Here is a 288,358-nt window from a genome sequence, read left to right as displayed (position 1 = left end):
AAGCACACTTGTTCAAATCTCCAGGTCCCACACATAGCCAGATGCAAAAATGACACAAGAATTCAGTGTCACACATACGTACAAGGGGGCACATGCATCTGGATTTCATCCACAGTGGCCGAAATGCCCTGGCGTGCCATTAACTCTCTCTCTCTGCCTCTTTCTCCCTCTCTCTGCCTCCCTCTCAAAAATAAAATAAAATGCCAGGTGTGATGTTGCACACTTGTAATCCCAGTACAGGGAAAGCAGAGATGGGCGAATCTCTTAGGCTCACTCACTAACTAGCCAGTCTAGTCTAATTGGTGAGCTTCTGTTTGGTGAACTTGGTGAAAAAAAATGAGATCCTGTTTCAAAATAAAGGTGGATGATATCCCTAGGGAACAATACCCAAGGTTGTCCTCTGGTTTCTACATGCACATACACTTTTTTAAAACTATAGCCAGGCATGGTAGCACACACCTTTACTCCCAGCACTCAGGAGGCAGAGGTAGGAAAATCACTGTGAGTTTGAGGCCAGTCTGAGACTACATAATGAATTTCAGCTCAACCTGGGACAGAGCAAGATCCTAATTGGGAAACAAAAAAAAAAAAAAAAAAGAATTTTTTGTATTCATAACTTTGTTCAGCCATCACCACTACCTAATTTCAGAACATTTCCATCACTGTGAAAAGAAATTCCATCTATATATTTTGATATAAACATTTTGCTAGCGGGTATGAAATGATATCATTGGAATTTTGTTTTGCATTTTTCTCATGGCTATTGATATTGAAAATCTTTTCTTTCTTTCTTTCTTTCTTTCTTGGTGACCTGGAATTCACTATGTAGTCTCAGGGTGACCTCAAACTCACAGCAATCCTCCTACCTCTGCCTCCCAAGTACTGAGATGAAAGGTGTGTGCCACCATGCCCAGCTTCATGTTATATTCTTCCCCCTTGCATACTGACAAATTTCTTCAAAATTTAGCAGCTGAGACAACATGACAAACATTTTTGATCTCACCATTGGTCAAGGTCAGAGATACAGTTTTAGCCAGTGGTTCTGGCTCAGGTCAGGAGAACTAGGATTATCTAAAGACCGACTGGCAGGGCTGGGGAGAAGGCTCAGCAATTAAAGGTGCTTGCTTGCAAAGCCCACCAGCCCAGGTTCAATTCCTCCACTACCCACATAAAGCTGGATGGGTAGTGGCAAGAGACCCTGGCACACCTATTCACATTCACACACACAGCACACATGCAAATAACAAATCAAATAATTTTAAAGTACTGACTGAAGAATCTACTTCCATCATCACTTAACGTGCTTTGGTAGGAGGACCCAGTTCCTTATCAAGTGGGCTTCTTCAGAGAATGACCCCTGACAGGGCTTCCCTCAGAGAAGCAAATGAAGGAGGGAAGAGGTTCCATTCCTTCATAGCTGGGAGGCCTGGTGACATCCTGAGTCAGGAAGAAGGGTGTGTGTGTGTGTGTGTGTGTGTGTGTGTGTGCAGGTGCACATGCATGTACAAGTGTGCGTGTAAGCCAGAGGTTGATATTAGGTGTCTTTCTTGGTAATTTTCCACCTTATCTATAGAGACAAGGCTTGAACCCAGAGCTTGTTACTTTGGCTAGTCTAAATGACCCAGCTCGGCCCAGCAATCCTCTGTCTTCACCTGGAGAACACTGGGATTGCACAGGCAGGCTGCCACCCCCATCCAACATTTATTTACAAGGGTGCTATGAATCTGAGCTCTGCTACTCACCTGCCTGGCAAACAGTTATTGATTGAGCCATCTCCCTGGCCCCTCTTTTCCTGTTCTTAGTGACCTTTTTTTTTTTAATTTTTTATTTATTTATTTGGAGTGACAGACACAGAGAAAAGGACAGATAGAGAGGGAGAGAGAGAGAATGGGCGTGCCAGGGCTTCCAGCCTCTGCAAATGAACTCCAGACGCGGGCGCCCCTTTGTGCATCTGGCTAATGTGGGACCTGGGGAACCGAGCCTCGAACCGGGGTTCTTAGGCTTCACAGGCAAGCGTTTAACCGCTAAGCCATCTCTCCAGCCCCCATTTTTATTTTTATTTATTTATTCTCACTATGTTGTCTCAGGGTGGCCTTGAACTCACAGCAATCCTCCTACTTCTGCCTCCCAAAGTGCTGAGATGAAAGGCATGTGCCACCACCCCAGATTCCTTTGTCCGTTTTCAATTGAGATATTTGTCTCTTTATCACTATGTTGTAAGAATTTTTTATAGAACTGGATACTGCCGCTTTCCTAATACTATATGATTTAACAAATTTCTCCCATTCCTGTGAGTAATCACAGCATGTTTTCATAGTATCTTTTGAAGCAAGAAGTTTTTATTTATTTTAGAAAGAAAACAATGTATTTGGTATATTGCAAAGAGAGGAATAGGCATGGCAGTAACCAAACTCCTGCCAGAAGTGTTGTCCTTGTTGTTCTGTTTGCTTTGTTTTGCAAGGTTTCGCTCTATCCCAGGCTGACCTGAATTCCATTCCGTGGTCTCAAAGTGGCTTCAAATTCATGGCGATTCTCCTACCTCAGCCTCCCAAGTGATAGGATTAAAAGTGTGTGCCACCACACCCAGCCAGAAGGTTTTAAAAAATTGTTTTACAGGGGCTGGAGAGATGGCTTAGCAGTAAAGGCCTTCGCCTGCAAAGCCAAAGGACCCGGGTTCGACTCTCCAGGACCCATGTAAGCCAGATGTACAAGGAGGCACATGCATCTAGAGTTCATTTGCAGTGGCTGGAGGCCCTGGAGCACCCATTCTGCCTCTCTCTCTCTCATTCTCTCTCTGCTTCTTTCTCTCTCACAAATAAATAAATAAGATATATTTTAAAAATTGTTTTACATGAAAACTTCAAAATGTATTTGAGGGTTAAGGAGATAGCTCGGTGGATAAAACACTTGTCATGCAACTGTGAATAGCTGAATTCATACCCCAGACAAGTAAAAGCCGCAAGCCGAAGTAGGCATCTGTAATCCCAGTGTACCTAAGGTGAGAAGAGGCAGAGAATTTTTCCTCATGAGAGTGAACAAGAGACCCTGCCTCAGTGGAAGGTGGTAATTGATCTGAAAGTTGTCCACCCATGTGCCATGGCACACAAACACCCTCACACACATCACACACACACACACAAAGTAAATAAATTAAAATTTTTTAAACCAGTCAGTCGGCGGATGCCATTAATCCCAGCACTTGGGAGGCAAAAGTAAGGGGATCACCATAAATTGGAAGCCACCCTGAGACTACATAATAAATTCTAGGTTAGCCTAGACTAGAGTGAGATCCTACTTCCAAAAACAAAAAACAAAATTTAACAACAACAAAATGTATTTGAGAGCCAATTCAGAGCATGGTGGTACACACCTTTAATTCCAGCGGTAGGGAAGCAGAGGTAGGAGGGTTGTCCAGGGTTCAAGACCACCCTGAGGTTACATAGTGAATTCCAGATCAGCCTGGGCCACAGCGAGACCCTACCTTGGAAAAAGAAAAGAAAGAAAGCAGAGAAAGGATAATGGCAGTGCTTCCAGAAGTTCTTGATGTCAGTGAAGCCCATTTATTTTTTCAGTTGCTTGTGATTTTGGTGTTATTTCTAAGAAACATTCACTAGTCCATAGTCACAATACTTATACCCATCTTTTCTTCTAAGTCTTATGGTTTCATATCTTCGTTTGAATAGTTGATCCATTTTAAGTCAATTGATCCAAATTAATTCTTCTGCACCTCATTATTCAGTTGTTCCAGCAATATTTATTAAAATAACATCTTTCCCCTTGATTTTAATTTATTGGCACCTTTATCTACATTCAATTAACCATGGGACTAGGGATTTAGTTCACTTGGTAGAGTGCTTGCCTCACACACACGAAGCCCTGGGTTCAATCCCCAGTGTCACACAAATAGGGCGGGGTGGCACATGCCTGTAATCACATGTGTTGGTTGTTTTTTGTTGTTTTTGCTGTTTTTTGAGGCAGGGTTTCACCCTAGCCAGGGGCGGACCTGGAATTCACTATGTAGTCTCAGGTCAGCCTTGAACTCACAGCAGTCCTCCTACCTCTGCCTCCAGAGTCCTGGGATTAAAGGTGTGCACCACCACGCCCGGCTATCTGTCCTTTTGCCAGTACCAAATAGTCCCAATTGTTGTAGCTTTGTATTAAGTTTTAAAACTAAGAAGTGTGATTTCTCTGACTTGACTATTTTGAATTTTGAGATCAGCTTGTCAATTTTTAAAAATATGTTTATTAATTTGACAGTGAGAAAGAGGGAGAAAGAGAGGAAGAGAGATGGGCGTGCAAGGGCCTCCAGCCACTGCAAACAAACTCCAGACGCACGCGCCCCATTGTGCATCTGGTTTACGTGGGTCCTGGGGAATGGAAACTGGGTCCTTTGTCTTTCCAGGCAAACACCTTAACTGCTAAGCCATCCCTTAAGCCCAGCTTGTCGATTTTTGAAAAAAATACCCATCTGGGACTTTGAGATAGGTTGCATTGACTCTGTAGATCACGTTGGGACACATTGCCATTGTAATATTGTCTTCTAATAAAGTAAATGAACATTTAATCCATGAACATTCATTTAATAAGGTATTGCGGTCTGAATGTGAAATGTTCCCCATAGACCATGTGTTTGAACACTTGGTCCCCAGCTGGTGGCTCTGTTTGGGACAGTTGTGGAACCTGCTGGGGGATGTGGATCAGTCATTTAGATTTCATAGCCCAGCCCCACTTCCTGTTCACCCTCTGGCTTCCTGCCCCTGGCTGAATGTGCCTAGTGGAGTCTCTTACTTTCTCCCACCTTGATGGACTATATATCTCCTTGAAATGCACACGGTAACAAATGCTCTCCTATTTGACGTTGCTTCTGGTCAGGTACTTGTTCAAAGCAATGAGAAAATAATACACTAAGTCTTCTTTCACTTCATTCGGTAACATTTTATAGTTTTCATTGTATTAGCCTTGCATTTCTTGTGTTAAATTTATTTCTAAATTTGCTTATTTTCTACTCAGGAAGAAAGAAGTTTTATTGAATACACTGCAGGGACAGCAGACTTGGCAGGAACAAGGGTATTCCGCTGGTAGCCTATTTTATTAATTTTTATGTTCTTGGTTTGAGTTTGGATATTTTTTCAGCTTTATATTCTTCCTTGCAAGTATATTAAAATACAAATGAATTGCAAATATTGATCTTATATCCTACAGGTTTGCTGAACTCATTTATTATCTGGAATAGATTTTTTATGGATTCCTTAAGACTTTTTATGTATTAGTTCATGTCTAGTTGCATGTAAAATAGAGCCTGTTTTACTTCCTTTCTGATTTGGATGTCTCTTACTCCCTCCCCCCCAAATTTTGCTGGCTACTATTATGTTGAATAGAAGTGGTAAGAGCACATATTCATATTCCTGATACCATTATATTGGCTTTGGATTTTCATAGATATCCAGATAGCCTTTATCAAGTTGAGGAAAATCCCTAAAATTCCTAGTTTCTTTTTTGTGTCTTTTAAAAAATATTTTATTCATCTACATATTTGAAAGACAGAGTATGAAACAACAGGGTCTCCTGCCACTGCAAATGATCTCCAGGCACATGTGCCACTTTAAGCATCTGGCTTTACATGGGTGCTGGGGAATTGAACTCAGGTTAACAGGCTTTACAAGCAAGTGCCTTTAATCTCTGAGCCATCTCACCAGCCCCTACTAGTTTCTTGAGTTGGTATTTTGTTCTTATTTGTTTTTTGTCATCCCTAGCTAGTCTGTTACTCAATGTAGACTTAGACCAGACTGGCCTTGGAGATCCACCTGCCACTGCCTCCTGAGTGCTGGAATTACAGGCATATACCACTATGCCTAGCTTTTTTCTTCTTTTTAAAATATTTTTTACATTTTTTTTTTATTAAGCTGAGAGGGAGAAAAAAGCAGAGAGAGAGTCAAATAGAGAGAGAGGGTATGCCAGCGCCTCCAGCCACTGCAAATGAACTCCAGACATATGTGCCATCTTGTGCATCTGGCTTACATGGGTCTTAGGGAATCAAACTTATGTTCTTTGGCTTTGTAGGCAAGCACCTTAACTGCTAAGCCATCTCTCCAGCCCTTTTTGTTTTGTTTTTTAAGGTAAGGTCTCTCTCTAGCTCAGGCTGACCTGGAAGTCACTATGTAGTCTCAGGCTGGCCTCAAACTGAATAGTGATCCTCCTACTTTGCCTCCAGAGTGCTGAGATTAAAAGTGTATGCCACCACACCCAGGTTTTTTTATTTTTTTAATTAAGAAAGAGTACTGGATTTTGTCACATGTTTTTCTGCACCTATTGAGATCATCAGGGGTGTTTAATACTTGATAAATTCATTGATTATTTTTCTTATATTTTGTTGAGGATTTTTGCATCTATATTCATTAAAGATACTATTTTGTTGTTGTTTTTATTGTTTTCTGGTTTTTCAAGGTAAATTATTACTCTAGCTCAGGTTGACCTAGAAGTCACTATGTAGTCTCAGGGTGGCCTCCAACTCATGGTGATCCTCCTACCTCTCTCTGCCTCCCGAGTGCTGGGATTAAAGGCGTGCACCACCATGCCCAGCTTGATTTGTTGTTTTCTTATGTTGTTTGTCTTATTTAGGAATCATGATAATTTTGGTCGTATAGAATGAATTGGAATGTATTTTCATTTTAAGATCCCTAAAATATTGGTGTTAATTCTTCTTTAAACAATATAGAATACACAAAAATATACAAGTGAAGTCATGTGGATTTTTCTTGGGGGGGTGGGTTTCAAGGTAGAGTTTCACTCTAGCCCAGACTGACGTGGAATTCACTAAGTAGTCTCAGGGGGGCCTTGAACTCACGGCAATCCTCCTACCTCTGCCTCCCGAGTGCTGGGATTACACCTGTACACCACCACACCTGGCTAGACTTTTTAACAGGAAGGTTTTTTTTTTTTTTTTAATTTAACTTTTTTTTCTTAGTATAGTTCAGATTTTCTATTTCTTCTTGAGTCAGTTCCAGTTATTTGTGAATTTCCAAGAATTTTCCTATTTTAGTATGACTTCTTGGAGAGAGCTGGGTCCTCTTGTTGACAGCATTTTTCCCATTGGATTGGACAGAAATGAATTATATTTCCAGGGCAGCCCATGTGGGTGATATTTAGGGCAATGTACCTTTTTTTTTTTTTTTTTTTTTTTTTTTTTTAGTTTTTCAAGGTAGGGTCTCACTCCAGCCCAGTCTGACCTGGAATTCACTATGTAGTCTCAGGCTGGCCTTGAACTCATGGCGATCCTCCTACCTCTGCCTCCCAAATTCTGAGATTAAAGGCATGCGCTACCATGCCTGGCACTTACTAGATTTCAAACTGGCAAAGTGGAGGAGATACACAAGTCGAGGATCAGGGGGAAACACAGACCAGAAATCCACATTTGGGAGTATTCGACAGACAGATGTCATTTACAGCACCAGCTCTGGATATAATAACCCAGACATGATATACTCATGACCTTGAGGTGGCTGGCACTGCCTACACAAGATCTGCATAGTAGGAGGAAAAAACTCCTGATGACATTAAAATAGAAGAGAGACTAGTTAAAAAGAAGGGATTTAGCCAGGCGTGGTGGTGCACACCTTTAATCCCAGCACTTGGGAGGCTGAGGATCACCATGAGTTCAAGGTCATGCTGAGACTACAGAGTAAATTCCGGGTCAGCCTGGACTAGAATGAGACCCTATCTTGAAAAAAAAAAAAAAAAAGGAAGGGATTCAGTAAAAGGGGGATTTGGGAGGAGGAAAAGGGAAGGTGGTGGGAAGGGATTATAATCATGTTATATTGTATGGAAGTTATCAATAAAAACGTTTAAAAGAAGCCGGGCATGGTAGTACATGCCTTTAATACCAGCACTCAGGAGGCAGAGGTAGAAGAATTGCTGTGAGTTTGAGGTCATCCTGAGAATACATAGTGAATTCCAGGTCAGCTCGGGGTTCAGGGCCACCCTATCTCAAAAAAAAAAAAAAAAAAAAGTTTAAAAGAAAAATAACCAAATAATCTAGAGTGACTAAATACATAGAGAAAGAGAAAAGAGAATCAGGCCCAAGTACTGAAGTATTCCAGAAGTTCAAAGCCAAAGGCAGGAGGCACTGGGAGAGGAGGCTCAGAATGACTGGCTGCTAGGCAGGAGGAAGCCCAAGCAGATGATGTCAGAATATCTGAGAGAGAAAAAAGAATTTCAGGAAGACAGGGTGTGGCACCCATGTCACATTCTGCACAGACAGCAGATAAGGGAACAAAGAATTGATGGTTGCAGCCACAAGACAGGGTGGTCACCAGATCAGGAAAGAATGCCTTGCCGTGGAAAACACAATTGTTGGGTTTTAAGTCTCCAGTGTGGCTATGAGTTGAAAGAAAAACAGAAGACTTTCTCCAAGAACTCAAGGGAGAACTGAGAAAATAAAAGTGACTTGCATGACAGATCCTGATATTAGTATCAAAGAAAAAGAACACATCAGATAGAGAAGTGATCATTTAAATTTTAAAAAAGTAGAATTAAAGTGTCCCTGACCTGAGCAAACACTGTAGCTTTCAGATCAAAGGGACTAATGGAATATCAGGCAAAATTAAATAAATGAGGTCCACTCCTCGATATAATCTGGTGACTTTTTTTCACAAGTCAGTAAATATATAAATTTACTAATCCCATAGGCTCATGAGAGCAGAATAAAAGTGTAGCGTTTAAACCGTGCGTGGTGGGGCACGCCTTTAATCCCAGCACTGAGGAGGCAAGAAGCAGGAGGATTGCCATGAGTTCGAGGTCCCCGTGAGACTTCGTAGTGAATTCGTAGTGAGGTCATCCTGAGCTAGAGCGAGACCCTACCTCAAAATTCGAAAAACCAATAAGTAAATAAATAAATCAAAAGTGTAGGGTTTAAATGAAAAAAATAAGTTGCATCACTCTCTATATAATAAAAAACTCAATAAGAAAATGAGCCAAGTGTGGTGGTATGCTTCTGTAATCCCAGCACTCTGGAGACTGAGGCAGGAGGATTGGTTGAAAATTCAAGACCAGCATGGGTTACATCGTGATAATCTGATGCAAAAATAAATAGGAGCAAGAAGAGCATCTAAAAGATTAAAGGGAAAGTTTGTAAAACAAAAATCTGTACGCACCCATGCTGCTATTCATGTACAAATGCATTCTTCCAACAGCTTTTACACTCAGAAAAAAAAAGGGTAGGGGGGGTGTTTGTTTTAAACTTTATTTATTTAAGAGAGAGAGGGTCAGGAGTGGTGGCGCATGCCTTTAATCCCAGCCCTTGGGAGGCAGAGGTAGGAGGATCTCAGTGAGTTTGAGGCCACCCTGAGACTATACATAGTGAATTCCAGGTCAGCCTGTAACAGAAGAGAGAGAGAGAACGGGGTGCACCAGGGCCTCCATCCTCCATGAGCATCTGGCTTATGTGGGTTCTGGGCAGTTGAACCTGGGTGGGTCCCTAGGCTTCACAGACAAGCACCTTGACCACTAAGCCACTCCAGCCCTGTTTCCTTTTAAGGTCGTCAGCATCTTGTCTTTTTTTTTTTTTTTTAATTTTTATTTATTTATTTGAGAGCGACAGACACAGAGAAAAAGACAGATAGAGGGGGAGAGAGAGAATGGGCGCGCCAGGGCTTCCAGCCTCTGCAAACGAACTCCAGACACGTGCACCCCCTTGTGCATCTGGCTAACGTGGGACCCGGGGAACCGAGCCTCGAACCGGGGTCCTTAGGCTTCACAGGCAAGCGCTTAACAGCTAAGCCATCTCTCCAGCCCAGCATCTTGTCTTTATTTCTCATGCTTTCTTGAGCAGTTGTGAACATTTGGGAAACTGTCATCCAGAGCCCCTGGAGAAGGGTTTCTATCACAGAGGCCCCTTAGTAGGAGCTCCGGCTGGCACAGAGGAAAACATCCCTTTTCCCACTAAGTTGCCTGATGTGGAGGGTTCACAGCTGCACTCCCTCACTGCAGAGCAGTGAACAGGCTGAGGGCAACACCTCTGCCCCTTTAGGCGATAAGAGCTGTAGATGGTATCTCAGAGACTAACAAGATAAGGGAAATGGAATTTCTACCACACCCACTTAGCCATAAAACCCTAGACACAAATCTTTGAAAGTCAGAAAAGGAAAAGAATGTTTATCACTTCATTGTCCACTATTACTTTGAACGGTTTAGCTAATGTAGTCAACAAAAAAATAAATAAAAGTAACTAAATAAAGGATAAAACTAAACTCTAGATCCCAGCTTCTTAAATGGAGGGTTACAACCCATGTAGCTGAATTTGGGCATTGTGAAAAAAAAACTGGCAACAGTAAAAAGTATCAAACAAAAACTAATTCAAGGGCTGGAGGGATGGCTTAGTGGTTAAGGTATTTGCCTGCAAAGCCAAAGGACCCAGGTTCAATTCCCCAGGACCCGCATTAGCCGGATGCACAAGGGGCACATGCTTCTGGAGTTTCTTTGCAGTGGCTAGAGTCCCTGGTACCCCCATGCTCTCTCTGTGTTTCCCTCTCTCTCTCTCTTTCTCAAATAAATACATAAAATACTTAAAAAATCAAATGCGCTGAGCATGGTGACACATGCCTTTAATTCCAGCACTTGGGAGGCAAGAGGTAGGAGGATTGCCGAGTTCAAGGCCACTCTGAGAACATAGTGAACACCAGGTCAGCCTGGACTACAGCAAGACTCTACCTTGAAAAGCAAAACAACAACAAAACTTAGGCCGGGCGTGGTGGCGTACGCCTTTAACCCCAGCACTAACCCCAGCACGTAGGAGGATCACCATGAGTTCAAGGCCACCCTGAGACTACATAGCGAATTCCAGGTCAGCTTGGACTAGAGTGAGACCCTACCTCAAAAAACAAAAACCAAATGCATAATGAACCTGAGGCGTGTCTGGCAGCATTCGCCCATGTTGCGTCAGTAAAGTCTTGTTCTGAACAAACATCATGCACCCTTTCACACTGTCACTCCATGTGCTGCTAATGAACAATGCCTGAAACATCTCAGAACAGATCCAAGACTGTTGTATGATATGAACTGCAGTGGTCTTTTTAAAACATATATACAGGACTGGAGAGATAGCTTAGCGGTTAAGGCACTTGCCTGCAAAGCCAAAGGACCCAGGTTCAACTCCCCAGGACCCACATTAGCCAGATGCACAAGGGGACACATGCATCTGGGGTTCATTTGCAGTAACTGGAGGTCCTGGCGCACCCATTCTCGCTCTTTCTCCCTGCCTATTTTTGTCTCTCTCTCTCTAATAAATAAATAAAAATAAAATATTAAAATCTGAAAAAAATAAAAACTGTAAATACAAAGTTTTCTGCTCTTATAAAAAATTTATAGTTTAATTATAGAAAACACTGACTTTAAATATTTCCTACCATCATTCTTCAGCTATAAATTAACAAATTAGAATGTCTTGGGATTGTATTTTTAGAATGTATGAATTTAAAAACTGCTGTTTGTGTTGCTGACTTGAGTTTCATTAAAAAAAAAAATCCATCAAATTTTTAGTATGGTAGTAATACAGAATTTGGGGATTAAGGGAGGACCTATGGAACCCCAACTTTTGGATCTTTATCAGATTTAGCAAAGAATTGATCAGTAGACTCTGAGAAAGGTGAATTATGAATTTTGAGGATTATTGTTGGGGGAATTAAGATCCCGGGAGGCAGCCAGGCATGGTGGTGCACATCTTTAATCCCAGCATTTAGGAGGCAGAGGTAGGAGGATTGCCGTGAGTTCAAGACCACCCTGAGACTACATAGTGAATTCCAGGTCAGCCTGGGCAAGAGTGAAACCCTACCTCAAAAAAACAAAAATAAATAAATAAGATCCAGGGAGAAGGCTAGCAGAAGTATTCAAATCAGAGGAGAATTTTCCTCCTTGTCCATCAGGAAAGGGAGAGGGGAGACAGAAAGAACTACTATCACAGAGAAATCTCCAGGGATAAAAAAGGCTATGGAGGAGGCACACCCACCCACAGGTTAAGGCAAAGTTTAAGAACCAAAAGACCCCCTTCACAGGAAAGACCAGATAGGATTAAGAAATAAGGAAAAAGCTAGCATGGTGGCACATGCCTTTAATCCCAGCACTGGAGGCACAGGTAGGAGGATCACTGTGAGCCAGCCTGGGACAACAGAGTGAATTCCAGATCAGCCTGGGCTAGAGCAAGCCCTTACTTCAGAAAAAAACAAAAACAAAAAACAACAACAACAAATAAAATAGTGAAGATCTGGGCTGGAGAGATGGCTTAGCGGTTAAGCGCTTGCCTGTGAAGCCTAAGGACCCCGGTTCGAGGCCCGGTTCCCCAGGTCCCATGTTAGCCAGATGCACAAGGGGGAGCATGCATCTGGAGTTCGATTGCAGAGGCTGGAAGCCCTGGCGCGCCCATTCTCTCTCTCTCCCTCTATCTGTCTTTCTCTCTGTGTCTGTCATTCTGAAATAAATAAATAAATAATTAAAATTAAAAAAAATAGTGAAGGTCTGGGAGATCAAAGAAAGATCATAGATGTAACAAAGAAAGCACCCCAAAGCAAGACCCATGCAGGAGGCAAGCAGGAAAATACCAGGCAGAAAGCAGCATCCCCACAGTTATCCACTGGAGTTCAGGCAAAACCACAGGAAGAAGAGAGGGCCTACAAAGCTGGAATTACATGGCCAGCCTTGCTATCAAAACTCAGGCCGGTAAGGAGAGCCATAATTGGTCTATGCACCCAGGGGACGGGTGAGGCCGTGACCTGATTGGTCCATGGACTCAAAGGGCTGACTCAGGTGGGACCAGCCCACTGACCCTGCCCTGAGCTGGGGAAGAAACAGGAAGTTCCTGCTGGGGTGGGTTGCTAGCAGCCAGCTTGGATAAGACTGGATCAAATTAGGATCCTAGTCCTGCCAGGGCTGGCAGGGTGGCATCTCCTTGTTCTCTTTGGAACTTTGTCCCTAGCCAACTGCTTATTTAAAAAAATAAAAATAAGAAAGCTGGGCTGGACTGGGCAGGCAGGGTGGTGTACACCTTTAATCCCAGCACTTGGGACCACCCTGCCACTACACAGTGAATTCCAGAATTCTAGCCTGGGCTAGAGGGAAACCCTACTTAAAAAGAAAATAGCCAAGGCTCTTGGTTTCCCACCAGAAATAGATGGCAAGACCCTGTTGCTGAAGACTCCACATGCTTGGGCTGCAAGGTTACTGAGAAATCAAGCCAGAGCTGAGCTGAAAACCTCTACCCTGTAGACCAGCTGGCAGAAAGCTGGCAAAAGCTGCACTGTATGCAGTCCTATGGAGACAGAAACCATCAGTGGTGAAAGCAGTGAATACTGGAAGCCTTAAGTTTGGCCATCCAGGCCAAATGAGCAACCGGTGCAATAGTGGCATGTTTGTTCTGGGAAAAACCAAGTGCTCTGTAATTGGACTGGAGACCTGCTCTCTAGGAGGGAGTACATGCCTGGTACTGAAAACCTAATCAAAAGCCTATGGTGGGAGAGGTCATGAGCCTTAGCAGTGTAAAGCCTGCTCTTGTCTGGCTAAATGCATATATTATATTCACCAAACTGCTTAGTAAACACTTCTCTTAATGTTCATACCCATATATTAATGCTACTCTCACTTTTGGTTAGAGAAGCTTCTCTTTTCAGATGGCAGTGACCTCTGGAATGACTCAAAAGGCACCATAGTGCTGAGAAGTGACAGAGGAGTGTTCAGCACTGAAATATCTCTATCATATCTTCCAAGGCTCAAGATCCATTGTGGAAAAGGTGGCGGAAAGAATGTAAGAGTCAAAGGAAGGGTAAGACCACTTACAATTGCAATTGTCCAAGCAGAAATTGGCCTTGATATCCATGACCTCACAGTGCCTAGCAATATCTTCACAAGACCTTCATAATAGGAGGAAAAGATGATGACATCAAAATAAAAGAGACTAACAGAGAGAGGGAGGGGATATGATGGAGTGTGAATTTGCGAAGGGGAAAGTGAGGGAGGGGAGGGAATTATCATGGTTTATTGTCGGTAATTATGTAACTTGTCAATAAAAAAGTTAAAAAACCGAAATAAATAAAATAAAACAATTATTTTAAGATAAATTTATTTATGAATTATCAGCAACTTTTTTGTATGCCTTTTTTTTTTTTTTTTTTTTTAAGGTAGGATCTCTCTCTAGCCCAGGCTGATCTGGAATTCACTTTGTCTTAGGTTGGCCTCAAACTCACAGCAATCCTCCTCCCTCTGTCTCCTGAGTGCTGGGATTAAAGGTGTGCTCTATCACTCCCGGCCTTTTTGGTTTTTCAAGGTAGAGTCTTGCTCTAGCCCAGGCTGACCTGGAATTCACTGTGTAGTTTCAGGTTGGCCTCGAGCTCACAATGATTCTCTTACTTCTGCCTTCTGAGTGCTGGGATTAAAGACATGCGCCATTGTACCAATCTGTATACCTATTTTATATACTTATCAATGTTGGGTTCTGTAAAAATGTCTCAAACGAAGTTGGGCGTGGTACCACATGTCAGTAATCCCAGCACTTGGGAGTTCAAGGTAGGAGGATCAAGAGTTTAAAGCCAGCTTGAGGTACATTCATATCAAGTTCAATACCTGCCTCAACCACCAAAGACCCTGCCTCACAAAAAAATAATAAACTGGGCTGGAGAGATGGCTTGGTGGTTCAGGTGCTTGCCTGCAAAGCTTAAGGACCCTAGTTTGATTCCTCAGTACCCACGTAAGCCAGATGCACAGGGTGACTCAAGTGTCTGGAGTTCATTTGCAGTGGCCGGAAGCCTGTTCTTTCTCTCTATATATGTCTGCCCCTCTGTCTCACTCTCAAATAAATAATATTTTTAAAAAAGAGAATTAATACAATGATTGTGTGATCTAAAAAAACAAACAAAATTTTCCAGGTACAAAGGGTTATAAATAACAACATTTAAGGAGCTCTGCTCCAGAACACTAGTTAAAGAAACTTCAGCATAGTCATGCAGTGGGACGCTCTGGAGCGCAATCAGAGACGTAATGACGCAGGAAAACATTCCTATGTGAGAGACACGAAGACACAGTAGATGCTAGTATGTGGGGAGGTGCTCCCACTGTGCCTACAGCAACATTCTTTCTTTCTTTACTTATTTATTTTTTTTTATTTTTTTTTTTATTTTTTTTTTGGTTTTTTGAGGTAGGGTCTCACTCTTGTCCAGGCTGACCTGGAATTCACTATGGAGTCTCAGGGTGGCCTTGAACTCACGGCAATCCTCCTACCTCTGCCTCCCGAGTGCTGGGATTAAAGGCGTGCGCCACCACGCCCGGCTTCTTTACTTATTTATTACAGACACACAGAGAGAGTGAGAATGGGCACACCAGGGCTTCTAGCCACTGCAAATGAACTCCAGAAGCATGCGCCACCATTTGCATCTGGCTTATATGGGACCTAGAGAATCAAACCTGGGTCCTTTTGCTTTGCAGGCAGCTCTCCAGCCCCATCCCAACATTCTGAGTGGGGAATGTTCCTATGGGAGGAGTGCGTTGGCTTATTCAGTTGGCTTCTAGTCACTGTTCATTGCAGTTTCAAAGGGATTGCAGACAAATAAGAGAGGGTCTGGCCAGGAATAATTTTAAAAAATATTTCACCTAATTCTGTTTTGATTTTTTTTAAACATGTGTAGTGTGTAACTGCCCGTGGCCCGTGTGTGGAAGTCTGAGGACAACCTCAGGGTGTTGTCCTCATCTTCCTTGCTTGAGACAGGGTCTCCCTTGTTTTTTGCTGCTGCAGTTCTCTGGAGTCTCCTGGCTCCATCTCTCATTGCGTTGGCTTCCAGCTTTACGTGGGCACTAGGGAATTGAACTCGTGCTGGCGGTCTTGTAAGCAAGAATCTCCCTGACTCTTCTCACCTAAGGTCTACTCCTGGCATCTGCAGAGTCTTGTGATGGCAAAATAGTCGTCTTAAGAGACCAGTCCTTTGCTATCATAAACCCTTTATAATTTCATGATCAAGTCGCATGGGAAATGAAAAGCATTTGGTTCTGGTGTGACTCTGCTACCAGCTCCAACATGTGACCAGAGACCCCTCTTCTTTGTGGAACCAGAGTTTCTCCATGTGAACAATGTGGGAGTCATTGAGGGCAACCATTACTGTCACCCTTAGTCCTGAGAGCTCACATGCAAAGCCCCTGGTGAAAGCTCACTTCCAGGCCCGAGGTTGTTTGTTCAAGTCCCCTGTTGCAATGCACTTTCCTCCGAGAGGGCCAAGTCCCTGGGCCCGGTGTCCATGCCCATCTCCCGTCTGCTGTGCTTCTGGACTTTTGGATTTGCTCTGGCCCTGCTTGAGGCTGATAGCAATGTCATACTCCTGGACTCCTGTGCTCTCCAACATGTTGAAACCCAAGCCCATTTGGCTGGAAATTTGGCCCCATTAGTGCCAAGGATGGCAGTCTGCCCGCGGCCCCACTGTGTGCCAGGCTCAGCCTGCAGGTTGGAGCCTGCTTCCCTTCTATCCAGGGCTTGAGTCAGAACAGGCCATGTGGCTGCCTGGCTTTCCAGGTCTCCTGGCAGAGTTTCCAGCAAGCCCACATCACATCTTCTCAGGTCCTAAGCGCTACACGGGAGCTTTGGTAGTGTGGCTCCTTGCCACTCGCAGGAAGACCCTGAAAGTGGAAAGGGGTCTCTGAGTCTTTATGGATTAGGAGAACACTGCCTCTTGAAATATAACCCAAGACAGGGTTGACTGGGACTTTGGTGGAAGGTGATGGAGGAAGTCTCTCTACAAGGCCACAGGAAATGGACAGTGTTCCAGGTCAGGCCTCAGGGTTAGGCAGGCAAGGCTGGTGGACATGTTTAGCCCGATTGGTTATCAACTCTTGCAAGATTTTTTCTGAAATGTTTGGCCTGATGTCTAGTAAACAGTGCGTGTTTGAGTTCGTTCTCTCTTCCTCTTCCCAGAGCCTTTAATATGCTATATGTTCTAACACACACGTGCACACAAGCTCTCTAGCATTTGTGCGCTCTCTCTCTCTCTCTCTCTCTCTCTCTCTCTCTCTCTCTCTTCCAGCCAAGAAATTTCTATCAAAGAGGAACTAGAAAATAGATTAATAGACACACCCTTTTCTCCCCATTCTCCCTTTCCAAGTGTGACTCTTCCCCATTCCCCACCACCCTCCCAGGGAAGCCCATCCCCTCCCTCACCTCACAGTACGTCAGAAAGCTTCCAAGCGGTTCCTCAGTACCACACTCTGTACTGAACACTTGTCATGTATCATCCTCCAACCCAGGCATGAGGTTAGACCATCCTCAGAAGTCCCAGGCAGTTCTGAGCCAGAAAAAAACAGAACCTTCTGGAACTCATGCAATCCTAAAGTGAACCCTTTAGGGAACCCTGGAAAAGATGTCTCCACACCTAGAACTTTTCCATGTGCTTGGTTTTTGTTTTGTTTGTTTGTTTGTTCTTGATCTTGGTCTTTTGATGCAGGGTCCCTCTCTAGCCCAAGCTGACCTAGAACTCACTGTATAACACAGGCTGGCCTTGAACTCACAGTGATCTGCCTACCTCCACCTCTCGAGTGCTGGGATTACAAGTGTGAGACACTATAACCTGCAATGGCACCTTTTAAAATCTTCAGATTATACTTTTTTTCTAAAATGATTTAGCAGTGTTTTTCTTAATGTTTTTTGTCTGTTTGCAAGGAGAGAGAGAGAGTATGGGCACATCACTTCAAACAAACTCCAGACACATGCACTGCTTTGTGCATTTGGCTTTACATGGGTACTGGAAAATCAAACCCAGACCATCAGGATTTGCAAGTGACCATCAGGATTTGCAAGCAAGAGCCTTTAACCAGCACTCAGGAGGCAGAGGTTAGGAAGATTGCCATGAGTTCAAGGCCACCCTGAGACTACATAGTGAATCCCAGGTCCCCCTGGGCTACAAGACCCTACCTCAGAAAACCAAAAAAAGGAGAAGAAGAAGAAGAAGAGGGCTGGAGAGATAGCGTAGTGGTTAAGTGCTTGCCTGTGAAGCCTAAGGACCCCGGTTCAAGGCTCAATTCCCCAGGTCCCCCTGTCATTGTCAAATAAAAATAAATAAATAAATAAAGCCAAAAAACTTGACATGAGTAAAAGTTTTTAAAAAAGAAGAAGCAGATAGGTCTGGCATGGTAGTGTATGTCGTTAATCCCAGCACTCCAGAGGCCTCCCTGAGAATACAGAGTGATCACTGGGCTGGAGTAAGACCCTACCTCAAAAAACCAAAAAAAAAAAAGAAGAAGAAGAAGATGGTAGAAGGAAAGACAATGCCCCGAGGTCATCCTCTGACCTCTACACACACCGTGGGGTTCATGCCCACACCTCCACACACCGTACATACCCACACATTTCCACACAAACAAACAATAAATATATCAACAAGCAGCAGTAACTAACTGCCATTTACCAGAGGGGTTCTATTGTTATCTGCCTGCAATCTACCAGCTTTGTGTTTCCCACTGGTTTTATACACTGGAGCCACAATCAGAGCTTCGCAGTCCTTTCATAAATACCCAGGCCAGCAGCTCTGACACCTGAAAGGAAATGACCCATTTCAAAAGACTCAGTTGTCTTACCCATCAGGACACTTTCCCCTTCCTCTCTCCCTCTCTCTGAATATGAACGTAATTTCATAAGATGTCCCCAAGCAGTGTGTTACCGTTGTAATTAATTGCCTTTCACTCATAGTGATGCATTGAAGATGTGAACTAGTACAAAGAAAGATATATTTAAGAAATGCAAAGCTCAGTTAACTTTGCCACTGATTGCTGTGAAAATGAGTTTCTCGCCTTTAGAGAGAGAGGGCTCTCAAGGATGAAAGAAGTTGGCTCCCCTTAGGGAAACACTGACACACACACACTCACACACACACAAAACAGACCAAAATGTTATCGGTGGTTGATGGAATTATGGCCACATGTTTCCTTGAGTCTGACGCTTTTCTGAGCTTTCTATTTTTTAAACACGTAAGATGTTTTATTTTTATAAAGAAAAGGGGGGGAAAAGTATGTAAGTGGGGGGTGGCTGTTGAGATTAAGACCCATATCTAAGGAGTTATTTCCACCTCTGACTTCCCACCTTTTCCTGGCAGAGACATCAGAGCCGGGGAGGAAGGAGCTTGTCATTCGGACCTTGTTCTCGGCAGCAGCAGTTGCATAACTTGTGGGAAGTCAGAGTCACTGGCAAAATTACAGTGCTTTCTGCAGCTCTAGGTATCGGGTTATCTGGCCACAGAAGGATGCTCCCCTTTCGCATTGCTCAATTACGACGGATAATTAGAGACTTGTCTAAGCCATTCCAGAAACACAGCCTTCCAATTAAAAAAATAGGTTCAAGACTGCCTCGTAGTCACTTAGAATGTTTACATTAAAACGTACCAGAGAGAGAGAGAGAGAAGAGAAAGAGAAATGTTGGCTATAATGTGGAGAAATTAATGCTTTATTGGAAAGAATGGGGAAATGGTATGGTCACTGTACAAAACAAGATGATTCCTCAAAATATTAAAAACCAGAGATACTAAGCTGGGCATGGTGGCACACGTCTTTAATTCCAGTACTTGGGAGGCTGAGGTAGGAGGACTGCTGTAAGGTCAAAGCCATCCTGAGGCTGCACAGTGAATTCCAGGCCAGCCTGTGCTACAGTGAGACTCTAACTTGAAAAAAAAAAAAAACAAAAAAGGGCTGGAGAGATTGCCTAATGGTTAAGGCACTTCTTGGTTCAGTTCCCCAGAACCCACATAAGCCAAATGCGCAGGGAAGCACATGTGTCTGGAGTGCATTTACAGTGGCTGGAGACCCTGGCGTGCCAATTCTTTCTCTGTCTGCCCCTTTTTCTCCCTCTCGCTCTCAAATAAATAAATAAATAAAATATTCAAAGAGAGAGAGATCAGCCAAGTGTGGTGGCTCATGCCTTTGATTCCAGCATGTGGCACTTGGAAGGCAGAGGTAGGAGGATTGCCATGAGTTCGAGTCCATCCTGTGACTACATAATGAATTCCAGGTCAGACTGGGCTAGAGAGAGACCTTATCTCTAAACAACAACTACATACACAAACACACGCACACACACACACATATATATGTATGTATGTATGTATGTATGTATGTATGTATGTATGTATATGTATATGTATAGAGAGAGGGACTGTTTACTCTGGCAATGTCTCATCTGAACTAAGATCAGGGACTCAAGAGATAGTTGCATACTTTTATACCCATGTTTACAGCAGTACTGTTCACAATAGCAAAAGTATGAAATAAACCCAAAGGCCCGTTGTTGCAGTCCGGTTCACATTGCTGGTAGAAATCACCCAACCAAGAGTAGCTTCTGGGAAAAAGAGGTTTATTTTGGCTTACAGGCTTGAGGGGAAGCTTCACGATGGCAGGGGAAAACGATGGCATGAGTAGAGGGTGGACATCACCCCCTGGCCAACAGAAGATGGACCACAGCAACAAGAGGGTGTGCCAAAACTGGCAAGGGGAAACTGGCTTTAATACTCATAAGCCCACCCCCAACAATACACTCCCTCCAGGAGGCATTAATTCCCAAATCTCCATCAGCTGGGAACCTAGCATTCACAACACCTAAGTTTATGGGGGACACCTGAATCAAACCACCACATTCCGCCCCTGGCCCCCATAAACTGATATCCATACATGATGTAAAATACAACGCACTCAGTCTGACTTTAAAAGTCCCCATAGTTTTTTATCAGTCTCAATGATGTTCATACATCCCCATAGTTCAAGATCTTTTAACTGAGCCATAATACCAAAATATAACCTCAAAAAACCCATAATGGCACAGAATAAATATTCACACTGCAAAAGATGGCATTGGGCATAGCAAAGAAACATTCAACCAATACAAGATTTAAAACAACCAGGGCAAATATCAAACTCTGTAGCTTCAAGTCCAGCAACTCTAGCCAGTGACAAATCTCCAAGTCCGATAATTCTAACCAGCAACAAGTCTCTGGCATTCCAATTCCACCCCTCCAGCTAGGCTACTCACAGTCCTGGGAACTTCATTGGGGCCGACAGCTCCTCAGCAGCCATCTCATGGTCCCAACATCTCCACTGGGTCTCCACTGCAAGCCACGGTTCATCCTCATGGCCCCATGGGGTCTCTATGCAGGCAACCAGGAAACCCGCTTCACACTGCCCATGGCCATTTCCAAAACACAAGACCGTGTTGCAAACTCAATGACCGTCTTTCCAGCATTTTATACTCCACAATACCAGGTAGGTGCCAACTTGTTAATCCAGGGGGGAATAAAGCAGACTTTGAAGAACAGGACACTCCTTGAGCACTCAGGCCCCTTCTAAAGAATCTACATTCTTCTTGTTGCCCCAGCTCAGGTCAGCTAACCCAGTCTCAAAGGTTGTAATCTCTCAGTTGCAGCTGTATGTGCAATAGTTCACCCAAAGATTTTTCTTTCTGTGCCATATCCCTCTGCACACACCAGTTCATTTCTACACAAAGCAACCCTGCACAACTTCTCAGGACACGGGCATAAGAGCAAGCTTCTCACACAAACTGCTAGCCCAGTCCAGGCAAAGCTCTTTCTCACCCTCATAAGCCAAACCTCACAGTCCATAGTTCTTACTGCATTCAGGTCTTGCAGCTCAGACCAGAATAGTCCATCAAGCTGTACTTACAGCACCACAAGGCATCTCTTAGGCCAAGGTTTCAACTCCTTCCACTTTCCTCTTGAAAATCAGGTCCAAAAGGCCAAAGCCACACAGTCAGGTGTCTAGCAGCAATCCCACTCCTCGGTACCACTTTACTGTTGCAGTCCTGGTCGCATTGCTGGTAGAAATCACCCAACCAAGATTAGCTTCTGGGAAAAAGAGGTTTATTTTGGCTTATAGGCTCGAGGGGAAGCTTCACGATGGCAGGGGAAAACGATGGCATGAGCAAAGGGTGGACATCACCCCCTGGCCAACATAAGATGGAACACAGCAACAGGAGGGTGTGCCAAAACTGGCAAGGGGAAACTGGCTTTAATACCCATAAGCCCGCCCCCAACAATACACTCCCTCCAGGAGGCATTAATTCCCAAATATCCATCAGCTGGGAACCTAGCATTCACAACACCTAAGTTTATGGGGGACACCTGAATCAAACCACCACACCCATCAACACATAAACACACTTTGATATCTGATATACACACACACACACACACACACACACACACACATACACACGGAAAGAGAAGAGAGAGAGAAAGGAATACTATCATACTACCCCACCTTAGGAAGAAAAAGTTGGCTTGGTAGCACACACATGGAAATCCCAGCACTCAGAAGGCTGAGGTAGGGCAATCACCTCCAGTTCTAGACCCATCTGGGCGCTATAGTGAGTTCCTGGCCCACTCTGGACTGCAGTATGGGACCTTATCTAAAACAATTAAAAGGATAGGGCCTGGGGGGGATGGCTTAGCAGTTAGGAATGCTTGCTGTGCAAGCATGACAGCCTGAGACTACCAAAGGTCAATCCCCCAGCACCCATGTAAACAGCTGGGCATGGCCACGCACATCTGTAACCGTAGTCCTATTGGGAGGAGATGAACAGGAATGGAGACCAGAGCGTCCCAGGGGTTCACTGACTAAAAAACAACACTGAAAATGGCAGCTCTGAGCTGACAGACTCTGTCTCAAAGAAACAAGCAGGACACACAATATTCTCCTCTGGCATGTGCACATACACCTTCATACACTACACACACACACACACACACACACACACACACACACACACATGCCATACAACCAGCCAATAAATAAATAATAAATGAAGGAATACGATTCTGATCCACACTACAACGTGGACAAGTTTTGAGCACATTATGTTAAAAGAAGTATGATGCATGATTGCACTTATATGTGACATCTAAAGTAGTTAAATCCATGGAAACAGAAAGTAGAGTGGGAGTTACCAGGAGCTGGAAGGATGGGGCAGAAATTAGCATTTAATAGGTATACAATTTTAGTGAATATACTGAATTGGACTGGCACTTAAGGAAGGTTTAAGTGGCCCTTTTGCATTATGCAGTTTCATTACAGCTTTAAAAGGAGGACTAGGAATGTAACTCAATGGCATAGTGCTTGCCTAACATGCATAAGGCTCTGGTTTTAGTTTGCACAAAGTCCCACCCCCCTCCAAAAACAAAAAAAAGAATAGGTTGAAGGAATGAGCAGTCATTGTTTACTCTTTCCATGAACTTAAAGAATAATAGGTTACTACAGTTCTTTTATTTTAATTTCATTTATTTATTTGAGGGGGGAGAAAATGGGCATGCCAGGACCTCTAAGCACTGCAAACAAACTCCAGACACAGGTGCCATCTTATACATCAGGCATACGTGGGTACTGGGGAATCAAACCTGGGTCCTTAGGCTTCACGGGCACCTTGACCATTAAGCCATCTCTCCAGGCCTAGGTTAGTGCTCTGATTGGCATGCAGTCCACGGTCACCCTCCATGGATCACTTCAGTTCCTTCATGTCACACTCATAGCAATATCAGGTTGGCCTGGTCTATCAGACATGGAGGCCCCACAGCCAAGGCAACCTGCTATTAAGATCCTCTAACTCCTTGCTGAACACCCCCAAGTAGGCAAGGGTAAACTCAAAGTTTTGCAGTGTCAGTCGCTTGCAAAGAATGGATGGCATTCCCTCAGAAAAGGAGGAAGAGGGTTCCAGCCACGTAGGTGGGCAGGGACACAGGACTTCCTTCAAAGCAGAGACAAGATGAGATTACCCCTTCTGGCCACTGACCACCGTTCATGTTGGTGCCACAGTGATTTTCCCAGATTTGCCCCTTGGCTTGTGTTCTTGTGTCTCTTGGCAGCCTCTGGTTTCCTGGTACTGACCTTAGCCTCCTTCTCTTCTTGAATGTGACCTGTCAGCTGCCCTTGCTCACTTGTTCCTTCATTTGTTCTCCCACTCTTCCTTCTGCCCATCCATTCATCCACTCACAGACTTTAGAGCCACCTGCCTGGGTTCAAGTCCCGGATCGACTTCACACAAGTTACCTAGCTTCTCCATGGCTCCATTTCTCCATCTCTCTCTCTCTCTCTCTCTTTTTCTTTTTTTGTTTTTTCAAGGTAGGGTTTCACTCTAGTCCAGGCTGACCTGGAATTCATTATGTAGTCTCAGGGTGGCCTCAAACTCAAGGTGATCCTCCTACATCTGCCTCCCAAGTTCTGGGATTAAAAGCATGTGCCACCAGACCCGGCTCTCTCTCTCTCTTATAAGCATTTTCTTTCTCTCTCTCTTTCTTTCTCTCTTTCTTTCTTTCTTTCTTTCTTTCATCCTCTCTTTCCTTCTTTCTTTCTAGAGGAAGAGAGAGAGGCAGATAAGCACCAGGGCCTGTAGCCACTACAAACAAAATCCAGAAGCATGGCTACCTTGTGCATCTGGCTTATGTGGATACTGGGGAATCAAACCTGGGTCCTTAGGCTTCGCAGGCAAGCACCTTGACCACTAATCCATCTCTCCAGTTCTGTTTCTTCATCTCGTAAGTGCAAACAACCATGGTTCTTACCTTGAAGGGTTACTAGAACATTGTAACTATGTAAAGCATGTAGAACCAGAGTCAGCACTCCAAGTACATTCGTGTTGATCATGCATTCACTCTGCAAACATCTACAAAGTGCCTACGTTACCTCTCAGAAGCAAATTGCTGGGAGCAATGAAGAAAACAAGAATCAAATTTAATCTTGCTCTTCAGTTACTCCAATATAGACAGGAAAACACTATGAGCAAAGAAACATAAACTGAAATAGGAAAATATGCAAAGTGCCGTGGAGCAAGTGGGAGGAGGAAGTGATTTCTGATTCACTGCGACTCACAGAAATGTGGCCTCAGAGCCAGACTTTTAAAGCAGGCCAGGTCCAAGAAGCAGACACTGGACTGTGCCTCCTTTAGGTGGTTCCAGAGGACCCAGGTTCTATTCCCTACTACCCACGTAAGCCAGATGGACAAGGTGGCACAATGCATCTGGAGTTCATCTGCAGTGGCTGGAGACCCTGGTGTGTTCATTCTCTCTCTCTCTCTCTCTATCTGCTTTTTCCTATCTCTCTCTCTCTCTCAAATAAATAAGTAAACAGAATAGAAAAACTTAAAGACCGGAGCATAGGCTGTGACAGGTCCTGAGGGGCCCTAGGTCTCCAGGGTGGACCCAGAGCTGCCATACACTGAAGGTGTTTTGCATTCACTTTTGGTTGTTGGGGTGCTGTTTTGTGGTGTGTGAAGGTCAAGGCCAGAGCCTGACATATGCTAGGCAAATGCTTGACCACTGTGTTACACCTGCAGCTGCCAGCTCTTCAGATGTGTCTAGCCCCCTCCCAGGCTGGGCCTTCAAGGCCCTGGAGAGCAGCTGTGGCTTCAGAGCTCCACCTAAGTTCCAGCTAAGGAACTGGGGAATTTACAACCAAACCAGAGGCTGAGGAAATGGAAGGAGGTCCTCAGGACCCTCCCTCATCCATAAAACATGCCATGCAAAGTCATTTCACGCCCCAGCATCTGCCCGCTGTTCCAGATAGGTACACCTATTCATCTCTCTCAAAAATTGTTTATGGAGAGGGATTATCAGCAAGAGAAAACAAACTCCCGGGTGACATAGCGCCCTTTGTGGGTTATCTATTTCTGTGGAAACCATGACAATGGGACTGGGGTCTGGTTTGAATGCAGAATGCCTGACAGCGCCCGGGAGAGGTAGCTTTAGAAAACCCAAGAGAGGGCACATTCTGCCACCTTGTCAATTGCGTGTGTGCTGGCTCTACTGAAAGATGAGGGTTAAAAATGAAGTTTCTGAGACCAACGGGAATTGGAAGTGAGGATCCCTTTCTTGTCGATGCATGCAAAGCTTGCAGGCTCTCAGGCCAGAAAACATAAGACCAATATAATAACGGAAAGAAATGATAACCCTTCCCAAATCATTTCAGCTGCCTCCAGGGCTGAGAATCTGCAAGACCCTCAGAAATCATATACGCTGAAATCATTCTCATTGACTCCATAACACAGAAAATTCCAAAATAAAATGTAACTTGCTGGGCATGGTGGCACATGCCTTTAATCCCAGCACTTGGGAGGCAGAGGTAAAAGAACTGCTGTGAGTTCAAAGCCACCCTGAGAGTACATAGCGAATTTCCGGTTAGCCTGGCCTAGAGCAAGACCCTACCTTGAAAAAACAAAAACAAAACAAAACAAAATTCCTAACCATGCACAATTATTTCTAAGAAATCATAGACACTGGGAATTAAATTAGTGAAATAATCTTGAAAATGAAGTTATAAAAATGTCATTAGAGGAAGTGGAGAGATGACTCAGTGGTTGAAGTGCTTGGCTGCAAAGCCTAATGACCCAAGTTTGATTCCTAGTAGCCACTTAAGGCCAGATGCACAAGGTGGCACATGTGTCTGGAGTTCATTTGCAGTGGCTAGAGGCCCTGGCACAGCCATTCTCTTTCTCTCTCTCATAACTAACTAAATTATTTAATTAATTAAATATTTTTAATTTTCTTTAAATGATGGGCTGGAGAGATGGCTTAGCGGTTAAGACACTTGCCTACAAAGCCTAAGGACCCAGGTTTGATTCTCCAGTACCCATATAAGCCAGATACACATGGTATCTCATGTGTCTGGAGTTCACTTGCAATGGATAGAGGACCTGGTACACCCATTCTCTTTCTCTCTCTCTCTCTGTCTCTCTCTCCCCTCTATCTGTCACTGTTTGCAAATAAATAAATAAATAATTTTGGGCGGGAGGGGTTGAGGTAGGGTCTCACTCTAGGCCAAGCTGACCTGGAATTCACTATGTAGTCTCAGGCTGGCCTTGAACTCACAGTGATCCTCTTACCTCTGCCTCCCAAGTGCTGGGACTAAAGGTATGTGCCACCAACCCAGCCTGATGACATTAAAAAATATATTTTTAGCGAGACCCTACCTTGAAAAGAAAAAAAAAAAAGTCATCAGGGCTAGAGAGATGACTCAGAGGTTAAAGGCTCTTGCTTGCAAAAGCTGACAACCTAAGTTTGATTCCCCAGTACCCATGTAAAGCCAGATACACAATGATGTATGCATCTTTTTCAAATAAATAATACATAAATAAGTTTTTATTTTTTGAGGTAGGGTCTCGCTCTAGCCCAGGCTGACCTGGAATTTACTATGTAGTCTCAGGGTGGCCTCGAACTCATGGCAATCCTCCTACCTCTGCCTCCCAAGTACTGAAATTAAAGGTATGTGTCACCATTCCTGGAAATAGATGTTTTTTGTTTTATTTTTAAAAAGTCATTAAACCTATGCAAGGAAAAAATTAATTACATTTGTGGTGAAATGTAGGGCATTTTCTGTGTGCTACATTTTGGTATATCTAAAAGTTAGAATGTTTTGTCTTCTACAAAGGTCTTTAAACAACACTGGTCCTGTGGATCAGGGCCCATCAAAAAGTTTTAAGGAGAGGGCTGAAGAGATGGCTTAGTGGTTAAGCACTTGCCTGTGAAGCCTAAGGACCCCGGTTCGAAGCTTGATTCCCCAGGACCCTGTTAGCCAGATGCATAAGGGGGTGCACGCATCTGGAGTTCCTTTGCAGTGGCTGGAGGCCCCGACACACCCATTCTCTATCTGTCTTTTTCTTTCTCCATTGCTCTCAAATAAATAAATAAAAATAAACAACATTTTTTTACAATATTATAAAAAGTTTTCAGGAGAGTATAATGGTTTCAATGAGATGTCCCCATCTCATCACTCAAGATTTTTCAATGAAGGTGTGTTGCTGAGGGTGGGCTTAGAGAGGTTATAGCTCAGCATGCCCCTTGCCAGAGCTCAGCTCACTCTCTTGCTGTTTCCTGCCAGCTGATATGGCAAGATATGAGGTCTAGCCTCTGCTCTACTGCTCTTCCATGCAGAGATAAAACCACCCCTTGAGGAGGAGGGAGATGATGGTACCAACTCATGATGTGTCCATACAAAGCATATTCATAATAAAAAAAAACAAAAACAAAAAAATAAAAGAAACTACCCCTTGAATCTGCAAGCCAAAATAAACCCTTTCCTCCCATCAATAGCTTCTGGTTGGACGTTCTGCCCCAGCACTGAGGAGGTAATTACAATAGAGAGCGTGTATGCACAGAGAGGATAGTGAAGAAATGTCTGTGCAGTCAACTGGACTGATTTATTCATACCACCCCAGAGACCACTTAAGCTAGAAGGGACCTGATCAGCACGGAGCCCTATGCAAAGGTAGGACTGATCTTTGTCTCCAGACATCAATCCTCTTTGTATAAATAGGGTGATTCACTTGAGGCGCAGAGAAAGGGAAGTCATTGCCTAGGTCACACAACACATCACAGTACTAACTGGGACCTGGGACATGGGGTGAGGAACTGTAAGCTGAGCTGGGACTCCGATCTTCCCATATTTTGCCTTGCCACTGTGCATGTTCATGTCTTGCTTCCTTTACCAAGCTACTGAGGCATCCCTGTCCTCAGCAAATTATCTGAATCTTTTTTTTTTTTTTTCCCCCCGAGGTAGGGTCTCACTCTAGCTCAAGCTGACCTGGAATTCACTATATAGTCTCAGGATGGCCTGGAACTCATAGTGATCCTCCTACCTCTGCCACCTGAGTGCTGGGATTAAAGACATGCGCCACCACGCCCAGTTTATCTGAATCATTTAAGAAAAATATTTTGCCAGCAATTGGGAGGCAGAGGTAGGAGAATCGCCGTGAGTTCAAGGCCACCCTGAGACTACAGAGTGAATTCCAGGTCAGCCTGGACCAGAGTGAGACCCTACCTCAAAAAAAAAAAAAAAAAGAAAGAAAAATATTTTGTTTATAAGAGAGAATGGATGCATTAGGGCCTCTAGCCACTGAAGATGAACTCCTGACACATACACCACCTTGTGTAGCTGGTTTATGTGGGTACTGGGGAATTGAACCTGGGTCCTTGCCTTCACAGGCAAGCCATCTCTTCAGCCCCAAATCATGGGGGGGGGGGGCGCACGCGTTCTTCTGTGGCAGGGACCTCTCACCAGTGATGCTAGAACAGAATTCAGGCACCTCACTCCATCAATCTTGTGCCTGGCCTTGAGCTGGAGTCTTTTTTTTTTTTTTTTTTGGTGTTTTTATTTTTTTTTTTTAATTTTTATTAACATTTTCCATGATTATAAAATATATCCCATGGTAATTCCCTCCCTCCCCACCCCCACACTTTCCCGTTTGAAATTCCATTCTCAATCATATTACCTCCCCATTACAATCATTGTAATTACATATATACAATATCAACCTATTAAGTATCCTCCTCCCTTCCTTTCTCCACCCTTTATGTCTCCTTTTCAACTTACTGGCCTCTGCTACTAAGTATTTTCATTTTGAGCTGGAGTCTTTTACTAATAGGTGTGGTGGTTTGATTCAGGTGTCCCCCATTAACTTAGGTGTTCTGAATGCTAGGTCCCCAGCTGATGGCAATTTGGGAATTAAAGCCTCCTGGAGGCAGTGTAATGGAGGCGGGCTTATGGGTGTTACAGCCAGCTTGCTCTTGCCAGTGTTTGGCACGCTCTCCTGTTGCCGTTGTCCACTCAGTGTGGGCCAAGAGATGATATCCACCCTCTGCTCATGCCATCGTTTTCCCCTGCCATCATGGAGCTTCCCCTCGAGTCTGTAAGCTAAAATAAAACTTTTTTTCCCCCCACAAGCTGCTCTTGGTCAGGTGTTTTCTGCCAGCAATGCAAACCTGCCTGTAGCACTGGGGATTGCTATTGTTCACAGGCGATTCCCTGGTCTCTGCTCCATTTTGAGGGGCTGGGATTGCAGGCACATCCAGCTGTCTATGTGGGTTCCGGAGCTTTGAACTCGGGGGGTTTCACACCCTCCTGCTTGCACAGGAAGCGCACTTAACCACTGACCCATCTCCCCACCCCTATCTGAGTCTTTTGAAGAGCACTCACTGCTTGGTATTAGAATCCAGGTCATGGTCTTAGATGCCTATGGACCCTCGCCATCCACCTGCTCATCCTTTGAGGCATCCCTTCCCAAGCTTCTGACCAGAGGTCTATGTTATCCCGTGCAAATCACCCAGACCAAGATCTTCTTGCCAGCCAGGACAAAATAGCTAAATGGATAATCCAGTTGCCATTTCAAATTTGGCACCTGGACATGCCCTCTGCCCCCGCCTTGTGGCCATTGGGAGAGGTGCACTGCCAGGAACTCTGGGTGTGCCCATTTGTGCCAAGTGTGTTTGCAGTCAGCTTGACTAGTCTTTCTGGTAAGGCTTACTTATTCTTGGGTGATGGTACTTGGGTAGCATCACTCTCTTTTATTCTTTTTTTTTAATATTTTATTTTTGCCGGGCATGGTGGTGCACGCCTCTAATCCCAGCACTCAGCACTCGGGAGGCAGAGGTAGGAGGATCACCGTGAGTTTGAGGCCACCGTGAGACTACATAGTGAATTCCAGGTCAGCCTGAGCTAGAGTGAAACCCTACCTCAAAAAAAAAGAAGCTATTTTTTTTTTTAATTTGACAGAGAAAGAGGAGAGAGAGAGAGAATGGGTGTGCCAGGGCCTCCAGCCACTGCAAACAAACTCCAGACGTGTGTGCCCTCTTGTGCATCTGGCTAACATGGGTCCTGGGGAAATGAACCTGGGTCCTTTGGCTTTGCAGACAAATGCCTTAATTACTAAGCCATCTCTCCAGCCCACTCTCTTTTATTCTTGCTCCTCCAGTTAACTGACCTGGACAACTTTAGCCTCTCCATAGGACAGTGCCTAGAGATGGAGATGGGGATGGAGAGGGTATAAGATATAGTTCATGACAAAATGTCAAAACCCTCCACAAAAATTAAAAATAAATTGAGGCCCTGCGTGGTGGTGCACGCCTTTAATGCCAGCATTTAGGAGGCAGAGCTCGGAGGATGGCTATGGCCATGAGTTCAAGGCCAGCCTTGAAATACAGTGTGACTTCCAGGTCGTCCCTGGGCTAGAGTGAGACCCTAGCATGAAAATACCATAAAATAATCTGGGTCCTTAGGCTTTGCAGGCATGCACCTTAACTGTGAGCCATCTCTCCAGCCCAGATTGCCTTTTTTTATGTGTGTGAGAGAGAGAGAGAGAGAGAGAGAGAGAGGGAGGGAGAGAGAGAAGGAGGGAAAGAATTGGCATGCCAAGGCCTCCAAGCCATTACAATAGAACTCCAGACATGTGCGCCCCCTTGCGTACATGTGAGACCTTGCACGCTTGTGTCTGGCTTACATGGGACTTGGAGAGTGGAGCATGAGTCCTTAGGCTTTGCAGGCAAGCTCCTTAACTGCTAAGCCATCTCTCCAGCCTGTCTCAGGTATGTTTGATGGCAATTATGATGATGTAGATTCCTACTACAGGAGGCATGTCATTGAAGGGGGAGGATCTTCAGTCCAGCTCTACTAGGTGTATAGAAAGCAGTTGGAGCTCTGGCTGTTTGTGTTTTACTGGCTGTTTGGTGATGTCTGTCTCTCTGCTTAGATCTGTGGAAGAGAGTCGGCTTCTTCCACCAATGATGGTGTTTCCCCCTGATCCTGTAAACCGGAAATAAACCTTTTCCTCCCATTAAAAAAAAAAAAAACATAAAATAAAATAAACTGGGGTTCTGGTTGGGGAAGTAGCTAGCTTAGTATGCACAAGCCCTAGGTTTGACCCCCAGCCCCTATAACCAGCTGAGCTGGCACATGCCTGCAACTGAGGAAGTACTTGAGGAAGTAGAGGCAGGAGGATCAGAAGTTCAAGGTCATCCTCAGCAAGACAGCAATCAGCTTGGCCTACCTGCGGCACTATCTCGAAAATAAACAAATAAATAAGGTTAAACTCTTCTGTACCACTGTGGTGGCTTGATTCAGGTGTCCCCCTTAAATTTAGCTGTTCTGAATGCTAGGTTCCCAGCTGATGGAGATTTCGGGATTAACACCTCCTGGAGGCAGAGTATTGCTGGAGGTGGGCTTATGGGTGTTATAGCCAGTTTCCCCTTACCAGCATTTGGCACACTCTCCTGCTGCTGTTGTCCACCTGATGTTGGCGAGGAGGTGATGTCCACCCTCTGCTCATGTCATCATTTTCCCCTGCCATCATGGCGCTTTCCCTCGAGTCTGTAAGCCAAAATAAACCCTTTTTTTCCCCTCAAGCTGCTCTTGGTCCGGTGATTTCTGCCAGCAATGCGAACCTGACTGCAACAACCACGAACTTTGAAATTTCAGGAACGAGGTAAGTTGGGGAGGCCACTGGGAAGAATACATTTGGACCGAAATAGAGGTGGTATTTTTGAAAACAGAAGGAAGGAAGAGGACCCTAGGATAAAATAAGGACCATGAGAAGTAATAACTGCCTGGGGGGTGGGGATGTAGCTCAGTGGCAGAAAACTTGCTTAGCATGAACAAAACAAATTATGATTGGAAGGAACATTTCCAGAGCTGGCGAGATGGATTACTGGTTAAGGCACTCACCTGTGAAGACTAAGGACCCAGGTTCAATTCCCCAGTACCCAAGTAAGCCAGATGCACAAGTGGCACATGTGTCTGGAGTTCATTAGTGGTGGCCAGAGGCCCTGGCATGTCCATTCTCTCTGCCTCTCTTCTCTCTATCTCTCTCTGCTTGCAAATAAATAACATTTCCAAAATAAAAAATAAAATGGAGATGAATTCCTTTTTTTAAAAAGAAGATATTTTTAGGGCTGGAGAGATGGCTTAGTAGTTAAGGCACATGCCTTCAAAGCCAAAGGACCCAGGTTCAATTCCCCAGAACCCAGGTAAGCCAGTTGCATAAGGTAGTATATGTATCTGGAGTGTGTTTGCAGCAGCTGGAGGCCCTGGTGTGCCCATATTCTCTCTCTTTCTCCCTCCATCCCTCCTTCTCAAATATATAAATAAAAAAATACAATTTTTTTTTAAAGAAAGAATTCTCTAAAAAATATTTTTAGGGCTGGAGAAATTGCTCAGTGGTTAAGGCACTTGCCTACAAAGCCTAAGGACACGAATTTGATTCCCCAGTACCCACATAAAGCCAGATACACAAAGAGGTGAATGCATGTGAAGTTTGTTTTCAGTGGCTAGAGGCATGGCATGACCATTCTCCTTCTCTCTCTCTTTAATGAAAAAAAAATAATAATAATATTTATTCATTTAGAAGAGAGATAAAGAGTGAGAGAATGGGCACAACAAGGCCTCTTGCCACTGCAAACAAAGTGGACCCATAGGGCACTCTGTGCATCTGGCTCTTTGTGGGTTCTGGAGAATTGAACCTGGCACGGCAGACTTTGCAAGCAAGCACCTTTAACCACTGAGCAATCTCTCCAGCCTGAATTCCCCTTTTATAATATTTTTTTCCTCTGGATATTCAAACCCATTTGTCAGTCTTCTTATAATAGTATGAACCACATTGCTTTTTGCTTTTTGAGGTAGGGTCTAACCCAGGCTGACACTCTGTAGTCCCAGGCTGGTCTCAGATTCATGGTGATCCTCCTACCTCTGCCTCCCGAGTGCTGGGATTAAAGGTGTATGTCACTACACCCAGCCTTATGAACAACATTTTGACTCTAATGTTAATTTGTTAATTCCTCTACTCATAAGGGTCTTTTCTGGTTGCAAGTGACAGAAATCCAACTTAAATGAGCTTAGGTGAAAAAGAAATTTATGGATTGAAATAAACAGCAAATGACATGACTAACAGGGAAAAGATTTGACTAAATCCAGGTCTACCAGATTCATCTATTTCCCTTTCCCTTCCTTCATCTCTTCCTCTCCCATCCCCCCAGCTGTTTTTCACTCTGCTTTGCACCCCTTTGAGACCATTCTCCCTCCCCACAGCTGTGCTCCTTTAAGCATCAAGGAAGATGGCCTCCAAGGTAACCTGCTGCAGCTGTGACTTCAGAAGCAAGAGGAAGTTTTCTCACTGATACCACCAGGAGAATCTAAAGGGAAGCTTTCATTGCCCCAGTACCTCTCCTGTGCTGCCTTCTGGATCACAGGGACGACAGGCCCAAGAAATGCATGTCCCAGAATCCTTGTCTATAGAGTACTGAGTTGGAAAACATCAGTCAGAAGCCTTTGCTGAGCCTTGCAAGCTGTGAAACGTCCTCCCTATATAGTCTATGCCTTCTACTTGGTCCCCAGCTAGTGGAGCCTTTGGGAGGTGGAGCCTTGCTGGAGGAGGTGTGTTGCTCAGGGGTGGACCTTGGGGTTGTTAGTCAGCTTGCTTGCTTCTCCTCCTCTTCTCTCCTCTCTCTCTCTCTCTGTGTGTGTGTGTGTGTATACACACTAAGAATATATGAAAGTGTGAACCAGATGCCAAGCTTTTCTCCATCATGATAAGATGACCCCTTGAAACCGTAAGCTTGAAATAAACCCTTTCTTCCCATATGCTGCTTTGGTCCACTGTTCTCAGCAATGACAACATAACTGCTAGACAAGCAGAAGGCAAATTTTTGCTTTTAAGCAGATGTGATGTTTTCTTTCTTTCTTTTATTTATATATTTTTTAATTTTTTATTTTATATATATACATATATATAAATATATATGTGTATATATATACATATATATATTGTTTTGTTTGTTTGTTGGTTTGTTTTGTTTTTCAAGGTAGGGTTTCACTCTGTCCCAGGCTGACCTGGAATTCACTATGGAGTCTCAGGGTGGCCTCAAACTCATGGTGATCCTGCTACCTCTGCCTCCAGAGTACTGGGATTAAAGGTGTGAGCCACCACACCGGCTATTTATTTATTTTTTGAGGTAGGGTTTCACTCTAGCTCAGGGTGACCTGGAATTCACTAGGTAGTCTCAGGGTAGCCTTGAACTCACGGCGATCCTCCTACTTCTGCCTCCCAAGTGCTGGGATTAAAGGCATGTACTACCATGCCCCTCTAGATGTGACATTTTTAGTCACTTCTAGGTGCTTTCCTGAAAAATCCCAGGCATCAAGATTGGAGGCAGCTGAGATCATTCCTACTGATATCCTGAGTTCCTTCAAGTTTCTATCTTTGAAAGCTAGTAGCTTTTTTTTTTTTTATTATTTGCCCAGCTGGCACATTTATTAGCACTAAACACAAGATCAACCCTTTGCCCAACACGGGGAGGCCACCATGCCCACAGTCCTAGGCCCCTTGAAACAGGGTCCTGCTGCCGTATTTATGCCACACACTCAGGCCTTGGCAGTAGCCTGAGGTGCCCCCAGGGCTGTGAGCTGCTGGATATTCTGGCTCATCATCTCCATGACAGCTTGTTTCATAGCATGCTTCTCCTGCAGAGCTGGCTGGATTTTCTCCATTTGCTTGGTGAGAAAGTCTATCTTCCTTTTGAAGATGTCCTTAGCATCCTCAGCTGTCTTTTCCACATAGTAGCCAGTTCCCACATCAATGAGCACATGTTCTACGTCATGGAGCCTCCCAGGGACATACATCCTCGTTGCTCTTGTTCAGCACATTCAGACAGTCCTTGGCTTCCACATACTTGGTCTGCACCACCTTGAGCTGCGCAATGGACATGGACAAGAACTCCACTTCCTGGTCCAGCTGGTTCTTGAGCATTTCTAGCTGTGGCAGGCTCAGCTCGGTGATGTTAATCGACTGCCGAAAGCTAGTAGCTTGATATGGTAGCGTCTGCCTGTAATCTCAGTACTTGGGAGGCAGAACAGTTAGGAGTATAGGGTCAGATTCCAAGGCCAACTTGGACTATATGAGACTCTGTCTCTAAATAAATAGATAAAGAAATCTTAGCCAGGCATGGTGGTACATGCCTTTAATCCCAATAGTCGGGAGGCAGTGGTAGGAGGATTGCGGTGACTTCGAGGCCACCCTGAGATTACCTAGTGAATTCCAGGTCAGCCTGGGCTAGAGTAAGACATTACCTTTGGGGGGGGGAGGGAAGAAAAGAAAAGAAAAAAAGGCAAGAAAGGTGAGATTTCTTTTCTTTTCTTTTTTTTTTTTTTTTTGAGTGGAGAAGAGGCCTAGTCTTTGAACTATGCATTTTGAAAGCAGTTAATTGCCTTAAGTTAAATCTTTTCACACTGGAAATATATAGAATGGTTTCTGTTGGTGGTAATTCCATAAGGAGGAGGAGTCTACCATTCCAATGGCAGATAGGAAGAACAAGCAAAGGCCAAATCAAGAGCAGCCACATTTGTCATAGGAAGCGGTGAGAGGTGTGTTCAGGGAGGTGTGTATGGAGTGCCGGGCCAGCCAACTTGATGATCTGGGGATGAAGATCATTCTTTTCTTTCTTTCTTTTTTTTTTTTTTTTGGTTTTTCGAGGTAGGGTCTCACTCTGGCCCAGACTGACCTGGAATTCACTATGGAGTCTCAGGGTGGCCTTGAAGTCATGGCGATCCTCCTACCTCTGCCTCCCGAGTGCTGGGATTAAAGGCATGCGCCACCACGCCCGGCAGGATGAAGATAATTCTTTAAGACAACAGTGGTAGTGTATGGGGAACAGATTAGGAAGTGGGTAACAAAAATGAGGTAGTGACAATCGAAGTGCCCTGGTGTGATGGTTAATCTCAGGTTGTCAACTTGATAGGATTTGGAATCACCATGGAAACAAATCTCTGGTCCTGTCAGTAAGATTTTTTTTCGAATTTTTATTAACAACTTCCATGATTATAAAAAACATCCCATGGTAATACCCTCCCTCTCCCCATTTTCCCCTTTGAAAGTCCATTCTCCATCATATTCTCTTCCCATTTCAATCAGTCTCTCTTTTATTTTGATGTCATGGTCTTTTCCTCCTCTTATGATGGTCTTGTGTAAGTGCTGGGCACTGTGAGGTCATGGATATCCAGGCTATTTTGTGTCTGGGAGGAGCATGTGGTAAGGAGTCTTACCCTTCCTTTGGCTCTGTCAGATATTTTTTAGATTAGTTTAGTTGAGGTAGGAGGACACACCCTAATTGTGGGTGGCACCATTCTATGGACTGGGTTCCTAGACTGTATGAAAAGGAGAGAGCTAAACTGGACATAGTGGCGCATGCCTTTAGTCCCAGTACTTGGAGGCAGAGGTAGGAGGATCACCGTGAGTTCAAGGCCACCCAGAGACTACATAGGGAATTCCAGGTCAGCCTGGGCTAGAGCAAGACCCTACCTCAAAAAACAAAAAAAGGGAGAGGTAGAGTTCAAGTTCATTTTCATCTATACAGTTGTTGCAGTCAGGTTTGCATTGCTGGCAGAAATCACCTGACCAAGAGCAGCTTTTAGGGGAAAAAAAAAGTTTTATTTTGGCTTACAGACTCAAGGGGAAGCTCTATGATGGTAGGGAAAACAACAGCATGAGCAGAGAGTGAACATTACCTCCTGGTCAACATCAAGTGGACAACAGGAACAGGAGAATGTGTTAAACACTGGCAAGGGGACACTGGCTATAACACCCATAAGCCCACCCCCAACACTACCCTGCCTCTAAGAGAGGTGTTAATTCCCAAATCTCCATCAGCTGGGAACCTAGCATCCAGAAAACCTAAATTTATGGGGGGCACTACCACATTCTGCCCCTGGCCCTCATAAACTGATACCCATACATGATATCAAGTTCATCTACATAGTGAAGTCAGATAAGACTAGCCTGGGCTGCATAGCAAATTTCAGTTCTGCCTGCTCTGCCTCCCCACAGTGGACCCAATGCGAGCAGCTGCCCCACTCTTCTGCTGCCAGACCTTTCCCGCCATGATGGACTGGAACCTGGAACTGTGAGCGGAAACGAATGCTTCCTCCTTTAAGCTGATGTTCGTCAGGGCTTTTTTGTTTGTTTCTTTTTTTGTTTGTTTGTTTTTCGAGGTGTAGGCTCTCCCACTAGCCCAGGCCAACCTGCAACTCACTCTGCAGTCCCAGGTTGGCCTTGAACTCACAGTGATCCTCTTACCTTGGCCTCCAGAGTGCTGGGATTAAAAGGCGCATGCCACCCCGCCCAGCTTTCGTCAGGTATTTTGTCCTAGCAAGGAGAAGATGACTAATCAATACACCTGGGATGAAAGGATGTGAAGCACAGAAAAGTGGGACCTGAGAACTATGTTGGAGGAAGAAAAGGACAGTTTGGTAGACTGCACCGGACTCAGTAACAGCTGCCATTTTGAAGCTATGATTGATTGCATATCAGGTGATATCTTGGAGGTTGTTTACTTACATTAGCTATCTACCTGGAAGGGAGACATCATCTACATTGACAAACGAAAAGACCAGGCTCTAGGAATGTTAACTGGTCTACTCCAGGGCAGCCAGCAAGCAAAGGGAGCCTGGACTTGACCTGGCTTCTGCTGCTTCCCAGCCTGTGCTCATCCTAACCTGTGCTACATTTCTTCTGACCACAGATCCCTTATCAATAAGGTGGGCTGAACTTGATCCTAAGCTAGTAAGAGGCAGTGGCACACAATCAGAACAGAGCCATTGTCTCTCTCTCTGTGTCTCTCTCTGTGTCCTAAGAACACAATCAGGCAAAGCCAAATTAGGGCCTGTTCTGCAAAACAGCTGGTTTTCTCTCTTAAACGCTGTCAGTGGTGTCTGGGCTCAGTGGGGCTCATCTGTAGCCATTGCCACTCAGGAGATCACTTGAACCCAGGGATTTGATGCTAGCCCAGGCCAGTTAGTGAGACTCATCTCAAAAAATTATCAGTATAGGACTAGACAGATGGCTTAGCAGTTAAGGCGCTGGCCTGCAAAGTGAAAGGACCCAGGTTCAACTCCTCAGGACCCATGTAAGCCAGATGCACAAGGGGGTGCATGCCTCTGGAGTTCATGTGCAGTGGCTGGAGGCCCTGATGCACCCATCCTCTCTCTCTACCTGCCTATTTCTGTATCTGTCTCTCAAATAAATAAAAATAAAAATAAAATCTTTTAAAAGAATTTTTTTTTAAATGATCAGTATAGCCAGGCGTGGCAGCACATGCCTTTAATCCAGCACTCGGGAGGCAGAGGTAGGAGGATCATTGAGTTTGAGGCCATCCTGGGACTACATAGTGAATTCCAGGTAAGCCTGGGCTAGAGGGAGACCCTACCTCAAAAAAAAAAAAAAAAAGAAAAGGAAGGAACGAAGGAAGAAAAAAGAAAAGCAACGGAAGCAGAAGAAGGCTTTTAATTAACACACAAAAGAGGGTCCACCACTTAGTACACTTAGTAGTGGTATGACCTTTAAGCCTTCATTTCCTGTGCTAGAAAATGACCATCAGTGCCTGCCCCTGAGGGCCCCATTTATGGGCCTGGTTTTCCCCCTCCACAGTTACTCTCTTTCCTTCCTTTTGCTAGCCCTCATTTCATCTGCAGAATCCATTAACCTGGGTGCTCAGGGCAATGAGCTCAGGACGAATGGCTCCAATGAGGGACCTTGAAGAGGCACGACTGAGGCAATGCAATGCCCACCCGTTGGAGACGTTTGCTGCAGCCTGCCTACCTGCGATGCAGGCTGGCTTATCTATCGCATGTCAGACCCTAGGGACATCAACCAGGGAACAGACAGAAATCCTCCACCCAGGGATCCGTTACATGACTTGTGCGGGGTCCTGTCATGCACAGTCTCTCGGGGTGAGTCCTCAGAGCACCTGCAGCAGAAGCCGCCCTTGTTCCTCATCTCCAGCCAGCCAGCTCCTCTGCAGTGGTTTGAAGACCTCCAAGCCACTGTGGTGGAGGTACATGGGCCACTTTATAGCAAAACTAGTCCACTGAAGAGCAAAGTCCTGTGGTTAGTGTCTAATAATAACATGAAAAGGCGAAGCTCGCCACAAAAATGCCCACACATGGGAGCAAACGGAAAGCGCAGCGGAGTTGTGAGATTCGGGAAGAAAGCGGCGCTTCTTGTGCGCTTTGCTAGTTCACATTCAAAGCGTGTGAAAGAAACTCTGCCCCAGCCTTGGTTGGGACTTGGAGGACTGGAGACCTAAGATCCACCGCTATAGGCACCTTCAGACACTAAAGGATCAGGGTGCTTTGAAGCCCGAGCAGAAGGGGCCCCTCCAAACACTGCGGCTGGAAAGCAAAAACAAACCAAACAAAGCCAGCAGTTCCCTCCTCTCGACATTTGTAACCCACCGTGACTTTACAGCGGCATCTCGTGAACTCCCAGAGCGTCAGAAATTCTAAGCACCCAATGTGCTCCCTTAGGTTCTGGCCCCCGCCCGCCAGCCTCGCAGGACTCTTGGGGACAGATGCCGCGTCCTGCCACCTGGATGCTGTCAGAGATCACCCGGTTTCCCTGTGGCCAGGCAAGGGCTCCTACATCAGTGATTGGTTTGGAAGATGACTGGCCCCTCTGGGTCAGACCACGTGGCATACAGAGTTCTCTCTAGGGTCTGAGGTATTTTGGGAAGGCTCGGCATTCAGTTCTGGGCCACAGGGAAAGGAAGGGGAGGCAAGGCCAGGAAATAGAGCTGTCTCGGTCCACGGCAGCCTTCCCTGAGTCTGCAGCTGAGGCCATTGATGGCCACTTGCACCTTCCACTTGCTCTTGGCACTGTCTTTGCATCTCACCTAGCTGAATGGCAGCATGGTAACCAGTTTAATTCAAAAACAAATAAGTAAAAGTGTAGTGGGAGAAAATTATGCATGGAAAGCAACTTTTAAAATTTGTCCTTTTTTTGGTACATGCCTTTAATCCCAGACGTAGGACAATCACTGTGAGTTTGAGGCCAGCTTGAGACTTCATTCCAGGTCAGCCTAGGCTAGAGCAAGACCCTACTTCAAAAACCCCAAAATAAATAAATAAACAAAAATGTCTTTTGGGCTGGAGAGATGGCTTAATGGTTAAGGCACTAGCCTGCAAAGCCAAAGAACCCACGTTTGATTCCCCAGGACCCACATAAGCCAGATGTGCAAGGTGGCACATGTGTCTGGGGTTTGTTTGCAGTGACTAGAGACCCTGGTGCACCCATTCTCTCTATACATGCCTCTTTCCTCTCTGTCTCTCTCTCTCTCTCTGAAATAAATAAATAAAGTATTTTTAAATTGTCTTTAAATAATTACAACCAAAAGGAAAATATAGAAATTACATCAGAAGAACATTTTTTAATTTATTTAGAAAGATAGAGAGAAGAGAGAATGGGTACGCCAGGGCCTCTAGTCACTGTAATCGAACTCCAGACACGTGCACCTCTTTGTGCATTTGGCTTTATGTGGGCACTGGGAAATTGTACCCAGGTTGTTAGGTTTTGCAGGCAAGCAACTTAACTGCTGAGCAATCTCTCCAACCAGAACATGTTTTGATATGGTTTAACACTAAGGAAAAAAAATCAATTTCCCAAAGGCAGAGTGTAAAGGAATATTTTACCTTTACATAAACTCACAGTTTTAGTTTGTAAACTCTTCGATTTAGGGTGCTTTCCTTATACTTGAGCATATGATGCCATTCACAAATAAATCCAGGTAAGTTGGTAAGCCTTAGTGGTTTTAATGCTCAAATATCTTTATGACTCTCTTTTTGCTTGTCCATCTTTTTTCTTTTAAGTGTTTTGTTTTTGTGTCTTGAGACAGGGTATCATGTAGCCCAGTTTGGATTTGAAATTGTTACATTGCTAGTGCTGGCCTTGAATTCCTGAGCCTCTTGCCTCCCTACCTTTGGAGGGCTGAGATTACAGACGTATACCACCATGCCTGGAGCCCGTTTTCAGTTGTTCCTGACAGTGTGTGGGAGCCCAGGTAGTGGTATGGGCCTAACATCTGGACCGCTCTGTTCTGAAGGGATGCTCAGCAGGTGGCTGAGGACAAGGGGAGAGGGGAGAAAGTCTACAGGTTTCCACACGGATGAAAGTGCTCTTCTGCAAGAGGAGCATTTGTGGCTTTTCAGTGCCGTGGTTTATTAAGGCCTGAGGTGAGAGCTCACATTGAGGAACTATGATTCGCTGGATCTCTGTGGGATTCAATCCCACACACCATCTCTCAGGGTCTAGCATTTGGCAGGCACTGAGTGAATCCCGGGGGTGGACAGAAATGAGTCATACATAGCCCCCACTGCCTGCCCTCCAGACAGCTCTAGAGACAGAGGCTCATAGTCTGGGGCATCTGGTATCCCCAGCTAATCCTTCTGTGGCTGTGAGACTGCAGAGAAGAAAATCCAACAGTGTCAGTCCTGCTATATGTATGTTATGTCCATCTTGGCCACAGAACAACGCTGTGCTGTTCCTTGTCTCCCCTTGCTTCTGAAGGCAAACCTCAGCAAGCCCAGCCTGATTTCTCACTCTGACAGCAGCCTGCTATCTGCCTCAGCTTGAGCCTGCCCTGAAGCAGGACACAAGCAAGGTCTGACCTCCCCGCCCTGGGGATTCCCTGGGCCCATGTTCTTTCTGCTGCAGGCCTCTTTCCTGACACCTTCTCTTCTTCCTAGCCTATGGGCTCCATGGCTGTTCGTGCTGGGCTTCCAAGCTGCCAGACATACACCTCTGTGCCTGCCACTCCCTCTGGTCCTTTCTGGACCTGCTTGACCTAGTCCCTGTAAGCCTCAAGATGCTCATGGTAGCTTCCAAGACTGCCATCAGACCAATGATGCTGGAGCCTGAAAAAGTTATCTGAGCTTGAGTGGATTTGCTGTCTCATCATTTCTGCTACAGCTGCCAGGTGACAGGCAGTCTGACCAGGAAGACACTTCACTGCAAAGCCAGTCATATGCTTCCTGTCCTCTTGGGAGGTGGTCCTAAAAACAGAGATCCATAGCCATTCAGGGAACCTTCAAGACAGATAGTTTGGTCCACTGATTCTTAGTTGTGAGCATATAGCACACTGATGGGGGGGGGGGCCTGCAGGGTCCCAGGTTCTGATTTGGAGAGTGTAGATAATTTGCATATTCTAATTAGCTCTCAGGTGGGGGTGAGATGTGCTAGTTCCTGGACTTCAGTTTGGGAGCCATCATTGTAATCCAAGATTTTAGATTTCACTGCAAATGTGGCTTATCTGGAAAGTTTAAAACAAACAAAACACACACAGAGAAAAAAACCCACCTGAAACCAGGTATGGTAGTGCATGCCTAGAATCCCACCACTTGGGAAGCAGAAGCAGGATGATCAGGAGTTCAAGGCCATCCTCAGTTTCAGTACTGAGTTTCAGGCCAATCTGGATTGCATGAGACCCTATTTCAAAAAACAAACAAACAAACAGCAACAAAAAACAACCACCTGATGGGCTGGAGAGATGGCTCAGCTGTTAAGGTGCTTGACTGCAAAGCCTAACGACCTGGATCAGATTAACCAGTACCCATGTAAAGCCAGAAGCACAAAATGGCACACGTGATTGGAGTTCCTTAGCAGCAGCTTGAGCCCTGGTATGCCCATTCTCTTTCTCTCTCTCTTTCTGTCTCTCTTCTATCTATATTTGCAAATAAATAAATAAAAATATTTTAAAATACAAAAACCACCTGAAATAAACTGTAGAAATTCTGATCCAGTGGTCTGGATTCAAGCTGGTTCTGGGTTTTTTATAAGCTCTGTCAGTGATTCTAATAGTCAGTCAGGTCTGAGAACCTCCATTCTTTTCCCTGTCATCAGCAGAGACTAGGCCAGTAGTAGGGAGTCTCCTCTGTCTCCCATAGTGGTCCTTGAGTGGGATTGCAAGAGAAAAATGTTCAAGAAAAAAGAAATTCAGTTAAATATGAATCGCAGACAAACAACAAATGCTAAGTAACTTTACGTATGTCCCAACTATTGCTTGGATATCCTTGTTTGTTTTTATCCATCTCCCTCCTGAGACACCACCTTACCACTCAATGAGAAATCATGAATTGCCAGCTCCTGTTTTAAAAATAAGGAAACCAAGGTCCAAAGGTCCCGTACGAAAATGTGAATAAGAATCAAGATAAGGACTCGGGAGTCTTGAGTGCTTTCCTTCCATTACACTAACAGTGCTCAGCATGTGTACCGTTCCCTGGTACAGGGTCACTATCATTCAGTTGTCTGGAGGTGACGTCAAAGGGGCCAGTGTGATTTCTGTCCTCTCTGCTCCTCTCCAGTCCTCACCTGCCTCCTTCGTCGATTGCTGTCATGGAGCATGCCCATTCTCAGGGCCATATCATTAATGGCCACCTCAGGGAGGAAGTGGGCTGGAAGTGGCACTGGCCAGGGACAGCTGTGAGCAAAAGCCCATAATTAGGTAACACGAGGACAAGTGGGATTTGGCACAGACAAACAAGCAGCAAAGCATGTTGGGAGAGGCTCACTTAATTCACAGAGACACTTGGAATTAGTTGTAAATTCTCTGGGAAGAGATCAAGGCAGCAGCATAAACAGCTCAATTAAAGTGTCGGCTCAATGCTCAATGTGCAGTAATGGTCAAAACACAGCCTTTAATCTAGATATAGAGGATTATCTTTGGACCCATAATGAGATTCCTAAGATTAGTTGTACCTGATGCGGAGAGAAGCAGCTGGCTCAGGGACAATGCCAGGGACAGGCTTGCGTGTCTGCAGGACTAGGACTCATGTGGAAGGGGCTACTTGGAAGGCACAACCTTCCTGGATTCCCCTCCGGAAGCTGGAAAGACATAGATGCATTGCAATCTGCTTTCTCCATTTAAGGACAGGGTCTGGGAACAGAACTCCCGACACATCTGCTTCAAAAATACAGCAAGTCAAAACAGTATGGTACCGGCATAAAAGCAGACACATAGACCTGGGGAACAGAATGGAGGGCCCACAAACAAACCCAAGCATCTACAGTCAAGTCGTTTTCAACAGGGCACCAAGAACATACGATGGGGAAAGGAGAGCTTCTTCTCTAAATGGTGTTGGGAGAACTGGATATCTATATATAAAAGAATGAAATTGGACTCTTACTTTACATGAAAGCCATTTGAAAATGGATGAAATACCTAAATGTAAGCACTGAAACAGAAGAATTGACATTGACCTTGACAATGAATTCTTTAGCTATCCCTCCAAAACCTCAGACTATAAAAGAAATGAGAGAGACAGAGAGAGAGAGAGAGAGAGAGAGAGAGATAACATCAAGCCAGAAAGCTTCTGTACAGTGAAGGAAGCCATAATAAAATGAAAGGGCCTTCTATAGATTTGGAGAAAATACTTGCAAGTCATAGATCTGATGAGTGGTTAGTATTTAAAATATATAGAGAGGGCTGGAGGGATGGCTTAGTGGCTAAGGTGTTTGTCTGCAAAGCCAAAGGACCCAGGTTTGATTCCCCAGGACCCACGTTTGCCAGATGCACAAGGGGGTGCAGGCATCTGGAGTTTGTCTGCAGTGGCACTGAGGCCCTGGTGCACCCATTCTCTCCCTCCCTCCCTCCCTCTCTCTCTCTCTCCCTCTCCCTCTTTCTCTGTCAAATAAATAAGTAAAAATATTTTTAAAATATATACAGAGTGAACACAACTCAATAGCAAAAATAACTGAACTGATTTTAAAAAATAACAAAAGGCAGGCTGGAGAGATGGCTCAGTAGTTAAGGCACTTGCCTACAAAAGCCTAACAACCCCAGGTTTGATTCCCCAGTACCTACATAAAACCAGTGGCACGTGTGTCTGGAGTTCATTTGTAGCAGCTCAAGGACCTGACATGACCATTCTCATTTTCTTTTTCTCTGCTTGCAAGTAAATAAATAAAACTAAGATAATTTTTGTTGTTGTTTTGTTTTTCGAAGTAGGGTCTCACTCTAGCCCAGGCTGACCTGGAATTCACTATGTGATCTGATGGTGGCCTTGAACTCATGTCAATACTCCTACCTCTGCCTTCCGAGTGCTGGGATTAAAGGTGTGCACGACCACACCCGGTTTAAAGATAATTAAAAAAAAAAAAGCCAGAGGTGGTGGCACATACCTTTAATCCCAGCACTCAGGAGGCAGAAGTAGGAGGATTGCCATGAGTTCAAGGCCACCCTGAGACCACATAGTGAATTCCAGGTCAGCCTGGGCCAGAGTGAGATCCTACCTTGAAAAACAAAACAACAACAACAACATAATAATAATAATAAGACTACCATATGACTGAGCAATCTATCTGCTGGGTGTATATACAAAGGAAGGAAAGTCACTCTGTAAAGACGTCTGCACTCCTATGCTCATGGCAGCATTATTCACAATAACCCAAGGTACGCAAATAACCCTGGTGTCTGATGACAGGTAGTGACAAATTGTAACGCATACACAATAAAATATTGTGCCTGAGGCAGCCAGGCATAGTGGCATATACCTTTTAATCCCAGCACTCAGGAGCAGAGGTAGGAGGATCATCTTGGGTTCAAGGCCATCCTGAGGCTACATAGTGAACAGGTCAGCCTGGACTACAGTGAGACCCTACTTTGAAAAACCTTTAAAAAAATTAAATAAATAAAATTCTGCCTCAGGAAAGGAGATCTTGCCTGGTATGGTGGCAGACAGCCATAATCCCAACACTAGGGAGGTAGAGGCAGGAGGATCGAAGTTCAAGGTCAACTTTATGAGTTGGAGGTCACCTTGGGTTATATAAGGTCCTGTCTCAAAAAGGAAGTCTCTGGAGAACATTATTCATTTTTTGTTTTGGGTTTTTTTTTTATTTTTTATTTTTCGAGGTAGGGTCTCACTCTAGCTCAGGCTGACCTGGAATTCACTATGTAGTCTTAGGGTGGCCTTGAACTGATGGTGATCCTCCTACCTCTGCCTCCTGAGTGCTGGGATTAAAGGTGTGTGCCAGCATGCCTAGCGTTGGAGAACATTATTCTAAATGAAATACACAGAAAGGACAAATACATGGATGATCTGCGTGCATGTAGAGTCTTAAAATAAGAGCCACGTATATACAAAATGGAGACAGTAATAAGAGAATGAGGTCAAATAGTTTCATAGGATGAATAAGTCTAGGAGAAGTCATGTACAGTATATGGACTATAATTAATACTGGAATATTGTTAGAGTGGATTGTAGATGTTCTGATGGCACAGGCCTATAATCTCAACTACTTGGAAGGCTGAGGCAGGAGGATTGCCAAGTTCAAGACCTGCCTGGGTAACTTAGTGTTACAGTCAGGCTCATATTGCTGGCAGAAATCATCTGACCAAGATCAGCTTGTGGGGGAAAAAAAAAAAAAAGGATTATTTTGGTTTATAGACTTGAGAGGAAGCTCCATAATGGCAAGGAAAAACAATGGCATGATCAGAGGGTGTATATCACCTTCTGCCCAACATCAGATGGACAATAGCAATAGGAGAGTGTGCCAAACACTGGCAAGGAAAAACTGGCTATAATACCCATAAGCCCACACCCAACAATACTCTGCCTCTAGAAGGTGTTAATTCCCAAATCTCCATCAGCTGGGAACCTAGCATTCAGAACACCTAAGTTTATGGGTTATCAATCCCAGTGATGTTCAAACATCCCCATAGCCCAAGGTCTTTTAAGTGAGCCATAATACCAAAACCAAAAAACAAAAACTATAATGGGGGCTGGAGAGATGGCTTAGCAGTTAAGGTGTTTGCCTGCAGAGCCAAAGGACCTTGGTTCAATTCTCCAGGACCCACATAAGCCAGATGCGCAAGGTGGTGCAAGCATCTGGAGTTCATTTGCAGTGGTTAAAGGCCCTGGCACACCCATTCTCTCTCCCTCTCTCTTCCTCTTTCTCTCTCTCTCAAATAAATAAATAAAAATAACATTAAAAAAAAAACACATAATGGCACAGAATAAACACACCAAAAGATAGCATTGGGCATAGCAAAGAAATACTCAACTGATAGAAGATTTAAACAGGATAAACATCAAACTCTTTAGCTCTAAGTCCAACAACTCTAGCCAGTGACAAGTCTCCAAGTCCAAAAATTCTAACCAGCAACAAATCTCTGGAGTTCCAATTCTGCCCCTCCAGCTAGGCTACTCACAGTCCTGGGGAACTTCATCTGGGGCCGGTAACACACCTTAGCAGCCATCTCACAGTCCTAGCATTCCCACTGGGTCTCCACAGCAACCATCTTCATGGCTCCATCAGGTCTCCATGTAGGCAATCCAGCAAACCTGCTTCACATTGCCCATGGCCATTCCCAAAACACAAGATCATGCTGCAAATTCAATGATCTTCTCTGTCCTGCATTTCTCACATTCCATAATACCAGGTTAGGTATCCATTTGTTAATCCAGGAGGGGGAATAAAGCAGACTTTGAAGAACAGGACACTCCTTCAGCATTCAGGCCCCTTCAAAAGATTGCATTCTTTCTGTTGTCCCAGTGCAGGTCAGGAGGCCCAATCTCAATGGTTGAATTCTCTCATATATTTGCAGCTGAACATGTAGAAGTTTCAGCCCAAAGATTTATTTCTGTGCCATATCCCTCCACTCATACCAGTCTATTTCTACACAATGTAACCCTGCACAAGTCCTCAGGACACAGGCATAACAGCAAGCCTCTAACACAAACTGCTTCTAGCCCAATCCAGGCAAAACTCTTTCTCACCCTCACAAACCAAACCTCACAGTCCATAGTTCTTTTCACATTCAGGTCTTTCAATTCTGACCAGAATAGTCCATCAAGCTGTGTTTATAGCACTGTAAGACATCTCTTAGGCCAAGGTTTCAAATTCATCCACATTCCTTCTGCAAAGCAGTTCCAAGAGGCCAAAGCCACAGTCAGGTTTCTAGCAGCAATGACAACACTTCTTGGTACCAACTTTACTGTTGCAGTCAGGTTCGCATTGCTGGCAGAAAACACCCGACCCAAAGCAGCTTATGGGGACAAAAAAAAAAAAAAAGGTTTATTTTGGCTTAAGACTCGGGGGGAAGCTCCATGATGGCAGGGGAAAACAATGACATGAGCAGAGGGTGGACATCACCTTCTGCCCAACATCAGGTGGACAATAGTAACAGGAGAGTATGCCAAGCACTGGCAAGGGGAAACTGGCTATAACACCCATAAGCCCACCCCAACAATATACTGCCTCCAGAAGGTATTAATTCCTAAATCTCCATCAGCTGGGAACCTTGCATTCAGAACATCTAAGCTAATGGGAGACACCTGAATCAAACCACCATACTTAGTGAGACCTAAACAAAAAGAGGGCTGGAGATATAGCTCTGTGGTAGAGAACAAAGGACATCATGTTATACAGCTTAAAAATATGTCCTTCCACCAAGTGTGGTGGCATACTCCTATAATCCCAGCACTAGGGAGGCAGAGGTAGGAAGATCACCTTGAATTCAAGGCCACCCTGAGTCTACATAATTAATTCCAGGTCAGCCTGGGCTACAGCAAGAACCTACTTTGTAAAACCAAAACCAACCAACCAAACAATAAATAAATAAATAAAAATATGTCCATCCTCAAAATACAGCAAATCTGACCCATTCCCACCTCAAGACCAAGGGTAACAGCTACTAGGATCAATACCGAGGCAGAGATATCAAACTATCACCCTTTCTGTTTTTCCGCTCTCCGTAACTTCAGACACCCGCATTCACTCATTTATCCAACAAGAGTTGTTTGCCTACCTACCATGTGTCAGGAACTATTCTGGGCACCGATGATGGCAGTGAACAAAAGGGCAAAGATCCTCTAATCATGGGGCAAGGCCAAAAATAAACAAGAAAAATGAGTAAATACACAGTGGGTGAAACAAGTGAGCTATACTTAGACAAATAAAAGAGGGACAAGGGATGGCAAGGGTAGGATGGGAACTTCACTTCTACATGGTGTGCCAGGGGAGGCCTCACTGAGCAAGAGATATTCAAATAATGACTTCCAAAAGAAGCCAAGGATGAGCTGTGAGGGTGACTGGGGAAAAACGTTCTAGGCAGGGGACCTGACAAAGTCCCTAAGGCAAGAATGTGCCTAGAAGATTCCAGGAGCAGTGAATCAGGACACTGGCTGGAACAGGAAAGAGGGGACACCTTCTAGTCATGAAGCCTCATGGGACACTGTAGATTGCCATTTGCCACCAGGGAAAGAGGGACCCATTGGGGATTTGTACAAAAGAAAGACACACTCAAGCTTGTTCACGTTGGTTGCATTGAGACGGAAGTAGGAAAAAGGGTGAGTAGTCCAGGCAAGAGACTCCATTGCTGATGGGCTGGGGAAGGTAGGGAGTAAAGCAGGCGTAAGGATGTTGGGGAGTTCTACCCAGTCTACACCTCCAGCCCAGACTTTGACAATGAACTTTACATCTGGTTTTGCAGATGACTAAGACCAGGCCTTCTCCCTCCAAATACTCCTTTCTCTTTCCTTCAGTATATTACCTGCCACTGAATAGACAACTGGCCACCATTTAATGAGAGGTCTAAGCCCAAGCCCCAGAGCCACACAGTCCATCATTTAGCATTCTTCTTCCATTACTCCAGTGTTGCTTTGGTATTGAGGGCTTTCTGTGTACTAGATGTCATTCTGGGACCATTTTTCTTCAATATTTAAAAGAATGGGGGCTAGAGAGATGACTTGGTGGCTAGGGCATTGCCTGTGAAGCCTAAGGACCCAGGTTTGATTCCCATTACCCACATAAGCCAGATGCATAAAGGGATGAATGTGTCTGGAGTTTGTTTGCAGTGGCTAGAAGACCTGACATTCCTGTTGTCTTTCTCTGTGCACCTCTATCTCTAAATAAATAAATTAATTAAAAAATAATAAAAGAATGCACAGGTAAATGCAGTGACATAAGCAAAACAGTTAAGAGACCTCTCTGCCTAATTTCTGTCTCCCCATGAAGTGCATCCTGCATGCTGCGTCCCAAAGGATCTTCGTAAAATGCAGAAAAAAATGAGGTAATTTCCTTGCTCCAAAATCATGAGTGGCTCCCTGCTGCCTACAGGATGAAGATCCATTCTTCTTACTCTGATGTGGATTAGCCTTTTTTTTTTTGTGCCTTACCTGTCATTTCATGTCCCCACAAATCCTTAGCTACTCACATTCCTCATATCCTCCTCACACCAGACTACTGACCAAGCAGCTTCCCACGTGTCCCTGCTTTGATGCCTTTATTTATGCTGTGCCCTCTGCCTGTAATTCCCTTGCCTTTGTGTGTGTGCGCGCGCATGTGCGCGCGCGTGCATGCATGAGTGTGTATGTCACAGCATGTGTGTGGAGGTCAAAGGATCATACTTTGTTTGAGACAAGGTCTCTCTCTCTCTCTCTCTCTCTCTCTCTCTCTTCTTTTTTGTTTTTTCAGGTAAGGTCTCACTCTAGCCCAGGCTAATGTGGAATTCACTATGTAGTCTCAGGGTGGCCTCAAACTCACAGGTATCCTCCTACCTCTGCCTCCCAAGTGCTGGGATTAAAGGCATGCGCCACCACGCCTGGCCCAAGAGACAAGGTCTCTTATTGCGCACCACCGTGAACACCAGGCTAACTGGCCTGTGAACATCTGAGGATTCTCTTGTCTCCTTCTCCAATTTTGCTGTAGCCATGCTGGCATTACAAATGTTCACACCACGATATCTGACTTTATATGGGTTCAGGGATCCAAACGCACATACTCAGGCCGAGTCACCTCTCCAGCACTCTCGTCTCTGTTGTGCTGAGACAGGGACTTTTCCTGCCTCCATCTCCCAAATGCATTATAGCAGCCTCAAATAGACCAAGACATAGGGGAAGGCATTTGGTTCCACACAGAGCAGGTGAAGTACGAGGTACTGGTGGGCCATCCAAGCAGATAGTGAAATAAAGGCATTGATTGGGTTCGGTGTGGTGGAACACGTCTGTAATCCCAGCACAGGCAGAAGGATGAACTCAAGGTCATCCTCAGCTATACAATGAGTTTGAAGCCAGCTTGAAACCTTGCCTCAAAGAAAAAAAAAAAAAAAAAGTAAATGCCACTCATTCTTCAAGGGCAATCCCAGGTATTATCTTCTAAAAGAACACTCCACCACTATCTTCCCTCTCAGAATAAGCCTCCCTCTCCTCCATAGCTCCATAACCTTTTCTTTGTCCCTTGTCCTTCCCTGTCCTCTCACCTTTCTCTATACCAATTATTGGGAAGAGACACAATTATTATCTGAATTGTCACAATTATTATCTGAAATGCCCGTGGCCTGGCATACAAACAGGAGACTAATTAACTAATTAACATTTGGTGAACTAGCTGGGCATGATGGTACACACCTGTAATACCATCATTCGGGAGGCAGAGACAGGAGGACCCAGCCTTATCTACATAGTGATTTTCAAGCCAGCAGGGCTATTATATGGTAAGACCCCATCTCAACTAAATAAATAAATCAAGTGAGGAATGAAAGGAAAAGAACTGGGGTCTGGGGAGATGGCTTAGCAGTTAAAAGTGATTGTTTGCAAAGTCTGTTGGCCCAGGGTTAATTCCCCAGCCACCCACTCTAAAGCTGTATGGGTATATCCCTCATAGACTCAAGTGATTATTATTATTTGGTTTTCCAAGGTAGGGTCTCACTCTAGCTCAGTATTATTATTATTATTGATAGAGAGAAAGAGGCAGGGAGAGAGAATGGGTACACCAGGGCCTTTTAGCCACTGTGAATGAACTCCAGATACGTGCGCCCCCTTGAGTGCATGTGTGACATTGCACGCTTGTGTCACTCTACATTTGGCTATGTGGGACCTGAACGTTTGAACATGCATTCTTAGTCTTCGCAGGCAAGTGCTTTAACCGCTAAGCCATCTCTCCAGCCTGACTCGGGTGTTTTTTTTTTAAATCATAAATAAATTATATAATTATTAATAATTATTTGAGAGAGATAAAGAGGGTGAGAGAGAGAATGGGCACTTCAGGGCCTCCAGCCACTGCAAATGAACTCCAGATGCATGTACCCCCATGTGCATCTGGCTTACGTGAGTCTTGGAGAATCGATCCAGGATCCTTTGGCTTTGCAGACAAACACTTTAATCGCTAAGCCATCTCCCCAGCCCTCAGGTGTTTTATTAAACCTTGTCACTTGGGTCTCCAGCCACCTGGCTAGAGGAGGTGTCACTGGGGGCAGATCCTGGGGTCCTGTTTTGGGGGGAGTATCTGAACTCCAGTCCAAAGGTAAGCAGAGAGGTATGAGCTCGGGTAGGGTCCCTGCTTGCTGCTTTTTGGTGTTAAGTGGCTGCTGGTGGTTTTTCTCTCTGCTTGGATTTATAAATGGAAGTAAGCCGCTTCTTCCACCATTGATGGGACTTCCCCCAGATTTGTATGCTTAAAATAAGTCTGCTCCTCCCTATAAACTATGTCTGATTTAAATATCCATCCCAGCATTATGAAGCTGTCTACTACAGCATTCATTTGCAGCAAGAGAACCTGGTGCACATGTAAATAAATATAATAATTAAAAACCTCACTCAGGCTGGAGGGATGGCTTAGCAGTTAAGGTGTTTGCCTGCAAAGCCAAGGGATCCAGGTTAAATCCCCAGGACCCACATTATCCAGATGCACAAGAGGTCGCACATGTCTGGTGTTTGTTTGCAGTGGCTGGAAGCCCTGGTGCACCCATTCTCTCTCTCCCTCTTTTTCTGTCAAATAAACAAACAAACAAATAAATAAAACCTCACTTGGAGAAGGGCATGGTAGTGCACCCCTTTAATCCCAGCACTTGGGAGGCAGAGGTAGGATTACCATGAGTTCAAGGCCACCCTGAATCTACATAGTGAATTCCAGGTCAGCCTGGGCCAGAGTGAGACCCTACCTCAAAAAACAAAAGCTAAACAAACAGCAACAACAATAAAAAAAAAAAAGAGAGAGAGAGAGAAAGAGAGAAAATAAGACAAACAGACATACCAACAACTACTTAATGAAATGAACTGATCGGTGTTTCCTAAAAGAAGTAGAAGAGTCCCTTGGGTTGATGGCACTATTTTGAGCCCTTAGCAAATGACATTATCTAGCTCCAAGTATTAGAAGGAAGCTCAGAGTAAATCACTGCTCTGTTCCTGCCCTTGCTCTAAAGAGGAAAGCTGAGACAGGATTGAAACAGAAGGAATGTCATTTATACCCAACCCTTCCCATAAGAAAACTGGGGCAGGGCAGGGCATGACATCAAAAGCAGAAATGCCAAGAATGAGGCTGGGCGTATATCTCAGTGGTAAGTCCTTGCTTAGTAAGTGCAAGACCCTGGGTTTGATCTTCAACTCCTGAAGATAAACAAACAAACAAAAAAGCCAACAATGATAGGCACGGTTTATTTAAAAGCTAGCAACAACAGGTACAGTTTATTTACAGCATTGTATAGGGATAGGTTTGTGACAGGATACCAACCTCAGCTGTGCCTCTTGACTGAGCCCCTTCCCTTCACTAGTCCCAGTCTCCCCTATATGAAATGGGGTGGCTGGCAGGATCTGCAAGCAAATGCCTTTAACTGCTGAACAATCTCCTCAATCCATGCTTTCTTACTGTAGCAAAAATTTAATTCTTTTATCATCAAATTCATGTTTCCTCCCATAGGTTTATCTTCACTGATGGTACTTTTTATATTTTCTTTTTTAAAACATTATTTATTTATTTGTAAGGAGAGAGAGAAATAGAGAGAGGAAGAGAGAATGGGCATGCACCAGGGCCTCTAGTTGCTGCAAACAAACCCCAGATGCAAATGCCACTTTGTGCATTTGGCTGTCCATGAATACTGGGGAAGTGAATCTGGGTCCTTAAGCTTTGCAAGAAAATGCCTTAACCATTAAGCCATCTCTCCAGCTCACATTAATAGTCTTTTTGTTTGTTTGTTAGCTTTTGTGGTTTTTCGAGGTAGGGGCTCACTCTGGTCCAGGCTGACCTGGAATTCACTATGTAGTCTCTCAGGGTGGCCTCGAACTCATGGCGATCCTCCCACTCCTACTCCCTAATACTGGGATTAAAGGTGTGTGCCACCATTCCTGTCTCCAATTTTTTTTTTTTTCCAGGTAGGATCTTCACTCTGGTCCAGGCTGACCTGAAATTCACTATGTAGTCTCAAGCTGGCCTCAAACTCATAGCAATCTTCCTACCTCTGCCTCTCCAGTGCTGGGATTAAAGGCATGTGCCACCATGCCCAGCCCCAATACTTTTTAAACTAAAACTAGTTCAATAATTTCTATATTTGGCAAGAATTATATAATTTGAGAAAAATGCATTCAAAAGCATTTTAGAACTGGGCACATTGATGCATGCCCAGCACTCAGGAGGCAGAGGTAAGAGGATCACTGAGTTCGAGGCCAGTTTTGGAATACAGAGTGAATTCTAGGTTAGCCTGGACTAGAGTGAGACCTTATCTCAAAAACAAAACAAGGGCTGCAGGGATGGTTTAGCGGTTAAGGCCTGCAAAGCCCAAGGATCCAGGTTTGATTCCCCAGGACCCACGTTAATCAGATGCACAAGGGGCACGTGTCTGGGGTTCCTTTGCAGTGGCTGGAGGTCTTGAAGTGCCCATTCTCTCCTTCTCTCTCTCTCTCTCCCTGTTTCTCTGTCAAATAAGTAAAATATTAAAAAAACAAAACAAAAAAAAAATGGGGTGAATTTTATTTCTGAAAATAGAGTATGCCCAGCCCTTTATTCTCTGATGATTTTTCTGTAGCTGTTTGGCTCCCCAGCCCATTGGACACACTGCTTCTCCAACATTATCCAACAACAGAAGATTTTCTGTTACTTTTCAGAATTATTGTTTCTAAGTGAGAGGGAGCCAGGTAGATTTGTTAGGCAGTTAGGGTGACTGTGCCCCTGAAAGTATCTTTGCAGTCTCTGCTTTGCTAAAGATCTAAGTATGATCTAACTTCTTATCTCTTCCCTAGATCTGTTTTCCACAAACAGTCTGGACCCCTCCTGGGAGAGAGGTCTTCTTGCCTAGGATTGAACCCTGGCCTTGTGGTTGGTCAAGCTCAGCCCCCAGAATTTGGCATCATGGCTAGCCTCTTCCTGAGACAGGCCCTAGCCCAAACCAACTGGCTGTCTCTCTGGCTCACCTGAGCCTGAAGATAGGCTATAAATACATTTACCATCACTTGTGAATCTCCAGGTTCTGGCGAGTCTCCTCCGACCCCTATATCCCACATGAGCTCTTTACCGCCCCCCTCCGCCCCCCACATGGCAGGAGCTCTTTGTATTTTCTTTTTTTTTAAACTTTAAAAAAAAAATTTTTTGTTTATTTTTATTTATTTCTTTGAAAGCGACAGAGAGAAGGAGGGAGAGAGAGAGAAAGAGAGAGAATGGGCGCGCCAGGGCTTCCAGCCACTGCAAACGAACTCCAGACGCGTGCGCCCCTTTGTGCATCTGGCTAACGTGGGTCCTGGGGAATCGAGCCTCGAACCAGGATCCTTAGGCTTCACAGGCAAACGCTTAACCGCTAAACCATCTCTTCAGCCCCTCTCTTTTTATGTTTGTTTTTTCCAGGCCCACCATGTGGGCTGTCAGACCATGTGAGTGTACTCAGTTTCCTTTTCTTGGTTCTGTACTTCCCTCAGTAAATATAATAATTTAATAATTATCCTTCTCAGTCTTATTTTATCCTGTTTTTTTTTTTTTTTTTTTTTGGTTCTAAGTAGACACTAACCTAGGGTTTGAGGTTCAAGGACTTTCCTGAACTCCTAACAGCCTATTTCAGTTTTATTTCTGAAAAGAGTATATCCAGCCCTTTATGCTCTGATGATTTTTCCTTCAAGTATTTGGCTCCCCAGCCATTGGATACACCATTTCTATAATATCTTCTTAGGAAGATTTTTCTGTTTCTTTTCAGAATTTTTATTTCTGATTCCATCTTGGAGGGTCTAGCTCTACAAGTTCCCAACAGAAAACACCCATGGACTTCTTGTCTGCTTCAAGTAAACACCACTTTAGGCCAGCCACCCCATCTGTAAACTAGGAATAACATCAGATTGCAGGGATATTGATGGGGGTTAATTACATATAGAGTGTTGGGGGTGAACAAATACAAGAGCACTTTGGAAGTCCTTGGCATAATACTATAGCATTACAGTAATTCTGGCTTGCAAATTATAGCCCAGCAGAAACATCATCGCATGGGAAAGTGGGTCCGACCCCATGGCTTAGTGAAAGTGAAATGTAGAAAATAGGAAAATAGAGCTGGAGAGATGGCTTAGGGGTTAAGGCATTTGCCGGCAAAGCCAAAGGACCCAGGTTTGACTCCCTACCACCCACATAAGCTAGATGTACAAGGTGGCACATGTGTCTGGAGTTTGTTTGCAGTGGCTGGAGGTCCTGGCATACCCATTCTCTCTCTCTTTATCTCTCTCAAATAAATAAAATTTTAAAATAAGAAAATAAAATACAACTTCTGTGCCTAAACCTCCAAGAGAGGCGGAGACAATGTTTCCATGTGCAGCCCACATGCAGGGAACACACTTCCAGATCCTGGAGAGGACGTTCTTGTCCCAGGTGGCCTGGCCTATGGCCAGGAGCTGGCTGCTCTTCTTCCTGAGCCTAGAAGCAGAAGGGAGAGAGCTGGGTGGAAGGTGGGGCTTGAGATGAGGATGTCCTTGCCTTTCAGGTTTTTTACTGGGGCCTCCCTTCATGCAGAATGATTAAGTGCTTATGCAGCTGAGCAAAGATTTAAAAGGTAATTTGAGACATTGTGTCTAAGGAGACCCAAAATAAACATTTTAGCATCAACTTCTGGGTTCTCTCCCTGTCTCCTAGACACATCCCACATGCACCAGCCCAGTGTGCATGCACTTTAGAATTATTTCCTAGAAATGCTAATGAATAGATACCAGGTAAGACATATCGATGTTTTCTGAGATTTGGGAAATTCAAATGGTCTCACAGGATGAGAGAGGCAAGTAGCTTTTACTGTTAGTGAAAGTTGCATTGCTGTGTGTTCCTAAGTAGTCAGAGCACAGGCTTCAGAGTAAGATCCAAGTTAGTCTAGGGCCTGCCACTTCTCCACTGTGGCCTCAGGCACAATACTGAGTCTGGGTGGGTCCCATAACAGGTGACACCTCTTGCTCTCCAGGTGCTCTCTCAGGACGGCCCAGCAGACCAGGAGCCTTTTCTGCATACTCTAATAGGTTCCTACAGGGCACAGGGAAACAGAACCCCAGACTCAACTATAATGTACAGATAAAGATGGAGATTATGGATACTGGCTGTTTATTAGCAAATCAGCGTTGTCAGGGAATGCCTCCACTCTCAGGTACATTTTAGAGTTAAACTATAACCTGGGGCTCATCTAGCCACAGTCCAAAAGCACTGAGCCACTGAGGCAGGCGCTTCATTTTCAGGCAACATTTTAGTCTCGACAGGGCATATGCTGCCTCCCGTGGGAGTAGACTCTAGTTAAGCTACCCTGAACTACCAGGCATCTCCTTAGATCTCGGTTTCTCACTTTTGAGTAACAACCAAATGGTCTGAAGTTGCAATGGTTGTGGTGCTGCCAGATTTGAGTCCTGGAATCCAAGTCTATCCGTGTGACCTACCTAGGGCCCTCGGTATCTCCATCTGTAAAATGAAGTCTCCGGATTAAACGGAGCCTGGCCAGCTCCTGCAACCTTAGGAATTACACGTTCCCATAGCTGGCTCCGACAAGTTGTCGAGGAACAAGGGTTAAAGCACCCGACTTCCTGCGAGGTGAAAAGGTAAGCAAACATTCCGACCTCCCCTTAGCCTTGCTCTCGGATTGGTGCCTGGCTAGGTCCCTGCGGCCTATCGGGTCCGCATCCGTCATGCGGATTGCTAATGCATTCATTAGCATAAAGATTCCTCCAAAGACCCGGCGCACCCGGAATGGAACCGGAGTCTCTGGTCTCTTTCAGGAGAAATGGGAGCGAGGCACTTTGTCCCAAAGGTTATTTTTCTCCACCGGGGCCACGCAGTACATACACTGCAGACAGAGGTCACGTCCTGTGTTAGCCCCCGCCAGCGACGCGGCGTTCCTGGAGTGCCCGGCTCGCGGGTCCCGGGGGACCGCGGAAGGGGTTAGCCCGTGCGCGCCCCGGTCTCTCTCTGCCTGGCAACCTCTCACGCCCGAGGCGGCGGCGGCCCTGGGAACGTGGCGGAGCGGGGCACGCGGCGGGACGCGGGGCGCCCTGGGGCACGACCCGGGGAGCTGGCGCCGAGGCAGCCCCGGGAGGCGGCGCGTGCAGCAGCGGACGGGCGTTCGGAGCCCCAGCCCCACCCCCGGCCGGCCGCGCGCAGGGGGCGTGGCCTGCGGGGCGGGAGGGGCGTGGCCGTGGCGCGGGGCGGGCGCTGGCGGCCGGGTGTCACACACGCGGCGGCTCGGGAGGCGGCGGCAGAGGCAGCGGCAGGCGCCGCCGGGACGGGCACGGGCGCGCGGGCTCGGCCGGGCGCCGGCTGCCTCCCTCCGTCGCTGGCTCGCGTCCTCGCCCGCTTGGCTTTGCTTTTCCTTTTTTTTTTGGCCAGCGGCGGGGTTGGGCTCTCCCCAGCGCTTTGGGAACGGCAGAAAGGAGCCGGGTCACCAACTCCCCGCCGCTCCCCCCCTACTCCCCTAGCCCCCGCCCCCACCCCCGGCAGGCAGCGACGAATCGAGGCGGAGGCGGCGGCGGCGGCGGCTCCGACGGGGCAGGAGCGCGCTCCGCAGCGGGGGACGCACGGGCACAGCGTGCGCGGCGGAGGCGGCGGCGGAGGAGGAGGAGGAGAAGGGGGCCGCCCGGGCCTTCCGCTCGTCGCGGGCCGGGACCCTATGAGACGTGCCCGTGAAGGGCGCGAGATCCGAAGCTCGGGCGGCGCACGGCGGAGGCGGAGGGCGGTGCTGCAGCTGCCGGAGCCCGAGAGCGGCCGGCAGGAGGCGGCGGCGACGGCGGCGGCGAGAACTTGAACTTGGCGTCGGGAACGGACGCCCCCCGCCGGGGCCGGGGCCGGGGCGAGGAAGGATCTGGGAGGCAGCGTTGTCCCCCGAATGGCTACGGCGGCGGACCGGACTCCCGCGCCGCGGCCCTAGGCGGCCTCTCGCCATGGCCAAGTGGCTGAACAAGTACTTCAGCTTGGGCAACAGCAAGACCAAGAGTCCCCCGCAGCCGCCGAGGCCTGACTACCGCGAGCAGCGGCGCCGGGGCGAGCGGCCCTCGCAGCCTCCCCAGGCCGTGCCGCAGGCCTCGTCGGGATCGTGCGGGCCGGCCGCCGCCTCCTGTTTCTCGGCCTCGTCGGGCTCGCTGCCCGACGACAGCGGGAGCACGAGTGACCTCATCCGCGCTTACCGCGCGCAGAAAGAGCGCGACTTCGAGGATCCCTACAACGGGCCCGGCTCGTCGCTGCGCAAACTACGCGCCATGTGTCGCCTGGACTACTGCGGCGGCGGCGGCGGGGAGCCCGGCGGGGGTCAGCGCGCCTTCTCGGCCTCGTCCACGTCGGGCGCCGCGGGCTGCTGCTGCGCGTCCTCGGGGGCCGGCGCCGCCGCGTCTTCGTCGTCGTCCTCGGGCTCCCCGCACCTCTACCGCAGCAGCAGCGAGCGGCGGCCCGCCACGCCGGCCGAGGTGCGCTACATCTCCCCCAAGCACCGCCTCATCAAAGTGGAGAGCGCCGCCGCGGGCGGAGCCGGGGACCCCTCGGGCGCCGTCTGCTCGGGCGGCCGCACCTGGAGCCCGACGGCCTGCGGAGGGAAAAAACTGCTCAACAAGTGCGCCCCCGCCGCCGCCGCCGCCGCCTCGGCCGCGGAGGAGAGCGGAGCTGGCAAGAAGGACAAGGTAAGGGAACCGAGCCACCGGTGCGCCCCGAGAAACTGAGGCACTGCCCTGCTTCCTAACTCCCACGCCAACTTCGCACTGTGACTCTGGCTGCGGGAAGGGAGGTCAGGCCTCCAGAGCTGCTTCCAGATTCGCCCTCCCTCCCTTGTGCATCTCCCCTGCCCCCAGATGGTTGGTCTGACAACCATCTCTCCGTCCTGCCTTCCTTGCCTCCCCCCCCTTGTGCCCTTTCTGAGCCCACACCAGAGCGGGAGCATTCCCTAAGGAAGAAGTACCCTGCCAGCTCGATCTGCTCCTTCGGTAAAGTCTCGAGAGCCAGAGCTGTCGCGGGCCTAAAAGAGCATTTATTTTTGATTACCCTTATGTCCTCTCTCCCTTCCCCATGTAGATGAGGTCCAGAGCCGGAAAGTACTACTCTGCCGGTAGTATACAGCAATCTTGACCGATTGTCCCTGAGTGTGTACATGTGAATCTTTCTGCATGCCAGGTTTTCAAAGCCGGGGGGAGGGACACTTTGGTGGTGGTTCGGTCGGTGAACCTCCGCGCAGGCCTTTCTGGTTGACATGTACGACCTCCCCGAGCGCTCCTCATGGATCACTAGTGAGTAGTAGTACCTCTGGACCGGCTACCAGGCTGGCTTAAGGGAGATCCACCCTCTACTACCTCACCTTCCTTACTGACTTGACTCCACCCCAACCGTCCTGTCCCAGAAAAGAAGAGGGCCTTGTGGCAAACCCCTTCCTAATATATCAGGCCATCTTGATTCCCCGCTTTGATACAGAGGAGTTAATTACAGCCAGACCCTTACCCCTCCTCCCCTTCACACTCCCGAGTCTCCTTCCCTGCCCCCATAAAATAATACTTGTTCTGTCTACTTCTGGTGGAGGCAGTGTTTTGATTAAATCTCAGGCCCAGTGGGAGAGCTTGCTCCTTAGGGCAGGGTTGCCTGGCTGTCAGACCTCTCTGTTCTCCCCCACATTCTTCTCCCAAAGGTAAACTTTTGCTCAGCCACAGCCTAGGTTTCCCCTAGGGCAGGATGTCCGAACGGAGAGGGCTCCCCACCCACCGGCTGGTGTTTGGCAAGGGATCTTTTTGTATTATGGGAGGGAGGAGTAAAGGGATGCCCTTCTTTACTTCTCCCACCTGGCTCCTTTGCCCTGGTATCGTGGACTGCCCTTTTCCCCTGCTTGATCTACCCAGGATGGATGGTGGGAGCAGTCTGAAGGAGCCCAGTGCTCCCCGGAACAGTTTGGGAACACACGTGGAAAGCTTGTACTCTGGGCTTCCCAAGCACCCAGGATGCCACGTGTCAAGGTGACAGTGAGTGGGGATCCTGGGTAGCCACCCAGACAAGGAGGCAAGAAGGAAGATGTCCCGAAGAGAACGAGGGAGAGCTGGAGCTGCCGAGCTTTCTGTGTGGCCAGCTTTAGCTTTCTGTGTGGGGAGAGGAGCATTTGGCGATTTTACAGATGGAAACCAGGAGAAAGCTCTGACAGGACTCCCTGTACCTCCTTGTTCCCTTGTTACCCAAGACACCACTCCCCCCCCCACCTCTTTTTTTTTTCCTCTTGCTGCTAGTGATTCTGTTTGCTCACTAATGTCTTCTTTTGTGGCTTTCAAAACTTTAGGAACATTTTTTCCCAATTATAGTTACGACTGTTTCAAATGCTTAGGAGTCATGCTTTTTTGCTGGAATGTCAAGTGTGTCTAAGACTTGGCTTCAGTCATCACCAGCTATTTCCTGTGAGTCTCTCGGTGCCCTCCCCTGCCAGGTGTTGGGGAACTCTTGCGGGCTCAGTGTCTGCAAGGAGTGCTTTGACAGGGGCCATGAAGTGCTGTGATGGGGCCTGGTGTTAAATAGCGGATCAAAGGGGGCGCACAGCTAAGGCAGGGCTATTGTTGAGCTGGTGGGGTGGTGATTATGGGTGGCTGGAGAAAAGAGCTTAGAGCTTTAGGAAACTTCAGGCACAGCCCCCTGTGATAGTAATTGGCAGTTACTGTTGGACAGGACCCTAGAGGGGCAACAGGGTCTGGGAGACCTTGTAAACTGAGTACATGGGGGGCAACTGAAGGGATTCAGCCACAAGTGACCTGATCAATTAAGAGTTTTGAAGAAACCATCTCTGGGCTGGTTCCCCTCCTAGGCTGTAACTTTGAGCTCTTTGATCTTTTAAGAGTTGTCCCTCTTGGGAGGCAGGGCTTGCAGTTACCAGATGTTCTTCCTACCAGGAGGAAAGGAGACAGCAAGGGAGGGGCGGGCCGCAGAGTGGGGAGACAGGCACACTGTTGGTTTCTCTCTTGTGAGTGCACCTGGAAGACTGGTTAAAATACTTCTGGCTCCTACACTGGAGCTCCAGAATCTAATCAACAGTTCTTGTGGTAAGCCCTGAGAATTAGCATTCTGACAAGTTCCAAGATCTTTGCCCACTGGTCCTGGGACCTCACTTTGAGAAGCCCTTAACCCTCCTGGTAGGTCTTCTGGCCTGGGCCACTTTGGATGCAGACCCCGGATGGATGCCCATCTCTGCTGTGTCTGTGGCCACCTCCTGATCATCCTGAGCCAGTGAGCGCCTCCCCATCTGTGACAGAAAGTCAGGAGGCAGTCTGGTTTTCACATTGTTTCCTGTAAAGAGCATTTGGAGGCCAGGCCTACTATGATCCAGCCCTGAACACCTCTGAGCCTGCCTTGAGTGCACCCATGGCTCTAGGGAGACTGCACTAAGCCTGGGGCAGCCCGGTTTCCTGTCATAGTCCTGAGAGAACTGGATGAAACTGTCAGGTCTGGTGAATGTCGTCTGAATGTCAGGCCAGTGTGTGGTTTGAGTTACTATGTTGTGGAATGGAGTTGCTGATCAGTGGACTGTCTGGTGCTACCCTACCTTTTCTCCCACTCTCAACATCTTTTCTCCCCAGTGAGTCCTGAGACACATCACCTGGCCGCATCCCACTGCCCCCACTGCCAGCTATCTAGTCTGAACATTTTAGAACCACTTGGAAGAGAGATTGTTCACTATGCCAGTTTCTCCCTTAACAAAGCTTAGCCAGCTTTTAGCCAGTCAGCACTCATTCTGGGAAGGAAGGGGGCTGAGTTTAAGGATGCAGTAATCTCTGGCCTGAGCTTCTAGAGTAAATGGGTATGTTGGTCTCATTTTATTCTAGGTTCTTTTCTTTTTAAAGATACTTAATTTTCATTTATTTATTTGAGAGAGAGAGAATGGGCATGCCAGGTCCTCTAGCCTCTACAAATTAACTCCAGTCTCATGCGCCACCTTGTACATCTAGCTTATATGGGTTCTGTCTGAGGAATTGAACCTGGATCCTTTGGTTTTGCAAGCCAGTGCCTTAACTGCTAAGCCATCTCTCCAGCCCTATTCTAGGTTTTTTTTTTTTTTAATGTTTATTTATTTGAGAGAGGGAGGAAGGAAGAGAGAAAAAGGGGGAAAGAAAGAGAATGTGCACACCAGGGCATTTAGTCACTGCAAACAAACTTCAGATGCATGCACCACTTTGTGCATCTGGTTTATGTGGGACCTGGAGAATTGAACCTGGGTCCTCAGGCTTCAAGCGCCTTAACTGCTAAGCCATTTCTGCACCCCCTTGTTCTAGGTATTTTTATCTTGAGAATTTGAGATCTTCATTTGGGAACTGGGCAGCTTTAAGCTAGAGAAAAGTAGAATTTCAGTGCAAGGGTTTGGGGTGACTATAACTTAATTATAGGAGCATTTGGGTGATACGTTGAGCATGTGCACATGTACACATGAATATATAAAACCTTAGTGTAGGATATATTTTTTCCTCAATTTTTATTAACATTTTCCATGATTATAAAAAGTATCCCATGGTAATACCCTCCCTTCCCCCCTTTTCCCCTTTGAAATTCCATTCTCCATCATATCCCCTCCCCATCTCAATCAGTCTCTCTTTTATTTTGATGCCATAATCTTTTCCTCCTCTTATGATAGACTTGTGTAGGTAGTGTCAGGCACTATGAGGTCATGGATATCCAGGCCATTTTATGTCTGGAGGGAGCACATTGTACGGAGTCCTACCCTTCCTTTGGCTCTTACATTCTTTCCTCCACCTCTTCCGCATTAGACCCTGAGCCTTGGAAGGTGTGATGGAGATGTTACTCAGTACTGCAGTCACTTCTTTCTAGCACTATGATACCTTCTGAGTCATCCCAAGGTCACTACCATTTGAAAAGAGAAGATTCTCTACCCAAAGTGAGAGTAGCGTTAATATAAGGGTATAAATATTAAGAGAAGTGCTTTCTGGGTAGTTTGATAAGCATAGCATATGTATTTTTCCAGACATCAGCAGATGTTACACCCCTAGAGCTCATGACTAACCCTGTTTTAAGTTTTCAGTATCAGGGATGTGTTTCCCCCCCCCCCCCATGGAGCGGTCCTCCAGTCCAGTTGGAGGGCAGTAGGGTATATTTTTGGAAACCAGAGCTTTCATGCATTGAACCTTGGGGTGTGAGAGTGGGAGGCCTGAGTTTGAGCTCCATAGGAGAGTCATTGCAAATTGGTGAGCCAGGGAAGGGATGTGCTCACAGCCCAAGGCCATTCTAAGCAACACACAAATATGTAAAATGGCCCAGCCAAACTCGGGAATTAAGAGAGAAGTGTGGCCAGCTTTCCAAGGAGGAATTTTCTTGATTTGCATTTGGACTCAGTGGGCCATCTGTCTGTGGGCTTAACCACCTATGTATCAAAAATATTTGACAGGGGCTAGAGAGATGGCTTAGCAGTTAAGGTGCTTACTTGCAAGGCCAAAGAACCCAGGTTAGATTCTCTAGGACCCACATAAGCCAGATGTACAAGGTGGTACGTGCATCTGGAGTTGTTTTGCGGTGACTGGATGCCCTAGCGTGACAATTCTTTCTCTCTTCCTCTCTCTCTGCTTCTTTCTGTCTCTCAAATAAATAAATAAATTGACAAAAAGCCTGGTCTGTAATCCCAGCTACTTGGGAGGTTGAGGTAGGAGGATTACAAGTTCAAGGTCTGTCTAGGCTGCAGAGTGACTTCAAGACCTTGTCTCAAAAAGTAAAAAGAAGGCCGGGCATGGTGGCGTACGCCTTTAATCCCAGCACTTGGGAGGCAGAGGTAGGAGGATTGCCATGAGTTCAAGGCCACCCTGAGATGACAGAGTTAATTCCAGGTCAGCCTGGACCAGAGTGAGACCCTACCTCGAAAAAACAAAAAAAAAAAGTAAAAAGAAGGCTGGTGTCGCAGCTTGGTAGTAGAGCACTTTTTTCAAACCCCAGGACCTTGACAAAAAGTTGAAACAGAATTACTGATTTTATATATATATATATATATATATATATATATATATATATATATATATGGCTTATTTTTTCCTTGACTTTTCTTAAACAATTCTGTGTATCTATACACACACTATTTACATTAAGTAATCTAGAGATGACCTAAAAATATATGGAAGATACATAGACTACATGTAAATACTATGTCATTATATATGGGGGGGCCTGAATATCCTTAGATTTAGGTATCCAAGGAGGCTCTTGGAACCACTATTTCATGAATATCAATAAATCACCATATTGACTTCTTAAGGCTATTTGGTGAGACAGTATCAGGTATGTGTGCAAAGGACTGGATGGCCTGTGTGCTGTCAGGTGAAAGAGATTGCCAGGGGAAAGAGCTGGCTGAGCTGACCAGAGACATGAGTGGGAATTCCTGAACAGAAAAATAGGGAAGAAGGTTGCCGTGCAGAGGGACCCGGAAGCTTGAGACAGCATGGTGAGAGGCCCACTTCTGGTAGGGGAGGCTGGAGCCCACCTATGACAGAACAGGTCCTGTAGGCCTTGCAAGTGCATGGGAGTTATAATCTATTATTTGATCTTTTTCACATACAATCGCAGATGTCAGGCTTGATGGAAGCCAGGGTCAAAGGTGAGTTGTCAGCTGTTTGCATTGATTAACAGCCAAAATCTCCTGGTCTTAAAATGTCCTTATTGGAAAAAGTTAGAACAAAGGTAGATAGCTGTGGTTTGGCTGGGGATACTTTTTCTCCTTTAAGTCCCAACCCTTGAAAGTACTGAGAGAAGTTACACCTTACATATCAAATCCTGTTTTGCCTATTGATCCGCCAAAAGGAAACATCCTCTAGGCTTTATTTTTATCGTTTACTTAGTCACAGAATTCTCAGTTATACTGGTACTAGGTCCAGGTATACCAGCCGCTGCTCCATCATAGGTCATTCTAGACTCAGGAGTATTTTTTTTTTTCAATTTTTAAATTTTAGTTAGAGGAAAAAAAAGAGAATGTGCATCCCAGGACCTGAAGGTCCCCTGCAGATGAACTCCAGATGCATGCACCCCCTTGTGCATATGTGCAACATTGCATGCTTGCATCACTGTGCATCTGGCTTATATGGGACCTGGAGATTGAAACATGAGTTATTAGGCTTCGCAGACAAGCACCTTAACTACTAAGCCATCTCTCCAGCCCAGGAGTTTTAGACTAGAGGTCAACCAGCTTTTTGTTTGTTTGTTTTGTTTTTCAAGATAGGGTCTCCCTGTAGCCCAGGCTGCCCTGGAATTCACTATGTAGTCTCAGGGTAGCCTCAAACTCATGGTGATCTGCCTACCTCTGCCTCCTGAGTGCTGGGATTAAAGGTGTGCACTGCCACATCCGGCTCAACCAGCTTTTATTAAAGGGCCAAGAATCAGATAGTAATAGGCTTGAGGACTGGATAGTCTCCATCACAAATGGTCAGCTCTGCTGTTGTAACTTGAAGCAGCCATAGACAATATACTAATTAGCAGGGCTAGCTGAGGTCCAATAAAACTATTTACAACAACAGGCAGCTGGTCTATGGGTTATAGTTTTCCACCAAGGATTTAAACAATAAGATTTTATTCTGCATTTCATGAGCTTGCACATCTGAGTAGCATTTCTGGTCTCAGTGGGGCTTGTGGTCTTGAACTCATGGCGATCCTCCTACCTTTACCTCCCATGTGCTGGGTTTAAAGGCCTTTTTTTTTTTTTTTAATTTATACCCTCCCCTTCCCTTCCCTTCCCTTTTCCCATTTTCCTTCCCCCTTCCCCTTCCCTTCCCTCTTCCCTTCCTTCTTTTTTTTGAGGCAGAGTTTCATTCTAGCCTAGGCTGACCTAGAATTCACTATGTAGTCTCAGGGTGGCCTTGAACTCATAGCAATCCCCCTTTGCCAGACTTCCAAATGCTGGGATTAAAGGTGTGTACCACCACACCTACTTAGTGTTCTTCTGCCTCATCCCCCTCTCAGTCTGAGCTTCAGTATGTCCTTCCAAGAAACTCTGTAGTGGGAGGCCCTCCTCTCTACTGCTGAGTTCCACAAAGGGGATGTTGGTGCAGCATTTGCCATTGGATAGAGAAATTCTGCACACAGAGTGGGTACAGAGAGGACAGCTGCACAAAACACGTGTCTTGTACCTGTCATGTCTTCTCATTCTAACACCAGGCATTTCCTCCCTCCAAGGATTGTCCTGGCTGTGTGTTCTGTTTTAAGAAAAAAGCTGGTGGTATTTCTTCTCTTATCATGAAGGACTTAAGTTTCCTAAAATGAGATTAGGTGACTGTCCTCTATCTGACAGTCTCAGAACATGACTGATAGGACTTACCCCCCAAGACTTAACCTGGTTCTTGCCCTACCCCCAAATCATTGCTGAGCCATAAAATTGGCTTTAAAAGGCAAATCTGAAGCAGGTGTGGTTTTCTCTGGTCTGGCTAAGAAACCTCCTCTGGTGATCTTAGCTTGTGCTGCAGAACCACTATCAGTGGCCTGTGGGAAAGCAGAGGTCAGCCATGGCCGTAGGAAAAGGAATCCAAGGATTTGTGGCTTTGCAGTTGAGAACTGGGCTGCTGCCTGGCTAATAGTTACACATCTTTCTGGCCTGCTGGAGAAGAAGGGTGCCTTCCTACAGGATAGAAACAGGCTGTGGTGGTCTCTGACTTCACAACTTCTATTTGACCTGTGGTGAGTGAAGAATTAACATATACAGGTGCTGTCTGGAGATGGGGGAGTACAAGAATGCAGCCAGCTTTAATCCCAGCACTTGGGAGGCAGAGGTAGGAGGATTGCTGTGAATTCGAGGCCACCCTGAGACTACATAATTCCAGGTCAGTTTGGGCTAGAGTGAGACCCTACCTTAAAAGGAAAGGGAAAAAAAAAAAAAAAAAAGGATGATCTAGGGTCTGACCACTGCCTGCTCATTAGGAGCCTGCTTCTGGTTAGGGACACAGGAACCAAGGTTGGAACACAGTTCTGTATGGCAGAACTGATCTGTAAACAAAGTGCTGTGGTGAACTGAGGAGGTCCTACTGTTCTAGAAAGGGCTGTGATTCAGTTGAGCTAAAAAAGAAGCAGGAGGCTGAGACACCATTAATCCCAGCACACACTTGCAGGCACAGGTAGGAAGATCAGTGTGAGTTGCTGTAAGTTTGAGGCCAAGCTAGGGTGGCCTGGGCTAGTGTGAGACCTACCTAGAAAAAACAAACAACTCAACACAAATACAAAAAAGGAGGAGGATGGGCTGGAGAGATGGCTTAGCGGTTAAGCGCTTGCCTGTGAAGTCTAAGGACCCCGGTTCGAGGCTCGGTTCCCCAGGTCCCATGTTAGCCAGATGCACAAGGGGGCGCACGCATCTGGAGTTCGTTTGCAGAGGCTGGAAGCCCTGGCGCGCCCATTCTCTCTCTCTCCCTCTGTCTTTCTTTCTGTGTCTGTCGCTCTCAAATAAATAAATTTAAAAAGTGGACAAAAAAATATTTAAAAAAAAAAGAGGAGGAAATTCATTTCAACTGAAGAAAGTGAGGAAAGGTTCTTTGGGGAGAGAAAGAGTAGTTGGGGCTGGGGAGATAGCTCAGTGGGTGAAGTGCTTGCCCCACAAATCGCCAGCGTCCATGTCGAATGCTGGGAGTGGTGGGGCACTCCTGTCATCAGCATTGGGGGTGGAGGCAGAGACAAGTGGGTCCCATCTTGCTAGCTAACTTGAGTAAGAGACTTTGTCTCAGAAAGTCACGTGGAGAGCAAGTAAGACACCCAGTGTCACCTGTCCTCCACACACACGTGCCCCTACACTTGAACACATGCACGTAGCACATGTGCAAAAGTAGTTCCTTGAATTAAGGGAACTTTGCACAGCAACGCCTGCCAATTCTGCACTTATTCAGAGCCATGTGCTGTTCTGTGTACTTCACATGTGACCTTTTCTCCTTTGAGGCATGTACTGCTATTTTTTCCTGCTTTTACATGGGCATAAGCTAAGACAGTGGTTAAGTAGATGAAGTAGAGGCTTGGGGAAGAGTAGAGTTTGCCCTGCCTTCGCAGGAGCTGGTAGAGCTGCTGGCCATGCCTTCTGAGCCCATTGCCCTCTGTGGGGTGGGGAGGCATTTTGCAGGAAGGGTGACAGCCTGATTGAGTTCCTCCGTTTCTTCCCGTTTTGATTCAGAAATGCTTTGCTGAGACCATTAAGGCACACACACCAAGGGCCTTGCTTCCACAGTGGAATTTTCCTTTGCTTCCTGTTTGGTATTTTCCAGTAATATTTCTATTAATGTTTCACTTTCAGAGGCACTGACTTCCTGAGAGCTTGAGCTTTCTCAATTGCTGAGCCAGGAAGACCTGACTTTTCCTCTGTCATTCAGTTCCTTTATATTTTCTCCAAAGGGAGCTCTGGATTTCCCATTATGCCTTAAGGGGAGGTGCTTAGAGGAGGGTCTTGGGGCTGGAGAGATGGTTAGTCAGGCCCCGGGGAGTGACTCAGCCTGTTTCCAGAAGCACTTAACAATAACGGTCAGAGATGGGCTTCCCAAGGCCCAGAAGGGAGAAATGGCTTGATAGGTTGTGTGTGTGTGTGTGTGTGTGTGTGTGTGTGTGCGTGCACACGCATGTACATGGGCACACACGCACGCATGCATGCACGCACGCACACTCATGTATTAGGCTGTCCTTTGGGCAGGACTTGCAGGCTGGACCCAAGATCTCCAGCTGGGATGAGAGAGACTTCATTTATTCATCCACTTAGTCATGTAGTATATTGCTGAGAGTAAATATGCTAGGCTGTGTAGGTGCCAGGAATGGGGCTTCAAGTCAAGCATTGAATACCCCCTAGGGGTTCATCTGGGTGGCGAAGGAGAAGAGAAACAGGATGAGAGGCTGAAATGGGTGGGTTGCTTTTTTATGTAGGTGCTCAGACTGGGCTTTATCGAAAGCCTGGATGGTGTGAGGCAAACCGCTCTCCAATAGAGCATTTCAGGCAGAGGCAAGAACCCAAGGCGGGACCCTGACAGGGCAGGTGGGGGCTGAAGGGTGGGGCTGGGCTAAAATGTCTGGCTTTACAGGCCTGGCAGAGGTCTTTCACCTGAGCTCAGTGGCACAGGGAGCCAGCAGATGGCTCTGAGCAGAGTAGTTGTACAAACCCGACTCTGGCTTTGAGGGAGATGGCTCTAGGGCTGGGGATGTACAGTGTGAGAGGCCCTGGGTTTCACTTCAGGCATTGCAGAGATTTGCCCCAGCTGCTGAGTGGATAATTCCCATCAGTGCATGACAAGAAAAGAAAGGCTCATATGGGCATGCCCATGAAGCTAGGGCCATGTTCTTGATGTGAATGGCAAAAGAAGAGTTCAAGGTGACTGAAGAGTTTTGGCCTGAGTGGCCAGGATTAGGAGTGGTCGTTGGCTAAGATCCAGGAGACAGGGATGGCCTCTGTGGGGCTGCAGGAGGAGATGGGAAACCAATAGGAGGAGGAAAGCCACATGGGAGGTGGATCCAGGGGCAAGGGCAGATGGGCATCTAGATAGAAGGGAGCCATCCCCAGCAACAGAACTAGGAGAGGAGCTCCGTGGGCATAACTGTAGGGGACAGAAGGGGCACATCAGGTCTCGTGTGTAAGGCCTTGCCTGCCACTAGCCTAAAGTCACCCCAGTGTTCCACATTCAAGAGACTGCCTGTTGTGTGGTGTGGCAGAGCTGGGCACATGGGAGGGTAAAAGTGCTGTGTGAGGTGAATAGGGCTTTCAGTAGGATTCAAAGTCAGCAGCAGCACAAAGCACAGCATTTCACTGCAGACCACTTCCGATGGTTGGGAAAGTTCTCTCACACAGTTCTTGGGCTATAGGGAGGAGGCAAACACTGATGAGAAGTGGGGCTCTTTATGCTTATGCTGGCCAAGGAAAAATTCTTACAATGAACACACTGGAAAGTTCTTGATAGTGAAACTTCAGTTTTGTTGGATGGACTTTCCCAGGAAGTCAGACCCCATAGTCCCTCTGGTGTGTTCCAGAGCATGTGATCTGAGCGTGTGGCATTCTGGGAATGATGCAGCCTCTATCTGCCCTTCGTGTGGGCTGTTGTGAGTTGGCTGTGCTCTGAGCCAATTCCCAGAAAGAGGCAGGAGTAGATATAGTGATGTGTGTAAGTTTGGGTGATAACTTGTCCCCTTTATGACAGGATTAAGTTTGGTAGAGGAAAGTAGATAAGCAAAACTGGATTAGAAGACAACCTCAATTCTGTAATCCAAAGAAACCACTACTAAACTGTTCAGTGTTTCCATCTCACCATTTTTCTTTTATATATATATGTTTTCAAGGAGAGAGAAGGGGAGGGGGGAAAAGATGAATGGGCATGCCAGGGCCTCTTGCCATTTCAGACCAACTCCAAATGCATGGGCCACTTTGTGCTTCTAGCTATGGGCCATCAGGCTTCCTGTTGGTTCCCATTTCCTCCTGCAGCCCGGGACAGAGGCCATCCCTGTTCCCTGGGTCCTCAGGAACCTCACAGCCTTGGGAAGTAGGGACAGGGACTGCTCATCCTCCTGGTCATTCAGGCCAAACCCTTGCAGTCACCTTTAGTTCTTCTTGCCATTCATGTCAGGAATATGGCCCTACTTCTGGGACATGCCCCAGATGAGCCTTTCCTCCTCACCTTGCAAGCAAGTGCCATTTCTTCAGCCCCACCTGTCAGTCATTTTCCGTTGTCTAAACCCATTTATCCTCCTACAAACATGAGTAACATGTTTTTTTCTTTTTGTTCAGTGACGTGGAGTGATGGCTACATTGTCTTTAAGTATTCAACAGCAGCAATTTTTTGTGTGTTTACAAAATTCTCTCCCTAATTTTCACTAACTTAGCAGTACTGAGATGAACACCTTTGTAACTTAATTCTTTGCATAGTTATGTGATTGTTTGCCTGGTTTAATATTCAAGAGACTTGTTGGGTAAGGTTGTAAAAAAGTGATATATGCTTGCATATTGTATTCTAGAAAGACTACACATTTGAACCTAGTTTACCTTCCTCCAGCAACACTGGGGATTTGAATGCAATTTGATTTGATTTGCACTTTCTTGAACTACTGATGCATATGTGCATTGACCATTTGTGTTGCTTTTTTGCGGGGCAGGGGTGTTTCAAGGTAGGGTCTCACTGCAGCCCAGGCTGACCTGGAATTCACTATGTAATCTTAGGGTGGCTTCGAACTCACAGCGATCCTCCTACCTCTGCCTCCCAAGTGCTGGGATTAAAAACATGTGCCGCTATTCCCCTGGCTTTTTTTAAAGTTTGTTATCCAGCTTTTGGTTTTTTTCTGGTGATGGTTGCTGCTTATAATGAATTATTTTCTGTCTAAAGTTTTAATCTGTACTCTGTCTTGGCATGAGGTTGTCATTTTATTTTTTTCTGGGTGGCTAGTATGTTTCTAAGCATCCTCTATTTACTTGATCCAAGTCTTCCTGCATTTCCTCAAGTGCTCTTTTAGACTACAGTCTTTTGGCTTTGTCTTGCCTTGACTGTGTTTAGGTCTCTTTGGTGATTATGATAATGATGATGAAGACGTGTTTTTCTAAAATGATACCTTTCATCTGCAGAGCCCCATGTGCTTATTACAAATGTAACTCCTGACAGTTGAGGGAAGTAACTAGGTATTAGCACTTCATCTTTGGATGCCAGACCTGACACAGTAGATGGATTATGACCAGGAAAGCCTCCCTTACCTTGGTCACATTGACTTCCCCTCTGATATCATGGATTGGCCTGTCTAGGTGGGATGATTACTCAACAGTGGTTTGCTTAGTCTGAAATAGTCACTTTCATGTTCTCAGGGAGATACAGCATTCAGTTGTCTGCATAGCAGACATGTTGTCTCCATGTCAGCCATGTTTAAGCCCAAGTGCTCTCAACCTGGGAGAGGACATTGCAAAGACCCGTGGATGTCTCCAGTGCAAGACACAGAGTTTAATGCCAGAGTAGAGAGGCACACAAGTGACTCACAGTAGCAAAGAAGGTAGTTGAGTCCAAGATGGGTTTAGGCAATAGTAAGGTAGTCTGTGGGTAGAATTGTTCAGACTGGAAGGTATTGGCATGTGGAAACTGTGACATGGATCATTTATACTTTTTTAAACCTGCCAGAGTCCAGTTCAAATACTATTCAAAGTTCTTTTCCTCATTCTGCACCTTTTATTTCCCCTCATCTCATGTGTGTGTGTCTCAGTGAGTGTTCCTTCCTGCATGGCTTTGGCCTCTTTCCTAGTTCCAGCTCTGTCTAGTAGGAGTAGGTCCATTATCTGCTGTGGTGTTTATGACATTAATGATTGGCACTGGAGAACAAGATTACAACCAGACATAAACCCAGAAAAAGTGCATGTGTGTATTTTTTTTCATGCTCACTTATTTGAGAGTGCTTGCACATGCAAGAGGCAGAAGTGGGGAGAGACTGGGAATGAGAATGAATGGACGAATGGGCACTCCAGGGCTTCCTGCAGCTGCAAACGAATGCCAGATGTACACTACTTTGTACATTTGGCTTTACATGGCTCCTGGGGAATTGAACTTGGGCCTTCAGGTTTTGCAAGGCAACATTTTTAACTGCTAAGCCATCGCTCCAGCCTCATTTTGGGCTTTTGTTTGGATGTAGCCTTGTCTGGTGTGGAACTTGCTATGTAGACCGGGCTGACCTTGAACTTGGATCCATTTTCCTTCCTCTGTCACCTTAGTGCTAGGATTACAGGCACATACCACCATGCTCAGGTGTCATCAGAGTTTGAGACTCTCTCAGGTGATTGTGCCCTGCAGCCAAGGCTGAAACTTGTCATACTAGACCTTGAGCGTCCTGGGAGATCCTAGGGAATCTTCTAATCTGACCATCTTCCCCATTCATCCCTGAAAACTTTAATGAGAGGTAGATGTGTTACCCACCACTCAGACCAGTCACCTCTGCACAGCTGGAATTGAAAGGGTTTTTTGTTTTGTTTTTTTGTGGTTCACTCCAGTGTCCCACAATTTTAAGTATCCAGAATCCATGTGAGCTCTGTTGGCTGAACTCTTTTCTTTTTTCCTCTGTAGAATCTACCATCTACCTCCCTCCCTGCCTTGCTCACTACCTCCCTTGACACATATGCCACCTTGTACATCTGTCTTACTTGGGTACTGGGGAATTGAACCTGGGTCCTTGGGCTTCATAGGCAAGCACCTTAATTGTTAAGCCATCTCTCCATCCTGATCTGACTCTCTGAGGTCAAGTCAAACCAGTCTTTCTTTCTTCTCGTACATGATGACCCTCAGATGTATGATATCTCCCAAAGCAAGCTGTAACATTGCCCCACAGAACCATGTTTCCAGCCAGGGAATCAAGTGCCAAAGGCCAGGATCCTTCTGTAAAATGAGGATTCTCATAACACTCCTTCAAAGGAATAGATCACAGGAGTAGAGGGCCTTGATGGAGCCTGGGCCCAGGCCTAAGAGCTTCCTGTGGGGTAGAAGAGAACCATTAGTAGGTGTGAGGGGATGGGCTGAAGTCGGCACTGTGCAGATGACAGTGATTAGGTAAAGAGCAGGGTCTTATTCTCACCTGGATTTGACCACAAGCTGGTCAGCAAGAGAACTTGCTCAGCAGGCAGCAAGAGCAAAGGTTGCCTGCCTGAGGGGTGTGATACTGGGGTCTAGGCACCTCCTGTCCTTGCCCTTGGGGCTAACCAGCAAGGCCACGCCACAGGTGCCCACAACTGCTTATCCAGACAATACAGGACCCTGCAGGTAGTCCACTGTGGTGGCATGGAACCAGCATTGGCTTCTGGGTCCTGAGCTCACACCCTCCTACCTTTGAGGCTTGGAAGCTTCCTAGCTTAGTACATATGATTAACTTCTGGCCCAGAATTACCCCATCCACCAGGTGGATACACATTCACATTTGGTTTTTCAAGGCAGGGTTTCACTCTAGCCCAGGCTGACCTGGAATTTGCTATGTAGTCTAAGGATGATCTGGAATTCCTACCTCTGCCTCCTTAGGTGCTGGGATTAAAAGGTGTGCACCACCGTGCCCTGATTCCAGATCATGAGGCCAGAAACATTTAGGAACCATAGCTCTCTGTCATTGATGAAGTGTCTGGTTTGGGTCAGTCACTTTCCATATGTATTTTGTCAGGATAATGCTGCAAAGGAGCATCAGGGAAGGCTTCAGGAAGGAAGTGGTAAAGAATAAGAGTCTTCACTGACAGGGGTTTTCTATATTTAAAGATGAGTCAATATGAGGAAGACATCCTGGTAGCGAGCTGTATGGTCATCCCTTGTGGCTGAATTCGATGCTGGAGTGGGAGATGAGGCCAGGTGAGGGAGCTGTTCAGTGGGTGATAAAGGTGGGGGAGCAATGAAATGAGTGAGACCCATGCTTTAGGAAAACCTGTGTGTCTTGTAGCTTAGGAGGATGGGCTAGGGAGGGGAGGTCTCTGTTGAGTTTGGAGGTGGGAAACCTAGTTAGGCTTATGGAAGTAAGATGCTGTAGGCAGAGGCAGCAAGGCCTGACCTGTCTGCATCCGTAAGCTGTGAAATATGTGCCTGAGGAAGTCCTCAGACAACACTGGTCAATGAAGGGAAATTGAGCACTTGCCAAGAGGGAGGTTCTTTGGATTGTTGTTGTCAATAACTGAGATGCCTTCTGTGGAAGTTTGTAAGTAAGTCTGTCTACCAGAGTGTCTGACGTTCTGTTGTGGTCTTAGGGAACATGTGCTGGGGTCCAGGGAAATGAGATCCTGTTGGTAGGGAGCAGATGGGGGAAGCTTTAAGGAAATCTGTGTGCCTCTGAAGAAACAGCAGGAAAGGGCAGAGCCACCTACCAGCCCATTCATGTGGGACTCAGGAAAAGGTGGAGTGCCATGTTCTGAAAATGGACAGAGCTGAAAGCTGGGCGTGGTGGCACACACCTTTAATCCCAGCACTCAGGAGACAGAGGTAGAAGGATCACTGTGAGTTCGAGGCCACCCTGAGACTCCACAGTGAATTCCAGGTCAACCTGAGCTGGAGTGAGACCCTACCTCGAAAAACTTTAAAAATAAGCAAACAAAAAAGGAAAATGGATGAAGCTGATCACCTGGGCTTGATTTGGAGACGGTCGTTCATCTGACAACAGCATGCGGGGTTAGAGGCATTCTAGGAGGTTAGAACCAATGATGACTGCTACTTCTACTAGAAGAGAGCCACAGCACAGCCATGCTATGATCCTTGGAGTCTTCTGAAGAAAGGCATGCAAAAGGGTCAGGGAGCATGGGGTCTGAGTCCCTGCCGACCTTGCCTTTCATGGATAGTGACCTCTCAGAGGACAAGCTCTTTGAGAAACATGTAAGTGTAAAAGGCCCTTTGGATCTCAGAGGGAAACACTAGCCTTCTCCAGAGATGTTTACTGGGCTTAGAGAGGCCTTTAGGGAATCCTGGCCAGTTGCCTCTCTTTCACTGCTCAGAGTTCACCTACAAGGGAAGCCAGGAAGAAGGCTTTGACCAGATCTAGGAATGCTGCTGCTGGCAGGCAGCTCCTCCTCTCTGGGTTTCCACAGGCCCTGGATCCGTCTGAAAGCCATCTGTGGTGTGACAGTGAAATGACAAGATGGTGGGAGTCGGTGTCATCACTTTCCACAGGACAGCTGAAAACAGTGACAGTCTGGATTACACCCCAGAGCTTGGGTCCAAGTGCAAACATTGAACTTGGACTTACAGCTGACTCTCCCTCACTTTCTCACCACCTTACCATGAGGTTCTGATTCTGGGTCACCTGCCATGGAAAGGTGAATGCAGACCTGGTTCTGAGAAAGGAAACTTTGCTTTATCCAAGCAGGTCTTTTGTTTGGAGAAGTCTCTAAGGTTATTAGCCATGAAACCTCTGGTGACAGCAGAAACTGCTGATAATGACAGCTCAGAGAGGGCTGCTGACAAAGTGGTTTGGTGGTCATTTTGTAGTCCATGGATGGGGTGAGGACACAATTTTGCTTTTCTTTCTTTTTATTCAGTTCTTTCTCTCCATCTCTCAATAAGGCTTTTATTTTTGATCCTTTAGGGAATGGCTATCCCACAAACCCTTGGCCTTAGGTGGGGTCTCTGCTTAAATAGTTTCTCCTTGTTTTACATATCCTGAAATGATAGAAAGCGCTTGGACCTTAGGTTTCTTAAAGTTTAGCAGTTTGTAATTTCATTGGTGCTTCAACATTTTGTACTGTGAAAGTGAATTTGATAGTATTCTTTCTGTCAGTTGGAGAGTTATGTTATACTTGGATGTTGTAAGGGTGTCAAGATATATATTCATATATTCTTATATCTTCCTGACTTTTCTTTAAGAAATTCAAACAGGGAAATCAGAGCTTCTTTGGTATGAAGAGGACTTCTTTCATTAGAAGATCTGTGTATTTGGATTTCAAAGGTTTGTTTGAAGCTGGGCATGGTGGCACTCGCCTTTAATCCCAGCACTCGGGAGGCAGAGGTAGGAGGATTATTGTGAGTTCAAGGCCACCCTGAGACTACATAGTGAATTCCAGGTCAGCCTGGGCTAGAGTGAGACCCTACCTTGAAAAACCAAAAAAAAAAAAAAAGGATTGGATTGTTCGAATATGAAATGAAAAGTAACCTTTTATTCAAAGAATCAGAGACCCATGATCATTAGTTTGGCACTTAGCTGTTGTGCTATATTTCCTGTCCTTATTGAAAGACCACTTGAAGGACATCTGACATTTCGCAGCATTGGGTGTTCAAACCATTGACAGGAATTGACAGGCAGACCTAAAATCACCAGACTGGGACTTGGGGGTTGTATTATAGCCAGCTGTATGCACTGCTGACCGTGCCTCCATGTACAGTGTTCAGATGTCAGCCTGTGAAGGAAGCAGCCAGGACAGTGAGGGCCCTCTGCACACGTAGTCTGGGTTCAGTCATTTGACCTCGCTCATCCTTGTTCCTGTCTTTGAAATGAGTCTGTTCATCCCTATCTTGAGGTCAGTTCAAAAAGTAGCTGCAGGGGCTGGAGGGATGCCATAGCAGTTAAGGTGCTTGTCTGCAAAGCTGAAGGACCGAGGTTCAATTCCCCAGGACCCATGTAAGCCAGATGCATAAGGTGGTGCAGTTCGTTTGCAGCAGCTGGAGTTCCTGGCACGCTCATTCTCTCTCTCTCTCTCTTTCTGTCAAATAAAAATGAAAATGTCACAGATCCTTTAATTTTTTTTTTTTTTCAAAAAAAGTAGCTGTATCCAGGCGTGGTGGCTCATGTCTTTAATCCCAGCCCTTGGGAGGCTGAAGTAGGAGGATCATTGTGAGTTCTAGCCACCCTGGGACTACATAGTGAATTCCGAGTCAGTCTGGGCTAGACCAAGACCCTACCTTGAAACACCAAAAAAAAAAAAAGGACTTCATAAGTTGTCCTAAAGGTGTTGCCAATTTGGTTTCAAGACAAAAAGAATGACCAGAAGCCAAGAGGGAACATCGTAGGTACAACATAGAGAAGCTTTTAAGGTGCTCCTTACTGTGGGGCCATGAATAGAGTTACAGTGATTTAGTTACAAGTCACTTACAGTATTTGGAAAAAACAAAATATTTGACATTACCTAGATACCCTACCATAGGAAATGGCTACCCGAGAGGCATATTCCTGTAGTGAGCAGAAACAGCCAATAGATGCTGAATTGAGTAACTCCACTATGACATTAAAAAGCTCATGGCAAAATCTTTAAATAAGATAAAAAACTATGAATGTTGTATTTTCCTGTTTCTCGCGTTTCCACATGCTTATGTAGAAACCAGGCTGGAAGGAAATGGACCAAAATGTTAACAGTGGTTATTGCTGGAAGGCTGAACTATTGCAGTTTTTAAAAGAAATGCAGACTGTATTTAAAACATAGCCAAGCATGGTGGCAAGCACCTATAATCCCCAAGGTAGGAGGATTACTGTGAGTTTGAGGCCAGCCTGGAACTACAGAGTGAGTTACAATTTAGCCTGGGCTAGAATAAGACCCTGCCTCCAACAAAACAGAACAAAACACAGTGCTATATGAAGTGCCCCATGGGAGTAGGAGGAAGGTGAGGAAGGGCAGGCTGGCATCTCTGGCTGAAGTTTGTGCTGGGGCCATCTGAATGAGTCGTTGCACTTCAAAGCCAGGCCTGAGTGTGTCTCATTTTGTTGGAATGCTGGTGATGAGGATCACAGGAAGTGATGACAAGCCCTTTGTTATATAAGCTCACCAGGCTTGCTCATCCATGCCAGTGCTGGCCTTTGGTGCTCAGTGGGGACGACAGCTCCCTGTATCTGTGGCTACAGCCTGCACTTGGGCTTGCAGCAACTGCACGGTCAGGCATAGGAAACTGAAGCTCACGCCCTCTCTGTAACTCCCTCTGGTGCAGTGAGCTGTGAGAGGAGGGAGGCCACAGTACAGGGCTTGACTGGCCTTGCTCTTGACCCAGGAAGGGGTGGGGAGGGGGTTATCTTGGCTGCTTGCCAAAACTAGAGCAACCTGCTTTTTGATCTCTTGTGTCTCTCAAGTCCAACTGGGGTCATGCCAAGGAGGGGGTTGTTGCTATTCCAGAGACAGATTGCAGTTTTCCTCTCTGTTAACTTCCCTGCAGGAGGCAGAGAGAACCAGGCCTTGCACATGACAGGTGCCCAGTGAAGCTGTGAGTTGCCTGTGCCGCCCCGTGAATGTGTGCACTGGCGGGTAAGGAGCTCTGACTCTAGTAAGTAGAAAGTCTCAGTCTGTGTCAAAGCTTTTTAGCTGCCTGAGGCCTGCCAAACTTGACTATTTTGATTGATCCTCCCCACCCCCCTTTGCAGCTGGCGTAGAACTTGGAACACGGTAGCCTCTCTGGGACACTAGAACTTTGAACTTCTGTAGTCAGGTAACTTGACATAGTTCTACCCTGTGTGGGTATGCTGTCTACATTTGTAAAATGGTTAGGTGTTCTTGCTAACAGGCATTCTCTTTCCCAAAGACTTCAGCCATCCCATGACCACAGGTTCCTGTGGAATGTGGTTGGTTTTATAAGAGGGAGTCACAAACCACAAGTAACTAAAGGTTTTTTACTATAAGGTTGAGGCCCAAACATCAGATGACTGTTGTCTCCAATTAATGAGATACAATAGGTAATGCTGTATAACTTTATAATGAAGCCACATTTCTTGCTGTGATTTCCATTTCTCCAGTGTGGAAGGCACATGTCCTACCTCTTGGCCAGATCACCCACCTTTTCACCAGAATTCTTTGAAAAAGCCTTGGGCAGTTTCCTCTAAAACTGCAGAAAATTTGCCAGTCCAAGGGCTTCAAAGAAACGTGGGGCCCTGATCAGACAAGAGGGACCTGGAGGAGCTTTGGGCATTAGACCACATCTGCACGTGCTGATTTCTCACAAGAGTCAGCACACTTTCCGTACAAGGTCAAAGATTAAATATGTTACACTTTTTGGCAGTTTTGCCCTTGCCATGCCAAAGGGACCATAGACAATGATTGGGTGTGGCTATGCTCCAATATTATTGTGTTTATAAAACAAAGCTTTGCCTGTCCCAGGCTGACAGCACTAGGGACCTCTGTTTATAATCATAGCCCATACTGACTTGTACCCATTTTGACCTCTGAATGGAGAACCGCACCCATTCTACTCCTTGGCTTCCTTGCAAGCAGCCTGGCCAGACCGTGCAGATCTTTGATCACTCCTGAGTTACACAGAAGTTACCCACATTCTCATCTCAAAAAATGTTTTTAAAAAGTGTCTTAAAACTACCATTTCCCAGCTAACTGTGCTGTCCTTTGTAGGATCTTTTATTGCATACATGTGAGAAATTGATATATTACCACTTGCTATTGCTTTTTTCTTTTCTCCTCCTGGTCAGTTGTCCTTCTGTCTTCTGAAAATGACCGTCATTGCTTAATATTCCCCATGGCTTCTATCATGTCCAGGCTCCTAGTTTTACATTCTAGCTGACTCTTGTCTCTTGGAAAAGCTTCTGGACCAGCCAGCTGGAAACCTTGCCTTCCTTCCCTAGGAATGCAAAACTTTCTGTGTGCTTCTGCATCTCACCTTTATCCCTCCGGCCTGCTCAGCTGTCATGCCACTCAGACGGCTTCTCCATGTGCATGTGCTCTGGCAGGAATGGTCACCATGTCATAGCTCCCATTATTATCCCTGCTGGGCATCTGGAGACAGGCTGTGAGAGCCCATACTTTATATAGGCTGACTCCAGAGTACAAGGCATGCTTGTCAGATGAGTGGTGGAGACCCAGTGTACTCCAAAATCTTGAGTTTCAAAACTTCCAGCAACTCCAACATGGGAAAACACTGAAAGCCCCCCGAGATCTTTGAAACAGCCAAGACACACCTGGTGGTAGGCATCTGGGGCTTGACAGGCTGAATGGCTCAGGCTGCCTACCTTTCTGGTGTAGTGGAGAGACTTCAAACTACGTCAGGTAGGCATCTAGGGAGAGTACCTCTTGTCCTCCTCAGTGGCAGATGGTAGAAGGATAACAGTTACCAAGTATTGAACACCTCCTGAATACCAAGTTTTGAGCTAGCAACTTGTGGTTTGCACAGGGTTCAAGATGGTCAAACATACATATGAGCCCTTTCAGCATTGTGCCCGGCACATCAGAGGTGGTCAACAAATATTTTGTGAATGAATAGACTAGAAAGAATTTTCTAGAAAGATTTGTTGCAATGAGATTGAAGGGCTACAAATGCCTAAGGAGTTGAGCCTTCACCCCATAGACAGTGGGAATCCAGGGACAGGTTTGTGCAGGGAGGAAGGGCTGCGCAATGTGTGTCGCTTACCCCATTATTTGCCTTTTCCGGTGTGACTGAGATGCCAGATAATGAGGTGTTAGGCTGCACAAAGCGCTTCCTTGTGCTGGGGAGAGGCAGAGCCAGTCTTAAAGCCAGTTGGCCACCAGCCTCCTCCCTGTAATTTATGTGCAGTGACAGGTTGGAGTGGGCTGCCAGGCAGAGCCAGAGCTTGTCCGCCTCTTCTGGTCACCGCCTCAGCTTGCCAGCTACAGCCCAGGGGCCATGGCCCTGACAAAAGGCCTGCCCTTGGTGTTTGCCATCCTGTCCATGCATCTGAAGGGTTAGGGACAGCTGCTTCCTCTTCCCAGGACTGGCTGAAGCGGTTGGTGGGTGCTGTGGCAGGTGTGGGAGTACCACTGATACTTGATCCCCACCCCAGCATCCTGTGCACCTCCATGGGCCTTGAGTTCCTGACCAAAGACAGCTGGCTCCACAGCTGGACCTCAGATCCTGCTTTTTCTGGGAGGATGCTGCTCACTCTTTTCAGACTGGGATGTGTGTTGTTAAGAGGTCTGTCTCCAGGATTTAAGCACATAGGGCAGTCACTCTGGGTGAGGAGGGGTACTACTTCTCACCTCCTTTCATACTGATTGGATGAACCCCAACACAGAATTTGGAACCAGACACTGAACTAGCCAGAGAGAAGCTGTAGGGACATCAGGTTCTAGGTGGGGGATTTGGGCAGGTTCCTGGGAGGAGATGAGAGTAGGTTTAGTCAGACCCTGGACAGTGGCTACTGGAGGAGTGAAAGGACTTTAGGCAGAAGGTGCAGCTTGGCATTGATCGTGGAAGTTGGCAAGGACAAGTTGAGCCGTAGGGACAAGGTTCAGAGTGGGTAGCCTGACAGAGGGGAATATTTGAGTGGCTTCCAGAGCCTGGCCATTATGTAGCCATGTAGTAATGGATGTAAGAGGCCACTTCTTGGGGCTTTTGTCAGTACAGGGACCCAAGGAAAACCCAGAAGTGGGCATTCAGCACATATGTCAAGAATTGGTAGGAATTCAACTTCTAGGCTGGGCCAGCTTGCCCCAGCAGAGCCTCTACTTGGCCAGGATGGAACTAGGCCCCTGCTCCTCTAGTTGCTTTCTTGGCCTGGCCTTCCAAGATCTTGTCATAAGTGATTTCTGAGGAAAGCCAACGGATGGGCAGAATGGAGGTGGCTCTCCCGTGGAGTCAGGGAGCTCTGGCCCGTGTGTGGGACTTTACAGATACCTCTGAGCTGTCAACTTCATATCGTCTCAGCTGCCTCAGAAGGCAGAAAGAGCTCTCCTGTCTTATTCGCATTTTATTTTAGGGATGGAGAAGTGACTTGCTTGAAGTCACCCCAAAATCAGGGAGATCCCAGCAAGGCTCCCAGCCCATCATGTTACTCATAAAGCACTGCCCTTCAATAATTAAAGGGCGTATGCACATGTTGGAGGTGAGGTTTGTAATTAAATGACAACTGAAGATAGTGGGTGATGTCTGGGTTTTCTAATACATGAACTAATTCCTGCTGCTTGCCTGGCACTGTGCTAAGCTCTTCTTTACTTCATTCTGTGACAACCTTTGTGGGTAGATACTTGTTTTCCTAATGAGGAGGTACAGAGGGTTTAAGTAACTTGCTCAGTGACCCAGCTTGGGACATAACCACATTTGAATCTAGGTGTCAGGGCCTGTGCTGTGGATCCCCATGCTTGAGTACCTCTGTGAAGCCAGACATCCGTGTATCTCCCCGTCTGCCCTGATGCTCCTAGCTTGTTTTGTAATGAGAACTGACTACAGTTCCGGCTAATGACTGCCTTATGAAATTAATATTCAGAAATTCAGGAGAAATTTATGTAAGAAAAAAAATGAGTAAAGTTTTGAGGTGGTTTTTATCAAGGCCCAAAGGCTATCTAGAAGGAGTGTTTGAAGCCACCTCTAACTCTTTTGGTGACTCGAAGGCTCCCAGTTTGAGTAGCACTGCTTTCTCTGCTTGTGCTTTGTGGATTCCGCCACCGTGTCTTTATCAAGGGTAGCCGAGAGACAGTCTATCCCTCCCATAAAAACGTAACGCGGAACCATTCATTGCACTTCCCAGAAAATCTCCTGTGTCTTGGAATAATACTGAGTTGCTTTAACGTGGCTTTTAAAGTGTGTGCCCCCCCCAAAAAAAAACGTCGTCGTCTTCCTCCCTTTCCTGCTTTGTCAGCGAGCACTCTTCCCTGAACACACTGAAATGTGGTTCCTCCACTTGTGTTTGTCCTTCTGGCTATTCCCCATCTGCTTCAGGAATGTTTGTTTCACATCTTGCCCCTTGGTAAGACTGTCTTTGATTCTGTCTCTTCTGCCCCCCACCTGTGGGCTGTGTGTTGTGTATTAAGAGGCCTTTCTGGGGACTTCTTGGCCTCATGCTATGCCATAGTTGTATGGTTTTGAGTCTCCCCATTGCTGGAGTTACCTTCTTTTTTGTTTTCTCAAGCTAAGGTCTTGTTCTAGCCCAGGCTAGAGTCTCAGGCTGGCCTCGATCTCACCGCAATCCTCCTACCTCTGCTTCCTGAGTGCCGGGATTAAAGGCATGCTACACCACACCTGGCAGAATTACCTTCTTGTTCCTGGGACAAAGCACCTGACCAAAAGCAAGCAGCTGATGAGAGGAAAGTTTTTATTTTGGCATACAGTCTGGAGGGGAAGCTTCATGGTGGCAGAGGAAAGCATGGCATGAACAGAGGCTGGATATCGCCTCTGCCACAGCAGGTAGAAAACAGCAGCAGGGGAGAGAACTGGGATGTAGAGAGGGTGAGCTGGCTATAACACCTTAAGCTGCTGTCAACAACACACCTCCTCTAGCAGGGCTTCCCCTCCTAAATTGCCATCACCTGAGGACCAAACATCGCGAACACTTGAGTCTGTGGTGGGGGCCGGGTATCTGATTCAAACTACCACACTAGTGCAGCTCCTTCCTGGCTGGTGGATGCACTGTGTGTATGCTGGTTGTAGTGACAATAGGTCAAGGGAAACCTCTCCATTAGGAAAAAAGGCTTTGTGGCAGAAGGCTTGTGGCAGCTTGTGCAAAAAACCAAGGGCTGGTGGAGACTGCACTTGTCATCCTTTATCTCTGTATGGAAAAAGCAAAGTTGTAGACTTTAGCTTGCAGAAAAGGGACTTCAGGTGAGGACAAATGCTCTCAGACCAGTTTCATTTCCCCGGGATTCCAGGACTCCTGAAGTGATTTTCCCATTAAGTTTCCAGTACGCTGTATTTGCCCTGTTCTCTGCATGAGTGCGGGCCCTGCCCACCACACCCACTCCGTTGGGCTTGTCTTTTGTACGCACACTGTGCTTTTGCTTCAGCACTTTGACAGCTTCTCTGGGTTAAGCTCTAATATGTCTCGCATGCAGTGCCCTCAGAATCTACCCCTGAACTCTCAGGCACCTTCCTTCCAGACACCCATCCCCATATGCCTAAGGGTCGTTAATAGCTGCCTGAGCCATGCCCTCTTAGGAAGCCCTTGATGTACTCCAGCGGAGCCCACTCGCTCCTAGTGGTGTGTCCCACTGTGGCTGGCAATGGAGGTGGCTCTTCACCTCCATGAGCAGTGTGGCAAAGCCTCTGGGCTGGTCCTGTGTCCCCTCTGCATTCCCATCTACATCTCAGTGTACAGGTAAGAAGCCTGGCTTTACCTTTGTACACATGGTCTCATTTCTTCTCCCTGGTGCTCTCAGTGGCCCGTCTCCTTCATTTTACCTGTGGAGACAGCTGAGACTTGCCCAAGTCAGATGCACTTTAGCTGGCAGCCCAGTTGGGACTGTAAGTGCCCCATCTAGTCTCAAGCCCTCCCTGCCTCTCACAGCCTGGACATCCATGCCCCAGAGGGAGTTCTGATCCTTTGAAGGAGTGGTTTTTTCCTGTAGGCAGAGTCTCTGGGGAGGGAGCTGTGGAGCCTGTGCATTCTGAGGAAGAAAAGCAACAAAGCTTGAATTCTGCAAGTAGTCACACTGCGAATGCCTGTGAACATGCCTGTCTGGGGTGCAACTTTGAACTGTGGCTTGAGTCTGAATCAGTGATCCTGCCCTAAAATAAAGCTGTGGCCGAAGGATTTGTGGAGTGCAGAGCAGATCCTGGCTGCCAGGCTCCTGTCAGTAACCGCTCAGTGGAGGAACCCTCCTTTCTCCCTTCAGCTCTGTATTGCAGAGGCATTGTGGCCCTCTAGGTTTTGTGCAGCCGCTGCCCTAGGAGGTGAGGTGCAGTAATGACCAGGAGTGATGTTGGGAGGGAGCTGAGCTTCCAGAGGGAGGAGGTGCCTAAGTCAGAACTGTTTCCAGGCAAGCCATTCGATCCATTTTTAAACTGTGGTCGTGTGGTCAAGTTAAAGAGCTTGTTCAGAATGCCAGCCTGGCATCAACAGGAAGTAGAATTATCCAGGACATTGAAATGGCTTCATGATCTCTGCTCTGTAGTGGGTGGGCATGGAAGATGGGGGTCTATGGACTGGGGCCATGACCCCCTTTCTTTCCTTTTCACAGCCTTGAAATCTTCAAAAGCATAAACCAGCTAATGACAGCATTGCCTGTCCTGTAATAAAGTTTACACTCAGATTGTTCTTGGGCTTATAGTTCCAAAGGCACTGGTTTTGTAAGAGCCCATTTTTGTTGTTTTCTTCCTATGTTGCTACAGTGAGAAATCAGGAGAGGGTTGGGTTGTGTTTTCTCTCTCCCCCTCCTTCCCTCCCTCCCTCCTTCCCTCCTTTGCCTCTCTCTCTCCTCTTTCTCTCTCCTCTTTCTCTCTCTCTCTTTCTCTCTGTGTGTGTTTGTGTGTATTTGTTTTGTTTCTGAGATTCCAGTCTATTGCAGGGACAATATTAGAGTCTTAAAAGCCTGACAACAGCATTTGACAGAGGACTTTGTCTTAAGAATGCTTTTTGTCATCTGGGCAGCATGCACCCTTTTCAAGAGGATAAAGCAGTCTTGGGCAAACCCACCCTCCTGCCAGCCCTGCCTGATAAGTGTCCTGAGATAACGCATTCTTTACAGCTGACAGTCCAGCTCAGAAACTTAACATCTCCTCACTTCCTGCCTTTGTTCTGCACTTGATACATGTGCCCCTTAAGGTTTCACTTGTCCTTTCCCACTCCCCTTTCCTACTCCTTGTCCCCTTGCAGTCACTACCTCCCTGGTGGGTGGCCCTGCCCACTGTTAATCTCAAACAGACTCTCCCCACTCTCCTGGACCTCCTGTATCCAGGTAGATCATATGTTGGCAGGCAACTGGGCTGGCTAGTGAGCCCAGCAGAGGCAAAGTGGGCAGTGTTTCTGTGTCCAGGCACAGAGGTGGGAGGCTGGGGCAAGTGTAAGTCTGGAAGGCCAGCTCGCCTGTTGTTCTCCTTTGCTGTGTGACCCTGGGCATGTTTCTAGACCTTTTTGAGCCCATTCCTCAAAGAATTCAGCCTTTCATTTTCTATGTCCCTTTAGATACAGGGATCAGAAAGATGGCTAGAAGTAAATTCTACCTCGGAACTCTTACTTTGACGGCTCTTAATAATCATGGTAAAGGACTTGGTGGTTGCTTGGAAAGACAAGTGACAGTCAGACAACAGAAATGTTTTACACACTGTCAGTCACTGTGCACTCTGAACGTGTTGGTTCCTGAGCTTCTCTGGACCATTGTTTTAACTCCAGAACAAAGCCTACCTTGTGACATTTGTAAGCCTAGAGAACCCTTCAGGCATGTTACCTGAGTGCAGCCTCTTCTTGGCCACCAAGCTCTGGCTAGTTGGAACACCTAGGACAGGACACACTTGCATGGGACTATAGGGGGTTGGGGTAGGCAGCCAGGCCCAGGCTATAAAAGAAAGCCAGGAGAAACTTACAGGAGCTCTTTCAAGTTTTATAAACGTAGTTTGAGTTGATTAAAAAAAAAATTCTTCACATAACTTGTCAGAAGTTAGTGAAATTGCTTTTAGTCTGTGGGAAAAGAGCAAGACCAAAAAGAAAAAAAAAATCCCGTTAAGAGTGTTACCGAATGTAAAATGTCACTTCTTAGCTCCCTCTAGTCCAGGTACCTTGTGCCACAGCTATTTGTGAACCCGTCTCTGTCCCTTGACTAGCCTGTGAATTCCTTCAGGCCCTCAGATGGGTCTCTCTTGCTCTCACCTCAGAGCCTAGCAGAGCCACCCCAGCAAGGCTCAGTGATAAAGCCCACGGAGCCGTGGGCTCATGTGTGGGTGTGGGTATGGGTGGGTGGTGGGGGGCTTGAGACAGTTGAGCGCTCCTCAGTCTGGGAGAATGGTAATGCCTAGTCAAGCCGTTGCCATTGCCCAGTACGAAAGGTAGGCATTGTTTTATCCCTACTTAATGTATGAAGAAATTGGGATCCAGAAAGGTTGAATAAGCTTCCCAAGACGATGCAGCCAGGGTTTAAACTCAGTGTAACTCCACAGGCTGTACCTCGGCTCCTGCTGTGGAGACTAAGCTGAACATCCAGCGATTTGAGCACGTTATCTCAGGAGGGCACAGCATGGGCAGAGAGCCATTGGAGGAAGCTGGAGGCTGGATGTGATGGGTTGGGGCAGCAGGAGGGGAATACTGCTTCCGGGCTCCAGAAGGAGGTATGACATCCCCCACAGAACCAAATGACACTGGTTCCCCAGCAGTTGGTACATCATACAGACTGGCAGACAGAGAGCCCTGCTGTCTGTAGTTGAGCAGGCTCTTGGCCTCTTATTGGCTGGTGGCATTAGGAGGTGACAAGATCCATCTTCCGAAGAGAGTTGACCTAGCAGGGACAGTGCGCAGCATTAGTTGCTCCAGCCCCCATTTGCGGGAAGTTTCACTAGATCATCACTTATAAAGTGCTTTGAGCAAATGTTAAGAGTCAGGAGCTGGGACAGAGCAGCTGAGTTTGAATCTTGGCTCTGTACTGCTTTGGTGACCTTGGGCAAGTTACCCAGCTGCTCTGTGGCTTAGTCTTTTTGTTTGTACAGTGGGGACAATATCCAAATGTAATCCATAGGGCCATTGTGAGTTTAAAAAGCATAGAGCTCAGTTCCTGGCAACTGCCTTCCATATATATTGCTTATGTTGTCTAGTCCCTTCATCTGGCACTTCTGTGACTGGCTCAATGGCCCAGTAGAGTTGGGCCCGTTGGCCATGAAGACCCCCCTCAAGGCCTTTGCTTTGCCTGTCAGCTGGAACTCCTTGCTGTACAGACATTGAGATCATCGCTCCAGAGACTGCCTAGTCTTGGCCAAGCTCGCAGCATTCTTGAGGATCTGGGGGTTTCTCGTGCTGAGTCCTGCGTGGGCAGAGCTCCGGGCAGGCAGCACGTTTTGGCAGGCCTTTGGTGGTGTCACTGGGGAAGAGCTCCCTATGGCTGTGCTCATTTGGACTGAAGAGACCCAGTTTTTACAGCCTTCTTTTGTTCTTCCCAGATGCTGATAAATGGTTACAACCTTTGTTCATATGCTGCTTCTCGAAAGAAAGAGGGATGTTTTGGGAATTGTGTTCCTGCCCTAGTTGTAGGTCATTGAGGCTTGGTCTAAGAGAGAGCAGTATTCCCTGCATTGGAATGGGGTGGGACAAGCGGGCTGGTGTTTCTTTGGGGTCCTCAGCTTTCCAGGGCAGAAGTCATGAGCAGGGAAGGCTCTTGCATCCCAAGCTCTGAAATAAGCAACCCATGGCTGCGCTGTACAGGGTGAAGGTCTTCGCTGCAGTTCTGCAGGTCCAGGTCTCCTGAGACTTGTACTATATTACCTTGAGCAAGTCACTTCCTTCCGGTTTGTGGTGTTTACACATGCCTGTTACTGCTAGAGACTGGCCATTCTCAATCTTAGATGTGTGTGCCCAAGCCCCAGGGGAGCTTTTAGACAACAGGGATTCCAGGCCTCCACCTGATAGCATTTAAATCAGAACCTTTGGGGGAGGAGCTCAAGCAGTGTTGTATTGTAAATGATTATTTTTGTGTGTGGTTATTTTCACAAGACTATGGCAACTGAGTAGTTGAAGCAGAGATTGCAGGTCTACAGGAACCCTAGAGCTTTGTTTTTTTTCTAAAATTTTTATTTATTTAGTTAGTTAGTTATTTATTTCACACACACACACACACACAGCGATTGAGAGAGAGAGAAAATGGGTGCACCAGGGTCTCTAGCCAGCTGCTACAAACAAATTCCAGACACATGCACCATCTTGTGCATCTGGCTTACATGGGTCCTGGGGAATTGAACCTGGGTCCTTTGGCTTTGCAGGCAAGCCTTAACCACTAAACCATCCCCCCAGCCCCTAGAGTTTGTTTTTTTTTTTCCACAGGAGAGATTCACTGACCTCTCTCTGGCCAACCCTCCCACCCCGACCCTTTGAGGGATACACTGAGCAATCTCTGCACACCGTGGACATTGTAGAATTTAAGGACAGAGAGGCGGTTTGAATGTATCTGCGACCTATTCCCATAGCATTGCAACCTACCTAATGTAGTTGGGAAAGAGGTCATCTTGCTTTATGTTGGGACCTTCCTCTGTGGCAACCTGGGCCCCTCCCTAAAGCCATCCACCCCTGGAGATCCTGGGCTTATGCTACCCCCTTCATCTCTTCCATTGCCTCCCAGGAAGGATTAAAGTGTGAATGGTACCACCACTCGTAACACTGGCTCCCCTGACCCCATTGCCATGCTCTGGGTTACTGTAACCCTCCTAGGAGTTGGATAGAATGTCCATTGTCAGGAGATCCCAGTTTAGGCCATCAGCGTAGCTTCTACTTGGTAGCCTCATTGGTAGGGAGCTTACCGCCTCCCAAAGCGTCCATCCCTGTGTGGAAAAGATTATTCTCAAATTGAACTGGACTGTTTACTATAACCTCTGCTGATGGGTGCTTGTTTTATCCTCTGACCCTCAGAACACATCCACATCCTGTTGTAGCAATTTAGTATACACCCTCCAGTCTCCACAATGCACACATTCTTTGGTTCCTTCAGTGATGACCACTAGACACGAGTCTAAGCTTATTAATTCTGGTGACAGCTCTTATGGAAAGAGCAGGGCTAAGGGTTGAATGTGCTTCTCCAGGGACCTTCTGGCCTGTGCAGTGTATGGAGAGCTACATTACATCCCCTAAGTGGGTGAAAGTCTCCCAAGTCAGTGTAGCCTGAAATCAGGTTGAATTTGGGGCAGCTCTCTTAGACCACATCTGTGTAATGGTACTTTGGTAAAGGTTTCAGACAGCTGAGGCTTCGAGTATGGCATACATGTGGCAAGCTCTTACCCACTTGGAGTTGGCTGATGGGACATCACAGGACTTCCCAAAGGATCCTTGTCCCTCCTGACTTGCTCCACAGGAGAGGTACATACTCTTCCCTTCCATTATCACATGGGAAGTGTGGTCATGAGAGAGCTTCCTGAGCCTTGGGTTTATGACATCACTGGGCCAGGAATGAAGTTAATATTTTAATGGCAAAGGGTGAGCCCCATTATTACTGGAGCTCATTCATCAGTGGCAGAACCTGTTTTACCTGTCAGTGCCTTGGAGTGGGGAGTTCATGAATGGCAATCCAATTTTCTTTTTAAAACCCAAGCTGCCTCTCCCCTCCTAAATCCGGGAGGTAGTGCAGGGGGGGTTGTCAAGATTTCATAGTGTGTTCTTCCTGGGGAGAAAAGCTGTGGTCTGCTGTAAGGGCCCTTCCTGCCTCACTCAACAAGCAGGCTCACACAAGGCAATTCACAAGCTCTGAGGCTCATGGACCCAGGATGAGTGAGGAACCCAAAATAATTTCAGTCCTCTTGCTCCTATAGCAAGACAAAAATGTGGGTGGAGGGATTTTTGTCACCAAACCACTCAAGTAGACTGTCTGAGCCCCTCCAAAGTATGATGGTTTATGTATCTGCAGGGAGATGGATAGATCTTGGGCTGTGTTGTTCCACAGAATGGGCACGTGAGTCACAAGGGTAGTGGGGCTCACTGTGCTCTTAGGAGAGTGCTACTGTTAGTCACTGCGTGGCGGCCTCAGAGGCCACCACATGTGAGCCGCAAAGCCCGTAGGGATTCGGGCTGGCTGCCTCTCAAATGCACCAGTTCTCACTGAAGGTGACAATGCTTCATCTTTTTTTTTTTTTTTCAGTCCAACCAGACGTATCCTAACACTCTTCTCGAGGCTCAGATAAAAAGATTCAGATGTTTTTAACAGTCATCTTTGACAATATCGAGAGGTAGTGTGTTAAGGAGTGCTCACTTGGTGCTGGGTACTGCATAAGGATTCCTTGGTCAGGCAGTTGGGGCGCAAGTTCAAGATCACCTTCTGGCTCTCCTTCCCTCCTGTACCCAGCAAGGACTTCACGTGTAAAGGTTTGAGGATCGGGCACGGTAGTTCCCGTTCTCCTTTGTGGGGTGCTGTGAGTAGTTTGAGGACTGCACTGGCACTCATCCTCTCTAAGGATGATGACTGTGCCTGACTGCGCTGTTGCTCTTGGGTGGGTGGGTGTGTGTCTGTCTGTCTGCTTGCACTGTTTTTGGTGTGGAATCAGGGCTTCTCCAGGCAGGATGAGGCTGGTAAAGTGGAGGGAGGTGAGTGCTGGAAGCCAGCAGCCTGTAAGGTGGAAGCTCTTGTTTCCCCGGGTGTGGTCTGTGCAGGTGGCAGGTGTGTGGAGTCACAGGGTGGCTGAGGAAGAGGAAGAGAGACTTCCAGTGCTGGCTGAGTGAGGGAGTGTCAGGAGAGGCTGTTGCCCAGAGTTGGCACATCTGAGTCAAATTGGCTGAGCTGCCTTCTCTTCCTGTCAAACCCCCCATTGCTCCTTTTGGAGAGTTCTTCCTGTGGGAAGAAGCTGGCATGCCAGTAGCTCACACAACAGGCCCTGAGAGAGAGGCCCCGAACAGCCAGCTCTGAACTTTCCACTTGGGTGAAGCACGCTGACTGCCTTGTGTGCTCTAGAGCCTCAGGGACGTCACTTAATGTCTCTGATATCTGCTCGCGCCTAAAATCAAGAAGACTAGGAAGGCAAACTAAGCTGGTGTCTGTAAGAAGACACAGCCGAGGCTGGCCCTGGCAGGTTCCTCCCTGCAGTACCTCCACCACCCTTCCCTGCGAGCTGCGGGTTCTCAGGTGCTGGCACTGGAGGTCGAGGTCAAGTCTGCCTGACTCAGCCCTGTGAGTCACTCTTGGTCTCAGCAGAGGGGTGTGCGCAGAGAGCAAGTAGGTGGTGGGTCAGGGATGTCTTGGTGTGAAGCCTGCCTTATCAGTGAGGGACCATCCCTCTCCCAGCTCTCAATTTACTCAGTGGCAGTGAGTCAAAGTTTGCCCTTTGGAAATTGATGTCTGGGATGTAGTTCAAGGTAGCTTTGCCTCCCTTTTAAGGATGGGGTGTTTCCGGTGGCTGGTGATTTATGACCTGTTTGGAAGGGGATTTATGATGTGCACTAATAAATAAGGACCATTTTTAGACAGATTCGTGAAACCCCTGTGCACTAGGGAGCACTGTGTTGATGTTTGCTCGAGACAGCCCCAGGGGGTGATCTAGGATGTGTCCTTGGAGAGGGAGGGGCACCGATGGGTGAAGAGCAGGATGAGCCAGAGCACTTGGTATCGTCACATGCATGTAGATCAGCCTTTTAACACCCATACAAAGGTTTGTTATTTAAAATAATGTTGAAAGTGGGCATGGGCCTCACTTACAACACTCAGGAAAGTGAGGTGGGAGCATTACTGAGTTCAAGGACAGCCTGGCTCTACAGAGTGAGTTTGAGTTAGGTAGGCTAGAGTGAGGTTCTGCCTTGAAAACAGCAACAACAAAAAGTTAATGTAGAAAGGGCTGGAGAGATGGCTTAGTGGTTAAGTGCTTTCCTGTGAAGCCTAAGGACCCCGGTTCGAGGCTCGGTTCCCCAGGTCCCACGTTAGCCAGATGCATAAGGGGGCGCACGCGTCTGGAGTTCGTTTGCAGAGGCTGGAAGCCCTGGCACGCCCATTCTCTCTCTCCCTCTATCTGTCTTTCTCTCTGTGTCTGTTGCTGTCACATAAATAAATAAATATTTTTTTAAAAAGTTAATGTAGAAAGGACTGAAATACCCACTTAGTCTAACTAATGCTTCCTCCAAAAGTATTGATGTGTTCAGTAAAATTAGGGAAACAAAAAGTTTGGTTTTTTAAAATATATTTTACTTATTTGGAGGAGAGAGAGAGAGAATGGGCTTGCCAGGGCCTCCAGCCACTGCAAATGACCTCCAGATGCATGTGCTACCTTGTGTATCTGGCTTATATGGGTACTGGGAAATCAAACTTGGATCCTCAAGGCTTTGCAGGCAAGTGCCTGAAACATTAAGTCATCTCTCCAGCCCAAAGTTGGCTTTTTTTGTTTTTATTTTTGTTTTCCAGAGGTAGGGTCTCACTCTAGCCCAGGCTGATTTGGAATTCACTATGTAGTCTCAGGGTAGTCTTGAACTCACGGTGATCCTCCTACTTCTGCCTCCCAAGTGCTGGGATTGAAGGCGTGTGCCACCATGGGAATTCATTTGTTGTCCTATATTCTCAGTATCCTTTTTTTTTTTCAATTTTTTTGTTCATTTTTATTTATTGAGAGTGACAGAGAGAGGGGGGAGGGGGTAGATAGGTAGAGAGAGAGAGAATGGGCACACCAGGGCTTCTAGCCACTGCAAACGAACTCCAGATGTGTGTGCCCCCTTGTGCATCTGGCTAACGTGGGTCCTGGGGAATCGAGCCTCGAACCGGGGTCCTTAGGCTTCACAGGCAAGTGCTTAACCACTAAGCCATCTCTCCAGCCCTCAGTATCCTTTTTTATTGTACATCATTATAGTTGTTTTTCTTTTTTAAGAGAAAGAATGGACACATCAGGGCATTCAGCCACCGCAAACAAACTTCAGACCCCTTATACACATGTGCGACATTGTGTGCTTGCATTGCTGTATATCTGGCTTATGTGGGACCTGGAGATTTGAACATGAGTTCTTAGACTTTTCAGGCAAGTGCCTTAACCACTAAGTCATCTCCCCAAGCACCCCTCTGCTTTTGAGATAGGGTCTCAGTCTAGCCCAGGCTGAACTGGAATTCACTCTGTAGTTTCAGGGCAACCTTGAACTCATGGCAGCCCTCCTACCTCAGACTCCCAAATGCTGGGATTAAAGGCATGTTCTACCATATCCAGCAAAACAAATTTTTTAACATATACATATAATTTTATTTTTGTTTTTCTGGATAGGCTCCTGTTCTAGTCCAGGCTGACCTGAATTCACTTATGTAGTCTCAGGCCAGCCTTGAACTCACAGCAATCCATCTACCTTTGCTTCCTGAGTGCTGGAGTTAAGGCATGTGGCACCAACATAGTCAACCACCCTGTCTATACCAGTGATTCACAGGAGTGGCTCTAGTTCTTTTTCAAGTGTGGGCAGTGACAGATGGAAGTCTCACCCTTCCTCTTTTTGTAATTATAATGGTTCATATAACCCACCCTACATATGGGGAAACTGAGGCATGGAACATGTGATTTAATTGGATAGGGGAGGGGATTAAAATTTGACTCTCAAACTCCCCATGGAAAATTCATGGATGTTGCGACAATCTGAATCAGTGGTATCATTTGCAGGACTTACTTACCTCTTTCAAAATGGTATGAGTCTCATTCAAAATTATTAAAAATTGAGGTATAACTCATTGGTTCAACATATGCTTAACACTTTTGAGATCCTGGGTTCAATCACCAGCTCCAGAAAAATAATTTTAAGGTGATGGCAGTAGACAGGGACAGGGGCCAGTGTGACTGACCGCACAGGTCACAGGCCTTGGGCTACTGTAAATGTCAAAGTCCCTGATCAATAAAAGCTCGTAGTACTTAACCCAAGAAGTGAAGTGCACTGGGCATACCCTGCTGGAGCCCTGCTGTTCATGAGGGACCATCTCCAGCACAGCTTCTCCTGGGTGCAGACAAGCCTGTAAGAGGTTGTAAGCCAGGTCTATGTGTAGGGGCTTTCCCCTGTGCTCTTACTATTGGTGCTTGGAACAGGTGCTCTGCTCCTGCCTCACTTGCTCTAGTCCTCCCTGGGGAGTTGAACTAACTGATACCATCTTCCTTAGGGGCCTAGAAGCTCTCTGAGAACCGACTCAGTATCTCTAGCACAGAGCCTGTTGTGTGGCATGGGTCAACATGAAGTGAGTAGTGAGCGAACACTGGGCGATCATTAGCCTGGGTGATGTTGCAGATTTCTAACTCTGAGAATCTTGCTACCTGCTATCAGGTACTGAGTACCCGGGAGAAACAGTGTCCCAGGTGCAGGACCATTTTCTTGGCTTAATACTTGCATGAAAAAAGGTCATCCAGGTCTGGCTGCTAGAGGTAAAAAGAAGATAGCATTGCTTTAAAAAATGAATCAACATTTATTGAGCATCAAAAGACGTAATTGGGGACTGCAAATGGTGTTGATAGTTGTGGCTGATGCTGTGTGTCATCAAAAAGAAAGTGACTGTTGGGGGAGGGTGGCTGTTTATTGCTGCCTCTGTCTAATAACGCCCTGGCCTGCCTCTGGGCTGCAGGAGGAGCTGTGCGTGAATCATGCTAATGGGCCCCTTTGGAGAGAAATGACCCTTCAGTTAGTATGTTCTGCCATTGCTTATTGAAATGCACCACGTGCCCAAGTGCTGCACCAGACACATGGCCTCCCCCTTCCCTGGCCAAAAAAGGTGTCCCTTGGTGGCTTCATTTATTCTTGGGTCTTAGCGTGGGGTATGGCTGCCTGGCTTCTGAAGGCTTGCCTTGCGTGGGACGGGCCTTTGGCTCCTAGGCTGGGCATACTTTTCCTGTGAGCACACTGAGAGCTATTGGCAGGGGGTTGGGGGGTTTTCTGTGTGTGTCTGTCTCACCACTGGACATTCCTGATCTTTTCTGGGGAAGGGAGTGGCCACCGGACTTTTGGAAGTAGGCAGGCTATAAATAACTCGGCTATAGAAAGATTTAGTGTCTCTTGTGTTTCAGGTTTGTTGGGAGTCTGCTTCTGTTATCCTACTGATGAGACTATGCCCCCTGGCTTCTCAGTGTGCTGACAGCCTGCTCTGTGACTGATGTCCAGGTGACATTGGCAAGATCTGTTGTTAATCCCTCAGCCACTGTTATTTTATGGATAAAGAGGCTGAGGCACAGATAGAGACATCCAGCTCAGCTCCTACATCCCTGCTCCTGACCACCACAGTCCCTTCCTACCCAGCCTCTGCTCACTTTCCTGGACTAGCGAGCCTGGTCTCAGAGAGGCCCCACCTCTAGAAGAGCACTTGTTTCTCCTCACATGCCACTGGGGTGCCTGGGAGGAAAGACTGTCTGGTAAGGTTGGCACAGGGTAATGGAGGTTGCTAGGAGAAACGGGGGGGGGGTTGTTATCAGCCACCCCACATAGACTCAGTTTAGCTTTCCTGAGGCCTCCCTAGAGAGCTGTCTGTGGTGATCTTGCACGAGAAGCTGGGGCAACTCTTCCTGGAAAGTTGTGGTAGGCTTTCCTTAAAAACTTTAGTGGTGCATTAGAGGAAAATGAACTACACAGGAATCACACAGGGTTGGACCTGGAAGTTAGGGGAAACATGAGATTGTTTATCTGTTTCTAATTGTGCTAATAGGTTAATCCACTCTCAAGCTGCATGTCTCCTAGTGGATTCCTGGTTTCCTTTTCTTCTTGCTGACCTTTTTTCTTCATCAGTGGTGCCTATTGAGGTTCTACCTAAGATTTCACTAAGTACAAATCACACAAGCATTTGAGACTCAGCAGACTAGACCACCTCCCAAGGTCCTCTCCTCAGTAAGAAGCCCTGCTGGGTCTCCATCCCAAGGAGATGTTCTGAATTCTCTGTCTGGAGACCCTGACTGAAACCAGTTGAATTTTTGGTTTTTCAAGGTAGAGTCTTGCTCTAGCCCAGACTGAACTGGAATTCACTCTGTAGTCTCAGGGTGGCCTTGAACTCACAGCGATTCTCCTACTTCTCTCTCCTCCACATAGTTGAGAAATGCTAAGATTGAGCTATTCTGAGTTCAGAATAGCACCTCTCACTGCTCAAGAGAAACTGACAGGCCCGTCCCTCCTACTTGACCGTGAGCTTCTGGATAAAGAAGGCAGAGCCAAGCTCTGTTCTAGCAACCTTCTGTCCACACTCAGTCTGCTCAGGGGGACTAAACAGAAAGAGTAGGATGGGCATGACAGAGTGAGGCCAGTGAGCAGAGCCTGAGAAGAACCAAGCTGTCAGAGGCTGTGGTTTGGAATGTTTCTTCTGACAAGCTGGAGCCTGCAGGTGTCTTAAGCAGGCAGCTGTAGTTGCGGGAGGGGCAGGATGAGAAAGAGCTGTGGGGACCACATTCAGTATTCCTTATTTCCTGGCAGTCTGCAAAGGGTAGTATTATGGTAGGACAGCAAAGGCAAGGTCACACAGGGTTGCTGGGATGCAAAGCTCAGATCAATATAAAGGAAAGATCACTTTAATAGCAACATCTTAAGTGTCAGATTCATCAAGTCCTGAACTCCCTGCTGCTGGGGGCTTGTGGCTGAGACCTGGGGGATTTGGAGTTGAGTTAGACCTTGGGAAGAAGAAAAAGAGCCTCTTGTAAGTCGGGGAGGAAGAGTACCTTCTTACCATTGATTTCCAGAAGTTGTGGCTGATTGCATGAATGTAGCTAATTAATCTTTCCCACATTAATTTCTTTACCATGTCAGAAATGATTCATTGGTGTGCCTGGAAAGGTCAAAGCCTAGGAGGACAGAGAGAGGCAAGCAAGGGACACTAATGTGTCTGTATAGGGTGTCACAGCCTGGTTCTATAGATACCTCTGAATCTTGGACACTGGTCTTACGTAAGTGGGGAGCACACTGCTGGCTCTCCATGCACAGACAGGACTGGCCTTGAGAATCTCCAGAGGTTTATTAGCAGTTGGCCAGGTATCCCATCTAGGAGATGCATCTTGCTCAAAGCATGAAAGGTAAGGATTGTTCATAGAGGCTTTCCTTTGTGGGACCAGAGAACTGTGACAGCTGTTGTCATGCTTAATTGCAGCCATTTCCTCTGTGTAATCACCAAGGCTTTGAGGGAGTGTTGGGGGAAGGGTGAGGAGTTCTCATTTTTTTGTCTTTCCCATTAGATTTTCAGCTTCTCTTGGGCAGAGGCCCTATCTCACAGCATCTGTAGGTCCTGGGCAACCAGGACATGCCTTTGTTACAAACACTCTGCTGCTCTTCATAAACACTGACACATCCTGAAGTCAGTTGCCTCTCACAACATTCACCCGATGCTGAGAAGCAAAGCACACCGCCCGCTCCCTGGAGAACTGCCAGAGCTCAGAGATGAAGTCGCTGCCCAGAGCTACCCAGACAAAGCTAGCTGAGCCAATGCCAGGTGCCCTTTTATCTGGACTGTCTTTGCTTAGCTGTGTCCCTTTCTGTACATTTGACAAGCCCCAGTGACCTGGTGTCACCTCACTGCCATGGTGGGGGCTCCACAGACAGCCCCCCGCCCCCCGGCAGTCCTCCAAGCTGGGCTGCTGTGCATGGGTAGCCAAACCTGCATATCCAGTTGGAATCCGCTCCATGCTGAGTAGTGCTGAGATCTGTGGAGGACACAGAATAGTGGCATCCGGTTAGCCCATCTTCCACCCACAATAGAAGCCCAAAGAGCCTTGATTTGGACAGCCACAGTAGCAGGAGCTCCCGTTCCCAAGCAGCGTGTCCCTTATTGACTGTCACATGTCCTCTCTGAGTGACTAAGGCTGCTGCCATGCAGTGTCTTGGTCTGCACAGTGCATCTGTCTACTGCTTCTTCCCCCAGCTGCCTCCTGGCTGTTGGAAGCCCTCACCAGAACCCCCAATCCCTGTTTCTTTAATGTCTCTTTGTTGGTATGGCAACCATGCCTCCATCCTGTGGACATCAGGATCTGTGTCATAGTGGATCCCAAAGGAGGTCCAGGATTATAGACCTGTCTTGCCCTCCAGAGTGGACAGTCACAGAGCCTTCTTGTTACAGCCATCACATGCCCCCAGTTGCTTTCTGCTCACCTACAAGGACCCCTCCTGATTCCCCAGAGTGACAAAGGGCATGGCCCTTGAACGTCAGGTTAGCAAGCAAGACAGAGCCTGGGGCCATCATGGTCACACTATCCAAGCCCCACCCCATGGTGGATAGCAGGCCCATCATGCACATATCTCCATGCATTTAAGCTAAGTAAATAGAGCATGCTAAATTCCCATGAAGTTAGCACCTGGTAGCGAAGAGTATGTCTATATTGTGGGCTTAAGCAGCTCTAATGTGAAGGGGCTTGGTCTGGAATGAATCTGGGTCTTATCATCTGCCTGTAATAATATACCCAGCATTTTGTGGGTTTGTGTAAACATAATAGGGCCAATCACAACTCTTAACAGTTACTAGGTTCACAAAGAGACCCATGGCCTCAAAACTTAATGAGGGCTGGAGAGATGGCTTAGTGGTTAAGGCGCATGCCTGTGAAGCCTAAGGACGCTGGTTCGATTCTCCAGGTCCCATGTAAGCCAGATGCATATGGTGGCACATGCATGTGGAGTTCGTTTGCCATGGCTAGAGGCCCTGGTATGCCCATTCTCTCTCTTTCACTCTCTCTCTCTCTCTCTCTCTCCCCTTCCCTCTATCTGTAATAAATAAAAGTAAATAAAATCTTTAAAAAAAACTGTTAATGAAATAGGAAACTGTGTCAAGGCAGATTAATGAATAGTAGTGTAATTAGGACCCCTGTTGGCCATGGCAGCGGTTCTCAGGTGTGCTCATCTGCAGTTTGCTTTGGAGTAGAGCATAAACACCTCATGGGTCTGGCAAGAGTCCAGGCTCTCACGGGGTACCACCCCCTCACTTCCCAGGGATAAGAGAACAGAGCAAAGACCCCTACCCAGCAGGTCCATGGCTGAACTGGGACACCATACCAACCCACAGTTCCCACAGGTGGCTGCTGGTGTGGGGTGGCAGGGATGGTGCAGGGTTGTCCCTCTTGGAAGATGGAAGCTGTATTCTTTCACCTCTCCTTGTCTAGGACCTCCACGTGCTTCTACAGTGACTCCTGAGTGCCACAGCCCTACCAGGAGCGGAGTGTATTGAGGTCTAGATGTGGCCTGAAAGCACCTAAGCTTTACAACAGGGAGCCTTGAGGTCTACACAGCTGCGATCCTCCTTGGCCCCCAGCCTCATGAGAAGGGGCAAGGCAAGCGTCCTGCTTACAGAGCCCTTCAGGCAGCCTTGCTGGGGAGCCAGCGCTTGCCATTGTAGAGGATACATTCCCAGACAATGGGCCAAGGCTTGTTGGGTCAGCTCTCACTCCCATTGCCCCCAGGGCAGAGAGCAGGAGAGCTGAAGTTAATTCCACTTGCTTAACTTTAGTGAACAGGGCAGAAAAATATTTAGGAAAGTGAAATTCCAGAATAGTGACTGGAGGCTTGCCTTTAGACTGGTGGCAAAGGGGCTGGTGCTAGCTTGTTGATTCCTGATAACAATCACCTGGGCTGCTTGTTAAATACACAGATTATTGAGGCTCGAAGCCTGTTGTCTTAACAATCCTTACCGGCCATTCCTGTCTTCAGGTAGGTTTGGGAAACAGTCTGTCTGCAGTACCAAAAATAGCCTCTGAAAGAACGCTTTGCAACAAGTTAAGTTTTGCATGCTGTACTGACATAGACTCTTGTTTGCAAGTAAGTATCCTTTGAACCCCATCTTCCTCAGGGATTAATTTAAGAAGTAGGTCTCGACTGACCATTTCTCCCAATAATAGGGGTTTCTGTTTTGCTTTTCATAAAATAGGGTAGTATCCTGTTGAGTATGCCATTTTATCATGTGGTTTCTTGCCATTCAAAGAAATTCATGGAAGATTTTGTTAACGTATGTAGAACAAATGCTTTTTTCTTAATTTACTGGATACTATTCTGCAGTGTGGGATTAGTATGTTTTACCTATCAGACCCCTGTTGCTGGATATAGTGATTGCATGCAGTTTCTCATTATCCCTTCAGTGAGCATCTTCACCCATGTTCTCTTGTGCACATTTGGGAACAAATTCTAAGATGTGAAATAGCTGAGTCACACTGTGTGCATTTGGAAATTTATTGGATCCTGCTAAAAGCTGGCCTTCAAAGAGCTTTGATATAACATTACCCCTGAGAGCATGAAAGAAGTCCCAGTTCTCTATATGGGAGGCAGCTGTGAGAGAGCCACAAGAGGGCTTGGGAGGGGGACTCAGTGGTTAAAGGTACTTGCTTGGAAAGCCTGAGGTCTGGGTTCAACTCCCCAGTACCCACATAAAGGCAGACACGTGAAGTAGTACGTATGTCTGGAATCCAGAGTGACAGGAAGCTCTGGCATGCTCATACTCATTTGTGTATGTGCACATGTGGAGAACAGCTAGAACACCCACCCAGGCACATGGAAGGGGGAGCCAAGTGGAGACTCTGGCTTTCCCTTTCCTCTAGGATTTCCCTTGGAGATGGACAGGAAGACCTACTTCATATCACACAGAGAATCCCAGATAAACATGCCAGGTCTTAGACTGCCGAAAGGGACTGAATTCCATCCAGCAGCGTGCCCACCAAAGTAGAGCCAACAACCAATTTGCTAGCTAGCCCAGAGGGCCATAGCACAGAGGCCTTAGGTGTGGTGGAATCTAGATTCCCAACAAAGAAGTCAGGCCCTGTGGCCTGGCCCTGAGGGCCTGCTGCTGGAGTGCATGATGACTTGACCAGGCCCTGCCTCCCTGTGTTGCAGGTGAGTATGGAGCTGGTCTCTCAGCACTTGGCTGCTGTAGGAGCCTGTGAAAGTCCTTTAGAGGCTTTAGGCTGACTCAGGAGTCTAGGGTTCCATTGGAAAGCACTCATCCCAGGAGCGAGCCAAGGAAGAGGTGGCCCTCTGGCCCTCTCCTGCGGCCACAGCTCAGCTCTTGAGTTGAGGGGACCAGTCTGACCAGTGGTTTTGAAGGTTCCACCTTGCTGTGCTCCGCTGTCAGTTTTGCCAAACAGGCCAGAAAGCTTGTTGCTCACTCGGGTGGCCTGTCCTTCAGAGAAACAGCTGTCTCCCTTTTGGTTGAATTGTTCAGCTAGATTTACAGGAGTTGACTGCCTAACTGGAACTGTTTTAAAGCAAGACAGAAGTAGCTCCAGCAGGAGCCCAGGCCACATCTGGGATGGCCACTCCCTCTCTTTGAAGACCAAGGCAACTCTGCCTTCCGGCAGACCTTCTGTCCTTGACTTCAGGTGACCCCAGCCGCCTCGACAGTTGTCACTGCCAGGCTATATGTAGCTGTGGTGGACTGGCCCTTCATAAGGTGCTCTGGCTGCTGCCCTGCCCACTTCTTAACACCTGATTAAATTTTTACTCCCAACCTAGGACGTGATTTTGAGTAAGGTTGGACAGTTAGGTTCAGTGTTTGCCAAGTCTCATGTTGCTTAAATCTCTGTTTCCCTTCCTTCCACCACCCTCACTTTGAAGCTCAAAAACAAATTGATTAAATATACATTGCAGGAACTTTCCAATTTGCTTCCTTAAACTAACAGAATTCTAAACTTTTCTTCTTAAACAGAAGGATTTTTAACTGTCAGCAGGTATAACTGGAACCATATGTCGGCAGAGACCAGGGGCTTTCCGTGGGTTTAGATTTGTAAATTCTTATTGAAACGGAAGTAAGCAGGACAGGCAGTTGGGGGCCCATGACAGCCTGGGCTCAGATCTCATTTTAATTAGAAAATATAGATAGTGCCTGCTTTATCGCAGTCCTCCCGGATCTCCTGTCCCAAGGCGAGCAAAGATTTGGTTTATATCATCCTGCAAGCCTCCATGTTTGCAAATTTCAGAGCACTCAGAGAAGAGCTGGAATGGGCATTTCTAAATTACCACAGAGATTGCAGCCCCACAACCTCTCCCCAACAAAACCCCCAAATGATTTTGGTTTTGTGGAGTAACACTTCTTTCCTTTTCTTCCTCACTGCAAATCGGAGGATTTTCATGTTGCAAAAGGCTAGGAGGGGTCCAGGCCAGGAGCGATGACATGTCACCTGCAGCAGCTACGTTGCTTTCTCCATGCGGACATTTGCTCCTTCTGCTCAAAGCTCTACCCCCACCTGGCAGCTGAGCTGTTGTGTGCGCTGGTGCTTTGGGTATACAGTTCTCCTGCAAATATGAAATGGAAGACCAGGCAGCCCTGGCTCTCCCTGCCCCCTTCATTCCTGGCCTAGTGTCATTTGAGCTCATTGATTCTCTTGAAAGACAATGATTACAATGTCAGCGTCTAGAAGAGCCCGCTGGGACCTGGAGCTTGACCCAGGCCTCATCTGGAGGTAGTACCCTTGGTGCCCTGGTGTTGGGCACTCCTGGGGTCTTCCCTGGTAGGCGTGCTCCATTGCTACTTGCTTGCTATACCACTAGATACCAAGCTACTGCCTGTTGCCCCTCTGTAGAAGCACTTTTCCGGCACCTCGTACCCCAGCCAGGGCTGCTGCCGCCAGCTGCTGGTCACTGGGCAGACACAGGGGCTTTTCCCTTCCCCAGGGTTTACTGGCTCTGCAGATGCTTTGCATTCCAGGAGCTGGGAGAGACTTGAGGCTCCTGTGGCTTCTAATTAAACCCACAATTTAAATAACAATTCAGTAGGGGGGTTGCTAGCTTCCCCCTTCCTGGATCTGCCACTGGAAAGCTAATAACTTCCCCTTTGCTGGATGCCTGACTGGGTGAGAAAGAGGGAATGTCTCTCAGAATTCAAGATGAAGTTAGTATGTGGCAGGAGCATGGGTTAGGTGAGTTCTTATCCTCTCCCTCTCTGGTGAGTTTCCCCTCATAAGGACTCCCTTCCTCATAAAGGGAGTCCGAAAGAGGGGCGTTTCCTCTTTCCAAGTAGCCTCCTACTGGGAACTGCCACTTTTCTACCAGGGAACCAGGTCTCTGAGGCTGAATTCCAGACATGCACATTCTCCCAGCACAACCTGCCCACGTGACTCACTCTTCCTCCCTTAGTGAGTTTTAGAAATTTTTCTCTGGGAGAGGGTAGGCCTAGGCTCTGGTGGACTGACTCTAGGATGGGCCCTGTGAGGATCTGGTTTTCCACCAGTCATCACAGCCCCCTTTGGACCTTAGTGTCCTACATTATAAAGAAGGGTACTCTGGGGCTAGAGAGATGGCTTATCGGTTAAGCACTTGCCTGTGAAGCTTAAGGACCCCGGTTCAAGGCTCGATTCCCCAGGACCCACGTAAGCCAGATGCACAAGGGGGCGCGTGCACCTGGAGTTCGTTTGCAGTGGCTGGAGGCCCTGGCATGTCCATTCTCTCTCTAACTGCCTCTTTCTCTGTCTGTCTTTCGCTCTCAAATAAATAAATAAATAAGAATAAACAACAAAACCTAAAAAGGGTGCTCTGCCTTTTGCCTCCAAGGCTGTTGTGGCCCTGGTATCTGCCCATCACTGATCTGTTTAGTATTTTCATTTGGCCTGTGTGGAGCCACACTCGTCTTTTATAGCACGTTGATCTCACCAAATTGTTGTGTGATGACCCAAGGCATGGTTATGTTCCAGGTTTGGGGAGAATGGAACACTGGGTGTAATTATCTCTGGCTGAGGTCCTCTGTGCCTCAGCCAGCACTGGGGCATGCCAGCATTTCTAGGCTTTTTGTGCTCTGTCTCTCAGCCTTCCCTCCACTTCTGTAAACCTAGAAACACATTTTCATAAACCCTCCCCTCCAGGTCCTCATCTCTTAAGATTTATCCAAGTTCTGACCTACCCAGAAGCCTTTCTGGATCTCACTTTTCCTCATCTAGAGATGGATAAGCTGTGTGCACAGCCCAGAGACCTACCCTCACCCTAAAGCTCCCTTGGGGTGAGCTCAGGTTTCTGCCTCCTTTTCCCCTCCTTGCTAAGCTAGTCTCGGCAGAATTGATGTTTGCTGGAGCAATGCCTGGTTGTGAACAGAAGTGAAATAAAACCAAAGGTGGCCTCACACTACAGTCTCTTCCTCCCCACAGGTGACCATAGCAGATGACTACTCGGATCCCTTTGATGCCAAGAACGACCTCAAGAACAAACCAGGAAAGGGGGAGAGTGCTGGCTACATGGAGCCCTATGAAGCCCAGAGGATCATGACAGGCAAGTGGAATGGCTGGCACACTATCTTGGTTTGTTTTCTGTTGCTGTAATAGTATATCTGAGATGAGACAATTTGTTTTTTTGGGGTTTTTTGTTGTTGTTGTTGTTGTTTAAGGTCGGGCGTGTTAATCCCAGGAGAGATCACTGTGAGTTCAAGGCAACCAGAGACTACATAGTGAATTCCAGGTCAGCCTGGGCTAGAGCAAGACCCTACCTTGAAAAACAAAAACAAAATCCAAAAAAAAAAAAGTTAATTTAAGAACTCTGTAGTAAGCATGGACCCTCAAAATCAGGTAGCCACATCTATACGGGGCCTCGTGCTACATCACAACAAGGCCAGAGCCGCAGAAGGACACGCAGGCCTGCAAGGAAGAGGTAACTAATACCACTCTAACAATGACTATTCAGCTTCACAGACTGGAATACCTCACCTACTCCCACGAGATGGCTTTAGTGTATTTATGAGAGCCCCACCCCCATGGCCCAAACACCCCTCACTAGGCCCCATCCCCCAACACTGGGGCTGCTTTGAGCAGTTTAGGAGCTCTGCATGAGTTCTGAGGAGACAAAGCACATTCAGGCCTCTGCACAGGGACTTACAATAACCTCAGTGAGAAACTTTCAGAGGAGCAGGGGTTGTGCTGTGTTATGCCTTCTGCACACTATATTGGCATTGAAATACTGCAGGAATTAGACAGTTTATTGGCTAGGCAGATAGATAAGGAGAAAGAACCCTTGGTAGGAGAGTCCAGGATGGCAAAAGGGGTGGTTCCACTTCCTCCTCCCCCTTCCTAGCCTGGGTAAATTTTCCTACTGGCAAGCTGCTTTAGTGGTTTTCTAGGACCTGCACCGTACTGGATGCATCATGGGTCAAACAGAGCATTTCCCTTCATTGAAGGTGAGCAATCGTGTACTCTGGGCTTCCCGCATTCGATAAAATTTCAGTTCCCAGGGCTGTAGAGAAGGTTTGGTGGTTAAGGTGCTTGCCTATGAAGCCTAAGAACCCATGTTTGACTCTCCAGGTCCCAGGTAACCCAGATGCACAAAGGTGAGGCAAGCGCAAGGTTGTACATGCCCACTAGGTGGCATTTGATTTCAGTGGCTGAGGCCCTGGGCCAATTCTCATTCATTTTCTCTCTCTCTCACAAATAAAATTAAATTAAAATTTAAAAGTTCAGTTCCCATTAGGACTGTGGATCTTCTGAAAATCCCTTCCTTCCTAGAGGAGCCTATTCTTTCTGCTTTCCCTCTTTCCCTAAATAAACTTTATTCTTTCAAATACTTTCCTGCCTTGTAATTATTTGGCAGAGAAAATGTACACATCCCCTTAGATGGTATCAGCTTATGTTTCACCCACATCATGAAAAAACCCAGCAGGGCACAGATAACAGTTAACCAAAGATACAAACCAAAAGTATATATAGAGAAAAGAAGCATATATAGAGAAAAGTTCATTTAGACATTTTTGACTGACGAAAGAGACAGCATTTGAGACAAACTTTACTTGGAGCTACCCAGTAGTGAGGGCAAAAGTGGAAGCAGACTGGTTCATGTTGCTTTCTTTTATCTTATTTTTATTCTTGCTCCCCCCCCCCATTTTAAATTTCTTTCTTTTTTTCCCAATAGGTTTATAGTCTTTTATGCCCGCCCCCAGTTTCCCTGAGGGCCCTCCTCAGTAGGATTATTGGGCTTCACTATGGGGTAATAAGTTAGGGGGTTGTGCCTCAGGATATTTCTCCTGTGGCTCTTACTGTTTTCCTGCTCTCATAGTGCTTTCATTGTGTAGAGAAAGGAGGCAGACCCAGTCATTAGTAGGGACAAAATTATCCTTACCAGTGTACCTAGGAGGCTTCATCATGGGGCCCAGGGCAGCTTAAAGAACCTAGTCTTCAAGGCATTTTTAAAGAAACATGAAGACTTTCCCTATCATGGCTTCTTCCTGGTATACCTGTATGAAAAAAAACCTTGTCAAGGAGTTGTGTGAGAGGCTGGTCGTGGTGGTGCATATTGGTGCACTTGGAAGCAGAAGTAGGAGGATCGCCATGAGTTCGAGAGAGACCCTACCTCGAAAAACAAAGCAAAGAAAAAAAAAAAGGAGTTGTGTAAGATGCTGATGGGGTTGATGCAGGCCTGTTCGGCCAGGATAATGCTTGGAGGTCTTCAATAAATAGCCTTCAACCATCTTGGACAGCACCTAGACCTAAGCAGAGTAGTGGAAAGATCGGAGCAGAGAAGCCCCTGTACTCATGGTTCTCCTGGTTCATGGCAGAAGAGCAGCTAAGAGGGAGAAAGGTAGCATTAGAGAGGGAGTTAGACAGGCAGGCCCTTAAGAGAAATGTTAATCTTAATTTGAACCCCCAAATATAACCCTGTCACACAGCCACATCCTTGGCCCAACAAAAGGCAAGGACAGGACACTTGAGCTGTGGAACAAGGTTTGGACCTGTCCCAGTTTTCGAGATCTTTGAAATTAATGTCTTCTACATCTGTATTTGGGGTACAGCTGCCTGTCTGTACCCCTCTTGTTAGCTTGATGCTCATACCTTTGACTGTTTTCTCTTTGTCTTGAAGGAAAGGAGGGGGCATGGCATTAGAGATACTGAGGCTAGACTTCTTTTTTTTTTTTTTTTGAGGTAGGGTCTCACTCTAGCCCAGGCTGACCTGGAATTCACTATGTAGTCTCAGGGTGGCCTTGAACTCACGACAATCCTCCTATGAGGCTAGACTTTTAAGGTATCATTCCTTGCATGTACTCCATCTTCTTGGCAAGTGAGTATTTGGGCCTGGAGTGATCTGCTTTCCTTCAGTGACTTGGGCAGAATCTGTAGGGATGTATGCCTAGGCTCTGAAGTGACCCAGAGCCCTCTGTCCCATCCCATACGTGCTAACACTAAGTAGTAGTGGGGTAGCACTAGGGCCCTGAAGCTCAGCCAGGCTAGCTAGTTCAGCAAGCCTTGGCCAGAGCTCCAAGGAGTGATGGTTCTCAGAGTGACTGTTGGGATACTGCACAATCATGTGGTCAGGGTAGAAAGGGATCTTCAAGGTTAACCAAACCCAACAGGCCCATTTTACACATAGGGAAACTGAGTCTAGGGAGGAAGAATTTGCCCAAGGACACACAATGCTCTGGTAGCAGGGAAGATTTAGGGGGTTTTGTGGTACTTGTGTTGGCTACTTGGATATCCCACCTAGGAGGACATGGCAGGAGTGGCCTGGGCGGAGCTCTTCCCAGCAGCTCCATGCTGGGCACTCTAGCATGCATGCTCATCCAGCCTCAGTGTTCCTAAGTAAGATGTGTCTGTGGTTTTACAGGTGAAGGAAATGGGGCAGGCCACTGCTGATCACTGGGGAGGCTCGGCTGGCTGACTTGGGAGCTGAGCTGAGGGGTCACAGATGGATGTCACTGTAGTCAAAAGGAGGGTCCTAGTCTTTGTTGAGTCTGTTCTTGCCTGGTATCTCTGGAACAGAGCCTGTCATAATGTCACAGTGTAGCAGCCCCAGACTTGGCTGTTGGGTGGGTGGGCGGGCCAGCGTGAAGCAGGTGGGACCTGCTGGTCCTCCAGCATTCCCTCAGCAGTAAGTACCCTAGTGTTTACTGCCTTGGCGTCTTCCTCCTGTGGAGGCTCACTTTACCCACATCTTTGGTTTTAAAGAATCTAAAGGACTAAAAGAGACAGTGTCTGGTGAAGGGCTTGCTGTGGCTCCCATAACTCGTGGGGGAGGCCTTTCGTGTACTGTCACCAAAGGGATTGATGCGTGGGTGTGGGCCTGGGGCGCATAGGCATAAGTGCTGCAGGAGGGGCGGGGCTGACTGAACAGACCCCAGCGTGCCCAGGAAAGGAGTGGGGGGGGGGTGGCTGGTGCTGACGCTGGAACAGGGCGGCACAGAAAAGTATTGTTTGAAACAGTCTCTAGCCTCGAACTCAAGGATGACCTTGAACTTCTGATCCTATTTCTTTACCTCCCTAGGGTTAGTGTTACATATCTGCCCCACTATGCTCGGTCCATGCAATTCTGGGGATCGAACCCAGGACTTCATACATGCTAGCAAACACCACCGAATGAGCTACATCCCCTGCTTATCAGGTTAGCCTTTTTTAAAAAAAAAAAGATTATTGGCAGCTTCTATACTTACAAACAATAAACCATGATAATTCCCTCCCTTCCCCCACTTCCCCTTCACAACTCCACTCTCCATCATATCCCCTCCCCCTCTCCATTAGAGTCTCTTTTATGTTGATGTCATCATCTTCTTCTCCTATTATGAGGGTCTTGTGAAAGTATTGCTAGGCACTGGGAGGCCATGGATATCGAGGCCAATTTCTGTCCGGACAGTTGCATTGCAAGGAGTGGTCCCCTTCCTTTGGCTCTTACGTTCTTTCCACCGCCTCTTCCATAGTGGACGCTGAGCCTTGGAGGGTGTGAGAGATGTTTCAGTGCTTGACACGCCTATCACTTCTCAGGTTACCTTTTTTTAAATATTTTTGTTTATTTTTTATTTATTAATTTGAGAGTATCAGAGAGAGAATGAAGAGGGGGGGGAGAGAGAGAGAGAATATGGACATGCCAGGGCCTCCAGACACTGCAAACGAACTCCAGATGCGTGCACCCCCTTGTGCATCTGGCTAACATGGGTCCTGGGGAACCGAGCCTTCAGGTTACCTTTTTAGTTGTTGTGTTTCTGGGTCTACTTGCACAGGACTGCTGGTGTCAGGAGAGCATCCTCTGTCTGGACAGCAGCCTGTGCAGAGGAGCCCAGGCTGGAGCCAGGCACATCTGGTAGGGCACAGCAAGAGCTTTACAGGGGGCACTACAGTACACAAGGCCGCTTTGAGCTCCCAGGCCTCTGGAATCTCCCTGTGTATGGGAAGATGGGTCAGTGATAGCAGTTAACAATAAAAGCAGAAGCTGTCAAACGCTAGTCCTTGTTTATAGCATTCAGTGTGGATTTTCACTGGATCCTTGCCATTCTAGACCTTTCAACATGTGGGCAGGCCCATTTTACTAGTAGTGCTAGAGGTTGGACCCAGGGCCTGGTGGCATGCTAGGCAAGTCCTACCACTGGGCTATATTTTCAGCTTACCTTTTAGTTTTCATTTTGAAATGTGTTCTAAATAAGTTGTCCAGGATGGCTTTGAAGTCATTTTGTAGTTCAGACAGGTCTGGGCTCTTGAGCAGCTAGGATTACAGGCCTATTCAGCAAGGTTCAGCTCCAGCCCCATCTTCCCCTATATAATATAGAGACCTGCTGAAGGAGTGTATGGTGCCTATAGACAAGGGGACAGCTTGGGGGAAAGGCAACGAGGAGAACTGTCTATAGACAAGGGGACATCTTGAGCAAGGCAACGAGGAGAACTGTCCATAGACCAGGAGACAGCTTGGGCGAGGCAGTGGACACTGACCCGGCAGGAGTGTTTGCAGTATTGGCAGAAGAGGAGCTCGGGTGCCAGATTGCAAGCATGTTCACGTAGAGGTGGGTGACCACCGAGCACTTCTGGACCTGAGATTATCCCAGTGTAGCCCAAAGGGTCCTCAGCAGTGAGGCTTTGTCCAGGGCTTCCCTGTGGATCCCACACTGGATCCTTGCCAAGCCTGATGCTTGAGCACTCTCCTGCCTCCTTACTTATTTATTTGAGAGAGAAAAAAAAATGGGTACACCAGGGCCTCTAGCTACTAAAGATGCATGTGCCACCTTGTACATGTAGCTTTACATGGGTGCTGGGGAATTGAACTTGCATCCTTAGGCTTTGCAGGTAAGCACCTTAACCGCTGAGTTATCTCTCCACCCAGCCTACCTTGTAAAAAAAAATGTTTTTAAACAATATTATTTGCAAGGCAAGAAACAGGGGGAGAGAGAATGATAATAAATGGGCATGCTAGAACCTCTAAAGTAATTCCAAATGCATGCACCAAAAAGTTGGGTATCTCTGGCTTTGTGTGGGTTTGTTTTACAGACGACACCAAAGCCTGGGCAGGTGCAGTAGCAACCCCATGATGGAGAGTGCTCTTGGAGGTGGGCACCGCCACTAGCACTCAGAGGGTTGGAGGAAATAACGGGGAAGTCTACCGTCCCCCTGGCTTCCTCAGGTGTGACTAACCCTTCCCTCAGTGTCACCTCACCAGGTGAATCATTTCAGAATTAATTGAAGGCATTTTCATGTAATTTTTAATATGTTAGCAATTACACATTAAACTTTCCTTAGCCTGTTTTTATTATTAAATCACCTTTACAGCATAATAAGAGGAAATTAAGAGAAAGTTATTTCACATAGATCCCTGCTGCCCTGACTTGACCGCCCTCCTTGCTCACACTTGCCTTCTGCGGCTGCACTGTCCAAAGAAAGCCAGTCTTCAATTCTGAAGGACATGGAGGTGTTCCTTCTGTCTTCTCATCCTCTGGTTTGGCTTATTCTAATGGCTCCATGTTTTCTAGTAATAGTAGTGTATGTTTTGTTGAAACTGTCGAAGCCTCTTTCTGGAGAAAAACAGGGAATAGGTGTTCTAGCCTTGGCTCTGCCCCTGGCTTGCTGTGTAACTCTGAAGAGGTGGTTTCCCTTCTCTGGGCTTCATTTCCCCCAGCGTAAAGCTAGATTCTGCCTTGTTTCTACTACTGGGTGTCAGGAAGATACAAACCTTAATGGGATGGATCTGGGATAGCTTTGTAAACCTTAAGGTTATCTGCGCCCAGGGTAACATTGGGTATCTGTAGCTAACCTTTGAAGGCCTGTTGCTGACAGTCTTAAGTTTCCAGCCCCTCCCCCTACATGGCTTCACCAGGGCTAACAAGTGATGAAGAGGAGCTGGCCTACCTGCCAGGAGTGTGCTGTCTGCCCTCTGCTCCCAGGGCAGGCAAGGCACCCTCTGGCAGCCTGCTCTCTCTCAGGCCCTGCCAGCCCTCCAGTTTTCTGCATCTGAACTAGATTCTGCCAAACACCCAGCAAATGTATTTATCCTCTGTGTTGCTGTCATCTCTGCCTAAATCAGGAACACAAAACATCACTGCCTGACTCAGACAGTTGGCTTGGGCTCTGGAGAATACAGGCCCTTCCCACCCAGCTCCACAGTGCTCCCCAGTGTGCCCTGCGCAGAACACCCCTGCGCCCTCTCATGTTTCTTCTGTACCCTCCAGGTGGCTTCAGGTCACAGTTCTTCCCCTGCTGGAGGATGACAGAGTGGAACTGTCCTTGAAGAGTCGTCTTTTTAGCCCAGCAACCTCTTTCTGCTCGAGGTTCATGGGGCCTGCACTAGGCAGAGTCGTTTTGCAGCTGGCTGCAGAGTAGACTGGGTCTCCTGACCTCCAACCCAGGACTCCTATGCCTTGTTTGGAAGCCCAACCTCACCTCTTTCCACCTGGCAGACACGGAGGGAGGGTTCGCTTGAGGACAGTAAGTACAGAGTTCCCTGGCTGGTCTATCATTTACCAGAACAACTTACCCACTGGACAGGAAGGAGATAATCAAGTGTAAATAGATTCTGTATTAGTCACCCAATGACTTTCCTGTTCTTGAGAAACAGCGGGTCTCACACACCCAGCCCAGTGCTGCTCACCTGCCCAGCCGCAGGGTGGGGAGGCGGAAGCTGGGTTTCCACAGTGACGGGGCGTTGCTTCCTGTTCTCCCTCCCGCTGCCCTCTTCACTGGGACCCTGACACTCTGCACATCCAGATGCTGTGCAGCCAGGTATGGTGATAGGTGCAGCCCTGAGAGCCCCACGCTGTGGAGGTTAAGGCAGGAGAATCACAAGTTTGAACCTAGCCTGGGCTATGACGAAACCCTGTCTCCCCGAGAGCAATAAAGGGTTCCTACCCTCCAGGGCCTCTGTTACATGGGGAAGGTAGTCAGTGTTGAAGGTGTGATTGTGCCTTTTCTCCCTCCACCCCTCCTTGGGCTGAGAGGGAGGAAGGGGCTGCTCGGAACCCCATCGTACATGTGTGTAGATTGCAACAAACCAACACTGTCACTGGAAGGAGAATCCAGTCTCGGGAGGACGCGGGCACCCCGCAGCTCATCGTGCATTGTCCCCATCCTTTTCTCTGCTTCATCTTGTTTCTTAATACTTAGTATTACTGCACATACTTCATATTTCACTTAAGTTTGATCTTACTTTTAGTCTACCTTACCCTGAGATGTAAGTTAAAGGATAAAGAGATGTCTGTCTGTTTCCTGGTGGAACCTCAGTACCATATGCAGTACTTGACACAAAGTAGGTGCTTGGTAAATATTGGTTGAATGAATGAGTGTGTTAATTTATTCTAGGGATCCAAGGTTGGTCTACAGAGTGCTAGGTGCCTCTTTAGGAGTCAAGACATCTCCTGTCTTCCTCTGAAGATTGCCAAGTCTATAAAGTCTAAGTTTGGACACTTGGTAAATGTGTCTGATGGTGGGAGAGGCCGTTAGTATTGGCTTCTGAATAGGAAGTGGGCAAGACCCCTTGGGGCCTCCTACCCAGCTCTGATTTCCCTCCCTGGGCTGAGAGCTTAGAGGAAAGGGCTATCTCAAACCCATCTTCCTTTCTCATCTGGACTTGGTAGATAGTCACTGGTTACAGCAATGATCGAATATTAGAATTCAAGTATATAGAGAGAAAAAATAAAATGAAGCAAACAACAGACGCAAACTGTCTTGTGAATGTTTCCCATTTGGTTCAGACCTGTTGACTAACCACAGGGCCTTAGTCAGGCAACAAGCACTCATTGGATGGGGGTTTAAGGGCCCTGTTTCATCATCTAGGGCTTATCAGTGAACAAAGTCCCTCTTTTTCTCATGGATCAAGGAGTTAGTATAGGGCCAAGGGGGCACTGTCCCCTGGCCATGTTCTCCACCATTCATTTCCCAGCCCCAGCCCCATGTTACTAAGACCTGAAACTCAAGAACTGTATCACAGTCCAGAGCAGAGTGGAGATATGTCCTGTGTCAAGACACTTTCATGAGTGGATTAGTCTCAGTGCTGTGTTCTGGGGAGATGGGCCTGGCTTTGGTCAAATGGCTGGCTGCTGTATTTTGCCCTCGGCTTGGCCTCTGTCAAGGAGCGCGACCCCACTGTTGTCTCTTTATGCTTCCAGAATACCCTTCCAGAGACCCCACACGGTGTGAGGCCCAGCATGCCCTCTAGGAATCTTGGTAAGCACTTGGCATCCTAGGCCTTGCCCCCACCCCTTCTCCTGGTAGCTGTGGGTATCTTCTAAGGAGCAGGGTGAAGAAGCTCACTCCCCACCCCTGTACAGCCCACCTGTCAGGATCCCAAAAGTGCGGGCAGATCTGAATGCGCAGAAACTGATGTAATATCTGTCCCCAAACAGGCTTGAGAACTCAGGTGCATTGCATCCAAGCTCTTGCTGCCCTCCAACTACCTAGCAACTGTTGTTGATAGTGTTTGAGGTAGTGGAGAGTCGCACTGACCTGAAGTTGTTTAGGGTGACATGTCTGCCTGGATGTGGGATAAGTTAGAGCACCAAGGTGCAGAAGCTGGGAGACTGGTTCTGTGATACTATAACCAAAGTAGCATCCAAGGCAGAGGCTTGAGGCCGGGCCCAGGCAGCCACTGTGCAGGTCCTGCTGGCCAGTTGGGATGGGAGAGCTCACCAGCCATGGGAGTGCAGAGGAAGGAGAAGCTGGCTGACCTCCAGTGGGGTCGTCAGTAGGAGGATGGGAGTGTCAGTTACTTGTTGGTGCCTGTCTGAGGAGGGGAGGGAGAGTCCCAGGAGTAAGTTCAGATGGGGACACCTTTGGGGCTGAAGAGATTTGAATTTGCCCTCCTGTACTGGAGAAGGACCTACAGTGAGTGAGGTCAGGGATGGTTCCCAAAGTGCCCTAGGAGTCTGGGCCACCTAATAGGATTGTGCTCCTGGTTTGAGGTAAAGCTGACAAAGTAGACCACCACCTATACTCTTGTCTCTGTGAAGCCTGAAAGAAATTCAGTGACTGCCCTATGCTCTATTGCTTGATAAATTAATTAGTGCCTTCTCTAAGTATGGCTCAGAAGGGTATTCTGGAAGCATAAAGAGAAGACAGAGGCCTGCCTTTATAGGGTGCCTTTCTAGATTCATCCAGGACCTGCCCAAGGCTCTGAGAGGAAGCTGATGTGATTATTTACATCTTGCAGCCAAGAAAGCCAAGTCAGAGGAAGTGCCTGCTTCCAGGCCCCTTTCCTCCCGAGGCTCTGTCTGGTGGCACCAGGGAGGCAGGCTGAGGAGAGCAGGTCTGGTTCACCCAGTGGAGATGCCTCTCCCTCCTCCCTAACAGTCTTGCTTTTCTACTCTTGCATAGGGCTACACATTTTATTGTGGCACTCTGCCTCTGGTCCTATCCTGAAACAAACATCATGAGCACGTATACATAAAATTCTGATTATTGGGGATGAAGACATGGCTGTACAGTTAAAGGTGCTTGCTTGCAAAACCTGACAGCCTGGGTTCGATTACCCAATACCTGTATAAAGCCGGATGCGCAACATGGCACATGTGTTTGGAATTCCCTTACAGTGGCGAGAGGCCCTGGCATGCCCATATTTATATTCTCTTGCTCCCTCCTCTCTGCTTATTAATCAATCAATAAAATATAAAAATAAAAACATTAAAATTAAAAACCACATTCTTCAGGCCTAACATAGCACCCAGCCAGATGTATCACTGAGAGGGAGCCTCCCCCTGGGCTGAGCTTCCTTTGCAGGTTTTTGGGTTACTTAAGCATCATCCTGCTTTGTATCTGTTAGACCGGAGGCCCTCTGGTGGGCAGAATCCCAAGATGGGCACTGCTGGGGTGCCTTCCATCAGATGGTCAGCACCTAGGGTTTGAAGTATTGGCTGGGTTTTTCTGTGATGAATGCCCCCAATCAAAACCCACTGGTTTGAGTGAAATGTCATGAGAGTTAAGAGTAAATAGACTTTCCCCAAAGGCAAAAGCCCCCCCCCCCCATCCTGGAAGTGGGCCTGGTCTCCTATAAAGCTCTCCCACCCCACCCCACTAGTTCATCCACATGTCCCTCCCTGATGGTTGTATTCTGTAACTGTAGCCTGTGGCTTTAAAACACTCCAATCTGCTAGGCCTCAAATCTTGCTGTGGAAACTGGCACGTGTGCACTGATGCACCCAGCCACACATACCTCCATGAAGCCTCATACCTAGTATCTCAGCCATGGTTGGCTGCTTGAGCCCTCCCTCATCTTCCCCGTATGGACAGTCTTCACCTGGCCTGAGCTTGCCTGACTTCTCCAGGCCCATCCCATTTTTGTCCTGGCACAACAGGCTCCCCACCCAAGGGAGAGGCATTGGCCTCTTCAGCATATTTTTTCTACTTGCTTAGCTCTTCCTTGACTCTGTATTCTCGGATGGTCCATTCCTATCTCAACCTGGTCAGGCCTGGGCTCGCCTTCCCTTGAAGCATCCCCTACGCCACATCCCCCTGCAGCCTTTCCCAGGTTTGCACAGTCCTTTAGGTCAGATGACAGCTGCTACTCAGTCTTCACTCGAGGGACATGCTTACTGAGGCTCCTTTTCCAGCTTGCTGCCCTCCTGCCTGCCTTAGGTGAGGAATAGCCTGCAGGTTGCTTCATTTTAGTGATGAGAGCCAGGAACAAGAGCTAAAGTGACTGCAGGGACCCTGGGAGACCGACAGGAAGCTGTGTCCCAAAGGACTCAGGAGCAAAGTTTTGTTGTTGTTTTGTGGTTTATCGGAATAGGGTCTCACTCTAGCCCAGACTAACCTGGAATTCAGTATGGAGTCTCAGAGTGGCCTCCAACTCACAGCAATCCACCTACCTCTGTCTCCTGAGTGCTAGGATTAAAGGCGGGCGCGCCACCACGCCCGGCTAAGGCGCAAGTTTTAGTGGGCTGAGAGGAGCCTGGGAGTTTGGGGATGGTGGCAACAAGGCTCAGTAGCCATGAGGTTAATGTGAGTGGAGCTGGGAGGGCCACCCAGTACCAGTGTCATCATCGAGAAGAACTAAAATGTGCCCTACTGGCGGTGACAATCCCTACTTTGTTCCATCCCAACCGAGTCTTATCCTCATCATTGTTATTCCCCACCCTTCTTTCTTTCTTTCAGCCTCCCTTCCCTTCCCTTCCCTTCCCTTCCCTTCCCTTCCCTTCCCTTCCCTTCCCTTCCCTTCCCTTCCCTTCCCTTCCCTTCCCTTCCCTTCCCTTCCCTCCCCTCCCCTCCCCTCCCCTCCCCTCCCCTCCCCTCCCCTCCCCTCCCCTCCTTCCCCTCCCTCCCTCCCTCTCTTTCCGTCTCTTTTCTCCCCCTCACTCTAGTCCAGGCTGACCTGGAACTCCTGACAATTCTCTTACCTCAGCCTCTCAAGTTCACAAGTGCTAGGATTAAAGGCATGAGTCATCATGCCTTAGCTACCCTGCTTAAATTTTTTTTAAATTTTTTTGTTTAGTCTTTTTATTTATTTATTTATTTATTTATTTATTTGAGAGCAACGGGGGGGGGGCAGAGGAGAGAGAGAATGGGCATGCCAGGGCTTCTAGCCACTGCAAACGAACTCCATACTCCAGACGTGTGCGCCCCCTTGTGCATCTGGCTAACATGGGTCCTAGGGAATCGAGCCTCGAACCGGGGTCCTTGGGCTACACAGGCAAGCGTTTAACTGCTAAGCCATCTCTGCAGCCCTTAATTTTTTTTTTTATTATTACTATTATTTTTTCTGGTTCTATAGGTTGACCCAGGGCTTCGTGCAAGAAAAGCACTCTTCCACTGAGCTACATCTGCAGCTGTGACTATTCCTTGAGCTCACTCTTTTCCAGGTAGCCTTTGAACTTGAGGTCTTCTTGTCAGCTTCCCAGTAGCTGGGATCACGGGCCTGCATCATCAAACTCACTTCCTCCCTGTTTCTATGTTACTTCATATTGCTTGTTCAGAGCTGTTTCTGCTAAGATGCCTATAGTCCTGCCTAGGAATCTGGAGTCGCAGTTGGGGCCCGAGCAAATAGGGCTTTGTCAGAGTTAGATAGGAGGGGTAAGGTAAGGGGTAGCCTCCCTGGAGCTCCTTCCCTGACTGTCCCAGAAGCACTCAATGGCATAAGCTGGTCTTTGGTTGATGCCTTTGAACTTGTCTCCTTTGTTTCGTGTGATGAGTGGTGAAACCCCCATCAAGGTGCCTAGTCTGCAGTGAGTGATGCCTTTGCCTCTCTGGGGTTAAGGGCCTATAGGGAAAACTTTCTTCTTTCAAGAAATCTGTGGGTTTGAGGAAATTCCTCATTAACATTGTGCAATTAATTGGGTTTTCTCTGATTCCCCCCCCCCCCCCCAGGATCTTGTCATTGAGTTGTTGGGGAAGGGTGGTATTGTCATTTTCTTTTTACTGACTACAGGCATTTACTATGTCATTTTTACATTTTGTCCTCAGAACAAACTTAAAGGCAGCCCTTGCTACTCTGATTAAGAAAGAAACTGAGCTGGGTGTGGCGGCACATGCCTTTAATCCCAGCACTCTGGAGGCAGAGGTAGGAGGACCACTGTGAATTCAAGGCCACCCTGAAACTATGTGGTAAATTCCAGGTCAGCCTGAGTTAGAGTGAGACCCTACCTCAAAACAAACAAACAAAACCCCCCTGAAAGTCAAAGGGTCTAGGCAGTAGGCTGGGGCTTGAGTGAGGGTCTCTTTCTGCTGTTCCACATCAGTCTCTTGTCCCTTCCCTTTCCTTCCATTGAGACAAAAGCCTTACTTAGGCAGGTCCTATAGGGGGTCACTTGTCACCACTGCTGTCCCCCAGAGTGCTTGTGGCTGAAAGAGGAAGGCAGGGAGGCAGATCTGTTCTCTTCATCTCTTCCCATTTCTTATCTGCCAGGCCCCAGTGGTAAGTATGGGTAGACTGAATGCTAGAATCAACAAGCTAGGCCCAGTGTGTGCCCATGACCTAGTAGCTTTCACAGGAGCCAACTAGGTTTGTAACCAGCAGCCGTCTTTGTACTCTCAGAGCTGCCTGTGTCCCCAGTGCTGCCACATAGACCTACCTTACAGCCATGTAGGACTGTAGAGGACCCACCTGAGAGCATCCAGCCCAACCCATTTGGGCAAGGGCCCTCAGTGAGCGTGCTGCTAGAGAAGCTGGCTCAGACACAGAGCAGCCAGGCTCACCACCTACAGAGCCTGTGTGTTTGTGCACTTTGGATGTCTGGAAAGAGTCCTAGCTTTGACATTAGATACAGGGCTGTAATTACCATCTTTAATTATGTAACGATACTGTGCTAGGGAGATGGGTTGGCAATCATGTCTCCTGACAAGGTGGCTCCAGCTCCCTGCTTAAGCACTCACATAAACACGTGCTTGCTTGAGGTTTCAGCGTTATGAAAGAACTATTCAGAGTTGTCTCCCAAGGATTCTGCCTTCTTTGCTAGGAGAAAGGAGTGGGCCACATAGAAGCCACACAAGTGCTGTCTTGCCTGCTGCTAGAAAGGAATGATGCTTCTAAGAGCTGACTTGACCTAAGATGCTGAATGAAAAGAACAAACATTTCCTGATGTTGGGGGTGAAAAAGTGGGGGGCAAAAAATGCCTTGTAGTAGCCACCCCATGTTTCTGTGCTGAGCTCATTCTTGCTTCTTTGATTTTCCTCACCACTAGAAGGAAGCAGGCAGGTATGCAGTCCTGCCCCTTTTGTATAGGTGGGGGCATGAGGACTCAGGCTCTAAGGGACTTTCTGGAAGTCACACAGGAAACCGGGGCTAGAGCTCAACTCCTGGATGTAAGCAGGACTTCTGCACTTGAAGGTGGTTTTGGTGGTTGATTTTTCTGAGCTCTTAACCCTTCACTCCAGAGCCTCTTATGACAGGCAGGTAAAGCCCCTTAGCCCCAAGCTACAGAGAGCCTTGTGTGATGAAGGGAAGTTTCCAAAGACTTTGGAGGTTTGGGAGCAGGTCCTCCATGTTTGTTGGTCCATACACAGAGCAGGGGGAGGCTGTTTAGAATGCTGACCAAATCCTCTGCCCAATACTCTAGGCTACATTGAAGAGCAGTCTGCCCTGAAGGTCTGCACATGTGGGCTATACTTAAACCTAGCTATGTGGGAAAGCCATGGCAAGGTGGGTAGATGGTATTAAGAATGCAGATTGTGGGGGCCGAGGAAATGGCTTAGCGGTTACGGCGTTTGCTTGCGAAGCCTAAGGACTCCAGTTCGATCTCCCAGGACCCATGTAAGCCAGATGCACAAAGGGCTGCATGTGTCTGGAGTTTGTTTACAGTGGCTGGAGGCCCTGGAATGCCCATTCTGTCTTTCTCTCTGCCTCTTCCTCTCTCTCTCTCTCTCAAATAAATAAACAAATAAAATACATTTTAAAAAAATGAAGATTCCTGGAGAGATAGCTTAGCAGTTAAGGCACTTGCCTGTGAAGCCTAAGAACTCATGTTTGAATCTCCAGGTTCCATGTAGCCAGAACCAAAGTGACAATCATGCAATGTCATACATGAGCACAAGGGGGCGCACATATCTGGAGTTCATTCACAGCAGCTGAAAGGGGCCCTGGCATGCCCATTCTCTCATGTCTGTCTGTCTGTCTCTGTCTCACATGTGCACACACACACGCACGCACACTAAAAAAATTTAAATGCAGATTCTAGGGCTAGGGAGATGGGTTAGCAGTTAAGGTGCTTGCCTGCAAAGCCAAAGGACCAAAGTTCAATTCCCCAGGACCCATGTAAGCCAGATGCACAAAGTGGTGCATGGCATCTGCAGTTCGTTTGCAGCAGTTAGAGTCCCTGACATGCCCATGCCTGTTCTCTCTTCCTCTGTCTCTTCTGTCTCTCAAATTTAAAAAAAAAAAAAAAAAAAAACGCATTCTATGGGCTAGAGAGGTGGCTTAGTAGTTAAGGCACTTGCCCCTGAAGCCTAGGGACCCAGGTTCAATTCCCCAGTACCCATGTGAGCCAGATGCACAAGGTGGCACATGTTGCAGTGGCTAAAGGCCTCAGTGTGCCCATTCTCTCTATATCTCCCCCCTCCCCCAATAAATAAGAATGCAGATTCTCACCAGGTGTGGTAACACATGCCTTTATCCTACCACTTGGGAGGCAGAGAGATAGGAGAATCTCTGGGAGTTCAAGGCCAGCCTGAGTGAAAAGCTACCCTACTGAAAGAGAGGGAGAGAGAGTGCATGAATGAATGGATGAATGAATGAGAATGCAGATTCTTAGGTCTTATCCTTCAAAAGCCCCACTGGAACCTAGGAATCTGCATCATGGTACATGGTTCTTTGGTTTCCTAAAACTCTTTAGGCTCCATCTAGTCCTTTATCCTCCCTTCCTCCTCCTTTCTCTGTGTCTCTGCCCCTCTGGGATGAGTAAATGTCTGTTCTGATCTCCTTGCCCTCCCACACAGGTCCTGAGGACTTGGCTTTTGGGCTAGAATGACAATGGGAGCCACTCACTGTGGTGTGGCTGCCCAAGCATTGCATGGGACCTGCTTATTAACGTTGGCAGGGCTGTGATGAGAGGGTATGAATCATGAGCAGAGGAGCTGAGGATTAATTCTACCTCCTCTGACTCCTGGCTTGACTTGGACAAGGTACTGCTGTCCTAGGACTCAGTTTCCCTATCTGTCAAGTCAAGAGGTGACTTCAGTGATAGATGACTCCTGCTGGTGGTAGTGGTGAGACACACAGATCCTACCAGGCTCAGGAAGACCATCGCCTGAACACAAAAAGCCTCTCCGCTGTGTGTGGTGACGCATGCTTGTAGCCCCAGCACTCAGGATGCTGTAGTAAGAGGATCTTTATGAGCTCGAGGACAGCCTAGGCTACAGAACAAGTTCCAGGCTGGACTATTTCTGGCTGTTAGTCTCCGGGGTACCTTTGTTGGACTGATTGGCCCTAGTTGCAATCAGGCCTCCATCCACACATCTTGTGATGCTGGAGGTCAGCAGCTTCCACTCTGCGCCTGCAAGTGGAAGTCACACTTGCCTCCTTGGGGGATACTTTTCCACAATTGTGCCTGCTTTAAAAATAATTTTTTAGGGCTGGAGAGATGGCTTAGTAGTTAAGGCACTTGCCTGCAAAGCCGAAGGACCCAGGTTCTATGACATAGGACTCATGTAAGCCAGATGCACAAGATGGTACATGTGTGTGGAGTTCATTTGCAGTGGGTAAAGGCCCTGGTGCACCCATTCATATTCTCTCTCTCTCAAATAAATAAATTAAAATTTATGTGCGGGGCGTGGTGGCGCACGCCTTTAATCCCAGCACTAGGAAGGCAGAGGTAGGAGGATCACCGTGAGTTTGAGGCCACCCTGAGACTACATAGTGAATTCCAGGTCAGCCTGAGCCAGAGTGAGACCCTACCTCGAAAAATCAAAAATAAATGGATAAAATTCTAAAAGTATTTTAATTTTCAAGGGCTGTTATTGTGCATGTGCAGCCACTGGGAGCTTGGTACACTGGCTGTCTCTCACCCCCGTGGGAAGAGAGCTGGAGCGAGCTGTACTTGCTTGCTGGCCTTTGCTTCCACACCCTCCTCCACATCCCTATCTGATCATGCGCAGCACAGCACGCTTCTGACCTTGGGCTTTCGCTTTGGCCCACAGATCTAAGTCTAACTTCCAGGTCTTCCAGCTGTGCTTGGCTGTGCTCCAGATGGTGCCTCCTTGTCTAGGTTCCATTTCTCTAGCAGCCTAGCCTAGGCCTTGCACTTGCTGAAATGGGATAAAATGGCCCTTCTCTGTCCTGTTCTAAGCCTTGCCTGTAAAGTTGGTTGAATGGCTGCAAACAGAATAACCAGGTAGACTGTGCATTCTCCTATTTGTTCCTGAGAAATGAGCTTTCTAAAATAGTTTGGGACCTTCTGAGTTTATGCTGTTCTGGGTTTGCAGACAATGCCGAGGCCATTTGTCTGGTTCTAAGAGGATGACTTGCGTTTTGGTGTCTGTGGTTCTTGGAGCCATTTGTGAATGGGAAGCCCAGGCCAGCATAATCATGGTCTGACTGAGAAGTGAATCAGGAGTCCTGCCTCCCTCCACCCCCTTAGCTTCCCCCCCCCCCAACTGCCTGCAGCTGGTTCCTGGTACCTGGGAATTGTGATGTTGAGTGCTCAGCAACAGGAAGGCTGTAAATCTCCTTGTGCTCCTTTCTGAGTCAGCTGGTGAGTGGAGCAGTGCTTACAAGGAAAGCAGCACGGCCCCAGCAGAAAGCCACCAGCCTGTCCTCTGCTTTCTTATCGTCCCCAGTGGAATCATGAGCCAGGAATACACATGGCTCCTGTCCATCTCCATCCTGTTCCAGGGCCTCTGCCCCCGAGCATGGACTCCTATGGGGGTCTCACACCCCAATACATGATCCTTTTTCCACTTGCCCTTGTTCCACAGTGGGGAACTGCTATCCACCTGGACCCTTGCTATCTAATCTCTTGGCTTCCTGGCTATGGTGAAGGAGCAGGGCTGCAGTGGCCTTAAAGGGGCTTAAGGAGCTAGACGACTCAGGTGGTCAACCATAGGCATGAGATTTCAGGGTGGGATGGCAGCCCTTTAATTATGTTTATTCTATTCATTTGTTGGTCATTTTACCTTTTCTGTGTCAGCTGCAACACTGGGCACCCAAAACAATGGCACAGTTGAAACCCGGTCCTCCATGTGGATGCTGGGTGTGGTCACCCACATCCCAGAGGAAGATGGGGCATGACAGGCTTTTATGGCTTGAAGGCTTTAAAGTTTAACTGGAACCTCAAAAGATGAGTAAGCAGGAGGGAAGGGACCTTTCTGGACAACTGAGAGAGGACAAGTGGTAGACTGAGACCCCATTAGTGGCCTTATAGGAGTGGAACATGATAGCCAGGTCCTAAGGGTCACATAAGAGATGGACATTGTGGGGACAAAGGATGGGTTGGATTGTCAGGTGGAGCAATGGTCTAGCCATGGTCTGAGATGGGAAGAGCAGTACTGAGTAGCCAGTGTAACTACAGCCTCACAGGCTTGTAAGGGCTTGTATCTACCCGGGTCAGGGCTTGTCAGCTGCACCTAAAGGAGTTTGGGCTTTATTTTAAAGCTGGTCTATAGAGATTGAACAGACTAAGGCTTGTCCCCTAACCATCAGTTGATCTTTTCTCTGGATCACATTATTGAGCTCATTGAAATCCTGCTGATAGCAGCTGGGCACTGGGCTGTGTGATACAGATTTGTCATAGAACTTCTACTTTACTGAGGCTAAGTTTGAAAATTAGGCCAGGATAAGAAGTTACATACACAGTCAGATAGCCGTGGTCCCCCCCGCCCCCATAGGGTCTCACTGTAGCTCAGGCTGACCTGGAATTTACTATGTAGTCTTAGGGTGGCCTTGAACTCATGGTGAGCCTCCGAACTTTGCCTGCCATGTGCTGGGATTAAAGGTGTGCTCCACCACACCCGGCTGAGATGGCAGGGCTTTTTAAAAAAATAAATATTTATTTATTTGACAGAGAAAAGGGGGGGTGGACACACTAGGGCTTCCAGCCAGTGCAAATGAACACATGTGCCCCCTTGGCTAACATGGGTCCTGGGGAATCGACCCTGGGTCCTTTGGCTTTGCAGGCAAATGCCTTAAATGCTAAGCCATCCCTCCAGCCCTGAGATGGCAGTTTTAAAGCCAGTAGTGCTGGAAACATCTTAGTACCTTGGGTGACTGACATTTGCATGGGACAGATAACCAGTGCTAGCCCCCAGAATCAAAAGGGCCATAGACCTCCTCAGGATGGTTAGGGACAGTACTTGTAAGAGGTAAGGTCTAAGCTGACCTTGAAGGCCTTTGGATCTTGAAAAGAGCTAAAAAGGTAGACTGGAGAGATGGCTTAGCTAAGGTGCTTGCCAACAAAGTCAAAGGACCCAGGTTTGATTCCCTAGTACCCATGTAAAGCCAGATGCACAAAGTGGCACATGTGTCTGGAGTTCGTTTTTAGTGGCTAGAGGCCCTGGCATGCCCATTCTCTCTAGCTGCCTCTTTGGCTCGTATGTATGTAAGTATGTATGTATGTATATAAAAATATGAGCTAAAAGGGTTAGCCATTTCTGGTGGTATGCACAGGTGCTGACATTGGCCCAGGGCAGACAGAGCTCTGTACCTGTCAGTGTTCAGGGGCTGGAGAACCAGTCAGTGTCCTAGAGATAAGGGTTGTAGAGTCTCACACAAGATTTTGCAAACTTAACATTTATTTTTAACAAACTGTCACTTTGAATACAGTCTCTGGAGTTACACAAGCCCATGCAGTCTGGGTGCGTGCATATGTAATCAGAACTCTGCAAGCTCTTGGCTTGGAATCTGGGTCAAGGACCCCGCATCCATAGGTTAGGCAATCCCCCTAAGTATGGTCTCCCGTTTGAGCAGGCTTCAGTCCGAGTCCTAGCAGATCCAGGCAGGAACCTAGAAAACCTCATTTGGGGTGTGAAGGAAGGCTCAGACCTTTTGAAGTTTAGACACTCACTCGAGCTTCGTGCAGGTGGCTGTCCTGCCATGCTCCCTTGTGGACCTTGGCTGACTGGGCACATAACATTGCAGTCATTTTAGCTTGGACACTTTTCAAAACTGCCATTTAAGGATTTAAGGTTGTCCACCACATAGAAGAATCTCCATCTTAAACAACAAGGAGCTTCTTGTGAGCCTGTAAGAGAAATTAAAAATTAAAGAAAATAAATTAGAAATTAATTAGAAAATAAAGCCCTAAGAAGCAGAATGGTTTGAACTATTGTAAGGAATTGCTGGGTGGGAGCCAACTGGATGTTGAAAGTCACCTGCTTGAGATGATGATTTGAGTCTTAAGAATATTTGGTTCTAAGCCATTCATTCCTTCTGGAAAATAGAAGGAAGTGTACTCAGGGCTCTAGTGACAGCAGCCTCCCCTCAGAGTGGTTATGAGTGGTGGAGCACTGACCAGTGCCCTGTCAGCCCTTGTCTAGGTAGGTTTTTCTCCTCTTCATTCGAAGCACCCCTCTTGTCTCTGCTCTCCGTCTCTCCATGTTCACTTTTCTTGCTAATGTATCCCACATTGTCTGTGATGGAAACAAACTAGACAGGAGCTTCCCCAGTGGAGGAGGAACAGACTAATGGACTTCGTGGTGGCAGGAGACCCCCAGCAGAACCTCTGAGGTCCCATCCTCCCTCAGGCTTGGAGCATGCTGTGAGCATTGTCTCTCATAGTCTGGCAGATGGCCCGCCCCTGCCAGAACTAGTGGTATGACTTGGAAGAGCAAAGGTTCCTCCTTGTCACAGGCAGGAGGCAGATGGTTGAACTGGAGGCCAGTGGGGTGTCCATCCTAAAGGCCACCCAGTACCCTGGGAATTTAAAGATTCCTGGGGGCAGTGATGGGAGGCCTTTCTCCTCTTTGTCTCTGCAGGAGAAAGAAGATGAGCAAGAAGCCACTGGGTATGTGGCCAGTGGCTCTTGCCTCCTTGTCAGGGGGATGTGAGTGAAATCTGAAGTGTGTGCCTGCATGGTGGCAGCTGTAATGTGACAGCTGTCGCCCTCCCCTTCGGCTCTGGAGCACCACTCAGCTGTCAGACCACATCAGCGGTCGTAGTTCCAGCTCAGGGGAAACGTGCCAAGCGCCAGCAGATGATGTGCTTAAGGAAGCACTCAGGAAGAGAACTTGCCTCCAGACACCAGAGGCGCTCCTCTCCCCTGGGCTCAGTAGCTGCTGCCATGCAGCAACAGGAAGCCTTTAAACCCTGAGATCAGATTGTGTCTTCTCAGAATCTAGTGCAGGTCTTCTCTGTGAAGTAGATGTGGGAGGTGCTGGCTCTTGGGGGGTGGTTAAAGTTGATTGTATAAAAGGCCCTGTCCAAGATAAAATGAAATGCCCTCTCCTATGGACTTGAACCATCTTGACTGGTTGTGTCATGTGTACCAGGTGTTGACTAGGACCAGGGTTGTGTGCCTTTGCCCACGTGTGTGTACCCCTCTCTAATGTGCAACATCTGCATTGGGTTTTATGGTTTATGAGCCACTTTTATATACTTTGTCTGGTTTTATTTTATAACAGCCCCATGAAGTCAATATTCTCTCCTTCAGGGGCGTTCCTCTGGTAGACCCTTTACCAGAGTCAATGAGCTGTGAATGGCAGAGTCAGGAGTTGAACCCAGGTCCAACTCCAAAATGTGCCTACTGATATATAGAGTTGCCTTCATATTCCATACCTAGGATCAAAGAGGAAAGAATTTCATCATTGGAATTATATTTGTATTTATTCTTTTCTTTAAAACTTTTTATTTATTTATTTGAATGCATATATGGGTACATACCACCCAAGACAGGGTCTCTTGCCACTACAGACCACCACCACCAGGAGCTTTGGATACTCCTGGTTCTGCCTCCTACCTCGTAAGTCATAGGTGCTTTGGGATCACAGATACACTTCCCACTTGACAGCTGGCTTTGTGTGGGTTCTAGTCAGGATTGAACTCAGGCTGGCAGACTTTGCAAGTATCTTTAACCACTTAGCCATCACCCCAGCCCTCTGTGTCTGCATTTATTCTAACATGAGCAGGGTTGAAGGTTCACTGTGAGAGGGGATGGAGTAGAGAACTTGCCTAGCATGCACAGGGCCTTGGGTTTGATCCCCAGCAGAGAGATCAATACCTATGTGCGTCCTCTCTACCTAGCACAGCTGGCATCCCAGGCTCACACCTGAAAGGCCCTACTTCTCAGCAGTGACTCCATATCCATCCTCCCACTTATATTTAGGTGGGGATTTCCCATTTTGCATTTCACCCTTCTTTGGCTTCCCTGCCTACCTGGGCTTTATACTTTCTTTCTGGCAGTAGCATTGGAACTGCCTTATTTCTCATTTGGCTCGTTTTTCTTCCTTTAATGTCCTCTTCTGACACACGCACACGCGTGCACACACACACACACACACACACACACACACACACTTGATTCATTCTGTGGGTCACAGGACTTAATGTAAGAGGCAAGTGTCAAACATCGTCTCACTCCAGAAGAAAGGAAGAGGCAGTAGTTTCAGCAAATCTCTGGGATCTGCTTGTCTTTTTATTAAAGTCTCTTCACATCATCTGCCTGTGGCTTTGGTCTGAGGCACTCACATGTGCATCTGATAGGAAATGCTCCTGCCAGCATTCCTGTAGAGAACTTGCTAACAGGAAGATGGGGCACTCTGAGGGGCACAGGCATTGGCTGCTAGAAGGCTGAGCATGTATGTGTGCATGGAAAATGCTTCTGGGCCCTGATTCCTACAGCATTTGATTCTGGCCAGAGCTGCTCCTCAGACAACACACATCAGACTTGGTTTGCTGAACTAACCATGTTATCCCTTAATTCATTTATATCATCCTGTGTTAGGGTAAAGTGTGGAGCAGGGAGCAGGCCCAGTGGCCTGGCATACTCAGCTGACAGACTGTATGTGCAGGCTGTGGTGCCTTCTCCAGGGCACCAGCTTTACTGACTAGCATTTCCCATGAACCAGTCTCACTGGTGCTCGGGAGAGAGAGCAGGCCAGTGACAGAACAAGCCAGTGAAGTGATCTGTGTATCCAACTCCTCCTCACTCCCTCTTCAGTATGTGGCTTTCTAGTTTCAGCACTCTGGGTCCATCTGAAGCAAACTTCCTGTATGAAAGTCTGGCATCCTGGCAGTCTGTATTCTCAGACTTCGCTACTGTTGTCTAATCATTCAGCAAAACCACCTTTAGTAGGCAGCCTACTCCATCTACAGCAAGCCTGCTTTCCTGAAGGGCAGTCTGTTTTAGTCATCTACCTGGAGTTGCTTTTGGTTCAGAGCTTGCAATCCAAGCTTGTAAGAAAGCCTCAACCCCAGGAGGTGAGGGCACTAGGTAGCAAAACCATGGGTCCCAAAAAGCAAGTAGGCCTTTCCACATCACTGTACTTTAGGGAAGTGGTCTAAATGACTGTAACTACAGTTATTTAAAATGTGTCTAAAAATCCAGTGGGTCTGCAGATAGCCAGGGCCATGTTTGAGGACATGAGTAATCAAAGTGGAGCTGGAGAGATGGCTCAGCGGTTAAGGTGTTTGCCTGCAAAGCCAAAGGCCCCAGGTTCGATTCCCCAGGACCCATGTTAGCCAGATGTACAAGGTGGCACATGTGTTTGGAGTTCATTTGCAGCCGCTGAAGGCTCTGGTGCACCCATTCTCATTCTCTCTCTCAACTTTCTCTCAAATAAATAAATAAAACATTTTAAAATGTACATTTCAAAGTCAGGCACAAAGTGGTGTTCATGTCTGTGAGCCCAGCATGCCTATAGCAACAGGAGGTAGAGCCAGGAAAATCCAGAAGCTTGCACACAGCAGCAGAGATGCTGTTTCAGAAAAGGACAGGAGGAATGGAGAAACACTCAGTTATCCTCTGACTGCCTTGTCCACCATGTCAGGCGTGTATCCATACTCACAAAGAAATGATTTAAAAAATAGGAAAAAGTATACACCTTGGAGCTGGATGTGGTAGCACATGCTTACAATCCCAGCATTTAAGAAGCTGAGGCATTAAAGAAAAATGAAGTTATGAAATTTGCAGAAAAATGGATGGACCTGGAAAGTATTATACTAAGTGAGGTAACCCAGACCCAGAAAGCCAAGCACCACATGTTCTCTCTCATGTGGATCCTAGCTACAGATGACTGGGCTTCTGCGCGAGAATGAAAATACTTAGTAGCAGAGGCCAGTAAGTTAAAAAGGAGACATAAAGGGTAGAGAAAGGAAGGGGGGGAGATACTTAATAGGTTGATATTGTATATATGTAATTACAATGATTGTAATGGGGAGGTAATATGATGGAGAATGGAATTTCAAATGGGAAAGTGTGGGGGTGGGGAGGGAGGGAATTACCATGGGATATATTTTATAATCAAAAAAAAAAAAGAAGCTGAGGCAGGAGGATTACAAGTTTGAGACAGTCTTAAAAAAAAGTACACATTGGAGTTAACAACCCAAACCTAACACTCCAAACTTCATTTCCCGGGCTTCGAATGTGTAACCACTACATTAACTGTGGAATCCAGCGTCAGAACAGAAGCTGTTGGTGCAAAGCTCACCCCACCAGAATGCTAAGTAGAAGATGAGGGGGGGGGGTTCCAGAGCACAGTGTGTGTACTGGCTCCCACAAAATTAGATGAGGTAAATCTTAGTGTTGTTCCCCCCCCCCCGCATCTACTATTCCTTTCCCAGCCTCAGTTTCCCCATTTTCCCTGGGGTTAAAGTAAAACTCGTCACTACCCCACCTAGCATAAGACACTCAGAAAATGTTCTGTTGGAGGGCCTCGGGAGATGGCTCAATTAAAAACACTATGAGCCGGGCGTGGTGGCACACGCCTTTAATCCCAGCACTCGGGAGGCAGAGGTAGGAGGATTGCCATGAGTTCGAGGCCACCCTGAGACTCTATAGTGCATTCCAGGTCAACATGGGCTAGAGTGAGACCCTATCTCAAAAAAAATAAAAAATAAATAAATAAAAAAATAAAAAAAAACCACACTATGAGAGAATGGTTATACCAGGGCCTCTAGCCGCTGCAAACAACTCCAGATGCGTGTGCCACTCTATGCCTCCAGCCTTATGTGGGTATTGGGGAATTGAACTCATTGTGTGTGTCTCTCTCTCTTTCCCCACTCTGTCCCTCTCTCCCTCTTTCCCTCTCTCCCTCTTTCCCTCCCCCCACCTCCGCTTGCAAATAAATCTAAAAATTAAAAAAAAAAAAAATACTGACAGAGTTCTGATCCCAGAACCCACATAAAGCCAGATGAGGCATGCCTGTGATCCAAGTGCTGAGAGGCAGAGTCAGGAGAATCTTGAGGCCTGCGAGCCAGCTAGTCTGGCATTCTCAATGGCAAAGAAGAAAGACCCTGTCTTAAACAATTGGGATGGTGAGGACCAGCATTCCAAGATTGTCCTCCACACATATGCCATGACATGCATACACCTGCCTCCCTCCCAAAGAGTTCTTGAGATCAGTAATGAAGACCACTGCTGTGTTTACAGCTTCCTTCATAAGGCTGAAGCAGGAGGGTCATATATTCTATGTCTGTTTGGGCTGCATGAGACCTTGTGAAACAAGAGGTGCTCTGGGTAAGAAAATTCAACATGCAGACAAACAGTAAAAAAGAAAAAGACAGTACTCAGAGGGCAGAGGCAGGAAGATCGCCATAAGTTCAAGGCGAGCCTGAGCCTAGTGAACTTTAGGTCATCCTGAGCTAGAGTGAAACCCTACAAAAAAAATCTCCCCAAAAGTCAGATTATTATTAGTTTGTATTTTTTTTTTCTTACTTGCTTACAAAGGTAGATGTCTATATATCTACAACTATTCTTTTCTACAATAAATGTTGGCCTTGCTACAGACCTTGTCTGAGGCCATTAGTTCTTTTGGATGGATCTATAATGTGACTGAAGCACAGGGAATTCAGTCTTTCTCCTTTTCATAGTGAATATCATGTGCATTTGTTTCTGCCTGTGAGTCTGGGTATATTTAGAAATAGAACTTCAGGCCATACAGTGTTGAATTTTTGTTACATCTACCATGTTTATCTCTGAAAAGACCATTTCCAGGTCATATTCCTTACAGCAGTCTATTGAGTACCATTCCTTTACCAGAGTAGAAAATATCTTTAAAGTACTTTCTCTGTGCTAAATTTTGAATTGTGAACAGACTGTTTATGTTGTCCCATCAGCCACTATTTTTGGAGCATTTGCCAAGAATGGTCCTGGGCTAGGAATCACAGGGGGTGTGTCCCTGTGGATTACACTTGCTCTCAGCCTTCAGAAGCAGGGAAGGGAGTAGGGGTTAAGCACGCACATTGCAGAAAAGTGACAGAAGTCCCAAGCCCCCAAGAATGAGAAGAGTCTCCAGTGGCAGTGTCCTCCATTTCTCTTACTATGGAGTCAGTCCTCTCTGTGCGCCACATTGAACAGAAGCCTGGACTCTGGCTGACTCATTCCAGGCTGGGCTCAGCGAGATGGCAGCAGAGAAGGCTGCTTTGGCCCCTGGTTCAGAGGTGCATGGTGACCTTTACACACTATCCAGTCTCTGCAGGACACCTTTTTAGGGCTCTAAGGAAGAGCTGGTCTGGTCTTGGTTTCTTCTACATCATTCCTTCTAGACATCAGCCCCCCCCCCCCCCACACACACACATGTAAACTCCTGGGTGCCTTATAGATGGTGTCATTTGTAACAGCCGTTGGTAGAAGAGAGCTGCTGGGGACAAATGTGAATATGGTCATTTTCAGGTTCTTGCTTCTCTTACGCAGAATCTCCCACGCACTTTTCTGTTCGCACACTCCTCTGGGAAGCAAACAAAACATGTAAAGGGGTTTGTTGTGCTGTGACACTGAGAAATACAAGAGGTGACAGTAGAGTTGGAAAAGCCGCAGGAAAGGAATTGTAAAACCCCTTACTCAGGAACCATGTTATTTCTCACCCTGTGACTTTGGCAAGTCCCTTCAGTTCTGATTTTCCCCCATTAAATGTGCATGCTGTCCTTTTCTACCAGGCCCCTTTGCCATCAACTGGATGTAAGAACCACAGTGTGAGGGTTCGTGGGCTACGAAGCACTGTGTGGAGTGAGGGAGTGCTGAGGTTTGCTGTCTGTTAAAGTCGAGCTGGCCTTGGCTAAGTCACTCCTGGCCTGGAGCAGCAGCTCTACATCAGGACGTGCTGGGTGAGTCTCCAGGGCACCCTGTAGAACCAGATTTAGGGTTCTATAGAGTCAGGCCACCAAGATCATCTCAACTCTCACCTCACTTTTGAGGGCTCTGAGCCCCAAAAGATTGTGTGACAGGCGCAGGTCACCCAGCCTGTGAGTGGAGAGCCAGGCTGGTCCCCAGCCAGCAGCTTCATCACCAATGTCCAGAAGGATGAGGCTGTCTGTCATCTTGGAGAGGAGGGGATTAGTTCCTCCCTTGTGAGGAAGGCTAGGCAGAGTACTTGCCAGACCTCAGCAGGTCGCTTCCGCCAGTCAGCTGCAGTGGGCACAGGCATGGTGCCAGCAACACCTTCCTCAGCAGGAAGCAGTGACTCCATGAGATGCTCCAAGGGTACAGCATGGGGTTCCTTAGTTCAGGTGACAAGGGCCATCAGCTACAGGTGAAGGGCAGGGCTGTGCTCAGAAGAGGGTTCTGACTGCCTTGGTAAGTACCCCTCTGCTGTCAGTTTGTGGTCACCAGCTTCATGCTGCCAGACTGGGACCAGCACATGTCTTGGCTGCCTGTGCAACATCTAGAATGTGCTGAGGTGCTCCCTGACAGGCAGGTCTGCCTCAGGAACTGACCTTGCTTCCCATGAAGACTGACTGTAATGGTGCTGAAGTTATTGGAATGTGGCTTTGTTATATAATCCAGGGGACTGTGAGGGACCCCATAGGGATGGCCCCAGTTACCTTGACTGATAAACAGACTGTCAGCCATAGGTATGAAGGTAGCTTGCCTGATACCACTCAGCTTAGCAGGACCTGGAACCCCCCAGGACTGACTTCTCTGGCTGACCTCAGTCAGCTCATGCTGTTTTCATGCCTATTGAAATGGGAGGAGTGTTATAGATGGCCAAGTTGTTGGTAGCATGACTTTGGATCCAGGCTGGTTTTGCCACTACTTGCCCTGTGGCCTTCATAAAATAGCCAGGTCTATAAAGTAGTCATTGTGAGAATTGAGAAGCCAGAAATAATGCACTCAACCCAATACTGGTATTAGTATATCACAGTAGGTTGAGTCTTTTAGACCCTGCCAGTCACCCGTTGTTTATGCTACAGACTTTGTGTCAGTCTAGGGAGGGCCCTGTGGACACCATGACTTCTCCAAAGCTCTCTCTGAGCTTCCATGAGGACATGTCAATGGAGCTGTTTAGTAAGAGGTGACACACACCACAGGGTGAGGGCTCTAGCTGTGATTGGTGTGGCATGAAAGTACGTCCCCATGGCTTTTCACACTCAAGAGTGGTCTCAGGCCTCTGGAAGCTAAGACTTCATTGTGCCCAACAGACTGGAAGATTGTCCCAGTAGGGTGTTAGGCCTCTGTACCTCTGTACTCAGAAGACAATGCCGGATGCATATCTGGCTTTGTTTGCAGGGACTGGGAGTCTGTGCTGGGCCCTGCACTCTGTCTGCCTCACAGGGAGTCCAGAAACACCCACACGGTCAGGGTTGGTCTGAGGATCTTCCCTACCCCACCACCACCACCACATGCATCAGCCTAACCCTGGCCCCTCATCCCAGTAGAAATGGCCAGCATCTCCACATTTGGGGACTGTTCCAGAAACATATTTTTTCTCTTGGAACCCTGAGCGTCTTCTGTTTACCTCTTAAAAAGGAGGGTGTTAGAACTGGGTCAGCTCAGCTTTGTCTCTGCACTTCTCTGAGCCTCAGTTTCTATACTATATAGTGCATTTTGAATATCTGGAACCATAAGTGTTGGGTTTTGTTTTGGTTGTTTTTGATTTGGGGATATTTGTGTGTACGTAGTGAGTCACCTTGGGGCTGAGACCCAAATCTAAACATGAAGTTAGTTTCGTACACACCTCATCCCATAACTTGAAGGTAATGGTATTTTTACTGTGGTGTTTTTAGTGTGCTACTGATATCCCAGGCTGCCCACCCATAGCCTCCGAGTGCCCCAGCTCGCGGACGGTCTTTCTGTAGCAGGTGTTTTCGATGCAGCGTCCTGGCTCTAGGCTGGGTTTCAGCTGCATGTCTAATCAGGAGCAGCCGCCTGGTACTGCTGTGCAGCTCATCACTCGGAGGTACCGGATGTGCTTTTTAACACCTCAGAGGCCTGCCCAAAATAGCTATCCCTGCCTCCCGGTGGGTAAAACAAGACAAGATGATTAAAGAGATGTCAGAAAGCATCTGGAAAAGGCAAGAAGACCCCTGGCCCAGGAGTGAGAGGTCTGTGGCCTTCTCCCTAGTTCCCTAGGCCACCTCTGTACACTGATGATGACTACACAGAGACCTCCCCTGCATGCCTCACATTGCTTATACAGGAGGGGCTGAAATGAGACCTAGTAATGGAAACAGGCTTGAAGAGGGTGCTGAAGCCCCTGTTTTCAAGGTAGGGTTGACCGGCCCAACTTCTGCAGGCTGCCCTCTGAGGCTGTGGGGCAGAACGCAGGCTCAGAGCAGGAGGGGTCTTGGAGTTAGGGTTCCCAGAGTGCTTTCTTTGTTTCAGGCATTATTCTAAGCACTTGGCATGTCTGGCTTTATTTATGTTCATAACATCTTTCCAAGGTGGTGTGATATAGTCGGCCCCACATTGCTGGGACAAACATCCAACCAGACATAGTTTAAGGGAGGAAGGGATTTTATTTCAGGCTTACAGATCCAGGAGAAGTGCTGTCAATGGTGAAAATAGCTGGCTCCTTTTCACCAATCTAAGCACAGAGAAACCACCGACAGCCAGCTCTGCCCCAACCACCCCTTAGGCTGCACTCAAGGATCTGCCCCCACCGACACCTTCTCTACCAGATAGCCGGAGACCCAAGTTACAAGTCTAATTTAAAAAAAATCCTGAGTTTATGGGGCTATACATTTACATGATTACATCCAAACTACCAGAGGGGAAACTAAGAATTCAGTCAAGCCAAGCATTCTGCCAGGTTCGATGGTTTTGGCCTTTACTTCGTGCGATTTACATGCTCTTTGCCTCCCTCCATGGGATGCTTGGCCATGGAGGAGAGTCTAGTGGCAGTGTCAAATGTACCCACCTTTTGCAAAGGAGATATTCTCTAGGCAGAGAGTGGTGGCAGGGGTTAGTCTTTGCTGAGTTCTGCGATGCTATGATTAGGGAGTGACTGTGGATTCCAGACAAGCCTGGCTGGGGAACATGGGGGTGAGGGTCTGTGGCCAGCACTATTTCGAGAGGATCTTGTGCACCTGCAGGACTGTCTCCACCTATCCATACCCTGTCCAGAACTCCTGTTATTAGGGTGCTGAACTCAGTATTCAAGGCCAACCAGAAGCTCCCTCTGCCTTCCTGCAGCTTCGTCTTTCCTGGCGCCTTAGCCTTGTCTCCTCTGCCCTGTGTCAGCTTTGTTTGCAGTGCTGTACCGCTGTGCCCATGGCACAGGCCTCAATTTTTTACAGCCTTCTGGGTTCTCTAAACCAAAAGGTGGCTTTTCATTCCTGGGGTGTAGTGTCAAGCCTCCAATTTCGAGGGCCTTGGCCCTGTCTTACTGCTGGGCTCCTTCCTGTCCATCTCCTCCCAGACTGGGATCAGGAGACTCTTGACTGAGTGCGGGGACAGGAGGGTGCCCCTGAAACACAAACCAATTTCCTTGGCCTCAGCTTCCCAGACAGAGAAGCTAGCTACACCTTTCCTGAAAGGTAGGTAAAACGGCAAAGAAAAGACATATTCTAGTCTTCTTGTTGATAAATGATGTTTACTATGAAGTGTGTTGTATATTTTTTATTTAGATAGATGTCTGTCTGCTTTCAAAATAGAGTAGAGAGTTGGGTTGGGAGGCAGAGGTATGAGGGTCACCATGAGTTCGAGGCCACTCTGAGACTACATAGTAAATTTCAGGTGAAACCCTACCTCAAAACCATAAAAAGGATGGGAGGGGGGCTAGAGAGATGGCTTAATGGTTAAGCAGTTGCCTGTGAAGCCTAAGGACCCCGGTTCGAGGCTTGATTCCCCAGGACCCACGTTAGCCAGATGCACAAGGGGGTGCATGCATCTGGAGTTCATTTGCAGTGGCTGAAGGCCCTGACATGCCCATTCATTCTCTCTCTCTATCTCTCTCTTTCTGCGTCTTTCTCTCTGTCTGTCGCTCTCAAATAAATAAATAAAAATAAACAAAAAAAGTTTTTTTTTAAAAAAAGAAAGAATAAAATTAGCCAGGCATGGTGGTGCCACCCCTTTAATCCCAGCATTCAGGAGGCAGAGGTAGGATTGTCATGAATGCAAGACCACCCTGAGACGACAGAGTGAATTCCAGGTCATCTTGGGCTAGAGCGAGACCCTTCCTCAAAAATAAATAAATAAATGTAAAATTAGAGTAGAGGATGTCTATAATAAAAAATTTTTAAAGAAGACTGTTATTAGAAGTCAAAATCTATATAAAAGAAAAGGTGAGGGCTGGGGATGCCTCAGTGGTTAAGGTGCTTGCCTGAGAAGCTTAAGGTTGTACCAAGTTTGATTCCCAGTACCCATGTTACCCAGATGCACACACAAGATGTCACATGCTTCTGGAGTTGATTTGCAGTGGCTGGAGGCCTTGGCATACCCATTCTCTCTTACCTGTCTTTTCCCATCTCTCTCTGTCCCCCTGTTCTCAAATAACTTTTTTTTTAAAGGCTAGAATGATGGCTTAAAGGTTGGTTAAACATACTTGCCTACAAAGCTTAAGAACCCAGGTTATATTCCCCAATACCCTCGTAAAGTCAGATGCACAATGTAGCGCATGCATCTGGAGTTCATTTTCAATGGCTAGAGGACCTGGCGTGCCTGCCTCCTTCCCTTCCCCCCCACACACTCAATTTCACTACTTTTGAAAAGGTGAATGAATCTACCCATTACTTAAGCTAACATAATTAATCAAGTTAAACATCAAAATTAACTAATATTGGCACAAAAATTTGCACATGGGGGCTGGAGAGATGGCTTAGCAGTTAAGTTGTTTGCCTGCAAAGCCTAACAACCAGGGTTCAATTCCCCAGTATCCATATAAAGCCAGATGCACAAAGTGGTGCATTCAGTAGCTACTGAACCTGGCGCACCCACTCTCTCTACCTCTGCTTACAAAGAAGTAAATAAAACTATTAGCTGGCCATGGCAGCCCACATTAATTCCAGCTCGTGGAATGTAGAGGTAGGAAGATGGCTGTGAGACCCAGGCCAACGTGGAACTAGAGGGAGTACCAGGTCGGCCTGGGCTAGAATGTTATCTTGCCTCAAAAAAAAAAAAAAAATGCACATGGATATTTATACCAATAATTACCAAAACTTAGAAGCAAGCAAGATGTACTTTAGGGGCTGGAGGGATGGCTTAGCGGTTAAAGTGCTTGCCTACAAAGCCAGAGGACCAGGTTTGATTCCCCAGGACCTACATTAGCCAGATGCACAAGGGGCTGCGTGTGTCTGGAGTTCATTTCAGTAGCTGGAGGCCCTGTGGTGCCCATTCTCTCTCTCTCTTTCTCTGTCAGATAAATAAAAATAAAATAAAAGGATATCCTTTAGTACTTGAATGGGTAAATAAACTCTAGTGCATCCAGACAATGGAATATTAAGAATTGAGCTATTAAGCCACAAAAAAGAAAGTAAGAAAAATGAAAAAAATAAAGAAAAAGAAAATAAGACTAATATGCATTTTGCTTAGAGAAAAAGAAGCTGATCTGAGAAGACTGCACTGTGCATGATTCAGCGCTATGACATTCTGGAAAAGGCAAAACCATGGAAAAAGATCCAGGGCTCAAGAAGTTAGGCAGACAGAGCAAGGACCACAAAGAGCACCCATGGAGTCACAGCACTAAGCGTGACCCCCCATTTAAGCTGTGAGCTGCATGATAATGTGTGACATCAGTGTAGTTCATTAGCTCTAACAAGGCACTCTGGTGAGGATGTTGACAATGGGGAAGACTATGCATGTTTAGGGCCATAGAGTCTACCTTCTACTCAGTTATGCTATTAACTTAAAACTGCTTTAAAATAGTGTTTTCTTGGGCTGGAGAGATGGCTTAGCGGTTAAGCGCTTGCCTGTGAAGCCTAAGGACCCCGGTTCGAGGCTCGGTTCCCCAGGTCCCATGTTAGCCAGATGCACAAGGGGGCGCACGCGTCTGGAGTTCATTTGCAGAGGCTGGAAGCCCTGGCATGCCCATTTCTCTCTCCCTCTATCTGTCTTTCTCTCTGTGTCTGATGCTCTCAAATAAAGAAATTAAAAATTTTTTTAAAAATAGTGTTTTCTTGTTAAAGGAAGCAGTATTTGTTAGTCCATCTAGGAACAAAAGTGAAGATTGATTGTGGGGGAGGGAATCTCCAGCCCTCCCCCCATCGCACCTACTCCAGAAGGCTGCTGGTCTACACCTAGCTTATCCGGGCTCCCTCCCTTGATTGTTGATTATGGACAGCTAGCTGCTCTAGACCTTGTTCCGTGTGCAGACAGGTCTTCACCCACCGCCCTTGGATAGCACCCTGCCACCCTTGGATGAATGGGTCCCCTCCAGGTCTAACATTCTCTGATTGCAAATTGGGGGGGGTATTTTTGCCTGTTCTTTTTCCATGTTTAGTTCCACTTGAAAACCCTTCTACTCCAGAGGTCAACAGAAATCCCTACCCTGTCAACTTAATGTTTCTGCTCGCTGCCTACAAGGCATGAAATCACAGCCTGCTACCCAGTAATTTAAAGGTCATTTTCCTTGAACGTGTAGATGGCAATGTCTAGATAACTTGTGACTTTCAGCATATGGGCACCAACTTCCTTATTAGATCAATCTCAGGACCATCACCCACAGGCCTGGCTAATAAGGGGGACAGGCCTGGCCTGGTCATTAGGCAGGAGGCAGCAATGTCTGGCAAGCTTGCCTGGCACATTGGCCTTTGACTTGCTGGACCCTTGGCCAGCCTCTCTGAGAGAAGCTGCTCCCCAGCAGGCGTGTTCTTTGGGGACAGGTGGCTACTCCTGAAACATGCCCAGTTCCTAGAGAGACCCAAGCTGCTTCATGACAGTGTTTACTTTCACGTGTCCCTGTCTTAATCACATTGTTTCTTTACTAGCATCTTTAGCCATTGTTTACAACAACTTTCCAAACTAATTATGCAGTAATCCCTTCTCTGTGTACAGTAGCTGTTTGCCTTCCTTCATTGGTTTTTCAGCTCTTTATTCCTGTGTATCTGTACTTGGGACATTGCTGTCACCAGAGTTTAGATATTATGTGCAAAATGTGCCATGTTGATTTTGAGCAATTCTTAAACCACAAGCAGAATTCCCTTTGGGGCATTGTTTACATTGCCTGGGACTTGTTTGGAAAGCTTGCATTATACGCTTTTGCTCTCCATGCATAAGCCATTTCTGTATTTTACTTTTTAGTTTAACATAATTTCATGCACACTTTCATGTGTAGCTACATTATCTTCCTATATATCATTATAATGACTGTTTAATATTCCATCCAGTTAACATGCCATAATTTACTTAACTGTTCCCAATTGTTGGAGCCTTAATGAAAATTTGAATCCACCATGTAATACAGGAAAAGTCTTGTTTTTAATGATCACCATGATGACATCCGTGCCTTAACTGCATGCCATTACAAACCCAGCTTTGGTAAGACACAGATGCTTCTGGAACAATAAATCCTCCATGAGCGGTATAGCAGAAGCCCCTCCGATGGAATAGTTAATCTGTTCTCAGCATGTATTTTCCTTTTAGGCTGGTATTTATGTAGAACGTCTGTTTCTTCTCACTATGGTGTCATACTAAACTGTTTGTATTTGACATTTCCTCTCAGGTACTTCATGACTAGTGCCAGGGATTTTTATAAATTAAAAAGTATTTGTGGTTCAGAGTGGTGTCTATCACTTCTTGGTCATTTATCCCCCACATGACTTTAGAGGGGAGGGGACATGATGCTCCTAGCCAAAGTATGCCCGTGAATTGCTTTGTGCCAATTCGTGTGAGAGGTGCTTTGTAAACTGTATGTAGTGTGTACTGAGTGGTTGCTGGTCTGGCTTTTTGAGGGGATAAGGAAGGTGATTTTCCCCATCCAGTGTTTTATTAGCGGTGTCTCCAATGTCTCAGCGCTCCTTTCCTCAAGCAGGAGCCTAGATGCTCCACAGAAACTGGGGACAAAGACTACAGATGTCAAGGACCCTACAAAGGTAATAATATAGATAGTTGAGTACATGAGGTGATTTACAAAATTATATCAGTACTTTACACTTGGTCCTCAATACAAGTGAAAAATAGCCTCTGCCCCTTTCCTCTTTCTCCTGTAAAAAAGAGGGACAGAGGACATGTGCTCAAAACTAATAAATGATCCCCATTTTTCTCAGGACTGAGAGACACTATGTTCTGCTCAAATAGGAAGACATGATTTTAAGTGGCCTGAGAACCACATAGCAAGAAGGTTCCCTTCATTCTCCGGCTTTCTAGAGAGAGAATTTTGCTTCTGCTTTCATCCACGTCAGCTTCAGCACTTGCAGTTCCCTTTCTGGGCAGAGAGAAAGCAAGCCGTAGGCTTCCTCCCACACAGAAGTCGGCTGTACCTGCCTGATGGGTTTGCTTCTCATTCATTCTTCATATGTTTAGCAGCTATTTTTGGTAAGAGATAATGACTTCTGGGATAATGCTATAAAGTTAGTTACATTTTAAAATGAATTCATCTGTTTAGCAACATAAATTTACATTTTGGTGCTGGAGAAGAGCAAAAGCCACAAAGTTGGATGTGACTCAGTTAAGAGTGGGGAACGCCAGCATAAAGCTAATTAATGAAACAGGAAAGATCAGGGCACAGTGTCATTGGCTTCTGTTTCATCAGGCATGAGCGGTAGGTGCTTTATCATCCCAATGAGATAGCCTTGGATTGAAGAGCAGACACCAGAAACAGGGCTCTTGATCAGAAAGGCTGACGTCATCCCATACGTCCTATCAGCTGCTCTTCAAGACTGCGGCTTCAGAACTCCTTGGAACAGCTCCTCTCAGAACCCTCACCCTTCTTGTATCTAGTCTGACCTCCAACCCTCATCTTGAACCTGGTACCGCAGCACAGTACAACTGGACAGTGAATGGCCACATGATGAAATGTAACCCAAATTTAAAGAGAAATTAAGTTCTGACACATGCTGCCACATGGAAGAACATTGAATGCATGGTGCCACATACAGTAAGCCTGTCAGAGAAGGGCAAAATCTGACTCCCTTACAGGAGATGGCAGGAATGTCAAATTCATAGAATTAGCAAGTTGAGTGAGTTTGCCAGGGCCTGTGAAGAGAGGAAATGAGGAATTAGTGTTTCATGGGTACAGTGTTTCAGTTTGGGAAGAAGAGAATGTGCTGGAGATAGATAGTGGAAATGGTTGCATTGTGACTATACTTAATACCACTGGACTGTAACTTAATGGCTCAAATGTGGACTGACTATATTTATGAACCACAGTAAGCTAGGCATGATGGTAGTTCTATAATCCCAGTACATAGGAAGTTGAGGTAGGCAGCTCAATCATGAGTTCAAAGCCAGTCAGCACTATGTAGCAAGTTCCAGACCAGCCTGGCATACATGAGACCCTGTCCCAAGAAAGAAAAAATAAAGTAGGCACCAAGCATGTTCTTTGCATGGCATTATTTGGCTTGCCTGGTTCTTCTCACAGGGGGCCATCCCCTCCTCCTTCCACTTGTCTGAGCTGTCACTTTAAATACCATCTCTTTCTGCCTGCTCTTCCCTTCCTAGCCCTGTAGCCAAGTGTCATGGTGACATATGCACATGTCTCTAGGAAATAGTGGCCTTTTCAGGAGCAGTCAGAACAGTGAACCCTCCTCAAGACCCTTGCAGAGGCCCTGCAGACAGCAGGTATTCACAGTCCAAAGGCCAATCACCTGATTTTAAATGGCAGCAGCTGAGATGCCCATCCCTCATTCTGAATCCTCAACATGTTCTGTTGGATGAGAAAATGTGCATGCTCTGGGGAGGTAGAAACATAGGGAAGGAAGACATCATGCTTCACGAGGTTAAAAAAAAAAAAAAAGTGTCCCCCGCTCCCACCCCTGCAAGGTCTTCTCCCAGAGATTCCTTGCTTATCGGCTTTTTCAGATGAATCTGAGGGCCAGGTGGAAACTGGGAAATCATTTGGTGCAATGTCCTTTTTTTTGTGCTGGTGGAACTGAAAGGCCAGAGCAGTGGGGATGACACCACTCAGCCATCAAACCAAGAGGTCTGGGTAGGGTCAGATATACTTACCATGTCCTGCTCGTGACTGAGCCGTACCTGTAAGACAGATCAGCCAGTGCACAGAAGCAGGATGCTTTCAAAGGCCATTGTTAGGTTTGCACCTATGATCTTGGATAGTAAACCTTGTCCAGAGAGCCAAGGCTCTACCTTCTAGACTCAGGGCTATTATGAACAGAAAAAGGGCTGTTCCCCTGCCAGCCTCTGGCCAGTAGTTCTGAGCTGGGCCTATTCCCTGGTTGATACTGACTGCACATCCATTATATCTCTGCTTCCTTCCTTTTTATCTACAGAATTCCAGAGGCAGGAGAGTGTCCGGTCCCAACACAAAGGTATCCAGTTGTACGACACCCCTTATGAGCCAGAAGGCCAGAGCATGGACTCTGACTCGGAGAGTACAATCAGCCCTCGGCTACGGGAGAGCAAGCTGCCCCAGGACGATGACAGGCCCGCTGATGAGTACGACCAGCCATGGGAGTGGAACCGGGTCACCATCCCTGCTCTGGCAGGTAGGAGCAGTGGGCCTACTCAAGGAAGCAGCTGCTGAGCAATGTGCTTGATACACAGGGTCCAGCCTGCCTGGGGCAAATGATGGGCCTATGTTTTGAGATGAGTTAGCTGAGATCTGTCCTGTACCCAGGAGCCCTTCAAAGATTATATAGGTCCCTGAGGGAAGGGAGGTTCATGTCTGGCATCCAGGATCCCTGATCCCGTCTCCCCATCTGCAGAGCCATCTTCCTTGGGCTTAATGGAGCCCACCTAGTCCTGCATGGCTTAGAGAATCTGCTCTGTGTTCTGTCCCCGCTGAGGGACATCCTTGTCAAGCTGACCCCCTCCAAGATTGGTCTTCCAGAATCCTAGTATCCATCCATTCATAGTATACCACTGTGCTTCTCCATGGCTCCTTTGGAAAGTGATCTAGCTCTGTGTTGATGGTGTGAGAAGTTTGCCAGGACCAAATGGGACGCTATGTACCAGGCAGTGTTCAGAGTGGGGGATATTCTAACTTGGCCTCATCAAGGGAGGTTCAGGACCTTTCCAGAAACCTCTTTGATTGTAGTCTCACTCCTGAGAATCTGTGCCAACATTAGTGGTCTGAAATTCAGAAAAGGCACCGTTTATGGGCACGAAGGATTGGGAACAGCAAGGATGCCCAGCAATAGAAGTTGGTTAAATAGATTTTTTGTTTGTTTTTGTTTTTCAAGGTAGGGTCTCACTCTAGCCCAGGCAATTCTCCTACCTCTGCTTACTCAGTGCTGGGATTGAAGGCATGTGTCACCACACCCTCCTAGTTAAATGGAGATATATATATATATATATATATATATATATATATATATATGGTGGAATATTGTGCTGCTAAGAATAAGTGAGGTTTAGAAAGAGTTGATAACAACTAAGGAAGATGCTTGTTTAATATTAAGAAATGAAAAGCCAGATGCCAAAACATTTGTATCTAACAACTTAATCATGTAAAAAGACATTGAGTGACTAGTTTGTTTGTTTTTTTTTTAATCACATTAAAGGTCATTTTTAGGAAGAGTTTTAATTTGTTTCAAGTTCACTTTGCCTTAAATCTCTCATTATTCACACCCAGCTAGATTCTGCCCCTCTTTCTGATCTCCAAGACATGCATTTGACCCATGTCCTGAGCGTCTCAGTTGATGTTGTAGCTATTTCAAAACCTGTTCTTCACCGCTCCCAAGTCCTTCATGTGTCCTGTTTCTCTGCTTGAAATGTCCTTCTCAGCCTTGTCCTGTCTGGAAAGGTCCTGAACCTTCCTTGAAGAGGCCTAGCTTGAAGATTCCCCACTCTGTGAATAGGCCCTGGAACACGGCCTCCTATTTGATCCTGGCAAACTTCTCGCACCATCAACACAGAGCTACTTCTGTGGGTGTAGGTCTCACCTGCCGGGTGGTAGGTTCTACAGGATAGCCTATCTCATCCCCTTTTTGCATCCCTAGCACCTAATCAAGATGATAGTAGCCCTGTGGTTGGTTGATGGTCCTCTGTCACCCCATGTCCCTCCTGATCAGTTCACATCTACTATCTTCTCTAGACCCAAGGGAATCTGAGAACTGTCCCCTGCTGTGGCTAATGAGCCATGCTCCTCCATGTGTGGGAGGGTTTTTATTGTCCATGAGCTTACTCTTTGCAAACACCAGCTTGATTAAAGGGACAAAAGGCCAACAGTTCTGCAGACACTGTGGATCTCTGGCATGAGACAGTGTCATGGGCAGGTGTTGGACTGTCCACCCTCAGGGTCCCAGGGCAGTTGTTATCTGTGATGCTCTGGTCTAGTGTGACATCTTACTGCTCAGAATGTGGTCTGCAGCCAGCAGCATAAATGTTGCCAATCAGAAGTATTTTTAGCCCCACCCCAGACTTACAGAGTTGGAATGAGTCCTGTGAGATTCCAGGTGATCTGTGTTGACATTAGTGAGAGGCACTTTCCCTGCAGGGTATCATCTCTCAGAAGGCTATCAGGCTGAAACTTGCCCACTCAAGCCCAAAAATGGCTTAGAACTTCTGTTCATTATTTGTTGGCACAGGGCCTTAGCTGTCAATACCAAGCCCACAGTGCCCATTCTGGTCTTGGTTTGGGTCACAGAGTTACTATCTCAGGTGTCACCAGCAGTCTGGCTCACTCCACTGCTGATAGAAGACAGATGCAGAATCACATTTTCCTCTGGCTCTCATCAAGTCTTTTAGCTTTATATGTCCTGCTCCATAGTGGATACTGGCTATGCTTATCCCAAGCAGCTCTTGGCTCTGGGGTGGAGGAGAAAGGAGGCTGCATCACTCATGGGCTGGAAGGTACTGGAGTGTCATTGACAGCTCTGCAGTATGGCTGCTTGGGAATATAGGGCAGAGTTCCCACCTGAGCTACTGATGCTTGTGTTGGGGTGTACATGCACAAGAAGGGTGAGTGTGCATGTACATATGTGTGAGTGTATGCACTCCTGCTTCAGCAAGTCATTGGTGTGGTCAAGGAGGAAGGTACTACTGATGGGGGTCTGTCTTTACTGCAGCCCCTGTTGGAAGTGCGTCCCGCTTAGTTTTGTTTTGATTTTAGGTCTCTGGAGTTTCCTGAGATGGGCTCCAGCAACTGGGAATCCAGGGTCCACTACAAGGAAGCAGCTGTTAGCTGAGAAAATGATTCCCTTCTTTTTTCTCTTGTGTATGCTACGACTTCACATTCAGCCTGGTTGAGGAACCTAGATGGGGATCCTTGTCAGTGCTTCTAAATCACCAAAGGATATAGAGCTGGGCCTACCAAGGGGAAGACAGGGACTAGGGGCCAGGCTTGTGGTGAGAATCTTGGTGAGAGCTAAATGTGTACAATGAGCTTTAATCTTTGGGGGTGACTGTAGCAGCTTCAACAAGAAAGGTTGATGGCAGAGGCCCACCCTGCAGCAGGAGCATGGCTTGTATACCACTCTGGGACATATGCATGCCCCTTTCTGCCTGGACCCCAGCCTACCTGCCACTGAGAGTACACAGGGCTACTGGGGATTCTACCCTGAGCCTCTCCCCACCGCCCCCCCCCCAGTTCTTTTTATGGAGCAGGGGTGCTTTTCGTCCTGCAGAGCACTGCCCTGTTCTGTGCTGATGACAAGGAGCCTTCTCACAGGAGTGCTTGACACTGTCAAAAGCCTATCCTACAGGGCTTCAGTTGTGGTGAGCACAGACCTAGGAAGGTCTTCCCTTCACACACAGTTGTGCAGCCCACGGTGTCATTAAGGATTTGAATGAGAAATACCACCAGCTCTCCAAAGAACTGGGTGTTTCCGCCTGCTTTTCCCACAGGAGACACCATGGTGTCCTGGGTCACAGAGACACTGCCATGTGGGGCCCCAGGACTGATGTGTGGTCAGGTTTTACTGGGAAATGGTTGTGTCCGCTCGGCCCATTCAAAAGATAGTGTCTTTTTTTTGTGTGTGTGTTTTATTTTTATTTGTTTATTTGAAAGAGACAGAGGTGTGTGTGTGTAGAGAGAGAGAGAGAATGGGCAGGCAGGGCCTCCAGAATGCATGTGCCACCTCGTACATCTGGCTTACGTGGGTCCTGGGGATCGAACCTGGGTCTTTGGCCTTGTAGGCAAGTGCCTTAACTGCTAAGCCATCTCTCCAGCCCACATTTTCAAAAATTTTATTTATTTATTTGAGAAAGGAAGGGAGAGAGCGTGAGAGAGATTGGACACGCCAGGGCCTCCAGCCACTGCAAAGGAACTCCAAACACATGTACCACTTTGTGCATCTGGCTTACATGGGACCTCGGGAATTGAACCAAGGTCCTTTGACTTTGCAGGCAGATGCCTTAACTGCTAAGCCATCTCTTCAGCCCCTTAATTTTAATTTTTATTCAAAGATGCTGCAAGCTAGCTTCGGATTCTGATGGTTCCGCCTCCCATTGTCATAGGCACTGTGGGATCACAGACACACGTGCCACTTTGCATCCAGTTTTTTTTTTTTTTTTTTTTTGTTAGTGCTAGAGAATTGAACCCTGGCTGGTAAGCTCCTATAACCAGTCCAGTAAGTAGTATCACTTCTGTCAAGCTGTCTGTTCCCATCAGAGCTGCCCGCTCAGGGCACTGCCAAAAGCAGAAACTGAAGACAGGCTCAGACTCAGGCAGAGGCTTTTTTAAAATTTAATTTTATTTGTTATTTATTTATTTGAGAGGCAGAGAGAATGGGCGCACAAACCAACTCCAGATGCATGCGCCACCATGTGCATCTAGCTTACATGGATCCTGGGGAATCAAACCTGGGTCCTTAGGCTTTGCAGGCCAGTTCCTAAACCATGAAGCCATCTCTCCAGCCCCACAGGCATTTTTCTCAGCAGTGATCTGGGGCCTTTCTCTGTGTTCCCCACTGGCTCCTTGGTGGGTTGTTCTGCCCTAGGAAGTTTAGGACAGTATGTTTGACATTTCAAGACCAATAGGCAGGAGTCAGACAGTCCCATGCTCATTTGCCAACTCCACCACTCACCACTTCAGTATCTCAGGCAGGCTGTTCATCTCCCTGCACCTGAGTTTTCTCACCTGTAGAGCATGATGTCACAGCTCAGCTCAGGTAGTATCAGTGTCGCCTCCTTCAGGAAGCCTCCCTTCTAATCTCCCCTACCCTGCCGGATTTGTCTGGCCCCCGTCACTACTACCCCGGTGCACACTTCTCACTGTCAGCTAGTGGTGGGGGTACTGCTGTGGTGTGTCTCCACAGGCAGCCTCTCTCTTGAGTTTGAAAACTTCTCAGCCTGATCAAGGGAGGCTGAAAGGGTAGAGAAAGGGAAAGTAATGTCCCAGGTATGTGTGTTTCCTGAGTGGCCATGAGTCATTCCTCAGTCAGCTCACTTGGCTGACTTAAAGTAATCCTGTTAAGATAGAGGGGGCACCAGTTGGGAACCTAGTATAGGCTTAACCCTGTGAACACTGCCGTCTGGGTGTTGCTTCAGTTCCACCCCACAGGTGATAGTTCTGGAGCCCAGATACAGTGAGCTGCTGGGCGCCGAGCACTTGCCTTTTTCTACTGTTGTATAGGTGTCCTCCATGCGGAAAAGTGTGTTAAACCTGGCATGGGGTGGCCTGATGTTGGGGCAGAAGCAGTTCCCTTGCTGGCCACCCTCCCCAAATGCAAATGTTCTGAGGTTAGTATTCTTACACTAGCTGTTCCCACCTGCCCTGGTGCCACATCCTTGGGGATCTCACAGTGAACATTAGCCCACGGCTCTGCAGATGGTTCTTCTGTGAAAAGTGTTAGATCTAGCCACTGCTCCCTGTCACTTCCAGCCACAGGCCACCTCACAACAGGCTCTCAGCTCCCAGGATGCCTTCTGTCTCCTTCATGGCCTCCCAGAATGCCTTGGGCCTGCAAGGAAGGAAGTTAATGATTGTGCTTGTACCAGGAGCTTTTTGCTGTGTAATGAGTAACAGCCATAATTAATGTTTAACACATGTGAACAGCAGGTCTGCCATGTTAAGGGGGGTTTAAATGAGAATTGGGATCCCTCACTTCCTTTGGCTAATATGTTACTAAAGGATAGTTTCTCTAGCTGTTTTTCCTATCTGATATATGAATGAATTCGTTTAGTAATTTAAAAAAAGCTGCTGTTATGGCGCACGCCTTTAATCCTAGTACTTGGGAAGCAGAGGTAGGAGGATTGCTGTGAGTTCAAAGCCATCCTGGGCTACTGAGTAAATGCCAGGTCAGCCTGGGCTAGAGTGAGACCTATATCAAAACAAGCCAAAAAGAAAGAAAAACATGAGCAATATTCATGTTTAATAGCTCTGGTTCATCTGTTGATTACACTGCAAGTACCTCTGACTCCTGTGGGGAACCAACCCTAAGATTTGATGAGTAGCCTGCCTTCTGTGGACAGGTCAGCTCTCTGTTGGCGATAGAGACCTAAGCACCAGCAGAGGCCCTGCCTGCCCCCCCCCCCCCCCCCCGCGCACACCTAGACCCCATCCAGCTCAGCGCAGCGCCTCGCGAGCCCAGGGGTGCAGTGCGCCAGGCTTCCCCCACAGGCGCTTGGTTCTCACATTATTTCTGTGCACTGTACACACGTGTACTCGCCACACGGAGCCAGAGAAGCCTGCAGCGGCTGCAGGAGGGCACTTCTGCGTGGCTGTTGACTGCCTACCTCATGGTTCAATTCCCATTGGGAGGCTGTAAATCAGATGCCATATTAGTGTGCTAGTGGGCAGTGGGCAGCCACGTGAGAGATGTGTTTGTGGCCAGCAGTGGTTTGTCCCTAACTGTCTCTTGCCTTCCTTGGCTGCCATCTGCACTGGGCAGTGGTGCAGACATACACAGTGGGCTGGAGCCTTTGCCTCCTGGACAGAGAAGCTTACTTCCACGAGTGCCCAGCTGCTCTGGCCATTCCTCAGGCTGTGGATCAAGGAAAAACCATTTTCCCAGGTTCTGAGAGCAGAGTGTTGGGAAGTACCTGAGGGTATCTACATATTAAAGGGTCACAAGACATTGCCTATGCCTTTAACAGGTGCCAGGGATGTATGACAAGTGACCTCATCCCAAACTCAGGAGCTGGGCCCAGAAATCTGAATTTAAAACTGCTTTCTCAGCCGGGCATGGTGGCGCACGCCTTGAATCCCAGCACTCGGTAGGTAGGCAGAGGTAGGAAGATTGCTATGAGTTCGAGGCCACCCTAAGAATACAGAGTGAATTCCAGGTCAGCCTGGACTAGAGTGAAACTCTTCCTCAATAAACAAAAAAAAAAAAAAAGACTTCTCTCTTCTCCATTTGTTAACAATGACAGGTTGCCTGTTGCCTTATCTGTAGAAAGAGGTTGCACTGCGCACTGAGTTGGGACTAGTGAGTGCTCAGTACGTGGTGGGGGTTAATATCACCGTTGTTGCTACTGTGGGTTGCACTGTAAGCAGATTTGTACTTAAGGCTCCCAGATTTAAGAGCCCTGGACTTCAGTCAAAGTTTAGGCCAGCTGTTGACCTTGGGTGAGTCAGCCCCTGTTCAGCCTTTTGTTTCTCGTCTGCAGAATCTGTTGGATGGGGATGATGGCTGCCTTTGGCAGCAGTGGAGGCCTCATGCTTGATCAAGCTTTATCCTTAGATCTCCTGCAGCCAGGCACCCAGCTCTGCTGTCTGTTTTCTTTGGGTAGAACAAAGGCGAGGCACTTCTGCCAGGCTGCCTTGGTGGCAGGGGTGGGGAGAACCTGTGCAAATGATGTCTTGGAACCCATGTGTTCTCTGTCTGCCTCTCAGCCTTACAGCACCACGTCGCTAACCCGGGTGTTGAGAACCTCTGATCTCACCTCCTGTGAGTGGCAGCGCAGGCCTCCTGGTGATCCCAGAAATGCAAACCTTCACAAGCCACCAAATATACAACCCACCTGGAGACAATGCCTGTGCTCACCATGCTGGTGGGGTGGAGATGTTGCCCAGGTGCACTCTGAACTGGAGGTCAGAAGGGGCCGCTCCTGTGTGGGCGTCAGTCCATCTGTGAGATGGAAATTTCCATGTGTTCATGTGTGGTGAGGCTCAGGTGACATAGTATGTAGATTTACTCAACTGAAATTACAGAGGCCTGCTCAAGGAAGCAGTTTGAGTCATGTTTAAGTGTTTGTGTGTGTTCATATATTTTAGAGACAGGTCGTCCACCTTCCAAACCAGTGCTTGGTCCCCATCCTGGAAACATCCACCTGCTGTCACCAGTACACAGGACTGCAAGCTGAGCAGTACATGAAAGGGGCTTTTTGACTCTCTCTTGTATTGTCAAAGTGGTAAGATCCGTGAACAATCAGGAGGCCCAGCACAGTCCCCGAGCCAAACAGGCCCATACTCACTACAGGCTCATCCACGGAGAGGCTGAAGGGAACGAGCTGCTGAGAGCTCTCAAGTCGCTCTGCATGCAGTGTCTTACTCTCCTCTGCAGCCTCGCGGCCTTTGCTGAGAGGCTCAGACCTGTGCTGGAGAGCAGAGAGTGGAGGCCAGCCCCAAGCTTGGCATGGCAGCTTTAACTGTTAGCTGGAGCAAGTTCCCTGGCCACACCAAGCCTCATTTGTAATAATATGGATATTAATAGCATTAACTGTGTTTCTCATCCTCCTGGTATCCACCTTTACATAGGAAATATGAAGTGAGAATTAAGCAAACCATGTTGTAATAGTTTTAAATACAGCATGAACAGAGTCCAGCCCAAGTTTCATTTCTCAAGTGATAAATGATGTGTCACACCCCTGCAGAGCTGGGCAGCCTCATTCCTTCAACAAATACTGAGCATCTCCTGTGTACTAGGCCCTGTTCTTGGCACTGAAGACTTGATCAATGAACAAAATAACCTAACAACACAGGTTCGGTTCCCTAGTACTCACATGAAGCCAGACATACAAAGTGGCATATGTATCTAGAGTTCATTTGCAGCAGGTGATGGCCCTAATGTGCCTATTCTCTCTCTGTCTCTCTCTCCAGTCTTGGCTTGCAAGTAAGTAAATATTTTTTAGGGCTGTAAAGATGGTTTAGCAGTTAAGGCGCTTGCCAGCAAAGCCAAAGGACTCAGGTTCAGTTCCCCAGTACTCACAAAAAGCTGGATGTATGCATTTGGAGTTTGTTTGCAGGGGCTGGAGTCCCTGACACACTTCACCTGCCTGCTCCCCACCCCCGCATCTCTGTCTCTGTCTCTCTCTTTGCCTCTCCTTCTCTCAAATAAATAAATAAAGGTGGGCATACTAACGTAAGCCTTTAATCCCAGACCCTACCTTGAAAAAACAGACAAACAAAAATAAATAAAATATTTTTAACTAAATATTTTTTTTAAAACATTTTAAAAAGCCAGGCATGGTGTACTACCAGCACTTTAAACCCAGCACTCAGGAGGCAGAGGTAGGAGGATTGCCATGAGTTCTAGGCCAACCTCCTGAGACTACATAGTGAATTCCAGGTCAGCCTGGGCCAGAGTGAGACCCTACCTCGAAAAACCAAAAAAACCATAAAAAGTTAAAAAAAAAAGGGCTGGAGCGATGACTTAGAGGTTAGGGCACTTGCCTGCAAAGCCTAAAGACCCAGGTTTGATTCCCCAGTACCCACATAAGCCAGATGCACATGGTAGCGCAGGCATGTGGAGTCCATTCACTAAAGGCCCTAGTATGCCCATTTTCCCTCCTCCCTCCCCCCTTTCTCTTTCTCTCTGTAATAAACTTAAAATATAAAAAATAGGGGCTGGAGAGATGGCTTAGCTGTTCTCCCCCCCCCCCACATTAAAATAAAATAGAATAAGATGACCCATCCTTGGGGCTTTCCACTTCACACTACTAGGAAACTCTGGGAGAAGGAAGTGGGTTTCTGGTTACTTTATTCTTGTGTGCATACATGTGACCACAAGGAAGGATTAGCCACTTAGAGGTGATCTGATACCAGCCACCACCACAGCTTCTCATCATGTAGATGGTGTCGGTTCTGCCCAGCATCATACAGAAAGCAGTGGCACGGGAGGATAAAATCCAGGCCCACATTGTTTTCGTGATGCAGAGCCACCACACTCGCCAGCGTTGCCTCAGCCCACGGGCCGTTCCTGGAGCCAGCTGCATGTCGAGGGTGTGGCGGTTTTCTCATTGCTGGGACAGAACACCTGACCACAAGCAGCTTATGGAAGGACAAGGCTCATTTCCACCTAGTTACGAGGGGAAGTTTCATCCTGGCAGGGAAAGCGTGGCAGGAGCAAACAGCTGGGTGTCCCATCTTCACATCTGCTGGGGAGAAGTAGAGAATGAGGTGAGCACAGCAAGTGGACCTAAGGCCCACCCCAGTGACACACCTCCTCTTGAGTGTCTCCGCCTCCCAACGACTCTGTCACCACCACCTGGGTTAAGTATTCCAACACATGAGGCTGTGTGGCACATTTTATACTTAAACCACGGAGGAAGACTGAGGCAGGTGTCTTGGTTCTCAGGAGGTAGCTACATGCCTTCTTGTAACAGGTGGTTACTGAACAGTGGAATAGACAAGGGTCTTAGGGCTGAGAGGAGAAAGGAATTCTACCTGGGGCCATAGGCTGGACCAGGAGTTGTTCTTTAAACTGCAGTTTGTCAGATAGCTAGGATATTTGCAGAAGGATAGGCAAGAAAGAGATTCCAAGGGTTGGACACAGGCAAAGCCAAGGCCGAAAGGTAGGTTTGTAGCCCAGCCATCCTTAGTGAGTAGAGCATAAGGGTGAGGTGGAAGGTGTGGAAGGAAGGTCAGGCTGGCTCCGACTCACTGAAGACCTCTAGTATCAGGGTGAGGAATTTGCCTTTGTTCGAGGGTGCTAGGGAGCCAGTAATGGTTTTAAGCTGAGTAGAGCTACGCTGTGGAAGCTGCTTGCTGGCCAGGCCCGCTCTGAGCAGTGGTCAGAAAGAAGATAGACCCTGAAGCAACACATCTCTTTCATGTGAACAGCAGTTTCCTTTTTTTTCTTTTATTGTGCTGGGAATGTACCCCAAGGCCTCACACAATTCTCAGCAAGTACTCTACTACAGCTCCGGCCCTCTCTAGGCTGAGCTGTGTGGTGAGTTTGGAAACAGGCAAGGGATTAGAGTGGTCAGAGGGATACCCTGTCCCCTCAGTGTCTCACACAACACCTACAGGGGCTGGGAAGAGTGGACAGGTGCCCCTGGAGCAGCAGGCACAGTAGCAAGGGCCAGAGCCAGAGGGAACAGAAGCTGGCGCCTACAGGGCACACAGGGAGTAATTGTGCCAGGCAAGACACACCCTCAGGTGTGGTTTTGTTTTCTTTTTGTATACATGTATGTGGTGTACATGTGTTCATACATGTGAGGGCACACATGTATGGCTGTGTGCATGTAGAGACCAGAGGACAGTCTCGAGTGTTAGCCTCAGGAATGCTGTTCCATCTCTTTGGGACAGTGTTGCAGATTTTAAGAGTGATGAGGGCTTTCTTGGCCTACATGGGCAGAACTCCAGTGGCTAAGGCTCTCAAATTTGTGTCACACACCAAAGACAGCTTAAGGAACTTGGACAAGAAGGTGAGGAGGGCAAAAATAGACTTTATTAGGAAAAATATAGACAAAATACCTGAGAGAATGGGAAGGTTTCCCCCAAATAAAGAGGGATGGCATTACTGGACCCAGGGTTTGGAACAGAGAATATATAGGTGGAAAAACTGCAGTCTCAAGGCAGGCATGCTTAGGATTTCTGCCAACATCCAAAAAAGAAAAAGAAAAGGACAAGGAAAATTTACATTTTTCGAGTTAGAACTCAGCAAGGTGTACAGGTTAAACAGTGAGGGTCTGTGAGAAATTGCATCAAGGGGAGGGGCTTCTTGGGCCTAGAACATTATCTCACTAAGGGGTAACTATTCCTTCCCCTCTTAGAGGTGGGTTCTTCTTTTAGAGACCTCTAAGCCTCCTGTCTGCCTGCCTACAACATCCCCTCCCCACTCAAGAGTTAATACCCTAAAATTATTTAGGAGATGGGCAACAATTTAACCCAGCTTCTTTAGGCTGAAGTGGGCATAGAGAAAGGCTTAGGGTCTCTTCTGGCTGATTTGGAAGCATTAGAGGATGATCAAAAGGGGTCACAGGTAGATGGAGTGAGACTGTTGTAGGACCATCTGAGGGTAGATAGACCAGATTCTGAATGCCACTGTTCTGAGGCTGCATCTTCTGTAATCCCCACTTGAATTTTGTAGTGCAGGTCGTTTTCTGTGCTCTTTGTCCTGTGTCCCTAGCTACTTGCCTATGAAAGGAGACTGGCTACTGTGCTCTGAATCTCAATCAGCAAGGTCTCTCTTTGGCCTGGGGCTCACCAGTTAGCCTAGACTGGCTGGCCAGCCAGCTCCAAGGGTCCTTGCATCTCCACCTCCCCGGCACTGAGATTACAGTGTCATGCCCGGCATTTTACATGGCATGTTATATGGATAAATTCAAGTTCTCATGCTGTGAGATAAGCTTTTTACCAGCTGAGCTATTTCCCCCGCCATCCTCAGCTGCTCTTGCAGGGAAGGAAGGCAGGGTTGGGCAGGATGTGGCCCTCCGGCCTCATCGTCTTGCCCTGCCCCTGAGCTTCAAGACCCTGGAGGAGCTCTTGCTCACTTTTTACTCTGCGGCAGGAACATTATGAAGTTAAGTGCCTCTAATACCTCTTCTGTTGGTGGTGGGGACCAAACTTAAGGACTGGTGGGCGGGGCTCCTGGCTAGATCTTGGGATGATCCCTGTCCCCTGGCTTGGAACTCTTGTAGATATTTGGGGTGGTCCCAAAGTACAACCGGCAGAACGTGATGACACTGATTAGACCACCTCTCCCCCACACCAGGGTTAAGTCCCCATCCTGGAAGTCTTGCCTGAAGGATTCTGACTTCTTTAATTGCCTATAGGTGGAACTCATTAGGTTCTGTCATTTGAACAACTCACGGGACAGCATATTTTCCCTATAAGTGCAGATACTCTTTTGAGAAATTGCATCTTTATCTTTTGCAGAAAAATCACTAAATTAAAAGAATTGCCATTTTAAATTGCAGATTAAAGAGAAACTTAATTAGAAGGGATGGAAGCAGTTGAGTTAGGGGCTTTTGTTCTTCTTTTTCTTTTGGCTGCCGGATCATTGCACTTGGAGTTTATATATTTGTGTTTTAGATAGAATGATTTATCTAATTAAGCTTGTCATTCATCACCACCTGTTCTTGCTAAAATATATAGCTGCATTATTAAGTGAGCCAGCGAATGTATAAATTAATTCAGTTGGGAATTACAGTGTCAACTGGGATGTTCTTAGATTTTATCCAATTTATCTGGTAAGAGAAACCAGTATTTTTTCCCAGTAAAGCAAAATGGGAGCTCATTAAATCCCTTCATTTAGTCGTCCATCAAGGTCTTGGTACCTTGAAGGTACTGGGGTAAACATGGAGACATTTATGCCTCAGGCCCAGCTCTCAGGAGCCAGACAGAGAAACTGGTGATGAGGGTGTCCTGACTAAGGGAGTTCTGGGATGGCTCCCGGAAGAGGTAGCTTCAGAAGGGTAATGGAGTCAGAGGAAGAGCTTGATGAGATTGGAGGCCAGGGAGGCAACCAGGTGTCAGAGGGCTTGGCTTCATAGATTGAACCAAAAGCTTGGGTTCCTCCCCAGCCTTTGTGGTCCACACTTTTTTCCCTCCCTCTGCCCTGGGTTGCCTGTTGGAGGATTTAATATTAGCTGTCATCGCCGAGTCCTGATTTCAGACAGTCTAGCCCCACCGTGCCAGGACCAAGCATAACTTGCTATTCATCTTGCCTCTTCTCCTGAGCCGGTGACAAAACTAAACCTAGAACTTCACCACAGCCTCCCGCTGTACCTGCGTGGGTCCTGCTGCGCTGCCACCTCCTGGGGGTGGACTGGCGCACAGCTGGCGGCTCCTGCACCCTCCAGCACTGCGAAGCCTCACCACCTCCTTTCCTTCCTTGGTCCCTTATAGCAGTCAGAGGTGCACAACGCAGAAAGGACTCAGTGACTTGGCCTTTACCTGTCATCCCGGCCTCAGTGCATGTTCCCACCCTTGTCACCCACAGATGGCTCTGCTCAAGTCAGGACTGCTCACCTCTTGCTTCCCCTACCCAAGAACACAGCTGAAGAGTGGCCTTGAAGGCTGCAAGGTTTACCGGGATCTGTGAGGGATCCAGGCTCCCAGAAAGAAAACCAGGGAAGGTGGTAGGAGGTATGTGGTGCTGTGAATGCCAGGACTTGACTTCAGGAGTGCCCCCTCTTTTGCAAATTGAGTTGTCCCTCTGAGCAAGGCTAGCGAGCCTCCAGTGTGCAAGTGAAAGTATGCCATCTTCTCTTATCCCCCTTTCTCCTGCACTCCCCCTCCATTCATCTCCCTCTCCCTTTTAACTAATAAACTTTATTCTTTTATAGAGCAGTTTTAGGTTCTCAGCATAATTGAGTACAAAGTACCGATTCCCACAGACCCATCTTTTTTCTGCAAAGCCACACTACACTGTTAAGAGGGAGCTAGATTAAAGCCTTCAGCATTAAAATGTCAAAACATTCTCTCCCGACTCAATAAACACAACCTCGTGGCCCTGCCTGCCTCCTCTCTAACCTCCAAGCTCAGGCTACTTCAGGGCCTAGAACTGGCCCTTCCTTGCCACAAAACCACCTTCTCAATTGTCACCAGTTATTCACATATTGACTTGGTATTTTGCCTGGCCCAGCTCACCACTGTTACCCTGGCCAAAAACTGTGCACAGCATTTGTAGATGACTCTTGGAGGGTTATAGTTGCCAGTCCTCACTGCTGGGCAGACAGGCTGGCTGTGTATGGTCTGCCCAGGCACAGAGTAGTGGACAGAAAGCACCCCTCCTAGTTTCTGTAGTAGCTAATAGGAAAGTTAAATCTCAGAGGGACAGAAATGTCCCCTGGTCTCTGGTGGAATGGATAACTCAGTGGCTAACATGATGTAGCAGTTAGCTGCTTATTGCTAGGACAAATCATCTTTCCAGAAGCAAGTCATGGGAGGAAAGGGCTTCTTTCCGCTTACAGGGGAAGTTTCGACAGGGCAGAGAAAAGCATGGCAATGGCTCACGAATCTGCAGAGAGCAGCAAGTGCAAACTGGCTCTGAACAGACAGTAGGCTAGTCTACCCCCAGCTACAGACGTCCTGTAGCAAGGCTCTTCCTCTCTACCTTCCAGAGGCCCTGCTAGTCAGAAGTTTAATCACAAACACCTGAAAGGGGGGAACACCTGAGGCTATGGGGGGATATTTTTTGTAATCAAACCAAAGTCCCCATAGTCTTTATTAACCTCAACAACATTCAAAAGTCCAAAGTCTCTTCTGAAGTCTAAACAGTCTTTTGACTTGTGAGCCTATAAAATCAAAAATAGGTTACATGCTTCTAACATGTAACAGCACAAAGTAGATATTTTCATTGCAAAAAGAAGACAGACAAGGAGAGGGTGGGCCAACTCAAGTTCAATAATGAGTAGGGCAAGCATCAAATCTGTAGCTCCATGTCTGGCATCTCATGGTGCCAGACCCATGATGAAGTTTTCTGATTCTTGACGGACCCGCTTATGCCGCTCGCCTGTGCTGCTTGCTTTCCGGTGAGCCACAGCTAGCAGCTCTCTTCAGCAGCCATCCCACAATCCTGCCTTCTCAACAGTTTTGCAGTCCCCATTGCAACTCACGGTTCACCTTCACAGCTCCATTCAGTAGCCTTAGAGGGCCTCTATACAGGTATTTTAACCCTGTTTCGCTCTTGAAACAGCTATACTTCATAACCCTCCTTCCTACATTTCTAATGCTTCAAAAACTACAACTACATACACCTTTAATCCTAGTACTTGGGAGGCAGAGGTAGGAGGATCGCTATGGGTTTGAGGTCAGCCTGGACTACGGTGAGACCCTACCTTGAAAAAAAAAAACTACAACCAGGGCTAGAGAGGTGGTTTAGTGGTTAAGCGCTTGCCTGTGAAACCTAAGGACCTTGGTTCAAAGCTCAGTTCTCCAGAACCCACGTAAGCAACGTTCTATTCATCTCCCTCTTTCTCTGTCTGTTGCTCTCAAATAAATAAATAACAATTTGAAAAAAACTACAACCAAGTGGGCCACACAGCCAAGTTTGTTAATGAGGTTAGGGGAATAGAATAAAGATTGATCTTGAGCCAGGCGTGGTGGCGCACGCCTTTAATCCCAGCACTCGGGAGGCAGAGGTAGGAGGATCACCGAGAGTTCGAGGCCACCCTGAGACTCCATGGCGAATTCCAGGTCAGCCTGAGCCAGAGTGAGACCCTACCTCGAAAAACCAAAAAAAAAAAAAAAGATTGATCTTGAGGAAGCAGTTACTCTTTCAGCATTCTTCCTTTAGGCCACCTCCTTTCAAAAGAATTGGCACTCTTGGGCTAGAAGAGATAGTTTAACGGTTAAGGCACTTGCCTGCAAAGCCAAAAGACCCAGGACCCACTTAAGCCAGATGCACAAGGTGGCACATACATGTCTGGAGTTTGTGGTGGCTAGAGGCTCTATCATACCCATTCTCTCTCTATCTGCCCCCCTCCATCAAATAAATAAAAATTACAAAAGGAATTTACATTCTAGTTTGAGCCTTCAGTGGGTTGGATTATGTTTTGCCCTCAAGGCATCTTTGTATTGTCTCAGTGAAGAACCCTGGGGCCATCTTTAATGGTTGTAATCTCTATAACACTTGAAGCTGGAGTGACCTAAAACCAATCTCTGTGCCTGTGACTTTAAATTTGTTTACATTTCTTGTGTCAACTTTACATTTTTTAAATATTTCTGTTCTATAATTTATCAAACACACCAGTCTCTTATCTTTAAACTCAGCTATGTTCAGATTTTCAGGATACAAGCAAAATGCAGCCATCCTTTCTGCCAGTAACCCAGTTCTGACAAAAATCCATTTCTCCCCTCTATGAAATCTCTTTATAATCCAAGCCGTCACATTCTACATTTATCTCTGTATTTAGGTCCTTCAGGTTCCTAACAGGATGCCCCATCAAGCTCTGCTCACAGCACTGCAAGGCTTCTATAGTCCAAAGTACCAAATCCTGCAAACCAGTTTCAAAAGACCAAAAGCCAGATGGTCATGGTCATCACAGCCACGACCTTGACCACATGGTTGTTTTTTGAGGTAGGGTCTCTCTCTAGCCCAGGCTGACCTGGATCTCACTCTGTAGTCTCAGGCTGGCCTCAAACTCACAGTGATCCTCCTGCCTCTGCCTCCCAAGTACTGGGATTAAAGGCGTGCGCCACCACACCTGGTTGTGCCAATTTTCTATAGCAGTTAGCTTCTCATTGCTGGGCCAGAGCAGTTTAGAGGAGGGAAGAGGTTATTTCAAATGAACAGGTTGGAAGGGAAGTTTTAACGGCCTTACAACTTCACATATCTGCAGTGGGGCAGGTGGGAAGCAAGTGCAAGATGGCCCTGAATACCCAATCCCAAGACCGGCCCTAGCAACATACCTCCCCAGCAAGGCCCTTCCTCCCAGAGGCTCCACCAGGTGGGGAGCAAGCAGGAAGCTTAATCACAAGCACTCCAAGGCTATGGGGATGTTTTACATTCAGACCACCACAGGTGGGGAACAAGTTCAGTCACAGTCCTTGGGCCATGGAGAGCCCACTGTCATTATGGCTTAGGCTCCCCTTGCCTTCTATGAGCATGAGTGCTCATTGCCCTCTATCTAGGGGTCAAAGGACAGACAGCTTGTCACCTCCATGTACACTGGTCAAAGGGGAGCTTTTCTGCCTTTGTGAGGCTCAGCTGAGGATAGAGTAGGGGACACAGCCAGATTAGCTTCCTGGAACATTGTTCCAGGCCTTGTTGACTGGACACCCTGTGTGAACCAAGCCTTCCAATATATTCACTTGTCTCTTCAACAGTTCAGGCCCTGAGAGAAGGTGAGTAACTTAGCCACCGCACACAGGTGGCCATGGACAGGCTAGGAAGGACTGAACTATGTTACTTGACACTAGTGTGAAGGGCCTCTTTGTCTACATTCAGCTGACATAGTAAAAACCTGCATTTGTAACATTGCGCACAGACTGCCTGCCTGCCATCTGCTACGCTGTCAGTGTGCTCCACCTGACTTAGCAGTCCTCACAAGATGGGTGCTACCATCCCTACTTGTGTCCTATTATCCCCCACGCTGAGAGAGCATTTGCAGAGTAAGGCTAGCTGGTTTCTAGAACCGTTCTAGAAACTCCAGTTTCTCTCATTATCTTCTGCTTTTCATGGAGTATTTTCCAGGTCCTGCTTTTGAAAGCCTGTGAGGTAATGGTGCTCCCATGGGCCTATGGTGGGGAGGGGAGGCATGGGGAAGAGCTCCTTCCACCATGCCAGAACACTGTGCTGGCCTTGCCTGTGTCTAGGCCGTGCAAGGATCTGAATGAGAAGGAGCACAAGTGGAGCTTGGCAGGGTTGGCAGAGGAGAAAGGGGAAGATGAGTGACCAGTGTGTTGCCCTGGGTGGAAGGTTTCCCATGTCGTGAGGACAGAGCAGCAAGGCCTGCAGCAGTGCTCTGCCTCCTTGCTGGGGATTGCGGGAAGAATCTCACTGGGACCCAGGGCAGCGCTCAGTGGCCTGGAGACACAGCAGCTCCTCACATGTGCAGCCTGGCTTTGGCAGCACCTCTGTGTCCTGTTTTGGGAAGCTGGCCCAACCAGTTTTGTCACAACAAAATGAAAAAGGATTGTTTGGATTTTCAGTCCTAGAGGCTGAGTCCAAGGGCATGATACTGGCAAAGGCCTCGTGTAGCTTCAGCTGATGGCAGGAAGTAGAAGGGTGAGTAGGTAGCTGCAGAAGAGACATCAGGAAGGTGACCTCAGTTTATAACAGCCTGCTCTCTCAGAACTGAACCAGCTTGAGAACTCAGTGGTCCTTTCATGAGGCACCGCCCCATGTCCCAAATACCTCCCACCAAGCCTTGCCTCACCACCCCCTCCCACTACCGCAGCTTTGAGCAATGAAATTCCAGTACAAGGCTGGAGGGATGGCTTAATGGTTAAGCAGCTTGCCTGCAAAGCCAAAGGATCAAGGTACGATTCCCCATGACCCACATAAGCCAAATGCACAAGGTGGTGCATGCATCTGGAGTTCATTTGCAGTGGCTGGAGGTCCTGATGTGTCCATTTTCTCTCTCTCAAATAAAGTAAATTATTTCTAACACAGAACTTTTGGAGAAACATTCAAACCATACCAAAAGCCAGCATTGCCTGAAACTCTCCTTCTTGTCTATTGTAAAGTTCCAGCTAGATCAGTTGGATGTTGTCCTACTCTATGTCCCCAAGAGCCACTTGTGCTCTAGGTAATCATACACCCTCCTTTCTTGCAGCCCAGTTCAACGGCAACGAGAAACAGCGGCAGTCATCCCCCTCACCTTCGCGGGACCGTCGGCGCCAGCTCCGCGCTCCCGGAGGCGGCTTCAAGCCCATCAAACACGGGAGCCCCGAGTTTTGTGGCATCCTGGGAGAGAGAGTGGATCCTGCCGTCCCACTGGAAAAGCAAATGTAAGCTCAGTGATATGAAGTCAGTTGCCAGCCTCTGTATGGACTTTGTCTCTAGAGCCCTTCCCTGTGGAGGAGCCTTTGGTGTCCCACCTGCCTGTTGTTTACCAAGGGGCTTGTTGTGGCTCGTGGCTGGAGGCTCCAGTTGTCTAGCAACTTCAGGGCTAGCCTTTGCATATCCACACCATGTCTCCCTCCTAAACCTTGGTGGCAGATGGAGGCATCCTGCTTTCTCATTTCATCTTGCAGCACGTAAGTTCTTGAGGAACTACATAGAAATGAAAGCTCCCTTGATGTAAGCTAGAGCTCTGTCCTTGCTATGGTGTGGTTTCTGCTCTACATCCGCTTGTACTAACTGGTCAGTCCTTTACATTCCTGGGTCACATTTTCTAGGTCCCTTTCTCCAGTCAGTGACCACACCTTGCCCATGAGGCTCACCTCCCGCTCTGGCAGCGCCTCAGTTGTGTGCCAGTCCATGACTTGCTCTGAACCTTCTGCAGCTCCCTTTGCCTCTGCAACAGAGTCCCAGCTCCTTAGCCCACCATTGCTTAGACTGATTTTCTGTTTTCTCACTGTGTCAGTACCGAGACCCGAGCGAGTCTCTGGGAACTTAATAAAGCAGCTACCTTCGGTATGACATCTACTTGGCAAGTGTGTAGTGAAAGGGGCTCTTATCCCTCACTGCACAGATGGGAAAATTGGGGCCCTGACTCATGACCTAGATCTCACTCTTTCCTTCCCCCTTCTCTCATACTTCATTTCTCTCCACCAAGCACATGCCCAGCATAAAGCGGGGGTTTCATAAGGCAAGGGATTAGCTACTCCTGAACCTTCCTTGTGTATGTGGTGTGCGCTCTGTCTTGGCCTGGGGAATTCTAGTCTTGTCAGCAGGCAGTGCATCCCCCACAGGAAAGGCTCACTTGGCAAGCAAGACGCAGGGTTTTCCAAATGATGTCATATACTGCCTTTGGAAGCATGTGCTGTCAAGAGGCTACCACCTCCTTTGCGGTGGCCACTTTTGCCACACGGAGCTGCTAGGGAAGCACCAGCCCTTGTTAATCAGCTCTTGGAATCCCACAAATTGCACTGCATTGCTTATTTCTGATCAAACTGCACAAATGTTAACCAGCAGAGTATGATTATGACCCAGAACTGCCTGGAATCTATTCTGTGTGCACCCCGACCAGCAGTCATCCAGTCTACTCTAACCTGTCAGGGCCTGGCCCACCCCTCTCTAGCTCTTGACCAGGCTGAGCACCCTTTCTTTCCTATTCCTACCAACAGGTCAGGCATGGTAGCACACACCTTTAACCCCAGCACTCAATAGGTAAAGGTAGAAGGATCAGTGTAAGCTTGAGGCCAGCTGGAAACTTTAGAGTACATCAGCCTGGGCTAGAGTAAGACCTTACCCCAAAATAAACAAAAATTCCTGTCCCCACGGCTAAAGACCTGGTGCTCTGCCAAGTCCAGAGGTGTACCTGGCTTTCCCTCCCCACCATCTCCTCTCCCCAGGCTTAGCCTTTCCAGAAGCCCTACACTATCACATGAGAGCCCTGCTTAGGTAGTACAGGGAGGACCACCTCGCTTTCCCACCCCCTCGTCCTGTGCCGTCATCACCAGTATAGTCTGTTCTGTGTTCTTATCACGAACTTTGTCAAGTAAGTGGATAAAATAATGCCATTACTCTCTCCAGCTGTTGAGCCTGTTGGAAGTTTTGTGGATACAGGTACTTGTCTGATAGTCCCTGTACCACCGTGGCTTAGAACCAGTGTCTGGCATGTGGTGGCTCCTCGGTAAATGGCTGAGGGCTGAATGAAGAAAATCCCCAAAGAGCTGCTGGTACTTCGGTCCTCTCACTGGGCTCTGTTCTTATCCTGCCTCCCTGGCCATGTGCTCTGACTGCTTGCTGGCTCCTGGCCTCTCTCTGTCCTGCAGGATGGTCTTGGCAAGCAAGGCTTGGTGTCTAACTACAAGCTGTCCCTCAGGTGTCTTGGGTTCTTGGGATGATTCATGGGGCTATGGCACTGGCCCACACCTCTTTCAGAACTCTTCACTCCCATATGCAGCTGCCTCTCCAGCATTACAGAGGTAACATGTACAGAAATGGGCTCCTGGTCACCTCTAACCTTGCTCCTTCTCCATCTCCCATGTCTCCTTCAACAGTATCCCCTTATCTTTGTTCTTCTTTTCTTTTCTTTTTTTTTTTTTTTTGAGACTAGTTCTTGTGTAGCCTATGTTAGTTAGCCTTAAACTCCTTATGATGTAGCCAAGGATGACTTTGAACTCATGGCCTTTTGACATCAACCACCCAAGTGTTGGGATGACAAGCGTTCACCACCACACTTGGTTTATGAGGTGCTGAGGATCAAACCCCAGAGCTTTGTGCATGCTGGCAATCCCTCTACCGACTGAGCTACGACTCTGATTTCTTCTTTAGCCTTAGACCAGCATTGGCTGAAGTTCTTCAGAATACTGCCAGAGTTCTTGCATTTCCCCATGCTCCATGGCCAACTCCTTGCAGCCCCTTGCTTGTCTCCCGCTTCTTTCTGATCTTCTATGAAGTAACATCACTGTATAGCACTCTTCCTTCCCCAGGGTGCTTAGGATGAAACGAGACTCCCCCCTTGGCCCTCATGCCTCGGGTAGCTGGACTCTGCCTTATTCTCCTTTCATCCTGATCTGCTCTGCCCTGCCCCCCCCCCCCCACACACACACACCAGTGCTCAGGCCAGTCTCACTGATAGACAGTCCGGGCATTTTCCTATCCCAGGATCTTCACATTTGCTGTTTGCTCTGCAGAAAGACGTTCTTTTTGGCTTCTCACTAGGCCGGCTCCTTTTGGTCATACAGGTTCACAAGCCAAGTGTCCTCTCTGCCAGGGCCATTCATTCTAAAGTAGACACCCTGGCATTCTTGTGGAACTCTTGTTCTTATCTGGAATGCTTTCCTGTGTCTCTTTGTTGAGTCTCCCCCTCCCTGTTGGCCCAGTGAGGTCAAGGATGTTGTGAGTGGCTATAGGGTGGGATGAATGGCAGTGGCTGAGTCTCGCTGGTCCTGGTTCTGACCTGCCTGGCCAGCCCCACAGGGTCCAGCACATCCCAGGGTAGCCACCTGCTCAGACCCAATAGTAGTTGGCCCCATGCCCACAGGACCACCCAAGCCAACCTGTCTTTCTATAGCCTCTTGCTGACAGACTGTCAGCTGGCGGCCTGGCTCCCGACCTGGTGCCCTTTGCCCCTCGGTCCTTTGATCCTCCACCCGAGGCCCCTCCTCCTCTCCCTGTCTTGGAGTAGGTGGGAAAGGCACTGGCAGCTTATCCTGTTTACCATCAGGGCTTACCCATAGCCAGGCCCCAGCAGGTCTTTCTCTGGCTGCCCTCTAGCTGAGAGGAGCTGCGTCTGCCGCTGTGCTCTGGAAGGCCCGGCAGCAGGCAGCTCTTCCCTGGAGATCCCTTTCTGGCTGTCCCTGAGGACCTGCAAGTTGTGTTCCTAATAAAACACTTTTGTAGGCTCCCTGGCAGTGTGTCACAGAGGCCAGCTCTCATGAGGACGGTCTCACTAGATCTGTTACTACTTATTTCTGACTGTCTCACTTTCTCTCCACGATAGCCATGTGTCCTCTCTAAGGCATACCTCTAAGGCTCTGGAAGTATGTTCTCACAACAGTAGCCTGTGCACCTTTCAGTCTGTTTCTGTGGAGCAGTAGAAAGAAAGGTAGATCTGCGTCCACAGCTCCCCTGCCCCTGCCGTCCCCTCTCTACATGGCATGGGGTTCCTCCCCAAAGACCCACTTCTACAGCTGCCTCTGCACTCATTGCGTACCCATTGTGCGAGGCACTCGGCACTCTCTCTCCAGCCTTCATTTCTGCGGTTGCTGCTGCCAGCGTGGGGGGCAGGGGCCACTGCCATGCCAGTGGCAGGAAGCACACAGTGACCAGCATAGAGTCAGGCACAGAGTTCTCAGAGCCACTGTATCCAGGGCACTCATCGGAGACGTGTCCCTGTCAGCTGGAATCAGACTGAACAGCCCGAGGACTATAGGAGCCAGGAGCGTCCTCCAGGGGATCTGCTAGCCATCGTCCTGTGGGTGGCTGCCATCTGCATGCGCTCACCTCATGCAAGCTCTGTACAGTGTTTGCTGTGGGCCATTCCGTTTACCCCCATTTTCCAAGAAGGCTTACCTAAACCTGGTAGAGAGCCAAGTTCAGCCAGGGTCTGTGGCCAGCCCTCTGTGGGTAGGATGTGCCACAACCATTTACCTGCCCCAGGTCCTGCTTCCCCCGGCTCTGTGTCTTAACACTACACAGCTCTCCCAGGCCCTAGCAGAAACACAGAAGGTCTTGGGGAACCTTCTTCCAGGCAGTGAAGGCCTTTATCATCCCTCTGAGACTGCACCTCCTGCTTTCCCAGTCATGAAAGACAGTGCTGTTTCTATTCCACCCTGTGGCCTGTGCCTCTGCCTTCTTCTTTGATGAGCACAGTGTCCAGGAGCAGGATGCCAGGATTCTCACGTGCCAGCCAGTGCCAACTCCATCGAGCAGAAGCATGTTTTAGTTATCCCTGTGCTGAGTAGAGAAGCTTCTCTTTGCCTCCCCTGGGTCTTGGAGTCAGTGGCATCCTGTCAGCACACTGGGCTTCCATGTAGTTCCAAGAAACACTCTGGCCCACCACAGGACCCCTCGGGCTACACTGCCTGTCTTTGTTTTCCCACCCCTACCCCTGCTGCCTTTTACTGGTCACGCTGGCTCCTTCTGGCACCCTGTCCAGATGTCTTTCTCAGGCCTATGAGCTGGTTGTGCTGCCCTCTGCCACAGTAGCTCCTTCCAGCCGCTGTCCTTTGTGGCTTCCTTGCTCCTCACCTGCAGGTCTGTACTGAGGTGTACGTAGCCCGGCCTCACCTCATCATGGCCCCGTCACTACAGGGCACGCTATTTTGGCCACTGACTGTGTGGTGTTGGACTCTGTGCATGGAGCATGACAGAAGATTCTAGGTTTCTTTCACTCTTCTCTCTCAGGCACTGGTGTGCGGCAGGCACTCACTCAGAAAGCAGCCACTGAACAAAAAGACAAATGACACCTGCCCTGTCACAGGAGGCTAGAGCCAGCAGCTGCCCTGTAAGGGCACTGGGGCTTGCCAGTGGGGTGTCTGGCTGGGAAGCCCTGCCCCTGCTCAGCTCTGACCAGTATTCTGACCTCTCACCAGATGGTATCATGGAGCTATCACCAGAGGAGACGCTGAGAACCTGCTGAGACTCTGCAAGGAGTGTAGCTACCTTGTCCGGAACAGCCAGACCAGTAAACATGACTACTCCCTCTCCCTGAAGTGAGTACCTTGCGCCCCCGACCAGCCTGCTACCCAGCATAGTGTGCTTGCCTCTGCTCTATAGCAGAAAGGCCACAGTACCTCTGGGAATCTTGCCTGTGCGCATTATTTCCAGCTGTGGTTTTTTAATTCAATATTGCTCTCTAAGGACACAGAGGAGTTGTTTTAGTGGCCACTGCTGCCTTCTCAGGGAGAAAAGGCCTTCTTCACAAATGTATAGTCACTAGACAGAAACTGCTGTCCTATGTGCAGCGAGCCCAGGCCTGTACCGGGCTCCTGGTACATCTAACCCATCTTAAACTTCACTACACTCCTTTGTTGAGGAATATATTGTTCCTGCGCTGCACGGTAGGAAACTGAGGCTCATAGAGGGCATAGAGCTGGTATGGGCGGCTAGGGAGCATCCCTATGGCCATATTGGTGCCCTGTGGCTACTATGAGGACCCTTTCCTATGCTTGGTCATGTGAGCAGGTCTGCTCTTCCTGTGCCTCTCAGAGCCTGGAGGAACACTGAAAAGCTAGGAAGAATCACTCTGCTATGTCACTGTGGTTGCTTCGTAGACTAGGTCTTTGTGCCCCGTGAAGCTGATGTCATTCAAAATAAGCAGATTCAGAAGTAAAAGGGGGATTTGGTTGAGTACTCCCAACATTCAGTGCTATTGCCAGATGGGATCCAAGGGGTCTTCTAAAACCTATTTCATAGACAGGAAAATTGAGGCCAGAGGAAGGAGGGATTGGTCAAGGACACAGAAATCCAGTGACATAATTGGGTTATAAACTCAGGTCCTACAGCCAGACCACTGAGGAACAGTAAAGCCCTCTGCCTGGCTTCCCGTCGGCTCCAGTTGTCACCATAGGCATGTGGTAGAAAGCAGGTTTGCAGGCACCTTAGTCAGAAGGACTTGCACCCATGCTAGCAAGATAGTCTCAGTGCAGCCAGGGAAGGGGGGCTTGGTTTGTCCTTTGCTGAAGACCGGCCTCACCTGATGTGCTGGGCTGTACCCTGAGAGGGCATTGACACAGTGTTAAACATGGAACAGGGCAGTAGATAGAAGCGGAGAAGGGTAGAGGCTCTGGGAGCAGAGAAAGTAGATGTGGCCAGGAGACACCAGCCAATCTAACTCTGAAAAAAGGTAAGGTTTCTAACAAGTGACCAAAAATTCCAACTTGGGCTAGGACTATAGCTCAGTTGGTAGTGTGCTTACCTAACACGCACAAAGCTGGGTTCAGTTCCTAGCACTACATAAACCAGGAGTTTGAGGCCAGGCTTGACTAAGTGCAAGGCCATCCTGGGCTCCATGAGACCCTGTCTCAAAAGAAAGTTGGAAGCTTGGCATGGTGGTTCACACCTTTAATCCCAGGATTCAGGAGGCAGAGGTAGGAGGACCACTATGAGTTCAAGGCGAGTCTGAGACTACATAGTGAATTCCAGGTCAGCCTGGGCAAGAGTGAGACCCTACCTCAGGGGAAGGGGAAAAAAAGGTTGGGCATAATGGCATGTGCCTTTAATCCCAGCACTCAGGATTGCCCTGAGTTCAAGGCCAGCCTGGGGCTACAGAGTGAGTTTCAGGTCATCCTGAGCTTTAAAAAAAAAAAAAAAAAGTGAGGTCACTAAATCTGCTTCAAGGGAGTAAACATCTCATCGCTGAGGGGTTGGGGGGGGTTTAACTAGTAACTGGAGTACCCGCTGACAGGAAGATGTCACCACTCTACCAACTGAGAGCATACTGAGGGCACAGAAAATAGGCACGTCGCTTTGGTCCAAGTTGTTAGTGGCTGCATGCTTCATTGTTGGCCAACAGCCCTGGTGGCTTAAAGAGTTGGTTACAATAGTGAAGGAAAATTTGGTTGTGCTAAACAGCAGCTGGGCTGGAGGCAGCCAGAATCAGAGAAGCCATAATTGGGTGAGGAGACAGTGGAGGGAGCGCACACGGCTGGCTGCCCACCCCTGCTCCCTGCCACCCTGGCAGAGGTAGCCTTGCAAACAAGGGAATGGCACTGTTCTGAGCACAAGAGATGAGGGAAAGGGAAACAGTGACATCAGCTGGGAGACTCCCTGTCCCGTGGCCAGCCTTCCCTGCAGACCCAGATGGCCTGCTGCCGGCCGGGTCACTGTCAGTGCTGGCTGTCACTCTCTGGGATCCTCGGGGAAATCATTCCTCCTAGTATCCCTGTCATCTGGGACTAGCCCAAAGGGACTCCAGCACTATTCTCCCTGCAGAGAGCATCCTGCTAAGTACTGAGACATGCCAGGGCTGAGGCACCAAAGGGGTGCCTAAGTATACTAGAACCATGTGCTAAAGAGTGACCCCAGTAAATCCTGCATTATCCATTCCTCAGTTTTCTGTTCAATGCCCCCTGTTAGCAAGTGCTAGCTTACAGATGAGTCCCTGCTGTGGGCCGTTCTCTAAATTGGGACCCCAGGGGTAAGGACAGCACCTTGGCTCAACTCCCATGGCAATAGGCTTGTCATTCAGGTGGCTCTGCTGCTGTGGTACAATGGGAACCCAGTTTCCTCCCTGGCCTGTGGCCTTCACAATACCTCTGTCCTCGCCTATGCACTATAGTGGCGACCTGCTCCCAAGCAACAGTCATATGTGAAAAGTCACTGTGGGCACTTCTCTTACTGTCCACGGATCCCTATGTGTGGACTCAGCCCCACTTTGCTCTTAGTACGCCCCGGCTGGATCAGCCGCACCTCCTGAGAGCCCTGGGGAGAAGCACAGCAGTGGCAGCCAGGATCTTGGATAAGAATACTGTGTCCAGGGTCTGGTTTGCTGTGCCTGTCTTGTTTGATCTAATCACCAGGACTATTGTATGGGTGACTGTTCTCCACCCCAGGGAGCTGGGAACGGAGGGGTTAGTTTTGCGTGTTGGTCTAGAACCAATAGATCACCACTCCCCATTGGCCAGGGGGTGGTCTCACCTCAGCCACCTGCCCTTGAAGAGAGAAAGCGTGGGGGAAGTGCCTCCCAGAGTGTCACTGTCCCATGACCAGTCCAGCTCCCAACCAGGTAACAATACGCTGGCATTAATCACCTCACCCACGAGCAGAGCTCTGATAGCCTGGGCCCTGGCTGCTTGAGACATGTTCCACCTTTGCTGGCTGTGTGAGGTATGTGGTTTCTCGCTTGGGTCTGCCCTACAGAGACCAGGTTGGGAAGGAAGGCTGGTAGCCCCACACTTGGTGCTATCAGGAGCCAGTGCAAACTGACATTGGAATTCCAGCTATTTTGGTTCTCAGCCTCTGGCCATTTTCATGCAGGCCTTGGATCCTGCCATGAGACAGTTCTGGGGGTGGGAGGAAGCAGTTGGGGGCACTTAGCCCTAGAGGACAGGGCCTTCCACCTGCTCAGTCCTTTGCTTAGAAGATCTTTCGTAGAGCCCTCTGTACCTGGCACTAGGCAGTGTAGAGAAAGAGCCGAGACAGGCAGCCAGTCCTGGCAGCAAGAGCTCACAGCTGGACATTTGCTGCATGCAGGTCTGTCCAGAGGTCCTTGGATGCCCTCATTTGGCCTGCAGGTGAGTAGTCCATGCCACAGAAGGCCTTAAAAGAAGGACGTGTTCCCTTGGCAGGAGTTGTTAGAAGGGAGTCTCAGTGGTGGACACAGCAAGCTGTGGAGGTACAGAACAGCCCAGAGGATCTTGCCACGCCCTCAATGACAAGGCCACTAACCATCAGGTCTTTCAGCCTCACCCACCCCTACCTCCACCTCCACCTCGCCCCTCACCCCGCCTATCAGCAGGCAGTGCGTTGCAGAGACCTACAGCTTGCATGTTTGCACGAGGGTGGTCTCATTCAGAGGACTGGGCAGGTCCCCAGATTTACTCATCTGAGAGCAGAGGCATAAATGACTTGCCAAAGATCTCTAGCAGAGCTGAGGCTGGAGCAAAGGCTGTGGGACTTGCCAACACCCCAGCAGGTCTTCAGGCGTCAGCCATGGAAGTGACCTTAGAAGCTTGCTTAAGTGAGGAAACTAAGCTGCAAAGAGGATTCACGGGCCCAACACTGCCCAGGTATTTCCCTTTGCCAGCATCCACTCAGCTGCTGAAGGGCACATAGGGTATCCAGCTCCATAACTCTCCCACTCATTCTTACTTGATCTGGAAGCTTACTGATCCTGGAGCTTGAACTCTAATGAGGATGTAGTCTCTGCTCCTTTAGGGGACTGAGGTTTCAGACACACATGGCCATGCCCAGATTTTTGTGGGTCCTGGGAATCAAACTTATGCTTCTTTAGGCATCCTCAGGCTCTCATGCTTATACAGGAAGTACTCTTAACCGCTGAGCCATCTCTACAGCCCCCAGGTGGCACTTTGGACTATGCTGACAATAGAGGTGATGGTTGTTGCTACTGTGGGAACCAGACACACCCCTGGAATCTAATCATACTGATCCTCCCATGGCCCCTTACCCCACCCACTCTACCCCCATGCTCATAGAGACCCAAGTCAGTAACTGTACCCACCCATTGCATCTCAGACATGGCCCTCCCATGGCAGACACCCCAGCTTCTTTTTTTCCGCCACCAGTCGCCACCCCCCCCCGACACCCCAGCTTTGAAGCCAGTTTCAGAGGTCCTATAAGTCACTTTTGATAGGCCCCAGTCCCTTCTGCCTACAAAGCTCCCTCTTGCCACTTCTAGCCTGACTAGACAGACACAAGCTGGCCTCTGGATGCACGCCCTTCAGCCCTAGGAGCAAAGGGTTGAACCTGTAGAAATTGGCAAAAAAAAAAAAAAAAAAAAAAAAATACCAGGAACTCTCCTGTTCCTGGGAAAGCAGGCCATGGGGAAGGGATGAAAAGGCATGAGAAATCTCATTAAAAGTGTTCTCCAGGCAGTTTGGATTGTGAAGGGCTCTTCACAGGTTCTAATTTTGTGAGTTTTTAACAGCAGAATCTGGACAAGATGAGGAGAACATGACCTTCAAAGACAGCAGAATTTGTATCTGGAGGCCCTGTGAGTCTTCCTGGGCTGCAGAGGGTCCAGGAGGGAAGGAGGGCCCCAGTCCCAGTGAGGAAAGTCCCCTTACAATCTCCCACAAACAGGACGACATCCTTGCAAACATAAGAAGCATCTGGCCAGTTTCCATCGCGCCCCCACTGCAGCTTGAGTATTCAAGGGCCTTCCTCAGCCCTCTAAGTTTGCCCCCTCTGGAAGTTATTGTGAACTCTGTTGTGAGCAGTAGCCCACAGCCTGCATGACAGGGAAGACACCTGGGACCCACGTTGAAAGTGTTGGGGTCTGCTGGGGTGGGAAGTACTCTAGGCTGGGCATGAGTGAAGGGACCAGAGAGATACAGGACTGCAGCGAGCCTTAGATGGTAGATAGTGGGCGAGGGTTAGAATGGGTACAGTGGCACGGTGCATAGAGCTGCGCACAGTGCATAAGAACATGCCCAAGAGAGGTGTGGCCCCAATCACCTAGCCGAGGGATGGGGCTTTATCCCGTGGGGCCGCAAGGCGTCCCTTGAAGGCTGTGAGCAGAGAGTGGTGACGGTGTCTGAGTTGCATTCTGAACTCAGACATGGCCCTCCCATGGCAGACACCCCAGCTTCTTTTTTTCCGCCGCCAGTCGCCACCCCCCCCCGACACCCCAGCTTTGAAGCCAGTTTCAGAGGTCCTATAAGTCACTTTTGATAGGCCCCAGTCCCTTCTGCCTACAAAGCTCATGTTCTCCTCATCTTGTTCAGATTCTGAACTAGGGGCACTATGAGTTTTGTCACAGTGGAGGACCACAGCTTCTGCCTCCCTGTGTTCCACACGCTACCCCCATTAGTCTACTCAGCCAGCATGCTGGCAGAGGGCCTGTTGTGAGAGTGCTAGAGGTAGGCAGCATGGAGCGGGCATCCTGGGGTAGAAGCCCTTCCCCACACGTAGAGCGAAAACCCCAAGCTGTGAAGTCTGTACTTCTGATACCATCTTTCACCAGCTGATCCTTGCCTGGACACGAGGCCTGTGGGTAAGAAGTAAGCTGGGCAGGTGAGGGCTACCATGTTGACACACAGCAGGGACTCAGAATGTGCCTAGCTCAGCTCCCCCTCGCTTTTCCAGTGCCTTTTAAAACTGCCCTGGAAGCAGCAGTATTATATCCCTATCGGTGTCTTTCATGGGGTCTGGGAGTATAGCTCAGTATAGTGCTTGTATAGCTCTGGATCCAATCCCACATTGCAAACATAAATAATATAAAATGAGGGTCTGTGGTTTGGTCCATATACCTGCTTCCAGCTTAAGGGCTTTGTAATGAGGCCACTCTCCCATCCATCCTCTGGGCTTAGGCGTGGGGCAAGGCAGTCTATGAAGAACGTGCCTCTAGCTCCTCGGATGGCTCAGTGACCTCCCTTTGCGTCTGCTTGGAGCAGCAGGTTGTGTTGTCTGTGGGCATCCAGTCTCCACTCAGCAAATGCCTCTGGGGCTTCAGGGGAGGGTGTCATGGGCCGGGAAGAGCTGAGGGGATGCATTTCAGTCAGGGATGTTGTTCTTTCTTCTCTCCCTTCATTGATTTATACAGCAAAGGAGTTTTCAAACAGTAGCCATGTGTCTGGGTCTAGGCAGGCAAGAGAGTGATTAATCTTAGTTTGTTGCTGCTGACAGCCAGGAGCAAGAAATAATAAAGGTTTGTAGGGTGGGAAAGTGGGGTGGGGGTGAGGAGAAAGTGTGCCCTGCATCCAGCAGCAAGGACGGGGAACATAGACTTCATTTCCTCTGCGGGGTCAACATCTGAGGCTCCAGGGCTGGGCTTGTAGTTCAGCAATAGAGAGTTTGCCTAGCATGCGGGAAGCTCTGGGATCCATCCTCAGGACTTCCAAACACAAGCGAGAAGAGCCAGTCGAGCCTCCAGATGCTTAGCTCCCAACATAATGGCCTGTTCCCATGCAGGAGCCCCTGGGGCTGCCCCTCTGGGCCGGCAGAGTTCCTCACACTGCCCCCAGAGGGACTACTGTCCTCTATTCCCCTGGTTCCCAACAGACTCCTGGCATAATGAACCCCGTTAAGGACAAGCCTTCAAGAAAAACCATGTACGGGCAGCTGGAGCAGTTGCCTCTTGCCTCCGAGCCCCCACAGGCGCTGATCTGGCTGTGTGGCCCGGGCTCTGGGCTCCTGGGCCCCAGATGAGTGTAAAGCTGAGGCGCTGAGAAGTGCTGCAGCGTTGGTCCCGGGGTGGGGCTCCGATTCCATCCCCAAGGAAGGAGGAAGACAAGCAGTTGAGGGCAGCAGCCTGGAAGGGGAGGAGGGACCTGCTTCTATTGCTCAGCCTCCAGTGCATCATCACCAGCTCCTTCCTTCTCCCCCTAGAATGGAGGTGCAGGCTCAGGCCCTGGCTCTGGACCAGCCTGGCTCAGAGTTCTTGAATCTAGCTTCCCAAGTGCTCACATCTCTGGCCATATCACTCTCCTTACAGTTGTGGCATTTGAGAGTGCATGTGGCTACACTAGAGCAAATCCTTCATTTCCACAGCTGAGAACTTGAGTCTTAACAGATCTAGGGGTCCTGTTTCCCAATGGCATTGGAGTGGACGGTGGGGCAGGCCTCCTTTCTCAGTACACTGAGGATTTTCCTGTCTTTAGGCTGATGGAGCTAAAATTAACTTTCTGTTCAATTAGTGTGTTTCATATTTTCTCCTAGGAGGTTAAAGGAATTTGTATAGGTTGGAGTTGCAACTTTTAGGCAAAAGAACTCTTCAGCTGCTCTTCAAGGGAGCAAGGGGTAAACAGTAGTTTTGGAATGTGTCGATGCCCAGCAGATGAAAAGATACATTGGTAAGGGTTTGATTTAGAAGGATTGGATTTAGAAAATACACCTGCTAGACAGTTCCTACCCTCAACATTCAGTCAGCCCCCTCCAAGACCCATGCAAAGCATTTTGGGAGTAGGGAGGTGGATAGTATGTGAAAGTTCTGGCTGGCTCTTAGGGTTTAACGCCTGCCTCATTTGTTGACTAGATGGGGCTTCCAGATCAGCCTTACCCCTTGAGTGTCCCTCTTTCTTTGGGAGGAGTTTTAACAAACCCCAAAAGGAGTTCTCTGCCTGTCCTCAGGTTAATCTCCAGCAAAGTATGTAGGGACACATCTTGCCCCATCAACAACTCTGACTGATGAAACGCCTCACAGAGAGTGGTACCTTCAGGAACACCAGTAGAGAATGGACAGTGCCATTCTGCCTCTGTAATGCTTATGACGAGGAGGGCAAGAATTCTTGCCTTCATCCTTGAGAGATACAAAAACCAGCCTTTATGTTACATCACAGCTTGTGAGTGAAGGGTTGGGATTTTTTTTTTAACTTTTTTATTTATTTGAGATAGAGCAAATGGGCACACCGGGGCTTTCAGCCACTACAAACAAACTCCACATACATGTGCCACCTTGTGCATCTGGCTTACGTGGGTCCTAGGGAATCAAACTAGGTCCTTTGACTGCAGGCAAATGCCTTAGCTGCTAAGCCATCTCTCTAGCACAAGGGTTGGGATTTTTAAAAATAATTCTTTCTCATTTGTTTATTTGCAAGCAGACAGAAAGAACGAGAATGGGCATGCCAGGGCCTTTAGTTTCTACAAACTCTAGATGCATGCACCACTTTGTGCATCTGGCCTTATTTTTTTACATGAGTACTGGGGAATTGAATCCTGTCTGTCAAGCTTTGCAAGCAAGTGCCTTTAATCACTGAGACACCTCTCCAGCCCAAGGGTTTAGATTTCAGTGTAGCCTGATATGTTCTTCTTGCTCTTTGAGCAGAAACCTCAGAGGGCCTCAGGAACCTATACAAGTCCACATAGCCAGAAGAGGGCAAGGTGAATCCTCCTGATACTGGACCCTGTTCTCTTCTGGCTCCTGTCAGCATTTACTCCATCTCATTGTGGAAGTCCTGTCTCCACTCAGGTGCTGCACTGAAGCTGGAGGCATCTGAGTGGCAGAGAGAAGCTGAGGTCACTGACAGCCTTTGTAGCCCGTAGCTGTGTGCTGGGTCAGGAGTGCAGGGCCAGCTGCTCAGGGGTCTGCTGCACCAGCTCAAGGAAGACAAGGACAAGCAATCCACAGGCAGAAGAACGAGGTGTTAAGAACCAAGGTGTTAAGAACCGCGTTCATGTTCGTTCGTGAGTAGCAGGGTAGTGGTGATACCACTGGCTACACATGGACCAGGAATGGTTGCCTTTTAAAGAGCCAGGACAACAATTTGCAAGATTTGGCTCTCCACTTCCCACCACTTTGCCAGCACTGGAGGCAAGAGGTGCCACATGCACTCTGCCAGCTCATGCCACACGTGCCTTGTGGTGCACCCCCCCCCCAGCCTGCTCTGTCCTTCCCTGCCAGTCACACAGCACTGCTCTTTGTTTCCAAGAGCTCTCAGTCCCCTCCTAGATCCTGAGCCACCCGGATTATATTCCCAGTTTCTAATTATCTCCTACCACCCTGCATTTCTCTGCCTGTGAGTCGGCCACCAGGGGAGGCCTTCCAACTGCCCGTCCATTGCTAGAAAGCCTTGAGCCCTGGACACTTCCCTCTGGCTATGTAGGCTGATCTCTCCGAACCAGAAAAACATCTTTCTAATCACATATGTCAAAATCTTGTTAATCTGACTTAACAGAATTTTTGCCAGAGCCATCTAGGACTGAGTTAGTCAAGGACTTGGGGTAGGTCATATAGGATGTTATATAGCCCATTAGAACAGTTACGGGCCACATGTCTGCATAAGAATGATGTAACTGGAAGAATGTGGATGAGAACTCAGCTTACAAGTCACTTCCCATTTCTGAGCCTCTTTGGCCTGGTGTAAGGACATGGGACTTGATGAAACGCAGTGCTCCTGTAAAGCTTTTTGCCAACCTCAGAAAGGCACATTGGTTCAGAGTTGGCTTTATTTCTCCTACAGCTGGGTAGACAACTCCCAAGTCCCCAGAGAAACCCCATCAGCTTCCACTAGAGACATTTAGTGATCTCAAAGCAACCAGCTTCATACAGTAAAATCTCAGATCAAACACAAGGCCTAACTGACCCCAGACTGCCCGGCAGTGACAGCCAGGAAGTCATCTGGGTCAAGAGCCATGGTGAGTTGCTGGCAGAACCACATGTCCCACCGCCAGCCCCAGGCAAGGTTATGACCCTTCTGAGCCCCATAAGCACTGTTTTTCTTTTCCCCGTTTCCCCATAAATGTTCTCGGTATTTGAGGCAGATTTATAAAATCAGATGTTGAATTTTACAGCCCTCCCATATAGCTTAAATGCTAAAGCTTTAAAGTGTATGTGTGTGCACGCACATGCATGTGTGTGTCTGGGCTCACTCACACGCATGCACGCCTTGTCCCTTTATCTGCCAACAGCTCAGTTCAGGGTAGCTTCCCAGTGAACGGCTTTCCTCCTCCCAGTCCTGCCTGAGTAGATTTTTGCCACATTTAATAATGTTTCTGCTTTTTTCTTTGTTTCTTTCTAAGATTACTTCACCCAAGAGGAATATCAGAAACAATTGAGTTTGGCAAAGCTACTTTATTAGAAATGATTTAAATAGACTACCCCCACCCCTGCTAGTTTCCTTTTGAAAAGCCACATGCAACCAGTGGCCCCCTGATGCGGGCCCAGCCAATACTCTGATGACAGGGCTTCAGACAAGCAGCCCAAAAGCCTGTGTGACAGGACGATCTTAGGAGGCTTCTTAGAAGCAGTAGCATTTGAACAGGACCTCATAAGTCAAGTGGAATTTGTATTAGTTAGTTTACCTTTGTGTTGCTGTGACCACAATACATGAGAGAAACCACCTGAGTAATGACTTGTTTACAAGATGCCTGGTTTCAGTGCGTGATAGCAGGGAAGTCATAGGGAGCTCTGTTCAAGCAGGAGTGTGGCGGGGCTGTGCACATCACCACAGGCCCCGGAGCAGAGAGCAAGGCCTGCTCCCAGTGACCTGCTTCCACCAGCTAAGCCCCACCTCCAGAAGTTCCACCCCCCCCCCAAATAGAGGCACCAGCTGGGGAACAAGTGTTCAAAACAGGAGCCTGTGGGGGACATTCCAGATTCAAATCATAACAGCATTGAAAGGAAAAATCTAAGGACATTGTTCATTGCAGAAGCCACAGTAAGGCGTGTCCACGTGCCTTCACCTGGACTGTTGTGAAATGTCATCCAGTTTTAGTTCTGGGTTTAAAATTGGGCTGAGGGCTGGAGAGGTGACTTAGTGGTTAAGCGCTTGCCTGTGAAGCCTAAGGACCCCGGTTCGAGGCTCGGTTCCCTAGGTCTCATGTTAGCCAGATGCACAAGGGGGTGCACGCGTCTGGAGTTCGTTTGCAGAGGCTGGAAGCCCTGGCGCGCCCATTCTCTCTCTCTCCCTCTATCTGTCTTTCTCTCTGTGTCTCTTGCTCTCAAATAAATAAATTAATTAATTAAAATTGGGCTGAGTAGATCTAGAGACCTGCTTTCTAAACCTTCCTTCTGACAGTTAAGGATGTTCAGCCTCTTAAGTTTTGGTCTGAAATGATTTGGCTGTAGTAGTTACCTACCATGTGTGGCTGAGGGTCTCCTTGGGAATGTCTTAGTGTCTCCCTACCACCAGAGGACATAGTGGGTACACAGCAAACATTTGGAGATTTTGTGGGGAAGAATATCACAACATCCAGAAATCCAGCCTGTACATTCTACCTTATTATAATTTGCAACTCCTGTGAGCAGTAAAATGCTGATTTTAGTGTTTTGTTTAGTTTTTGGTTTTTCAAGGTAGGGTCTTGCTCTAGCCAAGGCTGGCCTCGAACTCACAGCTATCCTCCTACCTCAGCCTCCCTAGTGTTGGGATTAAAGGCATGCACCACCAGGGCCTCTATCCACTGCAAATGAACTCCAGACACATGCACTAGCATGTACATCTGGCGTACGTGGATTCTGGGGAATTAAACTTGGGTACTTAGGTTTGGTAGGCAAGTGTCTTAACCACTAAGTCATATCTCCAGCCTGAAACTCTTAATTTTGGTGTTTCAAGGTAGGGTCTCACTCTTGCCCAGGCTGACCTGGAATTCACTGTGTATTCTCAGGGTGGCCTCGAACTCATGACAGTCCTCCTACCTCTGCCTCCCGATGCCGGGATTAAAGGTGTGCTCCGCCACACCCAGTTTGAAACTCCTTCTTTTTTTTTTTTTTTTTTAAATTTATTTATTTGAGAGCGACAGACACAGACAGAAAGACAGATAGAGGGAGAGAGAGAGAATGGGCGCGCCAGGGCTTCCAGCCTCTGCAAACGAACTCCAGACACATGCGCCCCCTTGTGCATCTGGCTAGCGTGGGACCTGGGGAACCGAGCCTCGAACCGGGGTCCTTAGGCTTCACAGGCAAGCACTTAACCGCTAAGCCATCTCTCCAGCCCTGAAACTCCTTCTTAATAATGTACTTTTTATGCTTTTGTGACAAAATATCTGACAGAGCAACTTAAGGGAGGAAGCATTTACTGGCTCATGGGGGTTACAGCCCATTCTGACAGGAAAGGAGGGCAGAATTTATGGTCACAAGAGCATGTGACTGGAACTCCATACCCAAGCAGGCCAGGAAGCGCTGGCCCTCAGCTGGTTTCCTCCTTTTTATTCAGTCCCATTTTATTCACTCCAGGACCCCAGTCCATGGGATGATGCCGCCCATATTCAAGATTGTCTTCTCTGAGTAAACTTCTCAAAGACAAACATCCAGAAATGGGTGATTCCAAATCCAATCAAGGTGGCTAATTAACCATCCCATCACGAATGGGTTTTTGGTTTACTTGTTTTTGTCTAATGAGGCAAAGCCAACAGCTTATTGGCTATGGAATTGGAGCTGATTTGGACCTCACCACCCACCGCCAGTGTCTTGTGCATGGCTTTCTCCATGTCTGTTATTTGTGGTACTCCTAATTGGAAGTGGGGGTGTTTAGTAGAAAGATGGCATAGTGTTGTGGCTAAGAGGGTGGACTCCTAGAAACAGAATCCCTGGTTCAAATTTTGAGTCTCCCTCTTGCTACCTTTATGACCTCAGTTTCTGCATCTATGCAGTGGATATGCTTGAGAAATGACAGTGAGGTCTAGTCTAAACTTGAAATCACGGCCAGCAGATCCAGCTTCCCAGCACATCCTCACTTTGCCCCTCAGGGCTTAAAGAGCACAAAGGTTCACCTGTGATTGTGCCGGCTGTCTGCATTTCTGGCCCCAGGTATTCACGCAGTTCACCAATACCTCTTGGTTTGCTAAAGATGGAGCCTTGAGCTAACAGCCTTCTGGGAAGTTGAGGCATCTGCCCTGTGACTTGAACAGGCTTGTGCACAGTATCTTCTGATGCAGGGAGAATGCCAGGGACAATGATCACAAACTTGGGACAGTGCATGATTCCTGACACAGCCATTTGGACACACCAAGACCCAATGTCTGTAACTGAGATCCAGGCACAGAGACTTCAGGTGCAGCCTCCACAGCAGCATGACCTTCTGAGTTCAGATTTGCAAGCTAGGAAAGCAGCTTCTGTCTATAATTATGCTGATCTTAACCAAAAGATCCTCTAGTTCATGAAAGTCACACTTTAAAACAAAAATCCCTTCCAATAGTAACTTTGGAACTCAATTACTTGCAGCCATGCTGAAAAACAAAACAAAACAAAAACATAACTAATGTGGCCCAACCCTGGCCAAATAATAAAATGGAAGCTTTGTTGTGTATCAAGGCAGAAATCATTTCATTAGGGAGCAAAGAGCTGGAGATTTAATTTTGAAAGAATTCCCCACCTGTGGAAAGCAGTTGTCAGGAAGCTGCCAGAATGAATGTCCAAACAAACAGATTTTCTCTGCAGAGCCCAGACTACTGAGGGGTGACCACCGCCTTCCAGAACTGCATTTCTGAGCCTCTGACTGTGGTCGACGCTGATGGGCTTTTGCTTAATAGTTCCTGGACCTGTGTATGCCCTTTTGGTTTTTGTCAGGAAAGGAGAGTTTCCTGTGCCCGGTGCCACTTCAGTGGTAGTTTGCTTTGAGAAGAGGTATCTTGAGGTCAGCAGGCGCCCATGTTAATACTTATGTCCAAAGAGCATGGCTGGTGGACAAGCTGGGCAGACCCACCGGGGATACCATCTGGTAGTAGGCCACCTGGGGTGTGAGCCTGAGAATGATCACTATGGAAGGGGCAGGAGATTGCCCCCACAAGGATTGCAGGAGGGGCCTGCTTGTGTGCTCTTCCTCGGTCTTCCATGTCCGAGGGGCTTTCCCAGGGCAGAAGGAGCATCCAGGGCCTGTGGGAACCAGAGCTTGAAGCGGAGGTTACTGCATATTTCAGTTCAGCAAGAACCTTTCATGGCAGAGCTGTCTTAAGTTTTGTTTTTGTTTTTTAATTTATTTATTAGAGACAGAGAGGGGTAGGAGGGAGGGAGGGAGAGAGAGAGTGCACATGCCAGGGCCTCCAGCCATTGCAAATGAACTCCAGATGCAGGTGCCACCATGTGTATCTGGCTTACATGGGACCTAGAGAATCAAACCAGGGTCCCTAGGCTTCACAGGCAAGCACTTTAACTGCTAGCCATTTCTCCAGCCCTGTCTTAATTAAGGTTTTGATAAAGAATAAGCAACAAAGGCATTTAGTGCTCATAGTACTCAATGTTTAAATATTTAAGGAGTTTCCTTTTATACACATAAGTAAAAAGTTGGTTCTCAAACTTGAATGTCAGAATCCTTTGGAAAACATGTTAAAGTCAGAGTCTGGTTCCAAAGAGACCCGGCTATCTGCAAGCCTGACAAGCCTCTTCAGGGAGACACCCTTAGGAACTTTTTTGGGAACTTGCTCTCCTCCTACTTTGGGGCTTTTGTTCAGTGTCTAAAGACTCAAGCCATTCCTCATCATGTGTGTGGACATCTGTGTGCGCCAGGCTTCCAAGGCTAAATGAGTCATCTAGGCTAGTCCTGTTGTCTTCAATTGATGATGAGGAAAGAAAACGGGTGTGCCAAGGTCTCTTGCTACTGCAAACAAACTCCAGACACATGTGCCACTTTGTGCATCTAGCTTCATGTGGGTACTGCGAAATTGAACCTGCAGGCTTTGCAACAAGCACCTTTAGCCCCTGAGCCATCTTTCCAGCCCAGGCGACTTCTTAGGAGCTATAAACCATTCACCTGATTTGCAGAAGGCTTCTGGTCAAAGTGTCTACCTGCTTGCAGTCCACTGTGTGTCTTGGAGCTCACAGGGAGGAGAAATGGAGCTTTGATTTAGGTGAGGGACTGCTGGGCCTACCTAAGGCTAGAGCTTCAGGCTCTTGAGGAGGGCTGTTTCCTTTCCTGCCCTGCTGCTCCCTCCTCCACCCTCTCCCCCGTACACTAGGTAGTGCTAGAGTCCCCACAGTGGTGGTGCAGAGGTGGAGGGTGGCGTGAGAACTGCGGAATGGGAGCAGAAGGAACGATCCCCTGCCCTGAGCAGGGCTTCAAGATCATCTGTATAGTGAGGGCAGGAGCCATAAGGTCGCAGTTCCTCTCATTGGTGCCTTATAGCTCTTAGAAGCTAACTGCAGAGCAATACAGTAAACCGCTCCTGCCAGAGATCACATCACCCTAGGGCCTCATGCGACAGGCAAGCACTAGTGCTCAGCTGCAGCCCTCTCTTTTACTTCTCATTTTGAGACATGATCTCACTAAGTTGCTCAGGCTGTCCTCAACTTGCGATCCTCCTGCCTCAACCTTCTGTGTGGCTGGGATTGCCAGACTGAGCCACCCAGCCCAGCTAAACCGTGTGCTTTAGAGTGTCATGGGACTCACTTGATGTGAAGTGACCCCAGGACAGTAAACACCCTGCCAGGGACACCTGTCCTGCTCACTATCACTCAGTGACAGAGCCAGGTCCAGCCCTCAGGCCTCCTGCCCCAGATGGCTTCCTGGCCATTGTGGCTTTGGGCTGTCAGCCTGGCAGTGGACAGTGAGTTTGGTGGGGAGGGGACACTGGTGCTGACCCTAGACAGCACAGAGTCAGCAGATAAACGAGACGGGCAGCAGTTTGTGCTACAGCAATGGCGGGGCAGCTTCCTTCCGCCCAGTAGGAGGAGGTGGTGAGGCACACTTAGGACCTCAGCCTGTGTTTGTTCCAGTGCCTGTGGCTGCCAACACTCTCCATGTATGATCCAGGCTCGTGTTGGCCTTTATGGTGGACCATGTGATCCTCAGACCCAGGCTGGGCGGCTTAGAGCTGTAAATTACGCCCACCACTGTTCCCAAGCATCTGTTCTAGAGCCCAGGTCCAGCCTGGGTGGACTCCAGGTTTTCAGCTCCCCCTACCCATTATGCTCCTAAACCCCTCCTCGGCAGCTGGTTCCTAACCACTAAGGCTGCCTTTTGCCCAACATTTGCAGAGTCGCTCCCTTCAGACTGCCTTTATCACCATGTAGTCCCCAAATCTTCTTGTGGGCATGGGTGGGGCTGGTCCTTGGAAACAGCCCGGTGCCCTTTAGAAGGTTCTCTGTTGTCTCAAGCTCTTAACCAAGGAGCCGAATGGCCTTCCCTTAGTCAGGTGTTCACACCTGGTTGAAGCTCAAATGCTCATTAATCCTCAGAGAAGCTTGGAGGACAGCTAGGTATGTACTCACACTGGCCACTGGAAAGGGATGTGGCCTTACCCCCAGCACAGCTGACATTCTCGGCTGGGTTCTGGTTTCTTGTGTGTTGTGGTCTGTTTAGCAGCACCCTTGGCCCCTTAATAGAAGCACATAGCCCCCTTTGCCTCCAGATATTTCCAGATGTCTCCCCTAAGGGCTGCATGTAGTGATCCCAGTTAAGAACCTCTGCTACCTCTAAAGAGAGAGTAGGCTGGGAGGGGCCTGTCCTCAGTAGAAAGGAGCCACCCTTGGGCCAAATGGAGTCTGTCCATCCATTTGGTCCAGGACTTAGGAAGCTTGCTCCGTGACGCTTCTGAGACGACCGTCATGTACCCTGTGATATGCCCTGCTGGATTGAGAATTTCAGCACTGAAAGGCTTGCCTCCACCCTTTCCAGAAGGGACACCAAGGTCCAGGGAAAGAGGACTTGCTCAGCCTGTGACATTGGCGGGATCAACAGTGTTCCTGTGCCTGATGCTAAGGCTAAGGACTGATTGGAACACTGACCCAAAGGGGCTGCAGTCACCCTGCGTGGCACCCATGGAAGCTCGTCACCCTGCCACATACACACCTCCAACAGATAGGAGGCTCCCTCCCTTTGCCTGAGTCCTCGTCATTAACGACTGTTGGCTGGCACTTCCTGGGTTTTTCTTGAGGAAATTGTCATAAGAAGCTCATCTTGATCTACCTACGTCTGCGTGTGCAAGAGCAAGGCTTTCGCCTCTGCTCATCTGCCTGAAGAGGACATTGCATCATGATTTACTGAGGGGCCTTCACCCTGAGCTGCCAGCTCAGAGCTTGAGGAATGCCCTGGTGTCTCAGGAAAGCTGATCACTGCCTATGCCTATTGAAAGCCTTGTTATTTGGTTGTAAATCGCACTGTTTGGCTCAGCAGTGTTTACACTTGCATTATATTGGTCACCACTTGGTGCATCTTTGGGTTGTCACTGTGAAGGCTTTTGATAGAGGTAGTGGGCAGGATGCAGTTTTTGGCCCCATGGCCCCATCAGTGCCAGCTGCCCACCCACCTCTTAGGAATCCTAGGACATTGGCTGGGCCCTGTGGCTTGGAGAACCCAGTCCACAGTGAGGACTCTGGTCCTGCCCACCCAGTTTGAGAAACCCCAGTGAATCTCCCTGTGACCCTGCAAGCTGCTTCTGCCTTAGACTGGCCCTTGCTCTTCTCCTCTGTGGATTAAAACCAGCTCACCTAGATTCCTCCTAATGCCACAGGTTTGTCCAGCTGTGGCTCAGGGAGCATCTGAGATCTCCTCAGGCATGCCAGAGGCAAACCAGGCTCTGGACAACACTGTATGTTATCATAGCCATGCCTGTGGTTCCAGCACTAGGGGGCTGAGGTGGTGGTGGTGGTGGTGGGGGTACAATAATCTTTCAAAAAAAAAAAAAACAGGGCTGGAGAGATTGCCTAGTGGTCATGGCACTTGCCTGCGAAGCCTAAGGACTCAGGCTCAATTCCCCAGGTGCACAAGGTGGCACATGTGTCTGTAGTTCATTGCAGTGGCTAGAAGCCCTGGTGTGCCCATTTACTCTCTATGTGCCCCCCTCAAATAAATAAATAAAAAGTAAAATAAGCCCGGAATGGTGGCACATGCCTTTAATCCCAGCACTCAGGAGGCAGAGGAAGGAGGATCACCATGAGTTCGAGGTCACCCTGAAACTACATACTGAATTCCAGGTTAGCCTGAGCTAGAGTGAGACCCTAACTCAAAAAACTTAAAAAAAAAAAAACTAAAATAAATTTTTTTAAAAAATTGTTAAACCAAAATAACACCATCACCATGAAGTATTGGAACATGTCCATGGAGAGTCACTTGTCATCTCCATTGGGACTCTTTCTCAGGTCCTCTCTTTGCTAAATGTGATCTACCTATCTTGTCAGAGGGGTCCAGATCCTCACCCCTTACAGTCTTCAGGGGATAGTGGAGGGCTGTGGGTCAGAGATATCCAACATGGTCAGGCCCTGCCTAGAGTTCAGTGGGTTTCGTTCAGATCCACCTTCATTGGCTGCATGGCCCCAGGCAGGTCACTTGAGCTGACTCTGTTTACCCACCTGTAAACTAGGAGTAGGAAAGCCTGTCTTACAGGGTTGCTGTGAGATTGTAAAACCCTGGCATGGTGGCCATGTGGTGGGTGATGAGACTATTTTCTGAAGTCACCTGGTAGAGAACACACTGCCCTGCCGGTTCCCAAGTATGGAGTGCAGCGTTGTCCTAGAGAGGACAGTCCAGCACAGTGTCCCACCTTCCTGGAGGTCAAAGAGAAGTTGTGAGCCCCAGTGGTGGAGCACATTGGAAGGCAGGATGATCATGGGTTCAAAACCAGCCTAAGCTTTAATAGCAGAACCTTGTTCAAAAAATAAAAAGAGAAGCCGGGTGTGGTGGAGCACGCCTTTAATCCCAGCACTTGCACTTGTGAGGCAGAAGTAGGAGCATCACTGTGAGTTCAACAGCCTGACAACAGTGTGAATTCCAGGTCAGCCTGAGCTAGAGTGAGACCCTGCCTCAAATAAACAGAGAAAGTAGGAGAGGTCCTGAGTCATCAAACTGTCTACTTTCAGAGGCAGTGTGTCCGAGGTACAAGGTAATGGCAGGAACTATTTGTTTTCCTGGCTCTTTTCTGTGGGACCACAGAGGGACTTTGCCATGGTCACCCTCCAGGCCAGTCACTCTCGCAAGGTCACAGCAGATGGGCCTGAGAATAGGGCCTTTCCCCTCATCAGTTGGGCGCAAATGACCCTGTCCACCTCCCTCTCGACTGTGGAAAGCCCTTTAGTCTAGTGGCATACACTTCCCATGCTGGATCCAGGGCGGAGCTTCTGGGCTACTGAGCATGGGCCCTCCTCCCTCTTTTTTTTTTTTTTTAAATTTTTATTAACATTTTCCATGATTATAAAATATATCCCATGGTAATTCCCTCCCTCCCCACCCCCACACTTTCCCATTTGAAATTCCATTCTCCATCATATTACCTCCCTCCTCCCTCTTTTCATGAAGGGCAGGGGTCTGTGCCACCCTGCAGCCAGCGTTGCATGGGTTTTCCGTGCACAGCCTCATTCTTTTCACTCCTTCACTGATCTTTGTTGCATCTCAAATTCAAGTGCTTAAAACGGCCCAGTAAGAAGAAAAGATATGGCCTTTTAGGGCTTCGTTAAGTATGGGAGGGCCCAGGCTAGGGCTTCCTCCATGCCCTTCAGGAGGGCTTTATTTAGGGAGGGAACTGGTCTCATATTTTTGGCCTGGACAGGGCCACGGGCCAGCTTAGAGACTCCAGGCTTGAGTTCTTTCTGAACCCTAAGGAAAGGGTCTGGCCCCTTCTTTTCTTCCCTGTGACCATTCTCAGGCAAGACTTTTCATGCTTTGAAAGGCATGCATCTTTGTATCCATCTCTAAGGATCACCCCTCGTAAAGCCCCCGTGGGGAGGCTCACTGGCCTTAACTCTTCAGTTCTCACTGACATGTCTTGGGGACCAGTGCTGACCGGAGAAAGCAACTACTGCCTGATCTCAGAGGAAGCAACTTCTGCCTTGGCTGGGCCCCACAAAGGGACCTGGTAGAGCAGCCTGCCCTCTGGCTCTTGCAGTCAGGGAGGAGTCATGGACCTCAGTTCCCTGCTCTGGACACTGTCTGGGCAATGCTTGGAGGAAGGGAGGTGGCATGCGTGGAGCACACTGGCTGTGGGCAGAGTGTGTGTTGTGGACCCAGAGAAGAGCAAGCTCAGCCTGCTGAGAAGTACCACATGAACAGATAGGGTCCCCAACCTTAGGGTCTCACAGCACTTCAGGAAAGCCGCCTCTTGGAATAGAGTGTAAAGACCCATCTAGATCCATCTGGTTAGCCAGCTGAGCACAGATGAGTGGGCAGTGGTGGGTACTGGGAAGGGAGCCCTGGTTTCTGAGTCCAGGAGGCAGTGGTGCCAAGCTGAGTGCTGTGTAATCTCAGTACATGGGAGTGGAGTGAGGTGGGACCAGTTCAGTGTTACCCCTGACTATATACTCAGTTTGAAGCCAGCCTGCCACATGAGACAGGAAGGGGGATTCAAATCCTGACCCCACCTTGTCCCATGAGAAAAGGCCCACAACCTTTTTGGGCCTCAGTTTCCCCATCTGTAGCGGTGGTGACAGCAGCTTAGGTCCCCACATGGTGAGAGTTTAAAAGTTCCCTTGTCAGGGCCATGGGAGGTTCTGAGCTGAAGGACAGCACTGTGGAGAATCTGGGTCAAGACAGTAGCTCCTCAACCATTTCCCACACTGAGGTAAAGCAGAACCCTTGTGTACAGTCCTGACAGGACTTCACGCTGGTCCCAGAGGGCCATTTCCTTCGTTCTCCCACATAAATATTATATGCCAGTGTTTTAAAGTCATCTCATCATGAAAAGAAGCGATTTAACATAACTATTACCCAGGATTCTTCATGAAATATGCATCAAGCAATTAGGTCTTAAAAGCGAGAGGTGAGGCCTCGCACCCTGCTCAGCGGCCAGCAGCTGCTGCTGAGTGATGTTTTATTAAAGCTCATGATTAGGAGTTGAGGCAGGGCCTGTTATTAGGCCAACGCACGCTAGCATGCTTGGTAATCCTGGTGATGGTGACAAGGAGGTGCTTTTTGTGATGGTAATGCGTGATCTGAGCACCATGACAGCCTCTACACCCCACCTCCCCGGGCTATAGAAGACTCATTAGACAGGTCACCCACCAGAGACACCCCTAATTGTGACTTTGCTCTCACAAGATGGCCTATCAAAGGAGAGACAAAGGAGCTTAGCAGGTGGCAAGAGCCTGTTAGAGCGCCTCAGCAGGGGACCAACCGGCGCCTTCTCAGAACCCAGAGGTTCCATTGCTGCCTTGAAGTGGGGTGGGAGGAGGCGCAGCCCAGAGCTTGGCCCACCTGGGCCTCCAGAAGCCCAGGGCTCTGGCTGCACCTTGCTGGGTACCTCTCACCTCGGAGGAGTGTGCCTCTCTGGCCTACTTCCTCCAAGGTAGCAAGGAGGGACGAGGAGCTGACGACTCCAGCCAGACTCCTCCCAGCTCTCAGCCACCTGTGAGGAGCAGCCACAGCGCACCTTTGCACACACCACAGAGGCATGAATGGTTTTTCTCTCACCATCCTCACTGCAGTGTCTGAAGTTAAAGTCATCCCAGGTGGCCACTTTTAAACGTCCACCTGTGTCAGGAGAGGACCTTGTGTCCAATCGTGCTGTCATCACAGCATCACATGCCCTCCGCAGGGGCTGAGGAGCTAATAACTCCTTGAGGTAGAACCCCACCCTATGTTACCAGTTGGGACAAGCCTTGTGTACATGCCACATGTGGCCTTTCACTCCTGCCCCTCTGCTGGCTCTGACCTGCCATGGCCCTGGTGAAGTGAATGACCAGGGCACTGAGGCTTAGCGTGAGGAGACAGCTGCTCAGGGTGTCCACCTGCCTCCATGCCTGGCCTCCATGGTGCACTGAGGGTTAGGCTCTGGTCTGGAGGAGGGTCCTGGAAAAGTCCTTCTGAGAGGGGATCAAACACTGGTGTTGATGCCCATGGGGACCCTCAGCTGCATATCTCCCCTGTGTATTCTCTGTGCCCAAAAGCACAGGGCCTGGGCAACTGGAAGTGCAAGGTCAGTTTTTGCTCCCCACTGGCTCTCCCCAGCAGCCTGGGAGTGAAGGAACATTTGCCTGCCCTCGTGGAGAGCCATGGCTGCTACTGCTGCCCACTGGATGGTATAAAAACCCAGGGTGGAAATGACATGTGAGCCTGCTGAGCCACGTGGTTGTTTTCTCCCTCTGAGCACTCTGGAAGACATGACTCCTTGGTGAACGAATGTTCTGCTGGGTTGCCCAAAATACCAGCCCCTCTACTCCCACAGAGGACAATGGCAGTCTGCCCCAGCACCTGCTCCGCAAGGTGCTCCCTGATCTCCTGCTGAGCTCTGGCCGTTGCTGAGCTGGCGTGGATTCATGGTCTCTGGGATGCTGGGTGGTGAGTTCTAGGCCCCATGGGACTTTGACATTTTTCATGTTAACACACTTACCTTTCCAAGACCCAAGCAAGTCTGTTGCCAGCTCTTCCAGCCCACCAAAGCGAGTCTCCAGTGAAGTGACCCTTTGCTGAGGAGCAGAACTTGCCACAGGCTCTGTAATTAGAACATCACCAGTCTTTAAAAAATCTTGATTTAAATTTCAGTTCTTCACAGGAATTATCTCTTGAAAATGTAATTGCTCTCTGAATGATTTCCTTTAAGCTGAGGGTGACATCTCTAAATACATTATTATGAGCAGATGCACTGCTCAGGGCCTGCACTTCATTAAGCATTTCTTCTGCCCATTTAGAAAATGGTATTAGCAGGTTGGTGCTTGGGAGCCCAGTCTGCCCAGAGGACAGGTGGTTAAGGTCTCCAGTGCCCTCTATGAGAGCACAGAGGCCAGGAGAAGACCTGGGCCCAAGAATGCCTTCTGAGTCCCCAAGGGGTTCTATGAGTCCGGGTGGCCCTGAAAGTCAGGGCCCTGGGATGTTCACAAGTTTCCAGTGCCAAAGGATGGGCCCCAGCCAAGGTGGCAGGACACTAACAGAAAGCCCTGAGTACACAACATGCACTGAGTAAATTAGACCTCATTGATCTGGAAACTGTGTCATCCACAGGAGTGAAGGCAGAGTCGTCATAAAATCATAAAAAGGTCAGATTTGGGGGCGAAAGAGATGGCTTAGTGGTTAAGGCATTTACCTTTGAAGGACCCAGGTTTGATTCCCCAGGATCCACATATGCCAGGTGCACAAAAGTTCATTTGCAGTGGCTGAAGGCCCTGGTGTACCCATTCTCTTTATCTACGCCTCCCTCCCTCCCTCCCTCCATCTATCTAAAAAGTCAGGCTTGGGTGAATGGGTAGAACAGAGTGGCCTGTACAAAGGCAGGCATTATGTTGGCATATGTGAGCTGGTGTGGCTGGAGCCTGGGGCCTGAAATGGGAGAAGTCGTCACAGCTACACAGTCGCAGCAGTTGTTGATGGCGGTGCCCACCTCAGGGATAGGGCTTGAGGTGTGCTCTCAGCTCTGAGGACCCGCCACTCACTTCTGTGCCTTCACACACACTTCAGGTGGTTCCTCCCAGGAAGGTCTGAAACCTGGAAGAGTGGGCAGAGACCTAGCCCTGCCCCTCCATGGTGCTCTTGGGGAGTGGGGAGGTGGCAGCTTAGGGAGGGAAGGGCCTATCCCCAGGGCCATGACCAGAAGGAAGGAGCTCTGCCTAGGGAAGCCTGGAAGACTTCTGGCCCCGCAGGGGGTTACCTGCCTAAGGCAAGGTGGGGGAAGAGCATACCTTCTGCCCACTTTCCAGGCAGCTAGTCACATGGCTAACTGGATCCAAGGGAAGCTCGGAAATGTCCCTAAGGGGGGTCCTTTCCAGTGACTTCACCACTGTCCATTCAAAAAACAGCTGGCCTTCCATTGCTACCACACTGGCCAAGGCCACCTGTCAGGTTGGGACATATTTTGCACCAGCTAGGCAAGGCTTAAACTGGTGTCTTCATCAATAACAAAAGGGGCTGGTTCCTTATTCCCTTTCCCCTCTCCCCAGCAGCTGTAGGATGCTGGAATTGAGGTCACTCCTGAGTACAGCTTTGCCTTTCAGCCGCTTGTGGCTGGGATCCCTTGTCCCCAGCAGCCCAGAGTCCTAGCACCTTAGCAGGAATTTGGCCTCAGTCCCAGCACCAGTTGTAGCATCCAGGGAATAAGTGTGCATGGAGTACAGCCAGGTGGCCCTCCCCAACCCCGTCCTCAGCCCAGCACCTTGCAGATCCTCTGACCTCTTGTGTTTTGTTCACAGGAGCAACCAGGGCTTTATGCACATGAAACTGGCCAAGACCAAAGAGAAGTATGTTCTGGGTCAGAATAGCCCTCCTTTCGACAGTGTCCCAGAAGTCATCCATTACTACACCACCAGGAAACTACCCATCAAAGGAGCTGAGCATCTGTCCCTCCTCTACCCTGTGGCCGTGCGGACCCTGTGAGAGGACCAGCCCCCCCCACTCTAAGGACTCAGAGGAGCTCGTAGGGCATCGGGCCCAGCTGTGTCCAGTGTGTGTCGTGTGTACGGTGCTAGCACGCCGCTGCATGTCCTAGAATGCTGTTGCCACTTAGGGGGCTGGAGAAGGCCTGGGTGGAGAGGGACTGCCGGCCATCACAGCACCCAGACCCCCCCCCTTGAGTTTCTGTGAATTAAAATATTTGCAATCCAAAGAGATGCCTTCCAGGGTGAACAAAGGCCGAGCTGCTCTGGGCGGGCGGGAGCCTGGCCTGCATCTCTTTGTTCTCCTGCAGTTGAGAACTCACACCTGTGTGAGGGCCACGTTTTCCCTCTGGTGCTGGGAGCCAAAGGCTGGCGCCCAGAGCCCCAGAGGCCCTGGAAGCAGCCCCTGGGGTGTGTGTCACACACAGGAGTAAGCCTTCATCACTTTTAGATGTGCACTCAGTGTAACCATTAGATCTTCAAGGAATCATTGTGCAGTTGAAAAGGATGCAATTATTTATGAATAGGGTGTGTAAATAAAATAGTCATTTAATATATATTCTTATCCCTTTTTATATATACATGCATATACCACAGGGGTCTCTGTGTGGGGCAGTGTTTGCCTGCTGGTTTCATTCCCAAGCAAAGTGTGTCTCCGGGCTGGCTGGTGTAGCTGACACTGGGGAGGGGAGGGGAAGGGAGGGGAGGGGAGGGGAGGGGGCTCCAGTAGGAACTGGTCCAGGGCAGGAGGAGCGCCGGCGCAAGCGGAGAAGGCAGCCTGCCGGGAGGTGCCCTCAGACCCCACATTCAGTGTCGCCAGCGTGTATTCAGCTAAGTTAACTGCAGCTGGCGGCAAGTCTGCGTTAACCTCAGAGGGCGCCCAGCACCCAGCAGTTACAAAGGGCCTTTCTCCCTATTACCTAGTAGTTGTACCCCAAGAGGAAAAGACTTGGGTTCTGGCCAGTTGGAAGGGGGAGGGAGCTCTAAGACTGATGGTGAGCAGCGCCATGGGCAGAAAGGCTCACTGACCCTGTTCTGGAGAGAGGAGTCCTAAGGTGTCAGATAAAAAACGCACCCCCGAAGAGATTGCTCAGCAGTTAAAGGAACTTGTTTGCAAAGCCTGACAGCCTGGGTTCAATGCCCCAGTGCCCATCCCCCTTGTAAAATAAATTAATAAAAATATGGAGGACAAAACTCCTGTATGTGTGCACACATGTACACGCACACACTAACGTTTCACATTGCTAAGACAAAGCACCTGACAAAGAGCCGCTTAAGGAATGGTGCATTTCGTCCACAGTTCCTGGCAAGGAAGGTATGATGTTGCGGCAGCTGATCACACGGCACCCACAGTCGGGAAGCAGAGACACGCTGGTGCTCAGTTTGCCTTCCCTTCCTTTTTATTCCGTCCATGGGACGTCACCTATATTTAGAGTGGGTCTTCCCTTAGTTCAGTCTCTGTGGAAATACCCTCCCAGACAAGTCCAGGTATGTCCCCTAGGTAATTCTAAATCTAGTCCAGTTGACAAATGAAAATGAGCCATCACATCCAACCATTGTGTCTGGCAGGTTGAAAAGTGTGGGTGCTCCACACAGAACAAGATAGCACAGAGCCAGCAAGGCTCTCCTGGAGTCACCCACATCCTCCTGGCAGGTCTGAATGGTCTGAACTGAGAATTTGGTTGCCATCATTCCAGTACATTTAGGAAGATCACGGTGGTCTGGGGATGGGCCAACAACCGTGGGTCTCCACAGAATCTCAGAGCTGGTTCTGGGCTGAGATAGAAATGGATTCAGGCCCCACTATTCAGAGGCTCTGAGGGAACAGGGCCTTGCCAAGGCCACTTGTCAGAGGCAGAGCAGGACTAAAAGCCACCTTTGGGTGGCTGCCATTTTCTTGGCACCTTCTGATTTATCTTCGCAGGCCCTCTGCTGGTCCAGGGTCCCCTAATGATTGCCACCCTGGTGCAGTCTGGGTTTGGCCTCCAACAAAACCAACCCTGACCCTTTACTCCCGTGCATTTTCTCAGAACATCCTGCAAGGTAACGGAATGAGGCACGGGATTAAAGTGACCAACTACCTGTGTGTGCCTCTGTGTATGGGGTGGGGGGTAAAGAGGAAAATGAGCAAGCAGCCAGCACAATCCAAGAAGGGGCCACAGGACCTGGCTCCCCAGGAGGCCTGGGGCAGAGCTGCTGAGGCCCCTGGGAGGTGAGGCTTCCCCTGGGCAAGTTCAGAGTGGGCCTCACGTGCCCGCCCTGCAGGCGTATCCCAGAGCAGGCTCTGCCTGTGGGTGAGGAGGAGGAGCCTGTTTACTACCCCCTAGGTCTTTGCCCCTTTAAGGAGCTCAGGACCCCTTCTTTCCAATGCTACCTTCATCCCAAAGTCCCCCCTTGTCCCAGTCTCCTACCCCTTAGGAACTAAGGCCAGCCGAGGATCCCACCTACCGGATGGGAGATGCTAAAAGGAATTTTTCCCCTTAATTTTATGAACCTCTCCCGCTTCTTCCTCTAATTGTGACCATTTCCTCTGTCAGCGTGTATTCATGTTTTCTTGGACATCTAACAATTGAAACAGCTTTTCCCTTTCAGAAACACTCACATTCAGGTTACTGGCGTTGGTTTGGGTTTTGTTTTGCCTTTTTTTTTTTTTTTAATCTGCTGCCAATTAACAGAGGGGAAGAAATGAGCTGGATTTCTTTTGAGGAGGAAAAAAAAGCTGCCTGCCACACAATGTCTGTCCCCTCAGCATTTTGTCTGAGAACACAACCTCCAGCCACCCACAGGCCTTGAGCCCCAAGTCACAGTGCTGTTTTTCTTTCTCCTCCCTTCTTCTCTGGCTTTATTGTTGACCACAATGCCCCCGCCACTTCAGCAGCTCTGTCCTTGAGCACTGGGAGTCAAGAGCCCTTTTGGCAGCCCAGCAGAACAAGATGGTGTTCACAGAAAGAAAGGTGGCTTTGTGGAAGGGAAACCCACCTGCAGGTCCTCCAGTTTCCTGGAGGACTTACAGAGCAGCTATTCACCAGGAAGTGGCCAAAGGCCCTGAGTTTTCCACTAAGCCGGCTGCTCCCACAGGTCACTTTGGCTGGTACCCCTGGGTAGCCATTGTGTGTGAGGAAGAAGCCCTAGTTCTCAACAGATCGCCCCCCACAAAGGCTCTGCTGCTGTGGCAGGCAGGACCAAGATTATTTGTTGTGTTTTTCAAGGCAGGGCTGACCTGCAATTCACTCTGTCTCAGGGTGGCTTCGAAATCACAGCAATCCTCCTACCTCTGCCTCCCAAGTGCTGAGATTAAAGGTGTGCGCCACCACGCCCGCCTGGGAACCAAGATTTTGAATGCCAGATCAAGTGGCTGAGAAGCTCTGAAGTTGTTCGAGTCGCCTGACCAAGGGCCTGGCAGGGACATGTGCTCATTCAAGCCTGAGGACAGTACATTCAGGCAGGCAAGCTGGCTCTTGGAGTTGACCTATGGATGCCCCTGAACCTGCCGAATCAGGCTGTCACATCTGCTCTCTCACTTCCCGAGTCAATCTGTTACCAGCGAAGATCAAATCTCAAGGACACCCTAGGGACACTGCTAGGCCCCTTCCACTCACTGTCTGCTTCTAGCTTTAAAACGGTGTCCTGTCAAATTTCACTTCTGGGTGATACATTGCCTACTGATGTCAATTTAATGCACAGCTTTTAATGGGTAAGTGTCCTGCTCGCTGGTTTATTTCTCTCAAATGCAGCCGTGGGCTCCAGGAGTCCTAGCAGATGCCTTCTGCTTGCCAAGGCGGAGCTCCTGCCACCATCCCCCAAAGGTGGGTTGTTCCAGGAAAGAAGGAACTTTCCAGGTCCCTCAGAAGGAAGACGGATCCCTAATGAGCTTATTAAATGGAAAGAAATAGTTCAGCAGATAGTGGCCCCAGTACTTTCTAGTAGACACAGAGGTGAATGGACCCAGCCGTCAGCCTCAGGAGGTTTCCAGTGTGGAAAAATAAACTTGAAAGTATACAGGAGCACATGCTGGAGTAGGGATGGGGGTGACTGGATCTCTTGTAACAGTCAGGATAAGGTGGGCCTTGGAGGATGGAGTAGGAGCTCACCAGGGCACCTAAAGGGGCAGCTGTTCCAGGCTGAGACAAAGGGTGTCAGGATCATCAAGAAGACTTGGTGTGGCACGGTCTGCCTTGCTAGGTGGCACAACTTCTGCCTTCGGAGGCAAATAACCAGGGCAGGGATTCACCCCTTCCTGTGGCAGCAACTCTCGGCTTCCCTTAATACTGGGAGGTCCTGGCGTGTGTGCGTGCATGCGTGATGGGATGGAACCCAGGGTCGAACTTGGGCATGCTAGGCAAGCGCCCTACCATCAGCCATATCTTCAGCCCTGCGCTTTCTGAAACAAGGTATTGATGTGTAGCCCAGGATGGCCACCTGTGGGGGTGGAGCAGGGGCAAATCCTTAAGGAATGAAAGGGACAACTGGTACACCACATCCTGTCGTCATCTGCCCTGACACCATGGTCATGATATCACAGAGGGGGGCAGTCCACTCAAAGCAGAGAAGGCTCAATGCACTCCATCCCATACAGAACCGCACAGAGGGCCGCAGCATGTGAGGGGCCTGTGCTGCAGGGGCCCTCCAACCCTCACCTCTCCTGGGAGTGGGAGATTCACCGGCCTCTCCACTCAAGGGTGTGGCTCTGGCCCCTCCCACTGGAGCTCCCAGGCCTTTGCTGCTCCACTCCTTCCAGGTCACTTGAGCACCAGCCCCTCCTGCAAACACACACGCACGCACGCGCGCGCAGGAAATGCCAACAGAGGGAGGGCAAAGCCCAGTCATAGGAGTCTGGGGACAGAAAATACTCCTGGCCTCAGCCAAGACCCAAAACCCAGTGCTCTGCAACCAGGAAGAAGAAAAAGGTGGCCTTTTAGACTGTTGTTCTGTCTGAGGAGTTTGGGGGATGGGGACTCTCTCCCCTGCCCCCATCTGTTGAAGTTTGATTTAACAAACATTGAGCTTGAAAACTGGGACCGGTTGGAAAGTGGTAAGGGATGCCAAACACGGGGAACACGCCTTCCCCAAGAGTCTGCAGGAAGCAGTGGACGGCTAGCTGCCCTCATCTGCAGAACTGGACAGGGCTGACCGGATATGAAGGCCCCAGAGATGAGCAGGGACCTGCTGAGGGCCAAGAGACAAGTATTTTCCAGGACGCTTGAGGGGGACCAGCCCAGAAGATCACCTTGGCCAACACAGTCTGGGAAGTCTGGGGTAGGGCTAAAGGGTTCCTCTCAGTTTGTGCGCCAATTTTTTCTCACGGGTTCCCTCTTAAACAAGAGTATTTCAGGCCTGCTGGTGGCTTATGTCATCTCTCCCTCTAGGGAATGGTTTCCATAGGTGCCTTGTTCTAAAGGGTGGCAAGAAGTTACTAGCATGGCTCTGGTGCCCTCGTGTGGTTCTTGTGTGCATTGCAGCCAGGCCAAAAGAAATATCCTTCAAGTAGAGAATCTGAGACCCTCCAGCAAGAAGCAGTGGGCGTGTGGAGACAGATGACAGGCATTATGGAGCAGTGGGCGTTGGGTGATCTAACAGAAGAGACAGGGAGTGGCATCTGAGCCGGGTCCCACATTAAGCAGTAAGGCATGCTAAGAGGAGAAAGGAGGGAGTAAGAGATGGCTGGAAGGTCCCCTGAGGTTCCCCACTGCATCCAGGGACACCACACTCATTCATGCTACTGAAGAGGAGGAGCAAGCCGAATGAGAACATCTCATGCACTTGCCGAACTAAACTTGTATTTCAGGACAATATAAAGAGGCCAAAAATTACCCTCAGTGATACAGCTCAGGCTCTGTAGTATCTATCTCCTCAGTCTTCCTTTTAAATGTGTAACTGTTTTGTTTTAAACAACACTGGGCCCATGCTGTGCTTGTAACTTTACGCCCTTCACTTCCCACTTAGCAGAGGGTCATGTCCTTTTTCTTCGTGTTATTAGGTCTCCTGCAATGCCCTCTTCCTTTTCAGACATGCTGCTTTAATTTAGCTAACTTACATTCAAGTTTTTGTATAACTAGATCTGTAGGAAATATGTTTGTTCAGAAATTACTATCCAGCAGGTGTGGTGGCACATGCTTTTAATCCCAACACTCTGGAGGCAGAGGTAGGAGGATAGCTGTGAGTTCAAGGCCAGCCTGAGACTAATTCCAGGTCAGCTTGGGCAAGACTCTACCTTGCAAACCTCCCCCCCAACAAAAAAAAAGAAGAAAAAGAAAAAGAAAAGACAGAAATGAGGAAATCACTATATATATTTCCTGTATCTAGTTTTTCATTCCAGAAGAAATTTATAGAGGACTATTACTGGATCAAAGGTTAGGTCCATCTCCAGTTTTCCTATCCTGTGAGATGTCAATTTGTCTTCCACAATTTGTCTGGGTGTGCCTCCAAAGGAAAGCTGTGGGCTTAATGCAGGCACTTTTAACACCAGGCAAAAGTTAGGCAGGAGCTGGAGAGATGGCTTAGCAGTTAAGGCATTTGCCTTTGAAGCCTAAGGACCCAGGTTCAATTCTCCAGGTCCCATGTAAGCCAAATGCACATGGTAGTGCATGCATCTGGACCTTATTTGCAGTGGCTAGAGGCTCTGGAGTGCCCAGGGCCTGCCCTCCCCCCCCCATAAATAAATAAATAAAGCTGGGCATGGTGGCACACGCCTTTAATCCCAGCACTCGGGAGGCAGAGGTAGGAGGATCACCAAGAGTTTGAGGCCACCCTAAGACTCCATAATGAATTCCAAGTCAGCCTGGACTAGAGTGAAACCCTACCTCAAAGAAACATACATACATAAATAAATAATTCAGAAAAAAAAAAGTTAGGCAGATAACTCACATTCCATCAGGGGCTATTAGTAGCTGCCTTGACGCTGTTTATGAGGTGCCCAGCTGTCCCTGGCTAAAGGGAGTTACCAAGATGTAAGACTCTCAGTGCTAAATCCAGAAAGGTTCCATGTGAGTCAGAATAGTTGGTCTGGTCACTCTTGACATGCCTCTGAGAGCCTGTTGACTTCCCTCTGGCAGAAGTTTCTCTGCTCAGTGAGGGTAGGCCAGGGCTGAGGGACCCAGAGACACTCAGAGGAATTCTGCCTTCATGGTGCAGGAAATAGGTTAGAAGACCCAGGCTCGCGATGCAACTCCATCCCTTTCCAGCCCTGCGAGCCAGGCGGGCTGCAGCGTGAACGGCACACCTGCAGCCACCATATCCCAGGGTTCTCTGGGGCAAATACCATGTGCAGTGTGCATGAATGACCTTAGCATGCCTTAACATCATTGACATTCAGATAACATCAGCAGGAAAAGAACAATGTGTGATGGACTGACTGGCAAGGACCATGACAGTCACACAACTTCAAAGGGTAGGAGGTCAAGGGTGCCCTGAAGGCTTCCCACAGCAGGTGAGTGTGGAGTCCATTTCACAAATAAAAGATGCTCTAAAGTGGGGAGGGGACTTCCAAACCAGGCACAGTTATGAAAGGAAGGAAGGGAAATTATTTGAAGTGTACAGATCCAGGGAACATTCCATAATGGTGGGAGAGAGAGAAATACCACCACCAGCACCAAAAGCAAGCACACTCCAGGAACCCCAGGCACTCTGCATATCTTTAGGGTGCAATTCCAGATTTGCCCCCACACCTTAGGGCTGGACCCTAGGATCCAACCACAGTGACACCAAGTTACAAGCTTGAATAAAACTCCTGAATTTATTGGGGGACATCCATTCAAACTACCACATTATATTCCATCTCACATGGTATACTGTTTTCATTCCAAATTCAAAGGTCTCATAGTCTTTACCAACTTAAAAATAGTTCCAGGGCTGGAGAGATTGCTTAGTGGTTAAGGCACTTCCTGCAAAGCCAAAGGTCCCAGGTTCAATTCCACAGGACCCTCTTAAGTCAGACACACAAGGTAGCACATGAACCTGGCATTCACTTGCAGCAGATGGAAGCACTTGAGAGACAGAGATAAGAGGATTACCATGAGTTCAAGGCCACCCTGAGACTACATAGCAAATTACAGGTCAGCCTGGGCTACAGAAAGACCCTATCTTTGAAAAACCAAAAAAAAAGCGTTTGCATTTCTACTATTTAGTCTTTCCTTGGGCATCCTTTTCATTGTTTCAGTATAAAGTACTTGGGCCATCTTTCTGCTAAATGCCAATGTATTTGACAATAGCAATTTCAACAGCCAGTCTCAATACCCTTCATTTTATTTTTCAGAACTTGGAATACATTGTTCCAAGCCCTTCTGGCTTTTAAGTTTGTGTTGAGTAATCTGCTGTGATCCTGATGGGCTTGCCTTTGTATGTGATTTGATTTTTCTGTCTAACTGCTTTTGATATATTTTCTTTGGTTTGTATATTTGGTAGTTTAATTATAATATGGCAAGGAGAGTTCTTTCCAGGTTTTGTCTGTTTGGTGTTCTAAAGGATTCCTGTATCTGCATTGGCACCTCTTTCACAATTTGGGGGATGTTTTCTTCTATGATTTTATTGAAAATGCCTACTATGACTTTGGAGTGAAATTCTTCTCCTTCTACTATACCCTGAATTCTTATGTTTGATCTTTTCATAGTGTCCTGAATATCCTGAAATTCCCATTCATACTTTCCTATTAGTTTGTCTTTCTCTTTGTTGGACTGTATTAGATCTGCCAACTGGTCTTCTAGCTTAGATATTCTGTCCTCTCCTTCATCCATTTTACTGATAAGATTTTTGTAGTCTTTTATTTCATTGACTGTGTTCTTCATTGCTAGTAATTCTGACTGGTTTTTCTTTATTATTTCTATTTCCTTATTTATGTCTTATATTGACCTCCTTATTTCATTAAATTGTTTTCCTGTGTCATCTTTTATTTCTTTGATTTCCTCTTTTATTTCTTTGAATATCTTTATAATCATTCTTTTGAAATCTTTCTTAGGCATTTCCTCTAAATCAGTCTCACTGGAGGTCATTTCTGATACATTAATACTTTTTAGTGGATTTATATTGTCTTGATTTTTTGTGTTTCTTGTGTTGTAATGTACATATTTTTGCATCTTGGATTAATTTAATGCTTGGATTTTCTAATTAGTTGCAGTATTATTAGATGCATCAATCAATCTGATGTTATGTATCTTCAGGGTAGGCGCTTAAGGTACTAGGTGTGGCTCTTAGGACTCTCAGAATAACTACAAAAGTGACCCTAGATGTTGGATTTGCCTGCTATGAGAGTACTCAAGTAGATTGAGTGGAACAAAATATAAGCAGATTTTAAAACTTAACTAAACAATGTATACATTCAATGAAAAACAACACAGAGTATTTATGCAAGAATAGGTATTATGACAACCAGATCCTCTAAAAGTCACAGTCCCTTAGGGTGTGTGTTGACCCACACCCTTAATCCTGTCAACTAGGAGGCTAAGATTTCTGGTCTGGGGCTGGAGAAATGGCTTAGCGGTTAAGCACTTGCCTGTGAAGCCTAAGGACCCCGGTTCAAGGCTCGGTTCCCCAGGTCCCACGTTAGCCAGATGCACAAGGGGGTGCACGCGTCTGGAGTTCGTTTGCAGAGGCTGGAAGCCCTGGCGCGCCCATTCTCTCTCTCTCCCTCTATCTGTCTTTGTCTCGTGTCTGTCGCTCTCAAATAAATAAATAAATAATTTTTAAAAAAAGATTTCTGGTCTGTTAAGGGTTCCAAGTCAGCTTGTGACCAAGTGAGACCCTTCCCTAACAAAAGACAGAAGAGAAGACAAAGTCACTATAGACTAGGAAGCAACAAATGATAAGCCCAAAAATAGCTTATTTAAGAATGGCAAATCCAACCACCCATCGGATTTAACATATAATTTATCCTGGCCTGGAAGGTGCAATTAGCACTTCCAATTCAAGCCTATATACCAGGCTTATTTGGCAGGTACTGACCTCATGTAATGCCAATTGCCTTTTGAGATGGTTTTGGTCTCAATTATGCTGCACTCTGCTTAGGTCCCTTTTTGCTGTGCTGTGGCCTCAGGTAGGTTGGCTGGGTTGTTGGATCACTGCTCTGATCACCTATGCTGGGTGTTGTATAGGTGAGCTCCTTTCCCCAGGTCTCTGATTCTTACTGGCGCTTGAGCTGGTGGTGGGAGCAGGGAGGCTGTGGATGATGGCTGAAGTTTTCTCGCTGGTCCTCTTCCTCAGGAGCTGCTCCTCCGTTCCTCCCTGCCATACTCCCTTCATGTTTTTTGAGTTTGCGAGGAGCTTCGGTGTGAGTGGAGAATCCCCACACCTGGCTTTTCCTATGGCTCAGGCCAGGCCAGGCAGCTGTGGCCATGTGGACCTGGTTCTGCCACTGCTGGAGCCACTTCTGCCTGCTTCTGTGGGCTCTAGATGCTCTTGATCTCGCCTGCTTCTCTGCTGCAGTTGATATTTTCTTATACTCCTCACTTTTTAGTGGAGGAGTGTATTTTGCTGGGCTTGTTTTGGCTTTTTCTCCCTTAGGCTGCTTTGGTGTGGTTCCTATGCCGCCACCTTAACCAGAAGTCTCAGTGCCCTTCATTTTAAACTTTTTTGAGTTTTTCCAACTTAAATTTCCATCTTAAATTTCTCAGTTCCACATCTTTAGCCAAGCACATTAGTCTATTTCAAATTTAACCTTGATCAAACTTTTAGGCATGGGCCCCAGAATGCAGCCTGCCCTGATTCCAGTATCCTAGTTCCAACACAGTTCTCTGCAGTCTCTCCTTCCCTTTAGCAAGTTCATAACCAAGCCCCCAAATACAATTCTCTCTGCACTTAGCATTTTCAAACTCTCACAAGAATAGCCCATAAAACTTGGCTTACTGCTCTGGAAGGCATCTTCAGTTGCAAGAACTAAGTCTATGCCCATTCCTCCAAAACAGAAGTTCCAGAAGAACAGAGTCCCTATGGTCAGATGCATCTCAGTAAGTGTACCCCACTCCTCAGTACCAATTCTGTCACAGTCAGCTCCACACTGCTGGAATGGACTTCCAAATCAGGCTCAGTTATGGAAGGAAGGGAATTTATTTGAAGCTTACAGATCCAGGGAAAGTTCCATAATGGTGAGAGAAGCTGGCCCTCCCCTTCACAGGCCCATGCAGAGATAAAAACCACCACCAGCAACAAAAGCAAGCACAGTCCAGGAACCCCAGGCAGAGCTCAAGCACTCCACATATCTTTAGTCTGGAATTCCAGATCCACCCCACACCTTAGTGCTGGACCCTAGGATTCACCCACAGTGACACCGAGTTACAGGCTTGAATAAAACTCCTGAGTCTCTTGGGGGAATCAATTCAAATAGAAGCCCACTTGTAATCCCAGTGCTCATGAGGCATAGCCAGGGGACCCCTGAGGCAAACCAGCTAGCTAGACTACACTGAATCAGCAAGCCCTGGGTTCAAGTGACAGAATGATGGCAGAAGACACCTGAAGCCATCTCTGGCCTCCATGTACACCTGCACACATGTGAACACACATACACATACCACACATACATAGACATGTAAAACACACCACATACATACATAGACATGTAAAATACACATACCACGCATACATAGACAGACACGTAAAATACATTTACCATCCACACATAGACCTATAAAAAAAATGTCAGGGGGCTGAAGATATGGCTTAGTGGTTAAGGAGCTTGCCTGCAAAGCCAAAGGACCTAGGTTCAATTCCCCAGGACCCAGGTAAGCCAGATGCACAAGGTGGCATATGCATCTGGAATTCATTTGCAGTGGCTGGAGGCCCTGGCGTGCCCATTCTCTCTTTCTCTCTGCTTCTCTCCCTCAAATAAATAAGCAAAAAGTATTTTTTAAAAATCAGGTTCAATTCCTTGGCACCCACATAAAGCTAGACCACAAAAGGTGGTCTTTGCACAAGAGATCCTGGCACATCATACACACACATACACATAAGCAAATAAAATTTCAAACAATTAGGTCTACCACAATCTCTCCACAGGCAGAAGTGGAACAATCAGGTCTATCACATTAAGGCTATTATCCAAGTAGGAAGCATCTGTTGTTTACTATTCAAATAATTCCCACAGTTAATATTTATTTTAACATTCAACCTGTTTATTATCTCCATTGCCTAAATGTGAAATCTTTACAGCTTTAGTGTGTGGATATTAAAAATACATTGTTTGAGCCAGATGTGGTGGCACACGCCTTTAATCCCAGTACTTGGGAGGCAGAGGTTGGAGGATTGCTGTGAATTTGAGGCCACCCTGAGAATACAGAGTGAAATCCAGGTCAGCCTGAGCTAGGGTGAGACCCTACCTCAGGAAAAAAAAAAGCGTTGTTATTTACTGTCCCCAACTACTAGAGTGCAACTTGAATGTCGACCCAACACCATCAGAGGCCCAGGAGAGCGGGTGCTCAGGAAGTGTTTGAGATGACAACTCCACAGCAGGATCTCATTTATGGTGAGGGAAAGTAATAATTGGACTTGGCAGTGGGAGCTCAGGGGAACCTCCCAGTCTGGAGGTGAATGGTATCTGGGGGAACTACAGGGCCCCATTTTCCCTAAGAGAAAGACAGAAGCTTGACAGAGACCTTGAGCTTCCATTGTGCTGGTGCGCGGGAATTGGGAGCCTCCGCCAGGGTCTCAGACCATGAGCACCAAGAGCCCTGGTGGGCAGCTGAGGAAGGTTCCCAGGGGACTGGCCCAGCCACCCTCCTAGGAGGTGGGTGCTGGCTCTGGATTCATTTGCCAGTGTTCCAGTCTTGCCACGCGCGGAGACTCCTTGTTTGCCAGCATGCCTGTTCAGAGGGTGCTGGCTTGGTGGCTGAGTCCCCCGGGGCCTTTGAGCTTGAAGACTTCCACTGAGGTCTGAGGTCGGCCCCAGCAACCTGTGCTTTCACAAGCTCTCCCAGGGGCTCAGAGCTCCGGAATGGTTCTCTGGGGTAAAGAGCAGTTTGCCCTGGAGCTCAGCACACTCTGGGGCCTGGCATAAAGTGCCAGGGACACACAGGGTTATCTGTTCCAGGCTACCAAACTGTACTTCTGTGAATATCTGATCCCCAGGCCATGGAGGTGGCACATCCCTGCCTCGCCTGTCACTAGGTAAAAACAGGTCAAGAGACTTCTCTGTACACAGAAAACGTGGATATCAGAGCGAATAACCATTGTGTAACTGCTTGGAAACCCCACAAATGTGCAAATGTTTGTTATTTTATTGACTGGGCTCTTGCTAGATAAAAATGTGCTTATATTTCACAAGTATGTGTCACTCAAACACTGAATAAGGTGTCCCCTGATTCTACGCAGAGGTCACCAACCTTTCATAACTCTGAGTATGCAGAGGCCTGAGCTTTACTTTTAGGTGTACCTGGGAGAAAGGCAAATTTGAAGGACAGAAGGTAGCTCATGGAGCACAGCAGCCATCCTGGGGTCTCCTCCATTGAACACTCTTCCCATGTCATGCTTTTTCTGTCGCCAATTGCTTTAGTTCTGGCCATCCGTGGTGGATCACCTCTTCCAGGCAGACTTCCCTGACTGTAGACAGTACTTCTCCTCTTCCTAGTATCACTGTCGGGACTTGGTCTACACACATCTCCAGCAACACTGCTCCTTCTGCCTTAGGTCAAGGCTCCCTTTCTCCCCCTGGGCCGCCAGTTTATCCACTTACACATGCCCAATTCACACAGGGCCTTGAGTTTCAAACTGTAGGTCATCATCATGAGTCTGGATGTCAGTAGGGACCTATTGTTTCCCCACATTGTCCAAGAATTACCTGGGACTGGTGTCAAATAGAGACATGCCAACCAGGGAAGGGGGGGGTACTCTCCCCTGGTAATTCTGACTTAGTAGTAGATCTGCTTTGGGACTGGAAAATCTACATTCTTGTTTGCCTGGACTTGAATTTGCTCTACAGCCTGGGCTAGCCTCGAACTCTCAATCACCCTGCCTCAGTTTCCCAAATGCTGGGATTACAGGTATGTACCATGTCCCTTTAGGGATGAACATTTTAAACGAACTTCTTAGACTCAAGTGTTAATCTCTTTTGTCTGCACTATGCACACGAACTGCCTGGCGAACGTGTTAAACACCAGCTTGGTTCCCTCAGGCCAGGATCCTTGTTGCTCAGCGCTCCCAGGTGATGCCAACGTCATAGATCTAGGGTACTTGCCAACTACTAGGCACGCCTGTGGCAAGAAGAGTCCGCGCCATTAATCTCAACTTTGGCACGCCTAGGGAGTTTAAACAAATTCTAAGCTTCAGTTCCCACTGCAAACCAATCGAATCAGAGTCTGTAGTTGGGATCTGGGTTTTGTTTTGTGGTTCTGGGGATGGAGACCAGGGCTAAGCACACAGTAGGCCAGGGATCAACCACTGGGCTACATCCCCAGCTCTTGTGTTCCAAGAGAATTCTAATGTGCAACACTTGAGAATCCTTGATTTAGTGGCTTCCTCCCTGTGTAAAAGTGAATGAATAAATGGAACCGAATAGACGATCTCTGAGGCTGGCCTCAAACCTTGATCGAGGTCATGTTGGCTGTCTACTGATACAGGTGAGCCACTTGATGGAAGCAGGCTGGAAGATAAGCCAAAGGGGCAAGGGCTGCAACTGTGGGAGGGCACTGCTGAGTTACTTAACCTTGGAATCCAACCCCAGCTCTACAAGTTTTTAAAAAAAGGAAAACAAAAAACTTGAAAATGAGCCAAGGAAAGGAGCTAGTTGTACAGTTGCCAGACCTGGCACACAGACTGACAGACTGCACAATTTAGGACATGTGGGAGGTGGGGGACAGAGCTACCAGCACAGAGGGGTCTACAGCATGAGGCAGCGAGGTCAGGTCAGGGACAGCAGTGACAAGGAGGCTGTTGGGCCTGAGCAGTGAAGAATGAACAGGACATTGTCTTCTAGGCTCAGAGGACAAATGTGTGCAGTTCACAACTCTGGGCTTGCAAAGCAATGCTGCAAGTTCGGGGAAGGGGACCCTAGGGATGGAGCCCAAAGGAGGATGGCACAGACGGGCCTGGACGATTGCAGGGGCCTGGGGAATGTGAAGAGAAGAGAAAGAAAGGCCACTAACCCCTCGTTAGAGGATGAGCAGACAACCTTACCTGGATACAATCACTCACACTAGCTGACACTCCAGGGACAGCTTGCAGCGAGTTGTCCTAATAGACTTAAGAGACATTGGATCTTGGGAGTGGGGCACATATCAGCCTTCTAGAGAGCATCTGGGAGTGGAGGGCGCTTAAGCAAAGAACCACCAGCACCATTCCCTGTCCCTTTTCCCAAGAATCCACACCCTTAGGGACGAGTATGCAAGACCCGCATTCTCCTACCACGTGAGCTCCACCTCCAACACCATGCGCTCCCTCCCTCCCTCTCCCTCTCTCCCTCTCCCTCCCCCCCTCTCTCTTTGTGGCAGGGTCTCACTCTAGCCCAGGCTGAACCTGGAATTCACTATGGAGTCTCAGGGTGGCCTTGAACTCACAGCGATCCTCCTACCTCTGCCTTCCAAGTGCTGAGGTTAAATGTGTGTGCCACCATGCCCAGCTCCCAACATGCTCTCTTTAAAATATATTTTTTAAATTTTATTTGTTTATTTATTTGAAAAAGCGAGAAAGATGCAGAAAGAGAGAGAAAGAATGTGCGCTCCAGGGCCTCCAGTCACTGTAAATGAACTCCAGACACATGCACCACTTTGTGCATCTGGCTTATGTGGGTCCTGGGGAATAGAACCGGGGTGCTTTGGCTTTGCAGGCAAACGCCTTAACTGCTCGGTCACCTCTCCAGCCCCCAACATGCTCTCTTAAATTTTTTTTTTGAGAAAGGGGGAGGGGATAAATGCACCAGAGCCTCTAGCTGACCCCCAAATACATGTACCACTGGTGCACCTGGCTTTACTTGGGGACTGAGGGATTGAACTTGGGCAAGCCAGCGCCTTTAACTGCTGAACCATCTCCCCACCCCTGCCAACATGCTTCCTTTTTTTTTTTAATTTTTATTTATTTATTTGATTATTTGAGAGTGACAGAGAGAGAAAGAGGCAGATAGAGAGTGAGAGAGAGAATGGGCGCGCCAGGGCCTCCAGCCACTGCAAATGAACTCCAGACGCAAGCGCCCCCTTGTGCATCTGGCTAACGTGGGACCTGGGGAACTGAGCCTCAAACCGGGGTCCATAGGCTTCACAGGCAAGCGTTTAACCGCTATGCCATCTCTCCAGCCCACATGCTTCCTTTTAAAAGCCCTGCTCCGTAATTGCACTTCATTTTGGCAAACCTATGCACCCTCTTGGGCCAAACCCTTACTTGAAGGGCCACAGAAGCATAAGGCAGCTCTGTCCTCAGGGGCTGGCAGTGGGAAGGAGACACCTTTCTGAGTGATTATCACATAGTACAAGTCAGAAATGCTCCAAACTTTCTGTCCAGGGAGGCGCAGTCAAGAGGAGTCCATTGTGATTAAAGTGACCAGGAAGGTGAAGAGGCAATAGGACCTTGATGGACCTGATGGGTGGCAGGGAGAGACAGATTTATGGAACAAGGATTGGCAAAACATGAGAGACTTCACAAAAGGTAGCTGGGGATAAGGTGGGTGGGAAGGCAAATCAGGGACCGTCCTGAGCACCAAGTTAAAGGAGTGTGGACTACATGGGGAGTCAAGAGAGGCAGGGGAGATTCCTAAGCTGAGCACTGGCATACCTCATCTGGGTTAGAAGATGCTATCTAATAGCTGATGTGGAGCCTAGAGGTCTACAGAACAGTTTTAGAATGAAAGAAAGGATGAAAGGATGGTGGATGACGGCAGGGAACCCAAAAGGCTAACTTCATGATGAGTTCTGAATCAAACAAATAAGGTTGGATTTCTAACATTCAGACACCTAAGAATAACCACTGAAGGCTGTGGAATTTCTTTTTTAAAAAAATATTTTATTATTTATTTGACAGAGAAAGAGGGAATGAGAGAGAGAGAGAGTGGGCACGCCAGGGCCTCCAGCCACTCCAGATGAAGTCCAGATGCATGCGCTCCCTGTGTATCTGGCTAACATGGGTCCTGGGGAATCGAACCAGCTCCTTTCGCTTTGCAGGCAAACGCCTTAACCACTAAGCCATCCCTCCAGCTGGCTGTGGAGTTTCTGACAAGGAACTGGGAGCTGGAGGGCCAGAGGCCTGTACTGTGGCCCACAGTGCAGCAGAAACCAATTAGAGCTAAGTGTGGTGGTGCACGCTTTTAATCCCAGCACTTGGGAGGCAGAGGTAGGAGGATAGCTGTGAGTTTAAAGCCAGCCTGAGACTACATAGTGAATTCCAGGTCAGCCTAGGTTAGAGTGAGACCCTATCTCAAAAAAACAAAAGAAAAAAAAAAAAAACCACAACACAACAAAACAACAACAAAAAAAAAAACTTTGGCTGCACTCCCAGACATGAGCTTCCTGGTGACAAGGGATTTCCTTAACCTTTTGAGTTGGTTTTATCCCAATTGCATTGTTTATAAATTTCAATCTCTCCCTTCTTTTTATGTCTTTCCACTGGAGGATAACCTTTCCATACTAATCTGAAATTAATTATTTATGCTTATGAACACACTGGATGTCTGCCTGGTTCATTTGTTTTTTGAATAATGCATATGAATAGGGGTACACAGAAACCAGGGCAAACATAATTTTGAGGTAAATTCCTTTTCTCCAACTGTTGTCTGATGAATTGTTCTTGCATCATGTTGTGGCCTTGTCATTTATTCTGTGATCCAAAAATCTGTTTCTGTGCGCTGACTAGAGGCCAAGGTCTGCATCTGACAGGCAAGATTTGTAGCGACAGGCATACCACCTAACCTACCACCTAACCATTACAACCTTGTCTCCTGCATCAGTGATGGCTTCCTCCACTGGTTCAAATTCCATCCATTCATCCTGAGGGCAGTTCAAAAACCTCCTACTCTATAAGGCCATCCCTGGGTCCCCCTCAAGGGGAAAATCCCCTCGTGTTTCTGCATTTGTTGTCTTTTAAAAAATATTTAATTTTTATTTATTTATTTACTTGAGAGAGAGGGAGGAAGGGAGGGAGAGAGAGAGAGAAATTGGGCATGCCTGGGCCTTCAGCCACTGCAAGTGAACTCCAGATGGTGCACTACCTTGTGCATCTGGCTTACATGGGTCCAGGAGAATTGAACCTAAGTCCTTTGGCTTTGCCAGCAAGTGCTTTAACCGCTAAGCCATTTCTTCAGCCCTGCCGTCTTTGCTTTTATATCCTACAGCAGACCCTGAGCTCCCTTGAGGGCACAACGGGTACCTCCTAGCGTGTTTCAAGGGGTGAGATGCGATAAACGCAGGGCACACAGGGTACACAGGGAGAGAAAAGCCACCCCCCTATAGCTGATCCCCCCACACACTTTGGCTTCACTCCTGTAGTGGGGTTACCTCTTGGGCAAGCCCTAAATGCACATACTTCATAGTATTAGTCTTCCAAATTGCCTCCGCCAGTACTCGCCCCTCCCCCACCCCAAGCTGACCTTCAACTCCTCACTGTTGTTGCCTGGGTTCCACTTACAAAGTAGTCAGACCCATTGCTTCCAGTAAGGCATGCAAGCCTGGGGTTACTTCTCCGACAGTACTGAGGCTCAGAGACCAGTAACTTGTCCCAGGTCACTTCTAAGAAGCGCTGGTGCAATAATTCTGTAGCACACCTAACTCTTCATGCGGGGCTCACTCCAAGCCTTCACACGTTGCGTGAGCTCCCGAGGAAATGGGTTCAACAGTGATTTGTATGACTTTCATTCGGTAAACCGCGGTGTGAGCAGCAGACCAAAGGCCCGCCGGAGGTTAGAGAGCACCTCCCCGAGGCCACATCGGCCAGTCATTTTGCAGCCCTCCGCGCACGCGCTGGCCACCAACAAGACAAAGCTCTCTGGGCGTCTAACGCGAGAGCACGCGTTGGCTGTTTCTGGCACCCTAAGGCCACCGTATGGCATCAGATTAAGATACCCAAACTAGTGAAGTACAATAGCCCGACGACAGGTGTGACAACATTGACCCTCTATCTGGCTCTCGGTGGCGAACGTCGGCCAGAGAAGCACACAGGGTCACCGGCCGGGCCAGGGCAGTGGGAGAGGCTGCGTTCCGGTCACGTGACCCCGAGCAGCCCTAGCCCCGCCCCCTCCTGTCCCACCGGGTCTGCGCCTGCGCGGGCGCGGGCTCGCTCGCCGGCCGTCCTGCGGGCGGGCGGCTCCGGGCGTGGGGCGGGCGCCCGCCGCCGAGGGTGAGTACGGAGCCGGGTGGGGAGGCCTGCTCTCCCCGTAGCCGCTGGTTGGCGGGGAGAGGGGACATGGAGCAGGGCCGTAGGATCGTCGCCGCCGCTGCCGCCCGCTCCAGCCCCCGCGGCCCCGGGCCCAGTTCCGCATCCCCTCGGCTTCCGGCGCGCGCGCCTGTCAGCGACTCTTGGGGCGCGGTAGCTGCGGGGCGACTGTACCTGCCAAGGGGGCTGTGCACGGGTTCGGGTCCCCTCGGGCTGCGGAGACTCCTCCGCCGGGAAAGCCGAAGCCGCCGGGGCGGGGAGGGGCGCCGGGGAAGGGCAGCGGCCCGAAGGCGCGGATGCGGCCTCCTCCCAGATGTTTCCGAGACGAGAGGGGCTGGTGGTTTTGCCCAGGGACCCTCCCCTTCACGAAGTGGAGAAACGGAAGTCCGGGAAAAGACTTCTGCGACACCATGGACACCATGTTGCCTCACCTTGTAGAAAACGGTTGTACTCGGGTCTGGAGAGATGGCTTAGCGGTTAATGCGTTTGCGAGCAAAGCCAAAGGACCCAGGTTCGATGTCCACGTAAAGCCAGATGCACAAAGTGGCTCCTGCGTCCGGAGTTGGTTTGCAGTAGCTAGGAGGCCCTGGCGTATCCATTCTCTTCTTCTCCCCCCTCCCCTCTCTCAAATAAATAAAATATATTAAAGGAGAAAAAACAAACAGTTGTACAAAGCACTTTGGAGTGGGGGTGTTAATTGTTCGTCTCTATTATCAATTTTCAGGTTTAGGTAGATTGAGTATGTCAACCTGTTTGTTTTTGTCCCTAGTTCTTTCAGCTTGTCTTAATTCCCATTTTTTGTTTCTTGTAATCTATGAAACAGAAGTCTGAAATAAGTACAGGTGAAGTGGCTATGTCGGTTGGAGCTCCTGCACCTTTGAAAGGATTTATAGTCAAAAGTGCTGAGGTGCGGAGTGCCCCTTACTGGGTCCATGGCAGGTGGAGCAAAATGGAATCACCCTTAGCTCCTCCCAACCCCGAAGTAGGGTCCCAATCTACCCCAGGCTGGCCTGGAACTCACTCTATAGTTCTAGACTGGGGTCAAATTCACTGCTATCCTCCTACCTCTGTCTTCCGAGAGCTGGGATTAAAGGTGTGTGCCACCATGCCGAACAGATAGTGGATTTTTGAAGTCATAGACACGCCTTGGGTTTGCAGTAGCAAGATAATGCCATAACTAGTACTAGAACCCTAGCTGACCTTGTTATGAATGCTGACTCAGACCTGCTGACTAATGGAAATTCACATCCTTTGAGAATTACATTATCACCCTCTGCCCTGTTTTTGCACAAAGACCTTTGTACCGAGATCACATCTAGATCATGTGTTTTACCTGTGGGTTGCAAATTACAGTGAGGTTTTACATTTTCTATTTTTTTCTTTCCTATTTGGTTGACGGTTTTTTTTTTTTGTGGGGGGGAGTTAAGGTAGGGTCTCACTCTAGCCCAGAATGACCTGGAATTCACTATATAATGTCAGGCTGGCCTCGAACTCACAGAGATCCTCCTACCTCTGCCTCCTGAGTGCTGGGATTAAAGGCCTGCACCACTATGCCCAGTTCTTTTTTTTTTTTTTTTCATTTTTTATAATATATTTTTATTTATTTGCAAGCAGAGAGAGATAGAAAAGAGACAGAAATGGGAGCACCAGGACCTCCAGCCATCACAAATGGACTCCAATTGCATTGCTCCACTTTGTGCCTCTGGCTTTATGTGGGTGCTGGGGAATTGAACTCAGATTGTTAGGCTCTGCAGACAACAAGCACCTTAACTGCTGAGCCATCTCTCCAGCCTCTTTTTCCATGTTTTTTTGTTCTGTTCTGTTCTGTTTTGTTTTGTTTTGTTTTGTTTTAAATCAGAGTTTCACTCTAGCCCAGGCTGACCTGGAACTGGCTCTGTATCCCCAGACTGGCCTCGAACTCACAGTGAACCTCCTACCTCAGCCTCCCAAGTGCTGAGGTTAAAGGCGTATGCTTGCTGTTGCTTGAAAGTCCAACTTTGTGAATTTTGCTTCCTTATGTTGAAGTAGTGTTTTCCCTAGCAAACTCGTGTCGTTTTGGTAAATAAATTTTGCAGTGAATTGTAAAGGACTATTACTCAACTCAAAGAACTTAGAGGTGAGTGTAGCAAAGAAATTTAGCCATGTTCACGGTGTAACACTCAAACATACCCGTTCCAAACTCTTATCAGAACATTGCATATTGTCTTTCCTTCTGCTACATTAAGACCTAGTCACACCATACTGATGGGTGGAGTGAAACTAGAGAGAAAGTGCCAAGTCTGTGAAGTCTGGTGAGTTTCCTAACATTCCTTTTTCCTGATAGGCCTGCTTTTGAAATCTAATCTAACTGTACAACCATGTTCCTACTTTTTTTTTTTTTCTCCTAGCATCCCTACCTCTCCTCTCAGCACCTCCCTAAAATTTCTTAAAATTCTTTGTTAGAGTGGTCAGTGGCTAGCTAGCTAGTTTTCTGTTTGCTTACTAATGACCATTATTACAGAATAATGACAGACTTTAATATGTGTTCAGTATGTGAAAAATAATGTGTTTTTGTTTGGTTTTTGTTGTTTTCTAGATAGGGTCTCACTCTAGCCCCGGCACAGCTGGGCCCCCAGCAAAAGTACAAATTATCTTTTTGTTTTGCGTTGAGACGGGCTTTCATAGACTATCTAGCAAGTAAGCCCAGAGAAAGCATGAGAAAGGAGTTTAAAGGAAAATGTAAGTTTAAAAACTGAAAATAGCTGGGCATATTTGTATAGACCTTTAGTCTCAGCACTCAGGAAACAGAGGTTGGAGGATCAATGTCAGTTCCCGATTAGGCTGGCCTAGAGTGAGACTCTACCTTGAAAAAAACACCAAAAATGAATAAATAAACTGAAAATAGAACAGAATATAGTAGCACACACTTGTAACTCCAGCAGTTGGGAAACTGAAGCAGGGAAGATCACCTCCTTTGAGGACACCCTGTGTCAAAACAATCCCTTGTGCTCACACACAAACATGAAAACATAAAAGTTTATTGGCCTGCACACATTTTTAATCCCAGCACTCAGGAGGCAGAGGTAGGAGGATTACTGTGAGTTTGAGGCCAGTATGGAACCACAGAATGAGCCTGTAAGTCAGCCTAGGCTAGAGTGAGATCCTACCTCTGGGGGGATGGACATATATATATATATATTACACACACATACATACATACATATACACACACATACATGCATACACACACAAGTAAAAGTAATGGGGCTGGAGAGATGGCTTAGCTTTTAAGGTGCTTGCTTGCAAAGCCTAAGAAGCCAGGCGCAGTTCTCTAGAACCCATTTAAGCCAGATGCACATGGTGGTACATGTGTCTGGAGTTCATTTCAGGCTGGAAGTCCTGGTATGCCCACTCCCTCTTACAAAAATAAATAAAAAGGGCTGGAGAGATGGCTTAGTGGTTAAGGTGTTTGCCTGCAAAGCCTAAGAACCCATGTTTGAACTCTCTAGATCCCATGTAAGCCAGATGCACACAAGGTAGTACATCGTGTCTGGAGGCCCTGACACTCCAATTCTCTCTCTCTCATAAAATAAAAAAGATACTTAAGTCAGGCATGGTGGTGTACACCTTTAATCCCAGCACTCGGGAAGTAGAGGTAGGAGGATTGCTGTGAGTTCCAGACCAGCCAGAGACTACATACTGAACTCCAGGTCATCCTGGGCTAGAGTGATGAGACCTTACTCCAAAAACAACAGCAGCAGCGGAGCATGGTGGCACATGGCTTTGATCTCAGCACTCGGGAGGCAGAGGCAGGAGTATCACCATGAGTTCAAGACCACCCTAAGACTACAGAGTGAATTCCAGGTCAGCCTGAGCTAGAGGGAGACTTTACCTCAAAAAACCAAAAACAAACAAAAGCCAATAAAAAAATATGTTTTAAAAAAGTAATAGATTCTTGAAGAACTGGTTCTTTCTTGCACATAGACTTAAATTAGGTGAGAAAGGAAACAAGCACACATAGTTTAAGATATCTTACTTTTACTTGTCACCTTTAGCTGTGTATATATATACAAGTTCATGTGTGTTAGTGTGTGTGGAAGTCAGAGGACGAGTTTCTGGTGTCAGCTCTCGCCTTGCATCTTGTTTGAGGAAGAGACTCATCCACAGCTAGCTGATTCTCGGGCTTCTGGGAGATTCCAGTCTCTACCTTGTAACTCACTGCAGGTGTGCTGAGATTAGTTTCCTGCTTTGGGAACTGCAGATCTGAACTTGGAAACTCAGTTTGCATGGCAAGTGCTTAATATACCAACCCATCTCCCCAGCCTCAGAAATATCCTTTAAAAGCAGCAAGTGCTTTATAAAACTATAGAAATAAAATCAGATTTTACTTTCTTTTATTTAGGGAAACCCAGTTATTAAAATTGATTATAGAAGAGCAAACCTGACAAGCCAATAACAATGGAAAAAATTGGGAGAGTTACCAAAAAGCTGTCATCCTTAACACCAGGCTTAGCTGGTGGCACAGGTGAATTCTTTAAAGCTTTTATTTATTTGTGTGTCTTGTTTAATGTGTGTGTGTCCATGAGAAGACAGGAGGGAATAAACCCATATAAAGATGCAAATTGGGGTCATTTATCAATTCTTTTGTTTTTTTTTTTCAAGGTAAGGTCTCACTCTAGTCCAAGATGACCTGGAATTCATTATGTAGTCTAAGGGTGGCCTCAGTGCTGAGATTAAAGGCATGAGCCACCACGCCCAGCCTTTTAAATATTTACTTATTTTGTGAGAGAGAGGGATATAGAGAATGGGCAAATCTGGGCCACCAGCCACTGCAAACCATTAAGCCATCTCTCCAGATTCTGAATGGGGGCTGAGCTAACCTGGCATCAAACCAGGTTGAGGTTTATTCCAGGAATCTTAACTCTAGGAAAGGGGGCTCCTCCTAGGAAGGGACTCAAGTTGTATGTAGAACTTGTTTAGGCAGCTAGAGATAAGGAAAAGCCAGATCCTTCTCTGACCTCTAGCTAAGTGGAGACTGAAGGGCATGTTCAAGGACATTCCCTGCTTTTACTTTCAGGGGACCCAGCCACCCTAAACTGCCTTAGTCAACACAACATTTAAATTGCTATATAGCACAAAGAAGGAAAAGTTTCAGATTCCTTTTACATTGACATAACTTGAAAATGGTTAAAAAAAAAATTGGAAACTAGAAACCAGTGTGTTAGGAATAGTGACATGAAATTTAAAATACTAGCAAATGATGGACTGGGAGGGTAGCTCAGCAGTAGAGCACTTGCCTAGCATGCAAGATGCCCCCAGGGCCAAAAACCAAAACAGAAAACTTTTAACAAATGTTTAGCTAATAAATGTTATTCAGCTAAAACCAAATGTTACCATAGCCAAATAGAGTTCATCTCCATGTTTTATGGATGGAAATTTTACATATTATAGATAGTTTCTGATTTACCATGGTCCCACTTACAATGCATTAACTTTTGATTTTGTTTCTTCAGTGCTAACCCATGCTTGCATGCATGCTAAGCAAGCCTTCTATCACTGAGCTACATCCCCAGCCCTATTTTGAATTTTTGATGATACAAAAGTGACATGTGTTCAGTAGGAACCATCCCATAATTTTTCCCTTGGTAGTGATATGTGGCCGTGCACTGCTGCTCAAAGACAGCAGCAGTGAACCCCAGTTCTCACTCAGCCATGTGATCAGGAAGGTCAACAACTGGCACTCTGTTGCTAAGCTATGATGTTCAGTTGGTTTGGTGTATTTGATCTGTTTTCAGGGGTTGGGGGTATTGCTCAGTGGTAGAACATGTGATTAACATACATGAGCCCTGGGTTCAATCCCTAGCACCTTTTAAAAATCAGTAAATGCCTTTCTGACATTTTTTTTTAATCTCATCATGAATATATCAGGATGCAACCTGAGGAGCATCTATACATCTAAGTACTTCAGAAAAGAACAATAATATAGTTCAGCCTTGTTGAGGACCTTCTGCACTCCAGACTACTCCTGAGTGCTTTCCATGATTAGCTCACTGAATTGAGCCAGCCTATGAGGTAGGTAACTGCTGCCATTTAAACAAGGAAATAAGCCATGGAGACTGAGGGACTTGTCCAAAGCTCACAGGTAGATTCTTGCCTGAGATGTGAGCCCAGGCAAGTAGTAGACTCCAAAGGCTCTTAATTGTTGGATCAGACTCTTTCCTGTATCTGTATGACTGTTTCATAGTGACTCAAGTTCAAGGTTTGATTCCCACTTATTGGTGGTAGGACAGGGAAATGGGGGAATAGAAGTCATTGAACTTTGTAAAACAGAAAATCATTTTCTTCCAACATTTGAAGACTTTTACAAGAGCTTTATTTATTATTAGTACTAGAAAAAAGAACCCATTTATAGTGGGAAAAACAACTTAATAGTAAATATTGGGGGTTAAGGAGCTAAATTAATAAGTTGCAGCTATACTGAGTTTTTGAATATAGAATGAAGATCTGAGGTTTGTTTGTTTTTGTTTTTGTTTTTTTTTGGTTTTTTTTTGGTTTTTTTTTGGTTTTTTAAGGTAGGGTGTCTCACTTTAGCCAAGGCTGACCTGGAATGCACTATGGAATCTCAGGGTGGCCTCAAACTCATGGCGATCCTCCTACCTCTGCCTCCCGAGTGCTGGCATCAAAGGTGTGCGCCACCACGCCTGGCTGGTTTGTTTGTTTGTTTGTTCGTTTGTTTGAGGCAGGGTCTCTAGTCCAGGCTGTTCCCTGTGTAGTCTCAGGGTGGCCTTGAACTCACAGTGATCCTCCTGCCTCTGCTCCTGAGTGCTGGGATTAAAAGTGCATACCACCAGGCCCACCTAAGATTTGAGTTTTGAAGCATAATTTTTCAGGTAAAATTCTGTGATCACCAAAAAAATAGTCTTTGCTCCAGGTTAGCAACACAGTGCTGAATACGGCAGGAGAAATTATGTGAGCATCTGCCTGCTTAAATTGGAACATTTTGTTTTATTTTTTAAATACTTCATTCACTTGAAAGACAGAGAAGAGAATGGGTGCACCAGGTCCTCCTGTCTCTGCAAACAAACTCCAGATGCTTGCACCACTTTGTTCATCTGGCTTTTTATGTAGGTACTTGGGAATTGTACCCAGGCCACCAGGATTTGTAAGCATGTGCCTTTAACCACTGAGCCATCTCCCAGCCTTTTTGGTTTTGTTTTTTCAAGGTAGGTTCTCAGTCTAGCCCAGCTAAGACCTTTTTTTTTTTTTTTCCTCTGAGGTGGGGTCTAACTCTCGCCCAAACTGATCTGGAATTCACTATGTAGTCTCAGGGTGGCCTTGAACTCACTGCAGTCCTCCTCCCTCTGCCTTTTGAATGCTGGGATTAAAAGCATAGGCCACCACATCCAGCTCAGTGTTTTTATGTCATGATGATTAGTTTCCTCATGTAAACTTAGAGCCACCAGGATTTGGATTGAGTATACTCACATAACAGCTTTGCTGTTTCTCAAACCACAGCCAATGTCATGCAAGATGCTGTATACCTTTAATCCCAGCTCTTGGGAGGCAGACGTAGGAGGATTGCCATGAGTTCAAGGCCACTCTGAGACTATGTAGTGAATTCCAGGTCAGCCTGGGCTAGAATGAGACCCTACCTTGAAAAAAAAGACTCTGCCTGGAGAGATGGCTCAGTAGTTAAAGTTGCTTGCTTGCAAAGCCTATTTGTTTGTATTTGAACCGACATAAAGCCAAGAGCACAAAGTGGCGCATGCATGTGGAGTTTGTTTGCAATGGCAGGTGGCCTTGGTGCATGCCTCTTCTCTCTCTGTGTCTGCCTGCCTGTCTCTCTCTTTCTCTGTGCAATATTTTAAAAATATAGGAATGTCTAGGGCTGGAGATACGGCTTTGTGGTTAAGGCACTTATTTGTGAAGCTTAAGGACCCATGTTTGACTCTCCAGATCCCACATAAGCTAGACACACAAAGGTGAGGCAAGCACAAGGTTGCACATGCCCACTAGGTGGCACAAACGTTGAGTTTGGCTGCAGTGGCTGAGGCCCTAGCATGCCAGTTATCTCTCTCTTTTTCTCACTCTCTTTAAAATAAGTAAAATAATGTCTATGACCATAATCTTGTTCAACAAATATTTGTGAGTCCAAAAAGAAAGAAGTATTACAAAAGAACAGACAAATTATTGCAGTTATATTTTTATTATGAAAAGTGAAACAAATCTGTCTAAGAAATTAGAGGATTCAGTGATTTGGATGGTTCTGGCTTGAACACACAAGAATCAGTAGCTTTTTTCATATGCAGACAAAAACAAATTGGAAAATTAGTAGAAGGAAACAACCTATACATAATAAGATATGATGATTAAAATGTGAGAATATTTTAAATTCTATAAGGTTAGTAAAAAGATAGGTAATAAGGTAGGCATGGTGACAAACACCTTTAATCACAACATTTGAGAGGCAGAGGCAGGAGGATCACTGTGAGTTTGAGGCCAGCTTATAACTACAGAGTGAGTTCCAGGTCAGTCTAGACTAGAGTGAAGAATCTGTCTCAAAGAAAAAAATTAAAAGTAAAATTTAAAAAAAAAAAAAAAAGACTTGTCCTAAAGCTGGTTGTGTTGGGGTATACCTGTAATCCCAGCACTTGGGAGTCTGAGGAAGGATCACTGTGAGTTCAAAGCCACCCTGAGACTACATTATGAATTCTAGGTCAGCCTAGGCTAGAATAAGACCTTACCTCGAAAAACCAAACAAAAAAAGAAAACACACAGAAAACAAAATATTGATCTTGTGTCCCCTGCATGGAAATAGCACACTAAACCTCATTAATACACTAATTAATACATGTTAGTAAAAATGATTTTCTGTCCCATTCCTCTAGCCTCCAGAGTGCTGAGATTAAAGGCACACACCACCATGCCTGGCTTAAAAATATTTTTTAGCTGGGCATGGTAGTGCATGCCTTTAATTCCAGTACTCAGGAGGCAAAGGTAGGAGTATTGCTTTGAGTTTGAAGCCACCTTAAGACTATATAGTGAATTCCAGGTCAGCCTGGGCTAATGCAAGACCCTACCTCAAAAAAGGGGGGGAATTAAAAAAAAATTTTTGAGGGAGAATGTATAACAGCACACCAGGGCCTCTTGCCACTGCAAACAAACTCCAGATATATAGAGCACTCGGTGCATCTGGCATCTGGGCATAAAGAATCACCACCAGCCCCCAAAATAAAATTTTTAAAAATTACTGATCCAGCTTCAAAGGGAAAATACAGTGTCTGGAAATTGGAGGAGGGATTGGAGAAAAGTCTGTGTTTGACTCTGTTTAAAACCCATTGTCTTTCATTATCTGTAGGCTAAGAGAGTCCTTCCTGAATAAGAAAGGTCTTAAGCAACATGATGGATTCAGAAGCTCATGAGAAGAGATCACGGATCCTAACATCTTCAAAACAAGATCTGTCTCCTCACATTACAAACGTTGGAGAAATGAAGCATTACTTGTGTGGCTGCTGCGCAGCTTTCAACAATGTAGCGATCACATATCCCATTCAGAAGATCCTCTTTCGGCAGCAGCTATATGGGCTCAAAACCCGGGATGCAGTCCTGCAGTTGAGAAGGGATGGATTTCGAAACCTGTATCGTGGAATCCTCCCTCCATTGATGCAGAAAACCACTACCCTGGCCCTTATGTTTGGTCTCTATGAGGATTTATCTTGCCTTCTCCGGAAGCATGTCAGTGCTCCTGAGTTTGTAACCTGTGGCGTGGCAGCAATACTTGCAGGGACAACAGAAGCCATTTTCACTCCATTGGAAAGAGTTCAGACACTGCTTCAAGATCATAAGCATCATGACAAATTCACAAACACTTACCAGGCTTTCCGGGCACTGAAATGTCATGGGATTAGGGAATATTATCGAGGCTTGGTGCCTATTCTTTTCCGAAATGGATTTAGCAATGCCCTTTTCTTTGGCCTTCGAGGACCTATTAAGGAGCATCTGCCTACGGCGACGACGCATAGTGCTCATCTGGTCAATGACTTCATCTGTGGAGGTCTTCTGGGTGCCATGTTGGGATTCTTGTTTTTTCCAGTTAATGTTGTAAAGGCTCGAATACAGTCTCAGATTGGTGGGGAATTTCAGTCCTTCTCCAAGGTTTTCAAAACCATTTGGCTAGAGCGGGATAGGAAGTTGGCGAATCTTTTCAGAGGTGCTCATCTGAATTATCATCGGTCTCTAATCTCTTGGGGAATAATCAATGCAACTTATGAGTTTTTATTAAAGGTTACATGACAAAGTCACTAGCAAAATGTGATTTATCAGCTAATTAGACCCAAGAATGCAATTTGGCTTTGTTCCTAATTGGCCTAAATACATTGGTGTCATTAAGTCAGCAAATTATGGACAAAGCATCAACGAAAGCAGAATGAACGTTTTCAGAAGGTAATCGAAAGGTTTGTTTTGACCACTACCCAAGAGCTTTAGGCTGCTGCCTGGTAGCTAGCTGTGAGTCTCAGGGCAACCTAACAGCCAGGATGTGATCCTTTTTCCTCCTGGAAACAGTCTTTTGGCCTCTGTATGGAAGCATCCTGGCCCTGTGCAGCCCCAGCACGTGTTCTTGGGCCTTAGGACCCTTCAGGCACACTTCGTTCCTCTTATTTACCGTGGTTTCTTTGCTTCCAGAGGCAGCTGCAGAAGGCAGTCTGTTAGACTGAGCACCCGTAAGACGAAGGAGCAGAACAGAGGAAAACCAGCTTGTTAGAGACAGGCATTGCACAACAAATTACTGCTGCTAGTTTTGAAAAGAAGCGCCTTGTTGGGTTAATCATCCGAATTATTTCTGTTTAGACTTAGTAGAATCAAGCAGCTAATAAAAGTTTTCATTTTGCTTTTTTAGCTTTGAAAGTTTTCTGTTTAATTCCGAATGTGACTTTAAGCCTTTCCAAAATATCCTTGTGTTGATTTTACTGAATTCATTGCCAAAAGATGAGAGGACTTAACATTCTGTTACATGCTTCATCTTGTTAATTACATATAGAATAGATCATATCCTGTTTAGCTTGGCTTTGAATTAATGGTACCAACTTGAGAAGAATATCATTGGGCATTATTTTCCCCCTTGAGTAGTAATTTGTCATATTCAAGCACCCTGTTCTCTTGAAATACACTGTTAAAAAAGCAAACACTTCCTGGTCTGGGAAGATGTCTCACTGGTTAAAGGTGCTTGTTTGCAAAGCCTGCCAACCCAGGTTCAATTCCTAAGCCAGATTCAGAAAGTGTCTCTAGTATCTGGTGCTTGCAGTAGAAAGAGGTCCTTGGCACACACACAACATGTATGTAGACAAATTGGTTTAAATACTTCCATAAAGTTTTATTTGGGGAATTATTGACATAACCCCAAGTTTTCTTTTTTCCAGGTTTCTAAATACCATGGAGGGGGGAGAGAAGGCTCAGCATAGATTTTACTCCACAGTGTTAGTTGTCTTATGTACTCTTGGAAAGAGACTTCTTTAGGATTTTGACATTTTGGAAAACCCAATTTGCCATTGTACCATCAGAAGAAGATAAGGACTGGAGAGATAACTTAGCGGTTAAGGCGCTTGCCTGCAAAGTCTAAGACCCAGGTTCTATTCTCCAATACCCACATGAAGCCAGGTGCACAAAGTGGAGTGTGTTCGCAGTGGCTTGAGCCCTGGAGCACCCCTCTATCTCTGTCTCTCTGCTTATGAAAATGAATAAATAAAAATAAAGAAGATAAGAGCATCTGATCTAAGTAACATTTTGAATTCCAGAGATTGGTACCAGCCAGGCAGCATACTCATCCCTTATAACCTTAACTGACAAAAGCATCTGAGGAATCAGATAATATTAGAGCATTTTTTCAAGTAAACGTAACATGACTCATGCACCACTGAATAATGAAATAACATGAATATTAAAAAGCAGCCTGTAAATATTAGGTGTTCTGATTGTTCAGAAAGTGGTAGGTTTTGTTGTTGTTTGTTTTGCGGTGCTAGGGAGTGAACCCAGGGCCTTGTACATTCTAGGTGAGTACCACAAGGGTGCATATACCCCATCCTTCACTCCCCTCCCCTGTTTTAAAGGTAGGTTTCTTACTAATGGTTGCTTTTCATCTTTCTGGGTAATTGCACGCAAATACGTATGCATACCAACCAAAATGAAATCAGGGCCTCAACTAGTAGTTTACAAGTAGTTTCTGGGCAGAAAATCCAAAACAGTTATTCACCTGTAAATACAATATGGCTGGTTAAATAAAGTGAACATCTTCCAACTGAAAAATGGATTAAAGAACATATCAAGCAATAGCAGCAGTAATGGAGCTGAGTAGCTTTTGTAGGAAACAGCTTGAAAGTTTTCTAGGTACAGCAAGCATTGCAGTGATCAAGTCACAGATGTGAGGATTTCAGAAAGCAATTTGACACCAGTGGGCTGCTGCGATGGCTCACCTTAAAGGTGCAGCGTGCTTGCAAAGCCTGCTAGCCTTGATTCAAATTCCCCAGCCAGATGCAAAAAGGGACTTATATGTCTGATACTAGTTTGCAGCAGCAAGAGCCCCTGGTATGCCAGTTTGACTAGTGTACTTTGCATGTTGAATCAAGATTTGAAGGTAATTCAGTTTCACACATGAAAGAACACCTCGCTTCCTGATGGTGTGTTCACATATGTGTGACCTTGAACATCCACAAGCATGTCTTGGTACCAAGCACTGGGTAAATTAGCCAGGAATTATGACTGTTTCGGGAGTATGTTTCATTGGGCTCTCAGTGATGTGGGGCTTGTTTTTATCTTCACACTCCATGCAGGTGATAGAAATTAAGTTGTAAAGCACTTTTATGAACTATTAGAACTAAAGAAAAATGCTTTAGTTTTTGCTTTCTCAAATAAATGGCATTTTAAGTTAATTACTAAAATTTTTTATTGTTTTTAACTCAAACTGTTGCCACTCTTAACAGCTCTTGACAAAACTGCAAATACATTATCAGAAATGATTTTTTGTTTATAAACAAGTTTGACAAACATTCAGAACTTGTAACCAACTTGCAATGTCAAAATGTGTAATTAAGAAATTCTGACAAATGTAATTTTTTTTAAGGAAAACAATTGAACTATCTGAACAGCTTTAAAATTGGTCTTTCTGTTACATGTGTGGCACACAGACGACTCATGAGCACAGGACACTTAGCCTTGTGCCTTGTACTTCATATCTGATGCTACCAGAAATGTGTTATGGATTCTGTATTTAACACACTTTCAGTGTATGAGTTCTCAGGACTGCACCACAGTAAACACAGCCTTTAGATGGTGGAATCTTGTTTAATTTGTGGTTGGGGACGAAGTTGGATGTTTTTGTCTAATAATTAATATTCATCTTATGTTTGGATATATAATCACTTGCTATCTGTTGTGGCCTGCACAATAAAATAGAGTTGTACATACAGTCGTGCCTGAATTTCCCAAGCTCAGTTACAGTGGGAAGACTCAGCCTAAGGCGGCGCAAACTTGTGAGGGAGGCATAACAAGTAGTGAACGCCAGAGGTGGGATCTAAAGGGCTTACTCTGGGTGAGCCTGTCATTGACTTAGCACCAGTGCCGTGGAGATGAAGCGCTGTACTGTGAGCGACAGCAGTCAGTGAAGGCTAGGCAGGTTGCATTGGAAGTAAAGCACTCAGACTTGTTTTCTTTTATATTAAGGCATTGTTTTCTCATACAAACAAATGCAGAGCAAAGACTTGAACTACATTCTTGATAAGCTTGAGGATTTTTAGTTCTTAATGCTCTTTTTGCTTAACAAAGTTTCACTAACATGGTTAGACTGGATTTTACTTGCTCTCTTGTGTTACATGACAATGGGTTTGATAAAAATCTGTTAATGTTTTCTGTTTTTGAGTAATTGGAATAAAATTTGTTTAAGTCCATCCTAATTGGTGTTTTGTGGTTGGATAGTTTTATTGTTTGTTTTTAATTAGCTAACAAGAAGTAGGTTTCCATAGAGGTTTTTTTGTCTTTAGTTTTGGCTAACATTCCCTCCCACTTCTATCCCCCTCCCCGGAGTCACCCCCTCTTAACTGTCCACCTTCCCAGTATTTTTTTGTCCCTCAACTTTCATGTTCCGTGTTCTACCCCCAATGCCTCTTCCTTCCCTCCACCCCAAGCCCCTTCCTGGCCTCTACTGATACTCCAAAACAAATCTAAACATACAGAGCTAGGTTCCACATATGAGAGAAAACATGTAACATTTGGCTTTCTGAGCCTGCGTTAACTATCGCACTTAGTATATTATATTACAGTTCCATTCATTTTCCTGCAAGTTTAACCATTTAATTTTTCTTTACAGATGAATATGTATATATGTGTATATGTACATTTTCATTATCCATTTCAGTTGATGGACATACAGGCTGGTTCCATTTCCTTGCTACTATGAATGCAGCAGCAATAAATAATGGATGAGCAAGTACTTCTAATAGCATATAGTCCTTTGGCTTATGTCCAGAAGTAATTTAGCTTTCTGAGAAACCTCCATGTGTTTTGTTTTTATTGTATTTTATTTAGTTGAGAGAGAGAATAGGCACGCCAGGGCCTCCAGCTGCTGCAAACGAACTCCAAATGCATGTGCCACCTGGGGAATCGAACTTGGGTCCTTTGGCTTTGCAGGCAGGCACCTTAACCACTAAGCCATCCCTCCGTCCCCCCTTTTTCTTTGGTTTTTCAAGATAGGGTCTCACTCTGGTCCAGGCTGACCTGGAATTCACTATGTAGTCTCAAGGTGGCCTCAAACTCATGGTGACCCTCCTACCACTGCCTCCTGAGTTCTGGCATTAAAGGCATGCGCCACCATGCCAGACTTTTTTTTTTAAAGTAGGGTCTTACTTTAGCCCAGGCTGACCTGGAATTCACTATGTAGTCTCAGAGTGGTCTCGAGCTCACAACAATCGTCCTGCCTTTGCCTCCTGAGTGCTGGGATTAAAGGCGTGCACCACCACGCCTGACCACACTACTTTTTATAATGCCTGCACCAGTTTGTACTCCCAGCAATAAAGGGAATCCTTTATTCCTTTATTCTTTACACTTGCCCCACACCCTTGCCAGCATTTGTTTGTTTACTTCATGATAGCCATTGTGGATTAAATGTGAAAAGTCCCCCGTAGCCTTGTGTGTTTGGATTAAGCCTCATACTCAATTTCCAGCTGGTGGAGCCTTTGGGAGGCAGAGCATTACTGAAGGCTGCTATTGCTAGGGCCAGACCTACTGGGTGTTCACTAAACAGCTCACTCACTGTTCCCTCCCAGCTGATATGACAAGATATGATGTCCAGACTCTGCAGAGTGTAAACCAAAATAACCCTTTTCCTTCCATGTACTGCTTTTGGTATGCTGTTTTGTCCCAGCAATGAGAAAGTAACCAGAGCCATTGTGACCAGAGTGAGATGGAATCTCAAAGTCATCCTATACATACTTAATTTATTTATTTGAGATAGGGAGGCAGATAGAAAGTGAGAGAACAGGTGCGTCGGGGACTCTAACCACTGCAAACTCCAGATGCATGTAACACTTTGTACATCTGGCATTACGTGTATTCTGGAGGATTGAATTGGGTCCTTAGGCTTTTCAGGGAAGTACCTAATCTGCTAAGCAATCTCTCTGGCCCTTAATTTCCATTTTTAAAGTTATTTTAGCACCTGGGTGTGCCAGTGTATGCTTTAATCCTAGCACTCCGGAGGCAGAGTGTTGCTATCAGGTTTGCATTGTTGGCAAAAAACACCCGACCAAAAGCAGCTTGAGGGAAAGGTTTATGTTGTATTACAGACTCGAGGGAAAGCTCCATGATGGCAGGGGAAATGATGCCATGAGCAGAAGGTGCACATCACCTCCTGGCCAACATCAGGTGGGCAGCAATGGCAGGAGAGTGTGCCAAACACTGGCAAGGGGAAGCTGCCTATAATACCACAAGCCTGCCCCCAACAATACACTGCCTCCAGAAAGCTTTAATTCCTAAGTTGCCATTGGCTGGGGACCTAGCATTCAGAACACCAAAGTTTATGAGGGACACCTGAATCAAATCACCACACAGAGGTAGGAGGCTTGCCATGAGTTGGATGCCACCCTAAGACTACATAGTGAATTCCAGGTCAGCCTGGACTAGAGTCGGGGGGGGGGGGAACGATTTTATGAGAAAGACAATGGGTGTGCCAGGACCTCTATCCACTGCAAACAAACTCAAGACACACACATCATTTTGTGCATCTGGTTTTACATGGGTACTGGAGAACTGAAGCCAGATCTTTAGGCTTTGTAGGCAAGTGCCTTAACCGCTGAGCCATCTCTCCAGCCCTTATTTTGCATTTAAAAATATTTTAATTTGCATTAAAAATATTTTGTCAGGGCTGGAGAGATGGCTCAGCGGTTAAGGCACTTGCCTGCAAGACCTAAGGATCCAGGTTCAACTCCCCCAGAACCCATGTAAGCCAGATGCACAAGGTGACACATGCACACAAGATCATGGATGCACACAAGGTGGTGCACACATCTGGAGTTCAACTGCAGTGGCCAGAGACCCTGGCATGCCAATTCTCTCCCATAAAAAAATAAGTAAAAATAAAAATATTTTGCTGGGCATGGTGGCACACACCTTTAATCCCAGCACTCAGGAGGCAGTTAAGAGGATCACTGTGAGTATGAGGCCACCCTGAGACTACACAGTGAGTTGTAGGTAAGCCTAGACCAAAGTGAGACCCTACTTCAAAAAAACCATATATAGCTGGCCGTGGTGGCGCATGCCTTTAATCCCAGCACTTGGGAGGCAGAGGCAGGAGGATTACCATGAGTTCAAGGCCACCCTGAGATGACAGAGTTAATTCCAGGTCAGCCTGGACCAGAGTGAGACTCTACCTCGAAAAAAAGAAGAAAAAAAAATATATATAGGGCTGGAGAGATGGCTTAGCGGTTAAGCGCTTGCCTGTGAAGGTTAAGGACCCCAGTTCGAGGCTCGGTTCCCCAGGTCCCACGTTAGCCAGATGCACAAGGTGGCGCACGCGTCTGGAGTTCGTTTGCAGAGGCTGGAAGCCCTGGCGCGCCCATTCTCTCTCTCTCCCTCTATCTGTCTTTCTCTCTGTGTCTGTCGCTCTCAAATAAATAAATAAATAAAAATTTTAAAAAAACATATATAAAAATGTTAATAAAAATTAAGAAAAAGAAAACATATATATATATACATATATATACACATATATATATATTTATTTATTTATTTATATTTGCCAGGGCCTCTTGCCAGTGTAAATGAACTCCAGACATATATGCCACTTTTATGGACACTGTGGAATTGAACCCAGACCATCAGACTTTGCAAGCAAGCACCCTGAACCATCTCTTTAGCCCCCCTCCTTTTTTTTTTTTTTTTTTTTTTTTTTGAGGTAAGGCCTGGTTGTAGCCCAGGCTGACCTGGAATCCACTATGTAGTCTCAGGCTGGTCTCAAACTTAGTGATCCTCCTACCTGTGCCTCTCAAGCATAGGGATTAAAGGCATGGGCCACCACACCCAGCAAAATAAATTTATTTTTGTTTTTCTGAGGTAGGATCTCGCTCTAGCCCAGGCTGACTAGAATTCACTATGTAGTCTCAGGGTGGCCTCAAACTCATGGCGACCCTCATACCTCTGCCTCCTGAGTGCTGGCATAAAGGTGTGTACCACCATGCCCGGCCTCAAATTTGCATTTTTAGTATTTATTCATTTGCAAGATCTTTATCTGGATCTTTTATTCTGTTCTGTGGGTCCTTGGGTTGGCCGCATTCCCAATGTGCCCAGGCAACCATGGTGAACACAATGACGACAGACTTCACTTTTGGGAGACGGTCTCTGTGAACAGCTCAGTTTAATCAATAGGGAAATAGATTTATTGTCTGTTATGGGGAAACCAACCACTCTCTAATTGGACTGGAGGCCCGCTCCATGGGAGGGAACACACCCGATACTGAAAACCTACCACAGGGGTAGTCATGAGCCTTAGGGATTTAATGTCTACTGGCATCTGGCTAAATGTATATACTATGCTCACCAAACTGCCCATAAGCACTTCTCTTAATGTTCATATATATAGTTTGTTTTTCAAGGTAGAGTCTCTCTAGTCCAGGCTGACCTGAAATTAACTCTGTAGTCTCAGGGTGGCCTTGAACTCACAGTGATCCTCCTACCTCTGCCTCCCGAGTGCTGGGATTAAAGGCGTGCGCCACCACACCCGGCTTCAAACTTTTTTTTTTTAATGAATCATTTCACAAATTTCCATGTCATCCTTGTCAGCAGGGGCCATGTTTATCTTCTCTGTACTGTTCCAATTTTATTATATGTACTGCCAAAGCAAGCACCCAAATATTTATTAAGCATGGAATTTGTCTCCAGCAGCATGCTGGAGGAAGTGTCATGGGGGTGAATCTTTTAATCCAGTCCTAACGTGTGTAAAGAGCCAGTTCTGAGCTCAGGGTGTTCATGTTTGCTAGCTGCTGGTGGTGTTTCCCTCACTGCTATGAAGTGAGCCAGCTTCTTCTGCCATGATAGAGCTTCTCCTGGACTCTGTAAGCCTGAAATAAACCCTTTCCTCCCATAAGCTGCTTCTGGTTGGATGTTTGTCCCAGCAACAAGAAGTAGCTGCAGTGGTAAGATAGCTATTTTCACAGTATGGATTCTCATAATACATGGGCATGGGAGATCTTTCCATCTCCTAGTATCTTCTTCCATTTTCTCTCAAGTGCTTTTAAGTTTTCATTATAGAAGCTTTTCAGGTCCATGAGGTTTTTTGGCTTTGATGTATGTGAATTGTGAATGGGATTGTCTCCATGATTTCTTCCTCAGTATGTGTGTTATCAATATACAGGAGTGCTGCTTTTTTCTCTGTTATTTTTGTATCCTGACACTTTGTTGAAAGTGTTTATCAGATCTGAGAGTTTTGAGAGGAGTCTTTTAGGTTTCCATGTATAGGATTATATCATCTGCAAATAGGGTGCTTTAATTTCTCCCTTTCCTATTTATTTGCCTCTCCTGCCTTACTGCTCTAGTTTAAGACTTCTGGTACTATATTGAAGAAGAATAGAGAAGTGGACACAGTTGCCTTTTTTGTTCTTCGAGGTAGGGTTTCACTCTAGCCCAGACTGACCTGGAATTTACTCTGTACTTCCAGGCTGGCCTTGAATTCAATGATCCTCTTACTCTGCCTCCCAAATGCTGGGATTAAAGTCATGCACCACCATGCCTAGCTTTCTTGTCTCTCTCTTTTTTTTTTTTTTTTTCTTTTTTCTGGTATTAGTGAAAATGCTTTGAGTTTTTCCCCACTTAGTATATTAGCTATAGGCTTGCTGTATATATAGCCCTTATTATATTGAGATATGTGACTTCTCTCACATCTCTGGGACATTTGTATGTATGTGTGCATGTATGCATGCCTGCAAGGGTTTCTTGCTGCTAGATTGTTATTTTACTAACCATGTACTTCATAGCTAGTTTTCAATAAATGTCTTTACTTGCAGATACGTGAAAGATAATTCACAACGTCAAAATGATAACATTTTGTAAAACCAGCTGCATAACTGTGAGCCCTACAGCCCAACAAAAATTTGGAGTTCTTGTTCAAAACTTTTCAAGTTGGCTACAACAGAGCATTAAACCAAATTACAAGGCTTTTATAAATATGGGGCCTATGTACCTACACAGGCCCATAATACCAGCTCTGAATCGTTATCTATTTCAAATGCCACTCCATAAGACCTTAGTTATCTTTGTCCTTTGAGTTCCCAATACTAGACCAGGCACATAGTAGGGATTCAAATGTTTGTTGAATGAAAAACAGTCTTGTAGTTTTTAAATCAATGAGAAATGCTTACTTATGGTCAGAATGAATCTTTTTTTTTTTTTTTTTCTGAGGTATGGTCTCACTCTGGCCCGGGCTGGCCTGGAAACTCATGATGTAGCCTCAGGGTGGCCTTAAACTCATGGCAATCCTTCTACCTCTGACTCCCAAGTGCTGGAATTAAAGGTGTATGCCACCATGCCCGGTATTTTATTTATTTGTTTATTTTTGGTTTTTCGAGGTAGGGTTTCACTCTAGTCCAGGCTGACCTGGAATTCACTATATAATCTCAAGGTGGCCTCAAACTCATGGTGATCATCCTAGCTCGGCCTCCCCAGTACTGGGATTAAAGGGGTGCACCACCACACTTGGCCAGAATGAATCTTTACTGGATACTCTGTTAACTACAATAAATGATGATTCCTCTAGTACTGAATCATTTGTACATTACACTCTGGCTTCATGAGAACTTGAGGCCACATATTGTAAAGGTTCGTTTGATTCATTCAACAAATATTTATTGAGCAACTATTCTGTCAGGACCTATACAGGCACTGTGAATACAAGAATAAATAAGATAGTCCCCGCCCTGCCCTCAAGGAGCTTACAGTCTAGCATATGAATTTATAGCACCTTAGAACCTATCAAGAAAAATTTTTGGGTTCTAGCATATTATCTAGAGCATTCCTAGTTTGCTGAGAATATGAATCTAAAATTTACCAGAAAGCACAGCTTGGAAATGAAGGATGCAGTGAAATTTAAAAGAAATTCAAATATCCATTCTTAAATGCAAAAACCATGAAATCTAAATGACAAAGGGACTTAGGAAAGCTAAAGAGTCTACTTGTTTAAAAGACTACAGACCAGATTTAGATATTAAAAATTATTTATTACTTCTGGGTAACATTTTTACTTTATGGTGACACTTATATACACATACATATAGCAGGTGTGTATGTGAGATGTGCTCCACGGGGTTTTAAAACCCGTATCTCTATCGATTCATTTGCAACTAAAAAGAGCAGCATAAAGGTAGTTTGGAAATTTTTCTTTTAATAAATTCCATTATCGTTTGAATGGGAGAAATCCTTAGGACATATTTTAGAATAATCTCTAGGATATATATTCTAGTACAATCTCACTCTACAATGAGACTAAACTATGTCTTTATAACAACATAACTTAAGCATATAATGTAAGTTATGGACAAAATTTAATGGAATCTAAAATAGTATTAAATCTACCTGAAGTTTTAATTTTGCACTTTTTGTCATAAAAGCATAAAAGACCCCAGTATAAATAGAGAGCTTTCTGTTGCTACTTTGCCACACTTTGGCACATTGCTAGTTGCTTGTAACTCCAGCACCATTCTTGTTGGTAGAATCTTACTTGGTTGCAACTGAAAAGTCTAGCCTTTCCTAGGAGCTGTGACTATCCAGGAGGTAAGTGGAAATCAACCAAAACAGCTGTGCAGACTGTACACCTAGAGTTTGCCCAGGTTTTCCTGTACACACTGACTAGGCTTGGTAATTTCCTATCCTAGCTCATAACATGAATGCAGTACATTAGAAGAAAGTGTCAGCCTGTTAGAAGCAGGCATGTTGATAGAACAGACGACTCAGCAGGCATAAAACATTGTTATAAAAACTAACAATCTGAGGCAAATGATCATATATACCTCAGAGTTTAGGGATCACTTCATGAGATAGTAACTCATATGTTATAGCCCTTTATATTTAATGAAACACTCTACATATATCAGAGCGCACACATTATGAACATAACTTCTCTTCATGAAAAAGTGAATTAGACTGAGCATGCTGCTTAAGAAGGCAGGGAGGTATACTTACATACCTGGACAACTTGCATCAAAAATAATGAGTTTTAAATCTTGGCACTTTGAAATATGCATTAGTAATCCAAACAAAACTCATATATATGATTCCCTTCATGACCAACATAGGGTGATTCTGAGTGGATTTTCATAGCACTCAGTGACTGCTAGTCACTAATAATAGGGATGATTGTCATCAGTAAGTTATCAGACCAATTTCTACTGTTAATTGCCAAGTTTAACAGATACTTACGGATATCAGTACTATGTGTTCTAATACGGCAAATACTAAGCTTCTAAATGATTCTCAAGTGTTTCCCCTATATTGCACTTTCTATGGAACACAACTTTAAGCACGACACACTGTGATCTTGGTTCTAGAGAGAGGACTGGGGATATGATTTACTGTTTCCTTAATTTTTTTTTTGGTATGGCCTCTTCTCAGGAATGTAACAGGGAGAAATAACAAATTATATATCATATGAATTGGGTGTCTGAGAAAAATGATCACACAAATTTAAGACAAAACAGAGGCCTCTTCTACTTTAGTTATTTCACTTCATGATTGAAAATAAGGAGTACTATTTATTTGATGTACCTAACTCTTTCAACAGAGCTTTTCCATAAATACATTGTTCCAGAGAAACCTTCTAGCCAGGAGAACAACTTATATTACATTTACCAATAATAGTACTTCATTGCCAGCCAGGTGTGGTGGCAAACACCTTTAATCCCAGCACTCAGGAGGCACAGATGGAAGGATTGCCGTGAGCTTGAGGCCACCCTGAGACTACATAGTGAATTCCAGGTCAGCCTGGACTAGAGTGAGACCCTACCTCAATTAAAAAAATAAAAAAACTCATTGCCAATTACAATATACTTACCAATTATTACAAATAAAAATTACTGAATAAAAGAGAGCAAAAATATCAATTACATTTAATACTGCAAGATGGGGCCTTGAAATGGCAATTAAGTAATTTCTTCCAACAGTATAAAACTCACAAAAGTTAGGCTTGGTAGCTTTAATCCCAGAACCCAGCAGGCCAAGATAGGAAACTCACCATGAGTTCAATGCCAGGCTAGGCTACAAAGTGAGTTCCAAGTCAGCCTAAGCTAAAGTAAGAGCCTGCCTTCAAAAAATAAAACAATATGGGGCTGGAGAGATGGCTTAGCGGTTAAGCGCTTGCCTGTGAAGCCTAAGGACCCCGGTTCAAGGCTCGATTTCCCAGGAACCACGTTAGCCAGATGCACAAGGGGGCGTACGCGTCTGGAGTTCGTTTGCCCATTCTCTCTCTCTCTGCCTTTCTTTCTGTATCTGTCACTCTCAAATAAATAAATAAAAATTGAACAAAAAAAATAAAACAACATGAAATGAGGTCCTTTAATTCCTTAGTTACTACTGTTTGATTACTTTTTGATCACGAACATAAGTCAAAGAGAACAAAGGTTCTTTTGTTGAGTTTGCTGGCTGTTGATTATTAAGTCTTACCTATGTGGCTCTATTTTCACACAAGGCTATTTCTCCTCCATTTTCTTTTCTATTTCATGGTGCTTAGCCCGCATGAGTGAGAAATATCCTACAAGTATGCCTTGAGTTTATGATCTTCATTCTCATGGAAACCGTCAGTCTTTTAAATGTCCTTTTATTTGGTACAGTAGGTAATAAGGCTGTAATAAATAAAAATTCCAAAAGATACTGAACAAATAAACCAATAGGCCAGTTTACCATGCTGTGCACACTAAAAGGGAAAATGGTATGTAGGAAGCACAGTCTTTGGACTAAAAGAAACAAATCTAGGTTTGCATTCCAATGCTGCTGCTACCCACTGCCAATTCTGTGACTTCAGGCAAGTTGTTTCATCTTTCTGATCCATTATTACTTCCAAAGTAATTTGGGACTTATTCCATCTACCTTGCAAGATTTTGTTTGTGGCAGCTTGTAAGAAAACAGGCACATTATTTAACAAGTAGTAGGTATTAAGATAAGATTGGCACATTCATGGTGGTATGGCCGTACACTATAGTAGGTTTTCAAAAAACTGCTAGTTCAGACTGGAGAGATGGCTTAGTGGTTAAGGCACTTGCCTGCAAAGCCCAAGGTCCCATGTTCGATTCCACAGGACCCACATAAGTCAGATGTACAAAGTGGTGCATGTGTCTGGAGCTCATTTGCAGTGGCTGAAGGCCCTGATGTGCCCATTTCTCTCTCTTTCTCAAATAAATAAATTAATTAAATATTTAAGGAGACTCAACTTGACAAAGAAAAGCAGTTCTAGGGATGGGCATGGTGGCCTATACCGTTAAACCCAGCACCCAGGAGGCAGACGTAGAAGAATCACTGTGAGTTCAAAGCCAGCCTGAGACTACATAGTAAATTCCAGGTCAGTCTGGGCTAGAGTGAAACTCTACCTCACAAAACCCTCCTAATGGCTGGAGAGATGGCTTAGCAGTTAAGGCACTTGCCTGCAAAGCCATAGGATTCAGGTTTGATTCCCCAGTACTCAGGTAAGATAGAGGCTCTGGTATGCCCACTCTCTTTCTCATAAATAAATAAATAAATAAAAATTATTTACACACCCCCCAAAATAGTAGTTTAAGAATCACTGGTTGAATTTAGAGTTAGGTAACATGAGTCTAGCATCTGACCTGGAACCCTTTCCGAACTGATACAATTGAATATGCGTGTGTGTGCGTGTGTGTGTATACACATACATACATATATACATGTATGTACATAGGTTTTTTTTTTTTTTTTTTTTTTTTGGTTTTTCGAGGTAGGGTCTCACTCTAGCCTAGGCTGACCTGGAATTCACTATGCAGTCTCAGGGTGGCCTCGAACTCATGGTGATCCTCCTACCTCTGCCTCCCACGTGCTGGGATTAAAGGCGTGCACCACGACTCCTGGCTTTGAGTATTCTTTTAAATATCAATTATTATACTTTTTTTTTTTTTTAACTTTTTTTGAGGTATGGTCTCACTCTGGCCCAGGCTGACCTGGAATTCACTATGTAGTCTCAGGCTGGCCTCAAACTCACAGCGATTCTCCTACCTCTGCCTTCTGGGATTTAAGGCATGTGCCACCACACCTGACATAATAACTTATTTTTATTTGTAACATTTTTGGGTATTTTCCTCAAAAGCTATATTTCCTTTGAAATGTGTGGTGGTATTTTTTTTTTTACAAAGTGATGATAATAATTCTCACTGTGCTTTGTGACAATTTTTCATTGACTAGAAAATTTCAAGCTTTCTTTTCCCCATCATCTGGCTAGATAATCTCATTTTAAAAATTTGTCCTAGAGCACACATTGTTCCAAATAATATATAACTTCTTACACATAGGTATGCATGGCTATGGGGAAGGTATTACAAAGAAATATTATTTTTATTCATGTATTTGGGTTAAACATTTTTGCAAAATTTAAAATACTTTTCTCCTTATGAGTGAAATTCAACATCTACTCCAATGCTTTCCTTTTTCAATCTACTAGCCATCTTATTCACAATAGTACAACTTAAAAGACAAACTGTCCATATGTCACTGATTTTTACAGTCAGCACAATACAGTAGAAATTCCCTGAGCAAGGAATTAGGAGACTTGAATCCAAGTCCTGGCTCTACACTACCTTTGCATGACCTTAAGCAAGTCACTTACCATCTTTCATTTGTCAAATAATGCAAGTGATTTCATTTCAAGTTATTTTCTACCTTGTTACTATTTAAGTAAGCAAAATATCTTGTGGGATTATATTAAGCACCAGATGGACATAGAAATATTTACCATTAAAGGTTGTGTTTTTCAAACTGTGATCTGAAGACCACCTGAATGAAAGTATTTGGGGTTCCTGGTAAAAAAAAAAGAAAAAAAAGAAAAAAAAGAAAAAAAAAAGATTCCTGTCCTTACCCTGTCTGGATCAGAATCTTCTATGGTAAGGCTCTGGTTTCTACGTTTTTCACAAGCTCTTCAGTGGTTATAATGCGTCTTAATACTAGTTTGAGAACAACTGGCCTAAAGAGCATGTGACCAAAGAAGCAAAGCTAGTGCATGGCTTACATTACTCCAACCTCCAGCAAATCTCTTCTCAACACAATGCTATTTATTCAATGTAGGGAGACACAAGACTGCTCAAGAGGACAGTAGCCTTGTGCCTACTCCCTTGTCTGATGCTTTCACTTGTGCTCCATAACAAAACACAAAACTTATATTCTTATCAGCACTTAGTTGTGCCATTCAAGTCACTGACTACCAGGGTTATAACAACAGCTTAAAGAGTACTGTAGCTCTGTTTACAACCGGTGCAAGTTGAGATTGTGGTCCCTGTCTGAAGAAGACAATAAAATGTCATCTCTTTACTAGATTTCCCCTCCACTCCATTACTGTTACCACATCATCCTGTGTGAGTTAAAAAAAAAAAAAATTCACGGAAATTCCAAATCTCATTTGTTTTCATCAGCCTACGGCCAGACATTGTACTAATCTAATAAATCCTCTTTTGTACAACAGAAGCTCCTTTCCTTTCCAATGCTATTGACAAGAACAAAATGTCAAGTAAAGACATATGCTGGAGATTTTAAATTCATACAAGTAAAATAAGTTACAAAGACAGCTGGTAATAATTTTTTCTAGAATTTCACAACAAAATCTCACATGAAAAATTTGTATAATTTTAACAGAAAACTTAAGATCTATTGCAAAGGTATCTAACAGTTATGAGAATAATGTCATTATCTGTGCTCAATATAGAGAAATATAACAACTTTTGAAGGCTAAATATACTGATAAATGAATATGAAATTAAATTTCTTTTTCAAAAACCAGTATGTCAACATTCAGCTTCTGGGTTTTATTCAATGCTAGTACCATGAGTCTCTCTAATCCCAAGTAAGCCTCCTGGCAGACGTCCACAAAGTCATACCAAAGTCAAGAGAGGGCGGCAAGGAGGCATGAGAGGAAGAGGGAAGAAGAGAGGGAGGGAGATATGGGAGGGGGAAAACTTAACACAAGCTACCATGCAAAATAAGCAGAAGAATCAGAGTTCAGTGGCACAGACAGCAGGAGCCGAGGAATGCTGAACAAAATGATGCTGCATAGAATGTAACTTGGAGATGCATGTGTGATGGTAGATGGCGAAGTGCTCAGGTCACGTGTTCATGGACCCATAAGAACAAGGTTTTGACTCAAACTTACAAGATCTTCTAAAAAAGAATATACTTCACCTAAATTGAAGTAATTTATAAATCAAACACCAGAAGAGTTCCTTATTTGATGTAAATTGTGCCTAAAACTTTGGCTGATACAAAGAGACCCGTCCACTAAGGCACCCCGAGGCAATCTGACAATGTGTTGGAGAGAACTTTGTTGTCAGTACCACATCATTATGAGAGTATAGAGAACGGATCACCCGTAAGGGACTGGCTTCTTTGGGTAAACAGTCAACAAGTTCACTGCACTGTTTGTCAAATCCCAACAAGCGAATCCCGTAGCCATGTGGTGAAGAAATCATTCGCCCATCAGGACTGAAGCAAAGTTCTTTGATATAACCCCTGCCGACATTGGCTTCTTCAATGTAATGCGTCAGTCGTAGGGAGCAGCGAGGTGAGACAGGCCGCACTGGAGCTCCTTCTTGGAATTCATACACACAAGTCCACTAGAAGAAGAAAAGGGAGACAAATCAGGGTTGAAGGGCTCCAAACAGTACTGCAAACAGCCAAAACCACAGAACTGGTACAAAAAGTTAATCACAGGGAGGAAAGAGGGAGAGAAAGGGAGTTTTGTTTTTTTTTTTAAGAGGGCTGGAGAGATGGCTCAGTGGTTAAGGTGCTCACCTGCTAAGCCAAAGGACCCAAGTTCAATTCCCCAGGACCCATGTAAGCTAGATGCAAAAGAGGGCACATGCATCTGGAGTTCATTTGCAATAGATGGAGGGCCTGGTGTGCTCTCTCTCTCTCTCTCTGCCTGCCTATTTCTGTCTCTCTCAAATGAATAAATAAAATATTTAAAAACTTAAAAACTCAATCAGGTGGATACCATTCCCCTCCCAACTAATGAAACCAGTATCCTACAACCATTTTCATTTAAATAAGCTGAGATATTCTGTGCTATAATGCTATAAGCCTTTTATTCCCTAAGGCTGACAATGTTTTTTAATTATTTATTTATTTGTAAGAAGAGGAAGACAGAGAGGAGGGAGAGACAGAGGAAGGAAAGGAGGGAGGGAGAGAGAGTATGAATGGGCACACTAAGGGCCTCTAGCTGCTGCAAATGAACTCCAGATGCATGTGCCACTGATTTTACATGGGTACTGGGGAATCAAAGCTGGGTCATGAGGCCTTGTAGGCAAGCTCCTTAACTGCTGAGTCATCTTCCAGCCCTTTTCCTCTTTTAATTTTTTTTAAAATTTATTTGCATGGCTAGGATTTCTTCTTCTTTCTTTCTTTCTTTTCTTTTTTTTTTTTTTTTTTTGGTTTTTTGAGGTAGAGTCTTACTCTAGTCCAAGCTGACCTAGTAGTCTCAGGGTGGCCTTGAACTCATGGCAATCTTCCTACCTCTGCCTCCCAAGTGTTGGGATTAAAGGTATGTGCCACCATGTCCAGCATGGCTATGATTTCTAGAGTAACACATTTCCTTTCCTGAGGACAGCAATAATCTTGATAGTTTAAAATTCCCCAGAGTACCTTTTTCCTCTATCCACTCCAAGGCTCTTCTCCCCTCTTTCAGTTGTGGTCACCTGAGCCACTGGACCTGGAAGACTCCAGACAGATGACAATACTAAAGTCATGTAACTCTGTTTCCTATTCATCAGTCTAGTCCCTTTCCCAGAGTTTCCCCTGGGCTTAAAAGGGAAAATTAAGCCCAGTGTGGTGGTACACACCTTTAATCCCAGCACTTGGAAGGCAGAGGTAGGAGGATCGCCGAGAGTTTGAGGCCATCCTGAGACTACATTGTGAATTCCAGGTGAGCCAGAGTGAGACCCTACCTCGAAATACCAGAAAAAAAAAAAAAAAATCTCACAACCTCACAATTAGCCAGCTTAGCTGAAACATCTCATTGTTGTTGTTGTTTTAATTATTTATTTATTTGAGAGAGAAAGAGATTGATAAAGGGAGGGGTAGGATGGATGCACCAAGGCCTCCAGCTGCTGCAAACGAACTCCAGACACATGCAACACTTGTGACTATGGCTTATGTGGATCCTGGGGAATTAAACCTGGGTTCTTTGGCTTTGCAGGCAAGTGCCGTAACTGCTAAGCCATCTCTTCAGACCTCATTGTTGTTTTAATATATGGTTTCTGATTTTGCTTTTCAGGAGATAACAGAAGCAAATATTAAGAAGCTAGGCACAATCTGAGCTTATGATGGCCTTTAGAATACTTCCCAGCTCACCAAACCCAGGCAGAGAAGAGATTTTTCAAAGGATAAAAATACAGTAAAGCAACAGAGGATAGGGACAGGAAAGTCCAGAAGTAAGGTCTCTGCAGTATGCTCCTGAAAGCAGAGACTATGCCCAGTGATCATCCTAAAGTCTGCACACAAGGTAGGGGCATTCCATCCAGTGAGTCCTGCTGAAAGTGGAATGTTACTATCTGTACCTCTTGATCATCAGTGTTGCTTGAGCACCGAAGAAGGGTGGCCCAGCCTTTGGGGTGCAGCTGTAAGGATGTAATGCAGTTTCCACGGTCTCTCTCACCAGGAACTTCAGGGGTTAAGACTTCAAGACTATTTCGTGGTGAAATTCCTGAGATACAAAGTAAGAACAACAGGATTTGGGACTTGAATTATTCAAGAACTAAGGCAGTTCATCAGTCATAATGTCTGGCAGTTACTTCCCTTTCCTTTATCCCTTATAGTAATGCATGTAAAAGAACATGGTGGGGCTGGAGAGATGGCTTAGCAGTTAAATGCTTGCCTGTGAAGCCTAAGGACCCCGGTTTGAGGCTCAGTTCCCCAGGTCCCACGTTAGCCAGATGCACAAGGGGGCGCACGCGTCTGGAGTTCGTTTGCAGAGGCTGGAAGCCCTGGTGCGCCCATTCTCCTATCTGTCTTTCTCTCTGTGTCTGTTGCTCTCAAATAAAAAAATAAAATAAAATAAAAATAAAAGTAAAAATAAAAATAAAAATAAAAAAAAGAACATGGTGGTCCCTTAATGTGTGGTGGGTATATGAGTTTTATAGCAGGAATCACCAGTGACCTAACACTAAGCAATGAAAGCTGAGTGGGGTCCTTTTGAGCTGGCTCTCTATCTCAGAAGGTTCTTTATTGAATAACCAAAGTTATGTGACATGGAAGGAGTCTAGAAAATTAATATAACTCTCAGCCCAGAGGACCTACTGGTCTTTAGGCCAAAGAAATAAATATGTGGAAGCCAAGACAATTACCTTCAGTAAAAAGATCAGAATATATGGTCCTTACACCAGGGTTAATAAACTCATCATAAGCTAAGAACATATTGAAATATACTTAACCCAACTGACCCTTTGCTCTAGCCTAGGCTGACCTGGAATTCACTATGTAGTCTCAGGGTGCCCTTGAACTCACAACAATCCTCCTATCTCTGCCTCCCAAGTGCTGGGATTAAAGGCGTGCGTCACCATGCCTGGCACATCACAGATTTTTAAAAATTATTTTATTTATTTTCAAGGAAGAAAAGAGAGAGAGAGAGGAAGAAACAAAGAGAGAGAAAGAAAATGATGATGCAAAGGGCCTCTAGCCACTGCAGACAAACTCCAGATGCATGCGCCATTTTATGTGTCTGGCTTTGGTACTAGGAAATTGAACCTGGGTCATTAGGCTTTGCAAGCAAGTGCCTTAACTTCTGAGCCATCTCTCCAGCCCACATCACAGATTTGAAACAGTTTACTGTATAGTGCTAGCTTGGAAAAGATCAAAATTCAAAACCTAAAGTATGGTTTCTACTGAACATATGACATTTTATACTACTGTAAAGTTGAAAAATTATAAGTTGAACAATTTTTTTTGTGTGTGGTGGGAGGGTTCAAGGTAAAGTCTTGCTCTAGCCCAGGCTGACCTGGAGTTCACTATGTAGTCTCAGAGTGACCTTGTACTCATGGCGATCCTCCTACCTCTTCCTCCTGAGTGCTGGGATAAAGGGCCTGTGCCACCATGCCCGGCTAAGCTGAACAATTCTAAAGTCCCTGCCTATAAGGTAAACAACAGAGATATAATTCTGGAGGTAAGAAGAATATCTCATGTAGAGGCACATCAAAACAAGGGATTGCAGATACTGTCATCAAACATCTTCCTGGAAACTCTACTATGCTCCACCATTTCCCACATAGCCCCTAATTCAAATGATTGTAGTAGTAAGCCACTGTTGCACATCCCTTAAGTATGTGAGGAACTACTTTCACAGACATCACAAGGAAGCAGCTTATATCAAGAGAATAGGCTGTTTTGTTTTGTTTTTGCTGCTTTGGTGGTACTGGTGGTATTTTGAGACAGGATCTTATATTGTCCAGGGTGGCCTCAAAGTCACTATATAGCCAAGAAGGACCTTGAACTTCTGATAATATACCACCATGCCCAGTTCATGCAATGCTGAAGACTGAACCCAGAGCTTTGTGTAAGACAAGCACTTTAAAACTGCGCTACATCCCCAACACTAAGAGAATTATTTCAACACTTCAATTATAGAAGTTACTCTTAGGTAATCCCTATCAGACCCTTTATAAATTGTATCTCAAGCAGATGTGTTACCTTCCTTTTAAAAATTCTTTTTAGATTAGTAAATAATTAACAGAAACCTGTGAAGTTCTAACTTATACTGCTATAATCAAGTAATAATTTCATATGTCACTGATCAACAATTTTAGAGAAAAATAAACCTCTGTTTTAGAATGTAACTTTGAAAACCTGTAACAAAATCAGCAAATAGATAAGCAGTAAGTCTGCTGGCTGTACTCCATGGAGATTCCTTAAGAGCTGGCAAAAGGGGAAACCATATTAGGAGCTCAGGAGGGAAGAGGTAGGGAGAACAGGAAGGTCAAGGGCTGCAGTAATTTCATCTGAACCACAGCCACATTGATTTTACTTGTGCCACATCCCTGAAAATCCAAAGCAGATCTCATATAAAAAATAAGAGTTCTATTTTTTGTTATTGTTGTTGTTTTGAGGTAGAGTCTTACTCTAGTCCAGGCTGACCTAGAATTTACTATGTAGTCTCAGTGTGGCTTTGAACTCACAGTGATCCTCCTACCTCTGCCTCCCAAGTACTGGGATTGAAGGCATGCCCCACCACGCCAGGCTTGAGTTCTGATGTTTTGAGTATCAAGGAAGAAATATACCTATTTCTAAAAGGTGATCTAAAATTGACCCCAAAGGGCCAAATTTGGTCATTAATAGTCCACCAAGAGAAAATGAAAGAATAAATGTTATAAGAACTTAAATGTGGATTGACAAGGAGGACAGTAATGGCATTTGTACAGGTAGAAAAGCATCCCACTCAGGAGGTGGAAGGGATAGGCAGAGAGCTAGCTCTGCCAGAATGGCTGGGGAAAAAATGGAAGATACAGAGTAGGACCCAATTATAGCTCACTTTATCCCACAACTCCTTGAAGACTGCCAGGTAATAGACAGAAAGAGACCTCTGGCCTTTCAAAATCACCTGATAAATCCACTGCTTATAGTCATGTAGTACTACCACATACATGTCTCCCCCACATCATCATACTAGGTAGGGGTTGAATACAGGCCCTTGTGTATGCCAGACAAATGCTCTATCTGAACTATATCCTTAGCCCTTATTTTTTTTTATTTTTACACAAGGTCTCAAGTAGCCCAGGCTGACGTCAAAGGCCTGATTTTTCTGCCTCCACCTCCCAAGTGCTAGATTATAGGCACACAGCACTGGACCTGACTCTGTACACATATACTTAATTTAATTTGCACACCATCATTGTTTGGAATCTATATTTCTCTACATTTCCCAAATATTTCTCCAAACACAAGTAGAAAAACTATAGCTTAAATTTCATCAACGATTCAAATTCAAGCACAAGGTAAGTTAGCTCTCCCCCCGCCCCCACCAAAGACAGGGTCTCACTATAGCGCCAGGCTGACCTGGAACTCCCACTGTAGTCCCAGGCTGCTCTAGAACTCACAGCGATCCTCCTACCTCTGCCTCCCACATGCTGGGATTAAAGAGGCATGCGTCACCACACCCAGCCTGATTTGCTTTTTAAAAATGATGACTACAAAGGTAAAATAGAACCTCATTTCTATTAACTTTTGTTTTTATGGAGTAAAATCATACCAAGAAAGCTATTTGGAGACTGGATTAACAGTTAAAAGTGATTGCTTACAAAACCTGACAGCCTAGGTTTGATCTTCCAGTATCCACATAAAGTCAAATTCACAAAGTAGTGAATGCATCTACAGTTCATTTGCAGTGGCAAGAGGCCCTGACAGCATACTTCCTCTTCCTCTTTGCTTCCAAGTAAATAAATTATATATGTATAAAAAGAAAGCTATTTGATAGAATGATAGAATCTACTGTTGCAAGATTATAAAGTCCACTTTTAACCTACCTTCTCTCTGAGAGGCTCGAGACATATGCTTTTCAGAAGATGAATTAGAATCACTGTGATGACCTGGGGAACCAGAAACTCTAGGACCAGATGAATTTGATGAAGTACTCAAATCTAGGAAAAAAAAAAAAAAGTAAACGATAAATCGAGCATAAATGTAGTATCTGCTAATTTTTTAAATTAGCAACTTAACTTGTATTTTTAAAATCCACTTCAAACATGGCCAAAAAAAAAAAAAATCACATAAAATTGGGCTATAACTATGATGAGGTAGGGCAGCTCTTGGTTCTGTTTAATACCTACTCCTTTTCTAAAATCTTTTATTCCAACCTTGCTTACATGAAATAAAAATGAAAAGCCAAATAAGTACAGAAACACTTTCAGTTTCCTATTATTTCTATGTGAAACCAGAATAAGAAAATTCAGTAAAAATGAATTTTAGCCAGGCGAGGTGGCACATACCTTGAATCTCAACGCTTGGGAAGCAGAGGTAGGAGAATTGCTGTGAGTTTATCTAGGCCAGCCTGGGCTAAAGTAGATCTTACCAAAAAAGCCAAAAAAGAAAAAAAAAAGATTTTGAGTTGTTTGGCCTATTTAACTATAAAGAGGGCCTAAACAATAGGCCCTTTATACATCAAAAACTTTTATTATCCTTCTTGAAATTATGTAAATAGTAGCTTTGAAATGTAATGCAAAACTTTACATTAGAATTGGTGGCAAAATAAGCATCATATACCTGAGTTTATATATTACTTTTAACAGTAATCTCAGTTTCACCATATATTTCTAGTAGCTGCACACCTCTGTTAGAAATTCTTATTAATCTAATTTCCTATGATATTTAGTATCTGAATTACCCTTGGTTTTTCAGTCCAAAAAAGGCCAACTACACTTTTTTCTGCATGTGTGTATATGTAATGTGGTATACGTATGGTGTATTATGTGTATAGGCGCATGTAGTGCTCCATGCACTCGTTTGCTGCACAGTGCACTCACCCATGGTGGTTGGAGGAGAATGTCAAGTACCCCTCTGTCTTTTTCACCCATTCTTACTTGAGCAGGAGTTTCTTACTGATCCTGGAACTTGCAGTTTATTTGTGAGCCCTGGAAATTCTCTGGTCTCTGCTCTCCACAGGACTGGTATATAGATGTGCATGGCAATGCTCAGCTGTTTATGTGGGACCTAGGGATAGAACTGTCATGGGTCTCTCAGGCCTCCTCAGGCCCTTTTGCTTTTATAGGAAGTGCTCTCTTTTTAAATATATTTTGTTTATTTATTTGAGAGAGAAGGAGGGTGAAAAGGAGAGAGAGAATAGGTGTACCAGGACCTCCAGCCACTGCAAACCAACTCCAGATGCATGTGCCACCCTTGTGCATCTGGCTTACGTGGGTCCTGGAGAATTGAACCGGGATCCTTTGGCTTTGCAGGCAAATGCCTTAACTGCTAAGCCATCTCTCTAGCCCTTTAAAAAAAAATATTTTTATTTATTTATTTGACAGAGAAAGAGGGAGGGAGGGAAGGGGGAGAGAGAGAGACAGAGAGAGGAAAAAAAATGGGCACAGCCGGGCCTCCAGCCACTGCAAATGAACTCCAGATGCATGTGCCCCCTTGTGCATCTGGCTATCATGGGTCCTGGGGAATTGAACTTAGGTCCTTTGGCTTTGCAGGCAAACACCTTAACTGCTAAGCCATCCCTCCAGCCCAGGAAGTGCTCTTAACTGCTAAGTCATCTTTCCAGGTCCCCACCCAGGACTTTATTTTTGATGTATGTGTGTGTGAGTCGTGTGCATGTATATATGTATGGCTGTATGTGTGAGTTAAATCAGAGAACAACCTTGAGTCCTTAGGAATGCTGTCCACCTCTTTTCTGAGACAGGCTCTTTCATGGATCCAGAGTTCAAACCATTTAGGCTACATTGGCTGGCCAGTGAGACTCAGGGGTCTTCTTGTCTCTGCCTCCCCAGCGCTGAAATTATAAATGCATACCACCAAGTCCAGCACTTTTATATTCACTCTGGGGGGGGGGTAAACATAGGTCCTCATACTTACATAGCAAGCATGTTACCAACTGAGGTTATCTCCATAGCCCCTTAGTACACCATCTAAATCAATACTTCTCGCTACATTAAAGTTGATTATCAGTATTTAACTTGTTTATTAAGAGGCAATTCTGGGGCTAGAAAGATGGCTCAGTGGCTAAAGGTGCTTGCTTCAAAGCCAGATGCCCCAGGTTCAATTCCCTAGTACCCACGTAAAGCCAGATGCACATGCATTTGGAATTATTTGCAGGGGCAGAAGGCCCTAGTGTGCCCATGCTTACTGTCTCTCTCTCTCAAATAAACAAATTTTGGGCTAAAGAGATGGTTTACCCATTAAGGTGCTTGCCTGCAGAGTCAAAAGACCTGGGTTCAATTCCCCAAGACCCATAAAAGCCGGATGCACAAGGTGGCACATGCATCTGGAGTTCATTTGCAGCAGCTGGAAGCCCTAGTGTGCCCATTCTCTCTCTTCTTTCTCTCTCAAATAAATAACTTAAAAAAAAAGTAAATACTTAGCATCAAATAAGCACATTTTTTAAAATTTTTATTAATATTTTCCATGATTATAAAAAAAATCCCATGGTAATTCCCTCCCCCCCAACACTTTTCCCTTTGAAATTCCATTATCCATCGTATCAAATAAGCACATTTTAAAAGAGACAGCTCTGAATCTAAAAAGAATTACACTTGCATGGTTATGAAGCCCAATACTTTTAAGTTATAAAACTTAAACTTCTAATTTGGGGGCCTTTATTATTAATATTTTTTGTTTGTTTTGCATTTCAAGGTAGGGTCTCACTCTAGCCCATGCTGACCTAGAATTTACTATGAAGTCTCAGGACCTCTAGCCACTGCAAACCAATTCCAGATGCATGCGCTCCTTGTATATATGACTTAAGTGTGTCCTAGGGAATTGAACTGGAGTCCTTGGGCTTCACAGGCAAACACCTTAACTGCTAAGCCATTTTCCCAGCCCCTGTTGTTGGTTTTTTGAGGTAGGATCTTGCTCTAGCCCATTGGGATTTACAATGTAGTATCAGGCTGGCCTCAAACTCACAGTGAGCCTTCAACCTCTGCCTCCCAAGTGTACTACCATGCCCAGCTTTTATTCTCTTTTCTTTTCCTTTTCCTCTTTCTTTCTTTCTTTCTTTCTTTCTTTCTTTCTTTCTTTCTTTCTTTCCTTTCTTTCCCTCCCTCCCTCCCTCCCTCCCTTCTTTCCTTCTTTCTTTCTTTCTTTCTTTCTTTCTTTCTTTCTTTCTTTCTTTCTTTCTTTCTTTCTTTCTTTCTTTCTTTCTTTTTGAGGCAGGTTCTCATCCTCAAATTGACATGGTGATCCTCCTACATCAGTTTCCCAAGTGCTGTAATTGCAGATTTAAGCTATCATGTCCAGCTCAGACTTCTAATCTTAAATATTTTATTTTTATTTATTTGACAGAGAAAGGAGTGGGGGGAGAATGGGCATGCCAGGGCCTCCAGCCACTGCAAATGAACTCCAGACGCATGTGCCTCTTTGTGCATCTGTCTAATGTGGGTCCTGGAGAATCAAAGCTTGGTTCTTTGGCTTTGCAGACAAGTGCCTTAACTACTATGCCACCCCTCTAGCCCCAAATTTCTAATTTTAATAGTTGAGAAATTACAATACAATTGTCTGTGCTTTCCCCAAGGAGTTTTCAGGAGTGCTCCTGGATAACAGGAAAAAGTTTCTATTATTTGAAGTTGCCTTTTAATCAAATAAGTACACCCCCCCAGGTGATTCCATTTTATTTTATTTTATTGAGAAAGGGTTTCATGCATCCTAGGCTGGCCTCGAACTCACTATGTAGCCAAAGATGACCTTGAACTTCTGAGCCTCCTGCCTCCAACTGCTGGGATTATAGGTGGGAGACATCACACACAGCTCACGCAGTGCTGGGGATCACACCTAGGTATTGTGTGGAAGGCAAGTATTCAATATACCAAGCCATATCCCCATACCTTTTTCCTGGGTTCTTTTTCATAAATACAATATTAATAATGATATGTTCCTAGGCCAGTTCTTTCATTTCTAAACATAGGTAAAATATAATGTCTATCAGATAACATTGATACAATATAGCACTCAAGGGTAGGGGAGACATCTCAGTGGGTAAGGCACTTGCTGTCTAAACATGAGGACCTGAATTAAGATTCCCAGAACCCATGTAAATGCTAGAAAACTGTGAAGGTGGAGACAGGGAATCCCTGGAACTAGCTAGTCTAGCTGAATTAGTGAAACTGAAGTTTAGCAAGAGACCCCATCTTAAAGAATAAGGTAGAGAGCAATTGTTTTAGAAACACAGAGAGAGTGTGTGTGTTAGTTAGTTAGTTTTCAGACCCCATCTTCATTTAAGTTCAACAAAATCAGCAATGGGAAAAGGTAGATAGATGACTCTGTCAAGAGGATGTTACAAGATGGCACCAGCTGTGACTAGACATAATGGAAATCTAAAATTTAATATAAACTTAAAATTCTATAATCATAATTTAAAAGCTCTATTGGGTTGTAGAAGAACTTACGATTAATACCACCTTGAGACATGATTAATATTTTGCAGTCACTGTTAGTGTTTTTTTGTTGTTGTTCTTTTTCAAAGTGGGTCTCACTGTGACCCAGGCTAACCTGGAACTCACTCAGTAGCCCAGGCTGGTCTAGAATTCAGTGATCCTCCCACCTCAAACTGGGATTGTAAGTGTGAATCCCAATGTCTGGCTCCATCACAAACTTTTAAGATAGTAATGATTCACAAGATACACTCTGGCTGGCAGGAAGCCAAAAGAAAGTACTTCTGAGCAGCAGTTATTCTTTTTAGGGTATTTGTAATATAGAGATACACATAGATCATTATATTTCCTTTGAAAAAAGCTGTTAGTGAAGTTTAAATTAGATTCATTCCAAAGTGCTGAGTTTAGGGCAGTTTCCCTGGTCTGTTAATTAAAAGCCAGGACATTGAAATTGGCCAAGGGAGATGACTAAATAGAAAGTACTTCTATTCACTTCCTTCTAGCCAAGAAGCAAAAAACAAAAAACAAAAAACACACACATATACATATATATATATATATTTTTTCCCCACACACATATGTATATGAATGAATGCCTTTTTTTAAAGAGGTAGGATCTCATTCTAGCCCAGGCCAATCTAGAACTCATTCCATAGTTTTAGACTGGCCTCAAACTTACAGCAATCCTCCTGCCTCAGCCTCTCAAGTGCTGGGAATAAAGGCCTGCACCACCACACCTGGCTTAAAGACTGTTTTTCTGAAGAAAGACATGGTGGTGCAGGCCTTTATTCCCAGTTCAAAAATAAGATATAAAAAATAAAGAAAATACCCTCTGAACTTTCTTTTCTTTTCCCTGTTGTCATGCGTAGAATAAAAATACCACCACTTAGAAAACGTTTTTAATCATAAAAGCTTACCTGAACTTGATGTAGTTCTTCTTGCTCTCAATATAGGATAGCTGCCTACTTCTAAAGACTTAGTTAAGTCCAGATCATGCAAAATCAAGAGATATCCAGAGGATGTTGAGATCAACATTTTGGAACAATCTGGTGTTAATCTCATTCGCATGAGAAAACGTGTGTGAAAGAATTTCTTATGTGGACACCCATCTTCTGTGCACCTACACAAAAAAAGATTAAACAATAAAACCTAGTTTTCATAAAATACAATGACTCAGTAGTATTCAAATTATTTTGTCCTTTAAAAGAAAATTCAAAGTTAATGAATATTTAGATTTATATATACATTTTTTTTATTGCTTGCTGCTACTCCCTCTTCCACCTCTGAACTTTCTTTTATTTCTTTTTTTTTGTTTGTTTGTTTTTCGAGGTAGGGTCTCACTCTAGCCCAGGCTGATCTGGAATTCACTATGGAGTCTCAGGGTGGCCTCGAACTCATGGCGAGTCTCCTACTTCTGCCTCCTGAGTGCTGGGATTAAAGGCGTGCGCCACCATGCCCGGCTACCTCTGAACTTTCTTTTTGAGATCATTTTCTTTCCTTTAAAAGAAAATTTTTTTTTCAAGGTAGGACCTCTCTCTAGCACAGGCTGACCTGTATAGTCTCAGGGTGCCCTCAAACTCATGGTGATCCTACCTCTGCTTCCCAAACACTGTGATTAAAGGCATGTGCAACCATGCCTGCGCCCCCCCCCACAAAAAAAAGTTAACAGAAATAGAGACAGTCTGTTAAGAAAAAGGCACTCCTAAGAATAGGAGTGGACTAGAAAACACATACTCAAAAAGTCCATTTGTTTTTCCTTTCTAAAGTATGTCTCTCCTTTTCTTTTGTTTTTTTGAGGTAGGGTCTTGTTCTAGCCCAGGCTGGCCTGAATTCACTATGTAGTCTCAGGCTGGCCTCAAATTCATGGTGATCCTCCTACCTCTGCCTCCCAAATGCTGGGATGAAAGGCATGTGCCACCAAGCCCAGCTCTCCCTCTGAATTTTTAAAAACATTTATTTATTTATTATTTGCAAGGGGAAAGAGAGAGAGAAAATGAATATGGTTGCACCAGGACCTCTAGCCACTATAAACAAACTCCAGATGTGTGAATCACTTTTTACATCTGGCTTTCTGTGGATACTGAGGAAACAAACCCAGGTCTATAAGCTTGCAGGCAAGTACCTTAATCACTGAGCCATCTGTTCAGCCTTCCCTCCGAATATTTATGCAAAACTTTGTTGAAATACACTTTTATTTTATATGGCTCTAAAATCTGTATTTCATTCTTGTTGAACAAAGCTGAGCATGTAACTTAAGGATGGTAGCTATTTCTTTCTGAATACTGAAAATAATACTTTGCTTAGTTCTGGTTTCTATTGCTATTATTTACCAATCTACAGTTAGTCTGTTATTTAGAACAGTGTGTTTTTCTACTTCCACTAGCTGAGCCCTTTGTCTTTAGAGTCCTGTCAGTTTATTGTGACACAGATGAATTAATACATGTTATTTATCTTTTGAAAATATTTTTTATTTTTTTTTAAGGATTTTTTTTTAATTTATTTATTTGAGAGCAACAGACACAGAGAGAAAGACAGATAGAGGGAGAGAGAGAGAAATGGGCGTGCCAGGGCTTCCAGCCTCTGCAAACGAACTCCAGACGCGTGCGCCCCCTTGTGCATCTGGCTAACGTGGGACCTGGGGAACCGAGCCTCGAACCGGGGTCCTTAGGCTTCACAGGCAAGCGCTTAACCGCTAAGCCATCTCTCCAGCCCGAAAATATTTTTTATTTATTAGAGAGAGACAGAATGAGTACGCCAGGGCCTCTAGCCCCTGCAAACGAACTCCAGATGCACGTGCCACCATGTGCATCTGGTTTACATGGGTTTTGGGGAGTTGAACCTGGGTCCTTAGGTTTTGTAGGTAAGCGCCTTAACTGCTAAGCTATCTTTCTGGCCCCTTAAAAATATTTTATTTTAATTATTAATTAGAGAAAGAGACAGAGAGAGAATGGGCATGCCAGCGACTCTAGCCACTGCAAAGAAACTCCAAACATGTCTGTCACCTTGTGCATCTGGCTTATGTGGGTTCTGGGGAATCGAACCTGGGTCCTTAGGCTTTGCAAGCAACTGCTAAGTGATCTCTCCAGCCTCTTGTTATTTATCTTTATGGGGATTCATGTGACTTTCTAAATCTTTTTTAAAAAAAGATTTATTTATTTGTAAGCAGAGACAGACAGAGAAAAAAGATGGAAGGGGTGGGGGAGAATGGGCATACCAAGGCCTCTAGCCATTGCAAACAAACTCCAGATGCATGTGCTACCCGGTGCATCTGGCTTTATGTGGGTATTGGAGAATCAAACCCGGGTCATCAGACTCCGTAGGCAAACACTTTAACTACTGAGCCATCTCTCCAGTCCTTAAATCTTTTTTAAAAATGATTTTATTTATTTATTTGCAAGGGGAGAGAGAGGGAGAGAATGAGTGGGTACACCAGAGCTTCAAGCCTCTGCAGATGAACTCCAGATACATATGCCCCTTTGGGCATCTGGCTTTATGTGGGTACTGGGAAATTAAACCTGAGTCAACCAAACTCCAGATGCATATGCCTCTTGTGCATCTGGCTTACGTGAGTCCTAGGGAATTGAATCTGGGTCCTTTGGCTTTGCAGGCAAACACCTTAACGGCTAAGCCATCTCTCTAGCCCCAGCCTGGCTTTCTAAATCTTAAGATTCATGTTACTCAAATTTTATGAAAATCCTGAGTCATTATTCCGATACTGCCTTTCACCCATTTCTTTTGTTTTTTCGAGTTAAGGGTCTTGCTCTAGTGCAGGCTAACCTGAAACTCTGTAGTCCCAGACTGGCCTTGAATGCAACCATTTCTCTTAGAGATCCAAACAAATGTTTGAGACATTTGTATTTGATTCTCCTTGTCTCAAAATTCCTTTTATCATGTTTTCCTTCTCTCTATTTCTGCATGTTGTATTGAAAGTAACTTTTCTTCTTCTTCTTTTTTTTTCAAGGAAGAGTCTTACTCTGGCCCAGTCTCACCTGGAATTCACTATGTAATCTCAGGGTAGCCTTGAACTCACGGCAATCCTTCTACCTCTGCCTCCCCGGTGCTAGGATTTAAAAAGGCGTGTGCCACCATGCCTGGAAAAAGTAACTTTTCAATATCTATCTTCTATTGTTTTAAACTATCTCTAATATGCTGTCTAATTCTATGCATTTTAAATTTCTAACACTGTTATTTTTATGCACATTTTAATTATTTTACAAACTCTTCAAGTAATTTTTTCTTTTTATTTTTGTTTTGTTTTGTTTTTGGAGGTAGGGTCTCGCTCTAGCCCAGGCTGACCTGGAATTTATTATGTAATCTCTCAGGGTGGCCTTGAACTCACAGTGATCCTCCTACCTCTGCCTCTTGAATGCTGAGGTTAAATGAGTGTGCCACTATGCCTGGCAGTTAACCATCTTTTATAAAACACTTGTACATTAGTATATTCCTCACACAGTCTCCCATTCACAAACCTGTTAGTGTCCCAAATAATGACATTTCCATCAAATCCTGAAGTTACTAAGAGTCTTGTATTAGTATCATATTCGATGTTCTTCACCCAGCTAGTGTGCCCATGTAAAGTGCATACTTTGGTGTTCAGTTTTCTCAGATCCCATAGTGCGATTGTAGTGTCATCAGAGCAGGTAGCAAACAGCCGGTTATCAAGAAATCTACAAAAGCAGAAAAGGAAAACTGGTTCATTTAATCTCTTTTAAAAGAAAATACAACATCAGGAATAATCCCTATATTACCAAGAAAAAGGAAAAACAAACTACAAACTCACTGCATGAACCCAGTGAATCTGACACAATAAAGAATACAAGTCATATAACCACAGGGCCAGGTTGGTATGATTTAATAAGAGCCACACTGTGATTTATTTTTTAACTGTTGATATTTTTGTTTATTTTGTTTTGTTTTTTCGAGGTAGGGTTTCGCTCTAGCCCAGGCTGACCTGTAATTCACTGTGTAATCTCAGGGTGGCCTCAAACTCATAGTGATCATCCTACCTCTGCCTCCAAAGCGCTGGGATTAAAGGCGTGCACCACCACACCTGGCTTAACTGTTGATTTTTATTTAGAACTAGAACTAGTAAGTGTTTAGAGAGCAGTGATAGAAAGAAGGAAGAGAACTTTAGATGTTTTCTGGGAAATGAAAACTGAGAGAAAGTAACAGTAGATGGAGATTTTAAAGATTTGATTGCTGTGGGGAATAATGTATTAGTGAAAGTATACTAAATAATAAAGTTTTGCTAAAAGATACATGTCTTTCTGTTTAAAACACATTTATATACAAAAATGCTATTTAATAAAAATATTTTTCCAAATAATCTCACATAGCAACACTTTTAATCAAGACTATAAGATAGACTGTCTCAAACTATAATGCACACTTTTCATCAGTATTCACTAATTTCTCAGTCCTTATTTTATACAAGTACTTAAAAGATAACAAGCTGATCATTCACATTTGAATTTCTGCCTAACTTAACAGTAGGCTGATATTTAACAAATACTATTATTTTTATATATAACTTCTTAGTCTCTTGCAGAAGAAATGAAGTCTGGAGCTTCTTCAAACACAAATCAACATCAATATCCAGACACCATCATGACATTCCTAAAACATACAACTTTAAAATTCTAGGCCCACAATCTCCTATACCTTAATCTAGCCAACTCTTATTTACCTTTTTTTTTTTTTTTTTTTTTTTTTTGAGCGGAGGGTTGGAGATAGGGTCTCTCTCTGGCCCAGGCTGATCTGTAATTCACTATGTAGTCCCAGGTTGGCCTTGAACTCAAGATGATCCTCCTACCTCTGCCCTACAAGTGCTGGGACTTTCTTACTTACTTCTTACTATTAAGCTGTCATCCCCTCCAGGAAGCTCTCCCTCTCTATCTAGCCTGGGGTTGATACAAATTCTCTTAAGCTCCTAAGCCTGTCTACACTTCTATTGTAATATTTAACACTACTACCATGTAGGGATAACTTTATAAGGCTATAATAAACTTCTTGAAGGGAGAAACTACACAGCTGATGGTTGGGGCTGCAGTACCCAACATAGACAATGCCAAGCACATATGCATTCAATAGCTACTTATTTATGAGATATTTAGACACATGGTTTCATGTAGCCTAGAGTGGCTTTGAACTAGTCTCCTGAGCTGGGGAAATGGCTCAGTGGTTAAAGGTGCTTGCTTACAAATCCTACTGGTCCAGGTTCAATTCCTCAGCACCCATATGTGCATGTGTATAGCACGGATTACCATGGCAAGAGACTGTGGCATCCCACTACATACAAACGTGCAAATAAATAAATAAAAATATTAAAAAGAAAAAATTGCTGGGCATGGTAGTGCCTGCCTTTAATCCAAGTACTTGGGAGGCTGAAGTTGGAGGATTGCTGTGAATTCGAGGCTAGCCTGGAGCTACAGATTGAATTCCAAGTTAGTCTGGGCTAGAGTGAAACCCTACATCAAAAACAGGAAAAGAAAAAAATGGACTAGCTTCCTTTCTCTCCCAAGTGCTGAGACTAGAGGCATGGACCACTATTCATGGTTTACACCATGCTAGGGATCAAACCCAAGGTTTCATTCCTACTAATCAAGAACTCTACCAAATGAGCTATATCCCCAGACCCATCAATAAATATTTATTAAATGATGAAGGACTTCATTATCTAGTGAAGGAGACAAAAATACATCATTATATAAAATAATTAGGTGAAATAAGCAAAGGAAAGAGGATGTTAGGAAAGACTTCATGGTGATGTCATCTGAATTGACTGTAAAAGATGAGCAGAAACTATCTAGAGGCTATCAAAGGTATAAAAGCATATAAGGAGGTTATGTAAGTAAAATGGAGAGTTTGTTGATTTATTCCAATGATTCCTAAAGTTATTTTTTAATTATAAAATACATTTCCATCAAAAAGATTTTATTTATTAAGCCGGGCGTGGTGGCACACGCCTTTAATCCCAGCACTCGGGAGGCAGAGGTAGGAGGATCGCCATGAGTTCAAGGCCACCCTGAGACTACATAGTTAATTCCAGGTCAGCCTGGGCTAGAGTGAGACCCTACCTCGAAAAACCAAAAAAAAAAAAAAAAAAAAAAAAAAAAGATTTTATTTATTTATTTATGAGACACCCCCCCCCACACACACACACCCAGAATGGGTATGTCAGGGCCTCCAGCCACTGCAAACAAACTCCAGATGCATGCACTACCATGTGCATCTGGCTTCTGTGCGTTCAGGGGAATTGAATCTTAGTTTAATTGGTCCTTAGGCTTTGCAGGCAAGCGTGTTAAATACTAAGCCACCTTTCCAGCCCCTCAAAAGGACTTTTTAAGGGTTGGAGAGAGAGCTCAGTGATTAAAGGCACTTGAGTACAAAGCCTGACTGCCCAGGGTTTGATTCCCCAGTACCTATGTAAAGCCAGATGCTTACATAGGAACATGCATCTGAAGTTCATTTGCAGTGGTAGGAGACCTGGTGTGCTCTTTCTCTCTGCTTGCAACTAAATAAATTTAATTGGGGGAGGGGGCTGGAGAGATGGTTCAGCTATTAAGGCACTTGCCTACAAAGCCTAACAACCCTAGTACCCTCATAAAGGCAGATGCACAAAGTGGCACATATGTCTGGAGTTCATTTGCAGTGGCTAGAGGCCCTAGCATGCCCATTCTCTCTCTCTCCCTTTCTCTCTCTCTCTACCTCTCCCCTCATTTCTGCTTGAAAATAAATTTTTAAAAAAGACTTTTTAAGCTGGGTGTCATAGCACACACCTTTAGTCCCAGCACTTGGGAAGCAGAGAAAGAAGAGGAAGACTGCTGAGTTTGAGGTCAGCCTGGGACTACAGACCAAGTTCCAGGTCTAAGCTAAAATGAGACCCTACCTTGAAAAAAAAAAAGATTATTTTAAAAATGGAAAAATCTCCATTACCCAAATCAGTTGCTATTACTGATTACCCATTATTAAATTATGCACTTTAAAACTAATACTATTGGGCCGGGCATAATGGTGTACACCTTTAATCCCAGTACCCAAGAGGCACAGGTAGGAGAATCACCATGGGTTCAATGCTACCCTGAGTCTAGAGTGAATTACAGATCTGCCTGAGCTAGAGTGGTAAGACCCTACCTCAAAAAAAAAAAAAACAAAAAAAACCAAACTCTTGGGCTAGGAAAATGGCCAGTGGTTAAATGTACTTGATTGCAAAGCCTGACAGCCTGGGTTCAATTCCCCTGTGCCACATAAAGCCATATGTACAAAGTGGCTCATGCATCTGGAAATAGTTTATACTGGAAAAAGGTCCTAGTGTGCCCATTCTTTCACCCTCTCTCCCCTTGCAAATAAATAAATAATATATTTTTAAAAATCTAATACTCTCAGAGGTTTTACCACAGATTTATCAACAGCTTTCTTACTGTTGGGATTACAAATATTCATCACCATGTCTGGTGCAAACATCCCTTAAAAATACTGCTATCAGTAAGGGGCTTACCTTACAAGCATGAGGAGATTGATCCCTAGTACGAACACCAAAATTCTAGGTATGGGCCTGAAGAGATGGCTCAGCCCTTAAAGGTGCTTGCTTACATGTCTGCCAGACTGAGTTTAACTCCCACATAAAGGCATACACAAAGTTGCACATATGTCTGTAATCCTAATGTGTCTAAGGCAATGTGAGGCAAAGCCAGGAGAACCTGCAAGCTTATGGGCCAGCTAGACTGGCCTAAGCTGAGGCATATGCAGTGACAAAACACACACAGGTGGGGGGAGGGCAAGAGATACTATGTCTCAAGCAAGGTGGAAGAAAAAAACAACAAACACCTCAAGGTCGACTCTCAGACCTCCACACATGTGCTATGGCACACACACACATACAATACACATACATGTATAAACACAAGTATACCCACACATAGTATTTTTTAAAAATATTAAGAGTGGCTGGGGAATGGTGGCAGCACATGGGAAGCAGAAGTAGGAGGACTGCCAAAAGCTCGAGACCAGCCTAGAGATACAGAGTGAGTTCCAGGTTAGCTTAGCCTGGAGTAAGAGACTCTGCCTCAAAACAAAACAAACAAACAAGCAAACAAAAAACATGCCAAGCTGATGGTGTACACCTTTAATCCCAGCACTTGGGAGGCAGGGGTAGAAGGATCATCATGAGTTCGAGGCCATCCTGAGACTATATAGTGAATTCCAGGTCAGTCTGAGCTAGAGTGAGACCTTACCTTGGGGAAAAAAAAATATTAGGAGTGGTGATATGGGCCTACAATCCCAACATTTGGGAGACAGAGACAGGCAGGTCCCTGGGGCTTGCTGGTCTTGCAGTCTAGCCTACTTAGCAACCTCTAGGCCAATGAACCCTTGTCTCAAAAAGAAGTGGACAGTGTACCTCAGGAATGATACCTGAGGTTGTCCTCTGGCCTCCACATGCACACACACACATGTGCACATAAAAATATGCATACATGTATGTACTCACATCACAAACAAGTCAAAAAAATTAAAGAAGACTACTACAAAGTCAGTCAAGCTTTTAAAATAAATTGGCAAGCTGGGCATGGTGGCACACACCTTTAATCCCAGCATTTGGGAGGCAGAGGTAGGAGGATTGCCATGAATCAAGGCCACCCTGAGACTACATAGTGAATTCCAAGTCAGCCTGGACCACAGTGAGACCCTACCTCGAAAAACTAATAATAACAATAATAAATAAATAAATAAATAAATAAATAAATAAATAAATAAATAAATAAATTGGCAGCCTGGGCTAGAGCTACACACTACCTCGAAAACCAAATAAAATTAATTGAGAATCTTCATGCATTTGAAAAAAACAGAAAAAACATAAAGCAAATATATTAATTCTGTCTACAGAAAATGTCTTGTGCACAAGTGATTAAAAACCTCAGTATGGGGCTGGAAAAATGGCACAGTGAGAACATTCCTGCTGCACAAACATGAGAACATGAGGAGGTTGTATTATGTCTGTGATCCCAGTGCTGGGGAGGCAGAGATAAGGAACACTTGGGGTATCTAGCTAGCTAGTCCAACCAAATCAGTGAGTTCTATGTTTGGTGAGAAATCTTGTCTCAAAGAATAAAAGTGGAGAGTAATTGCAAAAGACACCCATGATCACCTACAAGCATTCATTCATATACACGTGCACAGCATGGGCAACCACTCACATACCCATATATGCTTACACACCAACACACATAAAAATATAAGAAAACCCCATCACATCAGCGGGTTTACACTGTTATAGGTCACAGTGGTCTACCTTGAGGGTTTTAAGGAAGAATGAAATGATTGTATGGGAGTTTCAAAAAGATCAAAGAGATGACTAAGTTCCCAAATCTTGGGTTTTCATTAAAAGATAAAAAGGGGGGTGGGTGGGCTGGAGAGATGGCTTAGTAGTTAAGGTGCTTGCCTGCAAAGCCTAAAGACCCAGGTTCAATTCTCTAGCACCCACCATAGAGCAGTATGTACAAAGTGACAAATAATCTGGAGATCGTTTGCAGTGGCTGGAGGGCCCAGTGCACCAATTATTTCTCTGTCTCTCTGCTTGCAAATAAATAATATATATATATATATATTTTAAAAGTACAGCACTGGCTGGGGAGGTGGTGCACACCTTTAATCCCAGCAGTGAAAGGTAGAGATAGAATTGCTGTGAGTTCAAGACCACCCTGAGACCACATAGTAAATTCCAGGTCAGCATGGGCTAGAGTGCAATCCTACCTTAAAAAATCAAAATGAGGGCTGGAGAGATGGCTTAGCGGTTAAGCGCTTGCCTGTGAAGCCTAAGGACCCCGGTTCGAGGCTCGGTTCCCCAGGTCCCACATTAGCCAGATGCACAAGGCGATGCACGCGTCTGGAGTTCGTTTGCAGAGGCTGGAAGCCCTGGCGCGCCCATTCTCTCTCTCTCTCCCTCTATCTGTCTTTCTCTCTGTGTCTGTCGCTCTCAAATAAATAAATAAAATTTTTTTAAAAAAAATTAAAATGAAACAAAACAAAACAAAACAACAACAACAACAACAAAAAAGCAAGGCACTTAAATTGTACTAACAGAAGTTCAGGTGTTGTCTGTAATCATTAAACAAATGGAATTTTAAAAAAAGATAAAATAGGAGATAAGCTTTTTAGTTTTGTTAATCAACTTAAAATAACTTGCATAAAAAAGTACTTTAGGAATGGAGAGATTGCTCAGTAGTTAAGGCGTTTGCCTGAAAAGCCTAATAACCTGGGTTTGATTTCCTAGTCCCCATGTAAAGCCAGATGCACAAAGTGGTACATGTGTTTGGAGTTTGTTTGCAGTGGCTACAGGCCTGTATACACCCACTGTCTTTCAGTCTCACTCTCCTAGCAAATATTTCTTTAAAGTTATTTTAGCAGGGTGTGGTGGCACACACCTTTAATCCCAGCACTCAGGAGGCAGAGGCAGAAAGATCCCTGTGAGTTCTAGACTAGACCACCTTAGACTACACAGTGAATGCTAGAATGAGATTCTAACTCAAAAAACAAACAAAAAAGGGGGGATATTTTAGCCAGGTGTGGTGGTGCCTTTAATCCCAGCAGTTGGGAGGTCAAGGTAAGAGGACAACTGTGAATTCGAGGCCAGCCTGAGACTATACAGTGAATACTCTACAGTGAATTCAGGTGAGCCTGGGCTACAGCGAGACCCTACCTCCAACAACCAAAGAGAAAACCAGGTGTGGTGGCACACACCTTTAATCCCAGCACTTGGGAGGCAGAAATAGGAGGATCACCATGAGTTCAAGGCTACCCTGAGAATACATACTTAATTCCAGGTCAGCCTCAGCTACAGCAAGACCTGAACTAAAAAAAAAAAAAAAAAAAATAGGAAGGGGAGGGGGTTAGTTTGGGCAGAAGTATCCTATGGAGGTGAATAATGGCATACCATGAAGCCATAGATTGTTATAAAAAAATTTCAGTTCCAGTAGTGGGATACCTTCCAGTGAGTTGTTAGCCAGAGTAATGTGACCAAAACATTACAGGTCATTGCTAAGTTTCTTGATTGCCCACTAGAAATAGATGGTAAGACCCCATTGCTGAAGACTCCATGTGTTTGGGCTGTAGGTCACTGAAAAATCAAACTGGAATTGTGCTTCAAACCTTGTCCCTGTTGACTAGTTGTCAGAATGCTGGAAAGAGCTATGCAGCATGCAGCCCTTTGGAAGAGAGAAGTCAGTAACAGCATGCCTTTAATCCTAGTACTCAGGAGGCAGAGGCAGGAGGATCACCATGAATTCGAGGCCAACATGAGAATACATAGTGAATTCCAGGTCATCAATCTGGGCTAGAGTGAGACCCTACCTAAAAAAACCAAGGGGGGAAACAACAACAACAACAAAAAAAAAAAAACAGCAGCGGACCCTGTAAGCCTTATTGCTAGCCTGCCAGGCCACATGTGCCAACTGGTACAATAGTGGCATGTCTGTTATGGGGGACACCAACTACTCTCTGATTGGACTAGAGGCCCACTCTACAGGAGAGAATACATACATACATACCTTGTACTGAAAACCTAGTCAAAAGCCTATGGCTGGGGAACTCATAAGCCCTAGGGGATTAACAACTGCTGTTATCTGACTAAATGCATATAATATGCCCACCAAACTGCCCATTAAACACTTATGTTTATGCCCATATACTAATGCTACTCTCACTTTTGGTTAGAGAAGCTTCTCTTTTCAGATGGCAATGACCACTGGGGTAACACAAAACTTACCATAGTACCAAGAAGTAACAGTGGAGTGTTTAGTCCTAAGTGAAACATCTCTATCATACCCTCCAATGCTCAGGGTCCATTGTGGAAGAGGTGACAGAAAGAATAGAAGAGCCAAAGGAAGGGTAGGACTTACAATGCTGTTTTCCAGTTATAAAATGGCCTTGAAATTCATGGCCTTACAGTGCCTGACACTGCCTATGTCATTAGATTTTCGACAATGAGAGGGATTAACAGACTCTGGATTATTTAAATTGGTATTAATTTATTTTTTTGTCAAAACACTAAGAAGGGCAGGAGAGATGGCTTAGCGGTTAAGGCATTTGCCTGCAAAGCCAAAGGACACAGGTTCAACTCCCCAGGACCCACGTCAGCCAGATGCACAAGGGGGTACATGCATTTGGAGTTTATGTGCAGTGGTTGGAGGCCCTGGCATGCCCATTCTCTTTCTCTCTATCTGCCTATTTCTGTATCTCTTTTTCTCTAATAAATAAAGAAAAATAAAATTGCAAGGATCTGAATTGCTACATAGCCTCTTAAATCCATATATAATGTCCTCTTAAGTGAGAAGAAGCCTATAATATATTCACATATTTAAATTGTAAACTTTTTCTTTCCCCAAACATTAATAGAAAAAATATCTTCCCTAACTACCAGTGTTATTTTACAATACTAACAATCTATAAAACTAAGAAAGGACCTAGAAGACATTTCCATGTATGTGCAAAATCACTACCTACAATGAAACCATAAAGTATGTGCTTATATCTTTAATTTTTTAAACTTTATTTATTTATTTGAGAGAAAGACAGAGAGCTAGAAAGAGGCAGACAGAAAGAGAGTGAGTATGGGTACACCAGGGCCTCCTGCCACTACAAACTTCATACACATGGGCCATGTTGTGCATCTAGCTCTACTGGGTACTGGAGAACTGAACCTGGGTGGTTGAGCTTTCAGGCTTGGCAAGCAAGCAAGCAACTTTAGCCACTGAGCCCTTTCTCTTATGAATTTCATTTCTACCACTTACTATATATGTGACGTTAGGCAAGTCTCTACCTGGTTTGTATTTTCTTTATTCCGTAAAACATTATCTTTGTCATGTAAGGATACTATACAGATCAAGCCAGCTGAGGTAAAAGGATTATAAATTCAAGACCAGCCTAAGCTATACATAGCAAAACACTGTTAAAAAAAAAAAAAGTGGGAAGCCGGGCATGGTGGCACATGCCTTTAATCCCAGCACTCGGGAGGCAGAGGTAGGAGGACTGCTGTGAGTTCAAGGCCACCCTGAGACTACAGAGTGAATTCCAGGTCAGCCTGGGCTAGAGTGAGACCCTACCTCGAAAAACCAAAAAAAAAAAAAAAAAGTGGGGCTGGAGAGATGGCTTAGTGGTTAAAGTGCTTGCCTGCAAAACCAAAGGTGGCACACATGCATCTGGAGTTCATTTGCAGTGGCCAAAGGCCCTGGCATGCCCTCTCTTTCTTTCTATCTGCCTTTCTCAATTAAATAAAAATAAGCTAGGCATGGTGGTGCCTGCCTTTGATCCCAACACTCAGGAGGCAGAGGTAGGAGGATCACTATGAGTTTGAGGCCACTCTGAGACTACATAGTGAATTCTAGGTCAGCCTGGGATACAGCAAGACTTTACCTCAGAAAAAAAAAAAAAAGTGAAAAAAATTTCTGAATAATTATACCGTATAAAAAGTGTTTCAGCCGGACGTGGTGGCATATGCCTTTAATCCCAGAACTTGGGAGGCAGAGGTAGGAGGATCTCTGTGAGTTTGAGGCAACCCTGAGATGACATACTGAATTCCAGGTCAGTTTGGGCTAGAGTGAAACCCTACCTAGAAAACCCTTTAAAAAAAAAAGTGTTTCACAAGTGTGATATGCAATAAGCATTCAAAAATAAAAGTTATTATTATTTTAAATATTTTATTTATTTATTTGAAAGTGGAAGAGGCAGATAGAGAGAGGGGTGCACCAGGGCTTCCAGCTACTGCAAATGAACTCCAGATGCCACCTTGTGCATCTGGTTTACGTGGGCAATCAAACCTGGGTCCTTAGGCTTTCCAGTCAAGCACCTTAGCCACTAAGACATCTCTCCAACCCCCAAAAGTTAGTACTGTTACTAAGTAATACACACTTAAGTTCATGCACCAGAACATCCTCAGATCCTTACTCTAAACGTTTTTTGTATGTACTTCTGAACAAGCTTCAAAATCAGTTTTTCTCATCAAACTTGTAGGTGTGGAATGCTGTGGTGGCATTCTGACAACATCAAAGGAAAACTAACAATAATAGTAAAGAATTCATTGAGCATGGTGGCGCATGCCTTTAATCCCAGTGCTGGGGAAGCAGAGATAGCAGGATTGCCACCCTCAGACTACATAGCGAATTCCAGGTCAGCCTGGGTTAGAGCAAGAGCCTACCTCGAAAAAAACCAAATAAAATTAAAAATAAAAATAAATTAAAAGAGAATTCTAAATCATTAGTCATTCTGAGTAGTGTCAAACAACCTGACATAAGTCTATTCTTTTTGAGATATGAAAATTTTAAATTGTAAAACATTAGAAATAGAGATAATCATAAACAATATAACAAACACCTATGATACCTACCACCCAGCTTTATCAAATTTTGATATTTTTGCTCTTTTTCACATTTTCTTGAGCATACAAATACATATGAAGTACACTGTGTGTCCCTCCCCAGTTCCATTCCCCTCCCTTCCTCCCTCTCCAGAGGGAACCACTATCTAAAATGTGTTGTTATTCCCCATGCAAGTTTTTAATACCATGAATTCATATGTATGTATGCATGCATGTATGTGTCCATCAATATCTCAATTTGTTCTATAAATATTTAATGAGCACCCACTATGTACAGGCACAATTCTAGGTGCTAGGATAAAGCAAAGAACAAATGCATGCCTTCATTAAGCTTATATTTGTCAAGTTTTAAATTTTTATATAAATGGTATCACACTGTACAGCTCATTCTAGTTTACTTTCTTGTTGCAAACTTATCCTTCTAGGATGTATCAGATGCTAATGCTTTAGGTTCATTTAACTGATGCATAGTATTCCATTGTAGATTATACTAGAATTTATTTAACTACTTTCTTTTTTATTTATTTTTAATTTTTTGTTTACTTTTATTTATGTATTTATTTATTTGAGAGCGTCAGACAGAGAGAGAAAGAGAGGGAATGGGCATGCTAGGGCCACCAGCCACTGCAAACAAACTCCAGATGCATGTGCCCCCTTGTGTATCTGGCTAATGTGGGTCCTGGGGAATCAAGCCTCGAACCAGGGTCCTTAGGCTTCACAGGCAAGCATTTAAGCGCTACACCATCTCTCCAGCCCCCTTTCTTCTTTTTTAAAAAACAGGGGAGGAGAGAAAGAGGTGTTAATTTCTTGGGATTTTTTTGTTTGTTTGTTTTTGTTTTTTGAGGTAGGGTTTTGCTTTAGCCCAGGCTGACCTGGAATTCCCTATGGAGTCTCAGGGTGTACTTGAACTCATGGCACTCCTCCTACCTTTGCCTCCCAAGTGCTGGGATTAAAGGCATACACCACCACGCCCTGCTTAACTACTTTCCTCTTGATGGACACTCAAGTTATTTTTGACTCCTCTCCTTTACTAATGATGATATAATGAAACTTCCCTTCATTATGTATCTCTTGGTTAACATGTATTAATTTCTTTTTTGTTTGTTTGTTTGTTTGTTTGTTTGTTTTTTTTTTTTTTGGTTTTTCGAGGTAAGGTCTCACTCTGGCTCAGGCTGACCTGGAATTCACTATGGAGTCTCAGGGTGGCCTTGAACTCTCGGAGATCCTCCTACCTCTGCCTCCCGAGTGCTGGGATTAAAGGCGTGCGCCACCACGCCCGGCTGTTTGTTTTTTGAGGTAGGGTTTCACTCTCGCTATAGCTGACCTGGAATTCACTATGTAGTCTCAAGGTGGCCTCGAACTCACGGTGACCCTCCTACCTCTGCCTCCCAAGTACTGGGATTAAAGGTGTGCACCACCCACATCCAGCTCTAACATGTATTAATTTATAAGTATAATGATCTTTGATTTTACTATACAATACTATACAGCTTCTCAAAATAATTTTTTTTGTTGTTTTTTTCGAGATACAGTCTCACTCTATCTAGCCCAGGGTGACCTGGAATTCACTATGTAGTCTCAGGGTGGCCTTGGACTCATAGTGATCCTCCTACCTCTGCCTCCTGAGTGCTAGGAGTAAAGGCATGTGCCAACATGACTGGGCTTCAAAATAACTTTTAACCAGTTGATACCTGATTAATGTATGTAAGTGTTCCTATTTTTCAACATCTTTGATATTGCTTATTATTTTTATCATCATTTCCATGATAACTAGTAAGCTTGAAAATCTTTCCACAGTTATCAATCACTGTGATTCTGCATATTTCGATATAGAGGTATTATATTATAATAATGTATCCCACCCATTATCTCTATATGTCAAATTAATTAATTAGTTAACAAAATTTTTAAATTTTTTTGTTCATTTTTATTTATTTATTTGAGAGTGATAGAGAAAAAGAGGCAGAGAGAGAAAACGAGAAAGAGAGAATGGGCACGCCAGGGCTTCCAGCCACTGCAAACAAACTCCAGACGCATGCACCCCCTTGTGCATCTGGCTAACCTGGGTCCTGGAGAATTGAGCCTCGAACCGGGATCCTTAGGCTTCACAGGCAAGCGCTTAACGGCTAAATCATCCCTCCAGCCCAATAAAAAGATTTTTTAAAAAGGGGTGGAGGGATGGCTTAGTGGTTAAGGCATTTGCCTGAAAAGCCAAAGGACCCAGGTTTAATTCCCCAGGACCCACGTTAACCAGATATACAAGGGGGCACAAGTGTCTAGAGATCATTTGCAGTGGCTAGAGGCCCTGGCACGCCCATTCTCTCTCTCTCCCTTTTTCTGTCAAATTAATTAATTAATTAAATTTAAAAAATAATGTATCCTAGATTCTAATCCTTTATGGTTATTTTAAAAATATCAGCCAGAGCCAGGTGTGGTGGTACACACCTTTAATCCCAGCACTTGGGAAGCAGAGGTAGGAGGATTGCCCAGAGTTGGAGGCCACCTTGAGACTACATAGTAAATTCCCGGCCAGCTAGAGCTAAAACCCTACCTCAAAAAAACAAAAACAAACAAAAAAAATTAATACATGTTAATCAAAAGATATATAATGAAGGGAAGTTTCATTATATGATTTTTAGTAATGGAAAAAAGTCAAAAATAACTTAAGTGTCCATCAAGAGGAAAGTTATTTCCTTTGCAGTGGCAGGAGGCCCTGGTGTGCCCATATTCTTCTCTCTCAAACTAAAAAAAATTTTGGGGGGGGGGCTGGAGAGATGGCTTAGCGGTTAAGTGTTTGCCTGTGAAGCCTAAGGACCCCGGTTCAAGGCTCGGTTCCCCAGGTCCCACGTTAGCCAGATGCACAAGGGGGAGCATGCGTCTAGAGTTCGTTTGCAGAGGCTGGAAGCCCTGGCACACCCATTCTCTCTCTCTCCCGCTGTCTTTCTATGTCTGTCGCTCTCAAATAAATAAATAAATAAATAATTTTTTTAATATCTTCTCTCAGAGAGGGTATCATCTTACCCTGTTTTTAAAAATATTTTTATTTTTATTTATTTATTTGAGAGAGAGATACAGAAATAGGCAGGTAGAGAGAGAAAATGGGCACTCCAGGGCCTCAAGCCACTGCAAAAGAACTCCTGATGAGGTGCCCTTGAGCATCTGGCTTACATGGGTCCTGGGAAGTTGAACCTGGGTCCTTTGGCTTTGCAGTCAAGGGCTTTAACTGCTAGGCCATCTCTCCAGCCCATCTTACCCTGTTTGATGTCTATAATAAAAGTATATTGATGTTATAAGTTTTAATGCAATAGAAATAATCAGTCCTTTTTCTTAAAATACTTTCTAGCACTTAAGACACAAATGTATCCTATACTTTAAGGCCTTCTTTCAAGATGAGTTCTTGAGTTGGAAGTTATTTTTGGCCACGGGGTGAGGCAGAGATCAAAAATTTTTTCCAAATATATAATCAAGTTCCTTGTTTCCATTTTCTTCTTGTTGATTTGTAATGCTTCTGAATCTCATATATGACTTTCACATTTCCACAGGTCTTTTTCTAGGAACTCAATTCCATTCCATTGTCACTAAATATATTGCTATTTTGAGACTACATTTCACATCTAGAAGGGTTATTATTGCCATCATTTCAAGTGTTCTCCAAAACTATCTCAGCTGTTGCTCAATAAAACATCTGAAATTTACTTTTATGTAAAAGCTGATGGTATTTTAATCAAAAGTACACTGAACAGACTGATTCGGGGAGAAAAGACACTTTTTATGATACTGAGTTTACTTCTCTAGAGAGGACTTGCAGGTTTTGTACAGGTACCTGGATAGTTCTACCAACCTGGATCCAACTGAAAATTGGTTGGTGGATTTGGACCATGTGGAAATGTAAATGTGGACTCTAAACATGTAGCGTGCTGGCTTGTGATTAGGCTACATTTACACACTCCTTTACCCAATGCCAGTCTAGATGAAGAGTGGTGTATTTCTAGTTTACCTTTATGCTGAAAGCTCCTTTGGGTCCCAGTTTTTGAAGCCTCCTAATAGATTCCTTACATGGTACTGGTTCCAGAATTTACTAATCTGTCCCCTGGACTACACCTGACAAAGGAGAAGCTCAAGATCTCCAGTACTTGGAAGAGGCTTCAAAGTAAAAGCTAGTTGAATACCTGTTTACTTTGCATTCCTGCTTCCATTTCCTTTTTGGCACAAAGATTCTTCTTTCCTACCCATTCAACTGTATATTAAAATAGACTAATTTTATTTTTATTTTGTTTTTTTGAGGTGGGGTCTCACTCTAGCTCAGGCTGACCTGGAGCTCACTCTGTTAGACCCAGGCTGGTCTCAAACTCATCCTACCTCTGTCTCCCAAGTGTTGGGATTAAAGGCGTGTGCCACCACACCGAGCAAAATAAATTATTTTTTTTATTTTAGTTTTCAAGGTAGTGTCTCACCCTAGCCCAGGCTGACTTGGAATTCATACTGTAGTCCAAGGCTGGTCTTAAACTCACAGCAGTCCTCCTACCCCTACCTTCTGAGTGCTAGGACTAAAAACTTTTTTTTTTTTTTTTTTTTTTTTGGTTTTTTGGGGTAGGGTCTCACCACTCTAGCCCAGGCTGACCTGGAATTCACTATGTCATCTCAGGGTGGCTTTGAACTCATGACAATCCTCCTACCTCTGCCTCCCACATGCTGGGATTAAAGACATGAGCCACCATGCTCAGCTTTAAACTATTTTTTTTTTAAAATATTATATTTATTTACTTATTTGCTAGAGAAAGAGGGAAAGAGAGAGAGAGAAAGAGAAAATGGGTGCTCCAGGGCCACCAGCCACTGCAAACCAACTCCAGACATGTGCGCCCCCTTGTGCATCGGGCTAACGTGGGTCCTGGAGAATCGAACCTGGGCTCTTTGGCTTTGCAGGCAAACGCCTTAACCGTTACGCCATCCCTCCAGCCCTAACATTTTTTTTTTTAATGAGAGAGAAAGAGAAGGCCCCAACATGCCCATTCTCTATCTTTCTTTCTCAAAATAAATATTAATAATAAGTATTAAAAAGAAAACTTGGGGGTAAGCAGAGTGGTACATGCCTTTAATCTCAGCACTTAGGAGGCAGAGGTAGGAGGATAACTGTGAGTTCAAAGGCAGCCTGGGCTAGAGTGAGACCCTACTTCAAAAAACCAAAACAACAACAACAACAAAAAAAAATAGGAAATGTAGCTGGTGTGACAGTTCATGCTTGTAATTCTAGCACTCAGAAGGCTGTCAGCCTGGGCTACAAAATATCTCAAGAAAAACATAAATAAGAGCATCTGACTGAAGTTGTCTAATATTTCGATCTTCTTCCTGAACACGTCCCTTAGCATATCATACCCCCACACACACTGAAGAAAATGTTTCCATATATTCATCCTATTTGCCATCATTAGAGCTACATTGTCCATTTTGGTATCTATAAGCCTCACCTGGCTTTTGAACATGTGACATGTAACCTTTACAAATTGAGATATGTTCGAAGTATAAAGTACACACTGTATTCTGAAGATGTAGCATAAAAAATGAAAGCAAAATATCAATAGGTTTTTACACTGATAATATGTTAAATGATAATATTTAGGACACACAGGGTTAAATAAAACACACTATTAAAATTATTAATTCTTTGGGCTGAAGGGATGGCTTAGCGGTTAAGGCATTTGCCTGCAAAGCCAAAGGACCCAGGTTTGATTCCCCAGGACCCATGTTAGTCAGATGCACAAGGTGGTGCACATGTCTAGAGTTCATTTGCAGTGGCTGGAAGCCCTGGCACGCCCTTTCCCTCTCGTGCACTCTCTCTCTCTCAAATAAATAAACTTAAAAAAATGAATTTTGGGGGGCTGGAGAGATGGCTTGGTGGTTAAGTGCTTGCCTGTGAAGCCTAAGGACCCCAGTTTGAGGCTTGCTTTCCCCAGGACCCACGTTAGCCAGATGCACAAGGGGGCACACGCGTCTGGAGTTCATTTGCAGTGGCCGGAAGCCCTGGTGTGCCCATTCTCTCTCTGTCACTCTCAAATAAATAAATAAAAATGAACAAAAAAAGAAAAAAATTAATTTCTTGCATGCCTTTAATCCCAGCACTCGGGAGGCAGAGGTAGGAGGATCACTGTGAGTTCAAGGCCAGCCTGAGACTACATAGTGAATTCCAGGTCAGCCTAGGTTAGAGTGAGACCCTACCTCAAAAATCAAAAAAACAAAAAAATTAATTGTGACTTTTTCTTTTGTAATGTGCTTACTGCATAGTTATAATTACACTTGAGGCTGGCATTACATTTCTATTGGACAGTGTTAAACCAGAGGCTGAATTTTGTTCTTTCATTTTTTTGCAGGGCTGGGGATTGAATACAGAGCCTTGCACATGCTATATGCTAGGCAAGCACTGTACCACTCAATTACATCCCTAGAACCCTTTTATTAGTTTGTAGATAAGGACCTATTATGTTCCCTAGAATCCTGGACCTTAAGTGGCCTTTTCACTTAAGCCTCCTTAATTGGGACTACATGCCTGTGTCACTTCACCTAGCTTAGAGTTTTAGTTTTATTTTTGTTTGAAGTATACCCCTCCTAAGACCTCTAAATTATATTTCTGTGCCATTAGTAGTTATATTTGAACATTCTGCCTAATTAAAATACTCACTCTGGTTTGAGATTCTTCCCATAATGTGGTATTGAACATTACCTTGCTTTCCTATCATAGTAATATGATTCCATCTTCTCCTGGTATCAATTACTACTGAGAAGAAATCCTCTGTGAATTTATTGTACCTTTGTATATGTTATCTGGCTTTTAAGGATTTAGCTTCATCTTAGGTACTAAAATTTTACCACAAACTGTCTCTATGTGGATTTACCTTTAAAACACTGGGCACTTCAAAGTTAACTGGCTCTTCTTCATTGCTAAATATTCTGAGCTATTATAAAATTAATTCCCCATTAATTTCTGTATTTTCTTTCTTTGTAACTGATTTATTGTTTGTGATTATTTATTATTTATTGGCAGGGTCTCTCTTGTAGCCCAGGCTGGCCTCAAAATTGAAATCTTCTGCCTCCTAACAGCTGGGACTATACAGTGTGTACCATCATGCCTAGTGTTTTGCAATTCTTTATATATACCAGAGTCTCTCAGTTAATCCTGTCTTTTAACTACTCACATTCTAAAATTTTTTGTGTGTCCTGGGAGAACATTTTATTATTATTTTTTAATTTCCAATTCACACATCAATGGCTAAAAGGTGGTTTGTCTCAATTAAGTTTTTTATTTCACTTTAAAAAACAATTGTTAGCCAGGTGTGGTGGCTTATGCCTTTAATCCCAGCACTTGGGAGGCAGAGGTAGGAGGATCACCGAGAGTTCGAGGCCACCCTGGGACTACATAGTTAATTTCAGGTCAGCCTGGACCAGAGTGAGGCCCTACCTCGAAAAAAAAAAAAAAATTTGTTTTGTGTTTTTCAAGGCAGGGTCTTACATGCTGTCCTCAAACTCACAATAATCCTCCAACTCTTTCTCCCGAGTGCTGGGATTAGAGGAACATGCCAACATGCCTGGCAATTTTTTTTTTTTTCTTTGAGAGAGGATTTTGTATAGTCCAGAAGGGCATCAAACTTACTATGTAGCTGTGGATGACTTTCAGTTCCTGGTCCTCCTGCTCTACCCAAGTGCTGGAATTAGCGAGAACCACTATAGCTATTTTATGCAGTGCTGGGGATCAAACTCAGGGCCTCATACATATTCTACCAACTAAACTGCATCCCCAACCCCAAGGTTTTCTTTTAATTTTGGCACTAGAGACTGAATCCAGTGATTCACACACGCTAACCACATGCTCCCTTGTGAGGTACATTCTCAGCCCTTAAATTAAAACATGTTCCTTCTAGCTCCAGACCTTTTTGTTTTCCCCAGCAATACTGGGGAATCAAACCCAGGCCTTATACATGCTAGGCAAGTGTTCTATCACTGAGCTATAGCCCAGATTTCTCCCTTTACAGAGGTTTTTAAATATTTTCATTTTATTTTATTTGACAGAAAAAGAGAGAGAAAGAAAGAGGCAGAAAGAGAAGAAAGGCCACACCAGGGCCTCCAGCCATTGCAAAAGAACTCCAGACACGTGCACCATCATGTACATCTGGCTTATGTGGGGCCTGGGGAAATCAAACCTGGGTCACTTGGCTTTACAGGCAAGCACCTTAACTGCTAAGCCATCTCTACAGCCATACAAAGGCTTTTTTTGTTTTTTGTTGCCACTCCTACTACTCCCACCAAGGAGTTCACTATGTAGTCTCAGGGTGGCCTTGAACTCACAGCGATCCTCCTACCTCTGCCTCCCAAGTGCTGAGATTAAAGGCGTGCACATCTGGCTCCTACAAAGGTTTATATATATCAACATTTTCAAGTTCCACATGTTGTGGATGGCTCTTTACTACATTATCCTTGTTTTTCTTCTTTTAATGTATAACTTTCAGCTCTCTTTAATACTTGGAAAGTATCTTAACTCATGTAAGCATCCTAAAAGTATTTTACAGTTTCTTGCAATCAATGGGATACTATGCAGCTGTTAAAAAGAATAAGATCATCCCATAGATACTAATACAGAATGATCTCTAAATATGCTCAGTGGGAAAAGGCCAGGCATATAATAGTATGTAGAGAATGCTACCATTTATATAAAAGAATATGTATGTATGTATATGTGTGTGTGTGTGTGTGTGTGTGTGTATACACACATACATACACATGATAGATATATACTTATATGAGTGTACATGCATAAACTATCTCAGAAAGGATAGCAAGAAATTAGTAACAGTGGTTGCCTCTGGGGAGGAAACTGGGTGGCTAGGTGACCAAGGTGGAAGTAGACTTACTTTTCACTGTTTACCCTTTTGTACCTTTGAATTTTGTATCACGTGCATGTATTACCTAGTCAAAAAAAACATAAATAATTTATTTTTTAAAATAAAGTCTTTGTTGAACTACTCACTCCATAAAATTAATTTCAATCAGAGAAAATCCTGCTCTGGTGGTTGATGTTGTATTAATATTAGATATCTTCATAATTTTGGAATTTTGGTTATAGGCTTAAATAGGAAAAGTTTTTAACCTTTTCTATTTGTTTTAGAGTTGACTCTATTTGACCATCTGGGCCCCTAGTCCATCACCAGGTTTTATAACAAAATTTCAGGCTTCCAGATTCATGATAATATTAGAAGGGGCACAAGTACACATGACTCAGCAAGTGGCTCCATTTAGTTCTTGTGAGGCTGTAGGAAAATACATAGCTTTTTTTTTTTCCAGCCTTTTAAAAATGAGACAGATTATTTCAACTAACTCCCTGGTTTCATGTAGTGTTTTTGGCTATGGTTCTTATTTCATAGGAAATTCTTTAACATTTAAAAAAAATAATTTACTTGTGTACATAAACGAGTATATATGTATGTATGTATGGGCGCACCGGGTCCTCCTGCTGCTGCAAATGAATGCCAGATGCTTTTTGTGTCAATTTTACATAGGTGGCTGGAGAATTGAACTTAGGCTGGCAGACTTTGCAAACAAGTGCCTTTAATCACTGAACCTTCTTCCAAGCCACATCACTAGCATTTTTTAATCCTTCTAACTGATAGGACCCTAACTACTAGATGTCAGTGTTAGGCCAGTGGTTTCAGCTCTGTTTAAAGCTCTGTGTATGTATCCTACTTCTGACCCACAGGTGTCGATATTGTTCCGGAATCTGGCTAAAATTTTGTGCTACTTAGTCTATTGTCTATGTTCAGAGCAAAAGAGTTACATTAAAATGTTTCCTTAACTAGAACTAATTCACATGTCTTTTTCTAGAATATTAAAAATAATAGCTATAAAACATGGGTTGGAAAGATGGCTTAGCGGTTAAACGCTTGCCTTTGAAGCCTAAGGACCCCGGTTCAAGGCTCGATTCCCACATTAGCCAGATGCACAAGAGGCTGCTCGCATCTGGCATTCGTTTGCAGTAGCTGGAAGCCCTGGCACACCCATTCTCTCTCTCTCTCTATCTGCTTCTTTCTCTCTCTCTCTCAAATAAATAAAAATAAATAAAAAATTTTAAAAATAATAACTATAAAACTAAATCTCATTTCATGTAGTTCAGAAAATAGAGAACAGTAATCTACCTATTCTAACTAAACTACTATCAGCATTTAAAAACATTCTTTTAATGTTTTTCTTCATACTTGTATAACTTTATAATTTTAACCTATATTATGACTTCATTTGTCGACATTGCTATGTAGTTTCTATGACCATCATTTTAATGATTGCATATTAACCCATAAAACTGTTCAAATGTAATTTACTTCCCACATCATTGAATAGCTAAGGAGCTTCCAACAATGTTACAAAGATTTTATGCATGTAGTTTTCGCTCTCAATAGTCTAGAGCATGGTTCATAGTGAGAGATGTTAAGCAAAAAGACTAGTCAGATACATGGCTCAGGTTATTAATATGACCTTATTAGACAAACATGAAAGAAACATGGAAGTAAACAATACATTTCAGAAAGATTACAATCCAAAATCATGAACAATATATCTTACAACTAAAAAACTAAGTTTTCCATCTGGCATTCGATTGCAGTGGCTGAGGCCCTGGTGTTACCAATGCTCTATCTCCCTCTCTCTCTGTATCTCTCTCTTGCTCGTGTTCTCTCTAAATAAATAAATAAACAAAACTAAGTTTTCCAAGTCATAAGAATTATAACTCATGTATGTAGATCACTTAGCACTGCTAAATGACAAATTTTCACTAACTTTCAAAACAAAATACTTTGAGTTACTTTAATCAAGTTCACATTTTCATTATCATACTCACCTGATATTATTTACACAGTCCTCATGAGCCTCAGAAAGTGTTTTGATGTGCTTTGAAGATATAGGGTCAAAAAGCAGAACCTCAGTCTGTTCACAAGCAACTGTCAGCACTGACCTGAAAGCAAGTAACATATTTCTATTGGTAGGTTTTCTATTACTCTCTTGTTCATTTATTTATAATTACAAACTTATAGATTAACTTTCTTGCCAATTTAAAAGGGCCTCTGATAGTTGCAGATGACACCTGCACAATGTTTTCACATCAGGCTTTCATGGGTGACTTGGGAATTGAGCCCAGGCTACGAAGGCTTTGCAAGCAAGCACCTTTAGTCAGAGTCATCTTCCAGCCCCCCCCCCACATGTTTTTACATTAGTAGCAAATATTTAGAGGATTATGGTATCCACTATTAACAAGAATACTAAGAAATGGTACTCACTCATATGATTAAAGTATAAACTGGTACAGCTTACAATTGCAGACCATCTCTAAAGTATCTATCAAACTTTTAAACATAGGGACTGGGAAGATGGCTCAGTGCTAAAGATGCTTGCCTTCAAAGCCTGCTAACCCAGATTCAGTTCCCAAACCATTCATGTAAGCCAGACATAAAAATGCTGCACAAGTCTCTGGTGTCTATTTGCAGTAGCAAGAGGCCCACATGCACCCACATGCACACGCACACACACACACATACGTGTACACAAATAAGAGGGAATGACAATTACATAACAGTCATGGTACATAATAATCATTCTTCCTTATTTATGGGGGATACATCCCAAAACCCCCAGTGGAGCAGGGCATGATGGTGCACATCTTTAATCCCAGCACTCAAAGGCTGAGCCTGGGCTACAGGACAAGTTCCAAGTCAGTCTGGGCTAAAGTAAGACCCTAAAAAAATTCTGAAACTCCAAAAATTATAATAAAATATAACTATTAATAAGTTATATGAATGTAGCTACTCTCAAAGTATCTTACTATATTGCAGGTCTTAGTAACCTCAACATGATTTTTTTCTTTATGAAATAGAGAAGTCTTGACATGAACTTTTTTTTTCTCTTTTTGGTGAACCAATGAGTTTATTGGGGTTACTTACAGAGCAGGGTGAGGGGTCACTCACAGGTGCAATAGATGACTCAAATGCAGCTGCATCACCAGAAGCTTCATCCTATCCTGGATGACAACATCCTCAGAAAGCCCATCTCAGCATAGGATGGGAGAATCTGTCCACACTGCACCACTTGCAGCCCGAACTTTATGTCTGATCCTTGTCACCCACCATTTGCCAGCATCAGTATTCTTGGGCTTTGCAGTTATTATTACCTAAACTAAGGATTAAACACAGCACTGTGAAACTATGAGTCCATCTGAGATGGTAGCTACTAAATCACTAGCTGGTGGGTAAGTGTATACAGTGTTAACACACTGAACCAAGAGATAGTTCATATCCTGGGTGAGATAAAGTAGGATGACAAGAGAGTTCATCTAACTGTGCAGACTGGTGGGAAATTTAAAACTTATGAGTTATTTCTGTAATTTCTCATTTAATGTTTTTGGATTGTGATTGGCTATGGATAACTGAAGCCTTACAAAGTAAAACAATAAGTTAAGAAGAAATTACTGCACTATTCAGAAGCCAAAGGAGTAACTTTATATGAGTAAGAAAGAACTCCAAAACACACACATATGCACATACATTTTTCTCTTTTTTCTTTCTTGTTTTTTGTTCTGTTTTGTTTTGCTACTTGTTTTTGTTTTTCGAAGTAGGGTCTCACTCTAGCCCAGGCTGACCTGGCACTCACTCTGTAGTCTCCAGCTGGCCTCAAATTCATAGCAATTCTCCTACCTCTGCCTCCCAGGTGCTGGGATTAAAGGCATGAGCCACCATGACTGGCTACAATTTTTTTCGATGTAGGGTCTTGCTCTACCCCAGGCTGACCTGAAATTCACTATGTAGTCTCAGGCTGGCTTAGAACTCATAGCAATCCTCCTACCGCTGCCTTCCAAGTACTGGAATTAAAAGCAGGCATCACCATACCTGGCATGATTTTTTTACTTTTTTGATTTTTCGAGGTAGGGTTTCACACTAGTCCAAGCTGACCTAGAGCTCACTATGTAGTCTCAGGGTGGCCTTGAACTCATGACAATCCTCCTACCTCTGCCTCCTGAGTGCTGGAGTTAAAGGCATGTGCCACCACACCTGGCCTGGCTGATTATTTTTTTTAACATGATTTATTTTATTTATTTGAGAGAGAGAGAGAGAGAAGACACAATGGGTGCACCAGGGCCTCCAGCAACTGCAAACAAACTCCTGACACATGCACCACCTTGTGCATCTGGCTTATGTGGGTACTGGGGAATGGAACCTGAGTCTCGGCTTTGCAGGCAAGTGCTTTAACCACTAAGCTATCTCTCCAGCCCGTGATTTTTTTTTGATATTTTATTTTTATTTATGAGAGAAAGATGGAGAGAGAGAGACTGGGCATGCCAGGGCCTCCAGCTACTGCAAACAAACTCGATGCATGTACCACCTTGAATACCTGGCTTACATGGGTCCTGGGGAATCGAACCGAGGTCCTTTGGCTTTGCAGGCAAATGCCTTAACCGCTAAGCCATCTCTCCAGCCCACCACAATTATTTAAGAGTCTCACTCTAGCTGGGTGTGGTGGTGCATGCTTCTTATCCCAGCACTTGGGAGGAACAGGTATGAGGATCACTGTGAGTTTGAGGCCACTCTGAGACTACAAAGTGAATTCCAGGTCAGCCTAGGCTAGAGGGAGACCCTACCTCAAAAAAGAACAACAGAGATGAAGAGATGGTTTAGTGGTTAAGGTGTTTGCCTGCAAAGCCTAAGGACCCAGGCTTGATTCCCTAGGACCCACATAAGCCAGATGCACAAGGGGACACATGCATCTGGAGTTCGTTTGTAGTGGCTAGAAGCCTTGGTATACCCATTCTCTTCCTCACTCTCTCTCTTTGCCTTTCTTTCTCTCTCTAAAACAAATAAATAAAATTTTAAAAGAAATTATTTTAAAAGAGGAAAAAAAAAAAAAAGACCAGGCGTGGTGGCGCATACCTTTAATTCCAGCATTTGGAAGGTAGAGGTAGGAGGATTGTGAGTTTGAGGCTAGCCTGAATCTACACAGTGAATTCCAGGTCAGCCTGGGCTAGAGGAAGATCCTACCTCAAAAAAAAAAACAAAAAAATTAAACAAACAAAACAACCCTTTTCTATTTAGAACAAACTTTTTAAACAGAGTAGAAGATGGAAAATCATCTACAAAACTAAAGTCTTTTCCATATTTATAATTTTGTTAAAAATTTATTTATTTGAAAGCGATAGAGGGAAAGAGGAAGAGCTAGAGAATGGGCATACCAGGGCCTCTAACTGCTACAAATGAACTCTAGATACATGCCACACTTTGTATATTTGGCTTTTATGGGTCTTGGGGAATCAAACCTTGGTCCATTGGCTTTGCAGGCAAATGCCTTAACCACTAAGCCAACTCTACAGACCATCTTTTCTGTATTTAGTAATCATGAAATTGCCCTTTAAATAGTGCAGCATAAACCATTTTTATAAATCTTATTTACTTATTTGCATGTATGTATATGTGTATTGGCACAGCAGGACCTCTTGCCACTGTAAATGAACACTAGACAATTCCACTTTTTGCATCCAGCTTACATGGGTTCTGGGCAATTGAACCTAGGCTGGCAGGCTTTGCAAGCAAGTGCCTTTAATCACTAAGCCATTTTCCCCACCCCAGCATAAACCGTCTATGTTTGTGTGTACTGTATGCACATTTTTGTATGCAGTACCACATGGTCTGTGGGCATATGTGGCAGAGGCCAAAGAACATAGGTGTCATCATCTATTATTCTTTTGTTTTGTTTCCTTGAAACAGAGTCTCTCATTTAACCTGAAGCTGCTGTTTTCAATCAAAATGGCTGACCAAGAAGCCCCAGTGATTTTCCTATCTCTACCCTTCTCTGCCTTCCTCAGGACTGGGGTTATAGGCATATATGGCCATACCTGGCTTTCTCCATGGGTACTAGGGATTGAGCTCAGGTCCTCATGTTTGTGTGGCAAATGCTTTTACCTGTTGAGCCATCACCCCATCCCCATAAACCATCTTTTGAGATAGCTGGGTTTCAAGGTTTAATAACTGAACAATTTTCTTGGAGTTTAGATATGTTTCCCAAATTTCAGTGTAGGAAATTTGGAAATCTCATACAATTTCCAAGGATTGAGACTGAGTTGGTATGTTCTTCACGGAAACTGCATTTAAACTGGAATTAAATACTTAGATTAAATATGTGTACATTTGTTAGGTGTGGTGGCACATGCCTGTCAGCCTAACATACAGGAGGCAGAGGCAGGATTGCTGCAAATTTCGTGTCAGCCTGGGCTACATAATGAGACCCTGTCTCAAAAACCCAAAACCAGGCTGGAAAGATGGCTTAGTGGTTAAACGCTTGCCTGTGAAGCCTAAGGACCCCAGTTCAAGGCTCGAGTCCCCAGGACCTACATTAACCAGATGCACAAGGGGGCGCTCATGTCTGGAGTTCGTTTGCAGTGGCTGGAAGCCCTGGTGCACCCATTCTCTCTCTCGCTCTCTGCCTTTCTCTCTTTCTCTCTCTCTCTCAAAAAAAAAAAAAACAAAACAAAACAGAGCTGCTGGAGAGAGATGGCTTAGTGGTTAAGGTGCTTGCCTGCAAAGCCTAAGAACTGAATCTCCAGGTCCCATGTAGCCAGATGCACAGTAATGTAAGCATGCAATGTTGCATATACCACAAGAGGGTGCATGCATCTGGAGTTTGCAATAGGCTGAAGGTCCTGGCGAACCCATTCTCTCTGCCTCAAAATTAAATTTAAAAAAAATTTTTAAGCTGGGCAGAGGCTTAGCAATTAAGGTCCTTGCCTGCAAAGTCTAAGGACACAGGTTCAATTCCCCAAAACTCAAGTAAGCCAGATGCACAAGGTGATTCACGCACACGAGGTGGCACACGCATCTAGATTTCGATCGCAGTTGCTAGAGGCCAATTCTCCCTCTCTCATAAAAATTAAAAAAAAAAAAAAAAAAGCCAGATGTGGTGGTCACACCTTTAATCCCCGCACTCAGGAGGCCGAGGTATCCTGAGGATCTCTGTGAGTTTGAGGCCAGCCTGGGATATAGCCATTCCCTAACTCTCTCCCTCTCTGCTTACAAATAAATGAAATAAAAAATAAAATACTGGGCTGCAGAGATGGCTTAGCAGTTAAGGTGCTTGCCTGCAAAGCCTAAGGACCTGAGTTCAATTCCCTAGTACTCACATAAACCAGATGCACAAGGCAACACATGTGTCTGGACTGTGTTTGCAGTGGCTAGAGGCCCTGGCATGCCCATTCTCTCTCTCTCTTTATTTATCTGCCTCTTTCTCATTCTCTCACAAATAAATAAGTATTAAAAAAAAAAAAAAGCAGGGGCTAGAGGGATGGCTTAGCGGTTAAGGCGTTTGCCTGCAAAGTCAAAGGCCCTTGGTTAGATTCCCGAGGACCCATGTAAGCCAGATGTACAAGGTGGCACATGCTTCAGAAGTCTGTTTACCGTGGCTGGAGGCCCTGGCATGCCCATTCTCTCTCTCCTCTCTGCCTCTTTTTTTCTCTCTCTCATCTAAATAAATAAAACTAAAAAAAAAATTTTTTTAAAACAAACAACAAAAAAACAGCTGGGCATGGTGGTGCCTGCCTTTAATCCCAGCATTCAGGAGGCAGAGGTAGGAGAATCATGGTGAGTTTGAGGCCATCCTAAGACTACATAGTGAATTCCAGGTCAACCTAGGCCAGAGTAAGACACTACATCAAAAAAAAAAAAAAAAAAAAAAAAAGCCAGGCATGGTGGAGCATGCCTTTAATCCCAGCACTCAGAGGCAGAGGTAGGAGGATCGCCATGAGTTCAAGCCCACCCTGAGACTACATAGTGAATCCCAGGTCAGTCTGAGCTAGAGCAAAATCCTACCTAAAAAAAAAAAAAAAGACAATTAGGTCAGAAAAACTATTAGAGAAAATTACATTAAAGAGGTAAGACTTGATATAAAGTCTACATGGTTCATGTAATATCTCTTTTTTTCCCTTGGTTTTTCAAGGTTCACTTAACTGTAACTTGAATTTAACTTGAATTTAAAAAACAATTTAGGGTGCAAGCTGAGCACAGTGGCACACACCTTTAGTCCTAGCACTCGGGATGCTGAGGTAGGAGGGATGCAATAAACTGGAGGCCAGCCTGGGACTACAGAGGGAATGCTAGGTCAGCCAGGGCTAGAGGGAGACCTACCTCAAAAAAAAATAAAAATAAAAAAAACCCTGCAGGACGGGGTTCAATTCCCCAGTATCTATATAAAGCCAAATGCACAAAGTGGCATATGTGTCTGGAGTTCATTTGAAGCAGCAAGAGGTTCTGGTGTGCTTCTTTCTCTCTGCAAATAAATAAACTTAAATATTTAAAAACACCCCAAGTGGCCATACGTATTGGCACACACCTTTAATCCCAATAGAAGGTAGAAGGTAAGAGGACCACTGTGAGTTCAAAGCCAGCCTGGAATTACAGAGTGAATTCCAGGTCAGCCCTACCTCAAAAAAACATACAAACAAAAAAACCTATGTGAGCTGGGCATGGTGGCACACACCTTTAATCCCAGCACTTGGGAGGCAGAGATAGGACTGCCATGAGTTCAAGGCCACCCTGAGACTACATAATGAATTCCAGGTCAGCCTGAGCTAGAGTGAGACCCTACCTCAAAAAACAAAAACAAAAACCTATGTGTAGTATACCCTTAATTCTAACAACCTGGCAACTTGAATTAATGTTTCATAATTAATTCTACCCTCACCATGTTCTACTTAAAATTGTACTTATGAGGCTGGAGAGATGGCTTAGCAGTTAAGGTGCTTGCCTGTGAAGCCCAAGGACCCAAGTTTGATTCCCCAGTACCCACATAAGCCAGATGCACAAACTGGCACATGCATCTGGAGCTTATCTGCAGTGGCTAGAGACCATGGTGCTCACTTTCTCTATCTGCCCCTCTCCCTCCCCCTCCCAAATAAATAAAATATTTAAAAAAAAACATTTTGAAGCCAGGTGTGGTGGGGACTAAGTACACACCTTTAGCACTTGGGAGGCAGGCAGAGGTAGGAGGATTACCATGAGTTCAAGGCCACCCTGAGACTACATAGTGAATTGGAATTGGTCAACCCAGGCTAGAGCAAAACCCTACCTTGAAAAGCCAAAAAAGAAACAAAAATAGCTCATTTTGGGCTGAAGAAATGGGTCAGCAGTTAGGGCACTTGCTTGCAAAGCCTAAGGACCTGGGTTTGATTCCACAGTACCCAGGTAAGCCAGATGCACAAGTTGGCACATACATCTCATGTTTGTTTACAATGGCTGGAGGCCCTGTCAGGCCCATACTCTCTGTCTCTATCTCTACCTCTCTCTCTCTCTCTCTTTCTCAAATCAATCAATCAATATTTAAAAAAAAAAATTTAAGTTAGACTTCCAAAAAATTAACATAGATACTTAAAGTCCTGAAAGTATGAGTATAGTAAAAGGGGGACCAAGATATAGAGACACAGAATCAATGTTTGGGGGAGAGGAGGAGCTTCAAGGATACAGAGAGACTGCAGTAAAACATCGGTTAAAGTTTCTCTTCTCATCAGTTTTCCCCTTACTTGGGTATGTATCCATTGCTAAAAGCTCCAGTCAACTGCTATAAGAAGCCACTGATAGCCGGACGTGGTGGTGCATGCCTTTAATCCCAGCACTCGGGAGGCAGAGGTAGGAGGATTGCCATGAGTTCAGGGCCACCCTGAGATGACAGAGTTAATTCCAGGTCAGCCTGGATCAGAGTGAGACCCTACCTTGAAAAACCAAAAAAAAAAAAAAAAAAAGAAGCCACAGATATCCTAGCACCAGGTGTAATTAGGAAGAAGTATTTTCATCAATGAAATGGAACAGGCCTTACTTGCTCATAACAGTGCTTGATGCTTGACTATGTTCCTTTGTTCTTTTCTCAGCATATTTAGGTCTTTCTTCACTAAAAAAATTCCCTTCATTTCTCACCTTCTTTAACGTATTTCTCCTGCCATTAGTCATTTGACATATAGTTTTTGTAGGAAATATTCCTATTGCCTCTCAAAGGCTATCTTTTTTTGTTTGTTTGTTTTATTTTCAAGGTAGGGTCTCACCCTAACCCAGGCTGACCCAGAATTCACTATGTAGTCTCAGGGTGGCCTTGAACTCATGGCAATCCTCCTACCTGTACCTCCCAAGTGATGGGATTAAAGGCATAAGCCACCACACCTGGCTCAAAGGCTATCTTAATTCACTATTCATCACCTATGAAGTTTTGTTGTTGTTTTTTTTTTCCCCAAGGTAGGGTTTCACTCTAGCCCAGGCTGGCCTTGAACTCACAGTGATACTCCTACCTCTGCCACCAGAGTGCTGGGATTAAAGGCTTGTGCCACCAAGCTATGAATGTTTTTGATTTTGGTCTAAGTGTCACTTCCACAGGGAAATTTTAAACATTCTACTCTAACAGGCTTCAAATCTTTATTTCTACTTGTAACTACATTATGCATTAATATGACTTTCCATATCTAGTTGAACTGATAGGTCCCAGGTTCATTGAAAGGAATGTTATTAGCTAGCTTTATTCACTGCTATTATTCCTACATTTACGATTTACCAAGTACTCAAGGAACATTGCTGAGTGAGGGACTGAATGGATGCACAGCCAAGGAAACACTAGTAGCACAGAGGCTTGATGTGTTAAAAGTGATAGATATCATCTCATGGTAGAACAACTAAGTGCAATTTTTTCCTGCTTTTTGAAAATATTTATTGATTTGAGAGGGAAAGAGGCAGAATGGATGCACCAGGGCCTCTGGCCACTGCAAACAAACTCGATGCATGCTCCACTTTGTGTATCTGGCTTTACATGAGTATTGGGGAATCGAACCTGGGTCCTTAGGCTTGGCAGGCAAGTGCCTTAACTGCTGAGCCATCTCTTCAGCCTCCAATTTTTTTCCAGTTCATTGTTATTGAACTTGTGTTCTCACAGGATAGAATTAAATATACACAGAATATTGTTTTGAAAATTCCCCTTAACCAGAAGTAAACCAGGAGCAAACGTTACCTAAGAAGCTACATAAAAGACAAGATACCCTTTAACACAAGTATGTAGTCTAGCTTGAGAACCTCACACATGGCCCAAAGACTGAGAAACACCCCTCTGCAGTGTCTTAGTATCTTTCTAGAACTTTGACTAGTCTCTCTTCACGATAGGTTGTGTCACAAAGCACAAACGTCCTGCAAGCAATCTACACCTGACACAAGCTTAGATCAAAGAGCCAACCTAGGATAATTAGAGAGAAAGAATAGGCATTCATTTAAAAGGGCATTTACTGAGCACCTATTGCGGACCCCAAGCCCTAGTTCTGGGCGGGCTGTCAGACCTGCAGTGATGGCTTCGGGGGTTTCTCTTTCACAGGGCTTCGAGCCCAAAAGGGATGCCAACTGAACCTGCCCACCTCAAAACACCAGGCTGGGGGCTCGGCGGCGCCAGCGCACTCCCGAGCTAGGAGGTCCCCGAGCCGAGCCGAGCAGGGGGCGGCGGTCCACACCCGAGCCAGCGGAGGCGGGTCCCGCCCTCCCCGGGGCCGCGCTTACCCGTCCGGCGAGTACTCGAGGTTGAAGACTGCGCCGTGGGTGCGGGTGCTGAGGTACACCGAGTCCGCCGGGTGGATGGAACCGTACAGGTTGGTCATCGTTCGGAAATTGTCCCGCGCCGGGTCCACAAACAGCCCTCGGCCCAGGCTGCGCTCTCTCAGCCACCCGAACAGTCTGGCTCCGGGGCCGCCCAGGCCCGCGCCGAGGCCCTGCCGACCCCAGCTCTCCGCCTTGCAGTCGGGCCCCGGCCGCCGGCGCGGCGGCGAGGGCGGTGACAGCTCTCCCAGGGCGCGGGCGGCCGACAACTCCAGCGCTCCGGGGGACGCGAGCTCTCCGGGGCGCGCGGCCGGGGACAGCACAGGGGTGCCGGGGCGGCGGGGGCTCCAGGCGGCCGGCGACAGAGGGGCCGCGTCGGCTCCGTGCTGTGGAGGCACCGGCGAGGGAGCTGGGGAGAGCGGCCTGGGAGCTGGCGCCGGCTCCTCAGCCCCGGCCGTCCCGTCCCCGCTGGGACTGTGGGGCCCGAAGGGAAACATGGCCAACGCCCCCGCCCCCCGCTCCAGGTCGCTGTCCCGCCGCCCGATACCTCAGCGCACCCGCTCCAGCCGCCACTTCCGGGTGCGGCGTCCTAAACCCACCGGCTAGGAAACCCGCCTCTCCGCTAGGCTGCGCTCCGCGGGGGACCAGGAAAGCAGGGACACCGCCGAGTTGCGGGCTCCACAGCACCAAGGTCAGCAGCGCCTAACTGTCGTTGTGAGCAACTGAGGATGTCTAGGGCCGGGATGGACATCTCATGCCCTAGAGGTCTGCAGCTGTCAGTGATCAGTGGCTGTTGGATCAGTCCGGTGAGGATGTATAGGATTATGAACTGTTGACCCACCCCACTTACACTGAGATTAATTAAAGGGAGGGCATTACTGTATTATATATAGGTCACACAGGGTAACTCGCAAGGCATGCTGCCTACTCAGAAGTCTAAGGATTCAGGTTAAGAACGTTTGCAACTAAAAAGCCCTGGTCTGTACAAAGACTAGAATAAAGAACTTTTTGGTGCTCTAAGCGCCTGCCCAACTTGCAGCCACCACTCGGTAGGGCAATCAAGGCCAGAGCCTTCTTCCTTTAAGGATAGAACACGTATGCAGCCAGGATTAACTGAGGGGAGCTTGAGATCTGAACGTAGTCAACCTCACAAGAGCCCACTACCCCTGGTACATCGTATCTGTGAGGGAGGACATGGAAGTAATGACAGGAGACCTTTACCTCTGTTGCTGAGGCTGAATACAATGAACTTATTTTAGAAAAGGGTTAACAAGGACTAGGGATTTCTTTTTTTTAATTTTACTTATTTTTGGTTTTTTGAGGCAGGGTCTCACTCTAGCTCAGGCTGGCCTGGAATTCACTAAACTTTGTAGTCACAGGGTGGCCTTGAACTCACGGCAATCCTCCTACCTCTGCCTCCCAAGTGCTGGGATTAAAGGCATACTAAAAATACTTTTTACAGGCTGGAGAGATGGCATTTGCCTGCAAAGCCAAAGGATCCCGGTTCAATTCTCCAGGATCCACATAAGCCAGATGCATTTGGAATTCATTTGCAGTGGCTGGAGGCCCTGGTGCGCCCATTCTCTCTCCCTCTCTCTATGCCTCTTCTCTCAAATAAACAAAGTATGTTTA

The 288,358-nt window shown here is 46.1% G+C and overlaps 3 protein-coding genes, 2 non-coding genes and 1 pseudogene across 8 annotated transcripts; 3 read left to right on the top strand and 3 right to left on the bottom strand.

The window, feature by feature from the left end:
• Window positions 1–35,045: 35,045 nt before the first annotated feature.
• On the bottom strand, window positions 35,046–58,475 carry LOC101602898 (annotated as a pseudogene).
• A 1,141-nt stretch (window positions 58,476–59,616) lies between these two features.
• Shb (SH2 domain containing adaptor protein B) lies at window positions 59,617–194,257 on the top strand. The gene is made up of 6 exons (XM_004658308.3): window positions 59,617–60,450; window positions 106,453–106,573; window positions 144,638–144,853; window positions 163,641–163,815; window positions 169,015–169,134; window positions 193,518–194,257. The coding sequence occupies exons 1-6, from the start codon at window positions 59,722–59,724 to the stop codon at window positions 193,699–193,701; spliced, it is 1,545 nt and encodes a 514-aa protein (XP_004658365.2). The 5' UTR covers window positions 59,617–59,721; the 3' UTR covers window positions 193,702–194,257.
• Window positions 194,258–212,864: 18,607 nt separating this feature from the next.
• Slc25a51 (solute carrier family 25 member 51) lies at window positions 212,865–226,888 on the top strand. 4 transcript variants are annotated; one of them, XM_045150093.1, is made up of 4 exons: window positions 212,865–212,930; window positions 217,348–217,470; window positions 218,874–219,017; window positions 222,304–226,888. In XM_045150093.1, the coding sequence occupies exon 4, from the start codon at window positions 222,345–222,347 to the stop codon at window positions 223,236–223,238; it is 894 nt and encodes a 297-aa protein (XP_045006028.1). In that variant the 5' UTR covers window positions 212,865–212,930; window positions 217,348–217,470; window positions 218,874–219,017; window positions 222,304–222,344; the 3' UTR covers window positions 223,239–226,888. The 4 variants fall into 4 exon arrangements, with proteins under 4 accessions (XP_045006028.1, XP_045006044.1, XP_045006033.1 ...); XM_045150098.1 differs by lacking the exon at window positions 212,865–212,930 and adding an exon at window positions 215,239–215,257; XM_045150109.1 differs by lacking the exons at window positions 217,348–217,470; window positions 218,874–219,017 and having other exon boundaries at window positions 212,888–212,930.
• Window positions 226,889–231,219: 4,331 nt separating this feature from the next.
• On the bottom strand, window positions 231,220–231,328 carry LOC123458272. The gene has a single exon (XR_006635565.1). It is a non-coding gene; the product is annotated as a U6 spliceosomal RNA (small nuclear RNA).
• A 6,453-nt stretch (window positions 231,329–237,781) lies between these two features.
• Dcaf10 (DDB1 and CUL4 associated factor 10) lies at window positions 237,782–287,223 on the bottom strand. Its single transcript, XM_045142113.1, has 7 exons — window positions 286,691–287,223; window positions 276,985–277,098; window positions 255,214–255,411; window positions 251,662–251,864; window positions 246,185–246,298; window positions 242,231–242,376; window positions 237,782–240,289 (listed from the first exon to the last, which is right to left on the bottom strand). The coding sequence occupies exons 1-7, from the start codon at window positions 287,221–287,223 to the stop codon at window positions 239,921–239,923; spliced, it is 1,677 nt and encodes a 558-aa protein (XP_044998048.1). The 3' UTR covers window positions 237,782–239,920.
• LOC123457827 lies at window positions 251,134–251,256 on the top strand. The gene has a single exon (XR_006635190.1). It is a non-coding gene; the product is annotated as a small nucleolar RNA SNORA36 family (small nucleolar RNA).
• Window positions 287,224–288,358: the final 1,135 nt, after the last annotated feature.

This window comes from Jaculus jaculus, chromosome 1 (genome assembly GCF_020740685.1).
Source record: "Jaculus jaculus isolate mJacJac1 chromosome 1, mJacJac1.mat.Y.cur, whole genome shotgun sequence".
Lineage (NCBI taxonomy): Eukaryota > Metazoa > Chordata > Mammalia > Rodentia > Dipodidae > Jaculus > Jaculus jaculus.
The sequence above is the reverse complement of the archived record's forward strand: the minus strand, read 5'-3'. Positions and strand labels throughout refer to the sequence as shown.

Excerpts from the sequence above, each read along its gene's own strand:
- Shb (XM_004658308.3), top strand. The coding sequence starts at position 59,722 with ATGGCCAAGTGGCTGAACAAGTACTTCAGCTTGGGCAACAGCAAGACC. Across the intron at positions 106,574-144,637 it reads AGCCCAGAGGATCATGACAG|AATTCCAGAGGCAGGAGAGT; the intron begins GCAAGTGGAATG and ends TTTTATCTACAG. Across the intron at positions 169,135-193,517 it reads GACTACTCCCTCTCCCTGAA|GAGCAACCAGGGCTTTATGC; the intron begins GTGAGTACCTTG and ends TTTTGTTCACAG.
- Slc25a51 (XM_045150093.1), top strand. The coding sequence starts at position 222,345 with ATGATGGATTCAGAAGCTCATGAGAAGAGATCACGGATCCTAACATCT.
- Dcaf10 (XM_045142113.1), bottom strand. The coding sequence starts at position 287,223 with ATGTTTCCCTTCGGGCCCCACAGTCCCAGCGGGGACGGGACGGCCGGG. Across the intron at positions 251,865-255,213 it reads ATTATTTGGGACACTAACAG|GTGCACAGAAGATGGGTGTC; the intron begins GTTTGTGAATGG and ends TTTTTTGTGTAG. Across the intron at positions 246,299-251,661 it reads AAGAACTACATCAAGTTCAG|ATTTGAGTACTTCATCAAAT; the intron begins GTAAGCTTTTAT and ends TTTTTTTCCTAG.